General features: G+C 35.8%; 25 protein-coding genes, 1 long non-coding RNA gene and 9 other non-coding genes across 67 annotated transcripts; 22 read left to right on the top strand and 13 right to left on the bottom strand.

Annotated features, from left to right (window-relative positions):
* The first annotated feature begins 19,100 nt into the window (after window positions 1-19,100).
* LOC104888390 (scarecrow-like protein 8) lies at window positions 19,101-22,487 on the top strand. The gene has a single exon (XM_010673349.4). The coding sequence runs from the start codon at window positions 19,664-19,666 to the stop codon at window positions 22,013-22,015; it is 2,352 nt and encodes a 783-aa protein (XP_010671651.2). The 5' UTR covers window positions 19,101-19,663; the 3' UTR covers window positions 22,016-22,487.
* A 6,245-nt stretch (window positions 22,488-28,732) lies between these two features.
* Window positions 28,733-31,048, top strand: LOC104888389 (hypothetical protein). Its single transcript, XM_010673348.3, has 4 exons — window positions 28,733-29,004; window positions 29,681-30,144; window positions 30,237-30,295; window positions 30,634-31,048. The coding sequence occupies exons 2-4, from the start codon at window positions 29,724-29,726 to the stop codon at window positions 30,799-30,801; spliced, it is 648 nt and encodes a 215-aa protein (XP_010671650.1). The 5' UTR covers window positions 28,733-29,004; window positions 29,681-29,723; the 3' UTR covers window positions 30,802-31,048.
* A 6,122-nt stretch (window positions 31,049-37,170) lies between these two features.
* Window positions 37,171-43,647, top strand: LOC104888388 (uncharacterized). Of its 9 annotated transcripts, XM_048640934.2 has the most exons (6): window positions 37,171-37,507; window positions 38,659-38,723; window positions 39,040-39,273; window positions 39,394-41,509; window positions 41,606-41,981; window positions 42,087-43,647. In XM_048640934.2, exons 3-6 carry the CDS (start codon window positions 39,085-39,087, stop codon window positions 43,480-43,482), a joined length of 4,077 nt encoding a protein of 1,358 aa, XP_048496891.1. In that variant the 5' UTR covers window positions 37,171-37,507; window positions 38,659-38,723; window positions 39,040-39,084; the 3' UTR covers window positions 43,483-43,647. The 9 variants fall into 9 exon arrangements, with proteins under 9 accessions (XP_048496891.1, XP_010671649.1, XP_048496890.1 ...); XM_010673347.4 differs by having other exon boundaries at window positions 39,129-39,273; window positions 39,394-41,981; XM_048640933.2 differs by having other exon boundaries at window positions 39,394-41,981; window positions 42,144-43,647.
* A 517-nt stretch (window positions 43,648-44,164) lies between these two features.
* Window positions 44,165-49,720, bottom strand: LOC104888387 (ferric reduction oxidase 4). The gene is made up of 8 exons (XM_010673341.2): window positions 49,504-49,720; window positions 49,285-49,384; window positions 48,743-48,943; window positions 48,241-48,475; window positions 46,533-46,860; window positions 45,791-46,031; window positions 44,790-45,505; window positions 44,165-44,508 (listed from the first exon to the last, which is right to left on the bottom strand). Exons 1-8 carry the CDS (start codon window positions 49,652-49,654, stop codon window positions 44,369-44,371), a joined length of 2,112 nt encoding a protein of 703 aa, XP_010671643.1. The 5' UTR covers window positions 49,655-49,720; the 3' UTR covers window positions 44,165-44,368.
* Window positions 49,721-53,615: 3,895 nt separating this feature from the next.
* LOC104888386 (uncharacterized) lies at window positions 53,616-59,373 on the bottom strand. Its single transcript, XM_010673340.4, is given in 7 exon segments — window positions 53,616-54,558; window positions 54,775-55,016; window positions 55,572-55,727; window positions 56,574-56,684; window positions 57,371-57,474; window positions 57,476-57,592; window positions 58,991-59,373. Coding segments are annotated over 7 exon segments (1,320 nt in total). The 5' UTR covers window positions 59,257-59,373; the 3' UTR covers window positions 53,616-54,234.
* A 7,706-nt stretch (window positions 59,374-67,079) lies between these two features.
* On the top strand, window positions 67,080-67,186 carry LOC125496141 (small nucleolar RNA R71). Its single transcript, XR_007272843.1, has one exon. It is a non-coding gene; the product is annotated as a small nucleolar RNA R71 (small nucleolar RNA).
* A 4,872-nt stretch (window positions 67,187-72,058) lies between these two features.
* Window positions 72,059-73,422, top strand: LOC104888605 (germin-like protein subfamily 2 member 4). Its single transcript, XM_010673628.3, has 2 exons — window positions 72,059-72,394; window positions 72,740-73,422. Exons 1-2 carry the CDS (start codon window positions 72,280-72,282, stop codon window positions 73,282-73,284), a joined length of 660 nt encoding a protein of 219 aa, XP_010671930.1. The 5' UTR covers window positions 72,059-72,279; the 3' UTR covers window positions 73,285-73,422.
* Window positions 73,423-75,200: 1,778 nt separating this feature from the next.
* On the bottom strand, window positions 75,201-81,927 carry LOC104888385 (uncharacterized). Its single transcript, XM_010673339.4, has 6 exons — window positions 81,392-81,927; window positions 80,652-80,878; window positions 79,122-79,232; window positions 78,512-78,667; window positions 77,461-77,702; window positions 75,201-75,890 (listed from the first exon to the last, which is right to left on the bottom strand). Exons 1-6 carry the CDS (start codon window positions 81,700-81,702, stop codon window positions 75,567-75,569), a joined length of 1,371 nt encoding a protein of 456 aa, XP_010671641.2. The 5' UTR covers window positions 81,703-81,927; the 3' UTR covers window positions 75,201-75,566.
* A 2,368-nt stretch (window positions 81,928-84,295) lies between these two features.
* On the top strand, window positions 84,296-93,239 carry LOC104888383 (DUF21 domain-containing protein At4g14240). 5 transcript variants are annotated; one of them, XR_007272415.2, is made up of 15 exons: window positions 84,296-84,743; window positions 85,434-85,510; window positions 85,918-86,001; window positions 86,229-86,342; window positions 87,661-87,744; window positions 87,878-87,949; window positions 88,358-88,425; window positions 88,539-88,626; window positions 88,799-88,872; window positions 89,127-89,502; window positions 89,680-89,726; window positions 89,898-89,979; window positions 91,339-91,501; window positions 91,600-91,665; window positions 91,761-93,239. XR_007272415.2 is itself a non-coding variant. In XM_019248537.3 (13 exons), the coding sequence occupies exons 1-13, from the start codon at window positions 84,500-84,502 to the stop codon at window positions 91,375-91,377; spliced, it is 1,449 nt and encodes a 482-aa protein (XP_019104082.2). In that variant the 5' UTR covers window positions 84,296-84,499; the 3' UTR covers window positions 91,378-93,239. The 5 variants fall into 5 exon arrangements, 2 of the variants coding, with proteins under 2 accessions (XP_019104082.2, XP_010671640.2); XR_007272414.2 differs by having other exon boundaries at window positions 91,600-93,239; XR_007272413.2 differs by having other exon boundaries at window positions 91,339-91,665.
* LOC104888382 (uncharacterized) lies at window positions 92,359-97,861 on the bottom strand. Of its 8 annotated transcripts, none has more exons than XM_048640930.1 (7): window positions 97,669-97,830; window positions 97,374-97,411; window positions 94,805-94,899; window positions 94,109-94,220; window positions 93,336-93,409; window positions 93,102-93,228; window positions 92,359-92,970 (listed from the first exon to the last, which is right to left on the bottom strand). In XM_048640930.1, the coding sequence occupies exons 5-7, from the start codon at window positions 93,395-93,397 to the stop codon at window positions 92,689-92,691; spliced, it is 471 nt and encodes a 156-aa protein (XP_048496887.1). In that variant the 5' UTR covers window positions 93,398-93,409; window positions 94,109-94,220; window positions 94,805-94,899; window positions 97,374-97,411; window positions 97,669-97,830; the 3' UTR covers window positions 92,359-92,688. The 8 variants fall into 8 exon arrangements, 7 of the variants coding, with proteins under 7 accessions (XP_048496887.1, XP_057249515.1, XP_048496885.1 ...); XM_057393532.1 differs by lacking the exon at window positions 94,109-94,220 and adding an exon at window positions 95,649-95,889 and having other exon boundaries at window positions 97,669-97,829; XM_048640928.2 differs by lacking the exon at window positions 94,109-94,220 and having other exon boundaries at window positions 97,669-97,829.
* Window positions 97,862-106,270: 8,409 nt separating this feature from the next.
* On the top strand, window positions 106,271-108,676 carry LOC130590880 (uncharacterized). The gene is made up of 4 exons (XR_008968635.1): window positions 106,271-106,326; window positions 106,437-106,470; window positions 107,010-107,067; window positions 108,424-108,676. It is a non-coding gene; the product is annotated as an uncharacterized LOC130590880 (long non-coding RNA).
* An 11,978-nt stretch (window positions 108,677-120,654) lies between these two features.
* LOC104888381 (probable receptor-like protein kinase At5g24010) lies at window positions 120,655-125,019 on the top strand. The gene is made up of 2 exons (XM_010673334.4): window positions 120,655-123,401; window positions 124,844-125,019. The coding sequence occupies exon 1, from the start codon at window positions 120,851-120,853 to the stop codon at window positions 123,338-123,340; it is 2,490 nt and encodes an 829-aa protein (XP_010671636.2). The 5' UTR covers window positions 120,655-120,850; the 3' UTR covers window positions 123,341-123,401; window positions 124,844-125,019.
* A 4,183-nt stretch (window positions 125,020-129,202) lies between these two features.
* Window positions 129,203-134,931, top strand: LOC104888380 (deSI-like protein At4g17486). The gene is made up of 4 exons (XM_010673333.3): window positions 129,203-129,789; window positions 131,127-131,388; window positions 133,255-133,322; window positions 134,438-134,931. The coding sequence occupies exons 1-4, from the start codon at window positions 129,658-129,660 to the stop codon at window positions 134,717-134,719; spliced, it is 744 nt and encodes a 247-aa protein (XP_010671635.1). The 5' UTR covers window positions 129,203-129,657; the 3' UTR covers window positions 134,720-134,931.
* Window positions 134,932-136,761: 1,830 nt separating this feature from the next.
* Window positions 136,762-139,634, bottom strand: LOC104888379 (hypothetical protein). 2 transcript variants are annotated; one of them, XM_048640926.2, is made up of 3 exons: window positions 139,476-139,629; window positions 138,191-138,202; window positions 136,762-138,100 (listed from the first exon to the last, which is right to left on the bottom strand). In XM_048640926.2, the coding sequence occupies exon 3, from the start codon at window positions 137,640-137,642 to the stop codon at window positions 137,028-137,030; it is 615 nt and encodes a 204-aa protein (XP_048496883.1). In that variant the 5' UTR covers window positions 137,643-138,100; window positions 138,191-138,202; window positions 139,476-139,629; the 3' UTR covers window positions 136,762-137,027. The 2 variants fall into 2 exon arrangements, with proteins under 2 accessions (XP_048496883.1, XP_010671634.3); XM_010673332.4 differs by lacking the exon at window positions 138,191-138,202 and having other exon boundaries at window positions 139,476-139,634.
* Window positions 139,635-145,824: 6,190 nt separating this feature from the next.
* Window positions 145,825-145,911, top strand: LOC125496185 (small nucleolar RNA R11/Z151). The gene has a single exon (XR_007272885.1). It is a non-coding gene; the product is annotated as a small nucleolar RNA R11/Z151 (small nucleolar RNA).
* Window positions 145,912-146,016: 105 nt separating this feature from the next.
* On the top strand, window positions 146,017-146,109 carry LOC125496189 (small nucleolar RNA Z152/R70/R12). The gene has a single exon (XR_007272889.1). It is a non-coding gene; the product is annotated as a small nucleolar RNA Z152/R70/R12 (small nucleolar RNA).
* A 113-nt stretch (window positions 146,110-146,222) lies between these two features.
* Window positions 146,223-146,319, top strand: LOC125496188 (small nucleolar RNA Z152/R70/R12). Its single transcript, XR_007272888.1, has one exon. It is a non-coding gene; the product is annotated as a small nucleolar RNA Z152/R70/R12 (small nucleolar RNA).
* A 94-nt stretch (window positions 146,320-146,413) lies between these two features.
* On the top strand, window positions 146,414-146,547 carry LOC125496194 (small nucleolar RNA snoR80). The gene has a single exon (XR_007272894.1). It is a non-coding gene; the product is annotated as a small nucleolar RNA snoR80 (small nucleolar RNA).
* Window positions 146,548-146,832: 285 nt separating this feature from the next.
* LOC125496180 (small nucleolar RNA Z157/R69/R10) lies at window positions 146,833-146,917 on the top strand. The gene has a single exon (XR_007272880.1). It is a non-coding gene; the product is annotated as a small nucleolar RNA Z157/R69/R10 (small nucleolar RNA).
* Window positions 146,918-147,005: 88 nt separating this feature from the next.
* On the top strand, window positions 147,006-147,091 carry LOC125496187 (small nucleolar RNA R11/Z151). Its single transcript, XR_007272887.1, has one exon. It is a non-coding gene; the product is annotated as a small nucleolar RNA R11/Z151 (small nucleolar RNA).
* Window positions 147,092-147,202: 111 nt separating this feature from the next.
* LOC125496195 (small nucleolar RNA snoR80) lies at window positions 147,203-147,327 on the top strand. The gene has a single exon (XR_007272895.1). It is a non-coding gene; the product is annotated as a small nucleolar RNA snoR80 (small nucleolar RNA).
* Window positions 147,328-147,386: 59 nt separating this feature from the next.
* Window positions 147,387-147,469, top strand: LOC125496181 (small nucleolar RNA Z157/R69/R10). Its single transcript, XR_007272881.1, has one exon. It is a non-coding gene; the product is annotated as a small nucleolar RNA Z157/R69/R10 (small nucleolar RNA).
* An 8,681-nt stretch (window positions 147,470-156,150) lies between these two features.
* LOC109134610 (septum site-determining protein minD homolog, chloroplastic) lies at window positions 156,151-166,785 on the top strand. 8 transcript variants are annotated; one of them, XM_057393529.1, is made up of 8 exons: window positions 156,151-157,398; window positions 158,937-159,012; window positions 163,956-164,452; window positions 165,110-165,181; window positions 165,269-165,376; window positions 165,471-165,658; window positions 166,257-166,288; window positions 166,403-166,785. In XM_057393529.1, exon 1 carries the CDS (start codon window positions 156,331-156,333, stop codon window positions 157,291-157,293), a length of 963 nt encoding a protein of 320 aa, XP_057249512.1. In that variant the 5' UTR covers window positions 156,151-156,330; the 3' UTR covers window positions 157,294-157,398; window positions 158,937-159,012; window positions 163,956-164,452; window positions 165,110-165,181; window positions 165,269-165,376; window positions 165,471-165,658; window positions 166,257-166,288; window positions 166,403-166,785. The 8 variants fall into 8 exon arrangements, with proteins under 8 accessions (XP_057249512.1, XP_048496880.1, XP_048496874.1 ...); XM_048640923.2 differs by lacking the exon at window positions 166,257-166,288 and having other exon boundaries at window positions 165,285-165,376; XM_048640917.2 differs by lacking the exon at window positions 166,257-166,288.
* Window positions 161,190-179,456, bottom strand: LOC104888377 (U-box domain-containing protein 35). 5 transcript variants are annotated; one of them, XM_048640912.2, is made up of 10 exons: window positions 166,394-166,568; window positions 166,150-166,271; window positions 165,685-165,806; window positions 165,372-165,583; window positions 164,664-164,699; window positions 163,930-164,582; window positions 163,745-163,831; window positions 163,144-163,521; window positions 161,989-162,747; window positions 161,190-161,671 (listed from the first exon to the last, which is right to left on the bottom strand). In XM_048640912.2, exons 1-10 carry the CDS (start codon window positions 166,566-166,568, stop codon window positions 161,483-161,485), a joined length of 2,733 nt encoding a protein of 910 aa, XP_048496869.1. In that variant the 3' UTR covers window positions 161,190-161,482. The 5 variants fall into 5 exon arrangements, with proteins under 5 accessions (XP_048496869.1, XP_019103851.2, XP_048496870.1 ...); XM_019248306.3 differs by having other exon boundaries at window positions 163,144-163,500; XM_048640913.2 differs by having other exon boundaries at window positions 165,429-165,583.
* A 9,083-nt stretch (window positions 179,457-188,539) lies between these two features.
* On the bottom strand, window positions 188,540-194,287 carry LOC104888376 (beta-carotene hydroxylase 2, chloroplastic). The gene is made up of 7 exons (XM_010673327.3): window positions 193,640-194,287; window positions 193,226-193,285; window positions 191,915-191,986; window positions 191,125-191,259; window positions 189,891-190,016; window positions 189,552-189,608; window positions 188,540-188,955 (listed from the first exon to the last, which is right to left on the bottom strand). Exons 1-7 carry the CDS (start codon window positions 194,090-194,092, stop codon window positions 188,878-188,880), a joined length of 981 nt encoding a protein of 326 aa, XP_010671629.1. The 5' UTR covers window positions 194,093-194,287; the 3' UTR covers window positions 188,540-188,877.
* A 28,304-nt stretch (window positions 194,288-222,591) lies between these two features.
* LOC104888375 (probable polygalacturonase) lies at window positions 222,592-228,930 on the top strand. Its single transcript, XM_010673326.3, has 6 exons — window positions 222,592-222,752; window positions 222,866-223,231; window positions 226,909-227,029; window positions 227,384-227,558; window positions 227,907-227,977; window positions 228,099-228,930. Exons 1-6 carry the CDS (start codon window positions 222,720-222,722, stop codon window positions 228,797-228,799), a joined length of 1,467 nt encoding a protein of 488 aa, XP_010671628.2. The 5' UTR covers window positions 222,592-222,719; the 3' UTR covers window positions 228,800-228,930.
* A 1,120-nt stretch (window positions 228,931-230,050) lies between these two features.
* LOC104888601 (probable serine/threonine-protein kinase At1g01540) lies at window positions 230,051-232,753 on the bottom strand. Its single transcript, XM_048640911.2, has 6 exons — window positions 231,548-232,753; window positions 231,295-231,423; window positions 230,890-231,039; window positions 230,678-230,777; window positions 230,308-230,517; window positions 230,051-230,225 (listed from the first exon to the last, which is right to left on the bottom strand). Exons 1-6 carry the CDS (start codon window positions 231,610-231,612, stop codon window positions 230,172-230,174), a joined length of 708 nt encoding a protein of 235 aa, XP_048496868.1. The 5' UTR covers window positions 231,613-232,753; the 3' UTR covers window positions 230,051-230,171.
* A 127-nt stretch (window positions 232,754-232,880) lies between these two features.
* LOC104888374 (protein GET1) lies at window positions 232,881-238,584 on the bottom strand. The gene is made up of 8 exons (XM_010673325.4): window positions 238,311-238,584; window positions 237,710-237,862; window positions 236,848-236,930; window positions 236,527-236,597; window positions 235,144-235,214; window positions 234,973-235,054; window positions 234,694-234,743; window positions 232,881-233,295 (listed from the first exon to the last, which is right to left on the bottom strand). Exons 2-8 carry the CDS (start codon window positions 237,803-237,805, stop codon window positions 233,224-233,226), a joined length of 525 nt encoding a protein of 174 aa, XP_010671627.1. The 5' UTR covers window positions 237,806-237,862; window positions 238,311-238,584; the 3' UTR covers window positions 232,881-233,223.
* A 1,735-nt stretch (window positions 238,585-240,319) lies between these two features.
* Window positions 240,320-247,226, bottom strand: LOC104888373 (glutaminyl-peptide cyclotransferase). The gene is made up of 11 exons (XM_010673324.4): window positions 246,840-247,226; window positions 245,892-245,948; window positions 245,654-245,689; window positions 244,616-244,680; window positions 243,925-243,988; window positions 243,120-243,237; window positions 242,722-242,819; window positions 241,894-241,964; window positions 241,787-241,814; window positions 241,430-241,484; window positions 240,320-240,776 (listed from the first exon to the last, which is right to left on the bottom strand). The coding sequence occupies exons 1-11, from the start codon at window positions 247,116-247,118 to the stop codon at window positions 240,667-240,669; spliced, it is 981 nt and encodes a 326-aa protein (XP_010671626.2). The 5' UTR covers window positions 247,119-247,226; the 3' UTR covers window positions 240,320-240,666.
* Window positions 247,227-249,429: 2,203 nt separating this feature from the next.
* On the top strand, window positions 249,430-253,196 carry LOC104888372 (heat shock protein 83). The gene is made up of 4 exons (XM_010673323.4): window positions 249,430-249,788; window positions 249,884-250,025; window positions 251,046-251,326; window positions 251,421-253,196. Exons 1-4 carry the CDS (start codon window positions 249,651-249,653, stop codon window positions 252,969-252,971), a joined length of 2,112 nt encoding a protein of 703 aa, XP_010671625.2. The 5' UTR covers window positions 249,430-249,650; the 3' UTR covers window positions 252,972-253,196.
* A 1,755-nt stretch (window positions 253,197-254,951) lies between these two features.
* LOC104888371 (40S ribosomal protein S10-1) lies at window positions 254,952-257,312 on the bottom strand. The gene is made up of 5 exons (XM_010673321.4): window positions 257,154-257,312; window positions 257,008-257,056; window positions 256,135-256,411; window positions 255,884-256,019; window positions 254,952-255,285 (listed from the first exon to the last, which is right to left on the bottom strand). The coding sequence occupies exons 1-5, from the start codon at window positions 257,154-257,156 to the stop codon at window positions 255,184-255,186; spliced, it is 567 nt and encodes a 188-aa protein (XP_010671623.2). The 5' UTR covers window positions 257,157-257,312; the 3' UTR covers window positions 254,952-255,183.
* A 3,443-nt stretch (window positions 257,313-260,755) lies between these two features.
* On the top strand, window positions 260,756-264,939 carry LOC125495445 (uncharacterized). The gene is made up of 3 exons (XM_048640112.1): window positions 260,756-261,943; window positions 262,077-263,846; window positions 264,298-264,939. The coding sequence occupies exons 1-3, from the start codon at window positions 260,756-260,758 to the stop codon at window positions 264,937-264,939; spliced, it is 3,600 nt and encodes a 1,199-aa protein (XP_048496069.1).
* Window positions 264,940-268,626: 3,687 nt separating this feature from the next.
* On the top strand, window positions 268,627-277,475 carry LOC104888369 (uncharacterized). 2 transcript variants are annotated; one of them, XM_010673319.3, is made up of 11 exons: window positions 268,627-269,114; window positions 269,323-269,421; window positions 270,434-270,582; window positions 271,227-271,459; window positions 271,646-271,754; window positions 271,954-272,132; window positions 272,842-273,009; window positions 274,017-274,409; window positions 275,593-275,668; window positions 275,796-276,719; window positions 276,832-277,475. In XM_010673319.3, exons 1-11 carry the CDS (start codon window positions 269,041-269,043, stop codon window positions 276,972-276,974), a joined length of 2,547 nt encoding a protein of 848 aa, XP_010671621.2. In that variant the 5' UTR covers window positions 268,627-269,040; the 3' UTR covers window positions 276,975-277,475. The 2 variants fall into 2 exon arrangements, with proteins under 2 accessions (XP_010671621.2, XP_057249511.1); XM_057393528.1 differs by lacking the exon at window positions 272,842-273,009.
* A 1,765-nt stretch (window positions 277,476-279,240) lies between these two features.
* On the bottom strand, window positions 279,241-281,446 carry LOC104888368 (heavy metal-associated isoprenylated plant protein 39). Its single transcript, XM_010673317.4, has 3 exons — window positions 281,337-281,446; window positions 280,468-280,546; window positions 279,241-279,813 (listed from the first exon to the last, which is right to left on the bottom strand). Exons 1-3 carry the CDS (start codon window positions 281,340-281,342, stop codon window positions 279,560-279,562), a joined length of 339 nt encoding a protein of 112 aa, XP_010671619.1. The 5' UTR covers window positions 281,343-281,446; the 3' UTR covers window positions 279,241-279,559.
* Window positions 281,447-282,583: 1,137 nt separating this feature from the next.
* On the bottom strand, window positions 282,584-284,561 carry LOC104888367 (hypothetical protein). Its single transcript, XM_010673316.4, has 3 exons — window positions 284,438-284,561; window positions 283,517-283,595; window positions 282,584-282,997 (listed from the first exon to the last, which is right to left on the bottom strand). The coding sequence occupies exons 1-3, from the start codon at window positions 284,441-284,443 to the stop codon at window positions 282,741-282,743; spliced, it is 342 nt and encodes a 113-aa protein (XP_010671618.1). The 5' UTR covers window positions 284,444-284,561; the 3' UTR covers window positions 282,584-282,740.
* Between the last annotated feature and the right edge of the window lie 1,610 nt (window positions 284,562-286,171).

Genomic DNA, 286,171 nt, shown 5'->3' with positions numbered 1-286,171 from the left:
TAATGATTAAGGACTAGTCTTCAAAAAAGTTGACACGATATTAATGAATTGTAAAATTAAAACTCTTATGAGAAAAATTACGCCTGATACTATTAAGGAACCAGGTACCAAATTTGTTGAATTTGATAGAACTTAACTTTTCGAAAACTTCTAATGCTTACATATTTGTCAACCAAACATATAAACAGGTTATTTCACATTGATTTTTATGTCAACCGAACAATAACTCACATACTTCTTATTGTAAATCGCACAGGTCATGGTTAAACAGACATACTTATATAATTATATTCACAACACTAATCTCGTGAAAGATATAGTATATATTCATATATTGTATGGGAAGAGAAGAAAATTATACAACCGCATTAATATAGCTAGTTGTTATTACTTGTTAATGATAACATCATGAGATTTGCGTGTGATTCCTTTGTCTAATTAATAGTGGTGGTTAGCTGTAACTTAGGTGCAAACTGCAAAGAGTAAGGAAGGATGAGAGTTCGGTGAGAAACTACCTTATCACAATTCACATACTATACAAATATACAATATACATAAGACAGTGTTTGGAGTCAGAGTTCGATTAGGTGAATCGAAATATGGACAATGTTACATTTATCCGGTCGGTAGTTAATCCACTAGATCTAGAGCATTAAAAAACTATTAGAATTGATGAGTTGGATCCCACTGTTTATTTATTGCTATTAATAGTGGGTTGTTAACCCACTAGGTAGATAAAGTTTTTTCCGGCCGTTTTCAGGTAAATGTGAGGATAATAATATTTTGCCAATAAAAGAAGGGTTTGATCAATTAAGGAAAATGTAACAAGTGTCCAAGCTTGAAAAATATAGTTTGTTCTTAGACAACTGTTAGTGGATTGTCCCTTTTCATATTCTATTATTAAGAAAGACAACAAAAGGAGCACAAAATTTTCTCTCTCTTCGAAATTTTGATTTTATTGACTACACGCAATTCAATCTGTCAATCATGATTCATATATAAACATGTAAAATAAGTAGTTATATCCAAAAAATAAAGGTAAATTGTAGGTATTGAAATTTAATTTTATTTTAAAAGTACTATTTTGTTTTATCATATGTTATTTTATTTTAAAAGTATAATTTTATTTACTCTGATAAATGTTTACTTTCATGCAATGTAATTAAGGGTTGTAATAAGTCTAATTTACTTATAAGCTACTATTACGCAAAAATGTATGGATTGATTGAGCTTCCCTAAAATAAACTCAAGAGATTCGTGAACAAATTTGATAGAATTTCTTATAACTATTTCATTTTTACATGTATTTGAGACTTTGATATGCATATAATAGTTAAATTTTGCACATTAATACTTATGATTGATCTTTAATTATTAAGAGTAGTCTAAACTTAATTATAAAATAGTTTGTCTTGTAAGAGACTGCCTACCTTTACAGTAAAATTAGGCAACGATAAGTCCAATATCACAAAAAGAATTAGGCCAATAGTGACTAGGTTAATTTATTTGGGTGATTAGTTTAATTCATTTAGTGACTAGGTCTACTTTTATATTAAAATTAAACCGTCTCTTTTAATAATTTATGATTATAAACATACAGCAAATAATTAACTATATCTCTATTATATAAAGGAATGGGGGAGCAATGGTGTCCTTTTTTTCCAGTTGTTTTATGCCAAAGAGAACAGACCCTTAGTCCACTGGATATTGCCATCTCTACTAATGATAGCCATTTTATAATTGGACATTTATCGAATCCAAAATTTCAAACTTCATGCCATGTCAATCTCTTAATTACATACACGAAATTTAATTTGTTTTGGATTTAGATATCTATATATATATATATATTAAAAAGCGTACATAAATAAGAAACTGTGTCACGTGACGCTTTCTTTATGGAGTTTTTGTTCATGTAATCCATGTACAATAATTTTTTTTAGAAATTGCATAGTACATGGTTTGATCCCAAGACCTCAAGTACATATACTAAAGTTTAACCACTAGACTAAGTTGTATTTCGTGTTATTATGATAAAGTATTATATTAATAAATGAAATTTTTTCTTACCCAAGCAAGGCATAATCCAGACCTAATAACTAGTTATTTCTTAAACCTGGATCATATTGCTTTCTCAACTTGAGTTAGATTTGACTATATTACCACTTATGGTCACAAAAAATGAAGTTTTTGGAAATAGATATATATTGTTAATTACTTAATACTTTATCTCTCTTTTTTTTTTTAATTGCACTATTTGTTTTTTAAACACTATTCATCAATCAAATTTGTTAGGCTATCTCACATTATTTTATAAGAAAAATCATAAGGAAGTGAGATCTTGTTAAGTTTGTCTCAATGCGAGGATTTCAATGCAAATATTAAATTTTATTATTTTTATTTATACATAGTTAGAGATATTAGCGTTAAACATCTCGACAGATCTCTAAAAATAAATGGTGTAATTTTTTTAAAAAAAGGAGAAATTCACAAGAGGGGACCTAACTATTATCCCTTTTCTTTTATAGGTCCCACTTATAGATCATTACCTACATGTCTCAAGTTTACCATTTTGTGCTTTTTATAAGTCCTAAATTACTTATAAATGGTTTAAAAGGTAAGATTTTAAATATAGGCCCCGTTTTATAGGTCTTTGTCACTTGCTGAAAGTGTTCGAAGATAGTAAAAATTTAAAAATCTTACCTTATAAACCGGTTATAAGTAACTCAGAGTTTATGAAAATCACAAGATAATAAACTTGAGACCTGTAAAGAATAATCCATAATTGAAACTTATATTAAAAAAAAAGGTAATAGTTGAACTCTCTCATGTGAATTTTTCCAAAAAAATTGAAGAAGCATATAACAATAACAATTGTAAACATTTATGATTTATCCCATCATCGTGTCCCTATAAAAAAAAATCCTATAATAGTTTACTTGCAATATATCAGTTGGCTGGATGACATAATCGAATTTCGGTCACATATGTCTCATATAATATCCACCTCCAAACTCTTATAAAATTCATATTGAATTTTCATTTTCACTAATACATTTAAAATGAAAAGGTAAATCACGTCAACTACCAAACGAAAGAGGAAAAGACTGGGAGAGGATATGGTAGATATTGTTTAGTTAATTAGTTCTTGCCCAATAAATGTGTCACTGTTGTACAAAAGAGATGTATATAAAAGTTTGATGCTTGTTGTGAGATTATAATTTCTTTGCCATAAAACAGCTTACACTAGTGTGGTACTTGTATAGATTTTGCCATAAAACCATATTGTTTAACTTGGGGTTTGAACTTGGCCAAATAAATGAGTGTTTAAAGGTGAGAATCCCTCTATCTTTGTCATCTGATTATGGCCAATCCACTTACAAACTCCACATCAATAAAATGTGAGAGTTGACATCTGATTATGGCCAATCCTCTTTTTTCTTTTTACAAAAAAAATTACACGTGAAATTTCATAATTAGTATTGCATATATATTACTATCATATGAAACTATCAATGATTTATGGAAAAAGAAAATGTTTATGAAGGATTCTCATCTCTAAACACCCGAGTTAACTACCTAGTAAGGACCTAAAGTATGAGAGTTTTTTCCAACAAGGACTTCGACAATTTTTTGATCTACTAAGGACCTCATATCTACTATGGTTACATTTTCCATCCAATATTATTAACTTTGTTTTCTTTTTATTTTAAAAAATTGAAATGGCCCCACCAACTCAATTATTCTTTATCTCTTTCCATATTCCTCTTAATTTGACTTTTACTTTTTTTTTTCCATAAAACTATGAGTATTTTTATCAGATTGGTACTTTAAGATACATTATTTAATCACATGAACATATTTTAAAAAATTATCACATGTGTGTATTTTCAAAGATTTTCTTTAATCATATGAGTATTTCTTAAAATTTGGACTACTTATAAGTATTAAATAAATCTTCATTGATCATATAAGCCCTTTAGCTAATGTTATATATTCACCTCTATTTACATCTTATATATTCTTAGAGTAATTGTCTCAGAATAACTCTAAAGAATCGATAATTATATCTCTCTCAATTCTTTACCCTTTGGTAATTACTGCGAGAAGTTATATTTTAAAATACTCATTTGGTAATTACTAATCAGACCCTACACAACCGTCCAACCCTTTGTCTCTCTCTTAAAATATATCATGTTTGTGTAGGTCGTAGCTCTCATCCACCATCTTTACAAATCCAAAATTTATCCTAAAAGTTAAATTCTTTTCCTCTTTAGCCTAATTTTTTCCATTGATAGTGCAAATTTTAAAATATATCCTCTCGCAATGTGGGCATTTTTAAAAAATGGTGATACTGGTATAACAGTATTTTTCAAAATTTTATCTTTTTTTTTTGAAAAGATACAAGTAAAGTTTAGGGAACTCTTCTTTCAAGAGTATACCCTAAACTATCTAAAGTAACTAAATAATTGAAAAACATATCGGACTGAACATCAACTAATTGAGATGGATTTTGGAGATGGTGCCCAATCTTTGAGAGGTAATCCGCAACCCGGTTGGCTTCCCGATAGACGTGAACAATTGTAACCTTCCGGAATGAAGACAAAAGTTGAATGTATCTTAAAGTACTAATTTGACAAAAATACTCATAGTTTTATGAAAAAAGAGTTAACGTCAAATTAGGAGGAAGATGGAGAACGATAAAGAATAATTGAGTTGGTGGGGTCTTTTTAATTTTTTAAACAAAACATAAACAAAGTTAATAAAATTGGATGGAAAATGTAACCATGGTTAATTTGAGGTCCTTAGTAGATCAAAAAATTTGTTGAGGTCCTTGTTAGAAAAAATTCGCATAGTTTAGGTCCTTATTGGGTAGTTAACTCCTAAACACCCCCTACCTCGCAGATATATAGTCATGAGATGATTACTAAATCTCTCCATATCATCATTAATCATTAACTCTTTTTAATTCGAAAATCATTTATTATCAAATTTGGCCTCCAAAAAAAAATTGAATGTTGGGTGGTGGAGGAGGTGGCGATGGACTAGAAGTGGTGGTGGTTTAGGAAAAGAAAAAAAAGGAATGACAAAGTGGGAAATGTTTGATGGGCCCAAGGCAATTTTAAGAAGTGTTAGTATGATATTTAGCATTACATATGATGGTAATCAAAAGGGTATACTTCCTCCGTTTTTAAATAAGTACAACATAGAGAAAGTGGGGGAATACCAAGGAATGTAGAGAAAGAAAGTTGGGACCACAATAAAGTAGAGTAATTCAAGTGATAAAACAAAAAAATTGTGGTCCTCTCTTGCTTTTTGGTGGCATATTTGTAATAATATTGAACTTTTATTACCATTTTGAGCTTGGTTGCACTTATTGTGACTATTCTAAATAAGGGAAATGTTGCACTTATTAAGAAACGGAGGTAGTATTATGCAGGGCCATCACTACTAGAACTTGGGTCATTAATGACAATCCAATAATAACGAGTCAAAAATCCCATCGTAAATGCATCTTGCGACGTGGTCAACAAACAAAGACGGAAACACCCTTCGCAACTACTTTTTGTGACGAGTTAACGAAGGAATTTTCCATCAATGACAACCCCCTTTCATGATGGGTTCGCGACGGGAAATTCCATCACTATTGGCCTTTATCTACGGGATTTTCCGTCATTCATGGTACAATTTCTTGTAGTGCATGAAAGTCCTACTTGTGATTTTTTCAAATAGGGTGAAAATACCAATAGCAATAGTTTCTCATAATACTCCCTCCGTCCCATAATATAGTGCCTACTTCATTTTTGGTGGGTCAAACTTTAAAATTTTTGACCGAATATTCTCAAAATCCCATCGTAAATGCATCTTGCGACGTGGTCAACAACAAACAAAGACGGAAACACCCTTCGCAACTACTTTTTGTGACGAGTTAACGAAGGAATTTTCCATCAATGACAACCCCCTTTCATGATGGTTTCGCGACGGGAAATTCCATCACTATTGGCCTTTATCTACGGGATTTTCCGTCATTCATGGTACAATTTCTTGTAGTGCATGAAAGTTCTACTTGTGATTTTTTCAAAGGGTGAAAATACCAATAGCAATAGTTTCTCATAATACTCCCTCCGTCCCGTAATATAGTGCCTACTTCATTTTTGGTGGGTCAAACTTTAAAATTTTATTTGACCGAATATTCTCATTTGTATATATATAAAAACGTATTCATGTGGGATCTTGTTAGATTCGTCGTCTCAATGTGTAGTTTCATAAGATCAACTTTTTATATTTTTTATTAATACGGAATTGAAGATATTAAAGGTTAAAGTTACGTCTTGGAGACCGTGTAAAAAAGAAAAAAGCACTATATTAAGGACGGAGGGAGTAATGATTAAGGACTAGTCTTCAAAAAAGTTGACACGATATTAATGAATTGTAAAATTAAAACTCTTATGAGAAAAATTACGCCTGATACTATTAAGGAACCAGGTACCAAATTTGTTGAATTTGATAGAACTTAACTTTTCGAAAACTTCTAATGCTTACATATTTGTCAACCAAACATATAAACAGGTTATTTCACATTGATTTTTATGTCAACCGAACAATAACTCACATACTTCTTATTGTAAATCGCACAGGTCATGGTTAAACAGACATACTTATATAATTATATTATCACAACACTAATCTCGTGAAAGATATAGTATATATTCATATATTGTATGGGAAGAGAAGAAAATTATACAACCGCATTAATATAGCTAGTTGTTATTACTTGTTAATGATAACATCATGAGATTTGCGTGTGATTCCTTTGTCTAATTAATAGTGGTGGTTAGCTGTAACTTAGGTGCAAACTGCAAAGAGTAAGGAAGGATGAGAGTTCGGTGAGAAACTACCTTATCACAATTCACATACTATACAAATATACAATATACATAAGACAGTGTTTGGAGTCAGAGTTCGATTAGGTGAATCGAAATATGGACAATGTTACATTTATCCGGTCGGTAGTTAATCCACTAGATCTAGAGCATTAAAAAACTATTAGAATTGATGAGTTGGATCCCACTGTTTATTTATTGCTATTAATAGTGGGTTGTTAACCCACTAGGTAGATAAAGTTTTTTCCGGCCGTTTTCAGGTAAATGTGAGGATAATAATATTTTGCCAATAAAAGAAGGGTTTGATCAATTAAGGAAAATGTAACAAGTGTCCAAGCTTGAAAAATATAGTTTGTTCTTAGACAACTGTTAGTGGATTGTCCCTTTTCATATTCTATTATTAAGAAAGACAACAAAAGGAGCACAAATTATTTCTCTCTCTTCGAAATTTTGATTTTATTGACTACACGCAATTCAATCTGTCAATCATGATTCATATATAAACATGTAAAATAAGTAGTTATATCCAAAAAATAAAGGTAAAGTAGGTATTGAAATTTAATTTTATTTTAAAAGTACTATTTTGTTTTATCATATGTTATTTTATTTTAAAAGTATAATTTTATTTACTCTGATAAATGTTTACTTTCATGCAATGTAATTAAGGGTTGTAATAAGTCTAATTTACTTATAAGCTACTATTACGCAAAAATGTATGGATTGATTGAGCTTCCCTAAAATAAACTCAAGAGATTCGTGAACAAATTTGATAGAATTTCTTATAACTATTTCATTTTTACATGTATTTGAGACTTTGATATGCATATAATAGTTAAATTTTGCACATTAATACTTATGATTGATCTTTAATTATTAAGAGTAGTCTAAACTTAATTATAAAATAGTTTGTCTTGTAAGAGACTGCCTACCTTTACAGTAAAATTAGGCAACGATAAGTCCAATATCACAAAAAGAATTAGGCCAATAGTGACTAGGTTAATTTATTTGGGTGATTAGTTTAATTCATTTAGTGACTAGGTCTACTTTTATATTAAAATTAAACCGTCTCTTTTAATAATTTATGATTATAAACATACAGCAAATAATTAACTATATCTCTATTATATAAAGGAATGGGGGAGCAATGGTGTCCTTTTTTGAAATGCCTATTTTGCCCCCCTTCCCATTCTAAATTACAATTTCACTTACAAATCAAAGGAGACTTCAAACAAAAATACCAAAAATATAATTATAACAATCACTCACAAGTCAACTAAAATCATAAAATTGCATGTACGTTATGCAAATCACTAAAATGAGAAAACTTTATAAAAACTTAAAAATTCACTTACAAACTACAACCTATGAAAAAATTGACTTGAAATCAAAGTGTTCACTTTCTTTACAATTTATGAAGTACGGTACTTAATTCAAAAATCAACTAAAAAATTATAATATTAGAAATCATAAATAAATTCAATAAAATTTCTATTTTGTTCATAGAATTTAACTTTGAAAAGTTAAAAAAAAAAAAGCAAAAAGAATGTTGAGAGACTTAAGTGACAGAATCTAAACCAATCAAATTTTGCAACTAATAAAAACAATTATACTTTGTATGTCTAATGTTCAAATTTGACTCTTATGCCGAAGAAAATCGAGTTTCTGTTTCGAAAAAAATTCAAACACGCATCGCGTGCGTGCAAAAAATTCTAGTTTTATATAATAAAGGAAGTTATTGATCTTATGATATATATATATATATATATATATATATATATATATATATATATATTGAGGGATCACAATTAGCAAGAGAAGAGCATCTTATAAAATCATTGGAAAACTTTTTTCCCCAAAAAAAAAGTGTTAGTTGGAATATTTATCATCACTTCATATCCTTTTAATTTCTAAGCAATCATATACTACATCTGTCTTTTTTATGCACCATTGTATTTTTGGCATTATTCATTAACGAATTTTTCATATATTGTATCAGCATTATATATTATCAATAAAAAATAAAATTTAAAGAAAAACAATCAACCATATATATCACTACAAGAATATGCGGTTTTACCGTATGTAAATCACCTACCATTCTAATCCGCGGTTTTTAAAGGTTGTACTATTTTTGCGATTTTTAGTACTAGTCCTATATGCACGCGATGCGTGCGAAAACAAATAAAAAAGTCCATTGCATACTAATATACATGAAAAATTATTCATAAAGTTCATTATATATTTTTCTTATATTTTCTGAAAGCCAATAAATCAATGATGATATCATAAAGTTCATTGTATATTTTCTTCTGTTTTCTGAAAGTTAATAAATCAACGATGATAAAAGATGATGAATTTGTATTTTATTACTTAAGAATATAAAAGGAAATACCATTTTTGGTGTCATCCTCCTCTTCCCTTATACTACCTCTGTTTCAAATTAATTGTTACACTTTGACATTTTACACTATTCACAAATTGCACTTTGACCCTCGTTTGTGATTTATACGTGAATAAAAACATAGTCATGTGGGATTTTGTTAGATTCGTATTAGTATGTATTTTACTAATATGTACTTTTCATAATTTTTACAAATACAAAAGTAAAGATATATGTGCTCAAAATTATTTTGCATGGGCATGCGTGAAAAGTGTAAGTGTAACAATTAATTTGAAATAGTATAATAGAGATAAATTTGCTCAGATTTACTCTGATCTTATGCAACATTTTATGTGTTCGAGTGAAAGAATATCAAGTTTGTATGTTGCTTTTTTGTTTGATTTTGTTTGATTGATTTATTCTTTTTTAAGGTTGATTCATTCGGGTTTTTGTACTGATTTAATTTACTTTAGTGCAGTAATTGATATTTTTGTTAGTGCTTGTTTCTGTAACTGATGCAGCTTAAAGGAGAAGCAACTAAGAATCAAGAAATTGAAGGAGAAGAATTGAAAAAGAAGGAAACCAAATTTAAGTTACATCTATTTATTGATTTTTTAAGGAACAACAATATAGAATCTTTATTATTCATTTTTCATCTTATGTACTTGTAATAATCTTTTATTATATAAGTGAAAGAAGATGATGTCCTCTCATAAAAAGTCTAATATACCTTTAATGAAATTAAATTATCATATAAATCATTTCTTCTTCCTACTTGCCATATATATTGAACAAGTTAATAATGGAATTGAATTTGAAATTTCAATCAAATATTAAATTAAGGAGAATGATTTCCTCTTATTACTTACATGTGAAAAAAAAAATTATTCAAAAATTAAATTGATAATATAACTTAATTGACACGACAGAAGAAAAAAATTAAAACTTGAATTTCATATTAATAATTGTACTCATAATATTTTAAATCCTAAATGTTGATTATTCTTCGGTAATCTCTATCATATAAATCAAACTCTCTTCGACGATTGAACCTAATACATAAATTTTTCCGATCCACTTTATTTTATTATAGACTTTCTTCTAATGTATATTTCTTTATCTGGTAAATATATTTGAATAATGATGAACAAATAACTAATAAAACCAATGAAACATTGATTTAAGAAAAAAAAAAAGTTAAAAGTTAGCATTAATTATAATTGTATTTTCAAATCAATTTTTTTATAACACTGATGAATAACTGATTGAGAAAAACAAAAAACATCAATAGGACACGTACGCATAGCGTGCAAAAAATGCTGGTCATATATTGATAAAAGATTTTCACATCTTGTATTGCCTGGGTATAATAATTTTTCGTTGATATAATATATTTTTTTTCAAATTGACTTTCAATCTTGTAAAGTACTCCCTCCGTTTCATATTAATTTAATCACTTCACTTTAGGAGATAACCAAGGAGGAAGTACAAAAGTATGAGAGAGAAACTGAAAAGTGAGAGAGAGAAAAACAAAAAAGTGGGTTAAAATATTAAAAAGTGAATGACATAGGTGGAAAAAGAGGAGAAAGTAAATATGATATGTTATCAAATATAGAAAAAAGCAACAGTGTGTAGATTAAAAAGAAACGGACTAAAAAGAAAAGTGTGTAGATCAAAAAGAAACGGAGGGAGTATGTTTCGATGATATTTGTTGATATTATTATATTACATTTGTTCAAAAGGGAAAGATTGGAATTCAGTTATTATAAAGCATAGCGTGCAAAAAATGGACCCGGTGCACACTAAGTTAGTGTGCACCGGGTTGGTAAGATATTAAGGGTCTGTTCTCCCCAGCTTATTTTCAGTTCAGTTCAATTCAGTTCAGTTCAATTCAGTTCAGTTCAGTTCAGTTCAGCTCTTGACAATACTTTTACTCTCACATATCACTATTCATTTCAGTTCAGTTCAATTCAGTTCAGTTCAGATCAGTTCAGTTCAATTCAGTTCAGTTCAATTCAGTTCAGTTCATCTGTTTTATGCCGAAGAGAACAGGCCTTAACTTCATAAAGTAAATTCTACAGAGATATAGTGAACTTATATACAATATAGTATATTTCATTAACGGAAAACATAATGTGAAATTATATGCAATATAATAGAGGAATTAATTAAAATATTTTAACATACAGGAAGATCTAAGTTGCGTAGTATATATCATGACACATGTTCTAACATATGGAATGATTTAGTTTCTCCATGATATAATGAGTGTCTGAATGATATAGTGAGTTTATGCTTGATATAATGTGTGTTTGAATGATAGAGTGTGTTTATGAATGATATAGTGAGTTTTTGTATGATACAGTGTGTGTTTGAATGATACAGTGAGTTTTTGTATGATATAGTGAGTTAATCTGAATAATATAGTGAGTTTATGCATAATATAGTGGGGGTCTGAATGATATAGTGGATTCCTGCATAGTATAGTAGGTTTTCGCAGAATATAGTGGATTTTCAGTAATGATGTTGTTTTGCCTAGTGCACACTAATGTTAACGTAAACCGGGTCCACACAAGTCAGATTGTTTTTTTTTTTTTCGAAATTGAAACCACTGCACGGGTGATTCTAAATGTTGGTTTCAATAAAATTAAATTCTTACATAACATATATAAATTCGTTATCGTCCCTAAAACAAGTTCATTCAACTCTGTGCAAATCAGGTATCGTACAACTATCAAACATTTTCAAGTCGAAATATAGTCGAAAATTTGACAATTTATTGCTCCATGTATGTTGCATTTAATCCACGAGAACATTGTCATGTGCAAAATTGTTTTTTTAAAAAATTTACAACCAAAAGATTATGAAAAAGTATGTGTCTATCATGAATAGCGATGGGCATGGGTCCAGGATCCTACCTGGACTCTGTTGGACCCGACCCTAATTTAAGGGTCTGGGTCCAACTTTTTCAGACCCTAAGGGTCCGGGTCTGGGTCCAAGTAAATTTTTTTGGGTCCGGGTCTTAAAGTTTTGGACCCAGACCCTACCCAGACCCGACCCTTAGACCCTAAACTTATCTAATATATACATTTTAACTTTTTTTTGAAAAAACAAATTGATTTTCTAAAAGATTAAAACCTAAACTAAAACACCAAAACACCCATTCTAAACTCTTATAGTCTTATGTAAGTTGTGTTTATTTCGTTTTATTTTCAGTTTGTATGTTTGTGTTTTTGTTTCGTTTTTTTTTCAGTTTATATGTTTGTGAATTGTGTTTGTTTCGTTTTTTTTTTCAGTTTATAAGTTTGTGTTTGTGTTTGTTTCGTTTTTTGCAATTTATATGTTTGTGTTTGTTTCATGCAATTTTTTGTGTTTGTTTCATGCGAATTTCAGATGATTATTGATATTAATAATGCTAAAAATTTAGCAAAATAAAAAATTTAGGTCTGGACCCTCCAGACCCTCTAGACCCTAAGGGTCCGGATCAGGGTCCAATTTTTTCAGACCCTTAGGGTCCGGGTCCGGGTATGGGTTTGCAAAAATATTTAGGGTCCGGGTCTAGGGTCCAGCTGGACCCGACCCAGACCCTACCCTTGCCCATCCCTAATCATGAACTCTTCAATATATCACGTGCATAACTCTTTAGTACCCCCTCCGTCCCAAAATATTGTTCCCATTTCCCTTTTTTCACGATAGTTTATGCAAGTAGAATATAAGAGGGATAGTAAAGATTTTTTGTTTATTTAAATAAATGTTGTATGGGAAAAGATGATTTTAGGAGAGAGAGTGGAGAATAATTGGTGAAAGAGCACTAATTGAATAAACAAAGGAAAAAACAAAATTCAAGAAGCAAATAAATGATAGAACACGGTTTTTCTAGACAAATTACGAAAAAGCGTGGAACTAGATATGGAAATGAGAACTATATTTTGGAACACCCAAAATGAAAATGGGAACTATATTTTGGGACGGAGGGAGTATAAAGGAAAGGGGTGATATAATATTACTGTAACTCTAGAAAAAGTATGTGTCTATCATGAACTCTTTAATAAATTTACGCACGTATTGCGTGCATAAATTGCTAGTAATCTTATATGAAAAGTTGAAAGTTAGTAAATTAAAATAATCTTCAAATAGATTATATATGCAACTAGTAAAGTTTCATTCTTGATATAAAAGACTCATAAAGTTTTCTAAGTTCACATAATTAGAGTCAAGTAAATAGTTTTTGAATTGATGTGGGCACATGTATTTACATTATTAGTTGTTAAAGAATGTGAAGGAGAACATAAATTAAAGGAAAAACATATTTTGAAGTTATATGTAGGAGGATGACAGATAAGAAAAATATTAATATTTTTGGGTGGATTGTAGTTATTATAAAGAGGAATATTGATATTTTTTGATGGATTATGGTTAAAAAATAGAGAAAAAATTAAGTTTGATATGGTTGATTAGAGACTTTTTTTCCACTCTTGTTACAAAGGTTCGATTCTTGTCCTTTATAAAGTGAAATTTTCAATTTTTTTCCCACTTTTGTAGGATATTCATCTTACATATTTAAATAAATAAAGTATATCAAATAAAGAATATAGAAAATACAAATATATATTTATTTATAAAAAATATAGCAGTTAAAAGAAACCAATACAGAAAATGGTAACCTTAGATCGGACGAGTTGTGGTCAACAACGCCCAATCCCCAAGTTACTCATCATTAAATGGATAGAAAAGAAAGCATAAAGTGAACGAAAGAGAATATGACTCGACATGCATGCAAGATATTGACAAGTGACAATCCAACAATTTAAATTAACCGTGGGATCTGAATTAAACAGGGAAAGGAAAAGTTAAAACATTTTATCTCATCACTTGAGTCATGACACCTAGAGCTCAAAGTTATTCATAAAAATCAAAATCTAATCAAATTCAATCTAAATCGAATTAAAATTTACATTGGCCTCAAGCTATCTTCTGATTGAATTTGGGTTGAGTTTTTTACTTTTGAAAAACGAATTTTCGAATTGAAGTGGATTGGATTGAAGATAACTGAATCCAGAAATTCAAAATAATCGAATAGTAAATATGTCTTATATTTTTAGTATCTATAATTGTGTTAAACTGTTTTTTTTTAAAAAAAAAAAAATACAAATAGTCGTCATCCCTTTGACATTTCCTTCTCCTAAAGATAAAACCTTGATTTATTGTTGTAAAGTTGAACCTGATATATAATAATATGTTGTCATGTTGTTGTTGAACCTTTAGTTGTAATTAATTATGAGTTTGAAATAAATAATTAGTTGTTATTAGTTTATTAGTAAAGTATTATGTGATTGTATGAATTACTTCTATTATCAAACACTTTATTTTGATGTTCGCGTTAAATTTATCTCATCGAAAAATAGATTTTGAAAAAATCGGACAATTCGCATCGGATCCAACCCAATGTCTGAAAATTCCGGTTAGATTGTTTGGATTCAAACTCTAATTGGTTTGAATTTGGATCGGGAAATCAAAATGAAAATTTTCTTCCAACCGAATTGAATTAGGCCTAAATCCAAACCATATACCGAATTTTTATCCCTAATGAGACCCCAATACATGAACTCACTATTTAGTATAATCTAAATTATTCCAGTGCCGAATTACCAAAGAAAAGAGATAATACATTGTCAAATGAAATAGTGTTATAATTTTCGGGAAATTCTGTTTGTTACCATTGTACATTGAACTTTTTAATTTGGTATCAAAATTATCTTTTGGTTTCTACATGGTACAAGTACCACTATAATTTGGACATATTTTCTACTGTAACATTTTGTTAAATAAAACATTAGTTTTGGGTTGAATAGGGTTAGTAGTTTGCCTTCGTTACGTACATTGTGCATCAAGAATAGTTCAACTAAGATTTGAGAGTCATTTTGGCTCTTTTGTGTCAAAATTGAAATTGAAATTGGAGAAAACGACTAGAACCTCGTTTATGTGTTAGAAAATGCCTTCTTACCAAATTGGATTTTTAATTTGGTTGTTAAAGACAAGAATGACTCCCAAAATCTTTATTACCTAAAACTAGACAAACCTCTAACCCTATCTATCCCTTAAACTAATGTTTTGTTTAACATAATGTTACGGTTGAGACTCAGTCAAAACTACAGTGGTACCATATAATTTTTTTTTAAAAAAAAGGTACCAAATGAAAATTTTCAAAATATAGTGTTACCAAGTGAAATTTTCCTATATTTTTTTTGTTCTTTTTCTATTATGATAATTGATTTTTTATATTATTTAGTATTCACCAATCATTTCACTATCTATTTTGATTTTTATATGAGAAAAAAATATAGTCATGTGGGATCTTGTCATATTTGACTCGATATAAACGTTGAACATATCAAACTTTTATAATTTTTATTAAAAAGTAATAATTAAAGATATTTACAGTTAAAGTTGTGGATTAACAAGCATGAAATTCAATTGTTGTAATAGAAAAAGAATAATGAAGACAGTAATTAATTTGAAGTTGTTATATGATGCAATTAGAAGTAAATAAATGGAAGAAGTAATCCTTGGTATTGTAGACTTTGGTATATTCTGATTTTTGAACATTTTTATATTTTAAATTTTTTTTTTGCTTATTTAAAAGTTCTCCGCATTTTGTTTACCATATATCTCCATTTCATATTAATAGATTGCTATTGTACCTTGATACCATTTCGTATTTATATACTTTACTTTAACTATCATTTGCGAATTATATCTAACGAAATATATTGCGTGTGAAATTTTGTTAGATTCGTCTTAACATGAAGTTTTCAAATATCAATATTTAATTTTTACTTTTCCATAATTAGAAATATTAATAGTAAAAAATCTGCATTGATAAGTATAAAAATTATATTGTGTAAATTAAAAAGAAATAAAAAATGTATTTCTTATGATACACTCGACTACGAAAAATAGCTTGGGTTTGACATAGACACGCAGTGCTAATTTCTGTATGATATAGTGTGTGTTTGAATGATATAATGAGTTTCTGTATGATATAATGAGTGAATCTGAATAATATATTGAGTTTCTGCATGATATAGCGGGGGTCTGAATTATATAGTGGATTCCTGCATAATATAGTAGGTTTTCGCAGAATATAGTGGATTTTCAGTAATGATGTTGTTTTGCCTGGTGTACACTAATGTTAACGTGAACCGAGTCCATACAAGTCAGATTGTTTTTTTTTTTTCCGAAATTGAAACCACTGCACGGGTGATTATTCTAGATGTTGGTTTCAATGTTTTTTTAATGTTTTGACGCCAAAATACCCACCGCCTACTTAACATTACCTACCGACTAGCAGTAGGTTTTTACATATCGATTAACGTTCGGTAAAAATTTACCAACCGCTAATCGGTCGGTAATATTGAATTACCGACCATCAATATACTGACAGACTCTCGTGACTGTTTAGTGATCAGTAATTAATATACCGATTGGTTTTTTGCCTTTTACCGACCAATTTCAATGGTAGGTAAAAACACGGATTCAAGATTACCTACTGTTTAGCGGTCAATAATTAATGTAATTCAATAATTATCTATTTGGCATAATTGTCACTCAATACAGGTTTAAAAAATATTTCACATTGAATTCAAGTATTTGGATAATGAGAAATTTTGTTATATGAAGAAAAAAAAAAAACTTAAAACTACAACTCAAAAATATGTTTAAAGCTGACGAAATGTTGGAAGACGTTAATTAGTTGACTTTCTGAATTAAAAAACCTGTAATATGTTTATAAGGTGGAAACCTGAAGAAAATGTAAACATACAAGTGTATAATCAGATGAAGGGGTTGTTTGGCAATTGACTGTTGGCTGGTTTATTTGGCTTATTTGACTGGCCGGAAGCATTGAAGTATGTATTGACTTTTTAAGTTGGTTGTTTAAGCCAACGATTTGCAAATGCGTTTGACAAAATTAATTGCGGTTGTTGGAGGATTATTAGAGAGTTTGTGAGCCAATAAACCAACCAAAAAGCTGCTTCAGACAATTTTTTATTATTTTGGCTTAAAAACCAGCTTTTCAATCAACCAAAAAGCCAATAATCAAACACTTTTTTTTGATTTTTAACCAAATTAAAAAGCCACAAACTAAAAGCCAATGAAAATAAATAATTATTAAACTAATGTCACTTGACGAAGCTTTTTGTTCTGTTAAAAGGTAGCTTACGTCATTAGATTAAAATTCTGGGTGTGGACCCATATTAGTTACATTTCGCCGGTAGTTTATTTTATAGCTTCGTTTAAATATATATATATATATATATATATATATATATATATATATATTTAATGGAAGTAATTTCAATTTTTTTGTAAGTAATACTCCCTCCGTCTTTTTTTATTTGCTACATTTTGCCATTTAGGGGTGTTTCAATTTATTTGCTACATTTGCAAATATTTCCATATATAGTACATAGGTCCCACACTTTATTTACAAATTTGCCATCACTCCCTTCTTGATTTTGTAAATGTTTCCATATATAATACATAGGTCCCACAATTTACCTATTTGTTTTTTTTGTTAATTCCATTTATGTCAATGGTCCCCACTCCCTCCTTGTCTTTGTGAAAAAGTGCTTGTAGCAAATAAAAAAAGACGGAGGGAGTAATATTTTCAGATGGAAGTGTGTACAACCATGGGACCACATACTCCCAATCTCCCACATCCGTTTTCTTTTTTCCTTGAAAGGACATACTCACTCCCACATCAAATTGTAGGCGCTCAAAAAATAGTATTTATGATTACACACGCGCGATAACTGAGAAATTGCGTGAATAAATTGATATTTGATAGTAGTAGTGCTGTGAAAGAGCTGTAATATACATATACTTGTTTAAGATTAAAATTTGTAAGACGGAAGCTTAAACAATGGTTTAAGATTAGATATTAGAGTAAGGATCAATTAAAAGAATACGTGTTTGGTGACTCAGCACCGTCGATTTTTTTACTTTTAAACGACGCTAACACTCGTAAATACCCAATCCAATGCCCAATACTAGCTTATACGCGATCAACGCTTCCGGATTTTAAAATTTCTTCTCCCCCACCAAAATAAATTTTAAATATGACCATAACAAGAAATAACTAAATAAATAACAACGACCAACAAGAGTTGGCTCAAGTGGTAAGCAGCTTGATGTCGCTTAAGGGAGGTCTCGAGTTCGAGCCTCACCGTATGCAGAAACTCTTGTTGGGAGACTCACCCACCAAAGCCAGGTGTGCGACCCGGGTCGGACTCGGATGTAGTCGGGGCAAAGCTCCGGTGAACCGGGTGGGCAACCAAAAAAAATAAAATAAATAACAACACCGCATAGCTTTTTCATATATTTCTACAATTATACTCTCATTATAGAAAATATTTGATACTTAATGTTAGTTTTAATTTTTAAGGCTATGTTTTTTTTCTTCAGAAAATAAAGGGATGTAGTATAAATTTGTTAAGATTTAGTTCGGTTAGAGGTGATCATGGGCCGGGCCGGACGTAAAATCGGACCGGAATTTGTGCCCAAAGCCCACTATTTCGGGCCTAAATAAGCGGGCTTTTGCGGGCCAAAAAAGTAGACAAAAAAGACATTTTTGGCTTGTCCAAAACCCGCCTAAAGCCAAAAAATTCGGAGCGGACCCGACCGCAGGCCGGAAAATTCTGCCCAAAAACGGGTCGGGTCGGTCCAAAAGATCACATCTAAGTCTGGTCTAAGATATTATTAATCTAATTTGTTCGATTGTTTTGACTGACCTTTTACCATTTTTTGTGGCACTAGTTTATAATAAGAAATGACACATTCATAGGTTGATTAAATTAGGTTTGATTTGAATGTTTCTAGACAAATTTGGGATCTGTTTTCTTTACCTTATTTTTGCCAATCCTTTAAGAAAATACGAAAAATTTAGATTAGATTAAGAAACAGGAAAAATACAAAAAGTTAACAAAAATGAAAAAATTTGATGAGTTTAAAAAAGTTTGGACATTAGAAAACCAAGAAAAAAAAATTAAAAAACAAACAAATCTTTCATTTAAGATAGCATGAAGACCGCATATCACAGCCGATACAATAAAATAAAAATTGAATACCACATTAGATTGGCTTTAGGCTTTACGAAACTGATCCTTTTCTCTCTCTTGTATTGTGTTATAATTATGAGAATCAATTCAATTTCACAAGAGAAACTCTTCTACTTTCTCTCTCTTTGTTTTTTAAACATTCACATCCATATTCCTTCTCTCTCCTTACATCACACCAAATGTATGAAATTTCTCTCTCATAAATTCTGTTTCTCTCCCCTTAAACCGTTTCTCATGTATTAAGAGAAGCAAATCGAATAATCGGAGTAAAAATAAAAGAGATGACATCTGGGTTTTCCGGCGATTATTTCTACGGCGGAGGAGCAAGTACAGGTACAGGACGGACAACGTCGTTGACAGGAATTGGAAGTTTCCGGCAACAACAACAACAACAACAACAACAACCACCGCAAACTCTGTCGTTGCAACAACAAGCGATGTTTCCATCCATGGACCAGATCGCGCAACGGAGGACAGATTTGTTGTTGGGTAAACGCTCTTTTGGTGATTTTCAAGCGTACCAACAACAACTTCTCCTTCAACAACACCAGCAACAACAACAGCAACAACAACAACAACAACAAAATACGTTCTTGTTTTTACAAAAGCAGCAACAACAACAACAACAACAACAACAACAACAACAGCAATCTCATCAACAGCAACTGTCTTTTTTACAACAACAATACTTGATGAGATCGGTAAAACAAAGAACTAATGCTTTTACATCTTCACCAATTTCTCCTCTTTCTCCTACTATTGATCTTTGTTCACCTACAACTAATACCAATTCTCTTTCCTCCTCTTCCTCGGCCCGGTTAGGGGTTCCGATTCCCATTTATCAACAACTCCGTCAACAACAACAACAACAACAACAAACAATTTCTGTTGTTAACAAAAACAATAATAATATACAACATAATCAATTTAACCCCACAAATAATTGCTTAATCTCCAACCTTTCTTCTACCAACAATAACCTGATCAACAACCCGATTCAAAACCCAAACCCGGGATATTCTTATTTAAGGTATTCTAATGTGGTTCAAACAAAACCCGAACCTGAGCCCGATAATTTTTCCGGAGTTGGGTATTCAAATAATTTGGTATCCGAACCTATGGAGCCAAAAGTGGAGCCTGATTCAGAGGATCACAAGATCCTTGACACCCTTCATGAGTTAGAGAAACAACTTTTGAACGACGACGACGACAACGAGGAGGATAATGATGCTGTTTCGGTTATCACAAACAGTGAATGGTCCGAAACATTTCAAAACCTCATGAGCCCAGGCGGGAATTCGAATACAAATCATGCTTCTTCCAGCACAAGCGGAAGCACCAACACAAACACCATCACAAGCAACAACAACAACAACAACAACAATAATAACAACAGTATGATATCACCTTCACCAACGTCGTCAACCTCATCCTGTTGCTCAACCTCCGCACCTGCACCACAGGTTCCACCACCGCCCGAGACGCTGTCAGCGAAGCAACTTGTATTGGAAGCCGCGACTGCGATTGCGGATGGTAAGAACGAGCCCGCAACTGAGTTGCTGGCTCGTCTAGCTCGAATTTCCAATTCCAAGGGGAATTCCGAGCAAAGGCTCGCTTATTACATGGGGAACGCGCTACGTTCTCGCGCGTCCCCCAGTAATGAGATCGTAGCTCCAGCCCCTGTGCTTGAGCTATACTCAGATGAGCAAATGCAAGCGATGTATTCATTGCATGACATATCTCCTTGTTTCAAGTTTGGTCTTTTAGCTGCGAATCTTGTGATGTTGGAAGCTATTACAAGTGCTTTGCAAGAAGGGAGCAGAGTCCATGTCATTGATTTTGACGTCGGCCATGGCGCGCAGTATATTAATCTTTTGCGCGCCTTGGCCGAGCGTCGGTCCCAGATGGGGACATCAGGGGTTGGTTCATATGAGCTGAAGGTCACTGTTGTTGAAACTGAGGTGACTAATCGTGGGGTTATGGATTCAGTTAAAGATGGGTTGATCAAGTTAGCTGAAAGAGTTGGAGTTAATCTAAAGTTTGAAAGTTTAACTCGGAAGATCACCGAGTTGACTCACGAGTCACTCGGGTGCGAGGAAGGGGAAGCAATTGTTGTGAATTTTGCGTTTAAGCTTCACCGGGTACCGGATGAGAGTGTTTCTATGGAGAATTTACGTGACGAGCTTCTTAGGCGCGTGAAAGGTTTAAACCCACGCGCGGTTACGTTGGTGGAGCAAGAAATGAATGGTAATACGGCTCCTTTTTTGACTCGGGTGAACGAGTCATGTGGGTACTACGGTGCGTTGTTGGATTCTCTTGAGGCTACGCTACCAAGAGATAATTCGGATCGGGTTCGTGTCGAAGAGGGGCTCGGGCGGAAGATGGGGAACTCGATCGCGTGTGAAGGTAGGGACCGTGTGGAGCGGGCTGAGGTGTTCGGTAAATGGCGGGCCCGGATGGGTATGGCTGGGTTCGAGTTAAAACCACTGAGTCAAACCGTGGCTGAGTCAATGCGGACTAAACTCAATTCGGCCCGAGGTGGGAACCCGGGTTTTACGGTTAAGGAGGAAAGTGGTGGGGTCGGGTTCGGGTGGATGGGTCGGACTCTCACCGTCGCATCTGCTTGGCGTTAACTTCACTTATTATTGTCTCTCCAAACACACCTTTAAAGAATTAGTACTACTAGTATATTATTGTTTACTTACTTTTGCCCACAATTGTCATAGAATAATTTTAAGTTTAGTTGTAGTACTACTTAATTAATATATTTTTTTTTCTTATTTTGAATTTTGTTTATGTGAGAAGGAATGTAAGGAGGGAAAAACCCCACTAAACAAAGTAATAAAAAGAAGTTGGGGGAAGTGTTTGGATGGATGTGAGAGAAAATTCTTATTTGTTTTTGTTTGTTTATTATTATTAAGTTGTTAAAGGAAGGTGGGATTTGAGGGAGTGCTGAAATAGGAAAAGTTTGTTTGGCAAATTGGGCTGACTTGTATGGATAGGTTCTTCTCCTAATTGGCAAATATAAATTGAATGGGGTCCAAAATTTCTTAGCACATGTAGTGGTAGACTGATAGTATATAAAACTATTATCTTTTTATGTCATTTTATTGGCTAGTATATTTGTTTTTACTTTATCTTTAAAGTCTTTGGATACTTTGGATCATATGCTTGAATTTGTTCCTTTAAGCAGGCAGAAGTTGTGCAGGGGTGTCAATGTCCAATTCCTAAGGGTTGTTTGGTTCAGCTATTAATAAAAATCTTACAGGAAAACAAACAGTATAACCGTCATTAATTCACATTCAGATGAATCTAACAAGATCCCACATGACTATGTTTTTCCTAAAATATAAATCATCAAAGCTAATTAAAATTTAAACTGTGAATAGTAAACACTATGCAAATGTTGCACTTATATAGAAACGAAAGAAGTATATTAGGGTTTTTCTCCTCTTTGTTTGGGCTATGAATGGTTGCTTGCTTGTGTACTTTATGAAAGCATGCTTTGACTTAAACAGGCAAAAAAATTCTCTTTCATCAAGTTGCAACAATTTATATGATACAAGTCCAATAGTGGGAATCATAATTTTCTACCTACAGGCTACATGTAAAAACAAGATGTAGAAGTTAGGTAAGAACAAATTGGTTGCCCAACTTTCTTTCTCATCCAAACAACCAATTTCAATATGATCATAATTCTATTTTATTGTTGCATTTGCTTCATAAGAATTGGAAGTTGTTTGCGAGTTCACACGCACTTACGCACATATGCGTATAGAATTATTTCCTTCTCACCTAAAAGAAGATGAAAATCCTCGCACCAAAAGGAAGATGAAAATCTAATATTGTGTGATATTTAACGTTTTTCGGTAGATAAATCATCTTGTTATAATAGTAGAGAAAGGCATCCTTGATAAGAAAGTTGGTCTATTTTCATTGGAACTAATAGAATGTCAAATGGGGAAAAAAAGCTTTTATTTGCATTCAAAGGACGCCACCAAGCATTAGATCTAGAGTAAGGGTGCAAGTTTGATTTTCGAAATTCGATTTTTACATTTTAAGTTCAAATTTGTATCCAGAAATCAACTTAAATCAAATCGAAATATTTTAATACAAATTTATTTATTTTAAAATTTTCGCAACTTGATCATAATTTAGAAAAACATTTAGCGGATGTATGGAAATTGGGCCCTCCCATGTCCCCACGAGGCATCCCACAACATTCTATGCACGGACCTCGGGGACGTCCAATAGCGTGACTTAACCTTCAATTTTGACCATTTTAGAGCTCATCCGGGCGCGGTTTAATTTTTGGCCGAAACATTCCTATGGGGTGCGACACGACTTATAATGCATATCGGTTGTTTCAGACTATTTGCATTGCCCAATAATGCCACCAAATGACCATTTATGATTTTGTGGTGCGACCACGAAATTACCCCAAAATGGTCGTAAAAGACGTTATTAGCCCCGTTCAAAGCCATGTGTGTTCTTAATATACCCTCCTATATTCCCCCAAGGTATCCCACGAATTTGATGCACGGGTTCCGGGCCGTCTAAAAGCGTGAGTTATAACCTTTAATTTCGATCGTTTTAGGCCTCCTCCGGGACCCTGGACATATATTCACCAAAAACCTTCTTATGCGATGCGACACCACTTATAATGCAACTCGGGTGCTTCACATCAACTAAGTTGCCCCAGAATGCCACTAAACAACCCATTTTTTATGATTTTTTTTGTGGCCGCCACTGAATGGCCCGAAACGGTCGTACGTAAAAGTTGTTCTTATACTCGTTTTTATTCGTGGGTGTCCTTAATATACCCTTCTATGTCCTATCGAGACATCCCACGACATACGGTGCACGAACCCCGGGGACGTCCAAAAGCATAATTTATATCTTTCAATTTCGACCGTTTTAGGGCTCCTCGTGGCCCGGTCATATTTTTAGCCGAAAACCTTCTTATTGGGTACAACACGACTTATTATGCATCCCAAGTGTTTCGCACCATATGAATTGCCCCATAGTGCTACAAAATGACCCATTTATGATTTTCTGGTGCAATCACGGAATGGCCCCGAAACATTGATAGAAGTTGTTCTTATTTCCGTTCAAAGTCATGGGAGTCCTTAATATATCCTCCCATGTCGCCACAACGCATCCCAAGACATCTGGTGCACGAGCCCCGGGGAAGTTCAAAAGCGTGACATATAGGCTTTAATTTTTATTGTTTTAGGGCTTGTCGAGTCCCGATCATATTTTTCGTCGAAAACCTTCCTATGAGGTGCGACAAAAATTATAATTCAACTGGAGTGCTTTGCAACATCTAAATTGCCCCATAATGCCACCAAACAACTAAGTTATGTTTTTGTGATGTACCCACGAAATGCCCCCGAAACGGTCGTAAAAACTGTTCTAATGCTCGTTCAAAGTTGTGGGAGTCCTTAATATACCCTTCTTGTCCCCTCGAGGCATCCCACAAAATTTCGTGCACGGGTCCCGGTGCCGTCCAAAAGCGTGAATTCTAGCCTTCAATTTCGACCGTTTTGGGGCTCCTCTGGGCCCCGTACATATTTTCGGAGAAAACCTTATTATTCGGTGCGACACGACTTCTAATGCAACTCGGGTGCTTCACACCATCTGAATTGCCCCAGAATGCCACTAAACGACCCATTTTTGATTTCTTGGTGCAATCACAGAACGAACCCGAAACGGTCGTAGAAGTTGTTCTTATGCTCGATAGTTCAAATCCGTGGGAGTCTTTAATATACCCTTCCATGTCCCCTCGAGACATCTCACGACATTCAGTGTACGAACTTCGGGTACGTCCAAAAGCGTGATTTATATCTATCAATTTTGACCGTCTTAGGGCTCCTCTAGGCCCCGTATATAATTTTGCCAAAACCTTATTATGCGGTGCGACACGACTTCTAATGCAAACATGGTGCTTAGCACCATCTGAATTTCCCCAGAATGCCACCAAACAACCCATTTATGATTTTTTGGTGCAACCACAGAACGATTCCGAAATGATCGTAAAAGTTGTTCTTATGCTCGTTCAAATCCGTGGGAGTCCTTAATATACCTTTCCACGTCCCCTCGAGGCATTCCACGACATTCCGTGCACGGACCTCGGGGACGTCCAAAAGCGTGATTTCCTTCAATTTCAACCGTTTTAGGACTCCTCGTGGCCCGTTCATATTTTTAGCCGAAAACCTTTCTATTAGGTGCGGCACGACTTATTATGCTTCTGGAGTGTTTCACGCCATCTACATTGCCCAAGAATACCACCAAACGACCTATTTATGATTTTATGGTGCAGCCACAGAATGACCCTCAAACGGTCGTAAAACCTGTTCTTATTCCTTTTCAAATCTGTGTGGGTCATTAATATACCCTCTCATATCGCCATGAGTCAGCCCACAATATTTGGTGCAAGGGCCTGAGGACGTTCAAAAGGCGTGATTTATATTGTCTTCAATTTCGACCGTTTTAGGGATGTTCCGGGCCCGATCATATTTTTCGTTGAAAACCTTCTTATAGAATGCGAAACGACTTATAATGCAACCCGAGTGCTTCGCAGCATCTGGATTCCCCCCCAAATGCCACCAAATGCCTCATTTATGATTTTGTGGTGCAGCCACGGAATGGCCCCGAAACGTTCATAAAAGTTGTTCTTGTCCCCATTAACAGTCGTGGGAGTCCTCAATATACCTCCCATGTCGCCACGAGGCATCCAAACATTCGGTGCGCGAGCTCCGGGGAAGTCCAAAAGCGTGACTTATAGGCTTCAATTTCTAATGTTTTAGGGCTTCTCGAGTCCCAGTCATATTTTTCGTCGAAAACCTTCCTATGGGGATCGACACGAATTATAATTCAACCCGAGTGCTTAGCAACATCTAAATTTCCCCATAATGCCACCAAACAACCAAGTTATGATTTTGTTGTGCACGCACGGAATGCCCCGAAATGATCGAAATAGTTGTTCTATGCCCGTTCAAAGCCTTTGGAGTCCTTAACATACCCTCCCATGTCCCCTCGTGGAATCCTACAACATTCGGCGCACGGGTTCCGGGGACGTCCAAAAGCGTGAGTTATAGCCTTCAATTTCGACCGTTTTAGGGCTCCTCCGGGCCGTGGACATATTTTTGCCGAAAACCTTTTTATGCGGTGCGATACGACTTCTAATGCAACCCGAGTGCTTCGCACCATCTGAATTGCCCCAGAATACCACCAAACGACCCATTTATGATTTTGGTGCAGCCACGGAACGATCCCAAAATGATCTTAAAAGTTGTTCTTATGCTCTTTCAAATCCGTTGAGTCCTTAATATACCCTTCCATGTTCCCTCGACGCATCCACTACATTCGGTGCACAGACCCCAGGGACGTCCAAAAGCGTAATTTATATCCATCAATTTCGATCGTTTTAGGGCTCCTCCTGGCCCAGTCATATTTTTCGTTGAAAACCTTCTTATTGGTTGCGACACGACTTATTATGCATCCTGATTGTTTCGCACCATCTGAATATCCCAAGAAACCAGATCATAACGCATTAGTTAAGCGGTGAACTATATTAGTTAAGTGTTGAAGTATATTAGTTATATCATAAAAATCATATTATAATGTATTTTTACTAATATCTAATAACTAAAAACAATAACTATTAACTTACAAATATTGCCATTTGTCCAGAACCATACCTATAACTAATAATATGAAAACTATAATTAATAACGTGTATACAATTACTTATAACTAAAAATCATAACTATTCAACTTAGAAATATAACAATTTATCCATAATCATAACCATAACTATAATTAATAACATGAAAGCTATGACTAATTACCTATAAACAATTACTAATAACTAAAAATCATAACTATTATCTTTACAAATATAACTATTTACCTAGAAACGATAACTAATTATCAGAAAACATAAGTACTCACCTGAAAAAAATGTAACTTTCTAACTAAAGTTGTAACTCATAATAAGAGATTCATTAGAGTTTAGACCCATTGATAGAGGGAAACAAAGAGCCTTGAGAAATTCTCATCATCAAGATTGAAGAAGTTGCGGAAAAGGACGTTATATAGTTTAAAGTATCATATGTTCAAAAAAGAAAAGAAAAAGACGTAGCTTCAGAATTAAATGGAAGTTGGGCGGTGGAGAGGGAAATTGCAGTGCACAGGAGAGAGAAAGGGGTAGAGGAGAGAGAAATGCGAGTTGGTAGAAGAAGACATATGAGATAGAAATTAGAGTTGACAGCACAGAGAGAAAATAAATTGATGAGGAAATGAGATGGTTTTACTAGCATAACTAATAGGTTTAAACGTTTAACTAATATAATTCAACGCTTAACTAATATATTTCAGCGCTTAACTAATATATTTCAGCGCCTAACTAATTCATCTAGAAGCAATATAAGGTTAGCATAACTAATAGATTCAAGCATTTAACTAATACCACTTCTGCTATGATGCACACGCGTGATGTCAGCATTACATCAGTTGGTCTCATGTTAACACTAATGCGAGACGGTCTTTATAAGAATTTGTGTTTTTTATATTAGAAAGATAATTGGTATGGAGACCAACCCCTGCTAGGTTACTAGCCTACAGGGCACACTAGTTTAGAGGCTGGGTACAAGGCTAAACAACCCAGAAGTAGAAACCCAACATATTATTGGGATGAGTCATGAGTATTCAAACGCTGGACAATATAATTTCTTGAAATTGGGAATGATACTCCATATTGTGTTTTATTTTTATATATAACATAAATGGGAATTTTTTCCTTGAATAATGCAAAAGTGGGTTTTGATTCCCAAAATATGCCCAAAAAAATTAAAATTCCCTGCGTACTGTCCACGTAGGACGGCACGCGAGAAAATTATTATTTTTTTGTTTTAACCCACGGAAACCGCTACTCAAAGTAGCGGTTTAATTTTAAAATAAACCGCTACTCTGAGTAGCGGTTTACCTGCGCAAAATATGGTAAGCAGGTATCAGTTTTCATAATAAACCGCTACTCGGAGTAGCGGTTTACAAAAAAAAAAAAAAAAAAAAAGTTAAAAAAAAAAAAATTTCTCGGCACTTGTAAACCGCTACTCAGAGTAGCGGTTTTACTATAAAAAAAGTAGCAGTTTTACTATAAAAAAAAATTCTCGCGTGCCGTCCTACGTGGACGGTACGCAGGGAATTTTAGTTTTTTTGGGCATATTTTGGAAATTAAAACCCAATTTTACATTATCCAAGGAAAAAATTCTATCTCCTCTAAAAAAAGAAAGGACAAAAAAAATGCTCAATTAAATCGAAAAAAACTGCCTAATTTTAAAAAGGAAAAATCGAAAAAGTGGGAGGGATAGAGAAATAAAGAAAATCAGTCTCTAACCCTACCTCTGAATTTGAAATTACAACGGTACGCAAAATCTCAATCTAGAGCCATCCATTCCAGCTTTCCATCAAAAACGCTAGACACACTAATCTTGAAGTTCTATAATCAAATTTCATTCTCCCTATTTGAGCAACAGATAAGAAGAGTCAAAGAGAAAGACTGCGCGCAAATCAAACTTTTTCGACGACATCAGAAACTCCCATCTTCCAGAATTTGAAGGTTTGTTTTGGAGAAATTTTGATATGAATTCTAAGGTTCAAAACTTCAATCTTCCCTTATTTTGCATTCTCCAAGATTTTGAGGTTTTGTGTTGGAGTGTTTTTTGTTTCAATGTTGAAGATGGAAAACTTGGATCTTTCATATATTTAAGCAAGAATTTGTATATATATGTTTTTTCGTTCTTTTTCCTTTTTTTTTTACAGTGTTAAGTTCAAAATAATTCAAATTTCAACCCAATAAACCTCCTTCTGGTACGCCACTGTTCATGATACCAAATGAATTTTCTATTGATATGATTTAATTTCAGATTATCAAGTTTCTTGGAGTATTGTTTGTATAATGTATTGTTTGCCGACTATATAATTTGCTTAATCATAATGTTTCAGTTCTTTTGTGCAAATTTGATTCTTTAGTAGTGAAATCAAATCAGTAATTTTGGGTCGTTCAGAGAACAATAGTTTAATGCAAATTAGGCAGTTTTTATCATCTCAATGTACGCTTATTTTTGGCATTTATTGTTGAGAAATTGGCTGGATTTTGGTATATGTTGTACAATTTTCATGTAAATGTCGTTTGTTTGCTTTGTGCTTGTTTTGTCGGAATTAATTACCAAGATTTTAGCATGATTGTTGCTAGTTATAAGTCCATTTATGTAACTGATTAAACATGCTTGCAGTTCTGAAACAAGAGTGAACTTATCTGCTCATTACTTAGCATCAATGGCATCATTTGAACCTATCATTCGTATCGATGAAAATTCGTTTAGAGCTCCGGAGAAGTTTCACCCTAGAAAGGCTAGGAAACCCCTTAGTGATATGTCCAACTCTAGGAACCCACTTGTGAAGGAGAAGTCATTGGCAAAAAACTTCAATGTTTTCAAGGCTTCAGAGAAGTTGGTGCAACCTAAGGTTGGCAGGAAACCTCTTGGTGATCTAACAAACTCGAGTAAGCCACCGGCACAAGAAAAAACATCCAAAAAGAACTACATTGAGAATCGTTCTGCTGTCAACAAAGACCAAGGCCATAGTTTTGCTGCAGGGGAAGGTTTTCTGCACAACCATAATGATTGCATCAAGGCTCATCAACAATCTTTGACTATGAGCTTGGATTACTTCCTGGAAACTGTTGCGCTTAAAAGAGGTGATACTGAAGTCGGAAGTTTTGTTTGCTAATATATTAACTAATGATTCTGGCTGTATTAATCCTAGATTATGCATAATTCTGCATTTCAGATTCTACACCAGTTAGCACCCCTCGGCTCCCTCAACTGTCCAGGTCCTCGAAACTAGAGGTTTGTTCTTGTAATGACATTACTTGGATATGTTATAGCTCCTTCGCTTTGCCCACTTCTCCATTCTCTCCCTTAGTGTGTGTTTGGATATGTGAATTGTGAGGGAGGGGGTTCAATTCCCTTTGTTTGGATATGTTGCGGGAGAAGGAAAGGGAAGGGATTCAGAACTATTCATTTTTCATTTTCCAATATCCTATATTCAGAAATATTCCTTAGTACTTCAAATATGGAAGGAAAATGCAAGTTCACTCTTCCCTTTCCTTCCATCCTTACCTTTCCCTGTCTGATTGCAACCCGAATAAAGTGTTGTCCATTCTTTTTGTGTTTTATTGTTTCAGCTTGACATCCCCGCGGAGATTGAGGAGATGGAGATCGAAGATTTTGACTTCTGCGGTCCTCTAAGTCCTGAAGCACCAAGATCCCCTGGTTCACCTTGTTGGAGTATGGAGTTGAGGAATTTGGAGTTTTCACCCTTGAAGCTGAAGGAGTCACCAGTCAAGGGTTAGTTCTTTTCATGACAAGCAAGTGATTTAATCATTCGTAGTAGTGTGTTCATGGTGGCAGCTTGGCAGAATAGTGGCTACTGGCTACTGTAGTCCTATGATGGTGTGTTTTGTAGAGTAACATAGATTGCTAATTTCTTTTGTTGTTACTTGTAAGGAGATCAATACTTTCTTGTGTTATCTCCTCTCTTTGTTGTATCAATCTGAAATCGACATTGGCGTATTATGGTATTAGTAGTATTAGTTTTCATGCTCTTGTTCTACCACTGTCAAATTCTCAAGCTGAATTAAGCATAGCTGTTTTTAGTGTTGTCAAAGACAACCTGGCGCAGGACATCTAAGAATATTTGTCGATGTTTTTCACTTCTGTTAAACTGGTTTGAAGCAGTTCAGAAAATCCAAACCTATACATTGTAAACACCAAGTCATTGACTGATAGTTTACATAATTTGCTTCTTTCTGTAACTTCTTCAATACAAACCCTGGCTGCATCGAATTCAGAAATTAGCTTTCTAACTTGCAAGCTTCCATGGTCACTTCCCTTTCAAAAATCTTGAATAAAGATCAGGGAAATTAAATTAGCAACATATTTCAAGAAATCCGAAACTACACTATGAAATGCATCTTGAAGGCCCTCTTCAAGAGTTGTAAACAGACCCGTGTCGAGCCTCCAAAGCCGCAGCAAAGACTGCAACATCCACCTCAAAATCTTAATCAAATGAAACCCATGCCTAAATGTAATCTTCCCCACTGATAATATTACATCTGAGTTCTGTTCTGGGTTACTTTTTGGGTTAAGTAAGCCTTGGCAAGTTTGTTGGATTTTGGTGGTTAAGATTATATCAGCAACTCTAAAGTTTTGAGTCAAATTGTGACAAGAGCTTGGGCTGGAAAGTCCCATTCAACCATCAGGCTCTTTTTGGCGTTTGGTTGATTCCTGTGGCCCATCTTACAGGCCATATATGATCAAACTAAAAGTAAATCATATAGGTTGAAGCCCCGTAACACTATCAACTTTCGTACAAGTTGGGCCGAAAATACGTTACTTCCTCTGTTCCAATTTAGTTGTGATACTTTCTATTTTAGGAAGTTTCAAATTAGATGTTATACTTTTATTTTAGGTAATAACTTCCCTCTTTCTCTCTCCAATCACATGACACCACCTTTTTGTTTTCTTTCTCTATCTCTCTCCTCTCCAAAAATTGCCTAAAAGTCCATGATTTTAAAAGTGTCATAACTAATTTGAAACAGAGGAAGTATAAATAAAGAAATCCATACAATGCTTCATAAGCTCAAGTGTTTGAGTCGTTCGTCCTTGCGTCAAGACAAGGCTAGTTCTCACGTATGTGATTTCCACTAAGTTCGTGCCCGTGCGATTAAAGATGATGGTAGATTGAACCAACCCAATCGTCGGTCTAGCCCGTTATGTTTCATGCTAGAGCCATGGTCGATTTTTTTTAGTTAGGCATGAACCATTGAAACTGTTGTACTTCATCTATAAGACCGACTCTTTCTGCACATAGGTCACAAATTTTTTTGTTTCTATCTCTTTGCTTTCTTTAATTGCACAGTATTCATCAACATCTTACTTATTTCAGAATATATGATGTATGGTAGTATTAAATGGTAAAGCACTAAAACTCCTAAAATACACAAAAGTTTACATATTTTAGATTCGTACTCAAGACGAGGTTACAATATACTTCCTCCGTTCTTTTTATATTACAATAATTACTATTTTGGGTAGTTTCACATCTATTGCAACAATTCGAATTTTGGTACAAAAAACAACTTTAATTAACAATATTTTCCTTACTTTATCTTATTAAAACCATCATTAATCACGTTGCCTTATAAAATCGCTTTTATTTTTTAAGGATGATTTCTCTCCTACTCTAGTTAATTAAAGAGTTACTTTCATGCTAAACTACTCATTTATTCCAAATCATTAAAAATTGTGTCCAAACACATTGTTGTAATAAAGAAAGAACTTAGATAATATTAGTTTGGCTAAATTTTATCGGATTGGGTCACCTATAGTTTTTACTAGTAACCTTCAATTTTAATTTGGCTGTTTTTTGGGACATTTTTGGACTTCTCCGGGCCTGGTCATATTTTCTCCCGAAACATTCCCTAGGAAAGTCGATGTGACTTGTGACGTTGCGTGTGTGCTTAGCACCATTTGTGTTGCCTCAAAAAACCTCTGAACACCCATTTGTTCATTTCTCGTGAAGCCCAAAATTACCTCGAAATGAACGTAAAGGCATCAAGATATTCGTTTCAAGCCACATGACTCCTTTCCAATGACATCCCATGTCCCTAGCAGGCATGCTGTGGCGTTCGGAACTCGAGCCCGGGAAAGTCCCAAAGCGTGATTATAACTTTTAATTTTGGCTGTTTTTGCGACATTTTTGGACTTCTCCAGACCCAGTCATATTTTCTCCTGAAAAATTCCTAGGAATGCCGACGTGACTTGTAACATTGCGCGGGTGCTTGGCAACATTTGTGTTTCCTCGAAAAGCCTTTAAACACCCCATTTGTTCATTTCTCGTGAAACCTAAAATTGATTCGAAATGATCGTATATGCATCCATATATTCGTGGCAAGCCACATAGATCCTTTTCAATGACCTTCCATGGCCCTAGAAGGCATCCCGTGACGGTTGGAGTTCGAACCCCGGTAAAGTCCAAAAGCGTGTATTAACCTTCAATTTTGGCTGTTTTTGGGACATTTTTGGACCTTTCCGGGACTAGTCTTATCTTCTCCTAAAACGTTCCTAGGAAAGCCGACATGACTTTTAACATTGCGCGGGTGCTTGACACCATTTGTGTTGCCTAATCCTCTAAACACCCCATTTGTTCATTTCTCGTGAAATCTAAAATTGCCTCGAAATGAACGTAAATGCATCCATATATTCGTTCCAAACCACATGAATCCTTTCCAATGACCTTCCTTTGCAATGACCTTCCATGACCCTTGGAGGCATCCCGTGGCGTTGGGAGCTCGGACCCCGGGAAAGTCGGAAAGCGTGTATTATAACCTTCAAATTTACAAGCTTTGCGACATTTTTGTTCTTCTCCGGACCTGGTCATATTTTCTCCCGAAACATTCCTAGGAGTACCTATGTGACTTGTAATGTTGCACGGGTGTTTCACACCATTTGCATTGTATCGAAAAGGTTCTGAACACCCCATTTGTTCATTTCTCGTGAAACCCAACATTGCCCCGAAACGAGCGTAAAGACATCCATATATTCGTTCCAAGCCACATGACTCATTTCCAATGATTGTCTATGGCCTTAGGAGGTATCCCGTGGCGTTCGGAGCTCGGACCCCGGGAAAGTCCGAAAGCGTGTATTATAACCTTCATTTTTGGTTGTTTTTAAGACATTTTTTGATTTTCTCTGAGCCATATTTTCTCTCGAAACGTTCTTAGGAAAGCCGAAATGACTTGTAACATTGCGCGAGTGCTTGACACCATCAGTATTGCCTCTAAAAGCCTTTTAACACTCCATTTGTTTATTTCTCGTGAAACCTAAAACAACCTCGAAATGACCGTAAAGGTATCCTCATATTCGTTCTAAGCCACATGACTCCTTTCCACTCACCTTCTATCCCCTTAGGAGTCATCCCGTGGCGTCCGGAGGTCGGGCTCCGGGAAAGTCTGAAAATGTATATTACCTTCAATTTTGGTTGTTTTCGGGACATTTTTTGACTTCTTTGGACCTGGTCATATTTTTTCCAAAATATTCCTAATAGTGGCGATGTGACTTAAAACATTGCGTGAGTGCTTGGCACAATTTGCATTGCATCGAAAAGCCTCTCAACACCCCCATTTGTTCATTTCTCGTGAAACCCAAAATTGCTTCGAAATGAACGTAAAGGCATCCACATATTCGGTTCAAGCCACATGACTCATTTCCAATAAACTCCCATGTCCCTATGAGGCATCCCGTGGCGTTCGGAGCCCAGACCCCGAAAAAGTACGAAGGCGCGCGTGTATTATAACCTTCAATTTTGGTTGTTTCTGTGACATTTTTGAACCTTTTCCGGGGTTGGTCATATTTTCTCCCAAAACGTTCCTAGTAAAGCCAAAGTGACTTGTAATGTCGCACGGGTGTTTGACACCATTAGTGTTGCCTTGAAAAGCTTTATACACCCATTTGTTCATTTCTCGTAAAACCTAAAATTGCATCAAAATGAACGTAAAGCATGCACATATTCGTTCCAAGCCACCTGACTCCTTTCCAATGACCTCCCATGTCCCTAGGAGGCATACCGAGGCGTTCGGAGCTCGGGCACCGAAAATTCCAAAAACGTGTATTATAAACCTTCAATTTTGGCTGTTTTTGGGATAATTTTTGACTTCTCCGGGCCTGGTCATATTTCCCCTCAAAACATTCCTAGAAAATTCCTAGGAGTGTTGACGTGACTTGTAACGTTGCCCTGGAAACCTCGAAAAGTCTTCATACAACCGATTTGTTCATTTCTCGTGAAACCTAAAATTCCATCGAAATGAACGTAAATGCATCCACATATTCGTTCTAAGCCACATGACTCCTTTTAAATGACCTCCCATGTCCTTAGAAGGCATCCCGTGGCGTTCGAAGCTCGGTCCTTAGCAAAGTCCGAAAGCATGTATTATAACCCTCAATTTTTTGCTGTTTTTGGGACATCTTTTGACTTCTTTGGGATTGGTCATATTGTCTCCCCAAACATTTCTAGGAGTGCCAACGTAACTTGTAACGTCGGGAGGGTGCTTGGCACAATTTCAATTGCCTCGAAAAGCCTCTCAACACTCCATTTGTTCATTTCACTTGAAACCCAAAATTGTCTCGAAATGAACGTAAATGCATCCACATATTCGTTCAAAGCCTCATGATTTCTTTCCAACGAACTCCCATGTCCCTAGGAGGCATCCCGTGGAGTTCGGAGCTCGGACCCCGGGAAAGTCCGAAAGTGTGTATTATATAATTGTCTATTTTGGTTGTTTTTGAGACATTTTTGGACTTCTCCGGGTCTGTCTATATGTTCTCCCGAAACATTCCTAGGAAAGCCGAAGTGTCTTGTAATGTCGCGCGGGTGCTTAGCACCATTAGTGTTGCCTCGAAAAGCCTTTATACACCCCATTTGTTCATTTCTCGTGAAACCTAAAATTGCATCGTAATGAACATAAATGCATCCACATATTCGTTCCAAGCCACATGACTCGTTTCCAATAACCTCCCATGTCCCTAGGAGACATATCGCGACGTTTAGAGTTCGGGTATTATTCGTTCAGAGTTCAGAATCCGAAAACGTGTATTATAATTTTCAATTTTAATTTGGTTGTTTTTGTGACATTTTTTTACCTCTCCGGGCTTGGTCATATTTTCTCCCCAAACATTTCTGTGAGTGCCGACGTGACTTGTAACGTCGCGCGAATGCTTGACACAATTTGCATTGCCTCAAAAAGCGTATGAACACCCTATTTGTTCATTTCTCGTGATACTCAAAATTATCTCGAAATAACGTAAAGGCATCCACATATTTGTTCCAAGCCACATGACTCTTTTCCAAAGACTTCCCATGTCCCTAGGAGGCATTCCATGGTGTTCGGAGCTTGAACCCCGGGAAAGTCCAAGAGCGTGTATTATAACCTTCAATTTTGGTTGTTTTTGAAACATTTGTATATTATCCTAGACTGACCATATTTTCTCATGGAACGTTCCTAGAAAAGCCGAAGTGACTTGTAACGTTGCGCGGATGCTTGGCACCATTAGTGGTGCCTCGAAAAGTTTTTAAATACCCCAATTTGTTCATCTCTCGTGAAATCTAAAATTGCCTCGAAATGAACGTAAAGGTATCCACGTATTCTTTTTAAGCCACATGATGATAATAATGATAATACTATTATTATTATTATTATTATTATTATTATTATTATTATTATTATTAGAATTAGAATTGAGATAAATAAAACTGAACTGACATGAAACAAGCTAAACTCAATTGCATTAAAACTTCCCCAAACCAATTTAGGGGTAAAGTGATAAGATTTTGATAGAGTGAGGTCCACAGGGAAGAGAGTTGTCTCAGTTATTTGTAGAAAAACTTCCTCCACTACCGTTCAATTTCTTGGAAAATTCTCCATTCACTTATTTTTGACAGGAAATTTCTCCAAATTTATTTGTTACTTTCTCCAATTACACAACATTCCAAATTTCCAAACCCCTTTATTCCACGGTCCACCTCTTTGCCGTATAAGAGACTCCTTTGTTATTGACTTTGTGAATCCAATTTTGACTAGAAAAGGGACAATCCAGTTATTATACCAATCTCCAAGGGTTAATATCGTCATAATTGAATAATAAATGCGCGGCAATCCCCCACTCTCTCTACTCATTGAACAAGTTTTTCAGAGAAACACAACTCAACCGAAGAGAGAGAAACTTGAGTTCACTTTCATCGCCGAAATCAACGGTCCATATTTATTCTCTTCAATATCCGACGGCTTACAATCATATTCTTCTCGTCGGCCGCCATTAGAGAGAGAAAGCCAGATCTTTCTTCAAAGAAGAGAGAGAAAACGAGATTTTTATTTCTTCTATATATAGAAAGATTATTAGCGAGGAAATTTGAAGATTTTTGCCAGAAATCAATTGATAGCTTCGCAGTGGAGGTTTTTGTGGTTTTTTGGGGGTGAAATTGGAAAGAGAAGAAAATTATAGGTATTTGAAAACCCTAAGTTTTTACGCTTTTTAATCAGTGTTATTCGAATTCATTGAAGATCGTCAAAATTGAAATTATATTCCGTCGACAGCAGATTTTACCTTACCAGATCATGTTTCCGTTGGTTGAATGAATTAGAATAATTTGTTAGGGATTTATCTGTTGAAATTTGATACCAGCTTTTGTTTGGAAAGATGATGAATCTACATGATTTGAGTAAGTTTCTGCAAGAAGAAGATGAGAAAGATGAATTTTATAAGATGCGTTTCGAAATTGGCGGCGAAGAAGTATCTTTAATAACAATTTGGAAGAGTGGTTTTATTATCTGTCCACATTTATTGTATGATTTTGAGCAAGAAATCAGCAGCATCTCTTTCAAAGTGGAAGATCAGATCAGTCAACTACTTAGTAAAATTAGTGTTTATGAACTTTCAGTTGCCATAAATTGCCAAATCACGAGACTTACGATGCCGAAACCTTTATTTCATTGTGGATCATGTTATCCGTGATTTATGTGATTGGATGATCTGTAAATCGAGTTTTACTTGGAAGTCCAAGGTGATGCTTTTATTGAACTGATTTAGGTGATTTGATGCTTTCAACTGAATTTGGAGATGCTTTTTTAGAATGCTTTGTATCATTTGGGCCTTTACCGACATCGTAACGATACACATCCTTGGCTGGCCTTGAATATGAGAGATGAATCTGCTATAGTTTGTGTTTGTCTTGGTTTGAAATTCAGACTTTTAGATATGAGTCTTTTATTAGGGACAAAACTCCTGTTGAGCTGTTGGACCCCTACATGATTGGAGTGACAACGCAATTTCGCAACTATCCTGTTTATGCCATATGATATTTATTTGTTTTTGTTATTACTTGGGGGGTTGATCCACAGATTCCATGATCTTGTGGAATCTGATTGAGATGTTAAAGCTTCAATTTGTACCTATGGAAATATCACGCTGGCCTGAAACCTGGCTAACACAATGTGCCCCAAGGTAAATGCTGTGATGGCATACACTTGTCGTCTTGCTGAGTGCTATTGGGCTTTGATTGTTGTGGAGCTTGCTATTATGTCGTTTTGTACAGCTATTATTGCTTTCACTGAAATATCATCCAATGGTATTGATCAATCTTGTTATCTTGGTAGGTAATATATTGGAGGATCCACGGTAGCTGTATCATTGTAACCTGTTTTCAGTGCTCAACTTAACTGTGAGTTAGTTTCTGCCTTATATAGGTTTATTGCATTGGTCATCTAGTCTGTTCATGTGTGGATGAGTTTGCTCTTTCTTGTGGTTGATAGTTACTTTTACACAAGTTTATTATTGATAATATGCGAAGGCTATCACATTTTGATGTTAGATATTTTGGAGAGTCTGCAATGTAGATAGCTTATTGATAATGATGACTAAACTATATTCACTTGGAATTGAGGCTGTAGTTGTGGTGGGGAGGAAGAGTATGACTTATGAATTACATGTGTTGTAGAGGCTCTAATAAGTGGTGCCTCTTCCCTTTACCCCTGCAGATTTGGTCTGGGCTTTCGCTTGTTTGGAAAGCGCTTTGTCAAAGCATGACCACAGATTGCCTTGAACTTACAAGTTTTATTGATCCCAGCTTGACGTGGAAGACAATTTCTAAAGGCAGGAACACATCGAGGCGCTCAAGAAGGTCAGTTTCAAAGAACATGAAAATGGGCCAAGAGCAGGAGAAAAGGAGCTCGGAACGATCAAGTAGTTTGCAATATTCAGAGTCTGAGAAGGTTTGTAGGATTATTACCTTTTGGTTGTTCTTACAATTTGTGAAGCATTCACTCTTCTTACTCCTTTCACTGCATATTCTGAATACTTATTGCTAATTGAAGTTACTGTTGATTCCACAGGCTAATATTAGTATTCATGGGCAGCGTTTTGCTGGCAACATGGAACAAATACCTATTAAGAAGAGGAGGCTTTTCTGCAAATCTCCTTCTCCCCCCCTGCAATCTCCTAATCGCCAAGAAGAGTCTGATAGGCTTGTTAGTGGCCAATGCACTTCAGATCAGCGTACTTGCTCTAATATTACCACGGAGAGTCAAGATATGCAATCTTATTTCTCTAATGGATCAATATCCAAAAATTCCAATTCTGATGGTAACATTGACAAGAATAGTGTGAAGTCCTCAACTGAAATGAGTGTTTCAGGAGAGGATTTCTCAGGTATCTCCATACTTGCTGCTGCGGCCTGTAGTGATCGATTAGATTACTCCACCAATGATGTCGTAAAGAGTCAAGTTCAGGGGGATGATATCTTTACTATCTTAGATAGGGGGCAACATGAGTCATTTGCATCTGCATCCGAAGTGAAGGAAGGCATTACAAGCTCTAAATCATCTGACTTACTTGGAAAGGACGCTGAAGTTAAAGGACTTTTCATGGTCAGTTTGCTAAAAGATAGTGTTCAAGCTGTTAGTGTGAACAATGAAGCTGATGATGCTGGGATGAGTCCGATAAAGGAGTTTCAAAATGTGGAGCAAAATGAGGCAGTTGCCTCTACATCTGTTCATAGAGAAATTGTTGAATGCCTATTACCCAACTCGCTCAGAAGTGATGTAGATGCTAGTAAAGAATTTCCTGCTGATTTGCCAAATGGAGGTGCTAATAAAACATCAGAGAATTCTGGTGCAAAATGTGATAATCGGTTGCACTGGGATTTGAATACTGTGATGGATGAGTGGGGTAATCCTCTTGATGATACATGTTTTCATTCTGGTACCCCATTAGTGGAAGCTGCACCAGTAAATGCTAGGGGTTCAAAATATGTTGTGGAAGGCTCAGAGGGAAAGAGATATGAGATCCAGAAGTTAAAGGATGTGGAAGATCTGGAAGCAAAGAGATCTAAATCTACTGAGGGTGGTGATAAATTTACTTGTGAAGCTAAAGTCTGTGCAGGGCCTGATAGTGGGGCGTTCCAAGATGATGCTGATTCGACTAGTGGTATTCTTACATTCGGCAGGACGGGACAACGCTCAGAAGTGTCTTCTGGCTTTGTTACAAGCATCTTAAAGGATAAATTTTCTCCTTCCAATGTTAGTAATCATGTGTCAGAATCCTTAGTGTGTGGCACAAATTCTGAAATCCAGTTAGAGATGGTTAATGAAGATGGTGATATTGATCATTCCCTCTCTTTAGGGTCAAAAGGCACCAAAACAACAGCATCTGAAGAGACTATTAATATAGCAGGTATTGAAAATATAAGTGAAGTGGCCAAAGAAGCTTTTTGTGCTGCTATGCAAAATATTCAGTCTGAGGACCGTGAAATTTGTTTCTTTCTAGCATCAGCTTCAGGGAAGGCTTTTTCAATGGTCAGAGATGCTGACTGCAAACATGTTGAGGACATCACAGTAAGGAATGATTTACATGTAAATGATAATAGAGTGGCAGATGTTACTTGCGGTCCAACAACAAGCAGTAATTGCGAAATTCCAGCCTTAGGCGGATCAGAGTCAGAGAAGGTTTCCTGCGAGGTCAATGATTTGAGCTGTAAGGATCCTGAACAATACGAGGATTTCAGTGTCCAACCATTAGAATATCGTTCTTCCATGGCAGAGTTGGAAGCTCCCAGTGTCTCCATTTGCGTAAGCAAAATTGAGGATATGGTTACAACCTCAATGAATATGGATAATGATCAAGCCATGTGTAGAGTGATTGCAAAAGAAATTGAAGAAAACCATACTGTCACAGATACCTCTGAAAGTGATCTTCTGAAAGATCATGAATCTGAAACTCTTATGCCTAAAATGTTGGATCATCGTGTTAGTGCTAATGCATGCATCGAACCAACCAATCGCCATCTTGCTGTGAAGTCTTTGGGTGGCGGTTGTGGTTCACATGTTTCTTATGATGTTTCAAGTCAAGTGACTAAAAATGCTGGAACTGTTAATGGGAAGGAGGGAGGTTATGATTCTCATTTGGAAGATGGAGAATTAAGAGAATCACATTGCTGGGTGGATAATGAAGGTGAGGATGAGGAAACTGAACACGTGGACTATGATTCTGATAATAAGGAAGGAATTGTCTTTTATGAAGCTGCTAATGATTCTGTTCAATTGTCAGGAGAAGATCTGGTTGGAGAGTGTGAACCGGATATTTGTCGTTCTGATAACTTTAGCTCTGTTGATGATCAGCCAAATCTTGATAAGATTGTTGAAGAAAACTGCTCTCTGCAGGTCCAAGGTTGCTTATCCTCTGTAGATGCTACAGAAGCAGAGTGTACGAAGAGGGAAATTTCGACATTGAAGGCATGTTCAGGTGAAAATAATTCTGACAAAATCGAGATAGATCGCAAGGATTGTAGGTCTAGTATAGAAATTGATAGTATAGGAATTGATTTTGATAAAGATCCTGCACGCAATGCCAGTGGTAACTCTTCAAGTGGAAGGCATTTGCAGTTTTCAGATAGAAGACGTTTTGATTCTATGAGAAGAAGCAGGTAATATTCCCTTTTCTGTTACCGTTTATTTTAAATTCATGTTTGGTTAATATTTTTGATAATTGTATGTATGCGTTGAACTGAGGTGTGAGCCTAATGTATCAGATCCATCAACTTCGATTCTATGCATCATACTGATGCTCCAGATGAAATTTTGAATAGGAGCCAACGGCCTTTGATGCGAATGGGTCAGTTTGGTGGTCGTTCTTGGAACCCCGAAATGAAAAGCATAGTCGCTAATGCTGACTCAGAAGGTGATGGTGATAGAATTTTCAGAACATCAGGTGATACTTCACCATTTAGAGGTCGCAGGCCCCGGATCATCGACACCTCTCGAAGTGGCGACCATTTTGTGAGAAGAGCATCACCAGTAGAGAGAGACAGTGATTATGGTATGGGATTGAGAAAGACGCGAGATATGAACCTGAATAATCCGAGGAGCAGGTTTGGCAGATTCAACGGAATAAATAGGGGTTTTAGGGAGGGATATCGCAGATCAGGCATCTATGAAGGTCCTAAGTCAGGTGGTGGCGGGCCCATGTTGAATCGTTTTTGCAAACAGGAGAGAAGCTTCTCTCCAGTTGGTGAAAGATTTCATAGATTGTCTAGATCTAGATCTAGAACTCGCTCACCGGATTTCAGGTCTGAAGCTAGAATGGGGAGGGGCAGGCCACCATATCAGCAAGCCAATCACGTAGCTGACCAAACAAGAGAAAGGAGATCACCTGTGAGGGTGTGCAATCAAAACCAAAGATATGGTGTTGTAGGTTCACCAGGAAGATTGAGGTCTGATGATTGCATAAAATCCTCAATGCACTCTATGAGGTTCCATGATACAACTACTACATCTGGTCGGGATCATGACTTTGGGGAGAATGATGACTGTCGGAGGAGACCTCTTCTCATGCGAAATAGGAGCTCTCGATCAAGGTCTCGAAGTTGCTCTCCTGATTTCAGGTCCGATGCTAGGATGGGGTCAATGAGGGTTCCCTACCAGCCATCGGCAGATCATATTAGAGACAGAAGGTCATCGCCGGTGAGAGTTTTCCGTCCAGAACAAAGGTTCGAAGTTGGGGCTTCACCTGTAAGATTAAGGTCTGATGAGTGCTTGAGACCCATGACTCGACCTCCAAGATCTCTTGATACAGCTCAGCCGAGAAGGGGGCATGAATATAATAACAATAATAATAGTATTCAGAATAACAGTAACAGGGATGAATACGTGAGGAAGCCTCGGAACATTTTTGAAAGGATTCATCCAATAAGACAATATGATGATGTAGAGGATGAAGATCCTGCACCTACTCAAAATTTTCGTAGGAACGAAAATTATGCAAGGGCTGGTGAGAGGAGGCCTATGGAGTTTAGGGAACCTAGAGAAGAAAGAGGTAATATAAGATACAATAATTCTGAGAGGATGTTTTATTCTGGCCCAAAGCAGCAGTTTGGAGGTATGAGAAATTATGGTGAGGATGGAGTTCCCAGGAGAGTACGGCCCTGATATTCTTTTCATCTTTATAGGTTATAATGTTAGTTGCTTTTCTCACTAGTCACTACACTATGTTCTTAGTTCGTTATATTCTCTTCTTAGTTTTTCATTTTTAGTCAGTTCATTTGTAACCGCTTTCAGGTGATAAATGACAATAATTTCAGCTGTTTCTATCTAGTGCAATTAGAGTTTATTACAGTTTTATGACGCATCCAAACCTTGCCTTTTTTTTATTATTATATTGCTGCTGAGCTGAATGTGAAATAAGGGGGGAAAAATGTACAAGAAAAAGGAACTCCAAATTAATTGACGAGTACTCCCTCTATTTCAAAATATAAGGTATTCACGTGTTACGAAAATTTGTTTTGACTATAAATATCTTTTAAATACGATAAATAAAAATTATACCGTTGGGAGTAATTAACGGTCAAAGTTCGACCTCGAATATCGTGCGTGTCTTATATTGTAAAACGGAAGGAGTATAATTGAAGATTTGTGATATGGAAAAATTATCAATTTATCTTACAAAAAATGTCTATTTATGTAGCTAACGAGGGTTTTGGTGTGTTCAAGAGCAAATTTTAGTTATATTTCTATGAGTTAAGAGCATCAACCTTCCATCGGTGTTTAATGTGCCTAAACGTCAATTAGTTTGTCAGACTTTTGTCTTAAAAATGCATTTGAAGCATTTAAATTAAGTAATGAAGTATTGGCTGAATGCCATCATCATAATTCAATAGGAGTATAAGAGATTTTACAGAGAAGACCAAAACAATAGACATCACTAATCACAATATAAAAGAAAGAACGAGATGGATAAAAAGCACACTATATGTATATGTTGATAATTCCAAAAAAAAAATATGTATACGTTGAAAGAAATGCTCCACAATCTGAATCACCAATTGAAGCTAAGATACTCGAAATGCAGGTTGGTTGCTTTACACCCTGAACATATCCTTGCAACATCATGTCTCAATCCCCTTGGTCCTGAAGCCATCACTCCCACATCTTCTCCTTTGCACTCTACCAATATTTCTGCCCAAATCCAAACAATACTTAACCATGAAAAAAAATTCCGAACTTATTTTTTCTTATGTATATGAAAAGGCTCTACTGGTCATTTAATGCGCTTACATTTTTCTTACTTCAATTAAAATAACACACATTATTATTTATTTATCAGATCGATTTCAATGAAATAAGTAACACCACCTTAAAACTTGTGCATATTCGTGATGACACCTATATAGTACGGGATGGAGGGAGGGACTAACTAAAATCGAATAGGATGAATGAACTAGTTAGGAGTTCCTTACTTCGAAGATCAGGTCTCCCTCCATAATGCACTTGAGTAGCTTGAACAAGAGACTGATAAGGAAGACTTTCAAGCTCCCCACCTCCACCATATAACCAAGATCCTGGAGAGCTGACTGGTGTTGGCACTTCCACATTCTTGACCTGTTTCTCTTCTGAAACACTTATTCTCTTCTTTTGATACACAAACACGATACTGCTAATGAAGATAATGCTAACGCACATAAGAAACATATCCCAACAAACCCAAATTGTGAAGTTATACTTCTTGTTGGTGTTTTGATCAATGGGGTAGATATGATATTGAGTTACTAAAACAAGTAGGACAAGAAAAAGGACAAAGGAAGACGCGATAATGAAGCAAAGGCAGAGCCAGCTGTTCGGTCCCAGAACTGGGGTGATGGGTGAGTCCAATGAGCTTGGCTTGAACCACTTGGTCTGAACTTGCAAATCTTGTATATTGTGTTCAGGTGCATGATCTTCTCGAGTCACGTATGCTTGAATTTCTAGTTGAATGTTTGAAAGATCAGCAACAGTGCTCTCAGCAGGAAGCAAAAGATCTAGCATTGTCAGATCAGCTGCGTGCTTGAAGGCACAGATAAGGAGAACCTTTGGGACTTGGCCTTTTTGGGTATTTGATTCATGTATAATCTCTCGAATTATCGATATATATGGGGTTATTCCACTGCCTCCACTGATCAACACCATAGTTTCATGCCTGGACAAATTAATAAAAGACATTGCCAATTAAAGTTCAAGATCAGTTTAAGTATTTTATTTGGTATATTTTGTACCACTGTCATAAGTCTCTTTTGGAAGTTGTATGCTATAAAGTATATGTTCTATAATTAATCTCAAATTAGTCATACGTATACTAGACAGTTATGTTAATTAATTCGAAAAATTCACAACCAAATACTAGTGAATACTTGATTTCGGTTTTCAAAAAACTGTAAAATGTATTAGTTTTATTAGTTGAGTTAAAATTAACCACTCTACTTACTTGATGAAGCTTGTAGAAGCTGGTCCATATGGTCCTTCAACAGAGACTTCAAGCCTGTCTAGAGAAGAAGATGAAAGTTCTTTGTATAACTTGGTTGTCCAGCTCCCTCCGGTCTTAAAGACAATACTTAGCTTATCAGGATCCATGTTATCATTTGAGCTCACAGTAAAAGGGTGCCACTGTAACGTTGAGATTTTAGGCACGCTCACAAATAAGTTGCTAGCAACATTGTAACGTACATCTGAAAAGAAACACCAAAAAAAATAAAAATTGTTAGTCGAGTTTTGTCTCTTAGAGAGAAACAACTTCCCAAAGTTCTACCAACTAATTGGTCGACATCTGTACTACCTCTATAATAACTATCCTATTTTAGAACCTCTAATTTTATTGCCCCGACTTGATTTTCTTCTATAATCTTAGTCAATTAAAGGCCTTATTCTTTTCAACTTTAAGAAAATACTCCATAGTAAAAATATTTCTTCTATTCACAACTAAAGGCTCTCCACTACCAAGGATGTCTTGGCTTAGTGGTTAAGATTAAGGTACTGTGAAAGATAGGTCACAGGTTCGAATCCCCCCTCCCCTTCTTTGTACTTTGTACCGCCTTCGTGGCTCATATGGATAAAAAAAAAAGGCTCTCCACTTCTTCTATACACCCTATTCTGTATTAAGCTAAAACTAATTTTCCTGATTATGGAAACAACTTTTTACAGTGATTATGCGCGCGCACACAGACACACACCTCGGCTCTTGGAGAAAGTCATCTCCACAGTCCCACCAGGAAGAACACGAACTGAGATGAGTCTTGCACGAGAGCGCGACTGTAAGAATCTTAAGTATCGATCAAGCGTGAAGAGGAAAATTCCAGGAAGAAGCTGCATCGTCCAGGCAACTCCTATGTGCACCACGTAGAAGAAGGTGGCTAGAGCGTATAGTTGGTGGGTGTAGAAGAAGACTTCGAATGACTTTCTTCTAGTGTATGCAAAGCTTGTTATCCACATTGCTATCAAGAAAACCCATGATATTTCTCCTGCTACATTTGATACATGAGTTTTACTCCAATCAAGCATCTGCATTACTCAAAAACTATGTATTAATATTATCAATTATGTACTAATAAATAACTATAGTACGTGAAGATTTTGGAAGTTGAGAGGTTGTATAAATGTGCTTAAAAGTTACAAAATTACATAAAATGATAAAATGGTTTAATTTCATTGTATCAAACAGATCACCCATTATCAATTATCACTAGTTATTAGGCCCGGGCTATGCTCCGGGTAAGAAAAAAATTCATTTATTAATATAATACTTTATGATAATAATAACACTAAGTACAACTTAGCCTAGTGGTTAAAACTTTAGTATATGTATTTGATGTCTCAAGATCAAACCCTGTACTATGCAATTTTTTAATTTTGTTTATTGTACATAGATTACATGAACAAAAACTCCCTAGGAAGAGCGCCACGTGGCACAGTTTCTTGTTTTCGCACGCCTTTTAATATATTTGTATAGATATTCATATATTGAGATTACGGGATAAATGTAGTTATCTTGCAATCTTCTTTACCTGTATTTCTCTTATGTAAAGTTATCACCCCGATATCAGTACACGTGATCCGACCAATTGATTCTAATTCAAAACTTCAATTTATTTGTACATTGAACTTGTTTGAACAACTTATTGACAAGCTTATCATCGTATTTCCTATTATTTATAAGTTGAAAAGAACAAAGCCTTAGTTCTTCTTGAGATACGTGTGTCAGGAAGTAGTAGTCATGATCAAGAAACTTCTGAATTCACTAATTTCTTTTAAATGTTGAAACGTTTTCAGTTTTAAGACCAATATTTACAATTTTGATCGATCATATTCCTAAGCTAATAGTAATATACATATTATGTTATGTGATCTTGTTGGATTCGTCCCTATCTATATATTTAAATATCATATTATATAATTTTTTTATTAATAAATAATTAAAGATAACATAAGCATAGGATACACTGAAAAAAAAACAAGCACTGCAATTTAAAGAAATGAAAGGAGTATGTCATAAAATTCCTATATCCAATACTTCCATATATTAATGTTAATTGATGCTCCAAAAATTATTCTAGTTAATTCCTAGCAATAAGTTATTGGGTGGTTTTAGATACTTAGCATGTGTTCATTAGCTTCTTTTTATGGGGAATAGTTTTGGGTCATATCCTCCACTACCTAGTCACGTTCCTTGTTATTAAGATACTTTTTTTGTCGGATGCTTTAGCCTATAGTAATTGTGCCTAGCTATTGTGGTTGGTTTAGAAAGGGTAATGCTACATCTACCCGGTGGGTAGTTAACCCACTAGAAATAGAATATTAAAAAACTATTAAAACGGATAAGTTGGATTCCACTATTTATTTATTTCTATTGGGTAAATAAAGTTTTTTCCGTTTAGAAATTACCTCATAGAGTTGCTTAACTATAGCCCAATAGATGATGAATCCAGCACTGTGTAATGCAGAAGTTATCATGACAACTTGGCCAATCCATATATGATACTTGATGCTTGACTCAGATGTAAGACCAAACAAAGGCAAAATTGATGATAATCTTGTTACAGGGAAGAATACAAAAGCCCAGGATATGTTTGATGCATAACCAAGTCTCAGTGACACAGTCCGGAAATCAACTTGCCACCTGGGAATACAAAACCAGGTTAACACAAATCGTTTCAATGCATATACAACATTTTAGGCAATTAACAGGAGTAAAATGATGTCTTGGCCTAGTGGTTAAGATTGAGGTGCTGTGAACAATAGGTCACAGGTTTGAATTCCCCCTCCCCTTCTTTATACTTTGTACCGCCTTCGTGTCTCATATGGATAAAAAAACATGAGTAAAATTATGAGAGTTTTAGTGTAACTACAATTACAAAAAAAGGTTTGCAAGAAGTTTGATACATACTTTTTTTGATGCTCGCGGCCATGCCCCATGAATGGATGCTTAACACTGACATAATAGTAATGACCAAAATGCCAACAAACAAGCGCAATCCCCATGATCAAGAACACGAGCTCCATTGCTGTAACCACCCCTAGAGGTCCAATTACTAGAAGAGGACGTCTCATCATTGCTAGATAATGCTTCTGAGGTGAACTGCTTGTACTGTCAAATTACAAAATTATTCAACACTATATATATCAGTGCAGAAAAATATGTATACTTGACATTATCGTGTAAATTGATAACGGGTGCAAGTGTGCAACACAATTATTGTGCACCCACGGCTATTTTATGCTCATATGTTCATTTGGAGCTCTCTCAATATATACTAAATTTGCGCGTTTGTATACCTTAACTGAACAGTTAGATAATTAATTAAAAGATTGTTGTTAGATGTGTCACTACATTAATACACCTGGATTTATGACGAAATTTGTAAATACTAAATATAGTGTACATCACTGAGCATGGAACCATATAATGATTGAAAGAAATGAGAAAACCTTTTCAAGGAAGATTCTGTTTTGTTCTTCAAATGAAGGTAAATGCAGCCCAGAACTGTGATCAACATCACAGGAAATGTGAGGAAGAAAAGATTTACTCCTGCAAAGATATCAACCCTTTTATAACTTATAGTAAATACTATAACATAAATAAATAAGCATAAACTCTTAAGAAATTTATGTACTTCCAAATTATTAAAATTCTGATAAAAAATTAACCTTGTCCTCCAATGTATGTTGGATTGAACATTTCTGCTAACTTGGGAAGCCAATTATACTTAAATATTTCCATAGGCAACACAATCCAGACCACCATCCATCCAAGAAATATCAACATACATATTAACCTCAGCAATTCAAGGCTGCTCATCTTTTTTCTAATTATTGTAACTTTACAACTTTCACAATTTTTTTTGGAAGCAATTTTTTTTGGATACTTCCCTTTTCTATGGAGGTCAGAGATGTGGGAAATAGCTTCTTGCAATACATATATATATACATCAATAATATAAGTTATCTTTGTTGTACTTTCATCAGAAAATCTTGCACTTTATGCTAAGTAGAAAGGCATGATTCTTGCAGTTTGAGACTCCAATCATATAAATTAAAGAAAATTTCTCATTTTCAATGCTTAATTAATAATTATGATAACTTAATACATAGTTGCTAAGTCAATAACAAATGGGCTCAATATACTTCCTCCATTAAAGGATGCAACATCTTTACTTACATGTATGCAAACACGTAACTTTAACCATCAATATCTTTAATTTTCTATTAATTAAATTGTAGAAAGTTGATATTTTGAAATTATATAAGGCAAATCCAACAATTTGTTACATATAAGTATTATATTGTTATTAGACATAGATTCGTGGTTAAAATGTTGTAACCTTTAAAAACGAGAGGAAGCTAAGTATATGATAGCTTCGCCTTTAGTTGTTGTGACACTTTGACTTTAGCAACATCACATATGTTACACACAAAGAAACATTAAAATGTAAATTATTATTTAATTTGTCTTTCTCTATATGTATATATACTTCCTCCGTTCTATAATAAGTGAAACATAGGGATTGGTCACAACATTTAATAAACATCACTTTCAAAAGCCAAAAAGTCATAAAATACCCTTTTCATTATCAAAAGGAGGAAGAGAAAAGAAACCACACAAATTTGTGATGGGATTCTTGTTATTTTATAACTTTATTTTTTCCATTTAAGGTATGTTTCACTTATTTTGAAACGTTCTAAAATAGTAAGTGTTTCACTTATTATGGAACGGAGGAAGTATATACAATTATATTTTTATAGACTCAGAATATATTTTTACAATTATATTTTGATCCAGCCTAAACCAAACTTATTCGAACTGAAAAGTCATCTTAAAATGCGACACAAAATGAAATTCGACATGAATAACCATTAGGAGTTAGGACCACAAAATGGAGTTAAGGGTACAAAGAGGACCCAAACTATTAGATTTTTCACCGTTTGGGACCTGATTTTTTTTTGTACACCGTTTGGGACCTAAAATGAGATTCTGAGCATAAATGTTAACCTTGGTTTAACTGTGGGCCCAGTTGACAATTAAAACCCCAAAAAGCTATCATTTGTTGTTTTTCCCAAAAAAAATTAAGAACTCAAGAACCCTAACCCAATTTTTTTTTCTCTCTTCCTCCGTTATTCTTTTTTTCCCAGATCTTCCTCATTTGTTCACCAATTTCTACCAAAATTTACCACAAATTCGCTTATTTATGTTTTTTTTCGAGTTAATGGGATCATTATTTTGTGGGTTTGAACCATATATGGTTTAATTTCATTTTTTTTTTGGAAAAAAAACATCTAAATCATTCAAATTGGAAGAAGAAGATGTTCAAACCCAAAAATCGAATTTTTCAGTTTGAATCTTAAGATGTTTCAAACCCAAAATTCGTTTTTTTTGGGTTTTAGCACAAGATATGTTCAATGTGGATGAATCTCGAAGTTGGTCTTCGTCGTATGGTCTCTCTTTTCACTCTTGAACTCTCTTTTTCTTGTGGATTTTTTTTTGGATTTGTTGTATTGTTCGAATTTTTATGGGTATGTTTGATTTTTGTGGTTTGATTTTGTTGTGATTTTTGTTGGGGTTGTTCTTATTTTCCAGTTGGAATTGTTCAGATTTTTTTGGGTTTTCTTTCGAATTGTTTTGATTTTTTTGTTTGAATTGTTTTTATTTTTGGGTCGTATGGTTTTGTATTGTTGTTCGAATTCTTTAGATCTTCAAGAATGGAGCAATAAATTCGAATTTTTCTAATGGGCTTGTGATAAATGTGAATTTGGCAAATGGGGTTTTTCATTTTCATTCAGAAAACTAAAAAAAAAAAGGATCTAATTAGTCTTGTTCATTTGGGATTTTAATTATCATTTTTTTTGAAGCTTTGGAGAAGATGAGAATGGAGATTGAACTTTTAATGGAGTTTATTTTTTGTGGTGTTCTTGTACTTTTTGGATATTAAGTATTATTTATTTTATCTTAATTGTTTTCTTTTTGTGTTTATTTGTTTTTATAGCTGTATTTCAGAAACTAAAAGTTCCATAAATTCCAACGGTTACTTTTTAATTTAAATTTTGCTTTTTTTTTTGGTCTAGTTAACCTCAGTTCAGTTAACGTTGAGTTAACTTGCCGGATTCTTGTCATCAGGTCCCAAAAGGTGAAAAAAAATAGTTGTACGTCATGAATGGTGAAAAACCTGATAGTTTGGGTCCTCTTTATACTCTTAACTCCCACAAAATGGTTTTAGTACATCTATAGAATAATTTACGTTGACATTTCAAGTATAGGAGAATTTTTTTTGACAAGATTGTATTGTTGATGATGTGAGACCTAAATGTAGCATAGACCAAGTATTTTTTACTTTAAAATACAATCTCCATTGATGCTAGTACAGTTGACTTATGCCTTCCAATCTCCTATAGATGCTAGTACACAGTTGACTTGTGCGCTCTCAACTGCTTCTGTACCATAGTGTACTACACATAACAAGGTGTAGTACAACACATAACACATATATAGGTGTAGGAGAAAGTCTTGGTAACCAACTGTTTGAGTCCAAAAAAGACTCAAACACTCAAAAAGTTACACAATAGTACCATTATAATTTGGTATTGGTATTACATTGTTATCAGGATTGGTACCAAGCAACCTTACTTTGGTATCAAAATTTTCGGACAATGGTACCAATCTAACCTAGCATTGGTACCAAACAACACGCGCGTAAAATTTCCAAGGCTTAAAATGACCAAATTGCCCCCGTTTGAGTCCCCTAAGAGACTCAAACGGTTGGTTGCCTAGACAAACTCATAGGTGTAGTGGTAGTACTACACATATATAGAGCAATATCCTGGACTACTTAGAATTTAGAAATGATGTTATTAAGAAAATGACCCACTATCATTATTGACTAGTTTAAGCTTCTCAAGATCATGTATATATTGACTCAGTTTATTAGTATATACGGCCATTGGCCTTTTGAAAAGTGTAAATTATGAAACATCAGTTGGCTAACAACAAAAAAAATCTTTCTTTTTATATTTAGAAAAAAAAGTTTAAAGAAAAAAAGGAGTAGAAAGGTTATCAATTTCTTGAGAAGGCGGTACAAAGTACAAAGAAGGGGGGGGGGGGATTCGAACCTGTGATCTATCGTTCACAGCACCTCAATCTTAACCACTAGGCCAAAATCCTTGGTACTTCTGCAGGATGTGTGATAGTGAGAAGTGACAAACTGTAACTGTTACTATACATCATGCTGGAAAATTGAAAAAGAATTACCTCAATAAAGTAAGTTTAATATACACATGAAGAAGATACACTTCAAATGAGTGAGGTGCATCTCTGGAAAATCATTGTGTTGTTTGGTGTAAAAAGCTTTATATTGAGACTTAAACATAGCATAATTTTTTTATTAATACACAACTAAAATATTAATGGTCAAAGATATGTATTATAGGCCGTGCAAAAAGAAGTATACGTTGTTTGCTTCATTCAAAGGTGTGACGATTGTCGACTTCTCGAACATAGAGGTTAAGAGTACCCTAATAGCAAAAAATCCAAATCACTTGTATGATCAATTCATACTTGATTCAAAGCCCTCCTGCAGTTTGGTACATAAATTTTTTGATTTCAAATCTTGGCCACACATGATTGATTTCACATGCTTTATTTCAATTCTGCAATAAAATCATGCCATTCAATTCCAACAGGTATTTGGGAATTAGTGAGATGGGGGTACAGCATCATTTTCAGAAAAAGTTGGCAAGTTTTCAATTGAAGAATTATAGTAGATCGACAATGAACTTGAAAAGACAAATTTAATTAGAAATTTGAAGTTATGATCACTTATGAAATCGAAATACAAGAACTAATTTTCACCACTAAAAAGAAAAACTCAGTACAAGAACTGATTCAAAGATTGTTGAAGAGATTTACAAGTTCCTTTACCCATCTATCCCCACAAAACTATTCAAAATATCACCAGCTTCTACTACTTGAGTTCAACGTTAGTCACCACCAGCAACGTGAGGAGCGAAGGCTTCTACATCTACCACCTTCTTCTACGAGTGCTTCCAACATCAGCAAAGGATTGGTGGAGCAGGTGTCAGAGGTAGTGATGGTGGTGGAGAGTGAGGGAGTGTAGACAGGTTAAAGAAACTGTGCTTTTTTTGCAAGGGTTTGAGGTTTCAAATTTTTTACGAGTGGGATCTGGGAAGGCATTTGTTGGGCTTATTTTGAAAGGTCATGGATTTGAGCCGAATCATCCAAAATGGCAATTGGGACAAATCAGGAATCAGAATCCAAATCTTCATTCCCATGCCTACCATAAATTAAATTCATGCTCCAATGCTACCAACTTCACCAGCAATTCAGCACTGTACGATAATATACTCAGAGAATATATTAGAATCCTGACTTTACATCTGTTTAAGGACTGTTAAACCAACACCAATAGCAACAAAAGTTGCTATAGTTATGCCAAAAATGCCAGCTAGAATTCCGGGTATAATCAGATCATCCCAGCCTTTGGATGTCGCCATTCCAGAAGCTGTTGTAGGGCCTCCAATATTGGCGTTGGAAGCCAAAAGCAGCAGCTTCAGATCAAAGCCAAACAGCTTCCCTAAACCAAAAATGACGACCATATGGACCGTAACTTGTACAAATGCAAACAGAAATATACTTGGTGCGGTGCTGATAACGCTCCAGACATTGCCGCTTGCACCAATCACAACGAAGAATACCTTTAAACAAAAAATCAGGTCCACTCTTATACAACTACCACTTGCGAAAAGATAAAGAGATCAAAAAAGTGTGAACTACAAATCAGAAGAGAGTGAGTTTTGAAGTAATATTTAGAAGATAGTTGCTTTCAGATAGATATCCTAATGTGAATATAGTATACGGTCAAATGATATATGGAGACCAATAAACTAGAAGAAAGGTCGGGTTCTTTTTACCTGCATTAAAACTGAAGACATAACCTCTGCAGAAGGCGCAAGGTAATTGAACACTAGGGGAAAGGCAGTAGCTAGAACTACCACTATTCCTGTAGCTATAGGAATGGTGCATCCTCGGATTCCAAACAATTTCGTGATGAGGACAGCACCGCTACATATAGCAAAAGATACAGCAATAGCAGTTGCAGAAGATAGTGTGTGGAGTTGAATCTGAGTCTTACTCTCTGAAGTCACTTGAACATCTGTTCAGAAAATCAGAACCTGTCAAATGTATCATCAATTTGTTTTTAAAGTATCAATAAATTGTAGGCATAAAATAATCACTTCTCTCTAAGGGGCAGTGATATTAATCTATTTAATTCTGGATTTAAAACGAACCCGGACCCGGAGAAGTCCGAAAAATACCCCCGAATCTATCAAAATTAAAGGCTATAATCTACGTTTCAAGCTATGTTGCTCAGACTCGGGTACCCATGTCCGACACGGATACGTGTCCAAGTGTCCGACTCGGCTATTTTTTGAAATTTTTTATATTTTTTAGCCCAAAACAAAGTGTCCAAGTGTCCCACCCATGTCCGAGTGTCGAGGATCCGACACGGGTACTTGAGGTGAAATGAAGAGTCCGAACAACATAGGTTTCAAGACATTCCCGGGACCCGACAACAGAGCCTGTGAGATGCATCCCAGACCATCGGAGGGCCTATTATGGCATCCGGAGCCATTTCAGGGTGAAGCGGGGATGGTGTAAAGCAAGCCAAGGAGAGGCATCAAACAAAGACACCAACACATATATATACCTATGTTTGATTTAGAGACCTCGGGAGGTGCTTTGGATGCTATTGCAAATAATACCATAAAGTAAACTGCACAAATGACATTATCTGCAGCTACTCCAGCAGCCACACTTGATGGAGAAATACCAAGAACCTCAGAAATTGCAATGTAATTGACAGCTGCAACACAAAGAATATCGTGGAAATCAATACCAAAAGATGACAAGATTTTGTTTTAAAGCATAGTATTAGCAAAGATACCTAGCCTTTTTGTTAACCAAAATTTTAAAGCTCCACTTCAGTAAATAAATAGAAGATAATATCTCTATAAATACGAGAGCATATATCATCTGCTAATGCAACCTAGCTGAAAGGTTAAGCTTGTATGTGCAAGTCCCGAAATAAATATTTACGAGCTGCACTTTTCTAGCACACATTGCTAAGTCAAGCAAAACTCAACGCTGTCATACTAGCTTTACTATTTTGACTTGCACCCCTAATCTCCCACACGCACAGTGAAAAAGATCAGCTGTATGAAGAGCAGGGAGGAAAAGCGGAGTCCAAATTTACCTAGAGAACCAAATTCAAAAGATTAGTTTCACTTTCTGGAGAAGATCAGCTCCAAATAGTGGGATCGCGAAGAGGAACAAAGCCATCTTAAATTTTACCTTATAGCCTAAAAAGATGATTCCAAAGAAGAGAACTTCACAGAACAAAAGCAAAAGAAATCACTTCTACACCAAAGCTACAAGTTTGAAAATGGTGATTATAAAAGAGCATGAAATGCTATTTCTTTTGTAAAATCACTGGTAATGAATTCAAAATGCTATCCGAGATATGCTGGCTTCTTTAGTGTCAAACTTGTATGTTCATCTGATACAAGTAATCTGGATAAGGAATGCGTCATAATATGCAAAAGAAGAAATAAAGTTGGTGAACATACATCAATGGGACGAAACTTTAAAGTTTCGGGAAAAAAAAAATTAAATATAAAGCAACTTGCAAGAAGTGTTTCACAAAGCTTACATCCACCAATGTAACTTCCCATAAGTGCAGTAGCAATTTTCCAACTATCAGCACCAAGTGATCGCATGGGAACTACAAAAAACGCAACGACCGTCCCGATCACTGTAGCCACTGCAAAATATAGAAGCAAAGCAAGTATTTTAGAGGGCAAGACCGCAAGAGAATACACTGAGATGCTTATTGACTATAATTTGCACAGCACGCTCAAATAATATATAAAGGAAAACATAATTTGCCTTCACTTCTTTCATCCTTTTATGGTTTTTTTCAGCAACTTAACAGAACAACCAACCACACTAAATATGTTTGAAGACAGGTACAAAGATCTGCTGCATAAGACAGTGCAAAACCATATCTTCTCAGTCAAATGACAAACAGCTTTACTTCGCTACCTTGCCAGTTTTTTATTACAATAATTCAAGTCAAAAACATAGGCTTACTAATTAAAAAATAATAATTGTTTCAAGCAAAAAACAAAAAAAATGACACTTCTCTTGTCTTCCTCTTTAGTAGGATATATAGTCTGGCAACTTATTAGCAACACTATTTCACTATTGAACGGAAAATATAAGAGAGGTTACATGTTTCCACACACGCTCTGACAACAGTCTTAACTCTTGTCTCATCAAATCATTCACATAGATATACCCACTTTCTTAAAAAGTGGGCATAACCAAATATAACTATAGCTCATTGGATGCACCATCAATCATCCGAAAATTCTATTAAGCATATTATATTGAAATTCTCTATAATCATTCAATAAAAGTAGAAATTCATATGCAAAATAGTACCACCTGATCCAAGCAAGAATGCCAAAAGTAACTGGCCAGTTGACTGAATAAGCTGACGCATATTAGCTCTAAACAAGAGCAAAGGAACAGTTAAGGGTAGCAAGTAACACCGTGGAATATGCTGGTGCTTCATAAGGAATAATCCTTAGATTACTCGCTGCTAGGCCGATCAAAATGCTCACAAGTGCAGAACTGACCATGCTCCCAATCTTTGTCTTCGCTGACCTTGAATCCCCAAAATACTTAATTGCCTCCATTTGACAGCATTGAAACATAGTTGCAGCAAGAAACAACTTTAATTACCTTTCTGTTAAAAGAATGCTTCTTAGTAACAATGTTTGTCAAAGCTGACTCAAGATTTCTTTTGTTAGAAGCTCCTTTTTCGTTTAATTTCCCAAACAACATTCCATGACCAGCAAGAGGGAGGAATACCCAATAGGATTATGGAATTTAATATATGTTTATAAGTACTGTTTTCTGTTGGATATCATTAGGACCTTACAATGTGCCAACTCTAATTTATATGACCCAATGTGGCAATGTTTGGTATGATATCCTAGCATAACTACTGAAAATTAGTTCATTCAAAAAGAACGAAATGCAGCCTATATTATCCTATATTCATTGTTCGTCCACTTTCTTTGACTGTCTACCAAGTTTGATAAAGATGCAAGGCCCATAGAGAGACAGAGTGCCAGGCTGCCAGCATTCATTCAATTCCACCATTGCTCTAAAGGTTTCTACTTTTTGTCAGCACTTCCGATTTCCAACAGATCAAAAAGAGATAAATTTTGAGGCATATTAAGCTTCATTTCCTATATAAAACTTGGCAATGAAGACTTAAAACAGTCCCACATTTGTACTCAAGTCTAAGTAACATAGAGTAGAAGTGACCACAATTTTTCATCATAAAATTGAACTCTTGACCTCTTCATTACACTATCACAACCACTAGTCCACTATACACTTCTAGAAGTTCATCCCTGTACTTTTGAGATACACTCCCCTCTGTCTCGCATTTTTAAATTAAATTTTTCATTTTAAGATGTACCACATTTAAACTAACACAAATTCTCTGAACCTCTATACTCTTTTTTTCTAAAATTGAGACTCACAAGTCACACCTTCAAACTTTCTTACCAGTTACCTCTATACTTTTTCACTCTCCTCGATCTCTATGCAATAACAGACAAGTTCATCCTCCCGAATCTCTAATTTGTAAGCAATACGTACATAAAATACGATAAATCATGCATTGTTCAATGCCACAAAATAGTATACTATTCTGTTCTAAAATACTTCCTACACTTGGCTTCGGTTCAATAGTTTCCAAATATTACCATCATTACTTTTCTTGGCATGGATTTTCACTCTCACTCACTTCTTAACATAAAGGGGGCTTTTCTCCTTCTTTATTATCTATATACTACATTTTCTTATCAACGTATGAGCTCCTACAAACATTTGATAACAAAATGTACGATTTTGTCATGCAATTTCCACCTGATACTATACTAAACAAAATGTACACTTTTGTAACAGATTAACAAAACCCTAATATTAATTAAACAATATAAATGGAATAGCTTTATCAGAGATAAAATTTGGAATAAAAATGATTACCAAAGTCCGAAAGCTGCGGTGGAGAGAAGAGCAGACCATAAACCCCAGTGATCGTTGGGTGAAATAATAGGGCAATTGAATTTCAATTGCGATTTTACTTTTAGGGATTTCCGCAAATTAAGATTAGTAGTGAAGAGAGTAGTTTTACAAGTGCGAAATTGGAGTTTTGAGGATGAGAGAACTGAATTAGGGAGGATGAGTGTTGGAGATGGAGGTTTGAAGAGAGAGAATGCAGATAATCTGATGCTGCTGGTGAGAGACGCCATTGATTATTTGATTTGAAGATTTGATGTTGAGAGCAGGATACAATTTAGGTACTACTGTTGTCGGTCGAGATAATGGTTTGTAAGTGGTAAACTGTAAACCTTCCTATTGGGGTGGGGGGAGCATCCTAGTTCGCACCATCTAAATTGCCCCATCATGCCACCAAATAAATTATTTACGGTTTTTTCACCAAATACCTCCGACAAATCAAAAAAATTCACCATATACCCTCAATATTTCAGAAATGCACCGTATATCCTTGAGTTTTCGAAAACGCGCACCAGATACCCTTTTGCCTAACTGTCGTTAACCCATACAGTTAGCTTTATTTACAATTTTGCCATCATTAACCCTAATCCTAATTAAACCTAACCTAATCTAACCCTAATCCTAATTAAACCTAACCTAATCTAACCCTAATCCTACCCCTAAACCCTCCCCCTTACCCTAACCCTACCCCTTGGCAGCCCCAACCCCCACCCCCTCCCCTCCACCACCCCAGCCTCTACCCCTCTCTCTCCCCCACCGTCGATGTTTGGCCGGCCTCCCCCACCCCCACCGCACCGTCGCTGCGCGTGCCGGCCACCCCCTCCTCTCCCTGTGCGTCTGTTCGCCACCCCTCACCCTCCCTCTTCGTTCTGCGCCGGAGTCCCCCACCCCCTCTTCGTCCTGCGCCAGAGTCCCCCCCACCCCCTCTTCGTTCTTCGCCGGAGTCCCCCACCCCCTCTCGTTCTGCACCGGAATCCCCCACCCCTCTTCGTTCACCGTCGACTCCCCGCCCCTGTGCGAAAATCCGACTACCATGTGGTGAAATCTAACCCAGCCCCCGCGAAAATCCCCCACCTTGCGCGAAAAACTGATAACCCTCGCGAACCGACCACCCTGCGCAAACCGACGACCCTGCGCGAACCGACTACCCTGCGCGAACAGTTGATGTGATGGTCAACGAAGAGGGGGAGGGGGAGAGGGAAGGATGCTGTCGGGGAGGAAGGGCGGTCGGCGGTGGAAGGGAGGGGGATGTGGCGGTGGCGGGGGAGGGGTGGGGCTGGGGTGGGGGTTGGGCCTGGGGTTGAGGGGTGTTGGGCTGGGTTAGGGTTAGGGTTTAGGGTAAGGGTTAGATTAGGGTTAGGATTAAGGTTAGATTAAAATTAGGATTTAGGGTTAATAATGGCAAAATCGTAAATAAAACTAACGGCGACTTAACGTCCGTTAGAAAATGGGTATATGGTGCACAGTTTTGAAAAATCAGGGGTATATGGTGAATATCTGAAACATTGAGGGTATATGGTGAATTTTTTGATTTGTCAGGGGTATTTGGTGAAATAACCAAACCATTTAATATTATGTCTTGTAGGCTTGGAATGATCCCAAAATAATCGTAAAAATTGTACTTATGTTCGTTCAAAGTCGTGGGAGTCTTTAATATATCATCCCATGTTCGCTCAAGACATTCCACGACATTAGGTGCACGAGTCAGTGGACGTCTAAAAGCGTGAACTATAGCCTTCAATTTTGATCGTTTTAGAGCTCCTTCGGGCTCGATCATATTTTTTTCGCCGAAAACCTTCCTATGGGGTGCGTGACAGGCTAAAGTCGTATCACCTTATCAAAAGTAATCCTAAGTCCTCTAACAAACAGTAGTCAGGGAAGTAGGGTCGAATCCACAGAGAAACAGTGTTCTTTTCCTAATTGTCAGTCAAATCTAGAGTATAGGAACGAGTGTTTGTGTGAATTATACTAAACTAAACTATAACTAATTCAAGAATTATCAATAATAAAAAGGTCTAGGGCATAGGTTCACCAATGATCAATAATTTGGGATGAAACACTAAAATCAACAATTAATAATGCAGTTAAACAGATTGATTCGCTCTCTCAAGTCTAAATCAAGCATAGAACGATATTAACAGGCTCTCGCAATTTATTAACACCAATTCTACCTATTGAAACTAGCCTTAATATCAAGTTTATACCTCTCGGCGCATAACCTAATATTGCAACACTATAACAATCAAATCTGGCCAAATTGGATTGAATAGACATAAAAACATTCAATAGGAATCAACATGCATCAATAAAAATCAATACTTTAATTAAACATCCCTTCCTAATTGATCATGGATCCCCCTAAACCCTAGAAATAGACTACTCAATCATAATTGGGGAAAACATATTCACAAATAAATAAGCAAACATGAATTAATACTAAAGGATTGAATAGAAATAAGCAAAGAGAAGAAATAATACCAATTGTAGAACCAATCTTGCAAAAATCAAAGCTTCTATTGAAAATTCAATGTAAATTGGAGAAAAAGCAAAAACTAGGGTTCTTCAATAATTGAGAGAAAAAGAAAAATAACCTTTTATGAATTAATGCCGGAAAAACAAAATAAAAAATAAGATAGGAAATAATAATATTCCCTTGAGTCTTTATACCTTTCTATTTCCTAAAACAACTAGAAAAATAGAGTCCAATTCGTCAAAAGATAAAGCCTTATTCGACTAGGAAACCCGGAATAATCCGCGGCCGCGGTTTTTCGGGCTGCAAAACAGCGTCAACTTGCAAAGACCATATCTCCCAAACTAGAAGTCATATCGGGGCGTGTAATATATCGTTGGAAAGCTCTTCAAGTCTAGTTTCCAACCCCACTGGAATCACGGAATTCCGATCTCTGGATAATAAGTTATGATCAAAAGAGTGCGCATGACTCAATTTCCATACTTCTTTTAATACGTTTCCGCTATGTTTGAGTTGCAATCCGACTTGAAGATGCCCTTTGGACTTCTCATTTGACTTAGCTCCTTCCTAGATGCTTCTCATGCTTAAGCTTATCCAATAATACTCCAATTGTGTTCTCAATACCTGAAAACTATAAAAAACACCGAAAACACACACAAGAGTAATATCTTCTCAACTTAAGTACTATGTGCAATTATGGACTAATAATGCAACTAAATGATCCTAAAATGCAACCTAAATGCATCATGAAATGCCTATATTAATATGACTCATCAAACTCCCCCAAGCTAAACTGTTGCTTGTCCTCAAGCAATCAAACAATAGACACGGGAAGAAAATGATAACCTACAATATGGGACTAAAACAGGGTCAAGCACACAATCCAAAACACGAGAGATATCAATCCTACATGAACCAAGCATCGAGTATCAATGAAACAAAGCCGCATAGCACGTCATGTGACCAATCAACTCAACAATCTTACCACAGACCCTTTCCCCCAAGCTGGACTTAACAACACTTGACAGACCTCACTATAGGTATGTGAATAATACTCTCTTGTGTTTAGGGCGAAAATCAATGAAACTCAACGATCTCAACCTATATATATCAACTCAGAAGAAGCAATACTCTTTAACTTTGACCTTTTGACTCACTTTCAACACGAAAAATGTAACACACAAAGATCAAGAGGACTTTCAAGGGTTGTAATGAGGCTAGGGTTAAGGGTATGGATCATATTTTGGGAAATGTGGTGGAAAAGCCAAGAAGGGGAGCAAATATCAATGTAAAACGGCCTAACAAGGCATTCATCACAACTTCATATAACACCATCATTACCACAATATCTTTCATGCATAGCAACCCATATATAATCTTTTCACTTTTCTTTCAAAATATGTTCACTTTCTTTTGTTCTTTCATTTCTTTTTCTTCACTCTTTTTCATATTGCCAAGATCTCTTTGCACCACATTCAAATTCGATGATAAAGCTCATTAATAACACTTTCCTTCAACATAACCATGCATTAACTACATCCATGTAATACAGTATGACCAAAACTAACACTTGCTCCCCCAAGCTAGGCTTGGGACAATAATCAAATGAGGTTCGGGGTTGTAATATGGGTGTAAGTAGCAAGCAAGCAAGGGTCAAGAAAGCTCAGCGGGGCTAGAGACGGGAAATATGTGAACAAAAAGAACTCTGGAGCTAAAATCGTGAAATGAACGCCTCAATCATATCAAATAGTGTACACAATCAAGTATCAAGGACGTACCAGGTCAAAATCAAGATCAATACATCAACTGAGGAACTAATCACTCATGAAAGAACATAACCGACACAGATTCGTCAGTTTATTAGGCACAGAAGCTCACATGGGTCAATTTTTGTCTGCACAGTAAAGTTAAAGCCAGCCAGAGAGATCAAATAGTCTTACCACATCCAATCAATCGTATCACAATTATGCTATGAAGAATCATGAAACCACTGTACAACAAAGCTGTAGAGCTGTAGTAGAGATATCCACAAAATTCTCGAAGGTGTGCCAACAATAGCCCATAGATGAAAACTATAATGAAATGAGCTATCTAAAATGCAACTATGATGCAACTAAGAAAACAGTACATTTTTTTGGTTACACGTAAACTCCCACTCCTAATAAGCAGTACAAACCGTGCAACATCCTATGAAAGCAATGAAATCTACACTAAAAAGCCATAAAAGATAGAATATTCCTCCCCAAGCTAAAATTTGCAGTGTCCTCACTGCATAAACTAGTTTAGAAAAAGAATCAGAACCAACCCCGACAATCATCCAACACCAAAGTCTCCCACAAACACCGCAATCCACACAAAAACCACACACAAATCCTGACAATCCGATGAACTAACAATTCAGTCAATGTGTAAGATTCTCAGCGAGATGGGAACAAATAATCCAAGCAAAAATGCGAGAGGAACATTAACAACAATTATAAGTGAGAAAAGATGCTTACTACCCAATGAATTGGGGAGAAGAGTCAAAATACTCAAAAATCATGTCATACTGCTTCACAAACGCGAACTTAGACTAATTTGATGCCTGCTCGAGAGAATCTACCACGTGAAGTACACGATTAATTGATGTAGGAGACTTGATTGAGAAAATCCAAATATGTGTCCAAGATTCCCAATTGAAATTGCAAACACATCCAAGAAGAAACCCCAATTCAATGTGAAAAGTTAGGGTTTGAAAATTATGTGAGTGGAAGAAGGGGGAAGGTGGCTTTGTGGGGGTGGCCGAGGGTGGCTCGTCGCCGGCGGGCGGAAACCGGTCGGTCGCCCGGTTAGGAGGCCGTCGATGAGAGACGGGTCGGGCGGGGAGAGAGAGTGTTTGAGGGTGGGGTTTGGGGTGTGGTATTTTTTTATTTTTTTTTTATTTGGGGTTGGGAGTCGTCGGCTGGGTGAAGGGGTAGGTTCGAAATCCCGCGGGCGCGGGATTGGGGCTGCGGGCGGACAGTAGTTATGGGTAGGGAATGGGGGATGGTTGCTGCGGGCGCGGGATTTCGGGGGGGGGGCGCGGGCTGGAAGGAGTTGGGAGATCCCGCGGGCGCAGGCGAAAACCCGCGGGCGGACAGAATAGGTGGGGAGGCGTGGGATGGTTGCTGCGGGCGCGGGTTTCTGGTGTGGGGCGCGGGGTAGTCGAAGGGGGTAGAGGAGTCGCGAAATCCCGCGGGCGCGGGAGTAATCCCGCGGGCGGACAGAAGTGGGAGATGGGGGGGGGTCTTGGCTGGCCGCGGGCGCGTGTTTTACCCCGCGGGCTGGAGGAAAAAGGGTGATAGTGGAGCCAAATTCCCGCGGGCGCATGTTGGAGCTTGTGCTTTCACCTATAGTCAAAAATTATACACCAAAACCACTAAACAACACTTGTTAGCATGGTTAGTCTAATAAAAAAAATGAAGCTTGAATTCAAGTGAATTCAAAAACTAAAAGAAACTACGAAAAGAAACTAACTAAACTAAAAAAAAAAAAAAAAACGAATTCAGTGAATTCAAAAACACAAAAATAAAAATAAATTGAATTCAAGTAAATTCAATATGCAAATATTTTTGTTCTTTTCTTTGTTTAGAGAAATGAAGAGTAAAAAGAAAAGAAAAAAAAAAAAAAAAAAGAGTTAGAGATTCGGGTTGCCTCCCGAATAGCGCTGGTTTATGCAGGTCCCGCACGACCGTTTACCTCTACATTACACACAGATTGATCGAACCTCTTTACATGTTGGCATCCATCAAGGTCGAATTCTTCACTTTCGAGCATCTTCTCAATAGCAGCTACCTCATTGCTCCATATACTGCCATCACCTGTGGAGACTCAAGACAAAGTACCGCCTCTAAGGGGTCTCTATAGAGAGCTTGGGGCATGTTATCATGGCAAATTACATCAACCACATCAATACTCCAACACTTTTCCTCTAGCATAGGACTTTTCAAAGCAGTGCTTAGATTAAAAGTGACCTCATCATCTCCAACAGATAGTGTAAGCTTACCATTTTTCACATCAATGACGGCACCTGCAGTGTGAAGGAATGGCCGACCCAAAATGATTGGAATTTGCCTATCTTCCTCCATATCAAGTACAACAAAGTCCACGGGAATAAAAAATTTACCTACTCTAACAGGTACATCCTCTAAAATACCTAGGGGGTATTTAACAGAACGGTCAGCCATTTGTAGAGTAATATTGGTAACTTTCAAACTTCCCATATTCAATTTGAGGACACAGACAATGGCATAACACTCACACTAGCCCCCAAATCACATAAAGCTTTTCAATGAACAAACTACCAATGTGACAAGGTATAGAGAAACTACCAGGGTCTTTTAATTTTGGTGGAGATTTATTTTGTAAAATGGCACTACATTCTTCAGTAAAAGCAACTGTCTCCACCTCGTTAAAAGCCCTTTTCCTAGTCAAGATATCTTTCATAAATTTAGCATAAGCAGGCACTTGAGTAATTAATTCCGTGAAAGGAACTGTTACCTGAAGATTCTTGACGACTTCCAAAAACTTACCAAATTGCTTGTCCAGCTTACTCTTGAGGTGACGATTGGGGAAAGGAAGTTTGATAGGAGGAACCTCAATAGCAGGCTTTTTAGCTTCATTGGTCTCTTCATGTTCAGTGGCTTGCTGAGAGTTCTCCTTGTCTTTTTAGCTTCAGCTGAGACCTGTTCCCATCATTTTTCACGCTCAAAGTATCATCAATAGGCATGGGTGGTCCATTGTAGTGAGAACCACTTCGGAGAGTGATGGCATTTGCCGAATCTGTAGGCTGAACAGGTTGTGCTGGAAGAGCACCTTGTTGTCGAGTGAATTCGAAGTAGCCAATTGTGCCAACTGATTCTCCAACATCTTATTGTGAGCAAGAATGGACTCAATTTGTGCCTTATCAGCTTGTCGATCCTTTTGCATTTGTAGCATCATGTTTCTCATCTCAACCATCATTGGATCGGCAGGAGGTGCTTGTTGAGATGGATTGAAAGGGGTCTAGAGAAACCAGGAGGGTGTTGGGGAGGTGGTTGGTAGTATCTTTGGTTCAATTGTTGTGCTTGTGGTTGTGGTGCAGGAGGATTCAGGACATTAGTGCTCTTGTAAGACAGGTTAGGATGATTTCTCAATCCGGGATTGTATGTGTTGGAGTATGGGTTGTTCGGCCGATATGCTTGAAAAGCATTAACTTGTTCGAGAGAACTCCGACACTCTTGTGCCCAATGTCCAACTATGCCACAATTGTCACACATAATCTCGGAGGTAGTACCCAAAGCAGCAACACTTGCAGGAGAGGAGAGCTGCATATTGTCAAGTTTATTGCTGATGGCATTCATCTGTGCAGCTAATAAGGATATAGAATCTATCTCATGCTTTCCACCCTTGTTAGCTAGTCCTCGAGGATTACCATATTGAGAGTTGTGGATGGCCATCTCCTCGATCAAATCATGTGCAGCATCAATTTCTAGTTTCATGAATCTCCCATTTGCTGCAGAGTCAAGGATAAGTCTCGAGTTGTTCCCCAAACCATTGTAGAATCCTTGAACTAGAAACCATTTTTGTAGACCATGATGGGGACATTCTCTCTGAAGGTCTTTAAATCTTTCCCATGCCTCATGTAAAGACTCATCAGTCCCTTGGGTGAAGTTTGTAATCTGACTACGCAACCTAGCAGTCTTCTCTGGAGGGTAGTACTTTCTGTAGAAAGCTAGAGCCAAGGTATTCCAATCAGTGATCCCAAGAGTGGCTCGATTAATCCCATTGTACCACATCTTTGCCTTGTCTCGAAGTGAAAATGGGAAAAGAATCTCCCGAATCTGATCTTGTGTCACTCCCTGCTGCTTAATGGTAGAGCAATATTGGCAGAAATCTTGATAATGAAGATTGGGGTCTTCATTAGGTCCACCACCAAATTGTTTTCTTTCGATCATGTTTAGCAATGCAGGTTTGATCTCGAAATTTACAGCTTCGATTTCAGGCATTTGATTGCTTCTGGGAAGTTCAGCCAAAGAGGGTTGGGAAAAGTCAGTAAGTCTCCGAGCCATCTCTGGTTCTGGTGAAGCACAGAGACAATGCTGTAGAATCAGAGTCAGAATCCAAAGGATTATCTTCCCTTGGATTATCTCGCAACTGTCTGGAAAAGTTCTTCTGTCTGTTGAAGGATCTTTCGATTTCAGGATCAAATTGTAGGCAATCTGAACTCAAACTCCTGCGCATAGAAGAACTAAAGAACAAACAATTAAGAGATTTTGTCCCAAAGAACAAGTGTTCTCTGAGACGAGAGTATATAATCTAGACTCTAAAACAATTAAAGAAAATGGAACAAAACCGTTTCCCCGGCAACGGCGCCAAATTTTGACAGGCTAAAGTCGTATCACCTTATCAAAAGTAATCCTAAGTCCTCTAACAAAAGTAGTCAGGGAAGTAGGGTCGAATCCACAGAGAAACAGTGTTCTTTTCCTAATTGTCAGTCAAATCTAGAGTATAGGAACGAGTGTTTGTGTGTAATTATACTAAACTAAACTATAACTAATTCAAGAATTATCAATAATAAAAAGTCTAGGGCATAGGTTCACCAATGATCAATATTTGGGATGAAACACTAAAATCAACAATTAATAATGCAGTTAAACAGATTGATTCGCTCTCTCAAGTCTAAATCAAGCATAGAACGATATTAACAGGCTCTCGCAATTTATTAACACCAATTCTACCTATTGAAACTAGCCTTAATATCAAGTTTATACCTCTCGCGCATAACCTAATATTGCAACACTATAACAATCAAATCTGGCCAAATTGGATTGAATAGACATAAAAACATTCAATAGGAATCAACATGCATCAATAAAAATCAATACTTTAATTAAACATCCCTTCCTAATTGATCATGGATCCCCCTAAACCCTAGAAATAGACTACTCAATCATAATTGGGGAAAACATATTCACAAATAAATAAGCAAACATGAATTAATACTAAAGGATTGAATAGAAATAAGCAAAGAAGAGAAATAATACCAATTGTAGAACCAATCTTGCAAAAATCAAAGCTTCTATTGAAAATTCAATGTAAATTGGAGAAAAAGCAAAAACTAGGGTTCTTCAATAATTGAGAGAAAAAGAAAAATAACCTTTTATGAATTAATGCCGGAAAAAACAAAAAAATAAGATAGGAAATAATAATATTCCCTTGAGTCTTTATACCTTTCTATTTCCTAAAACAACTAGAAAAATAGAGTCCAATTCGTCAAAAGATAAAGCCTTATTCGACTAGGAAACCCGGATAATCCGCGGCCGCGGTTTTTCGGGCTGCAAAACAGCGTCAACTTGCAAAGACCATATCTCCCAAACTAGAAGTCATATCGGGGCGTGTAATATATCGTTGGAAAGCTCTTCAAGTCTAGTTTCCAACCCCACTGGAATCACGGAATTCCGATCTCTGGATAATAAGTTATGATCAAAAGAGTGCATGACTCAATTTCCATACTTCTTTTAATACGTTTCCGCTATGTTTGAGTTGCAATCCGACTTGAAGATGCCCTTTGGACTTCTCATTTGACTTAGCTCCTTCCTAGATGCTTCTCATGCTTAAGCTTATCCAATAATACTCCAATTGTGTTCTCAATACCTGAAAACTATCAAAAAACACCGAAAACACACACAAGAGTAATATCTTCTCAACTTAAGTACTATGTGCAATTATGGACTAATAATGCAACTAAATGATCCTAAAATGCAACCTAAATGCATCATGAAATGCCTATATTAATATGACTCATCAGTGCGGCACGACTTATAATGTATCACGGGTGCTTCGAACCATCTGGATTTCCCCAGAAAGTCATAAAACCACCCATTTATGATTTTGTGGTGCAGCCACGGAATGGCCCTAAAACGGTCGTAAAAGTTCTTCTTATGTCCGTTCAAAGCCGTGGGAGTTCTTAATATATCATCACATGTCCCCTCGAGCTATCCCATGACATTCGGTGCATGTGTCTCGTGGACGTCTAAAAGCGTGACATATAACCTTCAATTTTGACCGTATTAGGGCTCATTCGGGCTCGGTCATATTTTTCGCCGAAAACCTTCCTATGGGGTGCGACACGACTTATAATTCATCTCAGGTGCTTAGGACCATCTGAATTTCCCCAAAATTACACAACGACCCATTTCTTATTTTGTCGTGCAGTCACGGAATAACCTCGAACGGCCGTAAAACCTGTTCTTATTATCATTCAAAGTTATGGGAGTCCTTAATATAAGATCCCATGTCCCCTCGAGGCATCCCACAACATTCGGTACACGGGTCTCGTGGACGTCTAAACGCGTGACTTATAGCCTTCGAGTTTAACAGTATAGCGCTCTTTCGGACCCAAACATATTTTTTGCCGAAAACTTTCCTATGGGGTGCGACACGACTTATAACGCATCCCGAGTGATTCACACCATCTGAAATTTCCAAGAATGCCACCAAACGGCCCTATTTATTATTTTGTTGTCCAGCCACGGAATAACCCCGAAACGATCGTAAAAGTTGTTCTTAGACCCCTTCAAAGTCGTGGGTGTTCTTAATATAACATCCCATGTCCCCTCTAGGCATCCCAGATATTCGGTGCATGGGTCCCATAGACGTCTAAAAGCGTGACTTATAGCCTTCAATTTTGACCGTTTTAGGGCTCCTCTAGGTCTGGTCATATTTTTCGCCGAAAACTTTCCAATGGGGTTCGACACGACTTATAATGCATCAAAGGTGCTTCGCACCATCTAAATTGACACCGAATGCCACCAAACAACCCAATTCTAATCTCGTCGTGTAACTACGGAATGACCCCGAAACCGTTGTAAAAGTTGTTCTTATCCCCGTTCGAAGTCATGGGAGTCCTTAATATACCATCCCATATTCCCTCGAGGCATCCCACGACATTCGATACACGGGTATCGATGACGTATAAAAGCGTGACTTATAACCTTCAATTTTAACCATTTTAGGGCTCCTCCAGGACCGGTCATATTTTTTGCCGAAAATCTTCCTATAGGATGTGGCATGTCTTATAATGCATCGCGGGTGTTCAGCACCATCTGAATTGCCTCAGAATGCCACCAAACCACACATTTATGATTTTGTGGTTCAAACACAGGATGGCCAAATAACGGTCGTAAAAGTTGTTCTTATGTCTGATCAAAGTCGTGGGAGTCCTTAATATACCGTCTCATGTCCCCTCGAGGCATCCCACGACATTCGGTACACGGGTCATGTGGACGTCTAAAAGCGTGACTTATAGCCTTCAATTTTGACCGTTTTAGGGATCCTCCGGGCTCGATCATATTTTTCGACGAAAACCTTCCTGTGGGGTGCGGTAGAACCTATAATATCTGTTGGGTGCTTCGCACCATCTGAATTGCCCCAAAATGCTATCAAGCCACCCATTTACTCCTTTTTGGTGTAGCCATAGAATGGCCCCGAGATGATCGTAAAAATTGTTCTTATCCCCGTTCAAAGCTGTGGGAGTCCTTAATATACCATCCCATGTTCGCTCGAGGTATCCCACGACATTCGGTGCACGGGTTTCGTGGACGTCTAAAAGCGTGACATATAATCTTCAATTTTCACCGTATTAGGGCTCCTCAAGGCCCGGTCATATTTTTCGTCGAAAACCTTATAGGGTACGACACGACTTATAATGCGTCCCGGGTGCTTAGCAGTTAGCACCATCTGAATTGGCCCAAAATGCCACCAAACGACCCATTTAATATTTTGTCGTGCACCCACGAAATGACCCGAAACGGTCGTGAAAGCTGATCTTATCCCCGTTCAAAGTCGTGGAAGTGCTTAATATACCATATCATATTCCTTCGAGTCATTCCACGACATTCGGTGCACGGGTTCCGTGAACGTCTAAAAGCGTGACTTGTAGCCTTCAATTTTGATCGTTTTTTTACTCCTCCGTTTTTTCACAATCCCAAGTTACAACTAGTTTAAGGTTGATGTTTTTTCACAATTCCAAGTTAAAGCTAGCTAGCCAAATGCCATATGTGAAAGTCAAGTTATTGCAATTAATGATGTGATAGGTAGAAATCAAATAGGTCAATTGATAAAATCTTAATGATGGTATATATCATTTGGGTTCAGAATTTGTGAATAGCATTGCATCTTGTAGCTCTTTATCACCCAAAAGAAAAGTTTAGGCTGATAGGCTCCCATATATTTTGAAAATAATAGAATATCCATCATCTAATGAAGTTTTTCTACTATTGTAATAGAGACTGAGTAGGTAAAATGCTTTAATATAATGCAACTATGCAAGTAGACAGCAAGGTCAACTCTCATAATTATTGGAGTGATTATCATCCAAAGTACTATTTTTGATGGTTAATTTTGCCTGACGCGTTAAAGAATAAGATGTTTGCAACCAAAATTGGTCTTCTTTAATCGGACGTGCAGTTTGTAAAATTGATATAGATAGTAGTAAAATGCAACTAACTAGGCCAACTAGCACATATATAACTTCTATGAAGATAATCTCAAATCAAATGTGACTATTATACTAATTCTTGAAGTGGTCAATCCAAAAGACCAAGTATTTACCTATGAGTAGGTCATGTTTTATGCCTTAGCTCCCTCTACAGACTGGTATTATATAAAGTATGAAGCCAACTATCTGTTCTCAAGCCTAGACTCGAGCATTTGATTCTGATCTTTTACAGAGTCCAAGCTTAGCTTATTGCCTATTGGGTTGTTTTCCTCTTGAGTATCCTTCGAAATGGCGGGCGTCCGAGCTATCTTGGTGGTGCTATTGGCAGCAGCAACTGCTATTGGGGCCTTCGCCAATGATCCTGACATGCTGCAAGATGTTTGTGTTGCTGATCGTACATCAGGTAATTGTATTGTCTTTGGTCTAGCTAATGCTTTGTGTTTTTCACATGTAATAGAGAATTCTACTGGTATATTCTGAAACTGTTGGTCTAGACTAGCTTAATTTGAAAATAATTATTACTACTCCATTATGTATCACCCTTACAGCCTCACCTACACAGATATTCACCCGAAACAACTCAAAAAACACCTTTTTTTACATATATGCACCATGCTTAATGTACTTTGTTAGATAATAATATGCATTTTCCTATCATTAATCTAGGTATGCTCCTATTCTGAATCTATATATCCGATCAAACATGAAAATATAATCTTAACTGAAGTATACTGATTTGATGTTACAGGCATACTTATGAACGGGTTCTCTTGCAAAAATATGACCATGATAACTCCGGAGGACTTCTTCTTCGCTGGAATTTCTCAACCAGGCCAAATCACGAACAACATTCTTGGGTCGAAAGTCACCGGTGCAAACGTTCAAGACATCCCAGGCCTCAACACCTTGGGGGTCTCCATGGCTCGTGTCGATTTTGCACCTTATGGTCTAAATCCACCTCACATTCATCCTCGTGCCACCGAGATAATATTCGTTCTTCAGGGTGAATTATATGTGGCATTCATAACCACTAACAATAAGCTTATCTCCAAGGTTGTTAAGACTGGTGAAGTATTTGTTTTCCCTAGAGGTTTGGCTCACTACCAGAAAAACTTGTCCAAATATCCAACTTCTGTTATAGCTGCCTTTAACAGCCAACTTCCTGGCGCTCAACAGTTTGCAGCTGCTCTATTTACTTCTAATCCTTCTGTGCCTAATCATGTATTAGCTCAGACATTTAACATTAATGAACACAAAGTTGAGATGATTAGAGATGGCCTTACTCCTAAGTAAGTACTTCCTTTGGGAAATTTTATATATTCCAGTTTCATATACTTACATGTTAATATGTAATGTTGAAGTATTTGTAATTTGTAAGCATCAAACTTATGTATCTTTGATAAATGCCAATAATACTATCACTTGCAATTATATTGTTCTGTTATTTGACAAAGGAAAACGTTGGAATTGGACAAGTATTTTGTTTCCTCTTTCCTATAATCTTCTTAACAGGCATACCGCATACGCCAATTTATTCATACCTTACGTTCATATCATTGAAAAAATTAAACGTAGAAGTGTTGAAACTATGATGTGAATATATATACCATATTGATAAAAGAAGAGAAATAAATTTATTTTATAATGTAAAGGGGCTACTCACCTTATTGCCATATAATTTGAAGGTGGAAACTCATGTCAACTGTACACTCTCCCTATGAGTTAGAACCAATCCCCCACCATTTTAAGTTGCTCATTATTGAGCGGGAAAGGCTATTGTACTACTATAGATCTCCATTGCCTAAAAATAATACTTCGTCACACTGCTTATTTTTTGTTTATTTCTCTGACGGCCCGTTTGGTTAGTGGTTATAAATAGTGGTAATGGTAATGAATTTAGTGTAGATTTGTTAAGATTTTCACATGTTCATAACCATGGGAATGAAACTTTATCACAAAACATGGGTTTTCCTTTATAAATTTTCATTACCACCTAATACCACCTTCCCAAGTGGTAATGGATAGTAATGAGATTTTAGGAATAAAATGGATATCTTGTGATTAAGTAGCATTACCATTGGTAATAACATTGAATTTTTAGTACAAATTTACACTATAATGCATTACCATTCCCACCATTTATAACCTCTTACCAAACAGGCCGTGAGAGTTGTCCGAAAGTTGACTTCAGCTTGTTATACTTCACAGTTTCAGGCAATTGTTTAATAAGATCAACAAATTGACAAAAAGAAAATGGGAGAATAGCTTTTTGATTGATAATCATATATAACAGAGGATATTTTAGCTATTTGCATTAAGCTCAAGCTTCCTTCTTGAATGCGGCCCCTCCAGAATCATAGGGGTAGTAATTTATTGACAGCATATTCATATTATTATATTAATTAATTAATTAGAATTCTAATTTTTTCTTATGCCAAACTAAATGTCCACTTAATAATTTAATATTGTAATATGTTCATTAATGCATAAGCACAGCATCTTGTATGGATATCGTCTCATATCTTTTCTTCTGAAGATCCATGTGTAATATTGTAATAACTCACCATGAGAAGGTGATTGAAACCCAAAGTTGACCTGTATATTAAAACTCCCGTAAGTAATATCGCTAGTGGCACAGAGGAGCTCATTAATACTCCCTCTGTTTTTTTTTATCTTTCTCACTTGGAATCTTGACACTATTCATGCATAGAGATAATCTTCTCAAATGTTCTCAATTTATAAGAAAAAACATAGTCATGTGGGATCTTGTTTGATTCGTCTCAATTAATACTTAATTAATATTCAATCGTTATAATTTTTACTAATATATAATGAAAGATATTTAAGTTTTAAAACGTGCATTGGAAGACGCGCACAGGAAAGTGAGAATGATAAAAAAAAACAGAAGGAGTACCTTATTATATTGCTCACAAATCCTTATAATTTCAGCTGCAAAAAATCCTAATATTTAGAACAATCCTAATAATTAAATTTCATCAAAAAATCCTAATATTTAGAATAATCCTAATAATTTAAATTGTAAGGCCTTGACACAGAGATTTAGATAGAAGAGAAATAGAGAGAAACAAAAATTGAAGAACACATATGATGATAAAAGGGATAGAAGTGAATATCAAATAAAGTAACGTTTCACTTATTTTGAAAGGTTTAAAATGATAAGTGTATAATTTATTTTAGAACGGGAGAAGTATATGAATTTGAAATATCTCAAGAAGAGCATTGTAATTCGTAAACCATATTATACGTTCATAACAAATCTAGAAATGAAAAATATTGCTATTGTCTAGAACTAGCACATATTAATCCAAGCTTCGTTTAGAAACGTCAAAGGCCAAGGTAATCTTTTCAGGGTGACTAACCAACAGATGCATACATAAATCACTGTCAGTATGAGCATTGAAATGAGACCAGCAGAATGTTATGCTTCCCAAGAGGAGATTGATGAAAAAACGAGCATCAGGTTACAACACAAGCCCTTGCGATGACTCCTCCCCACTTCTTACATGAGTCGATGTTACGACAACTTTTGTATTACCAAGGATCTGAAGAGCTTGTCACATCTTTTGGAGAACCATAGTACCAAATCCATAACCTAAGAAAGTTGCAATGGCGATACCAAAAATTCCAGCAAGAATACCAGGAACTACCACAGAATGCCACCCTTTTGAAGTTGCCATTCCACAGGCAGTCGTGGGACCCCCAACATTGGCATTCGAGGCTATTAGCAACAGCTTCAAGTCAAAGCCAAACAGTTTGCCCAATCCAAGAATCAGAGCAAGATGGACAGATATTTGGATGAGGCAAAATAAGAATATACTAGGCGCATTGCTAATGACACTCCAAATGTTCCCACTTGCTCCCACCACAGCGAAGAAAAGCTGCATTTAGAGCAAGGGTTAAATAAATATATGTCATCTATACCTGGAAATACCGAACTAGTGGTGTTGGATTCATCAGAAGCATTGTCTAGCTTTTCGTAGTTTTCTATTTAATCTCAACGTACACAACCCACAAACATCATAAGCCAGAAATTTTGTGCAAGTTGTAGTAAAAACTTGTTGTATACTATAAGCATATGAATGTAGCCATAAGTGTTTTCTGTTATGAAAATTGTTTACCATGCCATATACTACTTCCTCCATTCCAAAATAAATGTAATAATTCTTTATTTTATGTGAGAGCTTCTTGAAAGAAGTGTTGCATTTATTTTGAACAGAGGAATAGTAGATTATGACTAAGACGAGGTCCTGTTATCAGTTTATGGGATATAAACTGATATGTCCGGCTTAAACTGATTAATGTCAGACTTGAACTGATTAATGTCAGACTTAAACTGATACTCGTCTCAGTCATGTCTTGCGTGAGACAGTCTCACACAAGACTTTTTGTTATGTCACATATATGGAACTAGAAAGCTATCCTCTGTAACATTATTTATTGGAGGTTATCAGCTATATATTGGGCCTATGTTGTAAAACTTATCTGAGCTTAAAAACTTTCAGACTTTTCCAAATCGTGAAAGTATTTTTATTAAACTTAATTACCTGGACTTAACTAGCCTGAACTTATATAGAAATTCTGAAAATTAGTTAGAATCTAATGTGAGGGAAGGACTGCAAGTCTGCAATATATATCTAATTAAATTACAGAACGAGCCACATGAATGACAGCAATACTTGTACTGTTGTGCACTTTGTATACAAAAATGTTTTAATTTTATGGAAAGATGCAAGAAAATAAACAAAATAAACAAGGGAAACTAAGGGAGAGGAGAGGCATACCAATAAATTAAGGTATTTGTTAAAAAAAAGTAAATTAGCGGATTAATTATTAAATTTTATAATTTTAATTTTGCATACCCATACTCATGTCCAAATTTCGGACAGTCCCTGCGTACTGATTTTTTGGCGGTGTCATACCACTATACCAGATACTTGGATCCATACCCATACATTTACCCAACACTCCTAGCCGAGTCTAGGTAACATAGTATCCAGAGTACCATACATAATAGTTTAAGAAGTGGTTAGTGGCACTTTAAATGTATACCACTATACCCTGAAATTAATTATTTTAAACAACGATAGAGAAATAGTTTAGTAAAAAAGTTTGCCGTTAGAAACTTCTCTAAAATTTAAGACTCTTGTTACTATTTTGAAAATATCAATTTTTTTTAACAAAGAAGCTCCTCAAACAACACTGATATTTCGTGACATGGATGGAGTATCACACATCAACATATTACACATGTATCCAGCTTGACTTCATGACAAAGCTTCTTGTATAGCTTATGAAGCAAGAACTGGAATGCTATATGCAGGCACTACCTTCTTCAGAAACTTAAAATACCAAAATCATTACCTTCTCAAATAACAAGTTCCAGACAGAGTGCACATCTAGAAAACAATACCACATTTTAAATTATCAAATAAATCAGAAACGTAATACCTGCATCAGAATCATAGCCATAACTTCTCCAGAAGGCGCTAGCTGACTAAATTGTCCAGGGAACACAGTTGCCAAGAGGACCACAATTATTGTTATTGCAGGAAGCAAACCACCCTGAATTTGGTAATAGTTAGTAAGAGAACTCCCAGCTTTGCATATTAGGAATGACACCGCTACAGCAATTGCAGAATGTAAAACAGGGAGTTTGTCACCAGCACCAGATCTCATGTCCATCATATCATCTGTTCAGTGAGCAGTTTCACTTAGGCAAAAAGTTCATGAAAACTATACATATAATGATTTCAAAATAAGAATAAGATATGAAACAGAAAGGGTGCTTCCCCTTGTTCAAGAGAAGGGGAGAATTTGAAAGTCTCGGTATCTTCACTACGTGAAACTAATTTCAGAAATATATTTCCCTCATAAAAGAAGAAAAGAAGAACACCATAGAATCCTCCCCCCCAACCAAAAGAAAGTGATGAAATGCAAAACCTGCAATCAGAAAAGCAAACTCTTAGGCTCCGTTTGGTAGGGCGTAATATAGTTTCAGTGTAAAATGATTTTCATGGAAAAAAATTTACAATGGAAAACACAATTCCAAAATTAGTTTTTCGTTGTTTGGTTCAATGTACGAAAAATGATGAAATGAAAGGAAAATGAAAGGGATAGTAAGGAGGTACTGAGAGGAGAGTAATTTTTCTCCAAAGGAAAATGGTTTTACACTCCTTTGCCAACCAAACAATGTAAAATTGAAAATAGAGGAAAACAGTTTTACAGGAAAACATTTTACGCCCTATCAAACGGAGCCTTAGTTTTCAATGAACACATGAGGAAAAGGCATCAAACGCAGACTTTTCGTTTAATCACGGGCTTTTATAGTTGTTACTTGTTATTCTCTTCCCAATTTTATGTTTTCCTTTTATTTTCCCTTTCTTCATGTTGAACTAGCACTAGCCCACTAGGTTTTCATCCTGAGACAGAGAGAACTATTTGCTTGTTTCCATATCATTTACCCAAAAAAAGAAATATGATAAGTTGTTCTAGATCATACCGCCAGTTGATGCTTCAGCTTCTGGAGGTATTCTAGCAGCTAATGCAAACAGTGTGGTAAAATATACAGCACATAGGACATTATCAGCAGCAAGTCCAGCTGTTAGCACAGAAGGAGAGATCTCAAGAGCTTCCGCGATGGCAACGTAGTTGACAGCTGTATCCATTCCAAAGGAGGTCGTGTGAGCTATGATACACAGCTTTAGGACAAAAGATTTAACAAAAACAGCTACCAGATTCAAATATATAAAAAAACTCATGAAAGGAAAGTAAATGACAGAAAATTTCTAGCATGATGATCATAGCAAACAAGGAATGTTAAATGTGCATTGAGACAATAGGATCTTCCGTCTTCAAAGCATTGTACTGCCAGTTACAGATTGAAAAGTGAAAACCATGTAACCTTCTTAACCCAACCAACTAACACAGTTTTAAAAGTTAAGAGGAATGGTGAAACAAGGTACAAAACTCCAAATCTATTTTATATTGTGAAATCACAACACATCACCTAGAAAAGGTCATTAAACATGCAGGTGCAAGAGAATGTTTTCAATCAAAACATCACTAAAAAGTTATGGTAGCCAATGCCGCTAAAGTAGCAAGTTCATTACCTCCACCAATATGTCTACCCATGAGAGCTGCAGCTATCTTCCATGCATCTCCACCAAGAGATCGCATTGGCACCAAAAAGAAAGCCACTGCAGTTCCAACAGTGGTTGCAACTACATATAACGAATGAGAACTTAGACTGATGAAAATAAACATCCTTAAACTAATTCCTGATATAATTTAAAAGAAAACAGAGAGTCTACAAGAGCAACATATATACGAAAAAGTTCCTAGAATTTGCAAAAGAAATATAACAGATTTTTCTCACGGTGGATTCAATTCTCTAGTTAAATTTTGTGAGAGGTATTCACTTTGTTTATTGCAGGAAAAAGTATGGACAGCTACCTTTTATATATCACTTTAACAAACACTTGACTCTAAAATTTTAAATTCTAGAACAACTACCTTTTAAGACTGTTTCTTCCATTAGCACTAGCATTTTACTATTTTAGTGTGCTTGAAACACTAAATATGGCTCACAAACTAGTTCCCTCCATTTTTCCTAAAATAAGATAAGAGAAATTGGTAACTAGAGCTCTTTTCTTTTTTTCCTTTTTTCTTTCAGTATCTTCGTTTTTTTTCTGGAGAGGTAGAGTAGATGTGAATGTTAAGCAAAGGGAACTTGAGCCCAACCAAGAGTACTTCGACCCAACATGTAACACAACCAAGAGTATTCCGACTTATAAAGCTATAACTAAGTCCAATGTCCTTGATAAACTGCCGGAGAAATAGTATTTTCCCAGATGAATTAGAGTGAACAGTTACAAGCCCAAATGTCCATGGAAAAGCCATGATCGTCCTTTCATCCTAGATCTTGAGCAAATATCAAAAAGAGATCTTAAAGAAAGGCCTAACTATAATGAATTTCCTACATTAAATTAAGTCTGACCAAAAATAAATAAACAGCCATATTGAGCTATTATGGAAACAACTTATGAAAAGGAACATTTCATAATATGTATGATGACATCCTCAAGCTTATTACTTACTGCAGTGTCCTCTTGTTGCAGGAACCTAATTCCACCTCCCAGTAACCTTTTCCCTTTGCTTGGCTGAGAGCTTCTGCCCATGCTTTTCGTTCCTCAACTTACAATTCTCAACTGCAACGCATTTGCATTTACCCAAATAAATATTTGGAAACTACCTAATAATTCCAATTAGACAAACTTAAACGCTCAACCAAATCTTAGGCAACAAGTAGACTCATTAATTCTTCTCAAGTCCTGAAAGCAGTTGTGTAACAAGGGCATGCTATAGGTATATGTGCTAATTGCCCCCAATGTTCCACTTTACTGAAAGAATGATAGATATTCTTCCTGAGTCATGAAAACGGCTGCGCAAAAGGACAAGCTTAACGTAAAGCATGCTCCACTTTACTAGGTAAAAGATATAAGATTTCAAAGATTAAACATCACAATCTTCGTAATAAGACGAAATAAGTCATCATTGTCCAGTATCTACAAGATATGGATTGCCATAATACATTCTATTGAGATTTGAGAGTAACTATTTGTACAATTAAAGAGTGCTACCTGATCCAATCAAGAACGCCAAAAGCAATTTGCCAGTGGATTGTATAACGTGGCGTATATCTGCTCTAAATAACAGCAAGGGAACAGCCAAAGGGAGCAGAAACTCGTTGACAACAGAATATGCTTTTGCTTTAGAAGCAATAAGCCCCAAGTTACTTGCAGCAAGCCCTACTAGTGTAGCAACTAATGGACCACTCAGTGCGCTCCCTATCTTCGTCTTCTCTGACCTGGAACCACAAGAACACTTACAATAAGGCAATCGCATCGCTAACAATTAACACTACATCCAATGGCCGACACAAAATATAACTTTTGTCTTCAAACATAATTTTGGTACTTGATCATCCCATGGCTATGCTAATTGCTGCTTCATTATGATGCTCCCATGCTTCTCAAGAATGAATGCAAACGAGTATATTTCTCACAATATCTTCACAAAAGTTATAAATCTAACGTATAAGGTTCTTATTACTCCTTCCATCCCTAATAAATTTCAATTAGACTCCTAAGAACTAGTAGAGGAAGCATGAAAGCGTAAATCTAATGAAAATTACTTGAACTATTCCTCAATTCCGCAAACTTAATGCACAAATCTCACACAATCTTACTTATCCATACTCTTGATACACAGTGTGACTTTGAACTTTAAAGCAAATACAGTGTTCAATCTACACTTGAAAATTCAATTTACTGCAAAAACCACCAAAAAGAAAGAGGAGAGAGAAAGAGAGTAAACAAACCAGAAACCAAACGCAGCGAAGGAAAAAAGAGCAGTCCACATTCCCCATGAATCATTAGGAGATATGATCGGCGATGACAACGACGATCTCACAGTGATCAAAGGTTTGAACGAACTCGTCTTCTTCGAAATTGCGGAGAAATTCACGAGATTATTGTGATTGAGAATGCGCTGATTTCCGTGGAATTCGGAGTTTGATGTCGACAATTTGTTGCGGAAGCATGGAATTCGATACCGGAGACTTGCCGCCGGCGATGTATAGTGCGATGTACGCGGCGGTGAAGAGACCGCCGACGGAAAGTTCAACAGCATTGCCGGCAGAAGCTCGGCCGAGAGAGAAATGTTGGAGAATGGAAAAGTAGACTAAAACAACTATGATGAACTATGAGTTTTTCCTTTTTTAGGAAATTTGTGAAGCATTTCTTATTTTTTTTGTCCCTTTTTTTTCAGATTTTTCATCATATTTTTTTGAGTTTTTTTATATTTTATTATGAAATTCCAAAGGAAAAATTGATTTAATCAGTCCTAACTATGGGCGCCCTGATAAACACAGTCCCAACTTTAATTTATTATTGTTCAGTCCCAACTTTTGAGGGTATTTTACAATAACGGTCCAGGTTAACCAGTAACCGGTTGAAGAGGTCAATTTTTTTTCAACAATTTTTACTTTTTTTTTTTACTGCTTTAACTCATCATTTTCTTCCTTCCTCCCTTCCCCTCCCTTGCCACTCCCCTCCCTGTTCTAACCCCTCTCTCTCTCCCTAACCACCACCCAACAAAATCCCCACCACCCAGCCCTCCCCCTCCCGCCAGTCGCGCCGCCCCCTCCCATTCCCCGCCAGTCGCTTCCTCCTCCCCTTCCCTGCACTCGCGCCGCCCTCCCTTTCCCGCAGACGCGCAACCCCTCCCTCCCGTCCTTCGCGCATAGTCGGATTTTTTTGGCATTTCAGAGGGTGTTTGCGGGGGAATGGAAGGGGAGGGGGTTTAGCGGCGTTTGCGGGGGAAGGGGAGGGGGTTAGCGGCATTTGCGGGGGAAGGGGAGGGGGGTTATGCGGCGGTTGCATAAGAAGGGGAGGGGGCTGCGGGGGGTGGGGAACGGGGGTAGGGGGGTGCTGCGGCAATGGCAGGGGAAGGGGAGGGGGCTGCGGGGGGTGGGGAAGGGGAGGGGGTGCGACAGTTGCATGCAGGGGGTGGGGGAGGGGTGGTGGCTGCGGGGGAGGGAGCGATGGGCTGGTGTTGGTGGTTTCGGGGGAGGGTGCTGGTGGGGCTGGTGGGGTCGGGGTTGGTGGTGGGGTGGTGGGCCGGGGTTGGTGGTGGGGTGGTGGGTGGGGGCTGGGGTTGTTAGGGGGTTGGGGTGCAGTGAAAAGAGGAGAGAGGAAAGAAGAAGAAGAAGATAGAACAAAAAGGGAATTTTTTTTGGCAAGTTTACCTGCTAGAGCAGGTTAGAAACCTGCTGGGACTGGTATTGTAAAATACCCTCTAAAGTTGGGACTGAACAATAAAAAACAATAGTTGAAACTGTTTTTGTCAGGACGCTCATAGTTGGGACTGATAAAATCAATTTTTCCAATTCCAAATAAGTGAGTTTTGGTGTTTTCTTAAAACTATATACTATAAATGATAGAAAGGATTGTTTATCAAGAGTTAAAAATGAGGAAAGAATAAGCTAGACTAAACTCATAATTGGAAATATTTTTTATAAAAGGTGAAAATCGAACCTCTATCAGAGAGATGTGTAGAAGACCTCAAACTATTAATTAAGGACTGAGAAGTGATAAGACACTGTCAACTAGTGGTTAGCCTGACTACCATCACTATCAGGGATAATCTTGTAATTTTAAAACCATTGTTTATGTATAAATACACTTGTTATTTATAAACCAATTCCTATATATGTGTTTGAGAAAATCAACCCCTATATGTGTGTGTTAAATCTTACTTTTTCTCAAAAAGTAAAATTGTAATTCTGAAAAAAAGAAATAGTTGCATCCATTAGCGTGTTTCACCAACTTTTCCCCCCAAAAAAGTGACATTGAATATTTATAAGAACCCTTATTTGTATATAGAAATTTATAAAATCAACCATGTTTAAGTATTGGAGACACTTTTTATTTATAAATCAAATATCTACTTGTGGGCGTTAATATATTGAAAGATAGTGATTAGGCAGACAATTAGCTGATAGCGTTTTATTATTAATGCTCTTAAATCACTAAGTCAGCCTTGATATCTTAAAAGAATGTATTAAATGCATGTATGTAACCTCTAAGATTGCATATATTATTAAACATAAATACATACTCACTTTGTTCCATAATACAGTGCTTACTTCTTTCTTTTCATGAAAATTAAGGAGATTGGATGGAGTAGTAGATTCTCAACAAAATATATTTAATGGAACTTTTGTCTTGCAACTACTTCCTTTAATTTCTTTTTTCTTTTAAAAAATCAAAAAACAACAAATGTTTCCTTAAAATGGTAGAAAAACAATAAATAGGACATATTTTGAAAAAAAGGTAAGAATATTTTGAAAATTTTGTGTAAAAATTGAGGATAATTTAGTCAAAACAAATTAATAAAAAATAAAGTAGGCATAATATTTTGGGATACCCAAAATGAAATGTAAGCATTATATTATGAGAACGGAAAGAACAATTGACGATTAATTTATTCATTTACAAGATAAGAGACATTTTTTTTTTTTTTTTTTTTTGACAGGATAAGAGACATATCCTTACAAGTAAGAGAAGTTGAGAATTCCGTATTATAAGAGACAAGAATCGAACCATTATCCCAACTGAGAAAAATGAGAGAGGTCATGGTTGCCTATGTGTTAAAAGCAAAGCAAATGAGTAATGACACAACAATCTGTATGGTTAAGATATCGCATGACCACACTACTTTTGACCACATTACCATCTCCACCAAAAAGGAAAGAGGGAGATAACTAGAAGACAAACAAGGATGAGCTAAATGATACTTACTTCTAACAAACAAAAGTCAAAGATTGTGAAATCCATCTTGAAAATAAGTTAAGCATAACATGCTGAAATCACATAAATATTCTCCGCAGCAAACAAAGATACGAGGTTCATCAGAGTAGAGAGAGATGAAGGTAGTTAATGCGGCGGTCTTAGTGTGGCTAACATTGAAGAACACACTCACAACAGATAGATTAGGATCAGAAATTGATTTTGGTACATCATTATGGTTCATTTACGCCGGTCTTTGCGGATTTCTCGTTGTTTTTGCTGGTTTAATGTCTGGTTTAACTCTTGGTTTGATGTCTCTTAGTCTTGTTGACTTAGAGATTCTCAAGCGTAGTGGAACTCAAGATGAGAAAAAACAAGCAGGTTTGTTGTAAACTTTTTTTCTTATTTTGAGGGATAGATTTGTTGTAAACGTATATGAGTGAGATCATGATTTTTTTTTTTCTTTCTTATCTAATTTTCAACTAACTTTACTATAATCCTTTCTTCTTAAGATCATGTCTTGTGTTGTGAAGAAATTAGCTAGGGAAAATTTTATGGCATCTTGAACAAATTAGGTTGATGGGTATTTTTTGATCATCCCTTTTGATTGTTGTTTGAGTTCAAAATTGATATGTCAATGTTCATAATGTGGTCTCTAGATTGGATTTTGTTTATTTTGCTATCCTATGTTTTGTGATATGGGAAAAGGTTGTAACTTGTAAGAGTTTCACCTTACATTGGTGTTAGATTAGAAACTCCTCGAGTGAGGGTGTCCCATACAGGATCAGGATACGAGTTGAGGTCCTTTCTACCAAATAATAAAGTTGGATTGTTTGAATTCAGGTCCATCTCGGAGAAGGGTGTCCTAACTTTTCTTTGTATCTCGTTTATATTTAAAAATGGGTCCTTTTTTTATTTCAGCAATTCATATTGTGGATTGTGGACTTGTGGTACTCCTATCAAATATTGACGATTTTAGTTTACTTTGTTAGTTGGTGGTGTTTTTGGTAACTAAAATCTAGTTCTTGTTGGATCAACTAAGTTGAGGTAATTTTGTCATGTCTATCCCAGCTTCTATCCTCCCTGTTGTTCAAAAGCAGCACCAACTTCTTGTGACATTGCTTCTATGCAATGCAGTCGCCATGGAGGTAAGTTTAATACTTTACAATCTTAGAGTATTTGTTTGGTTAACATTCTTTGCTGGTTAGCTTCAAGGCTATAAAGCTATAGTGAATAAGGCCATGATTGGTCTGACCAGAAGTATTTGCGTTGTAAATTTGTATTGCTTGTTTGATTGCTCGCAACAAAAGTTAGAGATGGATGGTAAACTGAGAGTGTTTGAAGAGGATAAGTTGAGATTTAGAGGAAGAGGATGTAAGGAATAAAATGGATAATGTATGAACTTATGTCCGTCTCGTTGGCAATTTGGCACCTTTCTCTGGTTTTGTGTTATGCATTTTTTAGAAACCAAGAGCTGTATTCGTTTCAAAATTCAAATTAATTATGCTATCATTTGGCTCTTGTATGACTACTCTGTTTGATCTTCACCTGGCAGGCACTTCCTATATATCTGGACAAGCTTTTCAATCAGTATATAGCTATTGTTCTCTCTGTAACTTTGGTCCTAGCTTTTGGGGAGGTTTGTATCTACTGTTTCTTTTGATTTATTTTTTTTTCTGTCCGGCTTGATACTGATACTTTCTTACATTTTGGATTGTCTTGTGTGCATTATACTCAAAGACTCTTCTCTTACTCATTTGTTCCTTTAGGTGTATCATGAGCACACTTTACACCAAGGCTACACTGAACGCGTCAATGATTACACTCTGCCACTCACAATAACTTTTGGCTTCTCTGAATTTTCAGGTTATTCCCCAATCGATATGCACTAGATATGGCCTTGCGGTTGGTGCAAATTTCATATGGCTTGTCCGCATATTGATGATAGTTACCTACCCAATTTCTTATCCTATTGCAAAGGTGAGTATCTATTAATTTTATTTTGGGCTTCTTTGGTGCTAGGTAACGCAATGGCTATGACTGTGGGATGTGCATGAATGGTTACGATACTTTTATGTTCCAATATTCCATGTGCAATCTTTTTAGTCTAGCAATAAATAAAGTAACTATGGTTTCTTTAAGAGATATGCTGCCACAATGGTGATATTTTGTTCCGAGTCTATTGTTGAGATACGGACTGGTTACACTCATAATTTTATTGCTCATATATAGTGCACAATATTTCCCTGTAGAAAAGAACTAACTACTTGTTATTATAGCAATCATGGAGGGAAAGATAGGGGAGGGAAGGGTGAGCGCTTTTGTTTCTTCCAAATCTTTCAAAAGGAAAATTAACCATTCCGATTCTCTTCTCTTTCCTTCCCTTCCCTTCCCTTCCCTTCCCTTCCCTCATGGGAAAATGAATTACTTTATTTCCCTTCTCTTCCTTTCTTCTCCCAATTCCCCTACTTAGACAAACTATAGGTGATTGAAAAGAGTTCCGTTTTGATCAGTTAACTGTTAACTCAAGGAGTTTTTTCTATCTTTATTCTTTCATCATGGAGCTTTCTAATCTTCATATGTCTCCCGTGTCTTTTGGGTGTGAAGCAAAGTCAAAACAATATACCCAATGAGCATTGGCTCTCCTTTTAAAAGGACGTAATCCAGCTGCACCGTCCAGTATGGCTACCATGTTGGGACTTCACTAGTTCACTCTAGTTACTGGTCACTACCCCAGCATAGTACCCCCTTTGTCGCGGTTAAGGTAAAAACTGCACTTCTCGGACTGAGAAAAAAAGACATGCGACTTTTTCAAGTTAGGCTACGAAGTGACTAGGGCATTCTTATTTTAGCTCTTTGGTCTCTTAAAGAGACTAATCGTGTTGTTACTCCAAGCCAATGTACGTGGGAAGGGATATATTTAAGACTCAAATTTTTCCATACAGAATTTGGAGATTTGAAGGTGATACTGCTACTGGCTACTGCTAGTTCAACCCGTGTTACCTAGTTCGTAGGTGCGGGGGGGGGGGGTATAGAAATGCAAGTTGCTACCTAGTTTTGATTAATCTAGCCCGAAATTATACCACCTGTGTGCAATTTATCTTTCCCGGTCACAGTTTGTGCCTTTGCGGAGGGTTTAGTGATTTAGGTAAATATGTTTTAACTTATCATGATACCACATGGGATGCTGCTAGTTGCTAAAATGACAAACTGCAAATTCTTGCTTATCAAATTACTCATTATGAACTTTTTGTGCTCTGCAACTGTTGCTGTCAATTAAGCAATTCTGGTATTCCAGGTATTGGACTGGTTATTAGGACATAGTGAAGTACTCTTCCGGAGAGCTCAGCTAAAAGCACTTGTCTCCATTCATGGTCAAGAGGTAACCACTTCTCTATTAAAAGAATTTCAAAGAACATTTTGGATTAGATTACAACATACATATCAACAATTCTTTTTAACAGTGAATGCTCATGCTTCAATATCAAACTAACAGAATTTTAATTGTCTTATAGGCTGGAAAGGGAGGTGAACTTACCCTTGATGAGACAACAATTATTAGTGGAGCATTAGATTTGACGGAAAAGGTAGCTGCTGACGGAAAAAATGTCTACCCAGTGGGTCAAACATCCACTAGAGATGGACATTAGTGCATAGCATAATCTGACTCAGCAATAGACAAAGAAGAACTATTTGTCCATCTCTAATTCTCTACTCTCTAGGGGGTGGATTACCCACTGCGTAGATATAGCCTTCTCCGCTGCTGACAGAACAACATATGTTTTAGGCTTTTAGCTTTGTCATCCTTTTTAAGTTTTTGGTTCAAGTTAGAGCCATCAATGCAGGTCAGACACCTAAATCTTTAACTCTTTTTTCCAAAAAAAAAAAGAAAGAAATTTGTTCTGGAGATAATTATTTGGTGGCTAGCCTGCAATTAGTTGGCTATATTATTGATCTAACTATTATTAATGCTGCTTCCTTATCTGGGTGAACAGACGGCTCAGGAGGCAATGACGCCTATTGAGTCAACTTTTGTGTTGGATGTGGACTCAAAATTGGACTGGTATCTGTTTTGTTTTCTTTTTATGTACTGAACTTGGAGATAAATTTGGCCATTGCTGCCACCTTCAGCTGTGCTTATTTGTTGGTTTGGGCTTTCATTTCAATTTGTTGTAGGGAAGCAATGGGAAAGATCCTAGCTCGTGGGCATAGCCGCGTACCTGTTTATTCTGGAAATCCAAAAAATATTATCGGACTTCTTTTGGTGGGTGTTAGAACCTCATAGGCCTGACTCCTGAGCTTGCTTTTGTATAACTCCTATTATGTTGCTCTACTTATCAAATTCTTATAATAGCTTTTGCATTACTGGTTCTAATGCTCTAGATTCTAGAATTAGCTTGCTTAAAGGAGTTTGGTTTACTCTTTTGCATCACCAGATAAAAACTCTTCTAACAGTACGATCTGAAAGTGAGACTCCTATAAGTGCAGTTTCCATACGAAAAATTCCAAGGTATGCTTTAGAATCTGTCTGTCTTGTCTATCCATATACATATAGAAGTATATAGTAGGGCTTGTACTTCCCAAATGAGTATGACTAAATAGCTAACGGTTTGTTAAGAAACGAGAATAAGGAGATGAGGTGGGGTCCATGCAAGTGGAAATACTTAAATGTCCTTCTCTATTGTTTCGTAACGACCCAAAGAATCTTCCATATAGCCTTTTTCTTTCTGAATCAACAACACTCCCCCGGGCACTTTTTTCCAGGGTTCCAGCAGACATGCCTTTGTATGATATACTGAATGAATTCCAGAAAGGTCAGAGTCATATGGCAGCTGTGCTGAAGGCAAAATCGAAGAGTACTAAAATTTTACCAACTGTTGATGTTGGAAAATCTCATCAGTCAGCAGTCAGTGATATCAAGTGCGATTTAGCTACTCCGTTATTGTCCAAAGTCAATGACAATTCCGAAAGTGTTCTAGACATTGAAAACATCTCAAAAGAAGGAAACGTGACCAATAAGCAAATTTCACAACAGGATAATGTTCTTCCCATATCTACACCGTATTCTGTAGAGGACATTGATGAGCGAGAGGTTATTGGCATCATTACCCTTGAAGATGTATTTGAAGAGCTTTTGCAGGTAGCTATATTATCATTCAACTCAAAGGGGTATTAGATTAAGACTTGGTCTCATGTTATGTTTAACATACTCCATTCTGTCACTTGGATGAGAGACTGTCTTGTTTCTTTCGCCCATTATCACCGAATCTATCATAATTACTATCTTCGTGTGGTCTTCTTCTCTTTGCTAATACAGGAGGAGATTGTAGATGAAACAGATGAATATATTGATGTTCATAAGAGGTATTCATCATTAATGCTTTGTTTAGTTGGACGGAAAATAATTATCTATGTAGAAACATTCCTCTGGTTTCATATAAAATAAAAATGAACCGGAAAAGACGGATGATTCAATTACTTCTGACTGATATGGTCAATAAATATTGACACTCACTATATACTCCCTTCATGCAGAATACGTGTTGCTGCAGTTGCAGCTGCTTCTTCAGTTGCGCGTACACCATCTTATCGGAGGTTAACTAGCCAGAAGACTCTAGTAAGTATCCAACATTATATAAGTGTCACTGTTTTTTGTTTTCCTAGCTGCTGATTCTTGGGTGATACTGTGACACACAAATTGTGGGAAAGATAAGCCCAGGTATCTGTTACAATTGACATAAAGGTCGGAATTGGAGTTTAAGACTAAAAATTCTCAAAATCCACTTGGTACTCTAATGGTTGTCATGCAAGTTGGAATCCTTATGTATCAGCTTGTTCGGTCAATCTGATATGCTATTTTATGCATATCCTTGTTTTTCTTAGAAACTCGTGAATGTTCTTGTGAATAGTTTCTGAGGAAATCCCACCCTCTCTTATTCGTTCCACATATTGTAATTTTTTCTTTTACTTCTGTCCATTAAGCATGGATATACTATAGACCTATTATCAAGTTTCTTGGATGTTAGATATTTCGTGTAGAGATGGTTATCTTCATTTCTCAAATATAGCTATGTGTTGAGTAGGACGAGCTGTTCGTGATTGGTTTATGTCTTTTAATTTTTTGTTGCTAGATAGAATTAATAGCTGCTAAATTCTGTATTCATTATAGCTGAACCTTTTAAACTGAAGCATTTTACTAGGAGTTAAGATTTGAAAGTCGATATCCTTTTGCGGTTTGTCTAATGTGTGCCTATGGGCACATGTTAAGCTACAAGTTTATAGAAATACAAATTAAGGAAATGATAAATCCTAAAGGGGACTCTAAATATTGCATTTGGTATATGTGGAACACATTGGAAAATCCCTACAACATATTATGGCTTGAAAATAGCAAAAATAGCGGACGGCCCCTTATCTCTTTTTTTTTTATGATATTGCTCAGAGTCAGGGAGGCCTTAGTAAGCATGGACAAAGTGCAAAGAAGCCCAGTGACGGTGTTGCTTCTTCAACAAAATGATTCGAGCCTGTCCATGACAAGAGATGAAACAATGGACTTTGCGTCATTCATTTCTGATCCTTTCACATAGTAGTATATGGCAATTAAATTTTCCAATAAGAGACTGTATTATCCCCCCTTCTTGGTTGTCGTTATAAAACTACAGGGACCATTATGTTACTGATTCTTGCAATGGAAATCAACTTCTGTAATTTGTTTTGATCTATAACCTGATCTCTTTTGTCGCACTATGGTTTTCGTATGAGAGTTGAAAAACTGATACTGGAATGATGGAATGATGTTAGATGCCCTGGTCAATTTCTGAATGGTTGTTTAGTTGTTCCTCTAGCCACTTAGCCAGGGAGATTATATGGAATTCAACTTTTGTTATGGATACAACATACATATAGCCTGTTGGTTCATATTGTGGTCTGTGAATTGTGATAGACTGATACTGATAGTAGAGATTTGATTGTCCAGCAACAGGGCATTGTTAAAGATGGTCCTGACTTTACTTGATTTCAAAAGAGACATACATTCAGGCATTATGGGCTAACTCCAACGAAACGCTGTGGTGTTCGCCAGCCAATGTTGGTGATGGGTGGTTGATACTCTCCTTCTGGTTTCCATCTCGCCAACCTTGGTAAAAATAGACATGGTTATCCCATTCATATATCCAAATTGATGGATCTTGGACAAAACATTCTCAAAGAATAGGGTATTTTTTGGCTTCTTGATCAGACTCCCATGCAACAACATAGAGGCGGGGGAGATTTTGGCCTCTCTCAACTTGCACTTCAAACATAGGTTCTAGCTTGCTTGCATGCCTTAAGATGGGCTCGTTTGATGTCCTCTCAACTTGCAATTTGTTGATGCTTTCTAACCTTGTTGTACTCTTACAGGGAGAAGCAAGACAACATATCCAGCTCTGTTGCTGTTGGACAATTTTTGAAATTACGACTGTGTCTGTTACTTTTCAATGGCGCATCGTATGTAAAGGAACTCACACAATTAGTTGCAGAAGCATAGAGTGGTTAAGCAATGTACTAACACTTTATCTAGTTTTCTACTTCTATGTAATTTCCGCTTATGTCAAATACATATAATATATATATATGTGTGTGTGCGCGCGCGCGTATTCGTTCTTGTGGGAAAACAACGGTCCACTAGATGCAGAAGTCCATCTTAAGATCATGTCTAAAGGGTTCACTTCTCAACAAAAACAGATGTAGGACACAGCCTTAATGTCTTCGGAACATGCCCTAAAACTTCCAACTCTTCAAATGGATCAAACTTCAGTATAATCCATTTCAGTTATGCACTAATGCCCCCATGAATCATATATTGTAAAAACTACTAGTTCTTGAGATGCAGCATGTACATCAATAATCATATCATATATCGTTCATGTTTAGCAAGTGTCACTCTTATCATAAACCTTGTGGGAAAAAAAAAACATCACTCTCATCACAAGTCATTCAGGTTTAGCAAGTATTTAGATTATTGAATAATAGAGTTGTTACCTTCAATATATAATTTTAAAATGACTACCATTTCAGAATTTGTTACAATAAGTTTTTTACGTTTCTAAATAGGGGGTTAGATCTAGTATCTATCTAACAGATATTCCCACTGAATTTCATACATGCAAATTATACAAGCTTGCCATATGATACAAGGCAAGTAACAGAAGACCAAACGATTGTGTATTCACCCAAAGTAATAGCAAGGTGCAAAAACACTGTCATAGTCACTAACCGAACATCTAATTTATGTCATGGCTCTAATTAACAGATGGATGGCGAAGAAAAGCAACCGAATCTTATATAACTATGATGAAATGCGCTCAACCTGCTTCTGCTTCTTTGCTCTACTACTGCCATCTTCTTCCAATACCTTCAATTTGTTCTTTATAGCAGCTATTTTTGCACTTCGACTCATTTGTCCAGAACCAGAAGCACTGCCTGAATGAGTTGATCTGCTCACAGCTCGACCACTCTTAGATGAATTCCCTACCACTTCAGCAGCAGATTTCTCGCTAGCAAGGCGTATAACCAAAGGCCGTCCACAAGCCAACCTCCCATGCATCTTCTCCTTGGCTAGTCCAGCTTCCTGCATGCTCACTTCAATAAATAAAGTAAGAAATTGTTTCTTCTTTTGTTCCTGCGGCAGGCCACCAAAAAAAAAAAAAAAAAAAGAGAAATTACAGCTGCAAGACGGGCTCCAGTATATAGGCAGCTTACCTCTTTTGTGCTGTACTGAACAAAAGCAAAGCCACGTGGTTCCCCTCGTTTTGGTCCCCGAGTGTGCAATAAGAAGTCCTCGGATTCAATCTTCCCAAATGGGGAGAACATCTTCAGAAGAATGGCCCTTAATTGAAAGGGGGGGAAAAAAGAAAAAGGAGCATGTCACAAGGGTAAAGATTGGAAGATGAAAATATAACTTTTTTGATGCATAATAGTATGACACACACTTACTCAGAAATCCTATGATCAATGTTACCGACGTAAATCCTTCGGTCAAAGGTCTCATCGCTCATACCATCATAATTCTGTGCATCGAAACACAAAAAAAATGATTTCGTCACCATATTCAACTAACATATACTCCCTCCGTTCCATAAAGTTCTTCCCACTTTCGATTTAACGGTGTCCGCAAAGTTCTTTACATTTCTACTCTATTCCATTTCCCGCAAAACAAATATATTATTCTATTAGCTATTTGCCCCACCATATGGATCCACTACTTTTTACACTCTCACAGCCACATTCTCTCTCCTCTTAAAAAAACAAAGTACCCACTTGCACACTCTCTCACCCATTTGAAAAATAATAAATGACCAACTTGCATGCTCTCTCCCCTCTTTTTATTGGTTTTTGGAGCTACACTAAGAACTTTATGGAATGGATGTAGTACCCAATGAAAAACAGGAGTCTAAACAGATACATAGGATCACCAAGCCTTACTCAACTTAGTCAGAAAACAATAAGGAACAACCAACAAAGACACCTCTGTATAACCGCTTTGACGCGACTCAAGAGTTCAAGACTCAAGTACCACATCAAAAATGGCAATGAAACCTGGACCCCAAAGGTCATGAAAAAAAATTATTAAAGAACCTTAATGATATTCCAGTATGCTGAGTTGCTGACTCCATAGGTATTTTATTTATCTGTTATATAATTTTAAATCAATACACAAGTAAAACTTAAACATACTAAATTGTCATGCTATGATAATATAATAAGACCTCTCCGTTGCAGAAGAAGGTGGTCTAACTTGCAGATTTCAGACGTTGAGGATTAAAAAGAGTTCTCTTGTCCCTTTCATTGCTTTTTACTCTCGGAGCTCTGCACTATCCTCTGTCATAGGATTAAATTCAAAGCAAAACATTTACTCAGGTAGGAGAAACTAATACCTAAATAAACAGCAATATTTATTACTTCTCTCTAAATCTCCTATAAAATTGTTCCCAGTAGACTTCTCGATATCCAAGATCAAATGATGATAATTAGTTCTTATAATTCCATCTCAAATCTTAATATACTCTTTAAAAGTATGAAAATACTTTCGTGAAAGTAATTTTCGAACTTAACAGTAGGGTTTTTGATAGACACAAAAGATTACTAAGATGTAAATTTTCACGAAATAGATGAATGAAAACCTTGGAACCTCCAAATGTGAAGTTCTACTCTGAATTCCTTAAGTGACTCTAAGGGAAAGAACTGATGATTCCTATGATCTACAGCAAGAATATGATAGAGATTCTAAAGCAAATATGTATGACAGTAGAACCAATAACAGCATTCAACCTCCCAGTTGTTCTACAGTGGTCCACCTCTATATAAGTCAATTCAACTAAAGTGAACAAGAAAGATGTGTACACACAAAATACACAGAGCTATATAAACATATCTCGCATGTAAAAACATGGAAAATTCATTACCATACTCTTGGACATGAAATCTGATGCCAGTCAAGCCAAAGTACCCACAAATTCAGCAACAAATATTGAGCCACAGCAGCACAATCTCTCATTAACTGTATTTGAACCAACCAAATTCAGTGATGCAATCAAGCAAGAGGAAAGCAAGGATGAGGAGAAAGATAAAGAAAAATAGAGATATTCAAGCATATGCATATGGAGAAAGTCTCAATAAAACATAAGCCATCCCACCATAATTACTAATGTGGCGATAGCATAGCTTTTGAAAGTTATTTCTGGCACTCACAAAGTCATAATTATTACATAAACGCTCTTGGTTACCACTCAGTCCCTACATCAGTCAAGCGATAATAATCATATCAATGACGACATCGGTATCTGGTTCGCAGTCTGCAAGAATTTCGAGATAATTGACGGATATGAAACAGTGAATTCATAAATTAGTCTTAGAGACTCAAGTATACCCTCCCACTGCTGCAGCACACGCCTGTACTGAGGTAAGAAACCAAATAATCCTAAATAATGTGCTGGGAAACTCTAGTCCACTATGCCCTTATTAGGCCCCTTAGTAAACAAAGAGACAGACCTTTCAAAAAACAACTCAAAGAGGACCACGAATTGTCGGGTTCACACATATAGACAAGGAAGAAATCAGCCATAAATAATGAAAAAGAAGTCAAGGAATCCGGTTGGTTCCAAATGGAGTCTAAGAAACATGGGTCACATTGGATTCTGCTCATTAATCCTTAGAACTGTTTTAGTGTTTTTTAAACCCAGCTTGGATTCTTGGGTGTCACATGAACATGAATCTCAAAAGAGCTAACTCCAAAACAATTGAATTTACCTTAAGAACACCTAATCAAAATTTTAAAACAGTAGAAATGGTAACTCAAGTTCTCATTTTTCATCTCAGGAGACTGCCTGCCCAACCAGATTTACAATCTATTGCAAAGTATTGGAGAGAAGGCATTCCCATTCTTTTCCAATTCACTCAATTCTACAGTACTTTCTACTTCTCCATACTATCCCCCTTCTTCAACAACTCTCTCAATTCTCCAGCTCTAGTAAGCTTCCACAGTCTGCAACTGCACTGCAAATAAAACATTAGCATAGCAGGCATCGTGCAGCATAGGAAGACAGACAGAAGATATCTAAAGCACCTATTGACAATTGACAAAAGATCCAAAGTTTCATTCCAGCAGGTCAAATGCAGAAACTTAGATGTTGTACACTTGGGTGCAAGCACTGCCCAAGAAGCGCCCAAAAATTTTTGGTTTAGAGCGTAGAACTCTAGTAAACTCAGTGGTTCTAGGCAAGCGAACTTCCTAACTTCTAGTTGAAGTTAGAACCTCCTACTCTCCCTATATAGATTATAACTTCTCATTCCTTCTATTTTATCAATCAAACAACCCAACACTTTGGTAGTGCCCAACAAGTACAAAATCCAAGAACTTTATCATGTCAGCCAAATAACACTTATCTTCCCATACACAGATGTATCATTACCCATAGGCATAGCCAACTAGTAATTGAACTTATCTCATATATCAAAAGAATACCACCAAAATTTTATCTCGAACTCAACAAGTCATTACTGTCTTTGTCTACAGTCTACTACTATACTACAAGCTTTCTTATATATCATAGACTTCAGAACTAGAATTCTTTCTTTACCCTCTATTCTGTTCCTGTGCATACTCTCTAAAGTCACTATTTTATTCAGGCCCGTCCCTGAGTTAGTGAAGGACTCAAGAGGGCGGCCACCATGGGCCCAGGCATAACAGGTCTTTCATTCCAGATTTCCAGCAACAGGACGTCAAAAATTGATTTGATGAAACAAACAAGAACAGATGAACAATCGCATGAGGATATGTGCATCTACAAATTGTAACCTAAATATCCTTATCATTAAGTTTCATGAAACAAGCATGAATTAAGAAGTTATACCAAGAATTTCGAATCATAAGTTTAAGGGTTTTTCTACGTTATACCCTTGTATTTCTTCAATTTCTATGTTTTACCCCAACTTTCAAAAAATTCTACATGGTACCCTCAAGCTAACCTTGTTTAATGCACGATGCCCAAACTGCTGATTATATGTCATTAATTTCATTTATTTTTTTAAATTTATTGGAACCAATTTAACTTATACATAGTTTAACCTTTAGAAGGTTATTCACTAATTAGATTCGTTCTACCAGAATATAAAAAATAGACGAAATTAATGATGTATAATCAGTGGTAGGGGCATTGTTCGTTGAAAAAGGTAAGTTTAAGGGTACTGTGTGGAATTTTGAAAAGCTTGGGGTACAACGTAGAAATTGAAAAAATACAAGGGTATAACGTAGAAAAACCCTAAGTTTAACATGTAAAATTTCCCCTAAAAACATGAAATAAAGAAAAAGTAAGTTGAATTCATGAAACAAACAATAACAACCGCATAAAATCAATCGCAAGATAATCACATGAACTACATCTTGTAAATCGCAAGAAACATAAAAGATAGCAACAAAATATCGTCTAAACGAGTAAGTTCATTTAAGGAATAGAAAAAAAAAAAAAAAAGAACCTGGAATGAGCTTCAGCAAAGTAATTTAATTACATCCCCTACAAAAAAAAGTAATTTAATTACATATGATATCGACAAAACCCTAAACAAAACGTAGATATAATTTCTAAAAGAATTACAATTACAATCACGATAAACAAGAAAGCTAATCAAACTCGATTAACCGATAATTCAAATCACAACCAATAAACCTCAAACCCTAGATAAATTTTTTATAAAAAAAATCAATTCAACGTAGAATATGATACAATGATAAACCGTAAATCATTCAAGTTAAAGGAGGAAAGAGAGATACCGTGATATAAGCATGAATTGAGTTCGGTGATTGAAGAGTCTGAAGTGCCGACGATCTTTTCGTCTCTCTCGCTTATAAGTATGTACTATAGGTTTACAGTCAAAACTTCATGGAGAAATGGGAAGGTAAGGAAACCTAACCCCAAAAAGAGTTTCCAGTGGGATTCGATCCCAAACCAAATCTATATTATTAGGCCAAGTTTTGCTTTGCTTGGACTATGACAAAGCGGAATAACCTTAGGGGGCGTTTGGTTTAAGGTATTTAAGAAAGGGTAAGGGAATCAAGTAAGCTAATTCCCTTACTTGATGTTTGTTTGTGTTATTTTATCATTCCTTTTACCCCATCCTTACCCCAAAGTCCTCTACATCCGTTCCCCACCCTCCCCTAAGGTTTCACTTACCCTTTCCTTGACCAACCATTGACCTATCATTGACCAACCATTGACCACCTCCTTTACCACCCACCATTGTTTGACCCCACACCAACACCACCCACCATCACCCCTCCACTCTAACCACCGAATTGCCACACCTCCACCACCGTCACCGCCAACCACACCTGCCGGACTACCACCCGCAATTCCGGAAAACCACCCCTACCCTGGAAAAACCATAGTCACTGCCAAACCACACCTGCCAAATAATCTTCCACCACCCCCACCCACCCATTACCCACGACCAACCTCGAAAAACCACCACCCTCACCCATAAACCACCTCTGTTGCATGTGATAAGATATCATCAGAACTGTAAATCTTTTATATCATCAAACAAATGAAAAAGACTTAGCTTCTTATGAGGGGATGTCATCTGTTTGCATCATATATATATATTCACTATGACACAACTCATTCAACAGGTAAATCAATGTCCATAAGAGAGTTCAATGAGTTGAAATCTTCACTCTAGCAGCATGAAATTAAGCCTTTATGTCCTTTGATGTTTTTAGGAGAAGTTTACTCTATGCAGGACCCCAACAGGTGACCGTTCACGAGAGGTAAGAGCAGCAAAAGGTATGAAGCTGAAGCAGCATATCAGCAGACTTGAGAATTTGGACGCTATTATCTGTTATATTTGTGATCAATGAGAGAACCGGATGTCCACTCCAAGGCACGGAAACTACGCTTTCCTATTAGTTTAATTTCGCCCCTCTAGGATCACCGGGTTAACACGAAATAACTAATGAGATACAATGGAGAGAAACAATCCACTTAGATGATCTTCTAAGTGAATCAACAAGAACTTGGTTTTTGTGTTTGTGAAGAACACTCAAGAGAAGATTGCAAGTTTTCTCTAAGCTAAGCAAGAAGTATTTGAGAGAGTATAGAATAGAAAATTCTGATTTTCTTCTAACCCCTCACTCATAGGAATCCCAAGGTTTATATAGGAAGAATAAACCTTTCATTGACTAGAGTAGCTAAACCATAACCCCCATTTTAATCACATTGACTAGAGAGGTTAATCACATAACCCCCACTTTAATCACTTCATCAAAGGTCTTTAATCTACTGATTAAAGGACCTTAAAAGTCATTAAAATGATCAACAAAGCATCACAACGGATATAAAACCGTCGAGGCAACTTTTCGCATTCCAAGGCAGAAGACACGTCGCGACTCGCGAAGAAGCTCGCGAGTCGCGAGGCGCTGGTCGCGACCCGCGACGCTGTCGCGACTCGCGACGGGCCACTGGTCGCGACTCGCGACGCCTGTCGCGACTCGCGGCCAGTCTTCTGTCTCCCTTGGTTTATCAATGCGTTTTGCCACTTGATGCACTCTAGCTTTTGCATACTAGACCTCCTCCTCTTCTAGTACATACCCTTATGAGTTTCAAACCCATTACCCTATAAATGTTCCAACAATCCTCCTCCCATTTATAGGGTAATGTTGAAAAGTTTTTCAACTTGCTATAAATCGCAAACACACATGTTCATGCATCATGGAAATATCTAACGATTGAATTTCCATTTAGTAAAAGTAATCTTTACAATAATTTAGATCATAATGATAGACAAAGCTTTGAATCATATAACCATTACAAATTATTGAAGTTACTAATACACACAAACATAAACTAGGTTCTTAAAACCTCCGACACCTATGAAGCCTTGGTGTCCATATCCATTCATAAGCATTCCAAGTCAAGCCTAAGACTTGATGAAGCGGCCAAACTTCTAGCTTACATAGGTAAATCTTTCCGGACATGCTCCTACAATTGAGCACCTTATCAAAGATTTATTAAGAATAAAATTCAACCTCTTTATCATTGTAGCAACAAGCACTAACCTCGGGATGTATTAAACAAGTGCTCCCAACCTCTTAGAGAAGTACTATCCTCCTTGAATTTGAGATCTAACGTTGTATTAGACATCAAATAGAGTTTTCCTTCACCATAGGTTGATCAATAGGCTTAAGACCCATCCCTTTGTTCATTTTGTTCACTAGTTCCCTTGACAACGGTTTTGTAAACGTATCCGCCAAGTTCAAACTAGACCGAACAAAATTAATAGTTATACAACTATTCCTTATCATTTCCCGCACATAGCTATGTCTAACTCCAATGTGCCTTGACTTGCCATTGTAGACTTCACTATATGCTTTAGCTATGGTTGATGCACTATCACAATGGATAGCAAGAGGTGACATTGGTTTCACCCATAAGTCCACCTCACTCAACACATTCCTTAGCCATTCCGCTTCTTGCAACAAGAAGCCAAAGCAATGAATTCCGATGCCATAGTGGAATCCGTTATACATGTTTGCTTCTTGGAAGCCCATGAAATGGCACCTCCTCCAAGAAGAAACACCCAACCACTAGTGGATGAATAATCTTCCTTATTCGAAATCCAACTAGCATCCGAGTAACCTTCTAAGATAGAAGGTTCTCTATTGTATGTTATGACATAATCCAAGGTCTTATTCAAGTACCTTAACACTCTTCTCAATGCTTGCCAATGCAACATACTAGGATTACTAGTATACCTACTGAGCTTGCCAATAGCAAAGGCTATATCCGGCCGAGTGCTAGTCATAGCATACATCAAGCTTCCAATTAAGCTTGCATACTCCAATTGTGAAATTGGAGTACCACTACTCGGAACCAAGTGAATACTAGGATCCATAGGAGTAGCAAAATGAGTCGAATTTGACTCATTATACCTCTTGACCACTTTCTCAATATAATGAGATTGTGATAAAGAAAACGACCCTTTCCCTCTTATTATTCTAATACCTAGAATAACATCCGCTTCACCCAAATCTTTCATGGAGAAGCTAGAGGAAAGGAAGACTTTGGTCTTTTCCACTTGTTCCAAATCAGTCCCAAAAATAAGCATATCATCAACATATAAGCAAATTATAACTCCTTTACCGTTATTATCAAATTTGCTATATACACACTTATCGGACTGATTTATTTTGAACCCACTAGACAACACAACTTCATCAAATTTTTGATGCCATTGCTTAGGTGCTTGTTTAAGACCATACAAAGATCTACTACAATTTCAAACTTTAGTTTCTTGACCTTTAACCACAAACCCTTCAGGTTGATTCATGTACACTTCCTCCTCCAATTCACCATTAAGAAAAGCAGTTTTTACATCCATTTGGTGAATTACTAGACCATGAATCGCAGCTAATGCTATCAATAGTCTAATAGTAGCTATTCTAGCTACTGGAGCATAAGTATCAAAGTAATCGATACCATATCTTTGCCTAAAACCTTGGACCACTAACCGGGCCTTATGTTTTAGTATGGTTCCATCGATTTTCTTTTTCCTTACAAAAATCCATTTACAACCTAGGGGTTTGCAACCGGGAGGTAAATTAGCTAAAATCCAAGTGTGATTACCCATTATAGAATCCATTTCATCATTCACTGCCTCTTTCCAGAAAGCAGAATCATGAGACTTCATAGCCTCATCAAAGGACCTAGGATCCTCCTCCATATTGTAACAATATGAAATTTGAGTCGAAATTGACTCCCTTGACCCTTCAACTAAATATAGTTGAAAATCCGGTCCAAAAGATTTCTCTTTTCTAATTCGTTTACTTTTCCTAATTTCCGGTGTTGTAGTATCATGATCATTTGAAATGTCATCTACAACATTGGAACTAGTACTAGGTATCATGTCCTTTGGTCTTGGAATCGATGAGAATCTAGTCTCATCAAATATTGCATCCCTTGACTCTATTACGGAGTGAATAGAGACAAAGTCATTGGGCTCAATGACATAAAACCTATAGGCTTTGCTATGTACCGCATAGCCTATAAAAATGCAATCAATTCCTTTTTCACCTAAAGTTTTCCTTTTAGGTTCCGTCAATTTGACAATTGCCCTACAACCCCATACCTTAAGGTAATTGAGATTAGGCTTTTTATTACACCAAAGTTCATAAGGGGTAGTCTTATTCCTTTTATTAGGAACTCGATTTAAAATGTAACATGCAGTTAAAATTGCATCACCCCAAAAACCGTCATTAAGACCCGAATTAGAAAGCATGGTATTAACCATTTCTTTTAGGACCCTATTTTTCCTTTCCGCTATACCATTACTTTGAGGTGAGTATGGGGCGGTTTTTCATGAATTACACCAATGGAACTAAAATAACTTGGATTATAATATTCACCACCCCTATCCGTTCGAAGTCTTTTAATCTTTTGATTAAGTTGGAGTTCCACTTCGATTTTAAAGGTCTTAAACTTTTCTAGTGCTTCATCTTTAGTAAATAAAAATATATGTAACAAAACCTTGAAAAATCATCAATAAAAGTTACAATATATTTTTTATTTCCTAAAGAAGGTGAACTATGAAAGTCACACAAGTCACTATGCACCAATTCAAGCAATACCGTTTGTCTAGTCACACTAGGATAAGGATTTTTTGTAATTTTATTTAGCACGCAAGTGTGACACTTCTCTAACTTTAAATCGAAAGGAGGTATAACCCCATTTTAGACATGTCATATAATCTACGATAATTCACATGACATAAACGATTGTGCCATAGAGAAGAAACATCAAGCATGTAAATAGAACTAGTACCAATTTTATTATCAATACTAAATTTAAACATTCCATTACAAAAGAAACCTTGTCCAACAAAAATACCACCCTTGGAAAGTACAAATTTATCCGACTCAAAAACAACTTTAAAACCATACTTATTCAAGAGACCTCCTGACACAAGATTCTTCCTAACTTCCGGTACATACACAACATCCCGGAGAGTTAAAGTCTTTCCCGAGGTTAACAACAATTCTACTTGGCCTATGCCTCTAGCCTTTACCGTAGAATCATTCCCCATATACAAGATTGGACCATCATCCAAATCTTTCAAAGACTTGAAGAAATCCTTGTTATTGCACACATGTCTAGAGGCTCCCGAATCTATCCACCAAGAATCATCAACCTGCACACACATAATTTCAGAAATCATAGCAACAAAATGCATTTCTTCAATTACATTAACATGTGCATTGTTACCTTGGTTTTGAACAACACTAGGTTGTGTGTTCTTTGTCTTCTTCTTGTTGTTAGAAGGACAATCCCTCTTAAGATGAGGACCATTGCATATCCAACAAGAGAGGGTCTTCCTCTTCTTGTTTGCAACATTGGTTTTGTTATGTTGTTGTTGTGTTGTTGTTGGATTTCTTGGTCTTACTAGACCCACCAACCTCTACCAAATTAACGGTAGATTTAGGAATACTAGGAGTAGTATCCTTAACCCCATCTTGAGCCCGGATCCCCTCTTCAATACGAAGATGAGTTCCTAATTGCTCCATGGACATGTCTTCCTTTTTATGTTTTAAAAGATGTTTTGTATCTTTCCAAGAATTTGGTAATTTGTCAATGATTGAGGCAACCGCAATTGCCTCATCCATCACCATACCATGTGATCTTATTTGGTTCAAAATATGATGAACCTCATGGAATTGCTCCATAATAGGCCGATCATTAGTCATTTTAAAAGAATTAAAATTACTAACAAGGAATTTCTTACTTGAAGCATCTTCCGAAATGTACTTGGCCTCAAGAGCATCCCAAAGTTCCTTTGCACTCTCCACATTTTGGTAGAGATCAAACAACGGGTCGGTGAGAGAGTTGAGAATATGACCACGACAAATGTAGTCATCATTCTCCCACTTTATCCTCTTCCTAGTAGTCTCAAGAGGCTCTTCCTCTCCATCTTCCGGGAGTGGTGGCATAGGAGTTGATAACACATACACCACATTCAAGGCGGTCAACAAGAAGTGCATCTTCTTTTGCCACCTCCGATAGCCCACCCCCTCAAACTTATCCAACTTTTGGAAGTTCATAGTCATGTCCTTGAGTGATTGAGCCATATCCGAAAAGAAAGAAAATTAAACTAATAGATTGTTATATTGTGATCAATGAGAGAACCGGATATCCACTCCAAGGCACGGAAACTACGCTTTCCTATTAGTTTAATTTCGCCCCTCTAGGATCACCGGGTTAACACGAAATAACTAATGAGATACAATGGAGAGAAACAATCCACTTAGATGATCTTCTAAGTGAATCAACAAGAACTTGTGTTTTGTGTTTGTGAAGAACACTCAAGAGAAGATTGCAAGTTTTCTCTTAAGCTAAGCAAGAAGTATTTGAGAGAGTATAGAATAGAAAATTCTGATTTTCTTTCTAACCCTTCACTCATAGGAATCCCAAGGTTTATATAGGAAGAATAAACCTTTCATTGACTAGAGTGTAACCATAACCCCATTTAATCACATTGACTGAGAGGTTAATCACATAACCCCATTTAATCACTCATCAAAGGTCTTTAATCTACTGATTAAAGGACCTTAAAAGTCATTAAAATGATCAACAAAGCATCACAACGGATATAAAACCGTCGAGGCAACTTTTCGCATTCCAAGGCAGAAGACACGTCGCGACTCGCGAAGAAGCTCGCGAGTCGCGAGGCGCTGGTCGCGACCCGCGACGCATGTCGCGACTCGCGACGGGCCACTGGTCGCGACTCGCGACGCCTGTCGCGACTCGCGGCCAGTCTTCTGTCTCCCTTGGTTTATCAATGCGTTTTGCCACTTGATGCACACTAGTCTTTTGCATACTAGACCTCCTCCTCTTCTAGTACATACCCTTATGAGTTTCAAACCCATTACCCTATAAATGTTCCAACATTATCTTAGTGACTCTAGAAGACGGGACTTAAACTCATTCTCCCGCTTCTTCTAGGATTGCTTGCTTATGAAGATAAGCCGAAATGAGTAGTGTTTATGGCATGCCTGATCAAAGTCCCAGAAGAAGGTGAGCTACCTGCACAGTTGTGGAACAATTCAGCTTCTTCTTGGGCATGAATCATGATGCTGAAGTTGTTGCGATATATGTTCAAGAACATCGATGCTAATTGATGCACACAGTGGTTACTATGCAAAACTATCTGAACAAGTAAATGCATACTACAACCGGAAAAGACATAAACTATCTGAACAAGTGAATGCATACTACAGCCAGAAAAGCAACAACCATATGAGAGATATGTAATTTCTTCAATTTCAATCAATTAAGCTAAGAGAACAACTAATTGGAGCACCGATGCAGGGCAGACTCACCATGTAATAGCCAATCATCAGGTCTAAAACCAAATTGATTGAAATCAGAGTAGAATTCAGAGTCAACAGATGACTTGCTTTCCCACCATCTAATCAATTTTGCTGCACTCCATATTAATAATGTGAAAAAAACATTATTCCTCGAAAGTTTCATCTATGAGAAGTTTCTTTCTATGTAAATTGTTGTATGCATCAAATACCAACTGATTAAATTAAGTGAAAGTATTGGGTCAGACCGTCTGACCCTACCTTCCGTCGGACGGGCTTATCCCATCAAAAACACGCGGGCTTTTTTTTCATATTTGTTTTGTTGATCAGCAGCTTTGTTTATTTTTAGAAAAAACATTTAACGGTTATTAGGTCATTATCTTTTTTCGAGTTTGAAACTGTTTTTTGGATATCTGCTGATTCTCGCTAGTTTTAAAACTGATTCTTCTTCTTTTCAAAGAAACCGATATATTTACTGATTATTCTAGAATTTTTCTGCTCTCTGCTTCTTGCTGGAACTTAGCGTGTTTTTTGTTTCGTAATTCATTATTGTTGCATCGCAAATATGGTGAAGGATCAGAGATGATGATTCTAGGTATAATTTCGTTTGATTTTTGCTGCAATTTTTTTTTTTTTGTTTTCAAATTTTAAGCGTTTTTGTTGTTGTAATTGTAATGTAGCCCGAAGTCGAAGAAAGTGAAGAGTGTCGCATCTTCAGGAAAAATTTGTAATCCCCCATATTTTTAAGATATTAAATTAAATAGTTTTAATCATTTTTAATTATTAAAGCTATTTAATTTCAGTATTTAAGAGCAGAAGGGTATTTTGGTCATTTTATCAAAATAGTATTTGAGTATTTCCACAAAGAAGTATTTTAGTATTTTCAAGAAAGTATTTTATTAATATTAGTAGGAAGATTATTTTGGAAATTGATCATCAAATTTATTTTGGCAATTTGATGAGTAAGGGTATTTTAGTCTTTTACACAAAATGACTACCACTATAAAAAGGGGAAAACCTAAAGTTTCCCATCATTTTCCATCTTCTTCACTAGCCACCATTTCTCAAAAAGGAGTAAGTGGGTTTTTTCCTCTCAAACCTTTGTTCTTCCTCAAGTAAGTTTTTCAAGTAATCCTCTTCAATAATTCTAGCTTCTAATCTAGTTTTGTTTTTGAAATTTATAGGAAGATCTTGCAAATATCAAAGGGAAGCAAAGAGGTAATGATTTTTCTGAAATTTTTGGGGTTTCTTCCATATTTTTTCTCTCTCTTCTCGCCCCTCTCTTTGTTGGCGAATTCCGGCCACCACGGTGGTGGTTCGCCGGCGAGCTCCGTCGGGAGAAGCGGCCACTGCCGGCCAGCAGTAGGTGACCGGCGACTGGGCACGAGCGCCGCTGCCACCGTCGCGTCAGTGGTGGTGCGGGTGGTGCTTGTGGTGGCGCCGGTTGGGTTAGTTTTTCAGATTGGTGGTTTTCGAACCACTTGTAAAAAAAAAAAAAAAATTCTGTTATTATTATTAATTAATTTACAGCAATAAATTATTAAGTAAATTAGTAGTTTTTATGAAGTTTTAAGCATTAGTTTATAGTGGGTTTTGCCTACTAGTAAAGGTTTTCAAGTTATGACTTTAAAATAGTTTTTAAAGTCTTTTTAAGGAAAAATCAGCTTTATTATTATATTTAAAATGCTGATTTTTATTTATTAGTAGCCTTGAATTGTTGTTGGAAGTACTAATTGATAGTACTTTATTGTTGGTAGGTTTCAAGAATAATTAAAGCCAGTCAAACTTTTGACTGTTGATTTTTGTGTAATCAAGGTACATACACTTTGACCTTGACTTTAGTAGTTTCAAAGGATATATATTTTTTATTGAGCATGAGGAGTAAGGAGAGGCTTATGCCTTGAAATTGTTTGAGTATATGTTGAGAACTTAGAAAGGAGATTAGGAATGGAACTTTTGAGTTATTCCTATATTTGAAAAGCATGTGATTGATGATTATTGCTTTTGAGCATGATTAAAGTTATTAAAGTTACTCTTGAAGTTATGGCTTGCCTATGAATATTTTATTGAGCATGGTCTCATTTGAGGTTATATATTTTATTGAGCATGGTCTCATTTGAGGTTATATATTTTATTGAGCATGGTCTCATTTGAGGTTATATATTTTATTGAGCATGGTCTCATTAGAAGTTTTATATATTATTGAACAAGGTCTCATGAGAAGTTATATTTTGTTGAGCAAGGTCTCACAAGTTTCAAGTTATTGAGCAAGGTCTCACAAGTTTCAAGTTATTGAGCAAGGTCTCACAAGTTAAAGTTATTGAGCAAGGTCTCACAAGTTAAAGTTATTGAGCAAGGACTCACAAGTAGTTGAATCATTGAGCAATGACTCAATTGATTGGATCATGGATCCTTAAGAAAGTAAGAAAAAGGACTCATGGAGTCATTAAAGTAATAACATGAGCAAGGTCTCAAAGAATTTAGAATTGAGTTAACTATGGTGTTTGTTGCATTCACTTGTTAAAGAAAGATAAGAAATTAATTTATTTGCTAGATGTGTTATTGTGATTGTGTCTCACACATAATGGGCTTTGGCAATAAAACTCTTGGGATGGATCCCCCATGAGTATTGAACATAAGGAGGGAGTTAGTGTGAAACTATACTCCTGCATATAGTTTAGCATGACGATGTTAATGCTTTTATTTTATCGAGCAAGTTTATGGAATTCCAATTATCAAGATCTTTGAGTGGACTAGGTGTCACTCGTATTCTTTATCTCTGAGATGTTGAGTCTAGAGGCTCACTCTCACCCTCGTTCATTACTAACAAGCTTAAAATTCTCGAGTCAAGTTATTTAAAGTTCATGGAACTTTAGTAAGAGGTGTGGGATCTCTTACACAAGGAATAGTAGCCCGTATGACTCCAAGAGGAGGACGGTGCCCGTTCATTGCCAAATAATAATAAAAGAAAGTATTTAGTAAGTTCAGTTATATGCTTGTCGCATGTAGAGTCATAAGAAGAGCAAGCCGAAGTGATTGAGGATTGCATGCATTATTATTCGCATTAGTTAGTTGTGTTATGTACTCAGCGTTGCTGATGTATGTGTTTCTTTGTTTCTTTTGGTTGTTGTTTTTCCTCAACAACCCTGTGATGATCCATTTGGTGAGCAGAGTTTAGAGAAGAAGTTGCAGGTACAAGTTCTTGATGTGCATGGAAATCATAAGCATCCGGATGGGAGTTTTAGTACACGAGTACTTTCTTATTTAAGTTATCTTGAATTTTATATTTGACTTTACTTGACCAATGGGGTCAAGGTTTGACTTTTGAAGATGAGACTAGTATGGGATAGTCTCGGAGTTTGTAATTCATTTACATACTTTCTTATTTCCGTTGTATTAAAGTATTTTCAGTTTATTTTAAAAAGACTTCCGCTGTATTATCTGATTAGCCTTACGTATTATCATACGTGGCATAACAACTCCCGTAATTTCTCCTAGTTTATAAAAGGAGGAGTCGTGGGGGTGTTACAAAATTTTGGCACTGTCTACTACTGGGAAGAAGAAAGAGAAAGATGGTGATTATGATCCAAGGTAGATTTCAAGTTCTTAGTGTAGTTGAGATATTTGTTTTGTTTTTTTCTATTTTTGGATGTTTTCAGTTTATTAGTGTATTTATTTCATGTTGTTAGGGTTTGTGTTTCAGTTTTTGTTGTTTTGTATTATACACATATGTTTTCAGTTGTTGTTGTTTTTCAATTGATATTTATATTCTTTCAGTTGATTATAGTATTCTTTCAGTTGCTACTTGTATTTTTTCAGTTGATGTTGTTTTTCAGTTGATATTTATATTCTTTCAGTTGATTCTTGTATTGTTTCAGTTGATTCTAGTATTGGACGAGTCCGACACAATACGTTCTTTTAAATTAAAGTGCATACAAAATTTCTAAGCTTTCCATGTAAATAGCATCAAACCAACTGATTCCCAAGCCAACAACGTAACTGTTGGAGAGCTACCTAAAGATGTTCAAAGTTATGTGCCAGTAATCAGACATCGTCTACACTAAAATCAGACAAAGGGATTCCACATGATCACATATCAAAATTAACTAATCAATACTGGTAGTTGTTCATAGTAAACAATAGACAACTAATCAATATTGCCTGACCCTCTTGTTGGATGATTCTCCAGAAAGCATTTGTCTTGCTGATTTCTGATCTGTTGCGCGACACCCGGGGATGCTAAAACCGCTGGAGGGTACGAAATCCCATAAAAAGCAGCAATGACCACCTTAGGATGAAGAATGCTCAATCCATTCCCGAATAAACTTTCCTCCTCCCTTAATTCTATTGGAGGTGATGTTTGATAGATCCAATATCGATCCGGTTGAAGCCCAAATTGATCACCCTCCTCAGCCACATATTCTCCCACTAGAACAACAGCATGGGTTATTCTTTTCCCTGCAATAGTGTTTCTTTCTTTCCCTGATCCCAAATAACACCGTTGTCCATGTGAGGGATAATCATCATTTATCTCAATGACAATGATAATCGGAATATTTTCATTAAAAAGTTTCTTAATCTCTGATACATTTAAGGAATTCCTAGGAACAGTCACTTTGTGATTGATGTAGGGATAGGCTTCGTATGTTGTTACGCATCCATACCGCTTCTGACCCGGCCTCTGGGTTTTCATGATCCTCTCCCAATGCTTGCTTGGTCAAGAAGATCAGGGCCGTATTTGGGCATGGGCGAGAGGGGCAGTTGCCCAGGCCCCAAACACATCGCCCAAATAAATAAAGGTAAAAGAGAATAAAAGGAAAAATAGAAAAAAAATGGAAAGAAAAGATCACTGCAAAACTGCAAATGACGCCGACAATTAAGCTTATTGCGAATCAAGTTTCTTATTCAATTCTCCCACTTGTTTTTCAATTTAATGTCAAACGCTCAAAATTTTTGGGTTATTTCTCTCTTCTCTTTGCAATTTTTGTTCTTTATTCGATTTTTTTAGGTTTTGCAAATTCTGTATTTTATTACTTTATTTTTCGACAGAGAATTATTATAATTATTTGAGAATTTCAATGACACGCTATATTTTTTCATAGTAACTAAGTATTATATATGAAATCAATTTAATTTTTCTGAAAACTTGAATAAGTTTTGTGAAATAAGATTGTTGCTGATTAATTTTAATGAACGACTGAACTCGAAAATAGATTGGGTCATAGAAGTAGACATATTAGGCCATGAAAATATGTTTTTATTTTTATGTCATGTTGTAGACCCTTAAAGGTTGTTAATGCATATAAATTTCAATCTTTCTCTAGTTTTTAGTCTTATACTCCCACTTGTATTTTCATTTAATATAAAATTTTGATATGTGTATATTGTAGAACTGCATAATGAATCGGAGTAATAAAATGATAAATTTAATTTTACCCCTATTGTTTACTGTTCTGAATAAGTTTAGATTAGTTCATAATATTTTATTAAAAATAGTGCAAAAAAAATTAATTAAAAAGAACATACCTTAATCCATAATTTTTTTTTAATAAATTTGATATTATCTAATATAAATTTCAATTATTTTTATCACTTTGTTTCGGTCCAAGTTAAATTTTTCCGCCTTTGGTCTTTTATAATGGATAGTTGCAACTTTTTTTGGGTTTTGTAAAATTGCAACTTTATTTGTAATTTCTTTATTAATCATTTAATTGTGCCTCTTTTCAATTTCTTTTTTTGGATTTTCTGATTGACATATTAAATGATCAAGTACTTACATCCTTATTTTAACATCCCTTCAAAGATTTCGGACCAAAAAATAAAACATTCAAAAAACTAATCAGGGACCGAAGATGGCGCCAAAATTGGATTTATTAAACTTTTGGTTTTAAATCCTAGTCAAAATTATTCAAAAAACCAAAAAAAAAAAAAAATTTTTTTTTAGGCCATTATTTTTGACGGGATTGTGAAGTTAATAGGGGAGTTTTGTTTTCCAAATTTATGATGAAGGTTACAAATCTTGGTTTATCTCCTAATATATGGTGAAGGTTACAAACTCTTTAATTTTGAAAATTAAGTACTACCTATTCTACTCCTATAAATACCCCACATCTTTAGTCATCTTTTCCACACAAAAACTTTGGAGAATTCATACTTCAAGGTTCTTCTTTCTCTTCTTATCTATTCTAGTTTTATATTTCTTATTCAAGTTATAATTTTCTTTGGGTTAAGAAAAGAATAAGATTTTCTATGTTTCTTACTCAAAAATATTATGCTCATGATAGGTTATTCATGTTTACATTCATGATTGAGTTCATGTGATAAGTTACTTATTAGATTTTTATTATTGGTTTGTTAGGAGATCGTTCAAGATTAAGACTAAGTGGAGATACTAGTATATATACTTTTTGTGCAAGATCAAGGTGTACGTTATGTAGCTAGATCTTTTAAAATGTGGTTTATATGATAAAGTTGTTTATTGATTTTATTGGTTGGATTGGTTTAGAAATTTGTTTTAAAATGGTTACAATGTTTTATTATTCACTCTTGAATGTGAAAAGGAGGAATGATTTTATCAATTATTTTATATAGAAGTTTTGTTATCCTTTTTGGAAAATCAAATTATTTTTACAAGGTATGAACTTTGAATGTTCAAAAAGTTGTTTATGAGGAAAGGATGTTTGTTCATGACTTACAAGTCATATTATTATTATTTCCGCTTGATTAATATCAAGAGATTCAAAGACCACTTGTTGGCAATTATAGTTACCCCTTGATATAGCTCCGTGATGGGATGACTAGCTTGGGGGTGTGCACACTTAGCAAAATAGAAGGGGAAATAAGAAGAGTAATTATTTTCAAGATTGTTTTTAATCCAAGTTGTTTGGAAAGAATTTATTCTTAAAAAGGTTATTCTTGAATTACTATTCAAGTGTTTGGAAAGAGTTTGTTCTTAAAAGGTTGTTCTTAAATTATTATTTAAGTGTTTGGCAAGAGTTTGTTCTTAAAATGTTATTTCTTCAATTATTATTAAGTGTTTGAAAATAGTTTATTCTTAAAGTGTTATTCTTGAATTATTGGTTATGGAGTTCTCGAAATGAAAAATTATGACGAACTAACAAATGTGTTACTTATCTACATTTCGTACTCAGTTTTATACTGACGCGTATTTTCTTTTTCCTATTTGGCTTTGCCCTGTTTACCTTTTTGGTAAGCAGATTTGCAGGTGAATTTTGGATGTGCATGGGAGCATACTAGGAAAGGGATCTTCACCTAGATTAGAGTGTTTCATTTATTTTGAGTTTTGAGACAATATTTACTTTTATTAATAAACAAGTATTATTATATTTGGTTAAAGTCTTCCGCTGCAAGTTATGTTGGTTAGTTAGTAGTTGGTTGTCGAAAGCGTGTTAGTCACGTGGCGGTAATAATCCTAAATTACTCAAATATTGTTTATTAAATTATTTATTTAAAAGTGAGTAATTTAGGGGTGTTACACCTAAGGTTTCACTTACCCTTTCCTTGACCAACCATTGACCTATCATTGACCAACCATTGACCACCTCCTTTACCACCCACCATTGTTTGACCCCACACCAACACCAACCACCATCACCCCTCCACTCTAACCACCGAACTGTCACACTTCCACCACCGTCACCGCCAACCACACCTGCCGGAAAACCACCCGCAATTCCGGAAAACCACCCCCACCCTCGAAAAACCATCGTCCCCGCCAAACCACACTTGCCAAATAATTAATCTTCCACCACCCTCGAAAAACCACCCCCACCCACCCATTACCCACGACCAACCTCGAAAAACCACCACCCTCACCCATAAATCACCACCCTCGAGAATGAATGGGCTGCGACTATAAGGGGGAAGGGGTGCGACGGCCGAAAGCAGGGAGGGGGGTTGTCCACTGGCCGGAAGAGAACGACGTGGAGGGAGAGATCGCAGTCGAAAATGGCAGATCTTAAAGGGGAGGGGGAGATCGCAGGCGCAGTGCTGCGGGAGTTTCGGCGTGGTGCGGTGGGATTTCCGGCGGGGTGACAGCGCGGTGGGAGTTCCGGCGGGGAGACGACGCGGTGGGAGTTCCGGCGAGGCTCCGGCAAACATGAGAGGAAGGATGGTGGTGGAAGGATGTAAAAAGAGGTAAGAGAAAAACAAAAAAATTCAACCAAACAACATTTTTTATCTAAGAGTTTTGCTTTCCTTTCACCCTCTACCCCTTTCTTGATTCCATTCCCTTACCCTCATGGAAACCAAACGGCCCCTCAATATTTGAACTCGGAAGTATTATATATTTATATTTTCTACGTATCGTAATGCTTCGAATATTTCTACTCGAACAATTTTTTATTTTTTTTTACCAATCAAAGAATAACTAGGTCAAATTCTTCCTCCCTTAGTCTATACTATAACACGTTTTCTCTCTAAAAAGCAATTAAAATAGCCCTTCAGACCAATCAATTAACATAATAGAGAGGAGAGAAAAGGGTTAGGAGAATTATGGAAGTGCCCCTCCTGAAACCATGAAATTCGCTTCTTTATTTATTGCCTTCCCGACCAATAATATGATGAAAACAAACTTCCTCAAGGGCAGCAACCTCCATACCTATACAATGGATTCAATACACCACAGAACCTTATCTTTACTAGACAAAGATATTGTCATGTCAGATTTTATTAGATTCTCGCAATATTAATTTCAAACTATCTAACTTCTTATAAGTACTACTAATTAACAATTAGAGAAATTGATCATCAATGTTGTACATCAACAAACATTAGAAAAATATAGGAAGTATAACAGTTAGGAATAAGGAAGAACTCAAGGAATAATGGGTAAATTCTTACTCCATTTAACAATATATAGCCATTTCTATATAAGTGTTAGTACCCATGTGATAAAAAGAGAAACGAAGAGAATTCAACATTAAAAAAAAAAGTAATGTAATACTTAATATTGTGAAGTGGTCTAGCACTTATAAGAGAAGGGGGAGTATATGATATTCAAATATATGAATCGGAAGGGTAAGACACTATTAAAAGGGCTTGAAAGACATAAATTGTGTTTATAACAAGAAAGGTGGTGGTGGTAGATTGGTGGTATATGGGTATATAATCTATATATGGACAATATGGTGATTGGAGAAAATATAAATCTCCAGAAAGAGGATGGATAAGGCTTAAGGGTAATGGGGTGAATTGATGCGTAATTGTTATGGAGACTAAACCATAAGGAAGCTTTGATAAACGTCTAATTATTGGAGTCTTTGAAGAACTTTAACAAAGTTATAATGATAATTTTGCACGCTTAAAGTTAAATTGTACCAAATTATACTCAAGTTATTGGTACCAAGTTAGATCTGATACCAAATTGTCTCTTACTTTAGTACAAAGTTAGAACCAAATTCTAACTTGTACTAAAGAAATAAAATTGCTACTGACTTATCTTTCTGGAATCGCCAAATTGATTGCTCGAAAGACTCTACCAATTACATACCAAATGTTTATCGCCTTAAAAGGATCGGTGAAATGATATCATTTGGACCATTTAACTTTTTTGGTTATTCTTTCTTGGGCCTATTTTAGGCTTTTAGTGTTAGAGAGCGACTAAGCACAATGATGTAAACGGTATTCAATCCCCCATCTTTAGTACTACCCTTGTAAGATTTACCAAAAAAGATGAAATCATGGCATCCAATATGGGTTTATCATAGCTTATCGTGTCCCACATTATATGGACATTTAATTTAGGAAAGTAAGTTGGTAGTCATGAAGATAATATTAATGAATATTAACACATTTAACTATAACTCTATAAGATTATAAATTTATATAAAAAGTAAGTGAAAATAACAATAATGATATTCCAAAATTACTATCTAGGCTAATAATATGAATTATTAAGTTTATTAGAAACTCAAGGTAGTGACGCTTTAATGCTAATGAGTGTGTATCATAATAATACTTAGGCTAGCAGCATAAATTATTACGTTGTAAAAACTCGAAGTATAACAATATGGGCTACAAACTAAAATCGACAATAATATAAATATGATTGAGGATGAGGTGGTGTAATAGCGGACATCACTTCCCACCTATTACATCAGACTCATTTGAGGAATTCCTTTATCCCACTTCAAGTGACCCCCTTCATCTTTTTAAAAAAATAAGATACTGTATGAGTTTTCTTATAGTTAGGGTCTAAAATTTAATTATCATACGTTTTTTGTCATTAAAAACCTCAAATTACTTTTACTTCTTTACATGGTTTTCTCATTTTGGCAAGACATACACCATAGCCACTAAAATACCCATTGCATTCGAAAAAAAGCCATCATATTACCTGGAATAGGATTCGGCATAATGCAATTGAGTGGTGTAACAACGATAGTGGTGGTCGTTGTAACTTAAAATTCATCTTAAATGCATTAAAAATGTGGCTCAACATTATAATTGTTCATGAAGTGAGAAGCTCCAACTTTGTTGTGGATTCATTAGCAAACACAAGGACTTCATAGGAGATAAAAGTTCATTGCTTGGACTTAATACCCTCCATCTCCTCATGCCTCACCTCTTTTTTTGGGCTGATTGTTTTAATATGTTATCATTGTTGTATTAATTGTAATTTTGCTTGTAATGTTCATTTCTTTGAACTTCCTCTATAAATTCTTTAAATGAAAGCGTCGCAATTTATTTTAAAAAGATAGAAGAATCGGTGAAATTTTTCATTACACCCCCTCCTGATAAAAGGAGGTGAGAGAGCTTAGAAGAGGTATGGAGCATCATTTCTAATTTGCAAATTCAGAGGTTGTCAAGAAAAACGATAATGTTTTTCAAACTTAAATCCCTTATTATATATATTTTTTAAAACTCTTTAGGTCCTAATTGTTTAGTTAACTAATACAAATACAAGCATAATCTACCAATGATGTCTCGATCTAGTGGTTAAGATTGAGGTGTTGTGAATGATAGATCACAAGTTCAAATCTCCCTTCCCCTTTTTTGTACCGCCTTCATGGCTCATATGGATAAAAAAATACAAGTATAATCTAATTTATGTACTTTATAATTTGTTATTGAGAAGAATAATATTTGGAAAGAGGGAAGGTATTAGATGCTTTTTTGAATAATAATAGTTATATTTCTGTCACAAAACCACTTCTTGCATTTTTATAGTAGGGCAATATTTGTATATTTCCTCTGATGGCATAAAGTGCCTATGATAAAAGGCAAATTGAAAGTGCCTTTGATATACTTAGCTTTTTTTCTTGTTTAAACACAAAAGAATTAACTAAACGTTTCTACTTTTCTAAATTTTCAACAGATTCCAATTGTTAGGAGTTGATAACATTAAGTGCATTCCAACTAAGATTTGGTTGTTACAATTATCGTTCCAAAAAGTCGGCAAAAGCTTATTGTAATATGTAAGTTCTATTTTTTTTTTATTCGGTGATTTACTGGCCTAAACAGGCTCAGTCCTCATGAGTTAGAGAGTAGGAAGGGGATCTCAATCCATAAGAAAACTTCTAGAGACTGGAAAGTGAGAATTTATACCCAGAAACATAAATCCACACAAACACCCCAAAATATGGGGTTGATGAGAGTCGGACTCCCAACTATAAGGTTGGAAGTGGTAACTCCAACTATTAGTATCCCACATAATTTTCGTAATATGCAAGTTCTATGATGCTGGCTTATCAGCTTACTGGTGGAATAATTAGCTGTGCAGGCTGATCGTTGCTTTCAACTGACGGAGATTTAGGGCCTGTTCTCTTCGACATAAAACAGCTGAATTGAACTGATCTGAACTGAACTGATCTGAATTGAACTGAACTGATCTGAAATGAACTGATCTGAACTGAACTGAATTGAACTGAACTGAATTGAACTGAACTGAAATGAATAGTGATATGTGAGAGTAAAAGTATTGTCAAGAGCTGAACTGAACTGAACTGGTCTGAACTGAACTGATCTGAATTGAACTGAACTGGTCTGAACTGAACTGATCTGAACTGAACTGAACTGAATTGAACTGAACTGAATTGAAAATAAGTTGGGGAGAACAGGCCCTTAACCCTACGCCAATCATGTGTGGGTATTTAGCAAAATCTCCCATTTGGGTAATAAGTTGTCCAACGAAATAAGTAGTCAAATTGGTAAAAAAAAAAAAAAAAAAAGTACTTTCGTCTCTAAATAAATTTTCTATATTTTAATTCATGCTTGTTCTATTTATTTCTCAGTTTCTTATCCAGACTTGGGTTACTTATTAAAATAATACTAGTATATGGGCCCGGGCGATGCTCTGGGTTTTCTCTATGCTACAATTTAGGCTATGTTCAGTTCACCTTATTTTTGCTTATTTCAGATCTAATCAGATCAGATCAGATCAGAAAAAATAAGTTCAAATCAGATTATGCTTATATTTAAAAATCATTATATCTTTCATTACATATTAGTAAAAATTATAATAATTGAATATTAATAAAGTACTCATTGAGACGAATCAAACAAGACCCCACATGACTATATTTTTTCTTATATATTGAGAAATATTTAAAAGATAAGATCTTGTAATCAGATCAGATCAGATCAGATCAGAAAAAATAAGTTCAGATCAGATCAGATAAGTTCAGATCAGAAAATTTCAGGTGAACTAAACATAGCCTTAGTAGTAGTTAAATAAGTCATCTCATTTTCATTTGAAAAAGTTATCTCATTCATTATATAGATTTCAAAAGTTTTCCATTCATATATCATTATTAATTTTGATTGAAAAAACAATAATGGTATGTTGGAGTAATGGTTGGATCTTTTTATTTCATACTTGAGGTTGTGGGTTCGAATCTTCATGTCAACAATTCTTTATTTTTAGGAACGCCTTTTAATATATTAGTATAGATTTCCCTTCATGTACCTATGCTATTTTTTTTTTCTAAAATTTTGGCAACATCAATAATATTTCCATTTTAAATAAAATAACAATTTACACCATAACCTTACGGCTCGTTTGGTAATTGACCATAAATGGTGGTAAATTGATAATTCATTTTAATATAAATATGTAAGGAAAATGCAATGTCATTTCTTCCTGAAATTTTATTACCATCCATTACCACTTGAGAAAGTGGTATTGAATGATAATGTAAACATATAAAGGGAAATCATATTTTGTGATGAAACTCTTCATTACCATAGGTATTGATATTATAATTTTCTTACAAATTTACCCTAAGGACTAAATTACATTATAGTTGCCATTATATCTTATCACTAACCAAATAGTCCCTTAGTATAAGGAAAAGAATCGAAGCCCCCTGTCATAAGGGAGTTCGGGTGGAAGGAAGACCTCTAACTAACTACGCCAACTTTAATTATTCTTCTCTCCTACATTTTATAGTATAATTTGCACAACATGATCACATGATGTATACGAATGTGAGATAGTGTACTATACTATAAGTACGTCCAAGTGTATGGTGAATGAACTCGAGTATAATATAATTAATTTTTTTATCTTTTTCCTTTAAAATACCATACGTGTTAGTTGTTACATTATTTATGGTATGTTTCTATTCAACTTATTTTTGCTTGTGAACTTATTATACTTTATGATTTTTTTTTGGATAAGCACTGAAATTAAATTGCATATGATTGACCCTTACTTACTCTAACCAAGATAATCTAATCAAGTTTTTTAATCAAAATCTTTAATTACTAAATTTATTCTAAATTAGTACTTAAATTTTCACAATCGTGTTTACTAGTTATTATCACCATCTTAGAGTTTTTATGTAATTAGTGGTATCAAAATTTGAATATAGTGTGGATGTGTGTACATTTTATACAGGATGGTAAGATGAAATGCTTGAATTAACGAGCAGACATTTTAAAAGTGAGAAAATGATATAGAGAATCGAAAAGGCAAATCATTCCTCTCCATCACCAACGAGACTCTCTTATTTGGGGGCTTACGACGGATGGGGATTTCTCCGTGAAGTCTGGTACCCTGTTAGCTCAAGGTTTATTTAGTAACGATATAGCTATAGTGGATTACGCTTGGATTTGGAAGCTTTCGATCCCTCCTAAAATCAAGAATTTCCTTTGGAAAGCGTGTAATGATGGCCTCCCCTCTAAAGCCCGTCTGGAGCGTAGTCATATCTTTCTTCCGCAGGAATGTCCTTTTTGCAATTTTCATTCGGAAACTATTAATCATTTATGTTTTACTTGTCCATTTGCAGTGGACACATTTGCGACTTTGCACTAGGAGTTTGAGTGGCCTGCATTTCCACCTCTGACTCAACTTCTTGATCAGCCTTTTAGTAAGATTCTTAATCACTTCTATGCCTCTCTTCCCTCTGGTGAGTTTAATCTTTTTTCTAGTGGATGGTGGTTTATCTGGTATTTTCGCAACCAAGTTGTTTTTCGAGATGTTGCTTCCTCGACCTCTTCCGCCGTTGTTGTCATCAATAACTTCGCTCAAAATTGGGTGAAGGCAAATTCTTGTATCCCTCAGTTTTTGCCAAGTTCGTCTAGGTCTGTCCCCCTTCTTCCAAGCGGCTCCGTCAAGGTGATGCTATTGTTTGGTCTTTCCCACCTCCGGGATTCCACAAGCTAAACTTTGATGGCTCAAAAAACTGGAGTGTGGTAAAGCTTCGTGTGACTTCATTATTCGTGATGAAAGCGGGGATGTCAAATTAGCAGGTGCAAAGGCTCTTGGTAGCTCTCGTTCTATTTTAGAAGCCAAGGCTTGGGGTCTTATAGAAGGAATTCAGGCTGCTTTAGCCCAAGGCTTTAATAAGGTCATTATTGAAGGTGATAACCTTGCAGTTATCAATTCTCTTAGGAATTCTTGGCGTATTCCATGGGAAATTGCAAATATTATCTCTGATGCAGCTCGGGAATTAGATCAATTTTCTTCTTTTCAAGTGATCCACATTTTCAGAGAGGCAAATCGTGCGGCGGACTTCATGGCAAGCAAAGGACATCATTGGTCGACGCTTGTTTATTCTTTTCCTCCTTATGACGTAGATTTTTCTCTTATCATCCGTAAGGATATTCTAGGTTGGCCCCCGGATTAAGGGGGTCTATCTAAATTTTCCTTATAAAAAAAAAGGTAAAAAATCCTTATTTTAAAGTGCCCTCACTAAAAATTGAATCCCAAATTTTAAGGTGGGAAGGTAGGTCAAGGACCCAAGCTCAAGTGTGATAATGGTTACATTATACTCAACACTCAACAGTCTACAACTCTACACTATAAAAGTCAATTGGAAATGAGAATACGAAAATTGACAAAGTGGTTTTCTAGGCCCCGCCATAAAACACGCGTCTTCCAAATTGGTAGCACAAAATATATTTCATTAATGGATGTCCACGATAAATCATCCATGTGATATGAACATCAACGGTCCAACTTCTCCTTTTTTGTCGTCAAATAAAATTAGAAATTCTCACTCGCTTGCTTTCTTCTTCTGCAATCACTTTCACTCAAACAGTAGTAGTATACTAGATTACTACTAAATTTGGTTTGATGAAATCGTATAATTAAAGATAAAGATACAATTTTTTTGTAAAAAACAGGCAAAAAATGGATTCCCAGATGATTAATTTTCTCTTTTCTCTGCTAATTTTCTGTTCTTTGAGCTTTTTTTGTGCTGCTTCATTTAACCCACCTGATAATTACCTCATAAATTGTGGTTCAAACATAAACAAAACAATTGAAAATCGTATTTTTGTTGGGGATTTAACAAAACCCAGATTTCTATCACTTAAATTTCCAGCTAAATCATCACAAATTTCTCTCTCCAACCCAAACCCATCTCCAAATTCAATCCCAATTTACAACTCAGCTAGGTTGTTCTTAGGTGGGCCCACTACTTATGAATTGAGCATCAAAAAGAGGGGTATTCATTTGGTACGTCTCCATTTTTTGCCTTTTAATTCTCAGAATTATAATCTTAGTTCTGCAATATTTAGTGTTTCTGTTAATGGGTATTCACTTTTTCATGGTTTTAGTGCTTCTAAGTTATCTTTGAGAGAGTTCATAATAAGAGTGGATTCTGATGAACTTGAAATTTTGTTTACTCCTGATGCTGCCAAAATGAGTTTTGGTTTTGTTAATGCAATTGAAGTTATTTCAGCTCCTGATAACTTAATTCTTGATTTTGGAGTAATGTCTCTTGATAATTCTGGTCTTAAGGAGTATAAAAATTTGTCACTTCAAATTTTGGAGTCTGTTTATAGGATTAATGTTGGTGGTTTGAAATTAACCCCATTTAATGACACCCTTTGGAGGACTTGGATACCAGATGATGATTATCTGGTTTTACAGTCAGCTGCGAAACGAGTGAGTATGAATCATGGTCCTAATTACAAATCTGGTGGTGCTACTAGGGAGATTGCTCCTGATAATGTGTATATGACTGCACAGGAGATGAATAAGGACAACATGTCGACGTATAGTGATTTTAACATGACCTGGAATTTTCCTGTAATTGATCATGTTAAGTATCTAGTGAGGCTGCATTTTTGTGATATTATTAGTATTGGGCTTAATCAGCTCTATTTCAATGTGTTTATAAATGGATTAATGGCTTATAAAGACCTTGACTTGTCTGCCGTTACATTCCATTCGCTTGCAACTCCTTACTATATCGATTTCGTTGTGGGAATGGAGCATTCAGGACCTATTCAAGTTAGTGTTGGTCCATCTTCGTTGAGTACTTCTTTTAAGAAGAATGCAATTTTGAACGGGGTTGAGATCATGAAGATAGCGAACAGCGAGGTTAGTAGATCAGGACACAGAAAAAAGGGCATGGGGATCATTTTGGGTTCTGTCCTTGGAGGTGTTGCTCTTTTGAGCATTTTGGTGCTTGCTGGTTTGTTTGCACTGAAATGCAGGAAGAAACAAAAACCTGCATCAGAAAGTGTAGGTTGGACTACATTACGTGCAACCGGAGGAAGCATGTTTAGTAGAGTTACAGAAGGTACTGGTAGTGCCTCTCCACACAGGAACGTATTGAGGATCTCTTTTGAGGAAATACAATTCGCAACAAATAATTTTGACAGAACTTTGATAGTTGGTACTGGCGGATTTGGAATGGTGTACAAAGGGGTTCTTAGAGATGGTACCAAAGTTGCTGTAAAACGAGGCATGCCAGGGTCTAGGCAGGGTCTTCCCGAGTTTCAAACTGAAATATCTGTTTTATCAAAAATCCGACATCGCCATCTTGTTTCAATGGTTGGCTATTGTGAGGAGCAGTCAGAGATGATCCTAGCATATGAGTATGTGGAGAAAGGGCCACTGAAGAAGCATCTTTATGGAGGTAGTTCGCCACCATTATCTTGGAAGCAGAGGCTTGATATTTGCATTGGTGCTGCTAGAGGTCTTCACTACCTTCATACAGGTTTTGCTCAGGGAATTATCCATCGAGATGTCAAATCTACCAACATTCTACTTGATGAAAGTTGTGTCGCGAAAGTAGCTGATTTTGGGCTTTCAAGATCTGGCCCACATCTTGATCAGACCCATGTAAGCACTGGTGTAAAAGGTAGTTTTGGTTATCTAGACCCAGAATATTTTAGAAGACAGCAGCTCACGGACAAATCCGACGTTTATTCATTTGGAGTTGTGTTGCTTGAAGTTCTTTGTGCTAGACCTGCAGTGGATCCTTTGCTTACACGAGAACAGGTAAATTTAGCAGAATGGGCCTTAGAATTTCAAAAGAACGGCCTTCTAGAGCAAATTGTTGACCCCCGTCTCCAAGGTCAAATAAAACCAAGCTCTTTAAAGAAATTTGGAGATACAGCACAAAAGTGTTTAGCTGAATATGGTGTTGATAGACCAACTATGGGAGATGTTCTGTGGAACTTGGAGTATGCATTGCAACTTCAAGAGGGTCAGACTACAACAGAAACAGATGACTCAAGTGACACATTTACTACAGAGATTTCGGTTACTAGAGTTGTTCCTCATGCTCCTAGCAATATTATTCCTGTTAGAGATACAAGTGATGAGAACTTAGGCAACTCAACAAGTGAGCTTTTCTCTCAGTTGGTGACCAATGAAGGCAGATAGCATACATTGTGGTCCAGCAAATGCAGGCTAGTTAATTTTACTTCAGCACTGTATATTATCGGTAATGATCTACAATTTCATACTCATTGTTGATACTTGTATGTGTTTTGGATTTGTGATTCCATTATCTGGCATACTTGCTACTAATTCAGTTAGGTTCTACCTATATATGTTGCTAGAATCGTCTTACTCAAAAACCATATTCGAAGGACTTTTCGTCAACATGATTAGCTGCGAGGCAAAACCCATTTAATATCTTCTGTGATAACAGAAAAATTCCGCTATCTGTATCTGAACTTGATCTGTCGCGCCACTTGCTCTGTAGGCAAGTGGAGCATTTTCTCCTGTTCTGTTGAGCAAAACAATTATACATGTGGTTGTTCATCACCAAGTAACTCCTGTATCTACTGCTTGCAATTGAGCATTGTGAAATTCTTAAGCTGGCTCAATCAGTGGTAGTCCCTCTACTGCGGTGATGGCGGCTGGGTTGGGACTTGGGAACATGGGCGGATCTAGAGGGGGTACAAGGGGTACAGCTGTACCCCCATTATTTATGGAAAATAATGAAAACAAATCAATAAGTTGAGGTTTGTCTTGTTGGTAGCAAAAGGGAAAAGAAAGATCCATTCACAAAGTTCTTTTTATGCTTTTAATTACTTACCCTTTAAGTTTACTCTGCAACTACAAATTCATAAGCCCACAAAAATAAAAGCTCCGAAATAATAATTTTGTCTCTATTCTTTTTCCTTCAAAATTTCCTCATTTATATACTTAAACTACTGTTTTTAAATTGAACAACTTATTTTAAAGATCTGGTTATTTAAATTGAAACATTGAACACTTAAATAGTTAGCAATTATATCTAAGTTCTTACTTAAACTTAGGGAGAAAAAAATGTTAATAAAGCTTTATTTTGAAAAAAAAAATTAACGAGTCTAACTACTTGCGTATTCGTACCCCCATGAGTAAATTCCTAGATACGCCACTGCTTGGGAATGTGATACTGATATCTGAACTTGCGTTTCCTTCTGTTGAGTCTTTGTCCCCCTTTAGTGAGTTGATTATGTAAAGGGGAAAATGGTGACTGGAGTACTTGTACTCTTCAGTTGATCTTCCCCATGCAGAGTAAGTTGGCGGAATTCATTTATAAGTTTTTGACACTTGTTTGAAAATGGTTCGACTTCAGCGGAAGTCCTTCGCTGGTGGGATGTTGCAAGTATAATCTGCTTGATTGTAATAAGCTCCGGAAGGGAGGAGCATGGAAACCCTTGGTTTGAGACTTTAGTACATCAGCAAGGATTATGCTTAATCAAGTATAGACTGACTGACCTTGGTACTAAGATCAGTTAATTACCATCTGTTTTATTCTCCCGTGCGCTTTATTGGACATACACTGTAATATAATTCTCCCCTACTATTAGTTTGCTTCTCTAAGGTGATTATTATGATCAAGATTTTGTACTGCATTCAGTTCGGGAGCTCTTGACAGGTTTTCTGTAACAGGTTGTAGGTGATGCAGCCTCATCCAAACTCAGGTCTTACATTCGGTCATCGAAGATAAGGCTGCAAATGCAATTACACTTCGCGTCTCTTCTGATAGTCAAAACTGGTAATGAGTTCGTGTGTAATATCGTAAGGCCTCATGTCAAAGTCTATGCTAATACAATTTATGTTAATCATGTGTTTCTCTTCATAAATTTTCATTCTCACTCGATATCGTATTATAAGAGGCCAAGGGTGATAATGGAAATTTAAGAGGAAAACCACATACTTCAGATCAGAGTTGCTTTACCATCTACCACATAGTCCACATTAGAATTTTCTTATAGAGTGTGTCAAAGTTAATTTATGATGCTGATTTAAAAATGTTGCTTCCACTATTTTCAACTAAGTGTGATGCTTGCCTTTTAATTTGGTGGTTAAAATTCACAAACTTTTACTGTAATTTTTATTGATACCTAATTAAATATGTTAATGGTCAATAGTTTACATATAACAAAATGACATTGTTGCATTTATATAGAAACAAAAATAGTATAGAATATTTTGGAGACGTGATAAACGTTTATATGTCAAATAGGTTTAATCAATATATCTTCCAATTAGTACTCACAACGATACCAATAAAAAGATCATTTGCTACCAATATAAAGGTGTTAGATACCAAGTTTGCGTTGCTTTGATAGAAGAAGACGACGTGGAGATTTTCTCTTTTTATTTTTTTTAAGACAACAATACTTTTTTTATGTTCTTTGTATTGGCTCTAATCTACATTTACTAAGGCTATGTTTAGTTCACCTGAAATTTTCTGATCTGAACTTATCTGATCTGATCTGAATTTATTTTTTCTGATCTGATCTGATCTGAACTGGTCTGATTACAAGATCTTATCTTTTAGATTTTTCTCAATATATAAGAAAAAATATAATCATGTGGGTCTTGTTTGATTCGTCTCAATGAGTACTTTATTAATATTCAATTATTATAATTTTTACTAATATGTAATGAAAGATATAATAATTGTTAAATATAAGCATGATCTGAACTGAACTGGTCTGATATGAACTTATTTTTTCTGATCTGATCTGATTAGATCTTAAATAAGCAAAAATAAGGTGAACTGAACATAACCTAAGTGTTATTTTTTTCGAACAATTATTCTGATCGGCATTCATGTAGGAGAAGCATTTCTTACATGCTTTTATCTCTCTTTCACCAAAACTCAGGCTATGCTATTGATGTTTTTTTGATGTCATAAATTCATAATTGACAGAAACGAAGCAACAACTGATTTTCATAATGAAGTCCTAGAGTTATGAGGCAACATTTTACGTTGGCTTCTTGAACTTTTTCTCAATGGCTACTCATCTGTCAAGTTCATTTTAATTGTAACTATCACATCTTTCCTGATAGAAGCGTTGTACCAATAATGAATTCGAGGTGTTATACGCGTTTCATAATGTACATGTAGATTTTGCCCTCGATAGTTTTCGAATTTTTCATAATATTATGTAATTAACATTTTTATTGTGTGGTGCGTTTCAAAAATTATACTACCTACTACTATCCCGACCACTTGTTAGCCATCTTCTCCGATCCCAACCATCATTGTCGTCACTAACTAGTTCCACCTAGCCCCATCTAAGCATGTATTTTATCCACCTATCATTTTCGTAAAATTTGATGTGAATAGATACAATTGGGCAATGAATTGCAAATAAGGGGCCTACTTTGACTACAAGGTGATAGTGGTGGCTAAAAATTACAAGTATTGTACTAATGTTATTAGTATTGTACAATTGACATGAACGTATTTTGGTTTATCGCTTACGTTGTGTACTGGTTATGTTTGATATTGTAAGTAGTCCCAAGGGTTTTTAAGTGTAGTAGAAAGTTTTTTTTTTTGGAGGTGTATACTATAGTTTTGTAATCTTAATGGAATTTTTTTTTGTCACTAATGAGATCTCTATAAGATTTCTTCTTTCTTATTATCATCATTAACAGTTGTTACCTTATGTCCATATTAAAATTTCCGTATTGTCAATAGTCGTCGCATTATGTCCATATATTAGTTGCATTAGATGAATTTTGGCTACACAAGAATATCGACGTTATTCTCAATAGTCGTTGCGGAATATGTTGGCGTTAAATATAATTTAGCCAAAGTAGAAGACAGTGCTTGTTTTAGAGAAAAAAAATTGTTAAATGTGGGCCTGGGCCGCACACATCACAAGGAGGAGGGGTGATGAGATTCGAACCCGTGACCTTTTTGTCACGCTATCTCTTGATAACATGTGAAAGAACCAACTCAACCAAAAGCTTAAGCTGATGTTTGAGGCCCTAAAAATAAATTTATACTCTATCAAAAATAATATTAAGTTTTATTACATCGTTACTCGTTGGCAAAAGAGACAAGTATTAGTAAGGTTTAGATTTCTTATGCGAAGGTTGTTCTTTTTATGGTAAAGCTATTAAAAAATAGTTGTCATGTAAAACTTATAAGTTTTAGGTTAATAAACTTAATATCTAGATTTTAGATCCAAGTATGATGAGGCCATTAGATAGGAGGGTCTTTACAAAGATAATGAGCTAACCAAGTTTGAAAAAGATATATGCTCACCCAATTTAAACAAAAGATTTGTGTTGGCCTGTTGGGTACCACCATTTTTCTTTTTTAGTAGTAGCCAATCATATATAACCAGCCATACACTGTATAAGTGTTTTTTTTTTTTTTTAGTGTATAGTCATCATATAACATGTGACAAAAGACAATGACAGTAATTAGTGGCCTAAGTATAGTTGGTGATGGACTTGGTTGGACTTGGGCCCACTCTTTTTCTAATCTATGATTTTAGTAATTTTGCTAATCACCTTCAACGTACTAATCATACAATGCTTGTCAAGTAGCTACTCATAATACACCTTACTTTCCATATATAGCCTTTTTTAGAATTTAATTTATTCAAATAATTATAAAAAAGCTTTGTGCATCAAAGTAAAGTTGTGGAAGTAGAAAGTGAAAAAACAAAGGAAAAATAACAATATGATTAGAAAAATAAGGGGAAAATATACACTTTATAGGCTTGGTGATGTTCAATTTATTTTCAGTTCCTTAAAAACAAGACAAGTTATGATAAGTTCATATAAATTTAGATTATTTCAAATAAGATTTTATAAGGTCTACTAAGTTTAGATAAGTAGTTCAACACTTCAACTATAGGCACCCTGTCAAACACATTTCCAAATCCCAATTACACTTTTTATTGTTTTATACTGATGGTCCGAGTAGACTGTTAACTTGCTAAATCGATACTAAAAGAATTAACCTTTATTTTCTTTTTTATTTTTATTTTTACATGTTTCTCATGTCTCCTCCTTCAGTCTCTCTCTTCCTCTCATTCCCCTACTACACTCACCACCATCCAGCCACCACTACCACCACTCGTAGCCCCCCATCTCGCGAGGTGGCAGGGAGAGGAAGCAATGATGGAAGGAGGGAGTAAATAGGAGGAAAAGATAGAATTTTTTTTTTGGCAAAGTTTACTTGTTGGGACTGTTATTGTAAAATACACTTCAAAGTTGGGACTGAACAATAAAAAAAATCATAATTGAGACTTTTTTTTATCAGGACGTTTATAGTTAGAACTGATTAAATCAATTTTCTCATAAAAATAAGATTTAACACACTTACAAAACAAGGTCTAATGAACTTAGATAAATTCAAATAAGTTTAAGTAAAAATTACTCTCTCAATCTCATAATATAGTGCTGACTATTAGGTCAATGTCTTAAAAAATGATATTCATAATTTTTCACAACCTTCCAAGTTCCAACCACAACAAAGTCCAAAAGAGTTTGTCTTATAAGAGATCGCTTACTTTTACATTAAAATTAAACAATGATAAGCCCAATATTAAAAAGAGAATTAGCCCGATAATGAATAGGTTAATTTCTTTCGATGACTAGTTTAATCCATTTAGTTACTAGGTTTATTTTTACATTAAAATTAGATCGTATCTTATACTCCCTCCGTCCCATAATATAGTGCCTATTTCATTTTTGGTGGGTCAAACTTTAAAATCTTTGACCGAATATTCTCATTTGTATATATAAAAAAACATATTCATGTGGGATTTTGTTAAATTCGTCTCAATGTGTAGTTTCATAATATCAACTTTTTATATTTTTTATTAATACGGAATTGAAGATAATGAAGGTCAAAGTTACGTCTTGGAGACCGTGTAAAAAAGAAACAAGCACTATATTATGGGACGAAGGGAGTAATAATTTTTGAGTCCAAAAACCAATAAGATAGTTTATGACATAAAAATCCAAATAAATACTCCAAAAATATCTAAGCATACTAGCAGAGTGCTTTAATTCAATTCCAAGAAATCCTCCACCAATTTACTTTTTAAAAAACCCATACTTAGGAAGTTCGGATTTTGGGAAGCAGTATCTATCACTTCTTCAAATTTCCCTTTTTTTTTTACAGTTTTCCAGAAATCCACCGAAGGTAGAAGAAGAACAAAATTTAAGAAAACTGCACTATTTTCAACAAATATCCATCTTCACTTCCCCCAAATTAGCTACACAGTCGAAGAGAGAGAAAGAGTTGAAGAAAATAAATTCTGCTCTTTCCTTTATCTTTGTTTTTCAAATTTCAGTTTATGCATTCTGGAATTGTTTATGTTTCTCGAATTATCGATTTAGAGAGAGAAAGCAAGCAGATAGGAGAGAGAAAGAGAAAAATTAGGGTTTTGTATATAATTAGGGTTTGCAATTTGCATAAAAACCATATCATTTGAGAGAAGATTATGGATGTAGTACTACACATTTATGATGTGACAAACAGTGGTTCAGATAAGACGAACAACACTATTATGCAGATCAACAAGATCTTCAAAGATGGTATTGGCTTAGGTGGCATTTTTCACAGTGCAGTTCAGGTCTATATCTTCCTATTTTTATCATCTTCTCTAATTTCTTCAATTCGAAGTTTTTTATGTGTTAGATCTAGGGTTTTAGTTTCTTATTATGTGAATTCTTCTATTTAGTTTCAGTTTACTGATTTTGTGCGTTACTATTTGTTGAATTTCTCGATTTCGTCATACATTCTTCGAGCCTTTTTTTTATGTTAGTCTATAGTTTTGCCTGAGTATGATGAATGGTTTTGGATGCTATTTGGTTGTTTATGTTAGCTCAATTCTTGAGATGATATATGCTATGCTGCAAAATGTTCTCTCTAGATGATGTACTTTTAAGGGACTGTGGTGACCGGCGAAGAGTTGACTTTGCCAAGGGAGGATCAATATAATGAACTTATTATATGAACACCAGCTGCCTGTATATGTACTTTGAGAGCTTGTACTTCGAATCCTGCCCATTGAATTATCGATTTTTGATTTTGTTCAGCATTTCTTAATTCACGGTATGAGACTGGAATACAATACAGTACCTAGTTTTGTTCAATTAGCCCAAAAGTATACCACCGGCATATATGAATTTGCCTTTTTCGTATTACAGTTTGTTGTAGGTTTAGCAAAATAGGTAAACACTGATTTTGCTTTATTCTGTCGTGGTTGTCATGGTTTGGGGCTTCACTACTTGTTACTTCTTAGTTTGTCTTACTACTTAGTTGTGTCCGCAGACTGCAGTACTCTGTTGATGTTTGTTTAGCGCTGACCCCAACTCTCCTGGAGTTTCAAGCTCTATGTGGCTATATTCAGCTTGATTTTCACTTGTCAATGCAAAACTCTGACTATTAAGATCTTAAATCCATTGAGACGAAACTAGCAACATTCCACATGACTATGTTTTTCTTTAAATAGAATAGATAAAGGATGGCCAAAGTGGTGTGGAAAGTACAAAGCGTGCAAATTAAAAGAAAACTGATGTAGTATCGATTTTATCCCTTCCCTTTTATTGTCTTGAACTGATATCATCATCTAACAAAGAATGTAGTGTGTGGCATTAGCGTGGATAAGATTGCAACGTTTTGTTGACTTTATGAGGTGAAGATTTTCTACTTGATAACCACTGTATTTAACTTCTGGTCATGCATGCAGAGAGGACAAGCATAGAACCTTTGTATCTACTGATTTTGCCCATATCTGTTGTTGTAATCACTGCATTGTTTTATAAACTATTGTAGGGCAGATGGCAATTAATTATGACATGCTCTTCTTAGTACTGAGAAAAATAATTAGTTCTGCGCAGAATTTGTATTATCTATTTGTGAAAGGGGCCTTTGGAATTTGATAGCAAGTTTCTGTTTTGATTACAGGTCTATGGTGATGATGAATGGTCATTTGGGTTCTGTGAACAAGGAACTGGAGTCTTTTCCTGCCCTATTACAAAAAATCCTATGTATACATACCGTGAAAAGATTGTTCTTGGACAAACAAATCTTTCGAACTCCAAGGTTAACCAGATTTTGAGGGAATTGAGTAGAGAGTGGCCTGGATTCTCCTATGACTTGCTATCAAGAAATTGCAATCACTTCTGTGATGAGTTATGTGAAAGGCTTGATGTTCCAAAACTTCCAGGTATAGCTATTTGTGGCCTTGTTTTTTTTTTTTGACCAAGTGCAAATTCAGGCCCCTTCCGGTTGATTATGTGGTGAATAGGAATGGATAATTGTTGCTGCATGAGTTGACTTGTCTGTACACAGTATAGTTTTATATTATTTGTGGGATTGTTGAGCTTGTTCAATTTAAACTATGATGTGATACAGCACTGTGTCAGAAAGCACCAGATTTGTTCTTTAAGGAGAACAATGCTGCATCAATCTCTATTTTGGTGCAAAATCTGGTCTCACATGCCATATCATTATGAGGTACCTAAGTTCTAGTTTCTGATTCCATCCATCACAGTAGCATTGTTTCAGGTATCCTTTCAGCAGCAATCTATGCTTATGCTAATTGCTTTAGTGATCTTTTCACTTTATATATCTTTTTTTTGTTATTCCTTTATGAGTTCCGCTTCTACTGGTGGTGATTTGGGGGATTGCTGGTGTAAGTTTGGGTTATTATTGTTCCATTTTCTTTTATCCTTGTTGCTACCATGATTCTTTCTTCTTCTATTAGCCCTTCAATATCATTTCTGTGTCAAAGGGACCTGTTTTGGTTCTTGTGGAGGCCTAAAGTGGATCTTCGAGTTAGAGTAACTATGGAACCTTAACTTTAAAAAAGCTTAGGATTAAGGACCTAACTATCATTTCTGTTTCAAAGAAAAGGTAAGTGAAACCTTGGGGGTAGGTGTTGAATGGTGTAGAGGACTTTGGGGGTAAGGACTAAGGATAGGGGAAAAGAGAATCATTAAATTGGCCAAACAAACAACAAACTTGTTTCCTTTACAATTTCCTGAACACCCCCTAGTTCTTAAGATTTGACATAATAAATTTTCATTTGGCTGCAGTATAGACCTTTTTTCTCTTATAATTATCCAATTTTATAAAATGTCCAAAATTCTAACAAATTTTGCAGAAATTTCTAAAAACTATGGGGCTTATACTCAAGATGTGAACAATTTTGAGATCTGGGGATGGAAGACCAGGTCAGGGAAGAAGGAGAAGGGAGGAGACAGAAGATAAATATGCTTCATGAAATATATCTTTGGGTGTGAAGCTAGATTTTGTTGAGATAAAAGAAAAGTGGACACAACAGAAGTTTTAAGTTCATAACAGAGTTATGTTTTAGGTCCTTAACCCTAAACAGATAAAGATTGTATCTTAACTCTGAAGTTTTTTTCAAAGTTTAGGTCTTAATAAAGTAATACTTACCTTGTCTTGTGGATCTTCTATGATGTCTGCTCTGGTTTCTCATGACCCGTCTACAGAAAGTGTATGTTTCTAGGATTATCAGTCTTTGTAGTCTTTACCTTCCATGTGTATCAGAGAACATCTCTACTGGTAGTGGGCCATGTTGAGGCAAAGGATCTACATGCCATAGTGACTTTGGGAAGGTGTGCGGTGTTCAGCTCTCAGCCTGTCACCTTCTTCATGCATCACATAATATCTGTGCAATTCTAAACATATCTTTAGCCTCTAATATAGACATTGATAAACTTTGTTTCTATTGTATTGCACATGCGTATCAATAGTTTTGCCGTACCCTTATTCTGTTTGTCTCATCTCTTGTGTACTTGTGCGTGCTTATGGAGATGTAAGAGTATGTTGCTGCATTAGGTGCCATACTGATCAATTTTGGTTCATGCATTTTTATAAGATCAAAATGAACTTTGTACATAAAGTGGCATCACAATGCATCCCCCCAAATCATATAGAATTATTATTTAACTCAAATATGAGTATATGACACCTCGATGTATCGTTATGATTTTTATGTAGCCTGTGATGCTAGTTGCTTCTGTTGTCGTGGTGTGAAATAATACATGGCTCCCATTTCTTGCAGGTTGGGTTAACCGGTTTGCGCATGCTGGTGATGCGGCAGCTGAAATAGCAGGAAACACTGCTTATCGCGTAAGTTCTCTTCTTCCCCCTGTCTTATAGACTATCTTCGGTAACCTCGCTGATGTTACATAATGGCATTTTGCCTTTTCATATGGTTTCCATACGGGCCTAGTGTTATTACTACTAGTCTTACATGCACGTAATGCGTGCGAACGCGTGATAACAAATAAAGTAGAAAAAATAAAATTAATTGGATAGAAAAACTATCTTTACATTTTATTTTCTAAAAAAACTGATGTTGAGTTTAAGTGTTCTTCTTTCCCCCTTTTTTTTCGTTCAAATGAAACAGTTAGTTATCATCTTTCTTTCTTTTTACTTTTTTTTCCTTTTTCTATTTTTTGGTGTCCCCATGTGTTGCCTTATATAATAGAGATTCCCCTTTGAAGCAATTTGGATATGATGATGTACTCCTGTCTCCTAGTATAGTAACTCAATGGAAGACTTGAGTCTTAGTTGCCAGAAGGATCAACACTTGTGATGGGTGAGCGATGACCTAGCATTTGGGGGGGGGGGGGGGTACTTCTGTCAAGAATGTGAGTTGTTTTGTAGAGATACGTTGTAGTGCTGCATAACCTTGTGAAATAGAGGGGTATTAAGTATATGTCGCTTGTTTTTTTTTTTGATCCATATGAGCCACGAAGGCAGTACAAATAAGGGGAGGGGGGATTCGGAACGTCACCTCAATCTTAACCACTAGGCCAAGACATCCTTGCTAAGTATATGTCGCTTGTCTGTTGAAACTAGATATTTCTATGCAGAAGGTTTTGGATTAGGGAGCGCAGTGTAGACTGAAGGGGAAGATAGCTTCAGAGAGAGTTTGGTGATTGCATGACTTGAGTGGTTTTGACTTTTGAGGCACTGAACTGTTATTAGAGGTAGTGCAACAGATTGCCTATGATGTCTGATATAGCTGGTAGTCTGAGACTTAACATTATGTTCCAGGGATGATCCTCCAGCTTCTGTTTGCTTTATATAAACTATAACATATCGTACACCCAGTGAAATGTGATCACTAACTTGAATGAAGTTTTGATTCCATTCCTTGTAGCCATTTGTTGCCTTTTAACCCTTTCGGCAAGTATTCTGTTTCAAGTTCTTCTGGCTGATTTCTGATGTTATTGCAGTTCAAACAAGCTAAGACAGAGATTGTGACGGCAAGCAAGGTTGCATATCGTTTCCTTGCAGGCATTGCCTCCAACTCACAAGTGTCCCCAGATAACCAAAGTCCCAACAGGACTTCACCCCGATTTCAAGTTTCTTGGTTTAAGAACCTTGTTCCTGCTGGTGATAAACCCTCCACAAGTGCGGTAATCGAAGGGCCAAATCAGGAGGTGATTCGGCAGCAACAGGGAGAACATGACGAAGCAACAGCACCTTTGAGACAGAATGGGCGTCTTGGTAGCTAATGGGAAGAATACTTGGGAGTTTCTAAATGAGAAGAGAAGCCATGCACTTCTTCGTGAATTGGTTCATGTAACTGTGTATCCTTGTAAAATTAGCTGCTTTCTAAAACTCACTTATAACTGATTCAAAATGTATGAAGTACGATGTAAAAAATTCTTGTGTGTTTCGTTTTACCTGAAATTGATGGGAAAGCTTTACATCTTGCTTCCCCTCTTCATGTGGCAGTGAAGCATTCCCATCTAAGGATCTTAGCGTGTTAACAAATTATATTTCTCAATCGGTATTAGGGGTGAAAGTTATTCGGATAAAATCCAAAATCCAATCCAATCTGAAATAGTAATTCAGATCGGATTGAAACTGTGTTCGGATTGGATTCGGATTGAGATTTTTGAAAAATTGGATTTTCGGATTGGATTGAGGGTAATTGGATCCAAAAATCCAATATAACCGAATAGTAATATGCCTTGTATTATGTATTTGGATTGTGTTTAAGTGCTTAATTGATTTTTTATTATAAAAAAACCTACTTCATAACAATACATATAGCACTTCAATCCTTCCCCTAAAACACTAACTACACTTAATTCCTCCTTAGATTTACTAGGTTGTTGTGCTTAATTTATTTCATCGAAAAACTAGAGTTCTAAAAAAAATCGAATTTTCGGATTGGATCCAATCCAGAGTATGAAATTTCGGATTGGATTGGATTCAAACCTTAATTGGTTTGGATTCGGATTGAAAAATTGAAGTGCAAATTTTATTCGGATCGGATTGGATTGGATTGGATTAGGCCCTAATTCAAACCGCACACCGAACTTTCGCTCCTAATTGGTATAATTGGATAAGAACGTAGAATTATGATGTTAATCATCAGAAAGAAATATGTCGAGCGAAGAAAGTCGAATGAGCAGATGAAATAGTATTTGGTTTTCGCTAGAAGACACGGCACGATGTATGAGTCTCGTGCTAACAATTCTGGTCCAATTATACAATTTATGTATTTTTTTAGTTGTGTTATTTGCTTGTTTGGCACTATTTATTAATCAACTTTGTTAATTTATTTCGTATTATTATATAAGAAAAAAACATAGTCAAATGGAGTTGTTAGATTCGTCTCAATATGAGGATTTCAAATATCAAATTGTTATAACTTTTATTTACACTCGATAAGAGATATAAACGTTCAAAAAATTGTCTCGAAAATTATAAAAAAGCAAATGATGCAACTAAAAAAATACAAAAATAGTATAAATTATCATCCCTTTCGAAATGGGGAAAAGAATGAGGGTAAGTAAAACCGCAACTCTAGTGATAGATGATCTCATAATCTCGTGGTTGTGAAAAAAAAAATCTTTATTAGTAGATCAAGCAAAGCTGTGTAACTAATGTTGACCATTGTATTGACCTCGAAGTGTACGTGGTACAACACATATATCCATTATCTTCGTTCATATTTTGTCTAAAGTCTAAACGTCTTTGCAGTTCACCATACAGTATACACAACTCCACAAATTAGAATCTCACTTCACAATCTGTTATGCAAAATATCTCTTATATGTCAACGAGCTATTGGAAAGAAAGAGCTCAGAAGTCTAACTTCCGTATCTCTTATAGTTGCATCCTATGCATTAACAATAATGGCCTTAAACAATAAACCCAACCTGGGTTGAATGAAATTATTATTGTTAATACAAGTAATTATCAAAAAAAGGGGTTTAGAATAAGTTCATATCAGGTCATTAACAGGCAGAGTCATGTTCAAATCATGCCAAACTTCAGGTAAAACATCAATATAGTTTTCTGTGGGATAAAAAGATAACAAAGAGCAACTATGTAAAAACCTTACTCTTCAATAAATAAGCAAAGGCTTATTGCACAAGTGACAAACAGACAAACTTGGCAGCACAAAACAACAGAAACATTACAAGTCCATCAGCAACAAACATAGAAATACCAGCTCACGCTGATAACATCACCAATCAGGCATCTCACAGCCGCGAGACACTGTACTGTGACAGGCACATTAATAACACAAACACAAGAATAATCAACAAAGATAAACCAGTTTATCAGCAACCCCCAGACGTAACAAAACACAACTCAATTCATCCTATATGGAACACTAAGAACTTAGACAGCATAAAGGAATCACAATCACACAATGTTAGCCAACAACAATGTTACCATCATCCCAGGAACTAAGGGGAAAAAAGGAGGCATATCAGAGCAATATATACATTCATAGATGATTCAGTGCTGTTCTGCCTTTGACATACTGCTCGTCATACTTAGCCCTTACTTATAGCCATCTTAATAACGATTGAAGAAAATTCTGTCTGCGTGCACATCTTCTTCAATCTGGAGTGATGAGACAGCCTGTGCTGCGATGAGGCCTGCGGAGATATCATCATGGCTCCAAGGTCCATCCTCAAGATATGGCAAGTGAAAGTTTTTCTCGAGAGGAAACGACGAAAATGGCTGACTGATATCTCCAAAGTGATTCCATTCGCATTCTTGTCCATAAGTTCCTGGAAACCAGCCAACACTCTCAAAGGAGCACTGCTTCAGGTTTTGTTGTGAAAGGGCAGATTTGTTCATAAAAATTCCAATATTCGCAGCATGGTGCCAACCGCCAAAGTCATCCTCTTTCTCCAAAACAATTGTAGGCGTGTCATCGGAGTCTTCTCCTAGCAAAACATGGAGAGCAACTGCTTCAGCAATTGCAGCACCCTCTTCATCGAGCCTTTGTTGCTCCTCTTTCTTTAGCTGTTTCTTCTTCTCCAGTTCAGAACGAATGGCTGCAGAAGTAGCCAAGGCTTTCTCCAACCTCCTCCTTTTTTTCTCAGCCTGCTTAATACGATCCAACTCATCTTTGACCTGTTTCTTCTTTGCCTTCTTCACAATGGGGGGTTTTGCTGACTCCATCTTCGGCCTCTTTTAACCCCAATAATCTCTTGACTAGAGTATGTTAGTAAGATTTTATTTCCTGAAATTATAAACTATTTTACGAAGTATACATTTACCGTCTAACTATCTCTTTTTGTAATTCAACAATTCAGGAGAACTGCTTTTTTATCCCTCTTTTTTTTTCTCCTCCTTTTATTTATTTTCCTATCAACTGTTGAACTATAATGATTTTCTGAAACAAATGCCTACACCCACTCAGGACTATAATGATACCTTATCTTACGAACAATACAACCCCAAACTGAGATAACAGGGGAAAGCATAAGGCCAAACTGGTAAGAGCTAAATGAATCATTCCTTTGCACCATTTTCCCCACTTCTCCACAGCCGTTGCATCCACCCATCTGCTATGCGCCACAGGTTTATACACTCATACGACAACAGTCACTTCAGGAACAAGTTACATGACCGTCTCACTGCAGTTATGGACAATAAGTCAGTTCAGGAAGAAGTTACATGACTGTCTCACAGCAGTTATGGACAAAGTCAGTTCAGGAAGAAGTTACATGACCGTCTCACTGCAGTTATGGACAAAAAATTAGAGTCAGGACCATGAGCAATATGTCACAAATATACACATGCACAAGCAAAAATGGTACTTAAATAGTGAAAGTTAGCTAGTACATCTTCAAACCAAGATAAAACTCATATATGAATCAGTACGAACTTTTAACTCCAAGTAATATAGTTGCAATTAAAACAAAATGAGAACAAGAATTTCAACACCTATTGCACTCAGCCTATACAGTATACACAAGATAGTAAAAGATTTAATTTAGATCCTCCAAGCTAAAGCAACAACAACAACAACAACAGCATCTTTTATCACGACATAAATCATATCCCAGCAACATATATGCTTTCCCACAATTCATTCGACCCCCAATACAGCCTATACAGGCCCCTCGCTTGGAAGATCATCAAACGTCTCTATACAAACTCATCTAAAAGTCGTGCAAAATCATAAAGATAACCATTTTGTTCAGAACTTTTCTAAAAAACCCTTACTGAACTTTGAAGAACACTCTAAAAAATTATCTTAGTAGCCCTGGAGAGATATCTTAGTTGTAGAAAAACGGCCGTTTCAGAAAACTCTCTAGAGCACAGAGTTACCATAATTAAATACCCGAAAATCATTGATCTATACATTAAAATCTAAGTGGCTTAACCCGGCAATCACGACACTCGTTATTGATCAAAATTGTGTCCTTTACATGAATCTAAGCCAAGTAAGCGATACGAATTCTTGAAGTAACATTTATCCAACTTAAAGTTTTTCATTTGAATGAAAATTAAACTCCAAAACTAAGAAATATATAATTTAACCCCTTATATTCAGTATTTTACTTATAATTCCTCGCTAAATTTTAGCAGAACCAGATGTTTAACTTAAAACAGATATAACTTAACCTCAAACAAAACATGGATACAAAAACAATACTAAAGAATTGAGCTCAACAAAGATAGCTAAAATGCTACAATTATTAGTCTAAAAGCATCAGAAACATCATAATCATAAAAGTAATCAAAAATAGAATCCCAAAAACATCATCACAAATGATAATTAGATCTACGACATAAAATTACATTAAATAAACAAATCCGATGTAATTTCATCACTATAAAACACGATCTAACATACCCATGTCATATTATCTACAATTAAACTCATCTAGATCATTGATTTCACAAAATAACCCTAAATTAAAGCAACCGACAACCAATAGAATTATTGAAAAAACAGTTCATAAATCCATAATTTCATACAAACATATTAAAAAAAAAAAGTACCTGATTATATAGATTACCGAAAATTAATCAAATTTTCCGAACCCAAGTGTTTACATTCGATTAACAGAAAACCCAGTAAAAAAACGTCGAGAAAATTTAGGAGAGAGAAAGCAAAAAAAAGAGGAGAGAGAAACAAAAAAAAAGGGAGAAAAAAGAAAGAAGAATAATATGAAGTGATTATCACAAAGATATTGATGTGAATGAAAGGGTAATTTAGTCATTAAAGGATTAAGATGGACACGTGTCAGTTTCTGATTGAGTATTATCAAAGTTAAATCTAGAGTATTCTGACACGTGTGGATTACTGGTGTGCCAACCAGTGTAGATTTGAAGGCAAGTATGTGGGTCCATATTGTGATGGTGAGGTCAAAATTGGTAATTAATTAGAGAGTTTGCTTATTTTAATTAGGTAATAATCTCTATTACATATGCCAAGGGAGGAGCCGTAGGGATGGCAGGTGGGTATAATTTGGCGGGTTTCGCACCGCATCCACCCCAGTTGGGGCGGGTATGGATATGACTTTGGTGGGTAGTGGGTGTGTATGGATACGAAAAGTCAAATCCGCCATGGGTGGTGGGTAGGTGGTGGATATGAGGTCACATCTGCCCCAAATCCACTCGCCCCGCCCCATATCCGCCCGCCCCGTATAATATTTACTAATTTACCCTTTAATAAAATAAAGAATTATGTTCATAAATCTAAAAAATTGTAAAAAATAATTAAGAAATATGAATACTAAGAATGTGTACTTTTTTTGTTTGAAAAGGTGTTCTAATAATTAATTTATATAATAGGTTATATATAGAAAATAAATCAGGTGGGCCGGTGGAAAATCCACCTAGGTGATGGGTGGGTATAAGTGGGTAATGGATATCCACTTGGGTGGTGGAGCGGATGTGGGTATAACCTTATACCCACGTGGGCGGAGGTGGATATGGAAACTTGTACCCGCCATGGTTGGCGGGTAGGTGGTGGGTATGGAAAATTTAGGTGGAGGTGGGTGTGGATTTAGGGGTATCCGCATCCGCCCCGCCCATTTGCCATCCCTAGGAGGAGGTGTGGTGTCCTCTTTTGAAGTGACTAAAATACCCTTAATGATCTAATTAATGGAATGAAAAAAATTACAAAAGCAAATCATTTAAAAATTCTCATTCCAACTTGCCATTTAAAACAAGTTTAAAATGGTATATGCATCAAATACTTCAATCAAAAATTAAATGGACAAATTATTTATACCTTATAAAAAAAAAAGATGGCATACATAACGTGCATATGAAAAGTCTGAACATTCACTACCTTTGATACTCTTTAATTCAGTTAAACCAACTCATTATTTTTGTTCTTTCTGTTCAATATTCATTCACAAAAAATTAATGTTAACAATCACTCACAACCTTTTTTATTTTTTTACATTAGCGAATTAATATATCTAAATTCATCTAACTGTTGAATTTTTCATATTTAAGTTTAATCATAAATAAAGTACGAATGGCGTATCTAATAGAATAACAAATTTTGAAATTAACGCACGCATCGCGTGCATATGAAGGCTAGTAAGCGTAATGTTAGAAGGAGAATGACCCAATAGGAATTAAGTTAATTTTTTCGGTGATTAATTTAATAAATTTAATAATTACGTCTACTTTTATATTAAAATTAGACAGTCTCTTTTAATAATTTTTGTTAATTGTATGATTAGAGATAATCTTGAATTCTTGACGGTTGATTAAGAAGTGTATGATGACCATGAATAAATAATTGACGGTTGAGATTATAGATCAGTGAGGTATTGCGTTGTATACGTTGGGTTGACTTCTTGGCAACGTATGAGATGTTAAAAAAATCTATAGAGGGAAAGAGGAAGATGAATTAAATTTTGCCACTAGTGTGTTATCTACAACTTCTTTATGAGAAATGATTAAAAAAGTATCAACAACTTGATGATTGAATAAAGAATAAGTGACCAACCCTATTTAGATCTTAAAAGTCATCAGTCAAGTCTTGTCTTTGAATAGTTGATAGTGACTTTTATAATCTACCCTATTTATATACTACCTCAATTTTTATTTAGTCGCAACGTTTTGACTTTCACGCTTGCCAATGTACAATTTCAAATCGTTTTATTTCTAATTGTATGTAAGTAAAAATTATAAAAATTTGATATTATGAAAGCTTACATCGAAACAAATCAAACAAGACCCCACATGACTATATTTTGTTTAACATATAAATCAATAAATGTGGTTAAATAAGAGAACATGAATAGTACAATTTATCAAACGTTGCAACTAAAAGAGAACGGAGGTAATATGTTGTCACGAAACAAATAAATATATATATCCAAATTATTTTGATTATTCTTTCAGGGCTAAGGTTCATAAACTTAAAAAATAAAGATTGGTCTTGTTGGTTAGAGAAAAAAAAAATCCTAAACTTTGTTCATACGTTTGAAAAATGAAAGTATATTTGTTCAAATTTGTTTGATTTTTTACCTTATTGGAGTCAAATATTAATGTGTTTTATATTAATCATGAAGTAATTAATATTATAAGAACATTTTTCTCGTAAAAAATTTAATATGATTTAGTATGGGTTAGATTATACAGACTAATACTCGTATATGCACGTTATGTGTGCGAAATCGTATCAAAACTAAATTAATTGCGACGATTTATAAAAAAAAACTAGTTATTAGGCCCAGGCTATGCCCCAGGTAAGAAAAAATTTTCATTTATTAATATAATACATTATGATAATAACAATAAATACAACTTAGCCTAGTGGTTAAGACTTTAGTATATGTACTTGAGGTCTCGGGATCAAACTCTATATTGCGCAATTTTTTTAAAAAAATATTGGTAGTACTGTAGTGGTCAACATTGCTCATCAAATGGCATCATGCATACATAATTAATTTTAATGAACATGCAAATTTGTTTATTTTTAAGGATGTAAGAGATATGTTTAATAATATTAACTAACTACAACACATATTTCTAATTTTGTGGAAACATGGATCACTAAGAGATGTTAGATGAGATGGTAATTCTTTGAAAACCCTTACATAAGGGGAGGGTGCCACATGGCGCGTCGACGTTGTTACGCACGTCTTTTAATAGGTATTTACAAAGTTTTCCTAAAGATTATAAATCAATTCTACCGTATTTAATTACGGTATTTCCCCTTCATTGGGGATTTTATTGGTGGTCATATTTTTTACTTCCTCCGTCCCATAATATAGTGCCTACTTCCTTTTTAGTGGGTCAAACTTTAAAATCTTTGACCGAATATTCTCATCTGTATATATAAAAAAACATATTCATGTGGGATCTTGTTAGATTCGTCTCAATGTGTAGTTTCATAATATCAACTTTTTATATTTTTTATTAATACGGAATTGAAGATATTAAAGGTCAAAATTACGTCTTGGAGACCGTGTAAAAAAGAAACAAGCACTATATTTAAATGGTAGATTTTGGAGTTTTTTTTTTTTGTTAATTGTTGTATTGAGGAGTTAATTTATTAAGGGTAAATTAGGAATTTTAATACTTTGATGTCTTATCCCTCTTCACATATAGAATAGAGATTATAAGTTTACTATCAAACTTTACTACTAAAGTGCTACTTATTTACAATATATTAGGTAAAAATATTTGTTGCACTCCAACATGAAAACAAAAACGTGGTTTCAAGTTTATTTAACTAGTTTTTGAGTACATTATTTGATTTTTTGAACAACCATCATTATCACTTTGCCACAATTACCAAGTAAACCAAGGGTTTCTTGTCCAATGGTTAAGTTTGAGGTGCTGTGAACGATAGGTCACAGTTTAGAATCCCTTATTCTTCTTTGTACTTTGTACTCCTTTCATGGCTCATAGGGATAAAAAAAAATTACCAAGCAAGGAAGTCTTAACTTGATACCATTCATTTTAAGTCTCACGCAACTCAGTCATTACAAGATAAAACTAATTGATTTTTGAGGTAGTAAATAAATCATACCCCCTCCAAACCATATATATGATAGTACATCTTTCTTTTTTTACATGGTTTCCAAGACGAATTTTTGACCTCTGATATCTTCAATACTTTCTTAATAAAAACTATAAAAAGATATTATAAACTACATATTGAGGCGAATCTAACAAGATCTCACATGAGCATATTTTCTCGTATGTATTACTGAAAATATTTGGTTAAAGTTTTTAAACTTTAACTTATTTAAAATGAAATAAGCATTATAGTATGAGATAGACATGTGAATAGGTTACCCCTATCAACTTCAACATAGTAAACACCAAGTTGGACAAGTTGCATGAGACTTTCAACCGTGAAGACAAATAAATTTTATAGCTATCAATAAATACATAAGTATAATGCTATATTAGAGCTGATCATTTTGGCCCGCCCCGACCCGTTTTTGGGTTGGGTTCTGGGCAGACTTTTCCGGCCCACGGTCGATCCCGACCCGATTTTGTTCGGCTTTGGCCAAAAATGACTTTTCAATCTACTTTTCGGCCCGGTCTGTTTTTGGCCCGAAAAGCCCGCTATTCTAGGAACAAAATAGTGGGCATGTGCACATAATTTCGGCCCAAAACTAGGTCCGGCCCGGCCCGACCAATGGGATTTTTTTTTTTTTTGGTCGCGGCTTAGCTCGCTCCATGATCACATCTATGTTATATCAGTGTTTGTTGGTATAAACGATATAGTTATTTGATGAGATTGTTGCATATTTCATTGAAGTTTCAATTTTGTTGAAGTAAGGTGGATTCACATGCAAAAGTAGAACTTTAAACTACGTTCGTGGAGGGAAAAATGACAAGGTTTTTTAAGGCTTGACTTGACAAATATAAATGAATATTTGTTTATTCGTTTCACCTTAATAAAAATAGGATGAAAATTTGGTAAAAATTGATGAAAAAATGGTTAACAAATGAATCAGGTGATTTGAACAACACCATCCAGTTCACCACCCGATCCAATCCACTCGTTTAATATTTTATGTTTACTTTTTAATAAGACTTGAAAGTCTTAGATGAATCTTCAAATGCAAAAAAATGCAAAATATTAAATGTCCAAACCCTAAAAGTTTAAAATTATAAGCTATCACTTACTCGTCTCTCACTCACTCTCTCAAAAGCCCAATAGCTCATGGTTGTCGTCCGGTTGTCGGACCTTACTCCGGTTTAAACAAAGTATATTTGGTTTAGACTATATATATATAGTACAATATTTCAATAGTATAGTTGCAATATGAATTTGTCAAACTTTGCTACTACTTATTTACAACATATCTATCATCTTCTTTTCGATGGTGATAAGCTTTTTATTCTTTCTTTTTTTGTTCTATTGTTTTTGTTATTAATAATTTTTTACACTTTCTCTTTTTAAGAGTTATCTATCCAATTGATGGTTTCATTCTCTTATTTTACGGGAGTTTGGTTTTATTCTATTGTCATGTGAAAGTCCAAAAAGTGGTATGGCAAATTGTTCATTCTAGTTGAAGTTGAAGACCATCAACGTCAAGATACTGAAGACTCGGATCTGGTCAACATGGTTGAATCAAGAATCTCTTTCACAAACTATGTTAGAATAATAGACTTCTTTATCAATAGTTGCGTGGTTTAGCAAATACAAGGGGTTTGCACTATATCAGTCGATCTAGTCATCTAGTTCATTATAGTTTATTTGAATAGAATTTGATTTGATCTTACTGGTTATATTTTGTTCTTTTCTTTAATATTTATTATAGATGCCATTTGATTTTCAATTTATTATTTTTTTACGCAACAACATATATTTGGATTTTTGGAATACTATTTTTTTAAAAATTGAGATATTAAAGTTACCTAACCTGATACCATCCATTTTGAGTCTAACTAAAATGAATTGATTGTTAAGGTGGCTACATAATCTATTGACATAGAATTCAGAAATATAGAATTGAAGCCTAGAAGAAATAAAGCCCAATACTAAACACATGCTTGAACTTTTCAAACCCCAAAGTTATTGACCACAACAAACCCACTAGCCAACCCATCGTAAAAACCCAATCTTCTAAACTTAGCCGCAATTCTTAGTCGCGTAAAACCCTAATTTCCCCAATCCACTCCTACAAAACCCTAAACCCCTCTTCCAATTTCTTCATTCATCTCTCTCATCTCAATCTTCCCTAAAAAATCTCATCAGTTAGTTTTTTCACCGATTCAATTGAATCTTTCAATTTCCACTCGATCAATTTCTCTGTTCATTTATTCTGAAGATTTATCCTTCGCGAAACTGCAATATCTTCTTTTACGTTGATAATGGCGTGTAAGTTTTTATTTTCTTCTGTGATTGAATTAATTCGGGTAAATGATGATAAATTATAATTATCTTAGCGGATTTCAGTGAGGTCATTGATCTATGATCTGATTGTTACACACACTGATACCCTTTCAATAAATTTAATTCCCCTTTTTCTCTTTTCTTATAATTTTTTATATAAATTCAACTTTTTTCTTTATTAATTCCTAAATATTTTAAAAATTCGATATACTTGATCCGATGATGAGACGAAAACACTCAAGTGTTTATGTGCAGTGGATTATACCGTGAGCATTATAATTAACGACTTCTCCTTCCACTGAGTTCAAGAAATAGTTATTTTCTTCATATAATTTGTAATTTATTTTGAAAAATTCAAACTTTATTGTAAATTTCACCTTTTTATTATTTGTATTGAAAATATTGAACATTCGAAACTTGATGCGATGATGAGATGAAAGCACTGGAAGTGTTTATGGGCAGTGGATAATACCGTGAGCCTATTTAATTAAACGACTTCTCCTTCCACTGAGCTCAAGAAATTTTATATTTTTCGTCAATTTTGTAAATTGTTTTGAAAATTATTTATTTTTGTTATATAATTAAGTAGTTTAAATAAGGTGCGTCCATTACCAATTCTGGGGGATAAACAGTTCCTCTTGGCATAATGGCTCGGACGCCAAATTAATGTAATGCAATGTGGTATATCCTGATCCATGACTTTCTTTTTTGTGTCTATTGATCCTGGAAACGCCACTTATATTATCTCGAATGTGATAACTAAACATTGTTACTCTGATGCGGATTAAGTGCCTACTTGGATACGGGTGTCGAAGTGTCCGACTTGGCTATTTTGTAGAAATAGTAAGTTTTATCCAAGTAAAATGTTGTGTAGGACACGATACGACATGATACCCTTTGTTTGAGGGAAATGAAGGTGTTGGAGTAACACTGCTAAACATAGTAGTATATGGAATTATTTTGGTATTTGCATTACCTCTGATCCTAGAAATCCTTGATCGAGTCTCTAGTGAATTTTTGTTAGTCTTATTTAGTGCAGTGATGAAGCTAAAGTGTGGACTAGAGTTTCTGACCTTTTGGTTGAAGACAAACCCTTGGCTGTCTGAGCACTTATTTCATCAAATGTTTTGTTTTTGCAAATTTGGTTTTGAAAATTTTAAATGAATCTTGTGGTTGTTTTTGTTGTGGGGCATAGGGATTAGTGGCTGAGGATGATAATTACATTTATCTTAGCGGATTTCAGTGAGATTAATAATCTATGATCTGATTGTTACACACACTGAAGCCGAATGCGTAGCCGTAAATTGTATTAGTAGTCGATGAGTTTATTCTTTCGATGTTATGTTATGTGTGGTTTGAGTTAATTAGTTGTGTTTGTTAGTGAGGGATGCCTCCATTTACCAATTCTGTAGGAGAATAATTGTTCCTTATGGCTAAATGGCTTGGATGCTAAATAAAATGTGGTTTATCCTGATCATTGACTTGTGTCTGTGTCTGTTGATCCTGGAAAGGCTTCATACATTTCCTTAATTACTCTTTAGGATTTCTTCTTGTTTTGTAGTGTTTGGCTTCATTTTTGTAGTGTGTTGCGGTGATGAAGCTTAAGTGGACTAGAGTTTCTGATCTTATTGGTTGAGGACAAACCCTTGGCTGTCTGAGCAAACACATGCTTGTATTTTGTTTAATCTCCATTTGTGTTTGTTGAATATCACACATTTCAGCTGGTTTTGTTACCTTCATTCAAAGGCTTATGTTATGAAGAATATTCTAGGCCGAAGAAGACCAAAGTTGTTGTGTTTGTGTTAATGCGCAAGCATTTGCAGGCTATTGCAGCTACAAACATATGAAGGCAGAGTAGTTATGCTCCTCCTTTGATTGAATCAGTGTAGTAATGCTTTTCCTTGCGGTAGTTGCGGAGATTGAAGACGGAGAAGCAATTCTCCTTGGAAGTTTGAACTAGAAGCAATGCTCTTTGCAAAGTTTGGTACAGGAAGGGTGGGTATGCAATACGCATGCAGAACTGTGCTGGATTCTTTTATTATACATAGTAGATACTGTAGTTTGTAGTTTTAAGTATTTTGGGTTAAAATGTTGAGGGAATTGTAATCCAGTTAGTTTTTCGCTGAATGCTTCAATATACATGAAAAAATATACTCCTTTCAATTTTTACTTGTGGTTTGTTTCTTGGTTCTCTTCTAAGTAGCTTACGCCATCAACTTGCGCACGCCGAACTTCATGGCAAGCCCAGCTCTCTAACAACTGCCTAGGTAGTACACCCAACTCTCTTAACAACTGCCTATGTAGTACGAAGTAGGCACTCCATAGTCCATACTACAATAACTAGTGGTAGACTGGTAGTTAGTAAATATCAAAGTGTTATTTGGTCTAGGGGTAAGGTTTGATTGCGCAATCTCAATTCTCAGGTTGTAGGATGAATCTAAGGGACTGTTCTCCTCAGTTTATTTTCAGTTCAATTCAGTTCAGATTAATTCAGTTTAGTTCAGCTCTTGACAATACTTTTACTCTCATATATCACTATTCATTTCAGTCTAATTCAGTTCAGTTCTTCTGTTTTATGCAGAAGAGAACGAGAATATTTTGAGGCTGAGATTTCCTTAATTGCGAGAGATTTTTGTCGAGAAAGACAAAGTTGGTTCATAAGACGAGATTATATGGTTTTTACAACCTCGCCAAGTCCATAATGATACTAAGCTAATAAGCTTATAGGAGAGAAAAAATATTAATGGACTTAACGAAACTAAGAGCAATGCCAATGGTGATGGATTTGATCACCAAAGTTCCCAAGTTACTTATGTTTTGTTCATTTTATGAACAAATGTATCTCTCCTACTTTTCATTACCTCACTTAACTTTCTCTCTCCTATTTCTCTTTCCTACTTCAATTAATAATATAATTTACATATTAAATAAAAACAAATCATCTTATGATTACTTAAAATTATAATAATTAATTACCAAAAATTCATTATCATTATTGCGCAATTAGTAAAATGATGTATAAATATTTTTAGAGAGAGAAAGATTGAAGAAGTCTTTTTTTTTGTTATGAAATATATCGATATGGGTATTATTTTATTAAGGGGGAAAAAATATAAATTTTGGTATATTTTTTTTTGAAATAGGAAATTTCCACAAAATTTCCCAAAAATACACCGCAGTAGCCACGTGGTAGCGTGCCACTGGCTGGCTGTGTATCATTCTTCCCCCTTTTCTTCAATGCACGGTGATGAGTTTGTTCACATGATGAACAATGACATATTTTGTCATTTGATGAACACTTTTATGTCACCAATGGAATCCAAGTTTTTTTTTGTTCAATCCAAAATTTCAGATTTTGGTGATCAAACCCATCACCATTGGCATTGATCTAAGCTTTCAGGAGAGAAAAAATATTAATGTTAATGGCAAACGTTAGTAACATAGTCCATTTTCAAATTTATCTCTTATGTCATAATTTTACTTTTCAAATGCATCTCTTACGTCATAATTTTACATTTCAAATGCATCTCTTACATTATAAATTTCCGTAGATGTTAATGGATTTTTAAATTCAGTAAAAGAAGAAGTTACTTTTTATGTGCAATATTTCAATAACTTCTTTTATAAAAATTCGACAATCAATCTAAGAGATGAAGTGATAAACTTCAAAGTAAAACAAAATGAACAAGTGAAAAGGGACGGTTCACAATGGTAACATTGTTGATCCTATTTAAGGCACTATCTTTTACTTTCTTTCCCGAACTTCTAATTTCAATTTAGCGTATTGCCTCCATTATTTCAAGTCATAAATGAAATTGCTGATGAACTAATGGGTAGTAATGGAGACTTATAATAATGATTTCAGTATATCCTACATCCACAACAATATACTAACATCATTGTTATAAGTCGCCCTTGCTACCCATTAGACCATCAAAAATCAATGTTACCTTGTACACTCGAGTCTCGACAATATTAGATGTGATTTTTTTATGCTCTTGTTAATGTTCTTTTATTGTAGTGGAAGTTTGTTCATCATTCTATTATGTTATTATTAGTCTTCATATGCATGCGATGCGTGCGTTACTTTCAAAATTTGTTATTCTATTAGATACTCCATTCGTACTTTATTTATGTTTAAACTTAAATGTGAAAAATTCAACAGTTAGATGAATTTAGATATATTAATTCGCTAATGTACAAAAATAAAAAGGTTGTGAGTGATTGTTAACATTAATTTTTTGTGACTGAATATTGAACAGAAAGAACAAAAATAATGAGTTGGTTTAACTGAATTAAAGAGTATCAAAGGTAGTGAATGTTCAGACTTTTCATGTGCACGTTATGTATGTCATCTTTTTTTATAAGGTATAAATATTTTGTCCATTTAATTTTTGATTGAAGTATTTGATGCATATACCATTTTAAACTTGTTTTAAATGGCAAGTTGGAATTAGAATTTTTAAATGATTTGCTTTTGTAATTTTTTTCATTCCATTAATTAGATCATTGAGGGTATTTTAGTCACTTCAAAAAAGGACACCACACCTCCTATCTTGGCTTATGTAATAGAGATATTGTATTTTCTTCTGTGACAATTTATGAATTCTTTAGTAAATCAAGATAAGAGGTGTCTTCTATTTGATATAAAAGTTGTATATATATATATATATATTGAAAGTATTGGGTCAGACCGTCTGACCCAATATTCTCGTCAGACGGGATGAGCCCAGTACTATAATATACAGCAACGACGGCGATCGAAGGATTCTCCACCATTCCCACATAATACACAATTACCATGAGATATATATCTTGAGTTGATAGACAAGTTATCCATTTTCATCTTTTGTCATCATTCACCAAAAACATTGCCTTTCTTTATAATTCTTTACTTAATAAATTGAGATACCAAAAAAATAGCATTCACACAAAGTTACCGAAGAAGAGATAATGGGTGGAATAACATTTGGAAGACCAACAAATTTGGCTGCAAATTCTTCTTATCCTTCATCTTCTTCTTCATCTTTAAGTAATATTCCAAGGCGTTTTAATGGTGATAAAAATGAGATTGAGAGTCAAACATCAAATGGGTCTTCCATTGATTCTGTTTTTGGTCTGTTCCAACTCGACTCGAGGTCGAATATGCAGTTACAGCTTCTCCACATAAAACCCACCACCACCACCACAACCACCACCATCACCACCACCGGAAACACCGGAAATAGAAGCTTCTCCATCATCAAAGTAACTAACAGAAGGATAGTAGTACGGCAATGCAGGATAATTAGTTGGTGTAATTGAAGAATAAGCAATCCCACATAATCACTCAATGAAGAAGAAGGAGAAAGTGAGAGAAAGCAGAGGTTAGTGTTTTGTTTTTCAGTTGGACTTTGTTTTGTTTCAGTTGGACTTTGTTTTCATTCAGTTGGACTTTGTATTCTTTCAGTTGGACTTTGTGTTTCTTTCAGTTGGACTTTGTGTTTCTTTCAGTTGGACTTTGTTTTGTTTCAATTGGACTTTTTTTTTTTTCAGTTGGACTACCTGGAAAAAAATGAAGACTACCTGAAAAAAAATGAAGACTACCTGAAAAAGAATAAAGACCAACTGAAACCCAAAGTAAGTCTAACTGAAGTACAAAAATCAACTGAAAAAAAAAGAAGACTAACTGAAAAAAAATGAAGATTACCTGAAAAAAAATGAAGACTACCTGAAAAAAAATTAAGACTAACTAAAAAAAAGTTGAAAACACCTGAAAGTCGTCCGACCAAAGATTATGGTCGGACGAGTCCGACACAATACGTTCTCATATATATATTATTTTGAATTGCAATACTTTTGTAGATTACATTATATATCACACTCTTGAATGCAGGATCAAATATAAAGCCACAAACAAAAAAAATAATGGCAAAATCATTTCAATATCTCACACCAATGGGAGTTGTCCAAAGATTAATGTATACTTCCTCCGTTCCATAATAAGTGAAACATAGGAATTGGGCACAAGATTTAATAAACATCACTTTCAAAAGCCAAAAAGTCATTAAACACCCTTTTCACTATCAAAAGGAGGAGAAAGAAAAGCAAACCACACAAGTTTGTGATGGGCATTCTTGTCATTTTGTCACTTTCTTTTTTCCATTTAAGGTATGTTTCACTTATTTTGAAACGTTCTAAAATAGTAAGTGTTTCACTTATTATGGAACGGAGGAAGTACTATACTAGAACACTTTAAAAGGCAAACCTATATTCAGACAAAAAAGTGAGCTATTTGGGCTTAAGAGACAACCATACAGGGTCGGGTCAAGCATCATGGTAGCAAAGAAAAAATGTCAAAAATTTGAGACTTTTGGGGCTAAGTTCATGTGGGGAGACCAATTCTGCTCGACTATAATATAAACGAATTTTATAAAAAGAGAATCAAGAGCTTTGTTTTTCTTATCTTTTCTTGAAGCCCCAACTACTCCCTCTGCTCCAATTTAGTTGCTACATTTTCACTGCAGACACTATTCACGTCATAACTTTAACTATATTTTATTCCATATACACAAGAAAAAACATACTCATGTTTGATCTTGTTTAATTCGTCACAATTTGTATTTTTCAAATATATACTTTTTATAATTTTTCATATATGTAACTCAAGATATTAATGTTTGAAGTTGCATCTCATAAACTGTAATAAAACAAGAGGAAGAAGATGGAGCTTTCTAGTGTAGATGTTATGGCTTAAGTATTGTGTATAACCAAATATTTGATGGTATGTTGCATTGGCTTGTTTAAGTGGTTAATATTTATAGATTGTAGTGTATGGGTTTTTTTTAGTGCTCCTAAAGATGGTCAACGTTTGATATAGTGCAGCAGCATACATGATACATGTGTGGGTGCCTATACCATTTTCCGACGAGTTCTAAAATCCGGCGAGTGTTGACAGCAAGGTGGTGCAATTTTCCGGCGAGTTCTAAAATCCGGCGAGTGTTGACGGCAAGGTGGTGCAATGTCTACAAACTCAGGTGGCTTTGATTTTGAGTGGACGTACTTCAATTTTTCAATGGTGGGAAGATGGGAGGGAAGGGGAGATAGAGCAGTAAAAAGGAGGAGAGAGAGAGCCGTAAAGGGAAGGGGTAAAGGGAAAGGACTGGGGAATGATGAGATATACGTATGAGATGTATAAAATACGTATTTAGGGCGTTAATGTAAAATACTATTTACTTTACACATTAGCAATATTCGTATAATAATATTATACGAATATTGCTAATGTGTAAAGTAAATAGTAACCTATCTTTTTTTTTTGAGGGGATAATAGTAACCTATCTTGATAACGAGGAATTGATTATGATATATTACCTCCGTACTTCTTTAGTTGCACCATTTGGTTTTGTATCATATTCATCAACCAACTTTGTTAAACTTTCTCACATTATTATATAAGAAAATTGTATCAATAAAATATTTGATCAAATAAAAAACACAATCAAGTAGTAAATCAAAATGGAAAATACAATCAATTAACAAAGTGAAACGATTTAATTAAAACACAATACTTTATTGATAAAAATATAAGAAATTCTTAATGAATCTGCGTAACATTCTTTTATCGTTCACCAGTTTTAATTTAGAAAATATTAAAGAAAGTATAAATAAAATAAATAATAAAAGACGGGTTTGGTGAAGTGATATAAGTTTAATCAACAAAATTAATTAGCCCCAAAAACATGTCTAATGTTCAAATTTTATTTTTGTTTATACCCAAAAAGTTATAAATTACTCCTTCCGTCTTGTATTAGTTTACCTGTATTCCTTATTAGTTTACCCCTTTCTTTTTTTGCTACCTTTGAAATGAGACCACAAACTTTTCATGACACATACATTCAATTTTAATATAAAATAAAAGTTTTTCTTTCTTTCTATGACTCATAATATTATTTATTCTAAAACTCTATGCAAAAGAAAGGAGTAAACTAATAAAGGACGGATGGAGTATGTTCCAAAAAATTGAGGCAGCATGCATAAATTGCTAGTTTTAATATAAAGAATAAAAGGGTAGTAATGTGTTACTAAACCGCCAAACCGGTAAACCATTAAAAAGAAATTCGTTTATAAGTCTCGTGCGCCCCATTTGTCTGAAAGTTTACCCAATCAAAATAGAAGACACGAGTAGTAACACAATACTCTTACTTAGGAATCATATTAGGAACCAAACTCCTAATTCCTAATCCTACATGAATATGGTAAGTTGGTAAAACTCCTTTTATAAGTAAATTTATGAGACCCTAAAATCCCTCGTATTATTTTTCCTAAAATCAATTGATTCCTCAACCTTACCACTCCTTTCAACCACCACTAGTCCACCACCCCCACCACCGTCCACCACCCCATTCATCTCCCGTCTCCACGACGAACTCGAAGATTGCATCTTTCTCTTCAAGCATGGCTATTTGATATGCTTGAAAGTCAAGAATATGGATCGGATATATAGCGATGATGATTATGATGACTATACATGATATGATCCTGGATCTACATATATATATAGTCATCATAATCATCATCATTATGTATCCATTGTCTCTACTTAATTACTCGAATCTTGACAATCACAATGCAAGAATTGGAGCTCCAGGTACGTACGGTGAAACTCTTTCTTTAATTTATTGACGAGAAAAAATCAGCAACGTACATTTTGAACTGCTTTCATCACGAGATTATTATTCTTCTCATCCTGTGTACATTCAACAGCCGGAAAACGATCGTGTTTTTGTTCGTGTGTCGATAATAATCGGGTTCATTGATGAAGGCCATGAATCAAATTATGATTCATTTATGTATTCATGCAACTTTTAGGGTACGTTCCTGAAGAGGAACATCTTATTTATCAGCTTTATTATATATCAATGTTCTGATATTCTTCCTAGTGGCTTCGTTTCATCTCTTTTTGCTTTTACTAGAAGAGTTGATCAAGTTGTTGAGATGAGTTAACAAGTGTTTAATATTATTTGTAACGATTACACATTTTCTATATATTCATGCTTTATGTTATTTTATTACGTAGGGTATATAGAACTATTGCAAGAATCAAGATCAATGTGATATATTTTCACGTAGCCTCTAAACTCTAAAGGTTTGATAAAGTGATCATAAGTCTCATAAGAATTTGATAAAGTGGTGTTTTAATGTATGTAGGTCTTATGGCTTGTTTAGCAAGTATACTTACTATGAGCTGTTATTTTTCTTACTTGTTAGCGTCTAAATGTATGTTTGTTGGGAATACTTTAAAGTCTCGACAATATGAGATGTGATTTTTTATGCTCTTGTTAATGTTCTTTCATTGTAGTGGAAGTTTGTTCATCATTCTATTATGTTATTATATTGTGTATTTTCTTCTGTGACAATTTGTGAATTCTTTAGTAAATCAAGATAAGAGGTGTCTTCTATTTGATATAGAAGTTGTATATATATATATATATTATTTTGAATTGCAATACTTTTGTAGATTACATTATATTTCACACTCTTGAATGTAGGATCAAATATAAAGCCACAAACAACAAAAAATCATGGCAAAATCATTTCAATATCTCACACCAATGGGAGTTGTCCAAAGATTAATGTACACTATACTAGAGCACTTAAAAAGGCAAACCTAAATTCAGACAAAAAAGTGAGCTCTATTTGGGCTTAAGAGACAACCATACAGGGTCGGGTCAAGCATCATGGTAGCAAAGAAAAAATGTAAAAAATTTGAGACTTTTGGGGCTAAGTTCATGTGGGGAGATCAATTCTGCTCGACTATAATATAAACGAATTTTATAAAAAGAGAATCAAGAGCTTTGTTTTTCTTATCCTTTTTTGAAGCCCCAACTACTCCCTCTGCTCCAATTTAGTTGCTACATTTTCACCGTATGCACTATTCACGTCATAACTATAACTATCTTTTCTTCCATATACACAAGAAAAAACATACTCATGTTTGATCTTGTTTAATTCGTCACAATTTGTATTTTCCAAATATATAATTTTTATAATTTTTCATATATGTAACTCAAGATATTAATGTTTGAAGTTGCATCTCATAAACTGTGATAAATCAAATGTAGCAATTAAATTGGGATAGAGGGAGTAAATTCCCCCTTAGGGCCTATTCTCTTCGACATAAAAAGTTAAACTGAACTAAATGAATGGTGATATGTGAGAGTAAAAGTATTGTCCAAAGCTGAACTGAACCGAGCCGAACCCCAAGTAAATCGAACTGAAAATAAACTGAAGAGAATAGACCTTAGTTTATAGTGTTTATTCATAAACTTAAAATCAATTTGGAGGTAGATATTGGATATTTGGACAGATTTTACTCAAACAACCTTCTCCCACTTATCTCCACTTTCACATAGGCAGTAGTGGAGTACTAGCTAGCCGCTATCCCCAAAATTTGACACAAAACTCATCTTCTTCCCTTTCTCCCACCCCTCAAAAAATGAGCTCTCATCTGTAAATTTCCATCCCTTCTTCTCAACTTGTGTAGCAATGCTATCCCTGAAACCTCCTTCTCCCACCTCCACTCTCTCTCCTTCCATTTCCATATCCAACTCCTTTAAACCCTACCTCCATAGCCATAATTATAAAACCATCAAATCAATCCTCCAATACAATCGCAAACCCCAACTCGCAGGCTCCACCCCACGCGTCGTCGTCATCACATCCGGCAAAGGCGGCGTCGGCAAAACCACCACCACCGCCAACATCGGCATCTCTCTCGCACGTCACGGCTTCTCCGTCGTCGCCATTGACGCCGATGTCGGGCTTCGTAACCTCGACCTCTTACTCGGCCTCGAAAATCGCGTGAATTACACCGCTCTCGAGGTCTTAAACGGCGATTGTCGTCTCGATCAAGCCCTAGTTAGGGATAAACGTTGGTCCCACTTTGAGCTTCTTTGTATTTCAAAACCTAGGTCGAAATTACCCTTAGGGTTTGGCGGGAAAGCTCTTGTATGGCTTGTTGATGCTTTAAAGCAAAGAAATGAAGGTTGCCCTGATTTTATCCTCATTGATTGTCCTGCTGGAATTGATGCTGGGTTTATTACGGCGATTACGCCTGCTAATGAGGCGCTTTTGGTTACGACACCTGATATTACGGCATTGAGGGATGCTGATAGGGTTACTGGATTGTTGGAGTGTGATGGGATTAAGGATATTAAGATGATTGTTAATAGGGTTAGGACGGATTTGATTAAAGGGGAGGATATGATGTCGGTTTTGGATGTTCAGGAGATGCTTGGTTTGCCGCTTTTAGGGGTTATTCCTGAGGATTCTGAGGTTATTCGGAGCACCAATCGTGGCTATCCTTTGGTTTTGAATAGGCCGCCGACGTTGGCTGGGATGGCTTTGGAGCAAGCTGCTTGGAGGCTTGTGGAGCAGGATAGTATGACTGCTGTTGTGGTTGAGGAGCAGCCAAAGAAACGTGGCTTCTTTTCGTTCTTCGGAGGCTGAAGCGAATTTTGGACAATGTACTAGTTGTAGCCTCTAGGGTTGTTTTGTGGAAGGTTAATTGTTGTAATTGGATTATGAGGATGCTTTTTTGTGTACAGATGCTAGGTATGGGATTCTTTCGTTAAATGTTCATTTTGATACGCATTTTGCTGTATTTCCTTTTAATCAAAGTAGCTAGATTATTGGAAATTTGCATACTCCTCTTGGGAAAACCTTGTAACTTGTGTTGCATTATTTCAATGGAATGTTTTGCATTGGTTATCTTTGCCGAGTGACTTCTTGATTGCTTTGTGTTGAAGCCAGTTGCTTGATCAACTTGTATCACTTGATGGGCTAATGTTTTTTACTTGCTTGTAGAAATGTATTGACGCTCTTTCTTCAGCCAATACTATAATCGATGCTAGCCAGCCAAAGGTGCTAGACAGATATTGAAGCTTTCAAGTTTTGTGCTTTTGTCCTCCTTTGTTTGTGTGAGAGCAGAAAGTCATTGAGACATCTGCTCTGAATGCAGTAATGTAGGTTTGCCTTTCTGTGTTTTAGGTGAATACTGAAGAGAGTGTTTTTTGCACACCCTGGGTGTAAATAGCTCTAAGTACACCCAATGCTACTTTCTACCCTTAAGAGAAAAGGATTTGGGCCTAACAGCAGTTGGTTATCGACAATATAGAGCAAAACTGCATGACATGCCTTTCTGGATAGTGAGCTTCTAGAGGATGTTTCTTCGCTGAGATACTTTTAAGTTTTAACAATACTTGCCTTTGTTCCCAATCTAACGCCTATGAGATTTTCCAAGCCTCACCTTTACATTTTAATCTGATTTTTATTGGGAATGAAGGCCATTCGTTGGCCTGTTTCTTCATAGCAAATAATTTGCAGAGGATAGTTCTGAAAGACACTAATTGAGTCAGTTATAATTATAGGGATGCTTTCTTTTTTTTATTCCAGATGGGGTGGTGGTGGTAGGGGAGCTTTAGAGAAAACTATAGGTTTCTATACTTGTCAATTCTAAATATTCGTGCCGGGTAAATGAGGATGGCACAATTTTGTTGTATGGATTGGAGGCTGGCGAATTCCTTATAAGATTTGGAGAACTTCATTTGTTATGAACTTCCTAGAAATGTCTCAGTTTACGTCCCTTTGCTTGCTGGAAATGATGTAATTGACCAGGTTATTGTACATTTTGTTCTTTATAGTGTTGGTTCTATTAGAGCCTACAACCTCAAAGTTATTTAGGAGTTCTTGTATTAGTGTCCTCTTTCTGGTGACTCTGTTTTCAGTTAGACTGAGGGAGCATTCCTTATTACAGGGAAATTTAATCTTGAGAAGATAATTTTACCAAGTAAAAGAAGTCCTTTGAGAGACTTGGTGCATGTGAAGCCAGTGAAGGAGATAAATGCCTACTTAAGCCAAAGGCAAGGCTTGAATGGCTTTGGAAAAAAATGGCTATAGCTTGGTTTTATAAGTGATCAAGGGGAGAAGTTTCTTATGCTAGATGGAGTGTGGTTTTCACAGATAACTAATCCACTGAAAGACTCTTTAGAAAAGGCATTTTGTATGGAAGGAATTAGTGTGCTGTACTGCTGTGTGGGTATGGAGGAAAACAGAGCACCATTTCCTGATGGTTTGAACTTCCATTTCACCAGAATGCTTGGAGTTGTATCGATCATGGTGTTGCTGAATTTGCCAAGTAATTGTCTTCAAACTGAAGATCTGGAAAAGGTATACTATTCTCTTTCTTCACTTCTATGTTTAAATTTATATGTGTTTGACATGAGGAATTTAGACCAATTGGTTTGTAGTTTCAGTTAGTTAATAAGAGCTTCTAGCCAAGTGATTGGCTGTGGTAAATTTCTTACTTTGCTTAAGCCTACATGCTATTTTTGCAGCTATGAAAACAATAGTTTAGGTATTAGTTGCTAATTCAGTCGTGATTTTACAGTGAAAGTTCAAAAGAGCTGATTTGATGTGTGAATATCACAGTCAGAATGTTCAAGTTTGTGTTGAATGGTTGTCTTGTTTTCCTTATTTTCTTTTAATCCTTTGTTTTTTCCGGGCTAATTAATGTGAGTAGCAGTTGGTCGATTTTGCTCCTGGTATATTTTTTACTTTCTTTTGAATCACCAGTCAAGTATATTGGTATTTCAATGGGTTATCATGGATATGCTTATGCAGTCTTCAGCTGTTTTTTCTTGTTCTATGTATGAGGATTTTAAAGGGATAGAGCTTCCTCTTTCTTTGAGGAGGATTTGGCTGTCACAATCATATAGGGTGGTTTAAGATAGCTAATTGAGGAGAAGCTACGTTAGTTGTTTGATATTGCTTATTGAGAGGAAGAACCAGGCTTGTCTCGCTAAGCGGTGATGGAGCCTTTAAGAACTGAAGTTGTCCTGCATGGCAGAAGATATCACTGCCAGACATTATTCGTTCGTAGAAGTTACAGTTCTTGTTTTTCAGCTATTTGGAAGGGCAGGATGATGTGGTTGGGGACTAATGTAAATATTGAATTTTGACAGGGAATGATTCTCGTTATCCTGTAAGGATTTTTGGCAGGCGATTGCTCTTTAATTTGAGGATATCTTTTGCAATTACCAGAAGTGTAATATTGCTGATTTAGGTTATTGGGAAGATGATAGATGACTAAGTTTTGGCATCGACAATGGAAATGGAGTTTGAGGCTTTAGATACTCTTCTGTACAGTTTCAGTTTGATGTTGGAAAAGAAGAGCTTGAGATTCGATTATTTATGGATTCATTTTCTAGTTCCCGTTGATCAAACGCTTGGAGATGGCCGGAGCTTAATGTTAGGTTTCCGTTGATCAAACTGGCCGTAAATGGTAATAATAGGTTAACTAACAAAAAGCTAATATAGGGTAATGACTTAATGCCACCATTGTTCTTGCCAATTCTTGTGTAAGCGCAGAAAAATAGTGGACAAGTGAATAGTGTATATGCACGGTGCATCCAAAGTTTGATTTGTTAGTGGGCATATATTATGAGAATGTTTTGTTCTTGTTTGTGTGCAAATGAAAATAAAAATATCTCATGAATTATGTCAATCAATAGAGGTACATTGTGAAGAAATGAAATTGTATTAAGAAATTGTATTAAGAGTACGCAAGTACGTCCCATATATAGCAGTATAGCACCTTGCTTCAACACTTGTATGTTCTTGCAAAGTTCATTGAAATTTTCCCTTAAGCTGTGTAGCTTGCATTTATTTTTCAAAAAGGAAAGGTAGACATTGGTCGAAGATGACTAGATTTAACACATAGAAGAGCAAGTTTACTGTGGGGAGGAAGACTGCAATTGGTACTGTACACGTCCCCTTCAGAAATGGACAGAAATTTAGGATGTGAAGATCAGATTGACCAAGATAGAGAAGCAAGGCATAATGATTTACCAATATGCCTTAAGTTTGTCCTTTTCAGTTAGAAGTATATTGTACCTGTTTGGTAAGAAGTCGTCTTATGTCAATATTCATGGTAATGAACCTTCATCCTAAATACGTGTTTTTCATCATAAATTTCATTATCATCCTATACTACCTCTGGGTAATGCACGATTATGAGAATTCATAATAAAAATGTCGGAATTTGGTAGATGGATAGAGGTTACTAATTTACTATGGACATTGAGATGAGACTTTCTTTGCACATTTACGTTGATTATATCACGGATTACCACCTTGTGTTATCGCCTTATCAAACAAGCCATAGAAGTCAAAAATAATTTCGTATTTACTGAATTTGCATGTTTCCTTTAGTAATTGGATCTTAAATAGAGACAAATCATATAATTTGCTACAATATATGTGAAAAAACCCAAAAAAAAAAAAAAGAAATTGAAAAAAAGGAGTAGCTGCAGGAGAAACCAATGAAAAGTACTTCACAAGTCACAACCCATCCAAAATTACACAGATTCCATTCAAATTAATGTACATAATATCATCCATGCTAATCCAAAAAGAGGGTACATTTGATTGATCTGATACATTTTCCCATTACATAGCCTAATATAACAGTCTAATGCATATCTAATCAATCTTTCCCGGTTCTAGACCCTGTTGAAGATCCTACATAGTAGTCGCTAAAGGTTCATGCATAACAACTCCCTCCACAAATCAAAGCCAAGTCCCAGTAGTAGTCTAGAGATGATAAGGCAGTGAAGTGCTAGTTTCCACCCTAACTGCATCAATTTGGCGATTTTTTGGACTTCCATTGGGTAATAGCCTCAAGCAGGGAGGTGTTTGGCATTATAAACTTGTGAGGAAGTGGTTGGTTTGTAGTAGGCGACGTGTCGTTTTCTGTGAGCCACTGCTCTATCGCCTTTCGGTCGTATGTGTACCCATCAGCTGCCACATATGGGTCCTCCATGAAATCCTGTTGTAGAAATGAAGTGAAATCAGAAAGTTCAAAGATTGTTCTTGGATGGATCTCACTTTTGTTTCGGTTTCAGGAGATCTAGATGTATGCAGCATTACCCATAACAATTTAGACACCTAGGGAGACTTTTTTTACAACTTGAGAATCAACATATAAAATTTGAATCCTATAAATATAATGTCACAGTATATAGTAGTATAGTACTACCAATTATTCATTTGTCGTAAGATGATCAGCAAAGAATTCAATCTTCTTGTTTATTAAAGTAGGAATGCAAATTAGACTCTGATGAGGTGAAGGGGTGACAGGCATACCTTGAGAATGGGGCACATAAAGTGTGTCGGTGTTGCTGTTAGGGCGTTTGAGGCTGATTCCCGGGCCCTGTCAGCCACTTCTTTGAATCTCTCTAGAGCAGGAAGAACTCTCTCTTTCAGATCAGGCCTATCTCTACCCCTAAGCTCAGAACATTGCAGTCCTAACATAGCCAACTCAAGTGTTTCCTTCTCTGGCCATTCGCCGGCTTCTGGATCCAAGATTTCTGTCAAAGTACCTTCATCTATAGCATCCTCGATCATATAGGCTATCCCAACTGCTGGTTTTGCTGTCAACAACTGTAAGATCACCACTCCTAAGGCATATATATCTGACTTAGTTGAAACTCTTCCGGTCCTTTGATACTCGGGATCAATGTAGCAAAGGGTTCCAACTGGGCTAGTTTCCTTGTATATTGTTTTCAGGGACTGATTGTTAGGTTCTACATTGATCATTGTACCAAGACCAGCATCACCAATCTTGCTAACTAAGTGGTGGTCAAGCAAAATGTTCGCTGGTTTAAGGTCCCGGTGAATAATAGGTCTTGGCTTTGTGCTGTGGAGAAAGGCAAGAGCACCTGCCACCTCACTGCAGATTCTGAACCTGTCATACCATGGTAGAGCAGGCTTGTTTGTCTTACGAAACAACCTATCATCTAGACTACCCTCGTCCATGTACTCATATACAAGGCAGCTCTCTTCTGGGACAGCACCAAGTAGCAGCAGCAAGTGCGGATGACGAATCGTGCTTAAGATTTCTAGCTGTTAAATCGCCAAGCGTTAAAAAGAAAAATCAGTATGTGATGTAAACAGATTTTTTTGTTAAGAATCAAACAAATTCTGCAGTAGTGCAATCTTTATCAGTTTTATTTTACAGAACGGAGGGAGTAGCTGGTCTTAGCATTGACACTTAGCAATATCTCTGTTACTCGGACTCTGTATTTATATCAAGTACCCGTGTTAGATCCTCAATAGTCCAACATGGTTATGATATCTTTCAATTTTTTAATCTTGAGCCAAAATCATGGAAATTTTTCGTAAAACAGCTAAGTCGAACACTCGAACGCTTTGATACAATCATGTTTGATATGATTATCCGAGTCCGAGTAACATAGAGCAAGGCACATAGTTTCCTGATCAAATTTTGATTTCTCATACCTCTTGAACAAATTGCTTGTTTGTGACACTGTCTTTGCAATGTAGGACCTTTATCGCCACAGTGGTGTGGTGCAATTTGCACTTATAGACAGTCCCGAATGCGCCCATCCCTATTTTAAACTCATCTGACAAAGATGAGGTGGCTTCCATGATCTCCTCCCATGTGAACTTCTGATATTGAACAGCTGGACTTGCAAACAGCTCTTTAAGCTTGTTCTTACTCTCTTCAACCTCTTGAGCATCCTTATTGTTAGCTTTATTCTTGAGTTTGTTCTTCTCTGTACTTGTTATATCTTTACCCTTTCCCTCCTTTAGTTTCAATGCTTCCTCTAGTCGTTCTTTGCTTATTTCATTGAGCTGATCAAGGGGAAAGAGGAACTACAAAGGTGAAATAACATAAGTAGGACATGGAAAATTTACAACACAAGTTCTTCATATCTTACGATATTTACTAGTAGCTTCTTTCGACTTATAAATTAGATTTACATATAGCTAAAAGGATCACCAGGAAAGTCCCAAGAACCTTGATTTTTTTAACATTATAATTTGAGACAAAGGGTAAAAGTATATGAAAATACTTGGTGTTGTATAAGAAGCTTACCCTTTCATCAATAGAACTATTCTGAGTCAGTTCATACATTTTTTCGATATGCCTAAGTTCAATCCTTAGCTTTTCAAGTTCAGATATCTACAGATTTCGGATTATGTGAATCCATCAGAGGAACTGTCAAATTATCTAAAAGGAAAAACGATGTTATTGTTCTTTGTTATAAGATGATTTAGTACCTGATTTTTTGATGTTCCTCTTTCAGAACCTGATGGAATACCTAGAAAAGAAACCGAAGGTGGAGTGCCAACAAAAGAACCTCCTGGTGGAGTTCCTATAGGAGTGCCCACATAAGAACCTCCTGGCGGAGTTCCTATAGGGGTGCCCGCATAAGAACCTCCTGGTGGAGTTCCTGCATGAGTGCCCGCATAAGAACCTCCAGGTGGAGTTCCTGCGCGAGAGCCTGAAGGAGGAGTGCTCAAATAAGAACTTGTGGGCGGAGTTCCTACAGGAGAGACTGCAGGAGGAGTGTTCATAAAAGAAACTGCTGTGTGGGTCCCAGTAAAAGCAGCTCCAGTATGCAGATTGCTCAGGAAAGATCTCGGTGGTGGAGTTCCCACAGGTGATGGACCGTCAGATTGGGTACCTATTAATGAACCTCCAGGGGATGTTCGATCAGAAACCCAAGATCCAGAGTCTCCGCTGCTAGAGCTTTGACTCAGAGTACTGGAATTGCCAAATTTTATGTTTGTATCCTTAAAGGTATAATGCTTGAGTTCCAATGTCTCCCTTGCTAATGTCTTAGTTCCAGCAGCATTTCTTGGGAGAGTGTCAGGCTGTTTTGGGTGGGAAGTGGACGTCGAGGAGTCTGAAGCTGCAGTTGCACTTCCGTCTGTCAAAGCAACCTAGTGTTAGATATAATCTTTAGCAGATATCATTTTTTTATATGGCTAGATAGCTGGTGAATACTCACATCTTGGTGATGAAGGTTTGTTTTTCAATAGACGACCTGCAGAACAACAAATACCCAAAAGTTCAACAAATTGGTTAAAGAGATCATTGCACTTTGTCCTCACTTAATTGTCTTAATCGAAAAAAGACCAAGATTTTGATCCTACACATGGGCCCGTCATGCTGCTGATTACATGTTTTTCGCATTATACTTGCATGTTCTTTACATTGCACACTTGCATGTTCATGTCTTTGCAAATGCATACAAATGTAATTGTGCTAAATATACACGCAAGTATGTGGATAAATAGAACATGGACATATGATAAAAAAAAGAACATGCTGGTGTGATGACATAAAACATGCCCGAGCAGATTATGCACCATGCTTTCATGTGTAGGATCTAAAGTACAATTTTATTTCTAGACGATTCTTATTATCCATTGCTATTCATTAATTTCGTTGTAGGTTGGGCCAAGATAGAACGTTCAACAATTTCAGTCGAATCGAAGAAGTAGATTATTCCCTTCTTTATCAAATGTAAGGCCATGTTCTCTTTCACTTTAACTTGTCTTCAGATAACTTCAGAATACTTTTGTGGAAATCTAATTAATCTCATAAGTCCAGGAACATTTAAATACAGTTTGAAGTTTGAACAGTTTCAAGTGAAGAGAACATGACCTAAAAATGGAAATGAGATTATGTTCCATTTTGTTATCAGCAAAGTCACCTATAGTAAGTGAAGAAGAGCTAGAAGAACTATCTGTCGACGTGCTTGACAAATTACTTGTGTCTTCCATGCTTATGACATTCTGCTCTGAATCTGCAGGACGTAGTTGCTGAAGTTTTCCGTCACCAACGACATAGACTGAACAAAAACTCGGAGCACTTTCTGAGATAACTTGTGATAAGTCATCTCCCCTCATCAGTGACAAACTTCTCCTGCAGAGTGAAAATTTCCTGAATTAGCATATTCATCATGGAAAAAGTTGCAAAAATATCAATGAATCACGCAAGGTACATTCTCATTGTCCATTTAGTACATTGAAAAGATGCTTGCAGATGAAACTCCGATGACAAGATGTCTTAGTGATTGTCTAGAAACCTCCAATGAGATTGCCATTGCAATATCATCTGATTCAAGAATTACAATGTCTGATTTGATCTGCAATTAGCAGAGAAAGCATATCAGTACAAATACATTTACAGCTCGTTTGGTAACCAGATTAATAGGCGATAATGGTAACTGATATATATATATATATACTACATATATTTGGAGGTTAAATTTCCTGACCATGGCCAATTGACGTTGCTTTTTCTTGCAAAATTACACCAAGGTTCATTACCAAAACTGTCATTGATATAGTCAGCAATCACATTGGTGAAGACTTCATACTTGTTTGTTACTATTGGCATTTTCGAGTTTTCATGTTTCTGAAATTCCGAAACCAGAACTGGCAAAAACTATGATACTCATTTCTTTAAGAAGTTAAAATCGGAATAACCTTTTGTGCTTTCAAAGATCGCTGGTATGGAACAATCTTCTTCTGTTTCTTCCACTCTGTTTCCTGCCTATAACCAGTTACTACATCCTCTCGAACTTGTGCTACAGGTAGCCAAGTTCCCACTGAAAGCAATATTCAGGTAATCTAAGTCAGTAAATCTGATATGTTTGACCTCTGCACTCCTTGTAAGAAAAAGAAAACTTTCACATATCTTATATTTGTTTCTTAGAGACTTCTTACTCACTTGGTGTAGGTACTATAGTTATTTTCGGATACACATGTAAGAGCTTGAACGAGACATTGCCTTCTGGAAGGAATTTTTCCAGTGCCCACCTCAGAATGTACTTGCTTTTACGGCTCCCTGTTAATGCCACTCCAACTATAAGTTTGCTTTGATCGGCGGCTTTGTTTTCCGCCATTTCCTAACTGTGAACAACGACTTGAGTCCCTGTATGAAACTCATGCTAAGTCAAAAAAGATTACTATTTATTTAACGGCTGTTTATGTATTAGTGTCTTATTGATTAAGATTTTAGATGCCATTTGATTTACATTGTGTAATGAATTTTACTACTAAAAATTGACAGCAGAAAATAGAAAATGATAGCATACATGCCAGGAAAATTTCCAGTTTTTAGTTTTGAGATTTTAGAAATTCCAACTGCTACTTTTTTTTTTTTTTTTTTTTTTTTTTTGTGGCAAACTGTTACTTTTATATGATCATTTGAATACTAGTAAAGTAAATATTGATGTCTAGCTAATTCATGTATCCAACAGATCTTCCCCTCATTGGTGCACTTGGAGTCAGAACTCAGCTCTAATACCACTAGTTGGAAAACAACAGAGGAGAGTACACCAATCCAATAACCTTCAAGATATATCTATAGAGCATTTTACTATGGAATTCTCTTTATTGATTTGCACATGCTCAATCCACATCATTAAGTAATTCAGGATCATGAATCAAGACTGTTTAATGTTGCGAAACAACAACATTTTAAGTCACGCTAACATCATACTTCCTCGTTTCTTAATACATGTAATATTGGAAAATATCACATAAATCAAGGAAGAGAACAAAGACGGAAACATTACCCATATGTTTAATTATAAAACAAAGCTTTCTTTGTATCATAAGAAAAATGTTGCAACTATTATGAAACATCTTTAAAAAGAATATGTTGCATGTATTAAGAAGCCAAGGTAGCGTGTTTTCCTTCCAATTACTTCTATTTAGTTACGAAAATCACAAAATGCTCCTATATGTATGTCAAAATTATCAATGAATGCATCCGATATTGAACTTAATCCCCTATATAACAAGTCAAACTACTTATGCATTACAATGCGAGCAACATAAAATTTTTCGAAACATAAAACAAAAAAATCAATAAGTAGAAGCATGTGAGATAGTGTTATTACCAATTTCTGTAATCTAACTTGGTAAGATTTCTGTTGTTTGTAAAGTTAAGCCGACATTAATGTGGAGATTATTTGTGCTCTCTGCTGAATCAAAAATTGTGTTTTTCTTTCTCTCCTAGTTCTAAACTAATCCTTGTAAATTGTAATACAGAAGAAGAAATCATGCATGGTTCATGGCATTGAATTGGAAAACAAAGGGACCCACATTTGCACGTCTTTGTGTATTAAGTTATAACTTATAAGTAGTTGCTTTAGATGTGTTAACGACTTTTCTTTGAGAATTAATTGATTTGATAATCATTGTATGGGTTGACAAGCCCGTGTTGCCGCCTTTTATTTTTAACGGCTTTATTAAAAAAAACTCATTAGAGGAACATACATAATGTTGATGGTTCTAAGAGAATTGAACTTAGGTAAGTTCTTAGTAGCATCTTTCAGTGACTTTCATGCTTATTAATACATAATTTATTGAGACGAATGTAACAAATACTAAAAGTGAAAATATTTTTCTTTACATATCATCACAAAGGATCGTTAAAATGTGAATAATGTACAAAAGTAGTTGATGACTAGTTAAATTACTTTCTAGCTTTTCTCTAGGACATTTTATAGCTTTGCCGTAATTGTTTTATAGTATCGATAACATCTTATAATATTTATGTATAAATAGATTACTTTAGAATGTGTTGGAAAAATTTATTAACTTTTCTAAAATGATAATGATTCAGTAAACGTTTTAATAACTTATTTTGAGTAAAGAAAAACCTTGATAAATCAGAGGAGGAGTAAAGGGGATCTCAATATGCCAATGATGAGAATAGATTTCAATACCTGTTGGTTCTTGAAACCTAGAAAGATGCTCTAACCATTGAGCATTCCCTCACTCTCGTGAATGATCTAATAAGTCAAAAATAGAATAGATAATAAATGTACATATAACGAAAATTTAAGATGGATGTTTAAAATGATATTTACTTTCGCTTCTATGGCAAAATTCGCCTCAATACCATGAACTATATATATCGATGCATACCACCAACTTTGACTAGTAGCCAAAAACATCATCAACTGTTAGCTTGGGTACACTCAGTGTCATAAATAACGCGGATCTACCTTTTCTCGTTGCATTGGCGACGGCAAATTCGTACTATTTTTTTCACTTTCCATTCCCTCCTTTTTTCATTTATCTTATTTTTTATTAATTAATTAGATGCCTAAGTTAGTACTTATTAGTAAGATAAGGGGAAGATGGGGATTATTAGATTAGTACGGATTTTCGCTGGTGGCGAGAAAAGATAGCTCCGCCATCATTAATGACATTTGCTGCACCCATACTAATAGTTGGTGGTGTTTTAGCTACTAGTCAAAGTTAGTGTTGTTGAATGCACCCGTGCCATAATTTGTGGTATTGATGTCAATTTTTTTGACAATAACAATAGTTATTTTATCAAGGAGAAGGCTTTTTTAGCCATTACAACACGTATTAATGTCAATCTATATAATAATCTAACAAATATATTAAAAGGCCTGTGTGACAATGTATACACGCCACGTGTTACCTCTGTTACTCCATTAGAATTGTCCAATGTGTATATAAGTCATGTCGATTAACAAAAGTAAATTTAGCTTGCAACATGATTTGAACCCGTGACCTCTTGCTATTATAACATCACACAATTACCATCTCAACCAACTTTTAATCATGATTTAAGTGTCCACAAAAAAATTTAAATTACCATCTAGGAAAAGACATAATACAATAAAAAGCCACCAGAGAATCAACCCTTTTGGTAAAAATAAACTCGGAGGCCATCGCTTTGCATTATGAAAAAAGAAAACCTCACTTACAGAAGTACAAAAGTGGAAGTAAGGATGTGTAAATCAATAAACATTAAAATATCTAAAAATCTATTTAGCATGAAATTCTCATGAAGACCATGTTTCTCATTTTCGAAACTCAAGAGGACAAAATTTCTTTGAAAGACCAACGAGTTTCCTCCCTCAATGATCTTCAGTCACAAAATGATATTTTCCCAACTAAAAATCTCTTAGCTAACTCTATAGCCTGTATCCTATTATATACATCTTTTGTCGGCAATAAGCAAAACTACAACAGATTTCTATGCAACCATAGTTATTTAATCCTAAATATTGGATTTCTCGAGAAATGAACAAATGGGGTGCTCAGAGGCTTTTTCGAGGCAGCACAAATGTGTCAAGCACTCGTGCAATGTTACAAGTCACATTGACTTTCCTACGAATGTTTCGGGAGAAAATATGACCAGACCCAGAGAAGTCCAAAAAAAACCAAAATTGAAGAATATAATACACACTTTCATACTTTCCCGTGGCTCGAGATTCGGACGGCACAGGATGGCTTCTAAGCACATGAGATGTCATTGGAAACTGGAAAAGAGTCATGTGGATTCGAACGAATATGTGGATGCGTTTATGTTCATTTCGAGACAGTTTTTGGTTTCATGAGAAATAAACAAATAGGATGTTCAAAGGCTTTTAGAGGCAACACAAATGGTGCCAAGCACCCACTCAACGTTACAAGTCACGTCGGAACTCTTAGGAATGTTTCAAGAGAAAATATGATCAGGCCCGAATAATTCCAAAAATGTCGAAAAAACAGCCAAAATTGAAGGTTATAATACACGCTTCGAAATTTCTCGGGGCATGAACTCCGAACGCCACGGGATGCCTCCTAGGTCAATGCGAGGTCACTGGAAATGAGTCATGTGGCTTGGAACGAATATGTGGATGCCTTTTTGTTCATTTCATGAAAATTTTGGGTTTCACGCGAAATGAACATATGGGGTGTTTAGAGGCTTTTCCACGTAACACAAATGGTGCCAAGCATCCGCGCAAAGCTACAAGTCGCTTTGGCTTTCCTGGAAACGTTTCGAGAGAAAATGTGACCATCCCCGTAGAAGTCGAAAAATGTTACAAGAACAACCAAAATTGAAGGTTATAATAGACGCTTTCGGACATTCCTGTGACCCGAGCTATGCACGTCGCGGGATGCCTCATAGGGACATGGGAGGTCATTGGAAAGGAGTCATGTGGCTCGGAAGGAATAAGTGGATGCCTTTACGTTCATTTCGAGGCAATTTTGGGTTTCACAAGAAATGAACAAATGGATGTTTAGATGTTTTACACGGCAATGCAAATGGTGTCAGCACTCTTATGAATGTTTCGAGAGAAAATATGACCAAACCCGGAGAATTCCAAAAATTTCGCAAAAACAGCCAAATATTGAAGGTTATTATACACGCTTTTGTAATTTCTCGGGACCCGAGCTCCGAACGCCAAGGGATGCCTCCTAGGGCCATGGGAGGTCATTGGAAATGAGTCATGTGGCTTGGACCGAATATATGGGTACCTTTACATTCATTTCGAGGCAATTTTGGATTTCACGAGAAATGAACAAAAGGGGTGTTTCGAGGTTTTACGAGGCAATGCAAATGGTGTCAAGCACACGCGCAATGTTACAAGTCACGTCGGCGCTCGTAGGAATGTTTCGGGAGAAAATATGACCAGGCACGGAGATATGTGTTTTAGTGATTCATGTTTCCACAAAATCTTTTAGTGATTCATGTGTTTCCACAAAATTAGTATTGTGGCAGTTAATGGCTACTTCTAGCCATAAAGTTTATTTTTCTTATTTGATTTCTTTTTTGCAGTCATCCCCTTACTGCATCTCTCGTTTCGAAATTCACCATGATCATTAGAGTCTTCTACTTCGTAATTAATGGTGTAGCGTTACAATTTATTCTTGATGCTAATCAAATCTTATTGTTGCTGTTCGAAAATACGAATCAGGAGATGAAGTTCAAAGGATCAGAGCAAATGACCTATTAATAAGAACTAATATACATTTACCACTAAACCAAGTGATATATGATGTAATCGTTTTAAAACTAAATTATTTATAGATGAAAAATATAAATACCAGGAAATTGTCCGGTCCTAAAAACTAATTTTACAATTTACATAGAAGAGGACAATTAAGGATTTCATTTATTACAAAATGTATAAGACACTTTTAAGGACTTAACCATTGATTTTTCTCACTACTTAATATATCAATATAAATACTACGATATACTCCCTCTGTTTCAAATTATAAGGCAATTTAGCTAAAAGAATTTGTTTCAAAATATAAGACATTCTACAATACCAATGTAAGATTAAATGCAACTTATATTATCAAGATAAGCTTATAGGTTATTTTGTATTATCAATACAATATTTAATGTCAATTCTTATTACCCATGCAAATCTAACTAAAATTAACTAAATTCTTAATCTATGTGCAAAAACCTTAAACGACTTATATTTTTAAAACGAGTACTCATAATGTACTAAAGTATACTTTTATTTAGAAGGAAATTAAAAGTTGGTGTGCTTGTAATATTTAAATGGAGGACCTGTAAGAACGCAAAAAACAAAGTAGTAGAAGTATATAACATGTAATATAGTGGACACAGCCCAAATAAGATTTATTTTATATATTGTGGAGAACTGAATTCCATCTCTAGTCTTTGTTTTTTCGTTCTTCATTAAGTAATTTAGTTTTGAGGAAAGGATATACTAACTTTATATTCTTTATTTTGTCTTGATGAAATCATCAAACTCAATTTACAGAGAACATTATTAATAACCCCATTGGCCATTGATAATAATATAAATTTCAATGAAATATTCGTTCAGGTGCTCTTAGTAGTTTATAGTAAAGCATTGTAAACAATTAAGGGGAATTTTAAAAGAAAATTTGAGATGATGTAAGGCTAACACCATACAAACATTGTTTCCTTAAAAAATTATACGTGCATGCACGTCTATTTGGTGCCTATATACAATTAGAAGTGGACAGGATGTGTTTTTTTTTTTTTTTTTTTTTTTTTTTTTTTTTTTTTTGGACATCGGTAAAACATACAAGAACACAAACGAAACAAACTTAACTAACTACAGAGTGACCATTGGTATATGTCCTAGGCGGACATGATTGGCCAGTTCATGTGCCCTCTGCACTTGTTGCCGATTAGCTTTTATAATCCGACACCATTGGAGTTGTTGTCCCAGGCAGCGAATGTCGTTGAGCGTCCAGGCAATTGAAATAGGTTGTGTAGCTTGATGAAGTAAACTCCTGACCAGTACTTCAGAGTCTGTATAGATCAAAATTTTACAATAACCACGAGCTTGAGCCCAAAGCAAGCCCCAGACAAGCCCGTGCTTCAGCACCCAGGGCTGATTCAGCATAAATGCAGCTTCCTTCCCCTTCCCTTGCAGTAGTAATAACGTTGATCAACAACCCAAGCAATACCAGCCAAAGGAGAGGACTTCTTCCATGACCCATCCACTTGTATATGTAACTGTGGTACCCCGCAGAAAGATAACCCAAAATGTGCGAAAAAGAACCCTGGAGGACCTGGTGCCTCATGTAACAAACTAGGCTGAGGAAGAGGAGTAGACAGAAAGGTGTAGTGTTGCTGGACGCCTTTGTCCTGGAGTGAACGGAGCAAAGCAAGATCAGGTGTTATTCCGTTGAAAACCTTTTGATTCCGACCCTGCCAAATAGCCCATAAAATAGCCAAAAACAAGGGAAGACGATGGCCATTGTATCCATCCTGCTGGTAGAAATAGTGTATCCACGCAATGAGCCAATCTTTAAAGTTCACAAGGGGAGTTGAGTTAGAAATAATATTCAGTTGGCTAGTTTGCCACGCTACCGTGGCGAGATGACAAAAGCGGAAAAGGTGTTGGCATGTTTCAGGTCCAAGTTGCAGCTTGGACAACCATCGAAATAGCCAAACCACGGTACGAAAGGTTGGCTGTTGTTGCTAACCATTGTGGAACAGTTTCCAGAGGAAAAGTTTCCTTTTGGCATGATGCGCAATCCCCATAGAATCCGAAAGAACTTCGAATTGAGAGGGGGGTTCATGCGTAGATATCGGTATGTCGAGAGAGGAAGTAGTAGCCAGATTTGGTAGTATATTGGCCCGATGTGGTAAACGGCCAAATAGAAATGTCATCTTGGGTTGTGAGTCGTGGAACCTCAAGAGCACGTATGTCACGAACCGTGCTAGAATGAAAAAGTGAATGAAGCCGGGAAACATTCCAGCCTTGTTGGTGAGGCAACAAGAGGGAAGCAATGGAGACAGTAGCAGCAGTACGAAGAGAAACAGTATCCCGAAAGATGGGAATCCTTCCATTAACCCAGCGCTCCTTTCCAGCAAGTAATCTGGAATTGGATCCAATTTTCCAAACGTAATTTGTTAAGAGCACCTTCTCAGCTTGAATTAGACCGCGTGCACCCCAAGAACATTGACTCCGCAAAGAACGCAATGTAGCTATCGATGACCCTGGGCCCAGTGTTTTATCAGCAAATACTTTATTGATGAGACCATTGCAATTCCTATGAATACGCCAGACTTTCTTAATCAGAAGGGAACGATTGTGCACCGCAACACTACGTAAGCCTAGGCCCCCAGCACCTTTTTGTAAATGCAAGAGCTCCTTGCTTTTCCAAGCAATGCACCAGAAGAATCGTGCAAGCATCGCATCCAACTTATTAGTGATTGTTGTGGGAATCAAGAAGACGGAAAGGATGTGGGCGATAGAAGCAATGAGGACTGAATTAATGAGAATCAATTTCCCAGCTTGCGAAATTGGTGAATGATTCCACGCGGTTATACGCTGAGAAATTTTATCTAGTAAAAAGGTGAAGTGCTGAGTTTTCTTCCCTTGAATATCCACAGGAGTGCCAAGATATGTGCCCAGGGATTCTTTAGCATCCAATTGCAGGATACGTTTGTATTCCTGACACATGTGCTCGGAAACATTTGGGCTAAATTTAACAAATGACTTTCGTAAACTGAGCATTTGACCAGAGATATGGCAGAATCGAGCAAGGAGGGTGGACATTTTCGTACAGGAAATAGTCGACGCTTTAAAGAAAAGAAGAGCATCGTCAGCAAAAAACAGATGGGATATAGAAGGGGCGTACCTGTGAGCTCGAAATCCGTCGAATAGTCGAATATCCGTAGCCAATATTATTATGCGAGAGAAGATATCCATACAGAACAAGAACAGATAGGGGGATAGTGGGTCTCCCTGGCGGAGACCACAATGGGAAGGAAAGGACTCTGTAACCTGTCCATTAACTAGGATGCAATATGTACTGTAGATATACATTGACTAATCAACTGTATCCACTGTGCAGGGAACCATAGGCTTGAAGAACCTTTAAGAGAAACCTCCAGTTAACCCGGTCATATGCCTTATTCATGTCAATTTTGAGAGCCGCTAGATGAACATTACCGCGTCGATGTTTATTCAGAACATGGGTTAACTCATGACTAATCAAAATGTTGTCATCCATATGCCGTCCTGGTATGAAGGCACTCTGATATTCAGTGATAAGATCAGAGAGCAACGGTCGTAAGCGATTGACCAGACACTTCGAAACACATTTATAAATTGTGTTACATAAACTAATTGGCCGAAATTGTGTCACATCCTCAGGATTCTGTCCTTTGGGCAACAATACAATCAGCGTCTGGTTCCACTCATGAAGTAAGAATCCTGTTGTGAAGAAGTGATTAACAGCTTGGAACACCTCATTTCCGAGGGAAACCCAATGATGTTTGAAAAACTCAGCCGTAGAGCCATCCAACCCAGGAGATTTGCCCTGACCAATACCAAACATGCCCTCATGCACTTCATTCTGAGAGAAAGGGCGAATGAGCTGTTGTTGTTGTGAAAGAGAAAGATGTGGTAAATTTAAGTCACGAAGTACTAAATCTATGGCCTCATCTTGGATCTGGTCAGAGGCATTAGACACCTGTGACGGACCATATGCAACCTTGAAGTGATGTAAAATAGTATTCACTATGGTAGGACCATCCTCAGTCCATTGGTCATCTGTTGTCCGCAGTAGGTAGATATATGCTGAACGTTGTTTTTGTCGCATCCTATTATAGAAGAACTTGGTTGGTAGTTCCCCCATTTGAACATATTTGTCTTTAGATCGTTGCGACCAGTAAGAGTGTGCTAAAGCCGACTTATCTAACTCCTGCTGACGTTGGAGCATGAAGGCGTTACCTTGACGAAGAGAGGAAATATGAGTCGCATTGGCCGCTAACTTTGTAGAAAGCTCTTGCCAGTCAATCCCCCAAACAACTTTATGATCCAGGCACCATCGCCTGATCTTTGTGCGAAAGATGGAAAGATGTTTCGTAAATTGGTACATTGTGGACCCAGCTATGGGAATGCACCATACAGATGAAATAATGGTAGGTAAATCAGGGTGTAAGAGGCACCAATTTTCAAACTGATATGGCCGACAACGGACTTGGGGTGGTGGCTCTGTTTGGTAAAAGATAGCTGCATGATCAGAATGCAGAATAGGAAAGTTTTTAATATAACCAAGTGGATATCTATCATTCCAAGTTGGAGAAGCATACACTCGATCGAGACGTTCCATGATTAAATCCACACCATCCCTGTTGTTTGTCCAAGTGAACCGAGGCCCAACAAAGGGAATATCCTGTAGTTGTAGATTATGCTTCCAATGGGTAAACTCTTCCCATCCCCTAATAATAGGAGCCCCACCCAACTTGTCCCCATAATGATCAAGTTGATTTATATCCCCAATAATGACGAAGTCAGGATATGGCGCCAACAAGTGTAACAGTTGATCCCATAATAAAGGACGAGATTCTTGGCACGATTCTCCGTACAAAAACAAAACGTACCAGATCCTTCCATTATTAGCTGAGATTTTACAGAAGACATAATTACACATGGAACTAAGTACGTTAACATCAAAAGGAGCCCACGATACAACAACCAACCCACCACTAGAACCTAGGGCATCTACACCAACTACAGTACGTGGTTTAGTACTACGTAACAAGGACTGTACATGCGAGAGAGAACATTTTGTTTCTTGCAAAAACAAAAACATGGGCTTAACTGTAGCTAACAACCAGTGTATATACGGAATTATCGGGGCGTCACTGGAGTTCAACCCCCGACAATTTAACGACAGAATGTTCATGGTGAAATTGGTGACTGATCTGGGACAGTCACCACCCTAGTAGAGTGATCTGCCACTTTCACCACCAACGAGAATTGGAGATCCATGTTGTCTGTCTGCAATTGCCCACCAGTACTGCGCTGCCTCTTGAAAATCCATTTGCCAGCAGGCATAGGCGCTGATGTTGCAGCTTGCCTTTTCTTAGATGTAATCTCCAATCCAGGTTCCACGCCCAAATGTCGTGCCATTGATATATCAGTGATAGCCTTTCCTCGAGACCTGCCATGACGGACTCCTACATTAAAGCCTCCTTTAGCTTCCCAATGTTCCAAACGTTGACGTTTCCCATTGCAATACTTAGAGCGACCCTCGAAGGCCAAACCATCGACACCCTCAACTGATGAAGTACGCTGCAAAGGTTCCATGCAACGCTTGTGTCCCGCGAAAAAACACGTGGGCCCGTCATGTATGCCTCGAAGATGTGACGAACCCACCCGAGGCCCATCTGAGCTAGAAGATGTATTCCCTTGAACCGACTGCGGTGGTGGAAGAAGGCGTAGCCACGCACGAGGTCCAGCTTCGTCAGGGTCGGGAGGATGATTAGTAGACCATCCTTGTTGAATTAATGCTTCAAGAGTCCCAACATCGCTAGAAGGAACCCGAAGAGGAGAATGATTACCATCGGTCCACGCCACATCATTTGTAGGCGCATAAACATCCTCCTGATCAAGGCCGACACGAAGGGTTGTTGGCGGACGCGTAGTAATTCCCAGATGGCGACGAAAAGGAAACCGAGCCCCACTGACTCGCCCTTCGTCTGTTGGAACAACGGCAGAAGAAATATTGGAAGTAGTAGCTGCATTCATCGGGCCATGGCCACTTCGTAGGGGAGAAGAGCCCCCTATTCTTCCATATGTAAGATCATCCCCACCTAGGCGACGCCCAGGAGGTGGTAACACCTCACGGCTGCTGTTGGCAGGTGAAAGGACCTGAGTAACGCTGTCGGCCGAACCCCGAGAATACGTGGTGGGAGGGTTAGTATGGTGGTCCGACTCATGAGATGATGGATTATTAGCCTGAGAAGGTAAATTTGGTGGTTCCATCGAAGGTTGAGAACTTGCCACCTCCACATAATCCTCATCCGATGAGCCCACAACATGAACATCAACATGTCTTTCAGCAAAAATATAGGGATCATGGTCAGGCATATGGCAGGTTAAATCTACCCTAACATTCCTGTAAATAAAACGATCTGGCAACCCACGAATAATGTTTGTGTAAAGTGGAATATCCATGGGACCAAACATGATGGTCATTCCATCATGCTCAAACTCCGTGAATCGACGATGAAGGAAATGGTGTGCATCATATGCAGACATCGGACATCGGCCAGTATGATGTCCCACACAACCGCATTGTTTACAAAATTTAAACACCCCTTCATATCTAAAATAAATCCAAACAACTTGGCCATCCCCTAAAGGTAGAAAACAACCAGGTATAAGTGGCCTTGATAAATCCACCAGTAACTTCGCGCGCAAAAAAACCTCCGGTGTAAGCCCCGGCCCGGTATCGTCCACATATTCCACCACCCCGACGTGGGACAGAATATGAGAAGTCCATGCAGGTTCCAAAAACCGCCATGGCAGATTGTGGATACGCACCCAAAGGGTGGCCAAATTAAAGTTAATAGTCGAAGGAACTTGATTGGGGGAACTAGCTCGAAAAGTAATAAGTTTACCATCAATCACCGTAGTATGCTTGCGGAGGAGCTCCGCACTGTCACGCGGATCTTGACACTCAAAAATGAAATAGACCCCCGTTCGCAGAACACGAATAGACCCACGAGTATGCCAGTGGTTATTAACAATATTAGCCACTAAACTAGTGTTCGGAGGAACGAGGTCGAAAAACTGGCCCACCACCGAGTGACTCCACTCGATATTAGGTAAAGGTGGGAGGTTAGAAGGTGGCCTACTAAGAAGAACACCCATTCTTTTGTGAACCGAACGAACTGGCATGCCTTCACTATTACTAGTTTGGTGCCCAGAAAAACTCATATTGCGTATATATAGGTTTTGGAGAAAATTACAGGGGAATTTATTACAGTAGTTGAAGTTGGAAATAAGCGATTTAAGGAACCGAGTAATTTTTTGGTTGCAGTGAAAACTTTAAAAAAGCAGAAAGAGGATTAGAGTGGACGGAAATTTACCGGATGAAGAAGGGACGACAAACGGTGTACATGCGGTGGCCAGGTGTCCTTGACCAGTGAGTTTGTTAGCTGGAGATTGATGTTTTGTAAGTCGGTGAAGAAACCTGTGAAGAAGGATAAGAACATACTCGAACCAAGTGGCCTCACGTTCTAGTGAGATAAGCTCTCAATTTTTGAGAGAAAGAAAAAGCACATTTATGCTGTACATGGGCAAATATATTGAACCAAAAAAGCGGAGAAATTCAGCTAACTACAGAACCAAGAAACAAGAGAAAAGTTTCTGACAGGATGTGTTTTGGTTGTCAAAGTAGAGTGAGTTTTTAAAAAAAAAAATCACAAATTTTGATGGCTCTTTTGTCACTTTAGCTTGGTGGTTGAAAGCTCTTACATTAATTATAACTAATTTTGTGAATAAAATTTAGGTGAAATCATTTCATCTTAAATACTCATGTTATTTCTTAAAGTTCTTCCCGCATACTTTAGCCACAAAAAAAAGTAATCATCTATACAAAAAAAAAAAAAAAATAATGGCGAATAGTAACAATGTGTAGTTACCAGAAATTGAACTCATTATTTTTGAAATAAAATGTGAGAGTTTAACTATCAATTTATTATAATTTTAATATTTAATATTTCAAAATAAAATATAATAAAGTCTAATAATTATATTGAAATTGTTATCTTTATCTCCTACTTAATTAAAAGTATTTTTTAAAAAATAATTTACCAAGTCATAATAACGTTCATTATCCAATTTGCACTAGATAGAAATTTTGAATGACTAATAAAATTAATCATGAAAATATAAAAATAATAATATATTTGATAATTGTAACTGACTCCGAAATTCATCCGGGCCAAAATACTACTCCATCCGTTTTAAAATATAAGGCATTCATGCTTTACGAAAATTTGCTTTGACCACAAATATCTTTCATAATATGATAAATAAAAATTATAAAAATTATACCGTTGGATACGTCCTGAAAAATACTATGATAACATTAATTTTTTAAATTTTTTATCCACATAAATTGAGAGTAATTAACGGTCAAAGTTCGACCTCGAACATCGTGCGCGCCTTATATTTTAAAATCATTAGTAAAAAAAAAGTAGGTACTATCTTTCAAGGGGAACGGAAATTCTGATAAGTGGGAATATTTTTTAGATATAATGGAGGGTTCATTAAAGGTCGCTTACTTCAAGAGCAATATCAAGTTTAGGTTATGACGTTATGTAGGTTTAAATTTACATTTGCAAAACTTAATTTAATCTTAATCTGGTTTTGATGTTTTTTTTTGCTTAACTGAAACTTATCTAGCCAATTAGCAGTCTTCTATGATAAATTGATACACCATTCCATAGCAATTTGATGATGAAGTAGTAATTCGTCTTTTTATAGTATTTTGTAAAATATTACATATTTTATTTTTTTGGTGAAATTGTAACATATGTTGACCAGCTTGTTTTGTTATATTATAATAGATTGACAACAGAGATATTTTTGCATACCAAATCTAATGCTGCTCATTTACATATCACAAATCAGTGTGTCTTTTGACAAATCAATGGTCTAATACTTCGTATAAATGTAATGAATTTTAAAAATTAAAATAGGAACGAGTCTAACTTTATACGGAGGCAGCGTCGAGTTTTGTTTCTAGTCTATGTTGGGGACTTTGGGAGACTCTCTCGGTTTCATTTTAAATGCATTAAAAAGGTATTTTTTGTGAAATATGAAATATTAATTTGTTGTATTTAAAACGAAACGGAGGAAGTATAATGGATGATTGGACATTCCGACTCCTATTTTTGTTTTAATAATAGAAAGAAAGAAATTGATTTGTTGTGAGATGATACTATCAATCATTAAGTTACTTACGTTTACATATTTGAAAAGATTGTTAGTCTTTGTAGGCCAATAATGTATGAATAAAAGTTAGTTTTATTTAGTTTTATGGGTTTGTTCTGTTCACCTGATTTTGAATCCTTATCAGAAAAAAAAAAAAAAGTTTAGATAAACTTAAATTAGGTTTAATAAGAACTAATAAGATTTTTTAGGTTCTGATAGGTTCAATTCAACATAAGGAAAAATAAGATAAGACACTCTAACAAAATAAGTTCAGATAAGGAACTAATAAGATTTTTTAAGGCCTGTTCTCCCCAACTTATTTTCAGTCCAGTTCAATTCAGTTCAATTCAGTTCAGTTCAGTTCAGTTCAATTCAGTTCAATTCAGTTCAGTTCAGACCAGTTCAGTTCAGCTCTTGACAATACTTTTACTCTCACATATCACTATTCATTTCAGTTCAGTTCAGTTCAATTCAGTTCAGTTCAGATCAGTTCAGTTCAGCTGTTTTATGCCGAAGAGAACAGGCCCCTAGGAATATTAAATTAAATTGAATTTATTGGAGCTGAACTGAACTAAACTGAACTGAATTGAATCGAATTGAATTGAATTGAATTGAATTGAATTAAATTAAATTGAATTAAATTGAATGTAATAAATATATAAATAATATTTTAAACAATAATAATAGGAATATTAAATAATAATTATAATGATAAGTAATAATAATGAATAATAATAATAATAATAATAATAATAATAATAATAATAATAATAATAATAATAATAATAATAATAGTATTTTGGATATTTTTAAATGATAGTTATAAATAAATAATATTAATAATCATAAATTAATAATAATAATAATAATAATTAATGATAATTAATAATTATTATTTTATATTATTTGTATTAATATATTAATACTTGATGATGATATATAATAACAATATATCTAAGAAGTAAATTAATATTACTATTTTAATAATTAGATTTAATAATATAAAAATATTTAGTAATAAAAATAACGATTGGGTTGAACCGCGAAAATTACATCATAAACCGTCTTGACGCGATTTGATTTGTTTATGGGCTAAAAAAAGTGGGTTTATTTGTGTTTTGACCTAAACCATGTTCCTCCTAATAATAATAGTAATAATAATGAGTAAAGCTATAATAAGCAAAATAATATATAGAAACAACAACAACAATAATAATAATAATAATACTTAATAGTAATGATATATATTTAAATAATAATAATGATAATAATAATAAGAGTAATTAATAAAATAAATTACCAACATAATAATAATATTTAACAAAATGGTTATAAAAGAATGAAGCTGAATTGAACTGAACTGGACTGAACTGATGGGAGCTGAACTGAACTGAACTGAAAATAAGTTGGGGAGAACATGCCCTAATAAGGTTTAATAAGTTTGTGTTAATTCAAATAAGTTCATGTTAATTTAGAAAAAAAGAATCACGAGCTTCTCTCATTGTACAATCATTTTCAGACGAGCACCTCTCCTCCTCGATCCATATAGACAAAATATCGGACTAGTGTCAACAGTTCATCACGGAAGAAGAGACTCACTTAGCCGGCAATTGTGTGAAAGTAGATACTCGATCAATTTGAGGTCAAAGAATTCAAAAAAGTTCTTGGTGGAAATAAAAAGTGAAAATTCTTAATCTCTTTCAATCCTAAAATCCAAAATTCTTTTAAAAAAAAGATTAAAATATCGCTCAAATGTAAGTAAATAGATTTGAAACATATAAATGTAGTTAATCCAACCGTAAAATAAGTGATTATTGTGAAATTGGCAAATGCACCCAATTATCATTACGAATTTCATCTTTGGACTAGAAACAAGCAAAAGGCGGAATACACAAAGAGAAAGTGTTCAGATATGTATGAACAAAACAAGGCCTAAGTCTATGAATTGGTGTATGTATCATATTCGATCATATAGTTGTGAACTTTGCTATAAATTATTTTACTTGCACTATTTATTGCTTAATTTGCTTTTATGCTTATATGGTGTTTCAACCTATAATATCAAAAGATTTAGATAGTAGTCCCTCCATTCTAAAAAGATGTTCTTATTTGCAATTTCGCACTATTTATAAGTCAAAAAAATGTTCTAAATGTATTTTAATATATAAGAAAAAACATAGTCATATTGAGTTTTGTTGAATCTGTCTCAAATTCTCAATTAATACATTATCAATACGTAATTAAATATATTAGTGATATAAAATATGTATTGGTAAGCGTGAAAAAAAAGCATAAAACATCATTTGAGAACAAACAGAATAGTAGTATATTAGTTCTCGTAGATCGCACTTAACATTTCAAAAAAGTAAATAAGTTTGAAATACAAAATACAATGTACTAATCTATGTCTATCTACATTTTAAACCTATCTCAATATTGATTTACAACATCCACAGGCCATGTCTTGTTTTATTGTACACCTGGTGTATCCATATATTGTTTTATTCATCGTGGGCCGAGCTACATCTAATATCTTGATTTCAAATGTTCGACCCAAGAAAGCCCAAATGGATCATCTTCAGAGCCCAACTGAAGTATTATCTTATCGTAGCGTATAATCATGTCCTACTTTGTGTAAATCATGTATCATGATTCATGTGAAACGTGACAAATTACTCGAAGAATGGTTAGTAATTTGTCATTCGTCTACAATCAATTGAATTAGATTAAGTTCTACTCCAATTCTCCAAATACTACATTGATAGACCCTATGCGAAAGGTTATATAAACTACTGTTGTGAAGAATGGTTTGAAGATATTTTAGATTCCATGAGTGATATGAAGGAGTATTTGTTAGTTTTACGACCTGGTTATTGGACGGGTCGGGTCAGGGTCAGTGCGGGTCGGAAGCGGGTCGGGTCATAAGAGGGTCACCTCATAAATGGTCATAGCGGGCCGGGCCAAATAGATAGAGGGCTTATAGCGGGCCGATAATGGGCGGGTCGGTAAACGAGCAAGAAAAACAAGGAACAAAAAGAGCCAAAAGTAAGTATAAATGAATGCGGATCCGAATATGTAATTGTTTTCACAAAACTTATTTTATTTTTTAAAATTATTGGGTTTCTTTGTTGACCCTATAATGGGTCTATCCAATAATAACCCTGTCCAATAAAAGCCCTGTAAAATTGACCCTAACCCTTTAACCATTGGGCTACCTTGTCCAATAACCAGGTCTAGTTTTAATTTATGGTGTAGATTTTCTTGAACTTCAAGTATACGAATTATTTTTGTATATATATATATTTTAAAAGTACCCTTTTATTATTTTTATTTTTTTAAAAGTAGTAGTAGTAGTTGAACCTACCTATCCCAGCCCATTTTTTAAAAGGTAATTTGTATTTTCTATCTACAATTCATTTACCGGTTCTTCAATAAGTTATATGCTCATTTGCAGCTCTACCTATTATGTGATTATGCTCATTTGGAGGTTTCAAAGAGCAATGAACAAAAAGATAGCTTTAGGTATACCATAAGTCATGACATGACCCAAATGTATGATTAAATTTTGCTTAATTTTTATAACACGACCATAAAAACATATCTATTGTAACTTTTTTCATGGATACTACACCTGTTATGAAAATCTTGTATTACCTGCCTACATATTAGACCTAACAATAAAGATAGAAACAAAAGTAAAAAATATCTCTTCACCTGCAGGTGCTCCATTACCAACGTGAATCACACAATGACACAATCAAATTCGTTAAGTCCATGCCCTACCAATTAGAATGAATTATGAATTCACGTCGGCAGTTAACATGATAATTAATTGGATAACTAAAAGGCATTGATTGCTCTATTGATAATATAATCTATAATGTGGCCATAAAAAAGCTAAGATACATGAGTATATAGTCTGTAATATAAAGTTAGAGACAATCATGCCAAAGTTGGAGAATTAACTGGGTCGAATACTCGAATGGCCTATCCAAGTGTAGTCTTCTATTTTAAGTTGATAGCGATCGTGAGATTACACCTTAACCATTTCAAACTACTTTTATTCTATCCTTAAATCATCCATAGTACGTTGTATCTTAAAACTATATGACTCTAAAACAAGCAATTCCTAAGCTTTGTAAAGTCAACAACTTTTTTTCTTTTCGATCAATTTAGGACACTCACATAATTACATGTAATATAAGTATTTTATGGTGCATGCATTAATTTAAGCAGTCTTAACAAAGTAGAATATAATTGAAAACCAAAATCTCCAAATACCTAATAAACTTTTAAAGTCAAAAAGCCTAAAATTGCATTAATTTGAGCAATATGTCTATATATCATTTAAGAAAAAAAGTAAAATCGATACGCTAACATTTATCATTGTCACCACCACTGTCACGATAATTACCTTTTTTTTTTTTTGACAGGACACGATAATCACACCTTACACCACCACTATCTCTCACAAGCTAAAACGAGAGATAATTCTTTTTTCCATTACTAATTTACTACCATATTCTCCACTTCCATCAATAAAAATAAATTTTCATTAGCCAAATCATTATAACTAATATGCATCATCCCATGAATTTGTTATCCAATCCTAATACCTAACTTCCATATCTCAATCCAAACGGTTAATAATGCATGATCTTTTTGATGACATGGTCTCTTCCTTTTTGAAAACTTTATTGTAAAGTTGGAATTTCTAAAGAAATTACTTAACACGTAACACAACATGGATTATTATGAAGGTGGAGAATAGACATCACTAGATGAGGAAGAAAGTGGGTTGACGTTGCCCTATTTAAAAAGATAAAACATATAATTGATCTTCATTTAAAAATATATTATTGGCCGACTACCAAATTTCATGGAAACACGTTTCAAACTCTAATTGGTGACACGAAAGTTCAAGAATTCCACATTTCCACTTTTAGTCGACTTATGTTTTTTTATACATCCAAGTCTTTCTAGAAGTATAAGTCATGTTTTCTTAGATAGTAATAGAGTATAAATCTATTCATGGGGCCTCAACTATTAGTTTAAGTTAATGGTTAAGGCTCCAGGAATAGATTTTTACTCTATCAGATAGCGATAGGGTCTGGATCCTCTAGAGTTTTAGTGAAACTCTACAAGGTAGAGTTGTATCTAAGCCATACATGTTAAAATCAAGGGCTCATATTGATGGGAGGGAAAGATTAGAGGGTGGATTTTGATGAGAAAAAATAGGGGGGATTTTGGAAAGAGAATATATGAGCCATTAATTTTTTATTCAACGATTAATATTACTCAAACTCTACCTTGTAGAGTTATTTTACAACTCTAGAGGATCCAAACACGATAGCATCAATAGTAGTATTGTTGTAGTTTCCCTAAATCAATCAAGTTGAGTCAATCTGATCCTTTAAGTTGTACATGACTACATGAGAAAACTACATCATCTTTATTTTATTGGAAAACTTCAATTTTTGAACCATATTAACAAGTGAAACTCTATAAATTAGAGAGAATAATAATAATCCTATTATAAAAAAAATTCAAATACTTTAAAATTCGGATGTATGTATTGACTTTTGACCAAAATTTTGATTATTAAGAGGGTGGGAATATGATACTAATATAACTTTGTACCCTCGTTCTTAAATAAAGGTAAGTATATATATCTATGTACATACTCTTATTTTAAGAATTTTTGGATTTTTATGAATTAATTAACAAAATAGATTGAATTCGGCTTAAGCCAATATATTATCTGAAATATCCGATATAAATTATAAAGATAGACTCCAAGTGTAAAAATATATATGATTTTTTTTCAAAAAGTGCCCAATAGAGATTGGAGAATGGAGAGGTAAGTGATACTTTTAACATATAATGTGAAGATATTTTGAAGTGATTATAGAGTTTATTGCCGTTATCTAACATCCAAAGTTTCCTCTAACAGTACCGAAGACGCAAGCGAAATATTCAATGTTGAATCACTTGAATGTGCATGACTGCATGGTGTGATATTATTTTTTGGTGCTATGCATGACGTGATACATATCCAAACGAGATAGGCACGCATTAGTTAAAGAAGTCCCCACGCAATTCATGTTGTGCACTTAGTACTCTCAAGTCTGATCCTAATAGGCTAATAGCACTTGGATGGACCGATGGAGGGAGAGTTGTAAGGAAAATTCTCTTCCAAGTGCTCCTCATTTGATAGGATTCGGATCACTAATTTTAAGGTCATAATGTGAAATTCTTACCAAATGAGCCAAGCTAAGCTTGGAGTCAAAATTGATCAATGAATAATGTCATTTCACCCAATTTTTCATTTAAAACATAACATAGAAAGTATTAATGTTATAATTCAAGTTTTTCTCATGAATAGGTATATCAGTATCACTTTACATTTTTCTTACCTCACTTCTTAAATTTTTCTTAACGAGGTTACCGCCTTTCAAATCCCTAAATTTGTGAGAAAAATATGCATATTTCAAAAACATAAACGGGTAAAAATAAAAAAAGCAAATATGTTACCAAGAAGTATTTCCTCTAGTTCTTAATACAGTATATATTATTTAGATACTAAGGTACTTGGTCATATTTAGTAACTTCTATATAAAGATTAATTTCACCATTTTATTTTTAATGTCAATGTATAATTTTATAATATTTTTTAATTAATCAAAGTTATTAGTGAATATCCCGTTAACAAATGTATCCAGTTAATTCGATGCATTTATTTATAACGGAGGAAAAACAAAATACCTCACCCTCTCTTTTTTTTCCATTTAGAATTATGTTTCCATCTCAATCAATATTGTTCACGTCCAATATTTATATTTCATTTGGCATGATACAGCATGATATACATGGCGCATTCGCAGAACCAACAGCTATACATGTAGAATTTAGTCATCCTAAAATAACTTGTTCCTTCTCTACTAGGAAATCTAATAAATTTCTTTCTTTTTTAAAAATTTAAATTAAAAAAAAATCATCTAAAACTCTAGTTTTTAGATAGGTATATCAGTTCACTTTACATTTTCTTAACTCACCTCTTAAATTTTTCTTAATTAACGAGGTTACCGTCTTTTAAATCCCTAAATTTGTGAGAAAGATATGAATATTTCAAAAACATAAACGGGTAAAAAAAAAAAAGCGAATATGTTACCAAGAAGTATTTCCTCTAGTTCTTAATATATATTATTTAGATACTAATGTACCTGGTCATATTTAGTAACTTCTATATAAAGATTAATTTCACCATATGTATAATTTTATAATATTTTTAAAATATTAATAATATATAATTAATCAAAGTTATTAGTGAATATCCCGTTAACAAATTGTTATAACGAACGTGAGAGAGAAACAAATTATGAATGCAAAAACAATAAAAACAGACAACAGATTTACGTGGTTCACCAATTTGGCTACATCCACGGCAGAGAGAGTGAGAATATTTTATTATGTGAGAAGAATAGATTACAGAGAGAATAGAGTGTTTTTTTCGTCTAAAACCCTAAGATATAAATAATGTATTTATATCCCGTCAGAAAAACGCGTTTACCGGGAAGCCGCCCGATCAAGTCGGGCGAAACCCGCCCGATCGGGCGGTAATTATTTCCTTCCCCAGCTTCTTTGCGCCCCCGGTCGGGCGAAGTCGCCCAGTCGTAGTTACGGTACTTCGCCCGATCTGGCGAGTCTCCTTTTCACTTCCAGCTTTCTCTCGTTGCGGGCCTGATCGGACGGCCTCGCCCGACCCGATCGGGCGGTACCCCGAAACTCCCTTTTGAAGAATTTCGTCGAACACCTTCGATGCACAATGATTCAAGGCATATTTTTACACAAATATATCCAGTTAATTTGATGCATTTATTTATAACAGAGGAAAAACATAATACTTCACCCTCTCTTTTTTTCCATTTAGAATTATGTTTACATCTCAATCAATATTGTTCACGTCCAATATTTATATTTCATTTGGCATGATACAGCATGATATACATGGCGCAGTCGCGGAACCAACAGCTATACATGTAGAATTTAGTCATCCTAAAATAACTTTTTCCTTCTCTACTAGGAAATCTAATAAATTTCTTTTTTTTTTAATTTAAATTAAAAAAAATCATCTAAAACTCTAGTTTTTGGACAAGAACAGCAAAACGGCCCCATCTAGCATCATTCTGATCAATTATGAACCTCTAGATGACTTGATCCTACGGTTGATTTCTTTCTCCAACTCCTCAAGACCTCCCACCTCCTCAAGCTCCTGCACCACATAACACATAAAGTAAGATAGCAAGAAAAATAATGGGCAAAATTATTATATACTTCTATTATAAGAATCTGTTTTTTTACTCGTAACACTTTTTTTTCATCAACTCCAATATAATTTTTGAGATGATGGTAGTAGAGAGGAAAGTAAGAGAGGGCACATGTAATTGGAAAAAGACACAAAAAAAGAAAAACGAAAATAAAAAAATATGACAAGGGCTCGTTTGGTTGAAGTTGGGAAGTATAACTTCCCATAAATTTGTATTGTCCATGATTTTTGTTTGGTTGAACATGGGATGGAAATTTCCACTTACCTAGGGGGCCTAAGTAAGTTATTTCTTCCATTTTGTAGAAAATAGAACTTCCTAAGAAATTCTACATCCCATGTTTTTGTCAACCAAACAACAACCCATATATTTACTTCCTAGAAATTCTAATTTTCCATGGTTAACCAAACAAGCTCTAATTAAGTATTTCGTTTTTAGAAAAGTATTACGAATAATAAAAAACGGATGAAGTATAGTATTCTATTAAAATATTTTACTATGAACCAAAATACTTATAATGGAAAGTCGTATTAGTGGGTCTCACCTTTGGTCCCAAGAACAGCCCATATGGTACTCCATTAAATTTATCTGAGTGGTGTAGCTGACATGCCAGACATCAAATCAAATAAGATATCGACCGTTAGATTCAGTTACAAATATATTCATTAATTATGTAACTGTTGCAGCAACATCATACAAGTTACACATGTTTCGTTGTAATGGTAGCATTAGCAAGTATTAACATAAACTATCTTGACAAAGTAAAAACTTTTTGAGATGCATAAAGGTTAAATGAGGATCAAATAATGACTAATCTCTCTTTCGCTTTATCATTAAACTTTAGGATTATTACTACGAGAGATATTATCTTTGTTAAACTAACCTTGTGGGCGGCAGCTACCATTCTGAAATAAGGAACATCCGCAATAGGACCAACGGGGAACCGTTTGTGGACAAGACCATCATGCACAAACATGTAAGCTATACCGAATACTGTTATTCCGAGTCCCTGTAAGTGCAAAAGCCATCGTAATACATTAATCCAACATAACATCAATGTAACATAACATCAATGTGAACATACAAGATACAACTCATGAATCCATCATATTTTGGGTTTGCATTTTGGTTGGTCTAGGTGACTATTCATAATTAGCCTCTAGGCTAACCCTTTCCGTCATTTAAGGATCTACGAGTTCTTAAATATGGGTTTTGATTGGTTTAGGTGGCTTTTCATGATAAGGCTATATAATCATATGTATTTCATCGCAACCTAAAAAAATTCACTTGAGAATCCACAAGTTTTGAGGTTTATGTGACTTTATATGGAAAGACGTTAGACCAAACTCATTTTATGATTGATAGAGTAGAAAACTATTTTTGAGACTCTAACCATCCGTTTAAACTTTTAATTGAGTTGGTCATTTGACATATTATCATAGCACCACAACATTTATGTGTCCACTTTGAAATGTGGAGAGTAAATGGTCAATTTAACAACTTCATGTTACAACACTAAGCCTCCATCGACTATCATCTCCTTCCCTGTGCAAAAAGAAGGACTCTCATGTCCTTAAACCTATTAAGTCATGCATATTTAGCAACCGCTTTATTATTATATTGGTAAACTTAGAGCTTGTTTGATAACCTTCAAATGTATGGGAAATTAGAATTCCTAGGAAGTAAATGTATGTATTGTTGTTTGGTTGGGAAAAATATGGAAAGTAGAACTTCCTAGGATGTTCTATTTCCTACAGAATTGAGGAAATAACTTGCTTAGGCCCCCCTAGGTAAGTGGAAATTCCCATAGAAAATAGAATTTTCCACGTTAAAACAGAAAAAAAAAATATACTTCCTAGGAAATAAAATTTCATGGGCAATGCAAATTCATGAGAAGCTATACTTTCCAACTTCAACCAAACGAACCCTTATTGATGCATCAACACTAACTATAATATAACCTTACTACTAGTGTTTATATGTAACCCTAGTTATATATTATTATCAATCACCCAAGTATTATTAGCTAGAAGTGATTTACCAGGGTTTATGCCTAAATTCATAATGCATGTATTGTTAACAGTCTGGTTGGGGAGTTTGGGAACAAGGAAACTTACAGCTCCAAAACAAAGACCAGGGGCAAGGCCTTTATGGAAGAATCCATAGGAAAGGAGGCCAATAGCTGGGACTGCATTTATAATTGCAAACACATCATTTAGCTCAAAAGGTCCTTCTCTGGGTTTATGATGAGACTGCAACCACAAATCACAAACAACATTAAACACTGCATATGTCAATTAAATTACAATAAACACTGCATATGTCAATTAAATTACAATAAATAATATTGCATGGTAATTGTGACTGCAAACACAACCACAAACTGATTGACTCAATACATGTGACTTGGGAAACTGTTACGTGTTTAGGTTAAAATGTGTTTAGAATTGAAAGGCTTGTGTTTATCATTCATCAATCGAGAGTATTTATACAAGAGTTAAGAAAATATTGCCGTATCCTAAAAATATGATATATATTTAAATTATATCAATATTATTTATCAAATTATAAAGATATCATTTCATATCTCAACATCTCTAACAAAAACCGACTATATCAAGATAAGTCAGCAAGTGACTTCTATCTTAAAATCAATTGGAAGGCCATAAATATAATACTCACACTTGCACTTGGACCATGTAGCTGAATTTGTTAAGTTATTTGATTTAGACTTGATCCAATTCCATCTTTCTTGATGATAAGTAAATTATAATTTATTAAAGGTTGCTATTAAAGATTAAAACTACTATACTCCAACTAACTTGACCATCTTTTAGTTTAATTATTACCCTTTTATAATAGTGAAATCAAAGTATAATAAAAGTGATAAGAGAAGCGAGGAATAACCTCGTGCATGTGCCACAAAGATGCATGCCAAAGAGCTTTATGTGCCCATCTCGCCCAAAATTCCATCCCTACCTGAAAAATGGAACCAAAAAAAATATTATTCATAAGAACATTTCTATTATAGGTTATTTTTCATTTTAGGAAAGAGTAAGATTTTGAATTTAACATGTTATGTATAATGATAATATGACATAGATTTTAACAAAAATGACGTCTACTTAGACTTCAGTGAATATTGAAATCCTATTCAGCAACAAAAAAAAAGTTTTTGTTTGTTGATCTTTAGGCTCCGTTTGATAGGGCGTAAAACATTTTCAGTGTAGAATAATTTTCATGGAAAATAATTTACAATGGAAAACACAATTCCAAAATTAGTTTTCCGATGTTTGGTTCTATGTAAGAAAAATAATGAAAATGAAAGAAATATGAAAGGGAAAGTAAGGAGGTAGTGAGAGGGATGTGCAAGAGAGATAAGAAAAACAGTTTTCCCTTCATTGTGAAGGGAAAACGGTTTTCCATCATTAGGAGTAAGTGGGAGTGTAATTTTACTCCAAGAAAAAATGATTTTACACTCCTTTTCAACCAAACAATGTAAAAATGAAAATAGACGAAAACCTTTTACGCCCTACCAAATGGAGCCTTAGGGAGTGGATTAAAAGAAGATCCACCATTCTCCATTTAAAAAACCACATTTCATTAATACTTAGGTAATCTACCTTATTAAAATAAAGAATAATCCACCAATTAAATATGTTCATAGCATAAAGAATGTTTTGCCAATCAAACAATGTAAAACTGAAAATAGAGGAAAACAGTTTTTCGGAAAAACGTTTTACACCCTACCAAACGGAACCTTAGTGGTTAGGATTGAAGTCTCTTAACGATGTTTACAAGTTCGAATCCCTCCTTCCTCTTTTTGTACTCTATAATACCTTCGTGACTCATATTGTTAAAAAAAATATGTTCATCGCAAGTCGATGAATTACCCACTAGTTGGACAAAGTTTTTCCTTGGCTGCCTAATTGTTCTTTCAATTCGTCAAAAGTTACTACAACCATGTGAGATTACGCTAATAATATTAGGAATCATGTGATAACTCTTAACCCTTGCTAAATTGAATATACAATTCAACAAAGAAAATCTTCAACTGGTTGCGTGAAATCAACAATTATTGACTTCTATTGACCATCAAAGAACTTTTTCTCTCTGGATTACCAAAAGTTTCATAGTACTAACATTAAACCATATAATATACGACTAATTTATTAACTATGTCGTAAGTATGATTTGGAAAGAGAAATAACAACTTACAGCGGCGCCAAACGAGAGAGCAAATGTACCCAACATTTCTGTAACAGGTACTTCTCCTCCCTAAAATCCAAACAAAAAAAACATAAATTCCTTTCATAAAAAATAAAATAAAACAAAAGTGTGAACATAGTATTCAGAGGGTCTCAAATCAACCAAAAGCTTAAGCCGATAGTTACAACTCGGAATAAGTTTATACCGTATGAAAAAACAACATTAATGTAAATAAAAAATTGACATAAAGGATAAGAGTTAGCTCAAATGGATAGAGCGCTCCCCCTGGCCCCTAAGGTTAGGGGATTCAATCCTTACCCCAACATTATTTACAGGTTAGTAGGCCTTGCAGGGGTTATCCCTTGAACTGACTTAATATATAATAAAAAAAAAATTGACATAACCATAATTTTGTTTTTTTACCTCCATTTGCCAGTAGAAACGGTAATAAACAGCCATAACAGCCATAGAAATGACACCAAAGCTAGACATAACAGCAGCAACCAAATAAGTGGACCGTTCAGATTTCTTCCTAGCTAATTTCTCCAATAATCGTGCGGCTGCAATTTGTCTGTCATCGTTGTCGGTGCTCACCCTTGTAATAATAACACCACTACTGTCATCATCTTCTTTACCACTAGTACTTGTACTCTCAGTTTCAACAAAACCACTCAATTTACGTTCCTCAAGAACGAAGCAAATTGTATGAATTTTCTCTCTCCTCTTTGACCGGAAAACCGGGAATCTCCGGTGAGTCGGAGGGGAGAGGAAGGAGATTGGGCCGAGAAAAGAAGTGGGCTTTGGGCTGGGCCCAGAAAGTAGAGGTAAGGCCTGGTGGGAACTCCCAACGGCAACGATGGAGAGCCCAATGGCCATTTAAGTTGATAGTGGGCCAAAAAAGGGCAAATTTTGAGACGGAGAAAGAGAGAGAGAAGGGATGGGAAATGAAGGTGTAATAAATGAAGAGAAAGAAGAGAGAGAAAGTAAAGAAAATGTTAAATGGAGGAAAACCACATATTTGTGAGCTTTGATTTCTTGTGGTATCGTTCTTTCTAGTTTGGTGGTTCTTGCTTGCCTTGTTGGGCTTTATAGTCAAGTGTAATTTGTCTTTTACGTGCTTTTGTTTTTGCGCACTTTCAAATTTTAAAAGGTGAACCTTTTAAGTTTTAATGAAGAGTTTAATGTTAAGCTACTAGAATAAAAAAAAGATGGTGATGGTAAAATTTATTTTAGAAGGTATACTATTAACATCGACTATTTGTAATTTCAGTCATGTAGCGATTGTAATAGGATGGTAAGGTACTAAGGTGTATGTAAAAAATTTACGGTTTTTTCACTAAGTATTTCCGAGTTTTCAAAAAATTCACCTGGTATCTTCCAAGTTTTCAAAATTTACAGAGTACTCCTAAGTTTCAAACTAATACACGGGGTACCCCACCGCCTGCAACCCCTTTTTCTTCTTCCCTCTGTTTTTTCGCTATGGGGGACTTTTTGTTTCGCGAAAATTGGAGGAGGGTAATGCCACGAGGGTGGGGGAGGGGTACGAAAATGGAATCGAGGTGGTGTTGTGGTGGCGCAGGGGTGTGCTGTGGGCATGCGGGTGTGGGGGAGGGGTGAGATTTCAAGGGATGCGAAAATTGCGTGGAGTGGGGGAGGGAGGGTAGGGGGCTGCGGTGGGGGAGGGAGGGTAGAGGGCTGCGGTGGGGGAGGGGGGGCTGCTGGGGTGAGGGAGGGGGGCTGGGCGGTGGGGTGGAGGTGGGACAGGGGGGTAGGGGTGGTGGAGGGTGGTTAGGTTTAGGGTTAGAGTTAGGGTTAGGATTAAGGTTAGGGTTAGGGTTAGGGTTATGTTTATAGGTTAATTAGAGTTGAAAATAGAAAATTAGGGTTAATGACTACCGGCGGTTAATGCCGTTAGTCATCAAGGGCATTTAAGGGTACCCCGTGTATTAGTTTGAAACTTAGGGATACCCTGTGAATTTTGAAAACTTGGAGGGTACCAGGTGAATTTTTTGAAAACTCGGGGGTACTTGGTGAAAAAACCGAAAACTTTATATATAATATGTGAACAGCAGGTGATAGCCTAGTTGTGTTGGCATCACCTCCGATTTCAAGAAGTTTCGGGATCGAGTCTCATCCGTTGCAATGAGGGATTCTCAATTTCTCCCCTTTCTTGCAAGAGACTTCATCTTACTTTAAAAAAAATAAAAAAAAATTACATAATACTCCCTCCGTCCTTTATTAGTTTACCCACTTTGACTTATAACACTATTCATCATTGTTACTTTGACCATCATTTGTGCTTTATATGTAAGGAAAAATACAATCATGTGGAATATCATTTGATTGGTCTCAATATGTAGTTTCAGAATATCAAATTTTTATAATTTTTACAAATACATAATCAGAGATATTATTAATCAAAGTTTTACATCGATAAATGTGAAAAGTCAAAACGGATAAACTAATAAAAGACGGAGGGAGTATGTCATAAAATACTATTACTATTTCTTTTTCTGATCCACATAAACATAAGTGACACCACTTGAATTGATAAAATTGAACATCTTATATGAAATTTCTTACTCTCTCCGTTTCATTTCAATTGTTACACTTACACTTTTCATATATGCCAATACAAAACTTTGACAATATATATCTCTAGTTTTGTATCTGTAAAAATTATAAAAATACATATTAATAAAATACATATTAAGACGAATCTAACAAGATCCCCCATGATTATGTTTTTATTCACGTATAAATCACAAACGGGGTCAAAGTGCAATTTGTGAATAGTGTAAAATGTCAAAGTGTAACAACTTAAATGAAACAGAGGGAGTATATGAAATCATGGCTTCCCTCCTCACATTGAGATCTTAAAAGAGCAAAATAATATTAAATGCAACCAATCTCTTTATTTAATTTCTTATATGAAATTTCTTCCACGAATAAAAAAAAGTTAAATACAACAAAACATATCAAAAGACTAACCTATCTTTGGGGGGGTCATCTATGACAAATGATCCCGTTTTGGGGGGGGGGGGTCATCTATGAAAAATGATCCCGCTTTGGGGGGTCATCTATGACAAATGATCTCCATAAGGGGGTCATCTATGATAAATGACCCCATTTCCATAATCGCAATCCGAAAAATATAAAATATGACTTGTGCAGTAAACGAAAAAGTGTTTGTGGTGAGTGAAATTATATTCTCAAATTTGCTTAAAGTAATAATTGTGCAATTATATTATTAAAAAAAATTTAAATTAACCATGATTAAGTTAGGCATAATTTTAGATGCTGTATTTAGTTTTTTTTTTTTATAGCACTTATGTTCCTTTAAAAAGCTCTCCCACAAAAAAAAAAATATTACTTATTTCATAATGAAGAAAATATATAAAAAAAAGAACGATAATTTTTTACTTTTTGTTTATAAAAAGAAGTGGCCCAGACCCGCTCAAGTGTTAATGGGTCAGGTACGAGAATATTTATAGTATACCTGGGTGTACCATGCTCATGGTACACCCAAGACTATTTTCTCCAAATGAGCAAAACGAGCGTATGAGCAAATGAACAAAATGAACAAATGAGCAAATGAGCAAACATTTCTACTCATTTAAGAAAATGAGCAAACATTTTTATTACAAAATGAGCAAAGGAGTAAATGAGCAAAATACCCATATGAGCAAAGTTGATGTCAAATGAGCACCTGAAGTTTTAATTTATTACAAAAATACCCCTGGGTGTCAGGGCCGTTCCTGATTATTATTGGGTCCGGGGCAATATATAAAAAGGGCCCTTAATACATAATATACATTTAACAAAATATGCATGTTTGATAAAAACTATTTGAGAATCGACTAATTCATGTTTATCAACAAATATAATTTTTTTTATTGTTTTTGTATGATTAATATATATCTAATATTCACTCCGTATGATTAATATATATCTAATATTCACTCCGTCCTAGAAATATACTTATTAGGTCACGTAATGTAAGAAATAAGTTCTAGTGTGATTATCAAATGTTATTTTTATTTTAAAAAATAGATGTATGCAATAGGAGTTGGTGGGTACTAATACTGAAAATGAGAGAAATCACGTAATAATAGTGGGGCCATGCCAGAAATAAAAGTGTTTAAAACTGAAATGGAAAAACAAAAAAACAAAGTGTTCGAACTATTGTGGGACGGATGAAGTAGCCTTGGATAAATTATATAAACTAATAACTAGACGAATGAAATCGAAAATATAAAATATATTTTATCACCCAACACCTATGAATAATATTAAAAATCTAAGTATTGGCTTTAGGTTGTATACATTATTTTTTAATAATTTACAATTTCAAGGTATATAAGATATAAAATCATACTGACTAAAAAAATAAAATAATATAATATGGTGGTAGAAAGGAAATGAAGGTATAAGTTGGAAATATTATAAGAAGAAAATATAAAAGAACATCTTTGCCAATTGTAAAAAGAAAAAAAAAAAAAAAAAAAAAAAGAAAAAAAGAAAAATGAAAAACAAAACAAAAAAGTAGACAATTGTAGCAGGAATCGAACCGCTGAGGTCCTACGGACCAAGCATTCCCACAAAAACACACCAACACCATCTTTCCAATACAAGATATATGTAATTTTAGCGGTTTATTAATTACTTAACATATTGCAGATTTCTGGGCCCTGGACGGGCGCCCGGCCTGCCCTTGCCCCAGGGCCGGGCCTGCTGGGTGTACCATGCTCACGGTACACCCGGGTGTACCATGACTCATGAGTGAACTCGTCAGGTGGAGTACTTGGGAGAGTAAATAATAGATTAGGAGTATATGCCGATTGGCAATAACCGAACAAGTTGGGCCTGAGTCCTGACCAAGGAAATGAATGGCAAATATAGACGAAGAAAGAGACGGTAGGTACAATGACAGAACTACAAAGGGGTTACCACTTACCAGTAGGCCTGAAGAGTGAAGACCCAAGTTGCCAAATTCCACATATAAATTCGGCTTGGGGAAATCCATGAATCACATTATTGATTCGCTATGTTTTTGACAAATCATCAAATCCATCTTAAACACATGTTGGGTGATTGCCAGTTGGGGATACGTCTCGCTAGAAAACGTTACACCTCCTGGTCCATGTTTTGTCTTTCCTGTATTACCTTTCTTTCACATCTTAATATACCCATATTGTTTCTAGATTAGTCAAAACATTTATAATAGTCATAATGTATAAGTTTGAAAGATAAATTGTTGTATAATTTTTTTTTTTGACGGAAAGAAAAGGGATTTCATTAATATTTCGCCAAACGGCACTTACAAGCGATTTCTGAAAAACATAAAATTCTAATAGAAATACATATCACCCTAGAAATGTAAACATCGCAGATTTGACTTAATTTTGCCTTAATAAAAATCTTCATCTGAAGCAATGCAATCTGTGAGTTCGCTCTGGTTCGGCATACGATCTGCAGATGCGGAAATTTTGGAATGAACGTACTCCAATAGTCTTCCATAATTTTACAGAAGTTGTGAAACCCTAATTCTTCAAAAACCAACACAATCAACATACTAGAAAAAATCACCATCTAAAAGATGGGAACTTTTATTGAAAGCAAATAAATAGGATTTTTCGGGGCTTACCACTGGTTAATACACCAGTGGTAGCCCCTAAGAAAAGGAAGAAGGAAGAAGAAGAGGAAGAAAGAAGGAAGGAGAAAGCTTTAAAAAAGTGAAAACCCTAACCGCGGAGGTTAGGAAGAAACCCTCCCAAGGAAAAACCTAGAGGGAACAAACTCTCTCTAAAAAACTAGAGAGAGAACCGGATAAATTTAACTTTTTGTTTTTAGATTATTAAATTGTTGTATAATCATTAATTACTATGTTATGAGAAAGTAAGAGGTGATAGGATTAGGGTTGATTAACAAATCAGGTTGGGTCGTGTTCGGGTTAATAATAAACCGGTTGATCATGTTTCAACTCAAACCTAACCCGTTTATTAAACGGGTTGCAAAAAAAAAATTCAACCTTGACCCGACCGGTTTAACAAACGTGTGTATGGTTAGATTTTCTTTTCATTTTTTGTGTTCTACAACTAGTATTTTTAAAATTTTAACCAACTTTAACACAACTTTTTAGGTAATTATATTTTAATGAGTTAAACAGGTCAAAGCAGGTTAATTTCGGGTTGAAAATGCATGTCTTAACCTAACCCATTTAATTAAATAAGTAAATCGTATCATTTAAATGGGTCAAAAATCTCAACCCAAACCCTCTTATTTCAGTTCGGGTTCGAAAAACGGGTTGGGTCACTTTTTCACTGCGCTAGATAGAATACAGGAACCATGTGAGTCATAACTAATAAAAATCGACGGAGTACTTGACAATAATGTAATAAGCTATTTATAGGAAGTAACTAACAAAACAGTCCTTCAATTTTAAGTAAACCATGACATTTGATTTCTCAAAATCATTAATTTTCCTTATTAAAAACTATGCATATTAATTTGTAAGAAAATCACGTCAAGACAAATCTATGCACATACTATTTATTAAAATTAATGATCAAATTATAAAATCGGTGAAACAAGAACTACAAAAACATGAAACATAAGAGATATTAGTTAGGACGCGTTCTGTTCAACTTTATTGGTCATGAACTTATCTGAACTGAACTTATTGTACCTGAATTAAACTTATTGAAACTTATTAAACCTGATTGGACCTAATTCAACTTATTGGACCTGATTGAACATGATTGGAACTTATTGAACCTGATTGGAACTTATTGACCTGATTGAAACTTATTAGACCTTATTGGCCCTGATTGAACCTTATTAGACCTTATTGGACCTGATTGAAACTTATTTGACCTTATTAGAAAAAAAAATTGACAATTAATAACATAAATATTGGCCCCTAACGTAAATACTACCGAGCAAAATTTATTATGAAGTAATAATTATTAAAATTCGTCCTTTAAAAAATATTTATTATTAATTATCTCTTATGATAATTAATTAGATTAACAAAAAAATTTTACTATTTATATATTTGCCTATATATAACTTTCACCACTAATATATCTAATATTCTTGTTTTGATTTTATAAAGCACTAGTAGAAAATCAAAAGTTGATTAACATTTATTGCTAACAAGTTAAAATTGGCATATATGAAAAATTCTCACTCCACTTTCATTTACTTGAAGGTAGTAGAATGCATTAACTCCTTACCTCTCACTCTACTTTCATTTATCACTTGTTACTTGTACCCAATTACATAGTATGCATTATTATAAAGGATGGAGAAAATAAAAAGAAAAAAAAAGAAAAAAAATCTCGTATATCACCGTAGCCAAAACAAAGCGTGCCTTCATTCATTTCTTCTCCTTTATAAAATAAAATAATGGCCAATAATACAAATATTTATTGAACATTGACTATTTGGACCTTATTAGATCTGATTGGACCTTATTAGACCTGATTGAAACTTATTGTATCTGATTGGAACTTATTGGACCTTCTTAGACCTGATTGGAACTTATTGCCCTTATTGGATCTTATTGCAACTTATCTGAACTTATTGGACTTGAAACTTAATTTTTTAAGTTAAGGAGAATGCACCCTAATTGTGAACAAGACTATCAAGATTGAAGTTCCTTTTTTTTGGACGGGGAGAAACTGAATTACAAAATTGAACTAAACTAAAATAAAGCTAAAAGACCATGACCTATAGGAATTTTTTTTTTTTTTCAAAGTTCCAACTCAACTGACAGAGTAGAGTAGATGAATTTGCCACGTTTGGATTATACAAAAGGTATAAATATGATGTTGAAAAATAAATTCTGAAAAGTACTTTTTTTTTAAAAAAAAGAAGTAGTCCATAAATTGAGAGTGGAATGTGAGAACAAAAAATGCAGTTCAAATCTTCCTTTTTTATGAAAAGTTGTTGATAAAGGGACCTCCACCACTAACCACCTTAAAAAACATCCCCCACCTCCACCACCCATATCCCGATATGATATCCTTACACTGTAGATTGACTCTACTATTTCTTCCACGCGTTTATTAAGAAAAAAATGTATCACTAGACCCCTACGTCTCCACGTGTTCCACCTTAGCTCCGCTAGATTGCATTAATTCATCCACTAATCTTTTTTACATTTATTTGCTTTTCCTTTAATGGTATTTTTTTTTTTTAATTTGGGAAGGTGAAATTTCTTGTAAGAAGGGGAAAATTGTGATCCCTTCTTGGAGAGGATAGGACTTGATCTCATGATCTATTGTTTCGCTTCGCTTAGTCCTATCCTTCTAGAGGTATTTTAGTGATAGATTTTATAGGAACTGGATGATCCTATTTCATCAAATACCTAGTCACAAACTCCTATGTTTCTTTTCGAGGTGATACCAACACAATTAGGCTATCACCTGCTGCTCATTTCTTTAAGTGAAAGTATTGGGTCAGACCGTCTGACCCAAACATTTGGTCAGACGGGCTGGCCCAAGTTCATTATAGAGCAACGATATAAGATGCGTTCTGGTTCATCATCATCATCCAAATTTCTCTCTCAAAAAAAAACCCCACATTTTCTCTTCTACTGAATCATCAACGACGTAATCGATCATAGAACCAAAAACTGTGGAGGAGAGAAGGCATGATCAACATCAGGAGTACTTTCTACTCCGACCCAAATAATGGGACTAACAAATGCATCAACAAATGCGATCTCTACCAACATCAGGTACTCCGACATTTGGACTAACAAATCAGTGAACTCCTGATGAACAAACGAAAGTACTCCTGATCAACAAATGCGAGGTTCCAAAGACCATTTGTTAGTCACTGTACTCCGACATCATCAACAAACGAAAGTACTCCTGATGAATCTGGACTAGAAAGTACCAACCTCTCTTCTTCCACTTTCCAAAAATTGTGGATGATGCCATCGCTACCAACATTGCTAACCTCGTGAAGGAGGAGAGAGGAAGGAAAGTGGAAGTGGGGAAGAGGTGAAATAGTGGAAAAGCAGAGGTTAGTGTTTTGGTTTCTTTTCATTGAACTTTGTTTCTTTTAGTTGGACTTTGTTTTCTTCAGTTGGACTTGTTTCTTTCAGTTGGACTTTGTGTTCTTTCAGTTGGACTTGTTTTCTTTCAGTTGGACTACTGAACAAAATGAAGACTACTGAAAAAAAATGAAACTACTGAAAAAGAATAAAGACCAACTGAAACCCAAAAGTCTAACTGAAGCACAAAAACAACTGAAAAAAAAGAAACTAACTGAAACAAAAGAAGACTACGTGAAAAAAATGAAGACTACCTGAAAAAGAATAAAGACCAACTGAAACCCAAGTAAGTCTAACTGAAAGCACAAAAACAACTGAAAAACAAAGAAGACTACTGAAAACAAAATGAAGACTACCTGAAAAAAATGAAGACTACCTGAAAGAAAATTAAGACTAACTGAAAAAAAATTGGAACCACCTGAAAGTCGTCCGACCAAGATTATAATCGGACGAGTCCGACACAATACGTTCTCTTTCTTTAATGGTATGATTAAATAGCAACTTTACTAAAATTTTATTGTAAATAGGTATGGTGTAAATAACACATTTACACTATAAAAGTGAATTAATTATCAACTGAGTCAATCAAGTTTTTTCGTTTAATATGACAGTTAAAACTTAAAAGTATAAAATAGACTATAATAATAATAATAATAATAATAATAATAATAATAATAATAATAATAATAATAAAAAACCATTATTATTATTACTACTATTACTACTATCTCCGTTTTTGAATAATAGTTACACTTCACTATTCACATATGTCGATGCACTACTTTAAAACTTTATATCTCTAATTTTGTATTTGAAAAAATAATAACAAGTCGATATTTTAAAAATACATATCGAGACGAATCGAACAAGATCCTACATGAGTTTTATTTTCTCTTAACCATAAATCACAAATAATAGTCAAAGGAAAACTTGTGAATAGTGTTAAAAGTAAGAGTGTAACTATTAAAAATGAACGAATGTAGTATTATTTTTCTGCTTCCTCTGTATTACAATTTATATATATGCAGCACTAGAATCTTCACACTATCATTACAACTTTAACCATCGATATCTTCAAAGTATACATTGAGCCAATATAAAAGATACCATATGTGACATGATGACTATATTTAATATATTAGTTATATTGAATGATATATAACAAAAGAGTATATAAATAGTGAAAAAGTTTATTTATTATAACAGATCCAAAATAGAGAGTGTGCTAATAAAAAACAAAGGATATAAGTACTTTATATTTTTATCTATCAAAGTGATAATAAAAGTTAATAAACTAAAAATTGCCTACATCTTATAAAAAATTACTCCCTCCGTCCCATAATATAGTGCCTACTTCCGCAGTTCCGCTTTGGTGGGTCAAACTTTAAAATCTTTGACCGATTATTCTCATTTATATATAAAAAAGAACATATTCATGTGGGATCTTGTTAGATTCCTCTCAATGTATAGTTTCATAATACCAACTTTTTATATTTTTTATTAATGCGGAATTGAAGATATTAAAGGTCAAAGTTACGTCTTGGAGACCGTGTAAAAAAGAAACAAACACTATATTATATTATTATGGGACGGAGGGAGTAGTTAATAATTCGAGACCAAAAGTTAATGTTTTAAAATAAAGAATATGTAAAATCTTCGGGAACCTACATGTCAAACTCTTCACTAGTGCAAGTCTTTGGGAACACGTACGTTGTATTTGGTCTCAGATAGATCCTTTAGTCTTTAGATAAAAGTATCTATCTAATTTAAAGATAAGGAATAAGTTTTGACGATAATGATTATGTTGGTGTTACTCTTTAATTATTGCATTTATCCCATGCATCATACTAAGTCATACACAAGTAACACGACACAGCAGTTTCAACTTTCAACGTGTTGAGCTCTCTGGTTTACCAATTTCACGAGTCACACAAGTCACGACAATTTTGAATGTGGAGGTTTTATTGGCACATTCGTTTGTTAATTTTGTAGTGAATAGCTTACGTTGAGTAACCAAAATATCTTATGGAGACATGGAGTAACTAATAAGCATATCAGAAAAAGAAAAGGTAATCTATGAGTTAGAGAAAGAAAATCAGTAAAACACTAAATGGAGTATTCAAAACTTAGAGACCTTAATTCTTTTAGAAACTCTCAAGGTTGTCCATGTATAATAATTTCCATCAAGTATTATATTTCATTCGTAACGAAATAGATGTTTAAAACACACTTTTTTAGGCAATTTTTTGAAGCGAGGGATGGAGAGAAAGAAAAAAAGAGACTCATGTGATAGCAGATACATATAGAGATAGATTGTTACCCAAAAAGAAAGTATAATATCTATTTTATTATAACCATATTTAAAAAATATAATATATATTTTGTTACGGACAAAGTAACATTATAAGCCATTTTTTTATTTGTTTTGAATTGGTAAGATGAATATTTTTAATGGAACCTCGCACTTATCAACCCGATGTGATGAGTTAGTGATCTAGGCATTATAAGAGTAAAGGGGGAGGATAAGGAAAATCCTTATTTTTAAAATGCTTCTAGTAAGAATTGAAAATCCAATGAAAGACACAATCCCAACCACTCTAAGCAATGAATCACGGCTAGCCACTTTATTTGGTTAGCCATATTTATACCATGATTAGATACGACAACCATGGATAATGGATATTATTATTTTTTTAATCTTTTAAGTATTGTTAACTTAGTCACTTGTGTTGCTCCATTTTTTTCCCTTTTTTCGAAGTTTATTTTACTTTTAATAATAATTTTTTTTAGATATATATATTCCATCCGTTTTCATAACTTGTTTTACTTTGACTTCTCACACTATTCAAATTTTCTACACCCTTACTCTACTTTACAATATATGTACAAATATTAGATGTGATCAAATAACGGGCCGGATTGAGTTCGGGTCGAACCACACTTGTAAATTTTACCCATTAGTTAGACCAGATCAGACCAAATTTTGTACCCAAAATGAGCTTTTCAAACAAAAAAAAAAGTTAAAAAGTATTGAGCGCTAAATCTATATATCTCTATTATATAAGCCAAGGAGGGAGTTATGGACTTATGGTGTTCTCTTTTGAAAAGACTTTTTAACCCTTCATTCAATAAAAATACTTCTTACCTATTAAGATTTTGAGATTTTCCTCAATCATAACCCTTCCTAATTTAAAATATTTATTTATATCAAAAGAAGTTCAAAGTAGCTAAAATAAACTTCCATAAAATTATGTGTAGTGAAAGAAAAAGTTTATGATTAAAGAATAATTTAACATAGCTAAAGCAGTTTTCAAATCAATTACAAAATCAAAGACATAAAATTTTAATTTTACCTAAAGTTTAAATTGCAATAACAATACCAACATTTATTAACAAGTAATAGAAATACCAAAAAACAACTTCTTCATCAAGTAATTTTTATATTTTTGTATTTGCATCACATGATATTTAATTAGAACTAATGAAGATTGTAAATTACATACTTCAAAATAACATTTAAATAAAATTTTATAATAATCGCCAAAATAATCTACGCACGCATGACGCATCGCGTGTAAAAGAAGGCTAGTGGTAATATAGACAAAGCCCCTTATTGAGCGTTAAAAAGTATTGACCGAGACGCGAGTTTTGTATATGATAACTAGTATTTGGTCCCGGGCGTTGCTCCGGGTTGGTACTGTTGATATGTCACAATTATATATAGTTTTTAGATGCATTTGATTGCATTTGGAACTCTCTCTTTAGAGCATTTAATGGAATGAATTACGTAAGTTGTGCTCCACTACTCCCCGTTTGCGTGTTTTGATCATTTTCAGGTTACTTCGATGCAAATTGATTATGATTACCTAAGATCAAGCCTATTAATCATTGAATATGAAGATATCTTGCACAAGGATCACAATGCATCATTTCGGGACAATTTCGAGTTAGAATGAAGCAAAGAGTTGGTGAAAGAAGTGTCAAAACTGACACCTGTTTCACTATTTTGGCCATAACTTTTGATATACAATTGATAATCAAGAAATTCCAGTTGGGTTGGAAACTAGACTTCAAGGGCTTTCCAATGATAGGTCACACGCCCCAATCCGACATCTGGTTTGAGAGATACAGCCATCACAAGTTGACGCAAAATCACTGTTTCTCCGCCCGGTCGACCGGGCGGTTTTGCCCGACCGGGCGAAATCAATTTTTCACCAAAATGCAAGGAATGTTAGCCCGGTCAACCGGGCGAGAAAAGATCCAAAATCGCTTGCGCGCCCGACCGGGCGGGTTCGCCCGGTCGACCGGGCGGATTTGCTTTTTTGTCGTAGAAATTGAATCACCGTCGCCCGACCGGGCGGATTTCGCCCGGTCGACCGGCGGTTTCTCGGGACGCGTTTTTTCAGGTTTTTTAGCCGATTTTGTAAGAAGTATAAATAGGTTTTTATATATTCGAGAGACCTATCTTATTTTCTACGTTTTTTTAGAGCAAACACTTAGTTTATTCTCTCTAGTTTTGTTGAACCTTTACATTGGAAGATTATATAGATCGTCGATTTCCTTTTCCATCGTTCTTTAATCATTTGGTATTCTTCTCTACTTAGTTTAATTTCATGAATTCTTTTACTTTGATTATGTTTATCGTTTCAATATCATCATGAGTGAGTAGTCTATTTCTAGGGTTTAGAGAGGGAAGCCATGTTTATACCTTTTTGATTGTGATTTGATGTTCTTCAATAATTGGATTGAATTAGAATAATTCCTATTGATTTGTTATACTTGTTAATTCATGTAATTGCGCAATATCATGAGTTATGTTTAGCTAATAAGAATTAGAATCGAAAGATCATATTCATTAGAGGCTTATTACAATAGGTAGATTTGATTATGTTGAGCGACCGTACTGGCATATGTTAATCTAGGAGTTGTTAATGCCTGACCAAGGATTAACGAATTACTTCATTATTTGAATCTCAATCCAAGTGTTGTTGAATTATATTATATTGATTAAACTGGTATAAGCATGGTGGACCGATCGATTGCCCTAGGCTTTTAATTATTTGATAAATTTCCATTTTTCTGCGTTCTAGTTTATTTTAGTTTAGTTATTAATTAATCAATCATTTACTCTCTGCAAATAGATAGATAATTGACACAAATCTGTAGAACTCCTCTCCCTGTGGATCGACCCGTATTTGCCAGTTTATGCTAAACAGACACCGTGCACTTGCGGTATATTTTAAAACACATCAACTGTTTTACAAATTTAATATATATATTTTCTTCATTCCCATTAAAATATATTAAGAAAAACTCAACATTTAAAAGGTACAAATGTAATAATGTGGACACTTAAAACATCATTAAAAGTTGGTTGAGATGGTAATTGTGTCATATATAATTGCAAGAGGTCACAAGTTCAAATCTTATTGCAAGCTAATTTTACTTTTGTTATTTGACATAACTTGTCACTTGTGTACACATTGGACAATTCTAGTTTCATCTCTATTATACTAGAATTTTTTGCACGCGATGCGTGCTTGAATTTTTTTCGAAACAGAAACTCGATTTTCTTCAGCATAAGAGTCACAATTTGAACATAGACATACAAACTATACTTGTTTCTAGTTGCAAAATTTGATTGGTTTAGTTTCTGTCACTTAAATCTCTTAGTTAATAGAAAAAATAGGTCCAAATATATGTAAAAGTTTCATTATATATAGGAAACACTGTAAAAAAGTAAATAATTTTTTTCCTTGTCTAACTTCTAAATTTTGATTTCACTACATATACACCTATATTTTTTATCATGACCCACCATTAATTGTGAATGGTTCTTGAGAATAGTGATTTGTAAGTAAATTTTTGTATATATTTTTATTGTATTGACGTTCTAGGTTATTAGCTAGTTTTAGTTTGTATGTTAATTTTAAGTTTTAATAAAGTTTCCTGATTATTTGAGTGATTTGCGTGATTTTCTCAATTGTATGGGTGAATTGTAAAGTTTCTTCTTTTAAGTGATTTTTGAGTAACTGTTGTAAATTTATTTTAGGTAGTTTTCTTTGAGTGCCGATTTTGATTTTGACATTCCTTTCGTAATTTAGAAAGGGAAGGGGGCAAAATAGGCGTTTCAAAAGAGGACACCATTGCTCCCCCCTTCCCTTATATAATAGAGATAAGCCAAGGGAGGAGGTGTGGTGTCCTCTTTTGAAGTGACTAAAATACCCTTAATGATCTAATTAATGGAATGAAAAAAATTACAAAAGCAAATCATTTAAGAATTCTCATTCCAACTTGCCATTTAAAACAAGTTTAAAATGGTATATGCATCAAATACTTCAATCAAAAATTAAATGGACAAAATATTTATACTTTATAAAAAAAGATGGCATACATAACGTGCATATGAAAAGTCTGAACATTCACTACCTTTGATACTCTTTAATTCAGTTAAACCAACTCGTTATTTTTGTTCTTTATGTTCAATATTCATTCACAAAAAATTAATGTTAACAATCACTCACAACCTTTTTTATTTTTTTACATTAGCGAATTAATATATCTAAATTCATCTAACTGTTGAATATTTCATATTTAAGTTTAATCATAAATAAAGTACGAATGGAGTATCTAATAGAATAACAAATTTTGAAATTAACGCACACATCGCGTGCATATGAAGGCTAGTTATACACCATAATGTAACATGTGTAAGGCATACTTAAAGACTATTTTTTACTTATCTGTTGATTTGGAGCTCTACCCATTTTATAATTATGCTCATGAGCATAATATAAATCCGAGTGATGATAAATTTTTTCATAAACCTCCATTTTCCGCGTACAAAATAACAATGAGTGATATGTCAAATAATATAATAATTAAGTGAAAGTATTGGGTCAAACCGTCTGACCAATACTTACTGTCAGACGGGCTGAGCCCAATACTTACTGTATCTACCTACAACCTTAAATTCCCATTTTGCAACGTGATTTCTCTCTCTCACCTTAAATTCATCTACTTCTCATTGATGCATTACTATAATACTATTTATTTTCAGCCATTTTCATTAAAATGTTCAGCCTGTGATTGTTACAGCCGACAATATGTATAAATGCAACCTGTGCGAATAGAACTAGATGGATGTTGCTTAGACAGGAAAGCAAATTTACAGATTGGCAAAGGGTGAGGATGCAGGAAACGTCGAAAGAAATTCCAGCTGGTTCTCTTCCCAGATCGCTTGATGTCATTCTGCGCCATGAGATTGTTGAAATTATAAGTACAATCCAGAGATAAGAATCAATCAATGACACAGAAAAATAATTAGGGTTGGGGTTTTTGATGCTGAGACAAAAAAAGGTTGGGGGATTTAGAAACAACTATAAATCAATCGAGATTTCAGAAATTGAATTAAACATTTGATGCGGAATCAAGATTGCAGTAAAAAAGAAGAATGTATATTAAAGAGGACGAACCGATCGATTAAAGAGGACATACCAGTCCCTGCAAAAGGTACCCGAAAAGAGCACCTGGTGTTCTACAATGATTCGGGTAATCAGCTAAGAGGAATGAAGAAGAAGGAGAAAGTGAGAGAAAGCAGAGGTTAGTGTTTTGATTTCTTTTCAGTTGGACTTTGTTTTCTTTCAGTTGGACTTTGTTTCCTTTCAGTTGGACTTTGTTTCCTTTCAGTTGGACTTTGTTTTCTTTCAGTTGGACTTTGTTTTCTTTCAGTTGGACTTTGTTTTGTTTCAGTTGGACTTTGTTTCGTAATATGTATACCAACTGAAACAAATAATGGACCAACTGAAACAAAAAATGGACCAACTGAAAGAAATAATGGGCCAACTGAAAGAAATAATGGACTAATTAACTGAAAAAAAATGAAGACTACCTGAAAAAAATGAAGACTACCTGAAAAAAATTAAGACTAACTGAAAAAAAATTGGAACCACCTGAAAGTCGTCCGACCAAAGATTATGGTCGGACGAGTCCGACACAATACGTTCTCAATAATTAAACTCTGGACATAATCAAGAAATACCCCAAAATAGTCATGTGATGGCAACATATATTTTTAAAATATCACTCTAAATTCCATGCACCGTACGTGTTTTTCAACTAATTAATACTCTATAATCACACATTCACACCTCCTACGAATACGATCCCCTATATTGTGGGATTGATGCTAAATAGTGCTGAATCCCTAAAAGATTGCCCTGATGTTGAATCTTGGACAAACCCATACGATGAGGCAAAAGTGTCACGTGGAATTCATATGGAAGTAGACATCACACATTACATTACACATAGTCACACACTATGTATGGACAAGGATAAAAGTTAGCTTAAGTAACACTCCCCCTTGACCCTTGAGGTTAGGGTTCGATTCTAACCCCCAGTATTATGCCGGTTATTTCCTTAGCATGTTATACATGCCTTATCAGTTAATGTGTTGGTATTTCCTACAGGCTAGTAACCTTGTATAGATTAGCCCTTGAGCTGACTTATTTTCCTAATAATAATAATAATCAAAAACACACTATGTATGGGTTATAGGACTTAGGAGTAGTGTCGTGTGGCTATTTCTTGTATGTTCTTAGGTCAGCACGTGCATAATTGTGGCTTCATGCATTGTATCTACAGTCGAACACAAGCCAAGTTTTTCGTTAAAGTAATTCTACTTCATTAGGTCACAGGCTCACAGCTGAAGCAATCTTTTTACTCACATTTTCATGCTTTTCAGTGATAAATTTGAATATTACATTATTCAAACACTCAGAGATCCTAAACTATACTCGTCCTTTCCAAACTACGTCATCGATATTAACTTTTGTTTGCTCTATTTTTAATCTATCTGAGCTACGAAAGCAGTATAAACTATAAAGTACAAATAAGAAAAAGAGATTCAAACACGTGACTTATCATACGTTGGTACTTTTGGTTGCTCTATGAGTATGAATGATCAAATTAGTGCGACCAAAAATCTTAATAAATTGAGAGTTAAGTGATAGTTCTTATTAAATTGTAACTTTCTTAGCATGAGACAATGTGAAATAAACATTCCAAAATCCAAAGAGAAAAACGAAGCAAAGAAAAATGGATTAGACAAGAAATTTTTTAGCTGCCCAATAATATATTTCTTGATTAATGTTCGATAATAATATTCGTCTTTATTAACGTTTTACCATACTTTTCATGATCTTGTACCCCTCAGTTCTTTTTTAGATGTAACACGTTGACTTTAAGCACTATTCACCCACCTCTCCTTGACAATCAATTGTAATTTATATATAAGGAAAAATATAGCACCTGAGATCTTGTTAGATTCGTTTTGATATACACTTTCTAAATATGTATTTTTTATAATTTTTGCATATTTAAAATTAGAAATATTGTGGGTCAAAATTATATCTTGACAAGTGTGAAAAATTAAATGTTACATCTATTAAAAAATGAAGAAAGTACTTTTGTTGGACATCATTTGATGGAAAGTATGTAGCCAAACTTGATTGTATTTTCCTGATTATGGGCTGCAATCTAAAACACAGATGCACTACATCATCCATGTAGGCTGAAGCCACTTTTTTAACACACAATAGTTCACTAAAAGCCCAAAGCTTTATTTCAATGGAGCCTGTTAGACAAAATGCTTCGACTGTGAAAAAATACCAACTCTGCCAAATTTCAAAGGCCCATCATAGAAAATTTGCAATCAGAACAAAGATAAATTTAGTGTTTTCCACACAGAATCCATGATGGTAGTTGGGCCTTGATTGGTCTTCAATGTATTTTGCTAATTTCGGCTTAAGGCCCATCAGAGCCTATTTGTCGCATTGTATCCATCCCACATTACTAAGATGTGACAAAGAATTTAGGCTCCGTTTGGTAGGGCGTAAAACATTTTCAGTGTAAAATGATTTTCATGGAAAACAATTTACAATGAAAAACACAATTCCAAAATTAGTTTTCCGTTGTTTGGTTCGATGTAAGAAAAATGATGAAATGAAAGGAAAATGAAAGGGAAAGTAAGGAGGTAGTGAGAAGAGTGTACAAAAGAGATAAGGAAAATAGTTTTCCCTTCATTTTGAAAGGAAAATGGTTTTCCATCATTGAGAGAGTAATTTTACCCCAAGGGAAAACTCTTTTGCCAACCAAACAATGTAAAACTGAAATTAGAGGAAAACAGTTTTCCGAGAAAACGTTTTACGCCCTACCAAACGGAGCCTTATTGAAAATTAGAAGATGGTATATGTTTAGGTGATAATAGTATAGACATGGTTTTACATATGACATATCGCATATCTACTGATAATTGGTGTGAAAATCCTAGGGCTAATCACAAGTTGTTTGGTTCGATCTCAATACTTGATCAAACTTTTTACATGTGAAAATCCTAGGGCTAATCACAAGTTGAGCTAAACTCTAACATGGTTTTGGCTCACGCTAACAAATGTAACAATACAAATCCATTAAAAAAAATTACGGCACATATGACATATCGCATATCTACTGATAATTGGTGTGTTATATACTTATGATGAGTAAGATAATCAATTAAGAAAAAAAGATGAGAGAGAAACCTCCTGACCAGGAGGAGAGAGAAACCCCTCTAAAAGCACCCCCCCGCCTTTACCCAGCCCTCAAGGCCAAAATCAAACCCCTCCGCCGCCGTAGATCCGCCCCGCCGCAGGTAAGTGTCCCCGAGTGTGAGTCCGTGTCGAAGCCCGCCCTCCAAGCTGCCGCTTTTTCTGCCTCCCCACCTACCCTACCTCACCCATCCCCTCTTCCTCAAAGCTTTGCAGTTATTACTGCTGGCATTTCGTCCCCCAACCACAGCACTCTCAACCCTATCACCCCTTGTCCCTTTGCGGAATCCCCTCCTCCATCACTCCAAAAGGACCATGTCTTCATCCCTATCTCAGAAGAGCGTTATTCTGAGCTGAGTAAGCCATGGAGTAACGCCTTGATATGCAAAGTCACAGGGAAATCCTTTTCGAGGGAATTTCTGAAAGCCTTTGTGACTAAGAACTGGAACCTGCCTGCGAACACTGACCTCATTGCGCTAGGGAAGGGTTTCTACGTCGTGGAATGCACAACTAGAAGTCAGCGAGCTTCCATACTCTCGAAAGGGCCCTGGTTCATCCAAGGTGCCCATGTATGGATTCAGAACTGGGAACCGGGGTTCCGCCCGTCCCAAGCAAAATGTACCAAAGGGATAGTGTGGGTTAACCTCCCTGAACTGCCGATTGAACTATACAAGCAAGACATCCTCGTCAACATTGGGCAGTCAATAGGAGAAGTGGTTAAAATTGATGCCAAAACCTTAGAAGGAGGAAACAGAAGGTTTGCTAGACTATGCCTCCTTGTAGAAGGTGAAAAGGCGCCACCATCCGGAGCATGGATTGGCAGAGGGTTTCAAGCCCTGGAATTTCTTGAGGGGCAGTGGTACTGCGCTCGCTGCCACGTGTTTGGGCACAAAGCCTGCCCACCACCTAAGACGGCGGCGAGGGCGAGTGCACAAGCTGATGTGGCCCAACCCGTTTCCTCCGGGTACGTGACCCAAAACGACGTAGCATGGAAGATAGTAGAAAAGAAAAAAGTAATGAAAGTCAACAAGGGTATTTACGGAAGGAGTAAATCAGTAGACAAAAGGAGTAAGCCTTCTGGAAGGTGGACTCCAAAAAGAAAAGGTGAATCATTAGAAGGGAAATGTCAGACGGCGGAGGAGAGAGAAAGCACTGTGCAAGAAACTAAAAAAACTGCCCCCTTACATGAAACAATCCAGAAAAACTCTTTCTCTCTCCTGGGAGAGATCGCAGAAGATCTTGTAGATTATCCCAATGACCCAGAAGCCCTCCCCAGCCCGAAACGTGGCCATGCTCAGGTCAAATCCATCCTTCCCTCGGAACCCGTATCACCTTCCCCATCTAAAAAGCCCCACAAAAAAGACTCCCACCAAAACCAGAAAGAAAATACCCCTGCTACAACTCTAACCAAGAGCCTCCAAGGTAAAAATGATGAATCACCTCCCGGAGGAAGTCGAACCCTCTACCCCACCACCACTATCACCGTCCTTAAGCCCACTAAGCCTATCTCCAGAATCTCCCCCCCGAATTCACAAAATAAAACCCAACACCCCGATCATCTTCTCGAGGCCAGCATTGCCCCTGAAACCGGATACGTCACCCCTGTTTGTGGAGTATCTCCTAGCAGAGGACCATGGGGAGATAATAGAACTCTCGCTGTTCGAAGTGAAGCAGATCATTCTGGACCCAACCAATGTAGACACTCGTTTCAAGGAAATCCTGATGTATGTATCAGGGGAAGGGTTCTCTCCAGCTCACCTCCCCCAGTTCCAAGACTTATCTCACCTTCCCAAAGTATTCCTAACCTTCCTGAAATGGCTCCTCCAACGAGAGGGAGGAGCAGACAGCGAAGAGAGGGATCTTCTACACGCCCTCGGACCGTGGCTGGACCCAAGGAGCCTCCTACCACACCACCGACAAAAAGCTCAAGTGAGGAGAGCCCCGGTCACTTTCAAGGCAGTAAACAACACAAATGCCATACTACTTGCGGACATCCTCCCAATGATGAAACAGATGAAGATCATGGCAAGTTGGGAAGAGGCCAAAGGAAAAAATGGGCTTCGCGAAGCCGAAGTCACTCTCAAACCCATGAGGGACTCTTGGTTACACCCGGAATCGGAGGAGGTGGTGCTGCCGTGGCTCACGGCCGACTGCGAAAAGCTTCGAGGCCTCAAAAAGAAGCCTCACCTTCCCTTTGACATGTCTGTGATAATGTGGAACGTGAGAGGGATCAGTCGGCCCTCGTTTAAACCCAACATGAGACACCTAATCCAGAACCATAACCCGGATATTTGCATCCTGGTTGAAACACAAGTTTCGAGGCAGAATACGGGCTGCCTTGTGAATGATCTGGGCTTCGACTCGACTCACCTTGTGGAACCTATCGGGCGGACGGGGGGTATTCTCCTCATGTGGAAATCCGAGAGAGTCAACATCCACATACTCGGGGAGAACTACCAAGGGATTTACGCGCTGGTGGAGGTGAGTTCTCTTAAAACATCCTTTATATTATCGTCAATTTATGCAAGCCCTAAACACCATCTTCGAGTTAATTTATGGCAACAACTTCGGGATTTTTCCGAAAATATTAACATACCTTGGGTTGTACTTGGAGACTTTAATGAGATCACTTGTCAATCTGAAAAATTTGGGGGAAGAATGGTAAACCGGCGTCGGATCGACCTTTACGTGGAAACCATGAACTATTGCAAGCTATTCGACCTAGGCTATAATGGTCCAAAATTTACGTGGTCTAATAAAAGAAAATGTAACCCAATTCTGGAAAGGTTAGATCGGGGCTGGGGGAATGATGCATGGCTTACGTCCTTCCCAGACACTAGTATATGGCACCTCCCTAGAGTCACTTCGGATCATTGCCCAATATTACTTAAAACGGAGAACCCGAACATTAGGAAGGGAGATAGACCCTTTAGGTTTGAGCCCATGTGGATTAAAGACCCTTCTTATGATATCACGGTCCGTAATGCGTGGGAGGATTCGGATATTAATGTCCAGGGGAAACTTTTTCATGTAAAGGAAACGCTAATTAACTGGAATAAGGAAAAGTTCGGAAATATTTACATTAGGAAAAGTAGAGCCATGAAACGTCTTGAGGGCACCCAAAAGGCGCTCCACCTCAACCCTACATCCCCCTTCCTCCAAAACCTTGAAACAGGCCTTGAAACCGAGATTAGGGAGATCCTAGAACAGGAAGAATGGCTTTGGCTCATGAAAAGTAGGATTAACTGGGTAGTGGAGGGGGAAAGAAATACGAGTTTCTTCCACAAGAGTGTCACAATTAAAAGAAATGCCAGTCGTGTCCTTTCTATCCGAACCGAAGTGGGACTCACCCTAGATACCCCAGAGGAGGTTAGTGACCACATTAGGATGGCCTTCCTAAAATTGTACACAACTGAACATGTAAAATCTAGGCGAATCCCTAATGAGTCGAATAATACCGTGAATCTATCCTACCCCCCTTCTATGGAGGAGGTGCAAGGAGCCCTCTTCGCAATGAAACCTCTCAAAGCCCCGGGGCCGGACGGTTTCCACCCGATCTTTTTCCAAAATAAGTGGGAGGTTGTGAAAGGAGAGATCTCCAAAGAAATAGGTTCCTGGTTTTCAAGGGGTAGTATACCGGAAACGTTAAGCCATGCCCTAATCTGCCTGATCCCGAAACAAGCCTGCCCGGAAACAGTTAAACACCTCCGCCCAATCAGCCTTTGCAATACCCTGTATAAACTAGTTACAAAAATTTTGGTGAATAGAATCAAACCGCTCATTCCAAATTGGATTTCTCATAATCAGAATAGCTTTATTAAAGGGAGAGGTCCGGAAATTAACCTTGTGGTGGCCTCGGAGATTCTCCACTCCATGAACAAAAAGAAAGGAAAAACGGGCTGGTTTGCACTGAAAGTCGATCTAGAGAAAGCCTATGATCGTATGGAGTGGGAGTTCGTGAGAAAATGCCTGTTTACCCTAAATTTGGACCAGAACTCCGTCGACCTGATAATGAATTGCATATCTAATACTTCCTCTTCGATCCTCATTAATGGTAAGAAGACAACTCCTTTTCAGCATTCTAGGGGTCTTCGTCAGGGAGATCCAATGTCACCCTACCTTTTCAATATTTGCCTTGAATACCTCACCTCCCTCATTAATCTCGCGTGTGAGAACAAAGAATGGACCCCATTCTGGGTGGGGAGGAAAAAAGTCCCGGTCTCCCATATCCTTTTCGCGGACGACTTGCTGTTGTTTGGGAGGGTTGATGAATTAACGGCGTTTGCGGTAAGGAACGTCCTACAAAAGTTTAGCCAGGAGTCGGGGCAAAAAATTAATGAGGAAAAAAGTAAGCTAATCTTCTCCCCTAACACCCCTACTCACCTTCAAGAGTTGTTCATGGAAACAATAAAAGTGGATAAAACTGAGAATTTAGGTATGTACCTTGGGATACCTATCTCTCATAAGAGACCCAGGAGAAGGGAGGTTCAGTTTGTGGTAGATAAAGTTAGGAAAAGACTTGCAAACTGGAAAACGAAGTTTCTGTCTAGGGCCGGGCGCGCGGTCTTAATTAACTCCACTCTTAACACAATCCCGAACTATTATATGCAAGCGAATTTTTTCCCCTTGACAACGTTGGCTGACTTAGATAGAATCTGTAACAATTTCTTGTGGGGGGAGAAAGAAGGGAGAAATAGAATGCACCTAGTTGCTAAGGATCAAACCTTCCTCCCTAAGCGACTTGGAGGTCTTGGGATACGGAACCACCTCACTCTTAATAAAATCCTCATGGCTAAATTAGGTTGGAGATTGTGTCATGGCCCACCTAACCTGGCTCAAGACTGTATCCGCTCAAAGTACGTCCATAAGAACAATATCACCAAATTTAATCGGGGGTCCCAAGTTTGGCAGAGCGTGGGTAGGGGGTGGTACATTCTTGAAAATAGCTGTCAATGGAATCTAGGATCTGGTACAAATGTGTCCTTCTGGGATGATAATTGGTTAGGGATTGGACCTATCAGAAAATTTGTGACGGGACCGCTCACCTCTAGAGAACTGAACGTAAGTGTTCGGGAGGTATGGAATCAGGGAGACTGGGATGGGATAACCTTTTCCATCGAAATCCCCCTCCTAATTCTTCAGCACCTATTTAGCTCTGTATGGAAACCCACGAACCATCAGGACATGCCCTTCTCATCCCTCGTAGAGGAAAATAAGTTCTCCCTGAAAAAAGCCTTCTTATGTGAAACCATGAAAACACATCAAATCACAACAGACACATCATGGGTTTGGAATGGCAACCTCCCTCCCAAAATCAAATTTTTCCTATGGCTGATTTGGCATAAACGCCTTCCCACTCAAAATATGTTGTACACTAGGCACATTGTCCCCAACCCAACTTGTAATATCTGTGACTCCTTTGAGGAAAATAACCTTCATGTTCTCCGAGACTGTGACGTGGCAAAGGAGGTTTGGAACTTGATCCCCTACGATACCGGCCAACATCTAAACGACCTTCACGAGTGGTGCACCCACAACCTGGGAAGTGACTGGGTCTACAATGGGGTAAGGTGGCGAGTACTGTTCCCATGTATCTGCCACGAAATTTGGAAAAATCGAAATAAGCACCTATTTGAAGGGAATCCCTTCCCTTTACCCACCATGACCATAAGGAGATCCGTCTCTGTCATCGGGGAGTTCAACTCCTGCCACCCCTGCCCCACGGCCGTCACAGCCTCCCCCTCACCTAGTTACTCACTCAAAGACCTCCCCGCCACCTGGATGACCGTTCACGTCGATGCTTCATTCTCCTCCCATAGAGAACCCTCGGGTCTTGGGGGTAGCCTTAGAACTAACCATGGGATCTGGGTTACGGGTTTTCAAAAGAAAGTTTTCACCATTAATGCTAAATTGGCCGAATTACTTGCAATAGTGGAAGGGCTTCTTATGGCTCGAAGGGAAAAGTGCCCCCTTGTTGTTATCTGCTCAGACTGCCGGAATGCTATATCCTCCATCTCCCATGATCAAATTCTAAATGATGAGTATGCGTATGTTTTGAATATTTGCAGGGAAGTAAAAAAGGAATTCCAAGGTGTGAGGTTCGAGTTCGTCAGGCGTGATGAGAACCAACTTGCTGATGCTCTGGCGAAAGATAGTAAATCAATAGATTGGGATTGTAATATTCTTAAGATTCTTGCTGAACCACCTATCTTATGTACTGATTTTATTATGGCGGATTGTAATAGGGTCTTTAGACCTGTAACCCTCTAATTTTCTATGATATGTATGCATGCCTTTTTCACCAAAAAAAAAAAATAAAACAATCCATTCCTCCGCGATGTGCATCATACTTCCGAAAGCACATATAATTTCTAGTAACAATCTACTATTGAAATAATATTACAATAACAATATGGTAAAGTTTTGTGTGGTAGTACAAGAGTTGGGATCAAATCTCATCTACGTCACTACGCTTAACATTTCCACTACAGGTGTTCATTTATGATAACCGACTCGAAATTCTAGATATATGAAAATCCGGATTGTGGGAAATGCGATCCGAAAAAATCGGATAGCCGAAATTTCAAATCGAATCAGATCTCCGATAACTAAAACAAAATTAATTTTCAAAGTAAAATTCATAAATAAGTTTCGGATAAGATCAGCCGATACTTTTCGAACATTCGATCTTAAAAACTAGTTTTCGGGTATTTGGGATCAAATATCTATAATACTAGGTTTTGGCCCGTGCAAAATGCACGGAATTTTTTTTATTTATAAATTTTATGATCGACTTTATGATGTTTCTCCCAAAATCATGGGGTGAATATTAGATCTTGATTTAAACTTTTTATAATCATATCGTTTATGAGGAATATTTTAAAACTGACTTATAACCCGTGCGTTCAATGACTGATGTAATTAATATCATCGTGTGGCGTTGACTAAAAAAGTCTTTGCTCTATCCATTGTTTCACATTGAGGACCAAATAAAATCACAATTCACTCCATTATTGGGATTCAATCATGCAACCACTTCTTTTCGTACTTTCGGTCGTCCCTACTTTCCATAGTCCCTCTTAATCACCCCCACTCTTTTGTTGTCTTGAGATCTCGTGATCTTTATCACAAATAAAATTTCAAACCCTAATGATGGTAACTCTTGATATGGCTAATTGAACACGTGCAAATTACAAACCAAAAATGGAGATTTAAAACATAGCTAGAATTGTTATATTTGATTGAACCTTTTTCCTGAATTTGGGCAATATCATATTTAAATAAAATGGAGATCTATTCGAAAAATTGCTACATTCGATCAATTGAATCTTATGTTATTAACAAAAAAATTTCCCGTTCAATTCCAGATTTATTCGAAAAAAGTTATCCAAAAAGTTTGACCACAGATTCATCGAACACACTTGATATTTTCGAAAATGGAGAAAAAATGAATTTGATTGTGTTTTTATCCATAAACATTGGATGTGTGAGATTCAGATGTTATCTACATAAGTTTTTATATGAAGATGATGATTCACTTTCTAGATGTTCAAATTGAGATGGAAAAAGACAGAATTTTTATGATAGTGATGAAAACTGAGAGTTCAAGCAAGTTTGTTACAGTTTGGAACTTTATTAGCAAACTTAGATTTTGTTAAGATTATATTCGGCTTCTAGATAGAAGTAAGATTCTATGCACCTCTCTTAGAATTTAAAGCTTGTAAGTTTCATACTATTTGACCCATTTTTTATTTATTTTGGAAAGTAAAATATAGAATAAATTATATTGTCAATTATTTAACATGCACAATTCACCCTTTTTTTCATTTTTATTGTGAGTTTGTGATTAGCTCACTGATCCAGGTCAATAATACTTGTTCCAAATGAACGGTAATATATAGAAATAAAAATCAATTTATATGTGGAAATATATTATATGACATTTTATCTTTTCTTTGAGATGAACACCTAGAAATTATGAGCTCTCAAATTTCATATGTATGGTAATATTATTTTTTTAGTTGTGATTCGATTGTTGTGAATAAACTGAACAAATATACTGCCTCTGTTTCAAATTACTCGCTACACTTAGACTTTCATGCTTGTCTATGCACTACTTTGACTACTAATATCTTTAATTATGTATTAGAGTAAAGTATAAAATTTTGATTTTCTGAAACTATACATTGAGACAAATCCAACAATTACATTATAACATTTGATTTTATCTAATAGTAAATAATGCATGGTCAAACCTCATTCATGAATAGTAGTGGAATTTTGAAAGTGTAGCGAGTAATTCGAAACGGAGGAAGTATATGACTCATAAACTTCACAAAGATACAACTACACTAAAATTATGGACGATAAATTTCACATAAGTTCTATATGTAATTTTAATTTTTAACCCTTACATAGAGATGCCATACATTTACCAGTTAAGATAGCATATTCCTAGCAAACTTTAAATACTGTGATGTGATATTTTGTACAATGAAAGGGGTCCCATTGTTATTATACTAAACTTTAAGACATCTCATGTTTGTTGTTACAATTAGGCTACCCTCCTTTAAGTTTTATAAACCTCATGAGCCAAGTAAAAGTTAACCTTTGTTGAGTTTGTTATCTTTTCTTATCTATTTATATATTGGCTAATTCATTTTTTAATTGATAGTTTAATATTAGGTTTAGTACATAAGATGTTTAGACTTTTGTGCAAGTATTAGTACATAAGATGTTTATTCTTTTGTGCAAGCTAAGTGTTATTACATAAGATTTTTATTCTTTTATGTAAGCTAAGTGTTAATACATAAGATGTTTATTTTTTTTGTGTTATACATGAGGTGCTAATACCAATTATTATTGATTTTATCATGGATTGTGTTTTGTATTGCTAACCACATTGTAACTCACTAATAATTGTCATCATTTTATGGGATACACCGTAGTATTTGTAATATGACGGCCCACGATTTTATAGTTTGCAATGAACTTATAATGTTGATGGTATGGATATGTGGTCAATGATCTTATCATTTGAACTTTAAAAAAAAAAAACTCTATAATACAACTTATTGTATGATTAATACGTCCCTTGGTAAACTTTAATTTAATATTATAATCTATTAAGACTTTTATTTTAATTTGGGTTTAAGAAGAGAATACAACATGTTCATTTAAATAGTTGTAATACCTTAAGTAGTATCTAAAATATCAGCTTCGTAATATAAATTTATTTCTTAATTAGTGCCAAAATATATGATTAGTAACTCAAATACCGAATTTAGGAGATATGAATTTTAATTAGTTTCTAAAAAACCGTATTTAGGGAATATGATTTTTTTTTTAATTAGTGCCTAAAATATCGGATTTAGGAGATATATTTTTTTTGGCAGTTTTATGATGCATAAGTAATTACTAATTAATAGCAATCGATTCCTAAAATTTAGTTGATTTACATTCCATAACAGAGAACTTTCTTAAATAGCTTTTCAATTATGTGCCTAAAAAAGTAATGCATAACAGAAATTTTTAAAGACAAATACACGTGGCAAAATATTGTAAAACATATTACAAAGGATTGACACATCAGCAATTCAATTTGCTCTTGACACATAAGCAAATCCTTATTGCTTTATATTATTATATAGATACGAATAATCACCATGTTTCAGATACTCTTGGGTATCCAAAATTGGGAAATTTTCATTTCCAATCCAAAATATCCTAGCTTTTATCACCTGGGCCCTCCACCTCCTCGCCTCTCTATTTCTCCATAAATCCACCCTTCCCATTCTTTTCCCATCACTCACTCCGACCCATTTTTTTAATCTCAGGCAGCATAACAATGTTACCATCTCGTAAACCCAGATACACTGCTGTAAATTTCCCTTATTCTTTTGTTAATTTTTTTTAAAAAATGTATCAAGATCATTTTCATCTTATATTATTTTGTCCCTAATATTATTTTTATGAAATTTGATGAAAAAATAGGTAAAAACAGGTGTTGTATACAATGTAGCGATTATTTGGGTACTGCTCATAAGCATCTCGACGAAGACGGTGAAAGGAAGAATAGAAGATGGGGGTAAAATGGTAAATTCACACCCAACAATATCATACAGGGCAGTAAACTGCAGAAAACACAGTGCAATTGTAACTGAATTTGGAGCGAAAGGAGATGGGAAGACGTTAAATACAAAGGCTTTTAAGTCAGCAATTAGACATCTTTCCAGAATTGCCCCTGATGGTGGAGCTCAACTTATAATCCCAAGAGGAAGGTGGTTAACTGGCAGTTTCTCTCTCATCAGCCACTTTACTCTTTACCTTCACAAGGATGCTGTACTCCTTGCTTCTCAGGTCTCTTTCTTTATACTCTCATTTCATTTTCCTTGTTAGAAGTATGTTGCTAGTATTCTTTATTTCAGCTCAAGTACCTGTTTTTTTTTTTATCCATATGAGCCACGAAGTACAAAGAAGGGGAGGGGGGATTCACCTATCGTTCACAGCACCTCAATTTTAACCACTAGGCCAAGACATCCTTGCTACCTCAAGTACCTGTGTGCTAGTGTTAGAATACTCAAACTCGAACATGTGTGGGACGTACACTCGGACACCTTATATTGGGCCAAGAAAAGTGAAACTTTTTTTATAGAAAAATAGCCGAATCGGACACGTAGTTGTGTAGGACACTAAGGGTACCTTGAGACTTGAGTCCCATAGGCCATACTTAACATTAATGCTCTTTGTGTAACTAATGTAATTTGACTTACAATTTCTATAATACGACCTGATATATTATGTTGCATGGTACACACAATGCTATATTCTTACTCAATTTGCTCAGATTGAGCATAACATAGCATTTTACATACATATATTGAATATCTTAGGTTTAACCAGGGCCGGCGTTTGGCATGAGCAAAGTGATCGACCGCGCAGGGCCTCAGTTTGACAGGGGCCCCAAAAGCTCTGTACTTATAATGTTTGTAACAATAATAAATCAAATAAAGTGTATGGAGTAGTGGTGTGTTTTGGGCCTTAGTTACATGAGGTGAAGGGATCGAATCCTTGTAACTACGATTTAAATTTTGCACTCTGGTACTCTTTCGGTGAGTCTTTCCATGCGGATTTTAAGGCCTCTTTTTAAGAATCCGCACAGTGCCCCTAAAATCCTAGCCCCGACCCTGGGTTTAACCAAATGCTTCTGATGGTCTGATGCGAAACAAATTGAATAGCTAGTATTAATTTGCTGTCTGTCTCAAGGGTTGAAGTGAATGGTGGCAAAATTAGTTTTTGCAAGTCCAAGTTTAGATGAAAGGATATATAATATATTAACAATTCATATTATCAAGAACTGTCTTTTTTCTGGACAATATCACTAACATTAGTGATTTGATCATATGCTAAAGATTTTAGTTGATGAGATACTAGTACCAGAGTTAGTAGTGGTACACTGGTACTCATTATCGACCTGTTTCGTAAGAAGCCATATGGTGGGAATGATAATGTATTAAACTGTTAATTTGTACTATAATTCCAATGTTATTCCCTATGGTAATACTAATTCATCCCAAGATATTCATTTTCTTCCTAAAATCTCATTACTATCCATTACCACTTGAGAAGGTGGTATTGGATGGTAATAGAAATTTAGGAAGGAAAACGTATGTTATGTGATAAAGTTTTATTCTCATGGTCATTAACATGAGAACTTCTTTACAAATTTACACTAAATATCATTACTATTACCAGTGTTTATGACCACTAATTAAACGGGCCGATAGCGTAATGTAGGTTTATTTCACTTATTAGTATTTCAAATCCAAGCAGTAGTACTAGTTGAGGCATTTTGAGCAAAAGTGAGCTTAGGTGGTAATAGTAGATTAGAGATGCTAAACTTTGGCAACGCATGTACCAGCAGTACTAGGTGTTTGCTTTTGTTGAAAAGTGGTCCATTGCATGTACTTTTAGCTCCTTTGTTTACCTAAAAAGTGAAAGAAGAAAATTGTAAGGTACCCCAATTTGCTCCTTAATTAAAGGGATGTCAATTTCAGTAAAGGAAGAAAGGGATCCATTGCGATTGCCAATTTCAGTAAAGGAAGAAAGGGATCCATTGCGATTTGTTCTAGGGGGTTATGCCTTGTAGAGAAAAAGTACTTAGAGAATCGGTCGGTGATGAATGAAGAGATGTACTCCCTCTGCTTTCTTTTATTTGCTACATTTCTATTTTGGAAAATCAAGCTACCAACTTTGATCGATTATTTTGATTCTTTTATAAGTAAAAATATAGTCAAGTGTGGTCTTGTTAGATTTGTCTCAATGTGTAGATTCATAATATCAATTTTTTTTATAATTTTACAAAGGAATAGGAGATATTAAGGATTAAAAACATTTTGAAAACCGTGCATAAATAATGTAGCAAATAAAGAAAGCGGAGGGAGTATTTTGATAATTCTAATTGTTGTTGGCTCCACCCCATTTCCTTGTTGGGTCATCACTCATCAGCGAACAATTCACTAAATATATTATTCTTCTATCTTGAGTCATGCTATTTGGCTAAATTTTAGCTGACTTCGGCTAGTAATTAACAAATCTCCTTTTAATCAAAAATAAAATACCATTGATCATTTACCTTTATACATTACATTCAAACCAAATATCCATAGACCATAGTCGGCTAATAAGGCATCTTGGAAAAACTATGACTAACCATAGTCTGTTTAGTTGGCTTTAGCCAATTAGAGTTTTTCTCATCTTATATGGTGCACTTGCAACAACTTGAGCAGCATACAAGTCATACACTATCTGATGTGAGCAACACATGCGTGATGCGTAATTGCGTATAGTTGCCTCCTCAGAAGCATACATGTTCTATTGCCCCCTGTAGTATGCTCCATGGTCCCATGGCGTACCTTGCAGTCATAACTGATAGTCTTTATTGTTTATTTTTCAGAAAGATGAGAAAATGTCATTTGTTCTAGCCTTTTAGGGGATGTAAGAGGCAAAATAGTCTAACATGTTATTCTTGGCCTAGTGGTAAAGATTTGACCTCATGACTTCAAGGTCATGGGATAAAATCTCACTAGGGGCTCTTTGGGAGTGAGGCTTCCCTTACCATCCCCCCTCCCTCCAAGGAGGTTGATGTGCAAATTTGACTGGTTATATACCTGTGCGAGGTGCCAAGTCAGTAGGGTGAGATCCTTCATCTTACCAACTTTTTAAAAAATGTCATTCTTCTCGCATCACTATGCATTATTTGCTTACTCGTCGAACTGTTAGTTCAAGTTCTCTTTGAAAGGTCAGCACATGCATAATATCATAATTCCAGAAGGGAACCTTGGGCTTGGGGAAATTTTGCTGATGGACAAAACTTAAAGTTGAATCTAGCTGCCTGATTTCCTGCTCTAGGCCGGTGCAGTGTCGATGAAGTTCCTAAGTACTATTGTTTTTCAAAGATCTCATATTGTCTCAACATCTCTTAATTTATGGGCACATTTCCTACTTAATAATGCACATAATTTTATGAAGAGGAATTGTATATGATAGTTAGGTGATCTCAAGTCCCAACAACGCTCTTCATAACTCAATTTAGGAAGGACATTTCTGGAAAACCCAATTATAAACCTTTAACTGTTGATCCTTTTAGAAATTCTGACTACTTCTTTAAGTATTTCAAAATAGTAGTAGCATGTAATAATTGATTTCGTACTGAGAGTGTAATTCAATCTATGATGTGGAAATGTTAACAGCATGATGAATGTGTCCCTAATACTAGATCTTGCACAGGAAGGATTCATAATTATTGTTGACTTTTGCAGCTTGTAAATTCCTAGAAATAAGCATGTTGTTAAAAAAAAGTGGTAATATGGGCCTACAAAATTCACTGAGTATTTTGTTTTGTTTGCCATTATATTGGGGTTATGTCAGTTTCCTTTTTATTGTTAGATTTAGAATAGTCTAAAAGATAGTTAAAATTTTTGTTACTGTAATTACAATTCACAACCTTACTCTAAACATCAATGTGATATGAGCAGGATGAGAAGGACTGGCCAATTCTTGCACCTCTGCCATCTTACGGTAAAGGAAGAGACGCTCCTGCTGGTCGTTACCAAAGTCTTATATTTGGAACCAATCTTACTGATGTTATTATTACAGGTAAAGGACTCTTAAGTGAAACTGTCTAATCTTGTATGAAGTATATGTTAGTTATTCTCCCTCGTCTTTTTTGGTGTCGCAGAAGCAATTCCAGCTCACATGTTGGTTTTATTGCGAAATTGTCTTATAGAAGATCTTGCCAACTTCTATTCCTTTATTCCCCCAGACCAAATAAAAGACAATGAAAAAATTTTGGGATCTTTGATCTTCTAAACATTGCATGGTCACAATTTCATGCACATCCAATGGTGAAAATGCAAAATTAGCCCGTATGTCGTATGGGCCGTGTTCTAATACCTCATCAAGTCATCAAACATCCAATGATCTTTTAAGCATACATCTGATTGATTGTAGGCGCGAATGGGACAATTGATGGCCAAGGTGCAATATGGTGGAAGAAATATCGGAATAATGAACTTAATGAGACAAGACCTTACATGATAGAGCTTATGTTCTCTAACGGAGTCCAAATCTCTGATCTCACCTTGCTCAACTCTCCTAACTGGAATGTCCACCCTATTTATTGCAGGTATATTCTCCCATATTTTGTTTATGAAATACTCTCCCATTTTATCGAGCTGTTCTATCATTTGCAAATTTTTGTAGTCTCCACATTATGCCTTTTTACATCTTTAATTGACTGGTATTACATATTAGTAAGAGTTAAGTTAATATTTAAAAATACAAATTGAAACGTATCTAACAAAACCCACATGATGACCTTTCTTTTTCTATGTACTGTCCATGTTCTTAAACTTCGACTACATGAATAATACTTCTAAATCGGAACATATCTAAGGGACTCGCCATTTGATACTGTTTTTTAAATATTGTATAGGTGATTTATTTTTAAGCACTTAATTTTAAATCATTGTAGAGATGTGATAATTCAAGGACTGACCATCCTTGCACCAACTCATTCTGCTAACACTGACGGTATTGATCCAGGTAATTGGTAACTTATTGAGCTTTTTTAGTCTGATGTTTTTGTTTATCTGATCATTTTTGTGCTTAGGTATTATTGTTGAATAGTAAAATCAATTTCTTATTTTTGTTAACTTGTATGCAGACTCATGTTCAAATGTATTAATAGAGAACAACTACATAGTCTCTGGAGACGATTGCATAGCAATTAAGAGTGGGTGGGATGAGTATGGAAACCGTTTCAACATGCCAACACAGCATGTAATCATCCGCCATCTTACGTGCATCTCTCCAACAAGCGCCACCATTGCGCTTGGGAGCGAGATGTCAGGTGGAATCCAAGACATACGGGCTGAGCACATAACTGCTATCGACACAGAGTCAGCAGTCCGAATCAAAAGCTCCCCTGGTCGGGGTGCCTTTGTCAAAGATATCTTTGTAAGGAAAATGACAATGAAGACCATGAAATATGTTTTCTGGATGACGGGATATTATGGAGCGCACCCTGACCCATATTACAACCCACGGGCGCTACCCACTATCGAGGGAATTAACTACGGGGATATGATAGCAGAGAACGTGAGCATGCCAGGATATCTGGAGGGGATCAAGGGGGATGTTTTTAAGGGTATATGTATGTCTAACATTACAATAGGGTTGGCCCGTGAACCCAAAGAGATGTTGTGGAATTGTACTAATGTTGAAGGAGTCATGAGTCGGGTTAAGCCTCGGGCTTGCGGGTTGTTAAGGGAGGATAATAGGGTCGTGGATTGTCCTTTCCCTAAGGATAGGTTACCAATTGAAGAGGTGGAGCTCAAAGTTTGCTTAGCTCCTTTTGTGGCTTGAGTTCATGTTGGGTGAGCCTTTGTCTTTGGTTTATTGTTATGTTTAACTCTTATCTCTGATTTGTGTGTTCTATCTTCTACCACTGCATGTAATGCCTGCCTATTTATGTAATACTAGTAAATTTTCAGCTATGTTGGTTTAAAGAAAAATCTAGACAAAGGTATTTTTCTCTTTCGTAGGAGTGGATGAGTATCCTACACCAACTAGATTTTCCAAAGTACCCCTTATATGTTTTTTTTTGGTTAACGTGGCATACTTGGCATAGATAAATAAACTTAGTTATGGCTCGAAGGAGTACAACAGTCTGTCAATAGCAAATGTATGGTGGACAATGCCTCACTCCAAAGTCCAAACCAATCCATCGATAATAGTCTATGCCGTAGATTTTTCAAAGCGTATATGCATAATTATAATAATTATTAGCACAAATGATTATCTAATTAACATATATTAATTGTGACTTTGTAAATCCATATTCAAGATTACAAAAACAATTAATCAGACTTGTAACAAAAGCATCCAAATTAATTTTTATCTTATTTCTATATGAATCAATCAAAATCTCCTCTTTTAACCAACTCAAAAGTCATAAATACACCATGCAAGATCCTTGAACTTAAGGGAGACATGCCAATCTCACTCATCTCTTTTTAGAGAAACACCAGTATTATCTTATTAATTTTTCTTGTCCATCTCTTAATAAAATCTTGGAAAATTTGTTAGAAACAATCTTTTAAATACAATTTTTTGCGAGAAACGACCTTTTAAAAAAATCTGGCAAAATAAAACCTTAAAATTATTTTTCTTTGCGAGTAACAACCTTAACTCTTTTTCCGGGTATTGACCAGGTATTTTCTGGGTACTAAATCAAGTGTAATATGAGTCGTATGTTGTGGTCTTGGAAATAAAATCGATCTTGAGTTTTGAAGATAAGCAATCATGTATGTCTTATTACGATTAGTCGATCAATGCTGCATCAAAATTTTCTTAAAAATGTTCTACTTTTTTCTAGCAACTCAAATTAGATATGTCGAATAAATAGCTAAGATGAAAAGATCATAATGCTTTTCTTGAATTGAAATCGTTCATATCTTGGCAAATTTACCTTTAGGCTTTCTATATTAATAAAGGAGGCTAAACTTTGATTCAAAGTATACATATTATATATTTGTTAATTAGGAGAAGTATAAGTTTGGATAAGTTGATATGCACGATAAATAAGTTAAATTCAGTTGCACCCATAGAAGATCAACAATCTATAGACTATTAATACGATGTAATCATGTAACATGTTTATGAACATGAAAACATTTTTAACATTACCTGGATTTCATTGTCAATAATAAAACAACATGAATCAATTAAGATTTGATCAGAAAGAAATTAGACTCTCTTGAGAGAAACTTCTACGATAAACATGTTGCACCTGAAAAATCGACGAAAACTAGCATGATCATAGCTGAAACAGGATGAACAATTGAGAGCTGTGAAATATGAAATGTACTCACACCCGAGAGTAACAAATCTCGTGGCTCGAGCATGTGTATGACTTCTCCCATTTTAGGCCTATTTTCGACGACAAGATCAGCACAACGCAAGGCAATCAGAAGGATCCTTTTGAGCTCTTTCAGAGGAGGCAGTTGGGGTATCTTCGGATCAACAACTTGTTCATAGTTTTGGTTCAATACCATTCTCTTCAACCATTTAACGAGTTGTTGCTAGAACACATTAATTGTATTGATCAAAGTTAACACTGAAGTAATTAGCATAACAAGTATTTCATCGAAAATTCTATTAGACACTATGTTAAACAAAAAACAGTAGTTTACAAAGAACTTGATAACTTTATACAATTTATAGGAGAATCAGCAGCATTACCTCTTCTTTAGGTCTATTATTCTCAGTAGGCTGCCTTCCTGAGATGATCTCCATGACAAGCACTCCGAAGCTATAAACATCTTCTTCTTCGTTCATCTCCCTAGTCATAGCCATAGTCATAGTCATAGTCATATATTGGTTCAGAAAAACGCCTCCAAATTTTAGTTAAGTGGATATGCAGTATGAAGTATAGTATTATGTAATAGTCTTACTCATATGAATATAAACTCGGATGATCTAATAATTTTGCAACAGCAAAATCAGATATCTTTGGATTCCATTGATGATCCAACAAGATCTTATGAGATTGTAATTGCTTGTGCGCGATCTTTTGCCCAAAATCTTCATGCATGTAAGCTAATCTGCCGAGGAAAATATTAACTTGATGCAAACTAAGGAACTGAAAGTTAAAGACACTTCAACTAGTCAGGTATGTTTTTTGATATCTGAAGAACACTGACAACAATACACTGGAAACTGCTCTTTCTGCTATGCAAATACGTGCTTTTTATTTCTTAAAAAGCCGAAAGTATAACATGTAATTTCAAAACTACAATGAACAAGCTAAGCTTGAGAATATGGAAGTTTGGAGCTAATGTGAATGATTATTTTCTGACCCTTTCGCAGTTCCTGAAATGATATCCACACGAGTTCTCCAACTCAAAGGATTGATTTGTTCAACATCATTTGCATGAAGCCACTGTTGCAGATTGCCATTGTCAACATATTCGCATACAAGTATATACCTAAAATGGTTAACGAGTTCTTAGATATTAGTACTATTAAGTATCAAACCAAAGAAGCATATAACTTTAAAAGAAGTATCAAGATGTATACAAATGACAATCTAATAAGTCTGCATTTGAGTACCTTGTAGAAAGATCACATTCTTCCACACAAAAGCCTATTATCTTCACAAGGTTTTTGTGGTTCATATTTGGAATTTCCTCCACTATTCGTCTGATCTTCTCTGTATTGATACTGATTATTCATGCATAGTGAGTCCACATAATTCAGAGTATAGCTCAAATAATATTGGGATTAGCAATGATCACATATATATACTGTATGAATGTCGACCAGTTTAGTTGGCAAAGTCGTGTAGATATGGTATCTAAGAGATCGAAACTTGTCTACATCACTACCCTATATAGCTTTGTATACAACAAACAAAAATGTTACCTGGTTATTGTGAGCTCTTTCACAGCAACTTGTGTACCATCAAATAGAAAACCTCGGTAAACCTTACCATAACATCCAACTCCGATTAAATTCCTACTATGGAAGTTGTTTGTAGCTTCTATGATCTCCCTCATTGAGAACCAATGACATATTCTACTATAATTCTGTCTTATATTACTAAGATTTTCCAATTCATTTTCACAAAAATTACTTGGTCTAATCACCTCACATTCTAGAGGAACCATATTGACGATATGATTTGAACCATTAAATGAAAGGAACCTCTTCTTTAGTGATGAAGAACTATAGATATTGGCATGATTTGAAGTGAGAAAAGCTCGGTTTTTGGATCGATGTCGTCGAGGAAAACAATAGCAGAAGCATAGGATAGTAACGAGAATGATTACAATGAAAATTATTGTTGTGCAGAGAATTGTGAAGATGACCCATGAACTCATGTGTAAGGAATCAAATAAGGTTTTAGCTGAGAGCTGCTTATTGTAGGTGAATGACATAACTTTGGAAGAGAAAACAAAGGTTAGCTTTTGAAAATAGAAAGAAATTTTGAAATTTTGCAAGGAAACGAGAAGATCAAACAGAAAGAGAAACAATTTGTTTCGAGATTTAATGAAGAAATCTATGTTGCGTACTACATGGGTTTTTATTGAATGGCTTTTCTTTGTTAATTTCAAAAACTGTGTCAATTTTTTTAAAATGAAAGACCGTTTTTTGTTTGAAATTTCTGTTATTTTTGGCATTTTTGGGCTGTTATTCTCCCGTTTTACATTTGCCTGGTTGAGTTTTGTAAGATTATAAGCCCAAATTAAATATCTTTTACCTCTATTTCGCTGCTCTTTCGTCGTCTTCTCTTCAACATAAGAATTAATTCAGGGAACAATCAATTCAATCACAATTTTAAACACATTAGAAATTTAGAAAATATCAAAAGTAATTAGCAAAAAATCAGTTTTAATTTAAACCTCCAAAAGCCAAAAGTTAAAGATAAATTCTCAGCAAAATATTGATAAAAACATGATCATATAACATATTCATTTCAATGTGTATTTTGAAAAGAAAAAAAAAAAGAGAGCACGAACTTTTCCTAAATGCTACGAGTACATAAAAAAAAGGTATTAGTGGTTCAAGATTACATGAAAACTACGAGAAAGCAACCAACAGGGAATGGAAGGGAAAGATCATGTTTTGAAGGTGCCTTCCAGTTTCCTATTTTCGGAATTCGACTGCCCTATATCTTTGTGTGAGTGCAAAAAAAGGCAGCACGGTACTTCCCATTTCACAGGCGCCCACTCAGACATTCGATATCTGAACTAAACAAAGCTTCACGACAATGCACCAGAAGCATCTTATATGTTGACCTTCCGACAGATGAGCTTGCTGACCCTAGTGCACAGTACAAGCCAAGGTACGATACCAATCTGCAAGTACACAGGAAAAGCAAGAATTACTTATTAAATCACAATACAACGAGACAACGTAATAACCAGAAGGGAGGAGGAGTTTGAGAATTCTTCCATCAGAGGAGCTCCTACAGGTTACAGCAGTATGCCTGTATCTATTTAGCCACAACAGTTCTATGTGCCTCGGCACTTCTGATTTTCCTTGCAAAAAATTGCAGCAATCCCATACCAGATTTTGAGTTGGTGAAACTTGGTTGCCATATTAAATAGGAATTCCAATATCAACTTAAATCCAATAATGGCATTGAAAAATTATCACCTAGAGAAAGGATAGCAATAGAACATAACATTACTCCAGGCCATCCACTTTAGAAGCCCATCGGAAAAATGCGGGCCTAAACATGAGGGTAAGATGAGTTTCAAAGACCTGAAGTCATTCAAAGCAGCTGTGGAGAGTTCAAATGGTCAACTATCACGTCTCTCGATGCACTAAAACACCATCCTAGCTGCATCAGAAGAAGCTTGCCAGAAGCTAATTTCTTGGACAAGCAGGGTATCATATAAAATATAGGCAAGTAATAAATTGCAGAACATTAGAATAAGAAAGATAACGGATGGTATCATAGGAGTCTGGAAAATTGGCTATTCCACAAAAGTTCGTTGAGGAGGATGCTCAAGAATTCTTGCTCATTGATCCAGTTGATAAGACAAGACCAACAGACAGTAAATGAAATTTTTTCCCTACTGGAGATAAGCTGCATTGACACACCAATTGGCCAGCGACTCAGCACCACAGTAAGGATCAAGGAAGGATGAAATCTTAAGGGTCTCAAAATTTCAAAGATCAGACATGACTATGTGTTGGCTTAAGTTGGACTGTATCAGTTCCAAATCGCAAAGAATATATGGATAGAAGCAGAAAGTCCCCTGAAAGGTTTGTGATTTTGTGTGGGAGAGGTTGTTAGGCGATCCGGACCCTGCATATATAATTGATACTGAAAAAGGGTGGAAGTAGACGGGTACTGCCAAAAGTAAAGTAAAGAAGTCACTGTGAGTCTGTGATGGATGTTTTACAGAATTGCTTCTGTCTAAAGTAGATTTGGCATGACGCACAGATCTGGACTCAAGACTTAGAGAGTTGAGATAAGTGCATTGTGAAGTTTGAAGAGTGGCCTGAGAGTAGATCATTATCAAGGGAAGAAGCTTATGAGCTATACTTCCAACACTTCATTCAACAAATGACGTTTGCTTTCAGAAGTCAGCTTAGCATACCAGCCAAATCTCTCATCTTCACCAATCAGACTATCAGAGCCTTAAAACTTCAGTAATGAACTTGCTAGTTACGGGTTATGAAACTTCATCAAATCAGTCAGTCAAAGAAAATTTAAAGAAAAAAGAACTGTCTGACAGACATACCATCACTTTCTCCTCTGAGCTACCACCAGACTTCCAAGATAGCATCTTTCCTGCAACAAGGCGAAGACATCAGTGTCAAGACCACAGGCAGTCCGCAGTAGACAACATTGTGAGCTAAAACACCCAGATACCAGCTCTTCTCCCTCCAAGAGATTTAGTTTACGTGTTTTCCAAGAAAAGGTTAGTTGCCAAGTAATAACCACAAGCACAAAGTTCGATGTTATATAGAGTGAACAAAGATATTGATATACAAAGCTGTAAGCAGTTGAAGTGTCTCACCAAAGGGTTGCAAAATCTCCTTTGATATTGCCGCAACAGGATATTTCCAAAACCAAACTCCCAGCAAAAGATAGCTTAGTGCCTGCACCACAAACAATGAAACAAGTTAATGGAGAACTTAAAATTCTACAAGCAAAAGAAATGTCTTCAGCAGAGTCTACAAAGAGGCACCTTTACAGGAGTCACATACTTCATATACGGATCATATGATGACTTCCTCTCCAGCATTTGTTGTTCTTGATCTTCATGTAATGTCAAACAATGACAAATTTCAAAACTATGTAACAGAACCTCTAATATGCAAAATTTCAGATTGGCAACTAAAACGATTCATTAATGCATCAAATTCAGAAAATACTAATCTAAAGGATTCAAAGTAAAAGCCAGATGAAATGAATAAGAAGATCAAAGCCTAAAATTGACCACATAGGAAGGTAATTTCACAGTTAGTGGCTTTGCACTAAACCAATCAGCAATTCATATTGTCAAGTTACTAGACTAATTGTAGTAGTTACTTCCTAAAGACTGTAAACATCACTATTCATCCAACAGGAATGCCACTGTCAAAAGTTAAGATTAAGCAGAACAAATCCCAGTCGAGCTATGCATCGGTCTGGTAACCGAACCGATATCAAAATGGGATTGGGTACCCAATACCGATAACACTAAAGCCAGTGAACCGATAGGATAAAGTCCGGGTATACCGAATCAGGAGTTTAATTTTTTATTATAAAATTATCCAATAATACTTCCTCGATTTTCTATTCCTTGCAACGTTGGAGTATGCCACATAACTGAGAGGAGAGAGATAGAGAGAGAAAAAAAGAAAAGGGGTCCCATGTGCTAAGAGAGACAAAGAGAGAATATATTACCATAAATGTCAATGTTGCAAGTAATATGCAACTTCCTAAAATGGGAAACGTTGCAAGAAAAAAAAAAAGCTGAGGAAGTATTAGTTACCAACATTACCACATAATCACAATTCAATTACCAACATACACCTACTCTTCAAAAAAAAAAAACTAAATAAGTAATTATCAAGACAAAATTGGATGTTTGGGTCTTGACTCTTAAGAGAACAATTTAGCAACAGAAACTAATAAAGAAGAAAAGGACTATTGGGAAAGTTAGTGGGTTACCAGAAATTTCAAAGTGACACTAGTGTCCGTAACCGATAAACGAATTCTTTGGATTGGACATGGATTGAATATTCGGGTATTCTGATAGTTCTGCGCTGCCCTATATTCAACATAATGAAATGACAGTACACTACTACACTAGTGCTCAGTAAAGAGTCACTGAGCCACATACCAGACCAGAGAAAACAAATACCAAAAACCAATACCGGGATCACATCTATTGTATCACTTTAGAGGACTGTTATCTCTTCTTATAGATCCGCACAGAAGGCACAAAATCAGAAGCAAAAAAAAAAATTCAAAAGCTGTCAAAAGGTGACCATTTACTTATAATACTGACCAACTAGGGGGTGGCATTTCAAAGTGATAGTCTAATATAATATGGCTGACAAACAAACAGGCAGCTTTAACTTACATTTTGCAAGCTCTTTTTCCTTAGCTGCTGCTGTTCTTCTAAGTTTTGCTGCTTGTGCAAATGTGGATGGCCTATCATCAACAAAGTACACGGAGTACAGACAGAACTTATTGCCAAGTAACTTACAGCAAATAGCAGATGTAGAAAAGCAGAAAGGGTAATAAATAGATTTCTCCTTGTGATGATAGCTACATGGAGATTAGAATATATGATATGGCAGACAGCATTAATTCGCTTACATCCCTGTCCTTGGGTGAAGAGTTCATCTTTTGCACATAACATGTGAATTATTTATAGCAAGAGATATCTACAAGACTCAACTGTGTCAAAGACCCGGCTTCTTTTAAAAGCTGTTTTATTTCTGCCCGCAGCTTCTTTTCCTCAGCACTTGTAGCTCCTCCATTCTGGAGAGAGAAACAAACATATATATCAATAAACATCTCTAATTGTGCTACAAATAGAAAGCTTTAAGCATATTCAAAAAACAAATTTCAAATATATAATAAAAGCACTATACAAAGAAAACCACAATGAGAAAAATCTGAATAGTTGGAAACTTTCATCCTATGGAACCAATCTACAGTCATTATAAGTTGCAAAATGTGGACAATTCTTCATAAAATAAGACAGCAGCTACATCTACATGATATCAAAATCAGGACTTCAGATACCATAACAGATATCCTGAAGATCTGAACAGCAATAACCTCTAACAAACCCCAAAATTTAAATTAATAAATAAATAAGCAATGTGATTCCATTGCACTCCTGAGACCCTATAACATCAAACTGGTTATTTCTTGGTAATCATTTGCTAAAGCCCCCGTGAAGTACGATCCAAATTAGAAGGGAGATTGATATATGTAGCAAATTGCATTCTGGTACCCATTTTTGTACCTAAAATTAGGTAACATTGATATTTAGATAGTCATCAAATTCAGAAAATATTGAATTCATATATTAGAGTTATGTGATTTTGACATATCCAAAATATTATATATCAGATGTCGTAAAACATAAAAAATACACACACATGGGGGCGCACATACACAAACATGGGGGCGCACATACACACACACACAATATCAGTACAGCAGTACTCACAAGTGTACAAGCATTGATCCAAGTAGAGTTGCAAACAAAGAATAATGGTGAATGAACTAATAAATGCACGAAAATTTACCCTAATCTGGTGCTCAAAGTATCTGGGGATGAACTGAAGGAGAGCAACAAGGATGAAAATCGTCGGAGCTGCCAAACTACTTCCATCGTCGTCCATTTCTCTCCTACTACTTGCTAGAATTTACAGCAGACACAGATGAAATTCACGGTTCACCTGTTTACATTCGCTTGATGAGTTCCCCAACATTGTTACTACTAATGCCATACTCACGATCAAACACAGGTGCCTTGTTTAGAATCTATTTATATCAAACCACTAATCTAAGACATAGTTAACGATTTATTAACAAGCATCACATATAAGTAATACAACAGTTATAAACAATATGATAAATTTATAATCCTCTATAAATCAAACATGAAATTTACCAAAAAAAAAAAAAAAACATCTGCATAACATTTCTAAAGAAGTATATGAAACAACACCTTATTACACTCCCCAAATAAATCGAATTACGATTTCTTAATATTCCAAGCTACAAATCCACTAAAAACATAAAAGTGAATATCAACATTTAGAGCTACAATTTAATAAAATTACAGCAAACAAATTGTGAAATACATTTGAAGAAAAAATGAATTGAAGAATCAAGAATACTTACCCGAAATTTCGGAGAAAAAGAGCAGCCCCTAATTTAATTAATGAAGAACCCTAATTATTCAGACTCAAAGTCAAACGACACATCCAGCGCCCAGATAATTGAAATTTGAGAATTGAGAATTGAGAATTGAGAATTGAGAATTGAGAGTGAGATTTTGAGTTGAAGTGTTGGACAGCCTACGCCAAGAAGAGAGAATTCGATTGAGACTTGAGAGCGTTTTGTTTGCTATGCGCCTTTTCTTTTTCTATAAAAGTTTTTATTTACTACTATCCTTGTTCATTTTCTTAAAAAAAAAATTAACGAATATATGGAGATGGTGTGATTATTTTTGGTTTTACAATGGTGTGTCTCTAGAACCTAGATAAGTTTAAATTACATGGTAAAGTATTCATATTATTAAGTGTTATTTACTCATTAACTTAAATCGGTTGTGAATGTCATCTAGTTTAGTTGGTAAAGTCTTGTGGAGATGGTATTCGAGATCTGAAATCGATTCCATTTATGGTTGATTAATGAATTTTACCCCTGAATTCAATTAAATTAAATCTTGAATTCGTGAAAATTAGTTCATTAAAGACTTCATAATTCTCAAGGAAAAGGTTCCAAAAGCCAAAATTTTGAGATAGGCAAAGATTAAAATAAACGAAATTGGCTTATAAGTACAACTCTCCAAAGTGAAGGAAGCCTTAATATAGATGGTTTGTGGGTTTTACTAAATGACGTCTGAAATTTTCCTGATAACGTCCTAAATACAGTAATTTTATACCGTATTTATATACTTGTATAATTGCATTTTTTTCTCTCTCCTCCCCTTGATTCACTCTCCTAATCCCTCCTCCAATTTCAAAAACTCACTGCCCACCCCACCACCACCACCATCTTCTTCTCCAATTTAAAAAACTGACTTCCCCGCCACACCACCACCACCACCACCATCTTCTTCTCCAATTTAAAAAACTGACTTCCCCACCACACCACCACCACCACCACCATCTTCTTCTCCAATTTAAAAAACTGACTTCCCCGCCACACCACCACCACCACCATCTTCTCCATTTTCAAAAACTCCTCATTTGATGTAGTAGCAACCTGACATTGTTGTTACATTCTGCCTTTAAAAGCATATTGCTACAAGCATAATGCCACACTGTAAAAGCTTATTTGGAGTCTTTTATTGAACTCCCTAAGACTTCACAATGCTACCATAATGCCACCACCATAATGCCACTATTCTCCATTTTCAAAAACTCCATATCGCCACCATCCTGTACAGCGACTGAATATTTTTTTAAAAAAAAAAAGTGGCGTCCACCAAGGACGCCCTACCACCGGTGGAGGGGGCGTCCTTGGTGGACGCCCACTTTTTTCTGAATTTTTTGTTTTTAAAGAAAGGCAGGCGTCCACCATGGATGCCTCACCACCGGTGGAGGCGTCCATGGCAGGCGCCTCACCATGTGGTGGAGCGCCTGTCATGGACGCCTCCCCGATGGTGGGGAGTCCATGGTGGACGCCTGCCTTTTAAAAAAAATTCTTCACTGTAAATGAAGAAAATTGTGGAGAGGAGGGTGTGGGCTACGGCGGTGGAGGTGTGTCGGCGATGGTGAGACACTAGCAGCGGTGGTGCGGCAACGGTGGTGTGTTGCGACGATGCTCAATGGTGATGTGGAAGAGGAGGGAGGGAAAGTGAATGAAGAAGGGAGAAAATCTGAAAATAAAAAAATGCAGTATATTATACGTATTTAGGGCGTTACTAGAAAATCTTAGGGCGTCGTTTAGCAACCCAATTAGAATGTTTCGTCCGAGAGAAGTAAACTATAAGAAGAAGCATGAAAAGGCATAAACAAAGGCCACGAAATTACTTAGGTGAAGAAACTAGTAGATTTTTCTCTAACACAAAAAATAAAAATGGCAAAATCTCATCTGTCACAAAGACCCATCAGAACCCAGAAACCAGAACGCCAAAAAGAAATGCACCAAGAGTATTAGAGTAGTAACGCCCAAAATCTGGCTTGAACCAAACTAAAACTCGAGTCTAACTTGACTGGCCTATTTCACATGTAGAAACTCATGTAAAAATAGTTCAAAATTACATTACAAGCGTTATACCAAAGCTTTACATGTATTTCAGATGTATGCGCATAGAGATTTGAGGAGAGATTGCTAATTTCAACTTCATAGGCATCTTACAAACATTACATTGAACTGTATGAGCTTTTTTTTGAACATTCAACTTTACGGATGGCTTATAGGTCTATCAACCAAATCCTATGGAAAATTTATATACAACAAACCTAGATTCACTTGAATCAAGAATAAAGTAACACTATTTTGAAATTTCTGCCGGTATCGAGCAGCTTTAGAAACGAAATGGCATTCGGATACATAGCTGCTCAACATTAACATTAGATTTTTTCTCCACTGGCTTCAGTTTGATCTCGTATAACTTTGGCCAAAGTTTACCAGTCACTGCAGAGAAAAAATGTCATAAAAGTTATACCATAAGATTAACTTTCATTATATTATCATTACATAAATATTTATTAATAACAAAGTGTAATTAACAACCAATGTTCATCCTCGGATAAAGGGCATGTGTCACTAAAAAGAACAGAGCGAGTACAAGCTAGAATACTATCTGTAGATTTTATCATTTCTTTCTCAAATTCCTTCCAATTTATATGAGGCATGAAAGCCGATAGTACAATAGCTACACATACAACGAGGACGACATATTTGACACTAGGACCTAGTGTACCTAGGACCTTAATATAATAATTATATGCTACTTTCATCTGCCTTTCTTCACTATTATATAACATAGAAATTTACACGTCTGGCCATAAGAACTGAGGCTGAAGCAAAAAATGTAAACATGAATCAGCAGGTAATGTCCAGTTTCCATTTAAGCATATTCAGATCTATTCACTTTCCTGATTTACAGATTAGAATCATCAACAAGAAAATCATAAGCGTACTTGATAAAAATGCATAGCTGCTGTGAAACTGAGATTTTTGTCATCTCTCTGTTTATGCATACACTAAGAATTACAAAGATCACAGCAATAGATAGATGATTCTACAAGTCAGATAGATAAAAGCATTCGAAAGAAAGAGCTTACCAAAAATGCGTTGTTTCTTGCTGTCCCATGCAATGCCATTCAAGACGTCAATACCCTAGAACATTGGAAAAGAGGCACATAAGATAACTTTTTTCCTTTATCAAATTGTAAACTTACAATACTGCTTTATCACAAAGGGCCATGACAAACCCAATACCATCCCCTCCCCGCAAAAAAGTAATCGTGAAAATGAACCTGGGTCCTGGGACCTCCTAAGATTATGTCCTGCCTCTGTGGCTCTACCACAGAGGCAAGCTCAGCAGAGTACATAAGAGCATTAAAAAAGTATAACCTGTAGAAAGACTTATCAAATAGAAACCCAAGGAAGAAGAGTCACGTGATACAATCAAATCATACCTTTGCACCACCTGCTATCAATCCTTCCCTGAAATAGGCCAAACAAAGTAAGTCAAAAATTGGAAAAGTGATGAGGAGAAGACTTGCATGAATAATAAAGTAGGCACCTCAAATTCGAAAGAAGAATCCACCCAACCACAGTGCCATCTCCAGGTGATATTCTGGCAATGCAGTCAGTCTGCCCAGGGAGAATAATCAAATTTTAGAAGGCTTGCACAAGAAAAACACAAATTATAGTTCGTTAAGTGTAAACTTATTAGTTAGCACTTAACAAGCCCCATTACAGGCAACCTCCATCACTCCCAACCGAAGCCTCGAAATTCTTCTGTAAACTGGGGTTGAACATGAAAAAAAAAAAAAGTTCGATGGTAAAAGTAGATTTTCACAGTGATCAGCCCGTTCTTTAGAAATTAGATATGATCTGCTGCCAGCAGTGGTATAACATAGTTGCATATAATCACAGTATAACGCCACGATGACTTTGAGGAAATGAAAAGACTTTGCCAGTTGCCAACATAGATTGACCACAACTTTTAGGAACCAATCTAAAGCTGGTTCCTACTATCGAGTATTGATAAGAAAAGGTTGGCAAAATCCCAGGTGAGCTTGCAAAGCAAGTTCACTTTGCAAAAACAGATGCATTTAACGAGGTTTCATGCAGAAAGTTAAACAACTCAACAGACTTAACCTAATATACAAGACACGAGAGCTAAGGACGAGGTTGAAATCACAAGTCCCAATTAATGACTCATCCTGTCTCCCACTCCCTTCATTTTTCAGTCGCCTCATAAATCTAAAATTAACTACCTGATATAATTAATAAGAGTGGGTGAGGTTTCAAGATGAAAACTACTTGGGACAGTAGATAAGACCAAGCTGGATAGAGGATCCCTCCTGGCTGACAATCGTTACTGGAATCTTCAAAAAAGTATTACCTGCCATACATTTGCCCACACTTCACCATTCACAAACTCCAATTCATTTAGATTGTGTACTTCAAGACCTTTATATGTGATGGTTTGCTTTTGAATTTCTGTAAACAAAAGCTGCAATAGTTCAGCTCAGGTATGCCATCAAAAAAAAGAAAGTAACAGAACAGAAAACTTTTAGGTCTTCAATTTTCCACCTTTTCCTTTTGACTCTCTTTTCTTTGGGATGGGGAGGAGGGGAGGGGAAAAAGAGGGTGGAGAATTTTTCAATTGTCAAGAGAATGAAAATGATACACTTTACACCAATGTACGGAAATTGCAAACAAACTACATATAAGGAGTTCAAAAAATTTGCTCGTCTTTGGGAGTAGAGTAATTGAAATAAAGGACAGGACGATAGGTACCTTTCATAGTTTGGGGATCAAAACGATACAATGTCGAAGAGCCATCACTTCCAAACAAGATTTTTCCATCCGTTGCTAGCCCCCAACCATCATTCATTTGATGAGTAAATGTTGCTAGCTGTGACAAGCATATAAGCATGATGTGTCAAACACATTAACCACACAGCACCAACAGCAGAAGCAGGCACTACGAGTATACTACAACAATTCTTTAAAAAGGTGATGAATCAGCGATAGCAAACAAGAAGTTATAACTCAAATAAGATGAAAGGAAACAAGACAGGGAAGAAATAAGATAAAAGGAATACAGCACAGAATGAAGTATGTGTATGTACGAGTAATGTTTACTTGACATCATATACATTAACTTATCATTAGCTTTCCTTCCAATTCATAGCCACACACAATCAATGTTCAATAGAGATACCAGCTTAGCAGTCTCCAAACTCAAACAAAATAAAGTTTTATAGAACAATTACATCAATTACAAGCCAAAGACTCAGACTATTGTATCACAGGGGGCAAAAACAACCATGTCACAACCAACACTGATATTTGAAGTGTATTCTATTGTAATACATGCTATTGGTATCAAAAACAGTTGCAACATCTATCTTTGCAACAAATCTCACAACAGCAGCCATATGCAAGCTATTTGGTATAAAAGTTGCAGGGAAATATGGGTGCGTTCAGAATTTCAGAAAGGTCAATCAAGAGTATTCCATGACAAATCAGGCAATAAATTTAATAATAGAATATTAACAATCAAAGTAGATCAAGATGGGTAAAAAGATCAATTACAGACTTTGCTTAAATTACTTCTGTCATAAATGTAACCAATATTCCGCAACCAAGTTACTTGATACAACCTACAAAAGCAATATGTATTAGAAAACACATCAAAGCACTAACCATTTTCACATTCACTGATCAGAGATAAAATAAGCTTTAGAGCAAAAGAGAAAGAAATAGGATCATTCAAAGCATACATGAATTAAGACATCTAGGATTTATTTAACAAGATGTAACTATTTTCCACTATCTTTTTTCTCGGCCTTTTCAAATGAAAGCTGGCCTAGAGCCACTTACCGTCTTTAACAATTAGTTGGTTTTTTAGGATCTTTATTAGGCTAATCACTTTTAGTCACCATCATTTCTAACTGTATGCACAATAGGCAAAGAGAAGTTGCAGTTAACAGTTTACATCCCTCATTTATGAACCTGGTGAAATATAATATAGAATTCTCAATACCACAGTCCATACCAAATGAAGGCCAAGAGAGTATAACAATTGTATGAAGGAAGCAGGTTGATCGACAAAGTGCTCAAAAGTGCAATGCAAGCATACATAAAAGCCTTTGCCAGCAAAAGAAACGGTACAAAAGCAGCTGCTCAATTGGACATGAACCCATGGTATTCTCAAATAAACTCAAAAAACATTCCATATATTACTTTGTGAGTCGATGGACAGAAGTTACCAAAACAATGATACATACCTTTCATCCAGGAGAGTTAATCCTTCCCCAAAAGAAGAATCATCCATCTTATACTGAGCCTCAACCTTTAAGATATGAGAAAGTATTAATTAAAAGCAGCCAATAGAACGATAGATGGAAAGCAGAATAATTATGCGCTCGCAAGTACAAGAAGGAAAAAAGTATATCATTTGGACAGAAGCAAACGTTTTTTTTTTCTTGAGAAGTCAATGAACTTAGAAATACTATACACAGCTAGCAGCCGAATAAAGCTTCTACGAAAACAATAATGTCGGCAGAATTCCTCAAAAGCGAAAAACAGTAAAAGGGATATCATTTCATTTTTGAATCACCTACTAGAAGAAGAACAACAATGAAGAAGATGAAACAGCGATATCACATCTTATACTCCCTCTGTAACGAATTACTAGCAACATTTGGTATTATTTGTGAGAGGTAAAATAATAAAATATTTAATGTTGCTAGTAATTCGTTACGCAGGGAGTATTTTTACTTCACCACTGACTTCTTCAGGTTTGACCCTATATTGGGCAAATGAACTTCTGCTATCTTTATCAAAGGCGTGGATGCTACTTAAATACTAGTATGGTTACTCTTGGTAATCTCTATTCAATAAAACACCTCAGGACTTTGGTGTCCCCTGAAATGCTTAAAAAATCCTTGTGTGATTAATATTTAAATTGTAAAAAAATGTCATTGCCTTAGTGATGAAATGAATTATTAAAGCTATTTTCTGTACCAATATGTGTTTTCAACATCAAAGTATGCATTGTGTGCTTATAGGACTAGTAAAAAGCAGAGCAGTAAGATGGTATACAAGCATAAATTACAATCAATAGCAGAGTACTCATTATCACCATATTTTTGTATAATAGAACATCAAATCTTTGGATAGTTGGATCAACAAGGAGAGTCCACAAGATACCAACTTCACACAAGAATCGTCAAGGACAAAGATCTTGTGGAAATGAGCATAAATTACTAAGTCAATAGTCAAGGGAAGGCTCATGAGAAATCTCTACAATCAAAATATCGTACCTTTCCAGTTCGAAGAGCTACTCTCCTTACAGCAGACTGCAGAATTTAAATTGGAATCAGATGGCAAAATTCAAAATCAAAAACATCATAAAATTATGTATAAGACCACGCGAAATAGTACCATCAGCCATTTCAATTCTAGACCTTGTGTACTAAACAGATAAAGATGATCAATACAACACATAATGAAGGTCTTGCTTTCTTTCAACATACCAAGAGAGTCACAGGAGGAACTCACCTCGCCATAAAGACCAATTGATTCATAAAGAGTGTCATTTTTCCAATATAAAAGCCCCTGGAAAGAAACGCGATGTCATTCTCCACTTAGCACACATGTAAAACGATTGTCACGGAGAAACACCACATTCAGAAATAAAACCCCCTGAGACTCGGTATATGCAGCCTCAGATGACCAGGCACTCAGATAGTCAGAGACTCCTTCCATATATTTAAAGTGCTCTAGGTAGCTCATATAACAAATTAAAATTAAATAATTGAAGTCTATTAAAACTTCTGGAAATCCAGGTTCAATAGACATCTATATTAATCAATTAAACAGCAATTAGATACTCATGGAAAGATTCACCATCCCAGGATTCGTGCCACCAGTTTCAATCATTCTGATTCGCACATTCTTGAAAATTTTACTATTGACTAACTTCTTGTCACAACATTTATCAAAAGTCAACACAAAATTCAAAGCAAAAGGCTATGAACTAGAAATCTAAAATAAACAGGCGAGAAAAATCGAGTACTTTAGTGCACTCTGTCATGCAATTCGAAGCACATCCGAATATCCAATACAATACCTGGCTACTGCAATTCACTTTGATTCTGATGTAATGTCATCAAATTCATGTACAAAACTCACTGTTTTGATTTGATTTTGGATCAATTTTTCAGTCGGGTCAACTTTTAACAACTTCAAACACACTAATTACTTATCAATCCACAAAACCATAAACATGTATGCAAATCCCTGTCCCAAAAACCATCATCTCAGAACAATCACCAATTCAACAGCTAATCAAAAAGAAAAACAAACCCTAACATCAACCTAATTTTCACTCAATTGATCAAAACGAGCATAATGTCCAAGATAATTTAATTCAACAAAATATAACAATCAAAATCCAATTCATAGCAACAGAGAATTACAATTAACATGAAACTTCAAAAATCGAACCTGCGTAAAAGCTTTATGATCATGATGAAACTCATTGACAACATCAATGGTGTAAATCTGAGGAGACTGAATTTTCTGGGAAGAGTGAGGAAATGCAACCCAAGCGTTGGATGAAACGCCTAAAAGAATTAGAACACAAAGAGCGAGTGCAAATGCAACGCCTCGAGAAAGCCATCTAAAAGTAGTAGGAGAGAGAGAGGAAGGCATTGACGAGTTGAGAACTGAGTTGGATCGTTCGGATTTCTTCTTCTTCCTAAGCGTACTTTTAACACCCGCCATTACTCGTTAGCAATGAAGAAGAGAAGTAGCACGAGTTTCTTACATCTTGAAAGAGAGTCAATGGTTTTGGTTGGTGCGTTACGAACGAGATGGGATGGGACTATGGTCTATGGGAGAATGGTCAACTAGACCCAAATGCTAATGCGATGGATTAGGTTATTTAGGTCCCGTTCTTTTTCACTAAGATAAAATGAACTGAAATGAATTGAATTAAACTAATAGAAAATATATTATAGAGAGATATTGAACTTAAATTAACTGGCTGAGAATAAATCCAAAAGAACATAGCCTTAATCTTAGTGGTGAACTGACGGAATGAAGATTTTTGTATTAAGGTCTAACTCAGACAGTTAGAGCTTCCCTCACGTAATCAAGAGACTGGACCAGTGATAATCAAATGTCTCGCGCCATTGCTCTTGAACAAGATTTCACACATGTGAAGATACCGGATTTTCGAAATGCGTCGGCATATTGTCAAGGGATTAAAACCCTCTCTGACTAGTTAAATAGTGTGGGGGGGTGGTGTCTGATAGTCGCCTTCTCCTACTCATGGTGGTTGGGTTTACCGAGGCCTACAAGGGTGTTGGCACCATAATTCGGCAAAGTAAACCTTTGTCTTCCTTCATTGAAACAGGTTCGAGCCTTCTCCTTGAAGGAAATGCCAATGCTTCATGAATCACCGTCGGCTATGATGGTGACTCGGAACGAGGATGACGCATCTAACTCCTTTTCTCATACTCGCCATGGTAAGAAAGTATGGAACCATGGCTCGCACAATAATCATAACCAATCTGATGGTGGTTGCGGCGGTAGGAAAGTGTGGTGGTGGTGGTGGTCGTGCCGACGGTGGTCATAGTGGAGGTCCGGACAACAACGATCTTAGGCTACCACCCCTCCTTGGTCGTATGCAGCTGGTAGTTGGTGTTGGGTGCCCCAACAGTGGGTAGTTCCTCCTTGCCCACACTCATCAGTGGGCAGTTCCTCTTCTCGGGCCATATCCAAATAGTCTAGTAAGTCAACAAGGTTCGAGTGTGCTGGGCGGTTGGGCCTGCGTGCAACTCAAGTCTATATGGTTGCATATGTTCCTACTGATCTTACTTTTGCATTTCACACTATGACACTTGTTTCTCCGGACTCCAGTTGGTATATAGACATTGGTGTTACCTCACATATGACCTCCACACCAAGTAATCTCACGTCTTATTTTAATTTGAGCAATACAAATGGTAATACTGTTAGTAATGGTCAAACAATTCCGATTTGTGGTTATGGTCATTCATATATATCTTCTTTCACAAACCAAACTGAGGGAATGGATCTTGTAATTCTTCAAACTTATTTTCCTTCCAATCCGTCAAAAATAATCTTGTAAATCCTTCAAACTTTTTTTTTAAAAAAAAAGCAAAGGGAAAAATACGTGTATTGTATGGCATACGTAGAATAATACGGTTGACTAGAGATGGCAATGGATCCTGGACCCGACCATTTATATGGGTCTGTGTCTAGAAATTTAGACCCAATGGGTCTAGGTCGGGCCTGTGTCCCAAAGAGCATGGGTCGGGTCTGTGTCCTCATATGTTAGGCACCGACTTGATTCGCATACCTATTTACATATTATAATTTTTTTTACCTATACTCTAAAGTTTTATTAGTTGTGATTTTATAAACTCGTTAGTGTTGTAACTCCATTTAAGACTTGTAACTTTGTAAGTTGTAACATTTTAAGATTTCATGAGTTAATTTTTAAAATTTTGTTTAGATAATACTTCAACCAGGGATACAGGACTTATAGGGCAAAATTTTTTTAATTACATATATTCAAAAATGTAATGAAAACTTAAAATTATGATGGACACATTTAGGACCCAATTAGGACCCGTGGATCTGTCAGATTTAATGAATCTAAATCTGGATCTGAAAAAATTTTGACCCAATGAATTTGAGATGGGTCTGAATATGTAAAAAAACAAACAGGTATGGGATCAGGTGAACCGTCGCAAACCCGCCCCATTACCATCCTTACGTTGACTGATGGTGCATGAAAGGGGTCAACGACCAATGTGAGAGCAACCAAAGCGTTTGGTTTCCCAATTTCCACTATTTTCGCAAATCATTTCACTGTAAACATCTAAGAAAAAACGGTGAACATTCCAGACTCAACTAGTTGGCTTGAACCTTCTCGAATTATTTTCTCAACAAAAAAAAAAAAGTTCCTCCTCAGACGCACAGTTTCATATCCATAACTCCACACCACAAACAAAAATGCGTCGTTTCCTCACAACATTTTTTAAAAACCCCACCAAAAATATAACACAACTACGAAACAATTCTAGAGAAGAGTAGAACTCTCCAGAACCAAAGAAGCAAGAAAATAGCTCTCCTCTCTGCTATAAAAACCTCTTCCTGTCTTTCTCGCCTTCATCACCATTCTCTCTCTAAAGCAATCTAAGCAAAACATCAAAGCAATCAATCCACATTCTCTCTCTTCTCTAATCGCGAAATTTCTAGGTTATTTTTTCTGAAGGTGCTTCTATGGCGGACGTAACAATGGGTGAAGCTGAGACCTTCGCATTTCAGGCAGAAATCAATCAACTTCTGAGTCTCATCATAAATACTTTCTACTCTAACAAAGAGATTTTTCTTCGTGAAATCATTTCTAACTCTTCAGATGTATGTCGAATTCCTCAATTTTCACTATATTTCTCTCTTTTTTTTTTTTTTTTTGTGCGTTTGATTGACGATTTTTTTTTGCTCTATTTTGTTAGGCGTTGGATAAGATAAGGTTTGAAAGTTTGACGGATAAGAGTAAGCTCGATGCTCAGCCAGAGTTGTTCATCAGGCTTGTTCCTGACAAAGCGAACAAGACTCTGTCTATTATTGACAGTGGTATTGGAATGACTAAAGCAGGTAATAATGTCTTCAAATCTTTATTTGAATGCTGTAGAAGAGAATCTCATTTGATGAAGTTTTGTGTGCCAACTTTATTGTTTGAATTTGGAGAAATGAGATTATTAATAGAACTTTGCATGTGCATTTCTGTATCGAATTGATTATTTTTGTTTGCGTTTGTATTTTGTTAGCTCGTCAGTTTAAGAATTTTTCGTAGAATTTGATTTTACAAATTTTACTTGTTTTCATCTAGTTGTTAACATGTATTATTTGACCGAAATTTGACAAATTATTACTAATTACAATTTCGAAAAACTCAATTTGCTTGTCATGTATTAAGGATCCTGTAGTTTTCTCCTAATTATAGATTTGCGATTATAGATTTGCGATAATTCTTCAATGGCAGAGCAAGCAGATGCCACTAATTAAGGATATCTCTGTTTTTAACTTTATGTAATGACGAACATGAAACATCTTGTATAGTTAGGTTAAGATTAATGTGTTGTTTCCGTCTTGAAACGTCGGGTTTGGACCTCGTTGAAATGTTGCTCTCTGAAATTTTTTTAATAAAATGCAAACACGTTGAGATGAATGTTGATTTTGTGTTTTCTAATTGCTTGAATAACCACTGCCGTAAATAAAAACTGTGTTAAGGAGATCATAATTGCTTGGAGGAATTAGATAATCTAGAGAAAATAATCACTGAATCTGGAGATTGTGGGATGCAGATTGCAGACTATGAGCTTTCTTGAATATTCAAGTTGTATTATTGTATAAACGATGTGTCCCTGATTATATATCTGACATATATGTTGAGGTGTAGATTTCCATGGTTATAAGTTGTTCTTCAGAAATAGTATCGGGTCTTTAAATTCTGGACAGCGAAGAGCAGATTTCGCGACGAAATAGAGTAGTTATTTTCGATGTTTAGTTAGTTAGTTTTTTGTTTTTTTTGACACGAAGTTAGTTAGTTAGTATTGCATTCATGATGTGATAGTAATTTTAGAATTGTCCTGAACATGAACTATATTCTTGCAGACTTGGTGAACAACTTGGGTACTATTGCCCGATCTGGCACCAAGGAATTCATGGAAGCATTGCAGGCTGGAGCAGATGTCAGTATGATTGGGCAATTTGGTGTTGGTTTCTATTCTGCCTACTTGGTTGCTGAAAAGGTTATTGTGACTACCAAGCACAATGATGATGAGCAATACATTTGGGAGTCTCAAGCTGGTGGTTCTTTTACTGTCACTAGGGACACCACCGGCGAGCAACTCGGAAGGGGTACTAAGATCACTCTCTTCCTCAAAGAAGATCAGGTAACTTGAGGGTTGTAGATTCTGCTGAATATTTTCTTTGATTTGAGTATGTATGATATGTTTCTGATGCATTTATTGTGATTCTTATGCGCAGTTGGAATATTTGGAAGAGAGGAGGATCAAGGATCTTGTCAAGAAACATTCGGAATTTATCAGCTACCCAATTTATCTTTGGACTGAGAAGACTACAGAGAAGGAGATCAGTGATGATGAAGATGATGAACCAAAGAAGGAAGAAGAGGGTGATGTCGAGGATGTTGACGAGGAGAAGGACAAAGACAAGAAAAAGAAGAAGAAGATTAAGGAAGTGTCCCATGAGTGGCAGCTTATCAACAAGCAGAAGCCAATTTGGCTGCGCAAACCTGAGGAGATCACTAAGGAAGAATATGCTTCCTTTTACAAGAGCTTGACTAATGACTGGGAAGATCACCTTGCTGTCAAGCACTTCTCTGTTGAGGGGCAGCTTGAGTTCAAGGCTATCCTCTTTGTTCCAAAGAGGGCTCCTTTCGATCTGTTCGACACTCGCAAGAAGCCCAACAACATTAAGCTGTATGTCAGGAGGGTGTTCATCATGGACAACTGTGAGGAGCTCATTCCAGAGTATCTCAGCTTCGTTAAGGGTGTTGTAGACTCTGATGATCTACCTCTAAACATCTCTCGAGAGATGTTGCAGCAAAACAAAATTCTGAAGGTGATTAGGAAGAATTTGGTGAAGAAGTGCATTGAAATGTTCAATGAAATTGCGGAGAACAAAGATGATTACAACAAGTTCTATGAGGCGTTTTCGAAGAACCTAAAGTTGGGTATCCATGAAGATAGCCAGAACAGGTCCAAGTTGGCTGACCTTCTTCGATACCACTCAACCAAGAGTGGCGAAGATCTCACAAGCCTGAAGGATTATGTTACCAGGATGAAGGAAGGTCAAAAGGACATATACTACATCACTGGAGAAAGCAAGAAGGCAGTTGAGAACTCTCCGTTCTTGGAGAGACTTAAGAAGAAGGGTTATGAGGTGCTCTACATGGTTGATGCCATTGATGAATATGCAGTTGGGCAACTGAAAGAGTATGACGGCAAAAAACTTGTTTCTGCTACTAAGGAAGGCTTGAAGCTTGACGATGAAAGCGAGGAAGAAAAAAAGAAAAAAGAAGAGAAGAAGGCATCCTTTGAAAACCTGTGCAAGGTGATCAAGGACGTTTTAGGTGACAAGGTTGAGAAAGTCGTGGTGTCTGACAGGATAGTTGATTCTCCTTGCTGTTTAGTGACTGGTGAGTATGGTTGGTCCGCAAATATGGAAAGAATCATGAAAGCTCAGGCACTGCGTGACAGCAGCATGGGTGCCTACATGTCTAGCAAGAAGACAATGGAGATTAACCCTGACAATGGTATTATGGAGGAGCTCAGGAAGAGAGCTGAGGCTGATAAGAATGACAAGTCAGTGAAGGATCTTGTGATGCTGCTGTTTGAGACTGCATTGCTCACCTCTGGCTTTAGCCTCGAGGATCCGAACACCTTTGCTGCTAGGATTCACAGGATGTTGAAGCTCGGATTGAGCATTGAAGAGGATGATGCTGGTGAAGATGCTGATATGCCTGCTCTGGAAGAAGATGTTGCTGAGGAAAGCAAGATGGAGGAAGTTGATTAAGGTTGTTCCCTTGGGAGTTTTTTTTTGTCTACCATTGTTGATATCCCAGACACACTATATTTCGATAGTATGATATTAGTAGTTTGTTGGGTCTAGTGGTGTTGAAGTACCCTCTAGTTTTCCATGTCTGGAGTTCGTTTTTGTGTCTTTTTTCGATCAGAACTTAATTGTGCTACTCTTTTGTAACTTGATCGAGTTCAATAGTTGGATCTTTTTCAGTCATTATTTCTGTGAGTATCTCAAATCTCAATGCGTTTATATTTTGATCTTTGTTAAATTATCTGTCTGCTCCCTCTGCCGTTTACTAATTAACGTGAAAGTTATAAGATTAAGCGTGAGCTTTCGACATTCTGGAGTTCAGATTTTGGACTTTCGGGATATCATTTGTTCAAAACACTAGAGCAAAATCCAAAAACATAAACGATGCAGCTGGAAATGACCTGGAATTAGTAGTGAAAAGTTGCAAGAACATATGAAGCACTACTGTATACTTTTCCGACACATCCTAAATGCTCAATTCTAATCCGAAATTGAAATCAATATTCATCAGTTTGTTCTTTCCAAAATGGTAAATTGATATAATCAGGGGAAATAATTGCACTTAATGCCCATTGTTCCAAACCCGGTCATGAGCATGGGTGTCGGTACAGGGTCTCAGGAAAATGAAAGGTTGTTATCGGTAAGGAAAAAAGGAAAGGTTGCTAAAGTTATATTTGTTTGAGTGGTTAAGGAGTTAGTTTGCATTTTTGGCATTTTTTTAGTTATCGTAAAATTAGAAGTTCGAATCCTCCACGGCTTTTTATTATCTTTTATTTTCCTTTTTCAATATTGCCATTAATTATCAAAAAGGTCACAAAGTATAACTCAAAATCATTATGTATTATGAATTATAACTTTAACAACATATATATATGGAGTATTTATTAGAAGGTGTTCTTAAGTAACGGTCCACATCACGTGGCGCTATCTCTAGTGTATTTATTGTATATAAACATGTATATAATAAAAAAAAATAAAAAATGTATTTTATAAAATTTGATTCCATAACCTCAAGCTTATACACTAAAGCTTTAACTATCCAGTAATATTTAGTGTTATATTTATGAAGTAAAATGTTTATAAATGAAATTTATAATTATCAGGACAAGCCTAAAAACTAGTTGTTATTAAATAGTAGTTTATGTTCATCGAGTAAAGTTCCGTTTAATGGTAGTATAGGGCTTAATAATCATGTGAATATATGAAATTAACTGACCAAAACGGAAAAAGTATACAAACGAAACGGATATGTTGCAGGGAGAGGGTGGGAAAGGTCATGATGATCACATTTTGACAACAAAAGTTTATTTACAGTATATCACATCATTGGCAAAACTACCATTAACGAGGGTGATGCTTTGCCCCGGACAAAATTCACATTCAAGCTCCATATTTGTTTCAGGATTGGGATCGAGTTAGGTTGTGTGTTAATTTCAGGTTGCTGTGTTGAGTTTCGAGTAAGTAGTGGTGGTTTTAGGCTGTTGGGCTAGGGTTCCAAGTGGAAAGGTGGTGGTTTCATTGGAAGGGTGGTGGTGGCACTCAAGGTGACCATAAAGTAGTAGAGGAGAGTAAGTGATAGTTTGAGTGAGGGTGGAGAAGGGGAGTGAATATAAAGGAATTTAGGGTAATCAAGAAGTTAAGAAAATGATTGAACAACACTAACAAATAACCAATTTAATTCCCTTATTCTTTCTGAGGATATTAGTAGTAACAGATTCGTGCACTGTTGCAGAGGTTTGTTGACAGACCTTTTTCTTATTGGATGAACACTATTTTAATGGTTACAACAAGATTTTACATCCAACTAATATGCGAAATTAAATGATAAGTGATTGATGGTATATCCTACGATATCAAATTCTTCAAAAGTTAGTCTGGAGTTGTGATGAGTTCTGTTGGGTATGCCCTAAAGAGACAATGCAAATTATGCAACAAAAGAAGTAACAAAATTAATAGAGTCTCTTTAGAAGGAGAAGAGTTGAGATATTTCAAAAAGAAAATGCTAATAGTCAAAATTACTACTAGCTCTTGTAGTTTACATTGAAAATAAAGACCAAGTTACAAAACAAACGACATGCCCTCTAAAAACGTTTGAAATTGTGCTCATATAGCCTAAAGAAAAAATCCACTACTAGTCGATCCAACCATCAGCGCCATAAGTCCCGTTTTCATCTTAAGCAAAGGAACCTGAAGCACCAGGTGCACCAGGAGCACCGGGGGCACCACCACCGAATCCTCCAGCACCACGACCGAAGCCAGGTCTCCTTCCTCCGGCCTGTAAATAAAATTACATTGTAAATAATGCAGTTGGTCTAAACATCGGCAATAATATACAGCTTTTAAGATGGACTCACAACACATAAAGTTAATGAATGCATTTAACGACTAATCAACATCTGCACCATAAAATCCAATCGGCTGGAAGAGGCATACAACTCCATCATGTCAATCATACATGTTATAAGTTCCACTAATAAGTTGTGACTCCCTTTTCTTCCTTTAGTTTAAAATTTCTTCAACACTTCAAGAAGAGAAAGGCGCTAGACTGCTCCTATCATACCGGCAATATCCAAATCATATATCTCAAGCAACAAGGCATATACCGGTCTTATAGAGTTTATAGTACTACCATCATGACCTCAAAAGAGTTGATTCACTATGGTCTTATAGTGAACATAAGATGTCCAAAAAAGAGGTGAAGAGTATTTCATTTAACCACACCATTAAGAGGAAGAGGGTAACTAACTGCTGGCAGAAAAAGTAAGCAAGCATAGGGGAAAAGCAACTTGGACAATCTAGCGACTATACGCAACACATTGATAGAACTATAGCATATCTAGCATAACGACTCGTCAAAAACTTAAAATACTTACACTAAATGAAGGCTGGTAGTCAGCTGGAGCTCCACCCTTCTCACCACCAAATTCACCAGCTGGTCCACGAGGACCTGAACGGTAACCCTCACGGTCGCCAAATCTTGGTCTGTCACCATCGAATCTGGGTGGGCCACTGTCAAATAGAGAATGCAAGTAAGTATCGTCACAAAAAGGTTAAAAACCCTTCTCTACAGAAGGCGTGAGACATATCAGCAACAACTGGAAAAAAAAAAAATCAAACATTATACCGTGGACGATCACCGGGAGGTCCCATGGAACGACCAGCAGGTTTCATCTGCTTCTTCAAGGTAGCAGGAACAATTTCGGATGGAAGGTTAAGGTAAGTTCTCAAGAACTCAATACCATCATTCGTCAAGTACCAGTAATAGTGCATCCAGGCAAAGGTCTCACGGACATACTCCTTTGACTTAAAGCTCTGCATGAGCTTAATCACTTGTAGATTTGGGACATCAATATCCGGGTGTTTTGCAAGGTTGAAGTCCTTCTTAGCATAGCACACACCCTCTGCAACCATAGGGTACATTCAATAACCATCAATAACAGATTCACAATAAGCACACCCAAAACCAAACAGCCCTACTACTAATACTTATTCTCGAAACCAATTTTAGCGCTCCGACAATCGGCTTTCACAGAAATCCCGGTGAGAGGCATTAGAATAGCGCTCTTTGAGAAAAGTGGTAAGAAACATTATGGGATTTGCTAATTTATGTCCTAGAGTACAAGATATATCAATACAGAATCATATACACATAATTTTAGACAAAAGTATACAACAACAAATATAATATTACGATTTACATTAGTATGATTGAAGTCCCAACATATAAAACCACAAATGTTAAAGATTTCTCCCTGCCAATCAACATATGTAACAAAACAAAAAAAACATGTTTGTGATCTCACGTTTAAATAACAAAAACAACGGCATATAAATATACAATCAAGTAATATGAGGACATAAACTACCCAAATTAACTGTTAAATTACACACTAACAAAAGAACTAAAACAACATACAATGAAATCAAATTCACATAAAAACTCAGACCCATTAAGATTAAAATTAAACAGATTCGATCTAGAGATTGAAAGACCAACCTTGGAAGAGGTATTTGCAGATTTCCTTACGATTCTTCTCTGGGATAATCTGAAAATTGAAAACAAAAGCAAAAGATTAAAACTTTAACTAAGTAAGAATCACAAATTGATTGAGAAACATAGGAGAGAGAAAGAGAAAGACAAACCATGGCTGCGCTTGAGATTGGGGGAGGAAGATGATACAAAGAGGCGTGAAAAGTCTCAAGCTGCAACTATCACCAGTGAAAAATAAGAGAATTCCTCAAAACCCTAATATGAATGACATTATATTATGCCAAAATATGGGGAGATTTCTGAGGTTTGAGCCGGGCCTTTTTTTGTTGTTTGGGCTTTTCTTAAAACCTTTGTGTTTTTGTTGGTAGTTTGGACTGGTGGTCTTAAATTGGGCTTCTTTGGGACGGAGAGTGGGGCTTACCATCTCAGAGTTTTTGCTGCTTTTTTCCGGATATTTTTACGATGATATACTTCCTCCGTTTTTTTTAGATGTTACACTTTTCAAATCACGGACTCCTAGGTAATTTTTGGAGAGGAGAGAGATAGAGAGAATGAAAAACAAAAGGGTCCCATGTGAACATATGATAGGAGAGAGATAGAGAGAAGTTATTACCCAAAATAAAAATGTAACATCTAATTTAAAATTTTCTAAAATAGAAAGTGTAACATCTAAAAAAACGGAGGAAGTAATAAAATTGTAGCAATATAGATCATCAATTTTTTTTTATCTATAATCTACACTATTTATTTAATTAATTAGTCTTTGGGCTCGGGCGTTGTCTTGGATTAGTATTATTTCGAAATTTGATATGCATTTTTTCTATTCTCATTAAAATATATTAAGGAAAACTCAACATTTAAAAGTACAAACATAATAATCTGGACACTTAAAGCATGATTAAAAGTTGGTTTAGATGGTAATTGTGTCATGTCCAATAGCAAAAAGTCATGGTTCAAATCTTGATGCAAGCTAATTTTACTGTCACGCACGCCTTTTATAGATTGTTATAATTAAATTAGCAGTTATACATTAATAAATTAACTGGTTTTTGGCAAAAAAAATAAAAATATTTTAAGGCTAACGGAATCCATGGAAAAAATGAGCCACTAAAAATAAAGGGTTGAGATTAGGTAATTGTGGTGCCTGTAATTTTTCGATAATAATGAATAAGGATAATAGTGAAAAAAAAAGGTTTAGATCTAGCCAATGTCAGTATTTTTAATAATAACTAGTATTTTGGTCCGGGCGATGTCCCGGATCAGTTACTATTATCAAATATATTATTATTCACAAATTTCATGATTGATTATATTAGCTTTTCGTATTATTCTGTCTACAGCAAAATTAGAAAATGTTATGGCATGATAAGTTGTTCAAAAATAACAATTTTAATGGAATTTGGATAAGAGAATTTTATTACTTGATAAAAAGGTTAAAGATCAAAAAGCTTGTCTACATTTTTTTTTTGATGCAGAAGGAGGGGGGAGCCCCGTTTATTTAAAACTGTCTACATATTTTTTTAATTACATATAATTATAAGACTTCACTATGTATTACTTTGAAACATCAAGCATTAAAATTGTAATGGATTAGTGGTTGAGCTCTCACATTTCATTTCAAAGGTCATGTGTTCCGATCCTAATAATTACACATTGTTAATATTTTGATTGAGATTATAAAAATGTGTATTAGAAACTTTATAATATTGTCATGTGGTACCATTCCTTTGATTGGAATATTTGTTTTTGTCTAAATCATCTCTCCTAGGACCTAAAAATTACTCATTAAAGATGATGTCGCTCTCTAAGGAAAACCTCGCTCTTGCAACTCATCATCAAGCCTCTCCAGAAGAAACCGATCTGATTACCAGATCTAATAAGAAACCTAAGAGAAAGATTACTCATTTAATTTTTGGAAATGCTCCACAATCTAATGAGGTGGCTAGTCACGCGGATGATAGGGGGCAAGACAGGACCACTAGAGATAATTCGGCCATGGAAGGTATCCAGGTACCTACTCCCCACATACCGGTACTCTCTTTCAAGGACATGGTTCAAGGTAACTCGTCTGACTCCAACAGTAACCTCAACTCCTCTGTAGATATGGAGGATGAAGGGGATGTTTCGGATGATGATACTGCCCCTGAAGAGTTTCTTCATAATGAAAGTTGCCCCGCTATTCTACTTTCAAAGGAGGAAAAAAGGAAGATGCGAAAACCTTGGCAACACACCCTAATCATTAAGATGTTTGCAGGCAACGTGGGTTATATGGGACTCATGCGTAAGTTGAAGAAAAAATGGGAGCTCAAAGGAGAGCTGGCTTTAACGGATATTGGGCACAAATATTTTATTGCCAGATTCACCAATGAGGCAGATTATAATTTCGTTTTAACTCAAGGTCCCTGGCTTATAGATGATAATTATTTAACAATCCGAAAATGGGTACCAAATTTTATTCCAGACGAAGCTCCTATTAAAGTGCTCACAGCTTGGGTCCGTATACCCAACTTCTCAGTTGAATACTTTGATATAAACTTTCTTCACAAAATTGGTGCGAAGATAGGGAAGGTGTTAAGAATTGATAAAAATACAGCTCAAGCTCAAAGAGGTCAATTCACCAGATTGAGTGTGGAAATTGATTTATCCAAACCTTTGTTGTCCAAATTTTGGCTCAAAGGTCGTATTTGGCGTATTCAATATGAAGGCATACGAATGGTGTGTTTCAAATGTGGGAAATTAGGTCATCTAGAGGCTGACTGCTCACGGGATCATACTATGGATGATCACGCCTCCTTCTCAACTCATACAACCCCTGCTGCTCAACTTAATATTGATAGGACCTATTCCAAATCAATCCACAAGCCTGAGGAACAGGAAGAATTTGGCTCGTGGATGCTTGTTAAGAAACCAAGCCGAGCACGACCGGGGCGCTCGGAAAAGGTAACTCCTCAACACCATGTCCATAAGAGTCCACCGGCGGAAGCTCCAAACACAACAGCTGTAACGGCCAACATCATTTCACCTCAAAAAGAGGCAGATATTCAGCCGACAATGGCGGGACAGGGATCCCGCTTTTCTATTTTGGAAAACCAAGAAATTATGGAGGGCGTCAAGGAGGTAATAACGCGCGAGCCTCGATTGGATTTGATTTCAAATGAGGAGGTTATTATGGAAACGTTAGAGGAATCCTTTCCCACTGCCAATTTGAGTGACGTTTCCAATAATGTGAGTTTGGAGAACCTTTTTAATCTTGGTAAGTCACCAATTAAAGGAAACAAAATCTCGAATTCCCGCATTCATTCGATGCCACTTCCGGAAAAAAAAAAGTTAGCATCAAAGACTAAGAAAGCCCTAAAGCCCTCCAATCAATGCATCCCAGAAAATCTACCTTCTAGCTCATCAACCCAAGTCCCTCCAGTAGGTAAAGAAAACCAAATTCCTAGCCAAGCTCCTAAATTTGTTCAATCTTCGTCTTCCACCATTCAAGATTCAGTAGCCCCTCAAGTTACTTTGAATGGAAACCCGCTTTTTGAACCCGCAAGCAGTCCTATTGTCGGTCCCCCAGGAGAAGATTTTATGCGTGGGTGTTCCAATGGAGGATCCATATTTGGTGTCGGCGACCCCCCTGACACATATCTTAGAGATTCGGATCGAGACATGGTTCAATCCGAGCCAGGAGATGCCGGAGTTAATAATGACTCTAATGTTGCCCAATGAAATTAATCGTGTCTTACGGTTAATTAGTCAAGCTTACATGACAAGTGTTACATCTATACCAGATTTAATGATAGATAGGCTTCCTCCTCTTGCCACTGATACTTTCCCCATAACTTGTATGGTTTGGAACGTACAAGGTGCGGGTAGTCGTGCTTTTTCTCTCGTTCTCAAGGAGCTCATCCGTACTCACAATCCTGTAGTCCTAGTCCTGGTGGAAACCCACATGGGCGGTGTGCAGGCTCTTAAAATTGCCTCTCTTTTGGGATACTCGGGTCATACTCGTGTGGATGCGACGGGATTTAGTGGGGGTATTTGGGTGTATTGGCGAAAAGAATTGGTTACGATTGATCCTATTTCCCAGCAGTCCCAATATATTACCATGGATATTAAAAAGCTAGGTAGTCCTCCGTGGTATTTCACGGCGGTTTATGCTAGCCCGGATCCTAATAAACGAAAAGATTTGTGGGAGGAACTGAAACAGTTTGCTGCCTCACATAACCAACCGTGGTTGTTAGCCGGAGATTTTAATGATACGCGCTATGCTTGGGAAAGAAGTAGTGCTTGCGCCGAAACTCAACGTCGGTCTGCGAGATTCAATGAATGGGTCGAGGATATGGAGCTGTTAGAAGTTGAGTTTTCTGGAGCATCTCATACTTGGGCCCGAGGCCTATCCCCGGAGACTCGACGGTCGGCTAGATTGGATAGGGCTCTTTGCAATGGCGATTGGGGCCTACGTTTTTCCGAGGCTAAGGTCAAACATCTCCTCTCTTTATCCTCGAATCATTGTCCTCTGTTGATTTCACCCAATGGTTTTGTTCCCCTCCAAAAAATGACTCGTCCGTTCCGCTTTCAAGCAACTTGGATGACTCATGAAAACTTTCAAGATTTCGTTCATGATCACTGGAACTCTGCTACGCCCCTGACAGTCTCTCTCTCTTCCTTATCTGAAAGTCTCCAAACTTGGAGCAAAGAAATCTTCCATAATATTTTCAAATCAAAAAAGATCCTCTTAGCTCGATTATCTGGAATCCAGTCAAGACTTGCTACGGACCATCATCGGGGTCTTCTCAAATTAGAGGCTAAACTGAGACGAGAATTGGAGGAAGTTTTGGCTCAAGAGGAACTCTATTGGTACCAAAAGTCACGGGTGGAGTGGCTTCGTAACGGGGATCGAAATACAACGTTCTTTCACTTAAGTTCCGTGGTCCGGCAATGGAAAAACAAGGTGGCAGCGATAAAAAATGATGCTGGGATTGGCTCTTTGACAAGGCCCAAATTAAAGATCACTTAGCGGGCTATTTTTCTACTTTATTTTCGGATGATGGGATAACTGAAATTTTTTTCCGGAACTTTCTCAGCAGTCGTGGGCTTTATTGAGCAAACCATTTACACATTTTGAGATTGAAGAAGTTGTTAAGAATCTGGGAGCATTGCGAGCACCGGGGCCGGACGGGTTTCAGGCCTTATTCTTCCAAAAGAATTGGGAGCTTGTGAAAGATAATGTCATTAGAACAGTTATGTCGGTTCTAGAAGGTAAAGGCATGCCCGAGCACCTCAATGATACGCACATTGTCCTCATTCCCAAAACGGACCATCCGGAATTAGCTTTCCAATTTCGGCCAATAGGATTATGCAATGTTGTTTATAAAATCATTACAAAAACACTGGTTAACATAATCAAGCCTATATTACCTTCTCTCATCTCAAACACTCAAGGAAGTTTTGTCCCTGGGCGGCAAATCACGGACAATATCGTGATTGTCCAGGAAGTTGTTCATACCATGAAGAAGAAGCAAGGGGCAAAGGGATTTATGGCCTTGAAAATTGATTTCGAGAAGGCCTATGATCGTTTAAGATGGTCATTTATCCGAGATACTCTTCTCCAAATGAACTTGCCATTGCTACTGATCGAAGTCATCATGGAGTGCATTTCAACAGCTCGAATGCAGGTTCTTTGGAATGGAGAACCATCCTCTAGCTTCAACCCAAGTCGAGGGGTCCGTCAGGGTGATCCTTTATCACCTTATATATTTGTGATGTGTATGGAAAGATTATTTCAAATCATTGAGGAGTCGATTATTGCACAAAGATGGAAACCGATTAGAGCCAGTAGAGATGGGCCATTGCTTTCCAACTTATTTTTCGCGGATGATATTATTTTATTCGCGGAGGCTAGCATCGAACAAGCAGAGATTATTCAAGATTGTCTTGAACGGTTCTGTCGTGCGTCTGGGCAGAAAGTCTGTTACCCGAAGTCTTGCGTTTATTTTTCGAAGAACGTCCCTAATTCTTCCCAACTGGAAATAAGTAGTGTGTTGGGCATGGAACCTACCACTGATCTGGGGCTTTACCTTGGGATGCCTACTCTCACTAGTAGGGTTACCAAGGCTACGTTCAATCATTTATGCGAGAAAATTGATCGTCGGCTATCAGGATGGAAATCGAAATACTTGTCACTTGCGGGTCGCATAACATTGGCCAACTCTACTGTTGCTTCCTTGGGCTATTACTCTATGCAATCTGCAAAAATTCCTCGAGGAATTTGTGATGACATGGACCGCAAAGTCCAAAGGTTTATTTGGGGAGGGAATGAAGACACCCGAAAAGTTCACCTCCTTTCTTGGGAAACGATTCAACGCCCAAAAGAACATGGAGGCATTGGGCTTAAGTCGGCTCGGCAGGCAAACTCAGCTTTTCTCACGAAGCTAGGTTGGAGAATTTTGAAAGAGCCTAACGCACTATGGGCTCGGGTTTTAAGAGCCAAATACTGTAATGGGCGATGCGACATTAATATGTTTGAGCCTAAAGCGGGCATGTCCAACGTATGGAGCGGGATTACAGAAAATGCGAGGATCCTTTGTGAAGGGACCCAGGTAGCTATTGGAAATGGATTAACCACCCGGTTTTGGGATCATAATTGGGCTACAAAAGTCCCGCTAGCCTCGTTGGTGACCCAACCAATTCCACTGGAATTTCATGATGTCACAATGGCGGATATGTGGGAAGAGGGCTTTGGATGGAAATGGGATACTTTTGCCCATTATTTGGATTCGAATACACTTAAACTGATTCAAGCACATGAAGTGCACAATGACCCGAACTTGGGTGACCTGTATTACTGGGGAGAAGTAATTCTAAAGGTCAATTCACTATCAAATCGGCGATTTCCATTATCCGAAAGGAAAGTAATGAATTCGAAGACACTCTTTGGAGTATGGTTTGGAAAGCGCCGGTTCATCAACGAGTGAGAGCCTTTTTGTGGTTAGTTTGTCACGACAGGCTCTTAGGTAATGAAAATAGATTTAAGCGTCGACTGGCGGAGGACTCCAAGTGCTATATTTGTAATGCACCTGTAGAATCAGTCCTCCATATACTACGTGACTGTCCGGCTGCTCGTAGTATATGGAAGAAGGTGGGTGGCCCCTCTAATCTACCCTATTTCTTTTGTTCTAATTTGAAGCAGTGGATGATGGCGAATTTGAATACGGAGGAGGATAAGGATAATCTGAATTGGTCTACCTATTTTTGTATTACCTTGTGGTGGGTTTGGCGCTGGCGCAACTGTTTTGTATTAACAAGAGCCACGAGATTCCGATTGACATAGGAGCCTTCTTGCAATTACGGGTTGATGAGTTACTCCAAAGTGAGCTGCACGAAGAAGGGACCTCCGCATCTAGCAGGATCAATAACAAGGAGATCCATGTTACATGGCAACCTCCTCCGGCAGGCTGGTATGCCATGAATACAGATGGTGCGGCCAAGGGATGCCCTGGTAATGCTGGTGGGGGTATCATTATTCGAGATTATGCTGGGAATGTTATCTCGGCCATGATGGCTTCTTTGGGTATCTGTACTGCTTTTCGCGCGGAGATTATGGCCTTGCTGAGGGGTCTGGAGTTAGCTCGAAATTTACAGGTTTCAAAACTGGTTGTTCAAATGGATAATCTAGCTTGCGTTAAACTCATGCAACAAGATGATCCTAGTGATGGAGAATGTATCCATTTGATCAAACAATGTCAAGAGTTGTTGCGAAAAGAGGATTGGGTAGTCCATATTATGCACATCTACCGTGAAGGAAATAGAGCCGCGGACTGGCTCGCCAACCAAGGGGTGGCTCAACCTCACAGGATCGTTGTCTTGGAGGATTTACCTGTATCGCTTCGTAGAATAGCGAATGAGGATGCTTGGGGTGTGGCCTTGCCACGCCTAGTTCCTCCCTAGTTGGCTTAGTTTATTGTGTTTTTTGTTGTAGGGTCTGTTGCTTTCGTTTTGTTGGGTCTGTTGGTCTTTTTGTTTTGTTTGTTTTTCCTTTCTTGGGCTATCCCCTTCTTCGTTATTAAAAAAAAATTCCTTTGATTGGAATGCCTTTTAATATATTTGTATAGATTTTAACTATTAGAAATTTCAAATTGTATTTTGACCTAGTTTTTTGACCTAGTCTACACCGCTAGGCGCTATCTATACTAATATATTAAAAGGCGTGTGTAAACCAGAAACGATGCCACGTGGCGCTCTCCTTAGAGAGTTTTAGTTCATGTAATTCATGTACAATAAAAAAAATTAGAAATTGCATAGTATAGGTTTTGATCCCATGACCTCAAGTTCATGAACTAAAGTTTTAACCACTAGACCAAGTTGTATTTAGTAGGGGTGTGCAAAAATATCCGATCCGAAATATACGATCCGAAAATCCGCCGATCCGATCCGAAATTTCGGATATCCGATCCGATTTTAAGATTTCAGATATTTCGGATCGGGTATCCGGAAAAATTTTCGGGTTTTCGGATCGGGATTTTTCGAAAAATACAACGGACCCGATCCGAAAATCTGGTGATCCGGTCCGAAAACCCGGTATCCGATCCGAAAAGTTCGGATATCCGAAAATTTCGGATCGGATTCGTATCGCAATTTCACCGATCCGAAATTTTCGGATCCGATCCGATATCCGACATTGAACACCCCTAGTATTTAGTGCTATTATATCGAAATACAATATTAATAAATGAAAATTTTCTTACTCGAGGCATAGCCCGGGCCTAATAACTAGTTTGGTTTCTAAAATGCTAGTGCTAAACATCCCCTCACAATCATATAAGCGTCACTTGGGGAAAATATATGGCTCATTTGCATATAGTTTCTTAACGTTTTAGTGTTTTCTACGTTGTAACCCTGACGTTTTTCTTTCTTTCAAGGTGTACCTTTTAAACTTTGATGTGTTTTATTTTATACCTCTCCATTAAGTCAACTTTAAGTTTTTAGTTTACTTTCTTATTTCTAGTTTTTTTAGTATTAGATTAGGGGCAAAAAAAATTCCACATAAAATTACCTCGTTGCTCCATTACATTCAACTTTTAAAAAAGTCATACTATATAACAAATAAAAAGTTTAAAAGCAAAGGAAAAATAAAAAAATATGTAGTATACAATGGTTTTTTAACGGTTAAGTACATATATAACAAATAAGAAGTTTAAAAGCACAGGAAAAAATACTTAAATACAAAGCAAAAAAGCAAAAGCGTAGAGTACTCGTATAAAGTTACCCATAAAACATGTAATATACTAATTAGAATTAGAGTATGTTTTCTTCAATTTATTTTCGCTTAATTTGTGAAAAGTTAAGAATAGCTTTGAAAGATACTAAATATTTATGAACAATCAAAATATATAAAAAAAAGTAAAAGTTAACAAAAAAAATAGTAGTTCTCAAAGTTCAGAAAAAATTAGAAAACTTCTAAAAAAATAGGTTGAAATGAATATAACCTTAACCCAATTCTAAATTTGTTAACCAAAAAAGTCGATTATTTCATGTATGTCATTTTTTTCGAAGGTAAGATGAAGTCCCTTATAGGGAATGGGGAAAGTTGGGATTCTTCCTTACAAGAGGTAAGACACGTTCCCATGATTTTTGAGATCGGGGGTGATGCCAACACTATTAGGCTATTATCTGTTTTTCTCCAAGTATGTCATACTTACATAAATAACACAAAATTCAGATAAATAAGGCATGTACTTTTAAAATAATATTTTTGTCATCAAATAAATAACTACATAATTATAAAATTAATATGTATATCCCCGATGTTATAGAAAACATTAAGAACCCAATTAGAAGTTAAGTGACGATGCATGTCTGGATGACATTATGTATCACCAAATGAATATTTACATGTCACTATAAACTTCACGTATTCGTGGAGAAGAATAACACGCACGCAAAAAGAGTCGCCGTCATAATCTCAAAAAGATAACTTGTATTTCTCCATGTTATGAATATGTTTTTCATACAAATTTAATGTATGGATTTTATATATCATATTATAGGAGATACTTGTAGGCGAAACAAATTTTCAAGAATGTATTTCATATTTTGAGATAAAGGGAGTTTATGTCTGATTTTGAGATAAAACTAAAAATACAAGATATGTATTCCCTCCATCCTATAATATAACGCTTGTTTCTCTTTCTTCAGGTTAAACTAGCCTTCATATGCACGCGATGCGTGCGTTAATTTCAAAATTTGTTATTCTATTAGATACTCCATTCGTACTTTATTTATGATTAAACTTAAATGTGAAAAATTCAACAGTTCGATGAATTTAGATATATTAATTCGCTAATGTAAAAAAATAAAAAGATTGCGAGTTATTGTTAACATTAATTTTTTGTGAATGAATATTGAACAGAAATAATAAAAATAATGAGTTGGTTTAACTGAATTAAAGAGTATCAAATGTAGTGAATGTTTAGACTTTTCATGTGCACGTTATGTATGCCATCTTTTTTTTTATAAGGTATAAATATTTTGTCCATTTAATTTTTTATTGAAGTATTTGATGCATATACCATTTTAAACTTGTTTTAAATGACAAGTTGGAATGAGAATTTCCTATTAATTAGATCATTAAGGGTATTTTAGTCACTTCAAAAGAGGACACCACACCTCCTCCCTTGGCTTATATAATAGAGATTTTAAGATATTTGACAAAATATTTTTATTAATAATACAAAAATAAAGGGTACTTTTTATAACTCCCCTACCCTCTTCTTTCCTCCCTATGATATTGATTTTTCCTTGTTGGTACGAAAGGACATTTTGGTTGGTTCCCTTGGTAAGGGTTTGACCTAGTTTTTCTTTCCTCGGTAAAAAAAAAGATACGCCTTGAAGACCGTCGAAAAAAAAGAAAACAAACACTATATTGTTATATTTATAGGACAGGGGAGTATAAAAGTATGGATAGTTTTTAGTAAATATGGGCGGGAATAGCTCCACGAATAGGAATGACAACGGGTCAAATTTGGACCGGATTTTGCAACAACCGACTCTGACCTTACAAGAAGCCGAATTTTAAATTTGGGTCCGACTCCGAAAATTCGAATCTGACGCAAAATCCGAACATTTGACCTCCGAACCCGATTCGACTTGAAATCCGAACACCCGACTTCGAATCCGATCAAACTTATTTCCAGTCTATTTTTATAATAGGAAAATCTTCTATAATACAATAATCTAGTCATTATAATTACAAATAATCTAAATATTACTATATTTAACGATCATCTTTTCAACAAAAAAATCTTATATAATACAATTTCTTGAAAGACGAAGTCAAATTATGCATACATAATACATTAATAAAAATAAATAAAAGATTAATTGACTTAAAGTCATAGTCGGTTTCAGATGTTGGATTTTTTCATGAGATCCGACTTCGACCCTCTGACACGAAATCATACTTTATAAGCGAAGTCGGATTTAAATTATTTTTTTGTCGAAATTTGCTCGAATTTTTTCTTTCAAATTGACGCAGATTAGGATCGGATCCGGACTTGATTGTGATCCCTATCCACTAATAAAAAGACCGCGGCCCGCGCATGTCTTTGCTTATTCCCATCAAGTTCAGGTGGTGCACTGTTTCATTACTCTCCTCCACTCCACCCTCCCTCTGTTTCATTACCACTTTTGGCAAAGGCTTGACAGACACATTTTCGTCAGAAATCAAACACTTAAAAGTTAAAACCCTATAAAATTTCAACATTCTCATATTCTTCATCTCTCCACTCAAATCAATCAATTTCTTCTCGTAATTGCTACATTTTCTTCAAACATAAAAAATTCTTTTTTCTCCTATTCTTGTTCCTTTTCTGTCCAGAATTATGTAAATTTCTGCTGCCAGAAGAAGCTGTAGTTCGATATTTTTCTTCTTCACTTATCGTAGGAAAACTGAAAAAACTTCATCAAATCAGCATCATCTTTTGCTTTTACAATTCTGTTCACTTCCGAAATTCCGAACATTTGTGTTTGAAGGACAGATAGTTTTGAAAAATGATTTGCGAAAGTGAATGTCGCAGTTCTGAAGTAGCTTTCGACTCGAACGTAATCGCTGGAGAATTTCGGAAGTAAGATTTCTGTATCTTTTGGCTTCTTAAACTTCAATATTTGTTACTTTCAGTATACTAGGAGTCTATATATAATTTCGGATGTAAGATTTCTGTATTCTTTGCCTTCTCAAACTTCAATATTTGTTACTTTCAGTATACTAGGAGTCTATATAGTTTGTTAAAACTTAAAATGAATCATGAATGTGTGCAAAATTTTACGATTCAGGAGCTCGAAGACTTCATACACGATAGGCGAATTGTTGTCTTTAGCTGAAGTGATTGTTACCAAGGAGTTACCTACTGAATTTGATCGGTCCATCCTCAGGTGAAATTTGCATTTATCGCGCTGAAAATATGAAGTATTATTATGCGCTTATATTGTTGTAACCTTGTTATTATGATTAATGCTGAGATGTTGTCAATTATCACTTAGAAAATTACATTTCGGATCACAAAGTGATTTTTCTAAGCGATTGTTTGGCTTATCGCTGTTCTGATCATAGAGAGTATCAGTTGCATTATTGCTGTCCGTTCGCTTCGAAATTTTGGTTATTTTAGGTTGCAATTTGCAAATCATGTGCTTGTTTCACGCCTGTATTACATTATGCGCTTTTAAGATGATCCATTATTGTACTCTAAGTAGGTAAATTTCAGTTTGAACTGAGGCATTGCTAACATTTCTTTTGAAGTTCTTTTTTAAAGAAATATATCAATGTGCTCAACTCTACAATGTTTCGATTTCATCGTGATGGAGATTTATGATTGGTTGTATTTGATCAACATAGGACTCCATATTGTGTATATATCCTAGTTATAGACTTAACTATGAAGTCACTTATTGCAACATTGTTGTTAAGATTACAATACTTGACTTGTTGATAAACATTTGTTGTGTTATTGTCGAGGCTGGAAGCCTGAAACAGCCTGTTCGTGTACCTATTATCTTTATGTTGGTCCTACAAGTGTGGTATTGTTGTGTACTCCCTCTGCCATACATTATTGCTATCCTTTGGCACGGTGATTAAGATTTAAGAATAGCGGATAGAGACAGAGAAAGTAGAGTAGGTGAGGGTTGATTTACAAAGTCAGAGAAAAAGTGTAGGGTCGGAAAGATAAAAATTAAGAGAAAGTTAACTCGAATGACAAATGCGCAAATTATATTGGACAACTAATAGAAGCAAGTGTTAGGAACAATGTGGGATGGAGGGAGTATAATGTTAGGTACTTTCACTGGCAAGTTCTGTTTCTTATGAAACTTTAACTCATATCTCACAAATTTGAGGGTATAGCTTCATTAATTTTCGCACTCATTTCGTAATGCATTTGTTTTGGAATAGTGAGCTGGATGATGCTTGCAAGTGTGCACCTGAGCACCAGAAACTGCCCAGTCATGAATCCACTGGCAGGACCTGGGGAGATTCTAGTCACGAACCAAGTGAAAGACGGGTCTTTTGTAAGTTGAGCTCAAAAGATAGTAAGTCAACAGGTATTAATTCATTATCTCTCTTTCGGCCGAGTCATTGACTTTTAGTTTGGGGCTAGTCTTTGTTAGTTGATATGAGATTTTCATGAATTCTTGATCAAAATTTATTTCAACTCATTGTTTGTTATGTAATTTTTTTGGTATCAAGGATTAGAAATCCCTTGAAGACTGTTTGTTGATGTAGATCATCCATTGAACATTGTGAGGATCCTGAGATGGAAAGTAAATTTTAGCATATTATAAAGAAAAAATCAAACAACAATTGGAATAGAAGATATCAAGAGAATAAAAGGTATAATATATTTTTATGGAGAGCTCAGTCCTTTAAATAAAACTTTCCAGTATGCAACTTATAACTGTAGTCAGGAACATATTTTAAACGTTCAATCATGATTCTAATCTTTAGCTTGGCTGAATTCCCGGCCTTAGTAGGATAATCTAGATGTCTGAGGCAGCTAACATTACAAACTAGTGCGTCTTCAATTGTGCAACAACTTCCTTCTTTATTTTAGTACAATGCAAAGTTGATGAATTTCTTTGATGCATTATGTATTCCATTTGACTGTAATGTTCTAAATATCAACCTTATATGTGACTACTCTACAAAGATGAAATAAATGATGCAGAACCATTTAAATGTAACACAGATGATTCTTGGAAAACTTATAGCAACCTATCTCAACGTTCTTGGCAAAAGCCTGGGAATACTGTCATTTTAGGATCAGTGCAAAACTCTGAACATAATGGCATTCTGGGAAGCTGGTCTGATTCGAAGTTACTATCCACTGGATCTGAAGTGTCAAATCTAAAACTTCAAGGGACTGATAGCTGTCTACTGAGTAGGTGCAATGAACCATATCGTCCTCCCTGCTTCTATAAGGTATGCTTCTCTTGGTGCTGCTTCATTTTCCATCTTTCTGTATTGGCGGAGAGGTAGAAGGGATGAGGGGAGGCAGTCATTCTTTTATAAGTATTTGTACTGTTCCGTAATAGCAGCTTTATAGTCGGTTGTGGTTGATGTTATTGCTTTTTGAGAGATTTTAAAGGTAGCTTATGCTTTATCTAGGCAATGCACCATTCAGTCACACAAAATCCCAACACTACTAGCAAAGAAACATCTGAATATGCTGAAAGCCTGAGTAAGGAGAGGGTAATGGAGCAAAGATGGATCAAAGGTAAGATCTCTTAGATGCTTTGATGGCTTCTGCAATTCTTTGAGGCTTTGATTTATCCATGATTTAGCTTTAGTATTCCTCCAATATGGTAGCTTTTGCTGTTTTACTCTTCAGTTCAAATGAATTCTTGCTTTTCCACATTTGACATAACAAGTAATGAGCAATTGTGGAGCAGATCACTTACAAACTTCTGATGCAGATACTTGTCTAGTGCTGGAAGATCATTCAGCTGCAACAACATTAATCAGCAAGAAAAATTCCCCGCCTCTCTCTCCTGTTGTTTCTGGATCAGGTGAAACCCCCTGTTCTGCTGAGGAAGCTTCTGAAAAGTGTCTTACAGAAGAGTCTCCTGTCAATCAGTGTCTCTCTCCAGCACAGGTACCTAAAAATGGGCTGTTTGTTGTTTTTTTGCAGTCTTTAGTCTCCATTCATAACAAAGTTTGAAGAATACAAAAGATGTGTAATATAGTTGTATACTACCCCTTTTTTTGTTAATACCTGCCACATATGAAGATGGCACCTGAACCAAGTAGGAGAAAGAGTGAAACATGGCCCATATGCTTAATAACATAATAAGTTACCCAGAAGAATTATATTGCAAGTATTGCGAAACATCCCAAAAAGGAATATGTTGGAAGTACTAAGAAATGGAGGTAGTAACTATTACTTTCTATTATTCACTGAAAGCATGGCCCATGTAGTATCATACTATAGTTGGTAGTACCCTGCATCTAACTGAGCAAGTTGTACAGGCAATATTTCTGTTGCTAGTGGTGATTGGTGAATACCATTCCAAGCTTCTAGTATGCATAACAGAAATGCTAATGACCTCCATATCATTAGATCTTACCTATTAGTGGCTATTACCATTTTATTTGTGTCAAAAACGAGTTTCCTTGTAATGCTTACAATGCAATGATGTCTAGGCAGCTAGGATTCATTTCTTTAGTAATGTGATGGACATGATTTCTCAGGGTATTGTTCATACCAATATGGTGGGCTCTATTTCTACAATTACAAACATTCTTAAATAGTTCAATGTGAATATACTAATAGTTATGGCTTCTGTTCAACACTATGTTCATAGGATCCAGTGGTGCAAGAGTTTTCTTCTAAGAGGGAACTGATTAGGATGGATCATGGAGGGGTAATTGATGCAGAGAAGTCGCAAGGGCATAATTTTGAGGGAGGTCGGTTCTCTGCTCTTCTTAGTTTGGAAGAAGCAGAGGACATTGATGCTTACTTTCTTAATGAGGTATGCTTGGTCATTACCTCAGTATGTAGATAATTAATATATCTGAATGCTGAGTTCTAAAAGGAAGTAAGTACATGTGATATTTTTGCAATCACGAAAGAGAAATGAAAGAAAGATTCCATACTGTGCCATTGCATCCAGGTTCGTTTTCCTTATGAATCTACAAAGAGATATGTTGAGACACTTGATGGTAGTTGAACTGTGGAAGTGAGCTCTAGACCTCAATGACCAATTTTAGCTCTGAGTACAGAAAATCTATCCATTTATTTTAGCATCATTTTGAAGCAACTAACTTGAAACCTTCAGCTCAACTTGTAATTAACACATAAAAGACACATTTTAGTTAATTTACTTCAGCTCATATGATTCGAATACTTGTCGTTCAAACTTGCAATTATCATGTATGTGTAGTAATTTATGTTGTTTAAACATGTACTGAACTAAGACCATTGATAATGAGAAGCAGTTAAATAAGTACTAGGTTAGCCATTTGAAGAAACAAAAGTTACTGCATAAAGTGCAATAAATGAAACTGCCATTTTCATTTGGAATGTCGAAACGAAGAAACTGGATTTGTTCTGATAAAAGATTGTGTTATCATTCAATTAGATAAATTTGCAAAATTTGAATTTCAATGTTCTTTTGCCGTAAATCATGTCTTTGACTTTTATTTTTGTTCGAGAAGATACGAATTTTGAGCAAAGGTTCTGTCGATGTGATACTTAGACCTTTTGCACTTTAGTTCTGAAGTCCCTAGCTCTGGTGATTTCTGCTTGTGGATCTTTTATATCCTTGTATGCCTATCTGATGTTATTCTCAGTCTAATGTAGCATCTTGTAGTCATGTTGGCAGTTCTACATTAAAGTTCTACATTAAGAAAATATAGGGATCTCTTTTTTTCCAAAAAACCTGCATTTCTCTTGAGGCAAGGACAAACCTGGATCTAATTGCTTCATCTTTTTATTTACTGGTACAGTGTGATTTAATTGATATTCTGTCTTCTGCAGGCAAATCTTGCATCAAGGGACAGCTCTAGAGCTGTCCAGACTGCAAAGGAGGATGATATGGGACTTCAAATTTCACAGAAAAAAGAATTGAGAACTGACTACTCTGCAAAGAGCAAAGAGACCCGGTTTGATGACATCCTACAAGTCGATACTATGGGGAAAACTGCTAGCAATGCGTCAGCTGTGGACATTCCTATTGGCTCAGCAAGTTCTGTTGGACCATATAGAGCTTCTGGCTTACAAGCAACTTCTGCTGATCAGGACTGGAAAGACATAAATGCTGCTGCCAAGGAGTTGCACAAAGCTCCATTGACCTCTGGTCCAGATCAAACTAAAGTTACAGCAAATATCTCTGACGGTTCGGAGATTTGGCAGTCGTCCCATTGCATTAAGGTAGTTTCTAATTTTATTTTCACAAGTTTTAGTGTTTATGAATTCAGTTTCTGTTGATCTGTTCTTATCCTATACTTCTAGTGGTGCTTCGTTTGGTGTTTGGTTTGCAAATTAGGAACATATTTATTCCGTCCTCCTATTGTGATATTTTTTTCCTGCGAACATATAAGGTAGCTATTGATTTTGGTCTCTGATCGTAGTATCACGCTTACTCTCCTTTTGTATATGAGTAATTATTAATCTGCATGATGTGACATAATTGATACAAGTGTAGATGAGCTGTCATATATGTACTTGTACTTTGTCAACCCAAATCTATGTCTTAGCGTAAATAATTTATGAATTAATCATATTAAGCGCAAAATAGTTTTTACAAGGAAATACGAACCAATATAGAGCAACTAGTAATGTGTATGATTGACCTTAAAAGTTAAAAACTTTTTTATATGTAGAACAAGTCAAATTCTGATTATAATATACAATTGCATTACGTATGTGGAATCACCTTATGTCGCTGTAAATCAAACATCTAGCAGATCTGGGAGTTGCATTCTGTGCAACTTTTCTATTGCGAGGACCATCTTTTGGCTGGGCACGGTTCAGTAGCCTGTGGCAGCTTGAATCAGTTGTATCACTTTTCTGTTACTGTCTATTTTTCTTTTTGAAATTTGAGGACCTTAACATTGGCCATATGACATAACTACTACAGTCTACAGTTATACAATGAACGGACTTACAACTAGCAATATAAGCTTTCTGCATCATTGGAACCATGGTCACTGTCTAACTGAGTCGAGATTGAACATTTGTATTTTCTGCTATCCAGTATAGACTGCTAGAATCTTACTAAAAATAAAAAGATAAGAAAGAGGCCTTGGGAGCAAATGTTGTCTGGTAAATTCTAAGACAGAGGAGAAGAGATTTGTCTCATTAGCTTAGTACTTGTATGTTGGAAGATTACCTTTCTATTTCCTTGATATTGGTTTATCTATAGCAAAGCATCATGATTCATGGTTATTATTTATTGATCAGACAGTACAATTTCCATCCTACACTTAGTATGATTGTACACCTGAGCATAGGATGGATATTCTGATCAGACAAGAGCTAAAACCAGGGCGATAAAATCTCGTAAAGTAGTTAAATATTACATTCTAAAGCTTCAATATTTCTTCCTTGACAGAAATATGGTAAAATTTTCGATGGCAGAGGTACCTGCAGATCTGATTCAAGATTTATAAAACGGTTTCCAGATTATGGTAAGTTATAGCACTGATCTCTCTGTCATACAGCTTTCCCTCGGCTTCTTGATTGTTTTGTTGCCTTTAATTCTTTTTGGTTGAAACCGTTGCAAGTTAATCATTTCCTTTTGACATTCTTTACCAGATAAATCTGATTGTAACATCTCATCAGGGGATGACAAGGATGGGAGGAGAGTTCGGGGAGCATCTACTGGAAAGTCGGTGCAGGAGAATCTTTTAGGTCAAGGAAAACAAAAAGAGGCATCAACTAATGGTCAGAAAGCTTCATTCAGCAAGAAAACAAAACCCGGTGTTTCGAAATTTCCTGGCTCTCACTGTGTTGGGCGAAAAAAATTCTATCCTGATGGGATCACTCATCATTCTCGGAATGGTCGAGAGGCAGAGTTGGATAAATTTGCTAATCAAGAATCTCTCAGTGCTTCTAAGGAAGTTCCTGGTTTTCAAATAGCTGATGAAACTGATTCCAGGTTGGAACTCAATCTGCCTGACGAGGATAGTTTGATCACTATTGACGAGACTTGCATCTTCGACCAAGACAAGCCAAAACTATCTTCTGGGATTTCTTTCAGAGGTCAAAGAAGCATTTCTCCTTTTCACGGTCCAAACAATTTGATGAAATCCAAAAGCCATCAACAAAAATTGAACCTGCATGCTGACCCATGGTTTTATGAGTCTCAAATGAATTCCAGGAACTTATTAGTCAATCCTTTTGATTCTCTGGCTCATGTCAATGCTCCACCCACCTTTCTTGAACCATGGAGGATTCATCATGATGATTATAACCTATTTGCTGCAGTTCCCTCTCCCTCTGGACATCTGCCTATGAAGTCACAGAACTATGAACTATCTGCTGAAAATTTTCCCTCGCCTAGAATGCCACAGGCTGATGACTACTGTCGTGACCTTGAAAAATTTCTCTCAGCTGAGCCATTAATCTATCATCAGCTACTTCAGATTCCGTGTCGCAATCAGGAGCCAAACGTGTTACAAAGTTTTCCTCTCAATTATGGGACAAATGTAAAAGCAACCATGGATATGGGAAAGAGAGGTAGTACTTTACTGGGAAAAAAATTTATGGTTATTCTCTTTACCTGTTTAGAGTTCGCACATTACTACTTTTTATCTGTTATATAAAAGATCTATTCCATGTTTCTTTGTAGGTCTTCTTGCTGAAAAGAGAAGCAACACTGCGATCAGCCAGCAGGCCCAACACCTTCAGATGCAAAGGAAGTTTGCGCAGTTGAATCTTGAAGCAGCAGAACAAAGCGCTTACAGTAGAACAGTCAGCAACTTTTTCTGGTAAAGATTCATTAATACATAAGTAGCAGAGCTATAGTATTGCATGATTGAAAAAATGTGTGTGAATGTAAAAATTGTCACATTGGGGATAGTGTAGAATAGAAGGTTGTTACAGTCGATAGGCTATCAGTATACAGTTCATGCTTTCTGTTGGAGTGCGAAATACGGGGAAAAAGGGAGGAGAACATGGACTTGATAAAAATAGTTTGACAAAGTAGGATCATGTTCTGTAAAGAAAATGTAAAGAGAACAAGTATAGAAAGGATTGAAAAAACGAAAGGTATTAGGTTTAACTGTAAGTACCGCTTATATTCATTAGCAAGTCTATGGTACATAACCCCAAAGAGAATATTCTCAATGTCTTTTAGAAAATTTATAGGCAAAATGGCAAATCCCTCAGTTTTTGTTCAGAATGCTCCTGTGTTTTTCGTAATGCTTCAAACAAAGCAATTGTTTACTTTGAAGGTCAAGTTCTAAGGTCTAATTGCATACTTCTTTTAAACCACATTATGTGATTATATTTAAGTTAAAGTTTTACGTTTATTGATTTTAAGATTATGTTTGGTTTAATATACATGTGCTCCAGTCCCCCCTTCTTGTTTGGTTCAAAATCATTCCTTGATACATGACCATTGTTCGGTAGTAATGACTTCTCTAGTTTGTTATCTTCCTTTCATCCTCAAGTAGTTCTTCTTGTTTGGTTCAACCGCTCCTCAATACATTACTAGTGTCGGGTGCATTGTTGTTAAAATCCCGATCCGAATCTTACGATTCTACGATTTTACGATCCTGGAGGACCTCACCGATCCCGATCCTACGTAGGATCTTAATTTTGTAGGATCTTTCGATCCTGCTCAACCACAAAAAATCATATGGTAGGATCTTAACACGATTCTACGATCCTACGACTCTATGATCCGATCCTACCATATAAAAATCATAAAGTAATTTCACATATTATATTTCTCCTATTAAATTTTGATCGCATGTTACTTCAATCTTATTGTATTGAAAAACTATCATCATTTGCTAACTAAGAAAATCATTATTAATATGTGTAAATTTTTAACATGAGGTTCTCACCATATTTTAGTATAATTATCTCTATTTCACCGAATTGTAGGATCTTACGATCCTACGATCCGATCCCACCGATTGATTCTACCAGCCCCTACGATCCAAAGTAGGATCCCGATCCTGATAACATTGGTCGGGTGGTAATGGTCTTTCCTAGTTTATTGTCTTCCTTTCCTAGTCAAGTAACAAAATCTATTTCATAGTGGTAATGGTTATCATTTCACGGATTGAATCAAACACCCAATAAAGTAAACACAATTTTTTGTTACGATTTTCTTCCTCTTTTTTATTCCATTCTATGTTGAAGCAAACAAGCACTTAATAATTAGTTAGTAGTTACAACCAATAGAAACAATGGTAGATGTATATGAAGAGAAAATCATGAAGAGGAAGGGGAATGAGAGGTCATTTTTCATGACAAGTTGTGTTAGGAGAGGAGAGGGAGAAAAATTGCAGAATCTAAAGGGAAGAGGAAGAAGAAGGGGGGGGGGGGTTCGAGGTCATTTTCGCTTGTAAAATTTTGTATGCAATGTGGCACACCATGTATTGATGGTGTGACGCGATTTACATTTACTGACAATATTCACAATGCATGTATTACCTTCTCTTCCTGCATTTTTCCTCTGAAATGGTAATTTCGGCTGATTATGCCCAGTTCTGGTTAGTTTTGTGGTTGTGTATTTGATAAATATGGCTAGTATTTTGATTAGAGCTTAGTGATCAACACTGCATGTTCCTTCTATGCAGCCGGCTGAACTAATAAAAATTAAATCTCGCCCTAATTACACACGAGTTAAGCTTTACACCTAAAGCGATTAAATTTGAAATCTTGACTAATCCTTAATTTTAAAACTTTTAAGTAATAATCAACAAATTACACAACCATTTAGATTATCTTCCACGCTTTTGGCATAACCATTGTAACTACTAACTAGTGATGGCAATGTGGTGGGTCCGGGTTGGGTTCACTTGTACCCAGACCCGTTTGTTTTTTACAGACTCAGAACCCCCAAATCTGTTGGGTCTAGATTTTTCAAACCCAGATCCGCTGGGTCTAGCGGTTTCACGGGTCCTAACTGGGTCCTAAATAAGTCCCTCTTAGTTTTAAGTTTTCATCACATTTTTGAATATGTGTAATTAAAAAATTTCGCCTTAATATATATAGTTCCTGCATCCATGCTTAAAGCATTACCTAAACAAAATTTTAAAAAATTAACTCATAAAATCTTAAAATATTACAACTTACAAAGTTACAAGTCTTACCTGTAGTTACAACACTAACGAGTTCACAAACTCACAACTCATAAAACATTAGAATTTAAGTATAAAAAAATTTCTAATATGTAAATGGGTCCACGGGTCGGATTTGGGTCTAGCATATGGAGACTCGACCCGGACCAGGCACATGCTCTCTAGGACCCAGACCTGACCCAGACCCATTTGGTCTAAATTTTCTGGACCCATACCCTTGTAAATGGGTCAGGTCCTAGCGGGTCTAGGTTATTGCCATCTCTAATGGTAACTGTAATAGTATGGAGGGTTGTAGCAGCTGTTATAAGTCCGCATCACGTGGATCACAGGTGTAGGATCCTCTGTCTTTTTGGGCTCCTCAGGCTCTTTCGGCTTCTCGGGATCTTTTGCAGGCCCAACTGAGACAATTTCAGTGTTATAAATCTTCCTCAATTTTGTCACCACTGCCACAGGATCCATGTCTCCTATTACTGTTAGTTTCTTTTCCTTCATATCCATTGAGATTGAATCAAGCCCTACAATATCAAAACCCCAATAAGCCAGAATTTACTTTTTATTATTTCAAAAAAGGGTCTTGGTATAAGAATTAAATAGATTCTTTTAATATACTTCCTCCGTTCTTTTTAGATGCAATATTTAATTTTTGATTAGATTCTTTTAATATACTACCGTCGTTCTTTTTAGATGTAATATTTGACTTTTGGTGGGAGGAATAAAATAGCAAAAAACAATAATACAAGAAACTCGTGTTTCGATCTTCTAGAATTGTATAATAACTCTATAAGATAGAGTTTCAGCAATATTTGAATAAAAGATCAATGACTCATATATTAACTTCCAAAATCACCCTTATTTTATCTCATCAAAAGCCACACCGAAATCTTCCCCTTCCACTAATATGAGCCTTTGATTTTAAAATGTATGGCTCAAATACAACTCTACCTTATAGAGTTGCACTAAAACACTAGAGGATCCGGACTCAAAAAACTCATATTTCTGACTGCTACATTGTGGAAAGCTATTTTGGGATAATGAAGCTCCTCCTTTCTTTTTAGATGCATATGTATGGTTTTTGCATTCAAAAAGTAGAAAATGTTTTTATATTTGATTGCTACATTGTAGAAAGCCATTTTGGGATAATGAAGTTAGAAAAAAGGACACTGAATTACCAGTAACAGAGGAGACCAGTTTCAAAGCTTTTTTCTTGCAATTCTTATCATCATGTACATCCAGTTTCAGCACCACCTTCTGAATCAAAAAGCAATAAAGAAAGCGAATATGAGTGATATGAAACGCTAAATCTATACGTAAAAATAAAATAGGAATAGTATAAGAAACTCATAGTTCTGTGATGATGATGAATTGATGATGTATGCTGAATTGCTGGCTTGATCATAATGACAAAAAGGACTCAACTAGCTAGTATTATTGTGAAGCATTAAAATATATATACGCAATATAAACATACAAAGTGACTCTAATAAAACATCCGCATCTCAAATAAGTTGTTGTATATTTTTCTTATGTAAAATTCTCTACTCGAAATAAGGTATAGATATTTTTCTTTTTTTTCTTTTTTTTTTTAGAAAAGTAGATATGATAAGTATTCTCGGCCTCCGTTAATAAGTTCGGGATACTTGCTGCTGGGGAAGGTATTTCAAAGATTACGTCTTCCTCCCCAGCACAATGGGAGATGGTAAAAATAATAAAGGGGATCACCCCGACCAGAATACTTATATGAGTTTTGGCCGGTACAACCACTCTTTAGACCTAATATATGCACTTATATTCATAGTGTAATAAAATAGATAAAAGTGTAGAAAGGCTAGGAAGACGGCCAGACGGGTAATTCTAGTGAACATTTTTTGTTTTAGGGAAACAAGGACATTTTTTTTTGTAAAGTGATTTAAATGTGTAAAAAGGTCTTAAATCACAATTTTGTTCTGTAAATGTAAGCATAAAAAGGAAATTAACAATGATGAACATAATGATCATTGATAAATAATTAAAATGAACTATGCAAGATTAGAGATCTAACCTGCATTTTAAGAGCAAATCTGTGCAATACTTAGAAACTTGAGAGAAAATGGTAAACAGGGAACAAAAGTAGTCACAGAAGTGAAGTTACTAAGTTAGGAAGGAAATCAAACGTATACGTTAGTATTTAGGGAAGAAAAAAGCATGAGATGAATACCAAGTCAACGTAATGTGATGGTATAAGTGGAGTATAATAATTTATGATTTTATAAGACTACGTCGTGTGAATGCCGCTGTCATTTGTCAATTGACATGTGAGGCGGCAACTTCCAATGTATCTAGAAGTGGAAATTGGGTGATTGGTTTGATTTCAAACAAAAATAAATTAAAGTCAAGATTTCATAATATAGACTATGCCCTATGGTCAATACAAAAATATAAACTATTTATGAGGTTATGAATTTATGATAAGGAGATGAGTAAATCATGCAATACTGCACATGGACTTGATTTTCCTCCCTCTATGTATTACCTCTGTTTTTTTAGTTGCAACTATTAGACATAAAGTGTGAGTAGAAAATGTCTAATCGTTGCAACTAAAAAAAAAAACACAAAGGTGGTATATTTTAAGAATTTTGAAACATATTTAGGAGTCCAATAATGACTGAGTTAATTTCTTTCGGTGATTAGTTTAATTCATTTAGTGATTAGGTTTATTTTTATATTAGAATTAGACCGTCTTTTTTAATATTTTTTGTACATCTAGATACTCATTGAAATATCAAAAACATTTTTATAAATTTGAATTACAACTATACACTTCTTTCAAAAAAAACATTATAATAGATATTATTTGCTTGATTAATTTCTAAGAACTTGCTTGTTATTTTATTTGTTTTTAGGTTTTTCTTTTATAATGTGTTTTATAAACTCATAATGAAAAAGTTCATTTTTAATACACCTTGTTGAAGTATTACCAAAATAGAAGAAAAAGATCAAATCTTATTAAATTTGGCCTATCCCTACTCCAGAGAAGGTTCGTGTGCGCTGAATCATTAAAAATTTGATCCACCGTAATGATTAGATAAACTTCGGTATTTATTGATTGAATCTTTAAATTAGTTACAATCAATGAAAAAACATCAATAGACGCATATGAAGAAAGAACTGTATTTGGACTGGATGTTGTCCCAAGTTGGTATTGTTTTTCAAATTTGACAATGCACTTTTTTCCATTCCTATTAAAATATATAAGAAAAAGTCAACATTTAAAAAGCACAAATATAATTTACTTCAAAAAAAAGTACAAATATAATAATATGAATACTTAAAGCATGATGAAAAGTTGATTGATATGGTAATTGTGTCTACCTGACATGTATACACTTTAAGTAATTGAAATTGAAAATTTAGCTCTACTTGATTATGAATTCCCTTTGACGTATATTAGTACTAGTACTAGTAGTCAACAAATAACACAACCATTTGGATTTTGTTCCACGTAATAGTACGGAGGGTTGTAGCCGTAGGAGTAATTATAGGCCTGCATGGTATTCACAAAGTCAGCCACAGATTTGGGCTTTTCAGGCTCTTTTGCTGGCCCAACTGAGACAAGTTCTGTGTAAAAGTTCTTCCTCAATTTTTTCACCACTGCCATAGGATCCATATCTCCTATTACAGTCAATTTTTGTTCCTTCATGTCCACTGAGATTGAATCAAGCCCTACAAAATTTAGTCCCAAACAACCAAGTTTAGTTTATTTTTGAAATGAAACTAGTATTTGGGTCCGGGCGTTGTTCCGGATTGGTATTGTTTTACAAATTTGATATGCATTTTTTCTCATTCCATTGAAATATGTTAAGGAAAACTCAATATTTAAAAAGTACATATATAATAATACTTTATGAACACTTAAAACATAATTAAAAGTTGGTTGAGATGGTAAATATGTCATGTATAATTGCAAGAGGTCACAAGTTCAAATCTTAAAAGAGATAGAAAGAAAACAAAAAGGTTTCATGTAATAGGAGAGAGATAAAGAGAAGTTATTACTCAAAATGAAAATGTAACATCTAATTTAAAAGTTAACTTCTTAAAATAGAAAGTGTCACAATTGAATTGGAATCGAGGAAGTAAATAAAAGCAATATCCTAATAAGTATAATGCGACATATGATTTATATGAAAAGCTAAACTGAGAAAATGAAGCTTGATCAGAAGAAAAAACAAAACGTTGAATTACCTGGAACAGAAGAGACCAATTTCAAAGCTGTTTTCTTGCAACTCAGATTATCGTGCATATCCAATTTCAGCACTACCTTCTGAAGCATAAACAATAAAAGCATATATTAATAATCTATAGAAAAGCAAAATAAGAAATTAAACTCCTAAGTTGACCATCAGGAATAGTATTGAAGACTACAACAAGCCTGGAAAGAGATGAGCTAGAAGACATGCCTAGGGTAACTATATCTTGTTTTCTTTTTGATCCATTATAAGCCACGAACGCAGTACAAAGCACAACAAAGGGGAGGGGGATTTGAACCTGTAAGGCTGTAACCTATCATTCATACATTTCCTCAATCATACTCACTAGGTTAAGACAAGTGAATGGTGAGTAACTATATCTTGTGAATAGGTGAATGTATGCATAAAAAGGAATTAAGACAATAAGACTACATGTACAATAAGGAACAATCGTATAAGAATCAAGGTTGTCTTAAAAGGATTGATGATTGTTGGAGTTTATAATAAATGCTTTTAAAGGAAACTCAAGAGTTGTTTCAAAAGAGAATGTGAAGAGTCCCACATTGATAGAATAATAGGTAGTGTAAGGGGTTTATATACATTACACTTTCTATACCCATTGAGTTGTGTGACAAAGGACTTTTAGTGGGCATGTGGTGAGTGGAGTCACCACACGCTCTGTACTATAGTGAGATGAGAGATTTAAAAAAAAAAATGTACATGTATCATGTATGATACACGTACTCAAGATTATTTTTTCCACATTTGTTCATTTGAAACTTTCTTTTTACTGATTTGTATGGTACGTCCATGTGTATGATAAAATGTGTACTTTAAACACCCTATTAGACAAACCTGACTAAAATGATCGTGGACAAAAATTTAGAGAATGGTTTAGAAAGGTAAGAGATCGAACCTGCATTTTGTTCTCTTTTTCTCAACTAAAATTCCTGCGATAGTTGAGGAGCTGAGAGAAAATGATAAAACAGAGTAGAAAGTGGTGACAGATCACAGAATTAAGTGAAGTAGGAAGAAAGCTATCGTAAAGGTGAGTATATATATATGCATGCGAGGTAGTAAAATAGGATTAGCACCAAGTCAACTTGCTAGTTGCTACGAAAGCCAAGTCAATTTACAATTTAGATTCCTAGAACTTAATTTTATCATTTTATGGGACCAAGTCGTATGAAATTAATGAATGCCGTGGTGGCGTAGTAACTAGTTTAACTACTATTCTACTAAGGTGAGTGAGGCCAAAGTCACCTTCCAAGTTCCATGTCCTTCAACTGATGACTGATGATTTGATATACTATTTCGGTTTTAATTTAGTTATGATATTTTTAAAATCACGAATTTTTAGACAATTTTTTGAGAGGAGAAATATAAAAGAAAGAAGATAAAAGGGTCTCATGTGATAGGAGAGAAATAGAGAGAAGCTATTATCCAAAATGAAAGTGTCATAACTAATTGAAACTCTCTGAAATAAAAAGTGTCACAACTAAATCAAAACGGAGGAAGTAATATTTTTTTGATGTTGAGTGTTGCTTTGATATGGTTCATAAATAAAGAGAGACTATTCTATGAGATTTAGAGTTAAAAAGATATTAGTGTGATTTTTCCAATATTAGTAGTTTTGAATATTTTGTTTAAAGGTTTTTTTTTTTTTTTTGAGGGGAAACAGAGCTGGAAAATTATATTAAGTCTAATTCCGCCAAAGTTTGTAGGCTTTGGGGGAACAAATTCATACAAATAGTCTCAGAGTTAACAACAGCATCCCATCTAGCTATAGAATGAGCAACTGTGTTCCCAACTCTTTTAACATGCACACATTCAAACAACGAAAAAGAAGAACTAATTTCAGCAATATCATCAAACATAAGAAAGATAGGGGCAGCTCCCTTCTTGCGATCACGGATCATGCGCACAACATTGAGGGCATCACATTCCAGCATCACTCGTGAAAACCCCAACCTTCGAGCCACTTCCACCCCAAATCTCGCGGCAGCAGCTTCCGCCATCTCAGGACCCCAGTTAGCAGCCAACCTACGAACCCCAGCAACTTTTTTTTTTTTGGTGAAAAAGGCGAGAATCACATAAAGTTAAACATAATGTTAAAGTTATTACAATCCGAGATGTATGCATCCATGCAGAAAATAGGGGGATTAATAAAATCCGTAGCTACATTCATGCTATCATCTAGTCTTCTTGCCTCCTTAGCAAGCTTGTCCGCAAGTTGGTTCTTCCTCCGTGGGATGTGGATAATCCTAAGTGTGTGGAAAGCCTTGCATAGCTCCCTGCATAATATAATAATGTTCGTATACAAAGTGAGATCTGTGGGATCCTCCTTAAGGAGACAAGTAGCCTGAAGATTATCTGAACAAAGAATACAATCAACAATTTTTCATTTAAAGCACTTTGGAGCCCTTCTCTAATACTAAGGAGCTCAGCCATTAGAGAAGAGGACGCAAAGGTTTGTTTATAAAAGCCCTTAGTCCATAGTCCATTACAGTCCCGAATAATCCCACCCAAACCTACCGGGTCATCCCTATTACAGTACGAGGCATCCGTATGGATCATAAAGGTCGCGATTCTGGGTAAATGGGGCACATTTATAAGCTCATGGGGAGGGTCACTTTCGTTAGGCGTGGCA

The sequence above is a fragment of the Beta vulgaris genome, chromosome 3 (genome assembly GCF_026745355.1).
Source record: "Beta vulgaris subsp. vulgaris cultivar EL10 chromosome 3, EL10.2, whole genome shotgun sequence".
In the NCBI taxonomy this organism is placed as follows: Eukaryota; Viridiplantae; Streptophyta; class Magnoliopsida; order Caryophyllales; family Amaranthaceae; genus Beta; species Beta vulgaris.
This window is presented reverse-complemented; position numbering and strand designations above follow the sequence as displayed.

Bases quoted from the DNA above. Each gene is read 5' to 3' on its own strand.
- LOC104888374 (XM_010673325.4), bottom strand. From the start codon at position 237,805: ATGGACGACGATGGAAGTAGTTTGGCAGCTCCGACGATTTTCATCCTT. The intron at 236,598-236,847 runs GTTGAGTCTTGT...TGTTGATGATAG, and splicing joins GAAGCCGGGTCTTTGACACA to GCCATCCACATTTGCACAAG. The intron at 234,744-234,972 runs GTGAGACACTTC...GCCTTGTTGCAG, and splicing joins GGAGATTTTGCAACCCTTTG to GAAAGATGCTATCTTGGAAG.
- LOC104888367 (XM_010673316.4), bottom strand. The intron at 282,998-283,516 runs GTAATTCAACGT...TAAATTTTGTAG, and splicing joins ATTGGTCTCTTCTGTTCCAG to GGCTTGATTCAATCTCAGTG.
- LOC104888605 (XM_010673628.3), top strand. From the start codon at position 72,280: ATGGCGGGCGTCCGAGCTATCTTGGTGGTGCTATTGGCAGCAGCAACT. The intron at 72,395-72,739 runs GTAATTGTATTG...TTGATGTTACAG, and splicing joins TGTTGCTGATCGTACATCAG to GCATACTTATGAACGGGTTC.
- LOC104888372 (XM_010673323.4), top strand. From the start codon at position 249,651: ATGGCGGACGTAACAATGGGTGAAGCTGAGACCTTCGCATTTCAGGCA. The intron at 250,026-251,045 runs GTAATAATGTCT...ATATTCTTGCAG, and splicing joins TATTGGAATGACTAAAGCAG to ACTTGGTGAACAACTTGGGT. The intron at 251,327-251,420 runs GTAACTTGAGGG...TCTTATGCGCAG, and splicing joins TCTTCCTCAAAGAAGATCAG to TTGGAATATTTGGAAGAGAG.
- LOC104888380 (XM_010673333.3), top strand. From the start codon at position 129,658: ATGGATGTAGTACTACACATTTATGATGTGACAAACAGTGGTTCAGAT. The intron at 129,790-131,126 runs GTCTATATCTTC...TTTTGATTACAG, and splicing joins TTTTTCACAGTGCAGTTCAG to GTCTATGGTGATGATGAATG. The intron at 131,389-133,254 runs GTATAGCTATTT...CATTTCTTGCAG, and splicing joins TGATGTTCCAAAACTTCCAG to GTTGGGTTAACCGGTTTGCG.
- LOC104888369 (XM_010673319.3), top strand. From the start codon at position 269,041: ATGATTTGCGAAAGTGAATGTCGCAGTTCTGAAGTAGCTTTCGACTCG. The intron at 270,583-271,226 runs GTATTAATTCAT...AATGTAACACAG, and splicing joins AAAAGATAGTAAGTCAACAG to ATGATTCTTGGAAAACTTAT. The intron at 271,755-271,953 runs GTAAGATCTCTT...CTTCTGATGCAG, and splicing joins GGAGCAAAGATGGATCAAAG to ATACTTGTCTAGTGCTGGAA.
- LOC104888379 (XM_010673332.4), bottom strand. From the start codon at position 137,642: ATGGAGTCAGCAAAACCCCCCATTGTGAAGAAGGCAAAGAAGAAACAG.
- LOC104888389 (XM_010673348.3), top strand. From the start codon at position 29,724: ATGGCATCATTTGAACCTATCATTCGTATCGATGAAAATTCGTTTAGA. The intron at 30,145-30,236 runs GTGATACTGAAG...TCTGCATTTCAG, and splicing joins AACTGTTGCGCTTAAAAGAG to ATTCTACACCAGTTAGCACC. The intron at 30,296-30,633 runs GTTTGTTCTTGT...TTATTGTTTCAG, and splicing joins CCAGGTCCTCGAAACTAGAG to CTTGACATCCCCGCGGAGAT.
- LOC104888368 (XM_010673317.4), bottom strand. The intron at 279,814-280,467 runs GTAATTCAGTGT...TTGATATTGTAG, and splicing joins ACTGGTCTCCTCTGTTACTG to GGCTTGATTCAATCTCAATG.
- LOC104888388 (XM_048640932.2), top strand. From the start codon at position 39,085: ATGACCACAGATTGCCTTGAACTTACAAGTTTTATTGATCCCAGCTTG. The intron at 39,274-39,393 runs GTTTGTAGGATT...TTGATTCCACAG, and splicing joins AATATTCAGAGTCTGAGAAG to GCTAATATTAGTATTCATGG. The intron at 41,982-42,086 runs GTAATATTCCCT...CTAATGTATCAG, and splicing joins GATTCTATGAGAAGAAGCAG to ATCCATCAACTTCGATTCTA.
- LOC104888387 (XM_010673341.2), bottom strand. From the start codon at position 49,654: ATGAGCAGCCTTGAATTGCTGAGGTTAATATGTATGTTGATATTTCTT. The intron at 49,385-49,503 runs GTTAATTTTTTA...ATATCTTTGCAG, and splicing joins AACATACATTGGAGGACAAG to GAGTAAATCTTTTCTTCCTC. The intron at 45,506-45,790 runs GTAAGTAGAGTG...TAATTTGTCCAG, and splicing joins GCTTCTACAAGCTTCATCAA to GCATGAAACTATGGTGTTGA.
- LOC109134610 (XM_048640925.2), top strand. From the start codon at position 156,331: ATGCTATCCCTGAAACCTCCTTCTCCCACCTCCACTCTCTCTCCTTCC.
- LOC104888383 (XM_010673338.4), top strand. From the start codon at position 84,500: ATGAAGGTAGTTAATGCGGCGGTCTTAGTGTGGCTAACATTGAAGAAC. The intron at 87,950-88,357 runs GTAGCTGCTGAC...CTGGGTGAACAG, and splicing joins CATTAGATTTGACGGAAAAG to ACGGCTCAGGAGGCAATGAC. The intron at 89,727-89,897 runs GTATTCATCATT...CCCTTCATGCAG, and splicing joins TATATTGATGTTCATAAGAG to AATACGTGTTGCTGCAGTTG.
- LOC104888601 (XM_048640911.2), bottom strand. From the start codon at position 231,612: ATGAACCACAAAAACCTTGTGAAGATAATAGGCTTTTGTGTGGAAGAA. The intron at 231,040-231,294 runs GTCAGAAAATAA...TTTCCTCGGCAG, and splicing joins ATTTCAGGAACTGCGAAAGG to ATTAGCTTACATGCATGAAG. The intron at 230,226-230,307 runs GTGAGTACATTT...TCGATTTTTCAG, and splicing joins GAGATTTGTTACTCTCGGGT to GTGCAACATGTTTATCGTAG.
- LOC104888382 (XM_010673336.3), bottom strand. From the start codon at position 93,448: ATGGTGACGAAATCATTTTTTTTGTGTTTCGATGCACAGAATTATGAT. The intron at 93,229-93,335 runs GTAAGTGTGTGT...CTTTCAATTAAG, and splicing joins ATTGATCATAGGATTTCTGA to GGCCATTCTTCTGAAGATGT. The intron at 92,971-93,101 runs GTAAGCTGCCTA...GTGAGCATGCAG, and splicing joins TTCAGTACAGCACAAAAGAG to GAAGCTGGACTAGCCAAGGA.
- LOC104888375 (XM_010673326.3), top strand. From the start codon at position 222,720: ATGTTACCATCTCGTAAACCCAGATACACTGCT. The intron at 227,030-227,383 runs GTAAAGGACTCT...GATTGATTGTAG, and splicing joins TACTGATGTTATTATTACAG to GCGCGAATGGGACAATTGAT. The intron at 227,978-228,098 runs GTAATTGGTAAC...ACTTGTATGCAG, and splicing joins CACTGACGGTATTGATCCAG to ACTCATGTTCAAATGTATTA.
- LOC104888390 (XM_010673349.4), top strand. From the start codon at position 19,664: ATGACATCTGGGTTTTCCGGCGATTATTTCTACGGCGGAGGAGCAAGT.
- LOC104888385 (XM_010673339.4), bottom strand. From the start codon at position 81,702: ATGCTGTTGAACTTTCCGTCGGCGGTCTCTTCACCGCCGCGTACATCG. The intron at 80,879-81,391 runs GTTTGTTTACTC...TTGTGGTTCCAG, and splicing joins TTCGCTGCGTTTGGTTTCTG to GTCAGAGAAGACGAAGATAG. The intron at 79,233-80,651 runs GTAGCACTCTTT...CGTTATATGTAG, and splicing joins GGCGTTCTTGATTGGATCAG to TTGCAACCACTGTTGGAACT.
- LOC104888381 (XM_010673334.4), top strand. From the start codon at position 120,851: ATGGATTCCCAGATGATTAATTTTCTCTTTTCTCTGCTAATTTTCTGT.
- LOC125495445 (XM_048640112.1), top strand. From the start codon at position 260,756: ATGACAAGTGTTACATCTATACCAGATTTAATGATAGATAGGCTTCCT. The intron at 261,944-262,076 runs GTGGCAGCGATA...GAACTTTCTCAG, and splicing joins TCCGGCAATGGAAAAACAAG to CAGTCGTGGGCTTTATTGAG. The intron at 263,847-264,297 runs GTAATTCTAAAG...TGTATTAACAAG, and splicing joins ACCTGTATTACTGGGGAGAA to AGCCACGAGATTCCGATTGA.
- LOC104888376 (XM_010673327.3), bottom strand. From the start codon at position 194,092: ATGGCCATTGGGCTCTCCATCGTTGCCGTTGGGAGTTCCCACCAGGCC. The intron at 190,017-191,124 runs GTAAGTTTCCTT...TTGCACTTACAG, and splicing joins CTGGTCTTTGTTTTGGAGCT to GGACTCGGAATAACAGTATT. The intron at 189,609-189,890 runs GTTAGTTTAACA...CTGGCATGTCAG, and splicing joins TGGTAGCTGCCGCCCACAAG to CTACACCACTCAGATAAATT.
- LOC104888371 (XM_010673321.4), bottom strand. The intron at 256,412-257,007 runs GTTGGTCTTTCA...CTATGGTTGCAG, and splicing joins CTGCAAATACCTCTTCCAAG to AGGGTGTGTGCTATGCTAAG. The intron at 256,020-256,134 runs GTATAATGTTTG...TCTATTTGACAG, and splicing joins CCTCCCGGTGATCGTCCACG to TGGCCCACCCAGATTCGATG.
- LOC104888373 (XM_010673324.4), bottom strand. From the start codon at position 247,118: ATGGCGGGTGTTAAAAGTACGCTTAGGAAGAAGAAGAAATCCGAACGA. The intron at 242,820-243,119 runs GTACCTATCGTC...TTTTGTTTACAG, and splicing joins TGATCCCCAAACTATGAAAG to AAATTCAAAAGCAAACCATC. The intron at 241,485-241,786 runs GTATGATTTGAT...CCAATGTTCTAG, and splicing joins TGATAGCAGGTGGTGCAAAG to GGTATTGACGTCTTGAATGG.
- LOC104888377 (XM_048640912.2), bottom strand. From the start codon at position 166,568: ATGGCGGAAAACAAAGCCGCCGATCAAAGCAAACTTATAGTTGGAGTG. The intron at 164,583-164,663 runs GTGAGTATTCAC...TTGCTTTGACAG, and splicing joins CAAACCTTCATCACCAAGAT to ACGGAAGTGCAACTGCAGCT. The intron at 163,522-163,744 runs GTAAGCTTCTTA...TCACCTTTGTAG, and splicing joins ATAGTTCTATTGATGAAAGG to TTCCTCTTTCCCCTTGATCA.